This window comes from Tachypleus tridentatus, chromosome 12 (assembly GCF_004210375.1).
Source record: "Tachypleus tridentatus isolate NWPU-2018 chromosome 12, ASM421037v1, whole genome shotgun sequence".
Lineage (NCBI taxonomy): Eukaryota > Metazoa > Arthropoda > Merostomata > Xiphosura > Limulidae > Tachypleus > Tachypleus tridentatus.
In genome coordinates, this window is record NC_134836.1 from 134,992,303 (window position 1) to 135,236,095 (window position 243,793).

Here is a 243,793-nt window from a genome sequence, read left to right on the forward strand (position 1 = left end):
TGATGTGAACAAACACACATAAGAGCACACTGGGAAGAATTGTCCAATTTGGTCAAGTCACGTGATTAGAGATGCTTGGGTACCGGTACTTCAGTCCCCTGGTCCAACAAACAAGTTTAGTAGTGTATCATTGTTCTACTATCTTTACGATAAAGGCTGCCTGGAAAAGTTTTGTATTTGAACGATGTACTTGGAATACGCGAGTCGTACGATCACAACTCATCACGGAACATATTTTTTATATTTTGTAGTCCTGTAAATTTGTGTGTGTGTGAAAAACATCTAGCAAAATTCCAAAACTCCGGCCGATTACTTTATCACAATGTACAGATAATACATACAACCATCGAGTAGATTTACACGAAATTACGAAAAATAATAATAAACTGTAAAGATAAATAAATACTATTTCGTAGTTTTAAACTTGTTGCGGATACCAGCCGGTAAAACAGAAGTATTTCAAATAACCTGAAATGATATCAAGCCACATTTCATTGTTTAAAGTGTGCTGTGCTAAACACTTGTCTTCAGTATTAAAAAGAAACTTTAGATAAACTTGAAATGAACGTAGAAAATTATCACATAGAAAACAAGGAGCTGTTGTTTTGTATAGTGAATCATTCTCTGGTCATATACAACTTACGTTATGTATGATAGTTAAAACACTTTTACTTTTGCTAGAATGCTTTACTTCTTTTACAGATAACTTTAGAAACGTCGCCATAAGCAATCACACTTTTCATCAAACTGGTAACGTATAGTTTTGATCTATTCCAAGTTCTCAAATCGAGTTATTCACTTATTCAAATGTATTGTTGCTAATACATTTAATAACTTGGTTATAAGGCTACGTGAAAACAAATTATTTTGTATTTGTTATTTATATTCTCATGTATGTTTACTACAATAAGACAATTCTCATCTTAGGTGAGTGTTTTAAACCATTGGGAGTTTTCCTACATTGTTCAAATTTTCTTGTTTAACTAGTTAATATACCTAATGTTATTTTGGACAATGTTATATTTATTGTGATGAATTTACTATTATGTATCTAATTTTATGTTGGTATTTAGGTTAAATTATAAGGAAAGACAAATACAGAAGTAGCTAGCTCTCAATTAATCGATTTGTATGAACATGAACTTGAAATTAATTCGATCATCGTGAACACTTGTTAAGATACCCAGAAAGTTCTCGATCAAGCAGAAGACTCGATATTGTTTGTAAAACTAGTGGACATTACTTGTAACGACCATTATTGTATATTGTGTTATTAGTTATATATTAATATATATATGTATTAAAAAGAAACTGTGTATCAATCTTATTGGCAAGTGTCATAAACTAAATACATATCAACATTTATCTAACTTGTAAATTTCAATTACAATTTAATTCAGTTTTAGGCTATTTAAATTGTAATACATAACTTCATCATCTACAGAGAAATAATCTATGATTTTTGAAAAGCTTAACAACAATTCCGTTTGTCTAATTTGTTAAGAGGTAATTAACCTTCATATTACATACACTGTGACCAAAAGATCGGCACCCAAATCATGGCATTCTAATCTCTGAAAAGCCACATCGAGCTATCTGCTAAGCCCACCGAGGGGAATCGAACCCCTAGTTTTAGCGTTTTAAATCCGTAGGCTTACCGCTGTACTAGTAACACGTGGTTTTAACTTAGAATGTGTTTTGTTGTTCACAGTACACATGGTTTTAACTTTTAATGTGTTTTGTTGTTCACAGTACATGTGGTTTTAACTTAGAATGTGTTTTGTTGTTCACAGTACATTTAGTTTTCACTTTTAATGTGCTTTGTTGTTCACAGAAGATGTGGTTTTAACTTAGAATGTGCTTTGTTGTTCATAGTACATGTGGTTTTAACTTTTAATGTGCTTTGTTGTTCACAGTAGATGTGGTTTTAACTTTTAATATGTTTTATTGTTAACAAAATGTAATCACTACCATCTAAACTGCTCAATATGAAGACTAGAAGCTGATTTTACAATTTTTCTAGAATAAATTATATCAAATAATTGTTCACAATAGGTTTAAATTAACCTAAAACACAAAAGTTAAAAGGATCAAATATTTTAATCATCTCCAATGGTAACAACATACATCATAAAAATAGAAGCTATATTTATTCATCATCACCATCAGTTGATTCATCGCTGGGTGAGTTATGACCATTTTCACCATCTGATGATGAACTTAATAACAACTCTTCCACAGTATCTTCATCAAACTTTTGATCTTTTATAGACGGTTTTATCACAGGTTTTCTTTCATCATTAGATATCTTATGCTGATTTGAAGATTCACTGTAAATTGGAAACATAACTAGTAACCGCATCCATATTTGCTTAATATTTCTTTATATTACAAGAACTTCAGAAACTATTTCATCCTTTAGCTATTAATAAAAACCAAGTTTTGTATAATATTCTGAAAATAAACCAATCTTAAATATTTAATAAATAAGCTTGTTCCTTCAAGATACTTAAACCATATTCTGGCAATTCCTACTTCACTTTACAATGTTTGTTACCAAGATAAAAGAATAACATTTGCAAATAGTAGCTAATCCAATCAATACATACATATTATATAATTTAGCTGGAACTTTCACTCACTCTGACATTTTACTAAAATATTCAAACTGACGTTTATGTACTGAATAAAATTTAAAAAAAATTACTAAACACATTTGTAGATGACACAATAATAAACACTGCAGGAAAAGTCTATTTCAAGTTTCAACCATACTGTTTTATTATTTAGGTTAAAAAATTAAAACACTTAATTTAATTATAGAGTAACAATATTAGAACAGTTAAGTTTCATTATACTGTTATTTAAAAGCACCTAATTGTATCAAACCCTTAATATGAAGAACTAAACTATCTTTAATTATAAACTTTCATATGACTTCAACATGTAAATCCACCAATGTATTAAAAATTAAATACTTTTTAGTACTTAGGAAAAACGTTTAGCTTGTAGTAAAGATATTGTAGTAATTTAACTGTCATTCTTGTTTTGTAAACACAGGTATCATTATTCAGAAATTTCTGAATTTAAAATGGACACAACTTTTGACTTATTATAAAGAATCAAACTTATTTACTTTAAGACTTAGTGCATCATTAAATATCAGTTTATCAAATGTTCTTCTCAGGTTTTGAGTAATGTATGTTCATGCTCTTCTGAATACATGGTGTCTTATTACAAGATACTGAAATAATTTTCCTTAAATAGTTTTGGCTTCTGTTACTTATTTTAAAATTTTCTACTGGACTGAAAAAAGCTCTGTAGTTTGTATTCAGTAAGTATTGACCAAAATGACAACTTCTATCTTAAACACTGTACTTGTTCTTCTTAACACAATGTTTGAAAAATTTTGAAACAATAAAAAATGCAAAGTCTCCACTAAAAAAAAGTTTATTCCAAGTATTTATTAGCTTCACCTATTTTTGTAATAATCATTTAATCAGAACAACTGTGTAAAACTTTCACTGGTATACTCTATACACTTAGGAAAAAAGGGGGATCTGTATACCAAACAGTAACAAAGTACTGGTTAAAAACCTCACAATTCAATCAATAAGATAAAACATTAACTCTGTAGTAAAGGATCACAGGACAAAGGTAACACCAATCAGTAAGATAAAACATTATTCATGTAGTGAAGGGTCACAGGACAAATTGGGGATACAAAGGTATCACCAATCAATAAGATAAAACATTAACTCATGTAGTAAAGGGTCACAGGACAAAGGTATCACCAATCAATAAGATCAATATGTAGTAAAGGGTAAGGTATCACCAATGAATAAGATAAAACATTAATCATGTAGTAAAGGGTCACAGAACAAAGGTATCACCAATCAATAAGATAAATCATTAATCATGTAGTAAAGGGTCACAGAACAAAGGTATCACCAATCAATAAGATAAATCATTAACTATGTAGTAAAGGGTCACAGGACAAATGTAACACCAATCAATAAGATAAAACATTAATCACGTAGTAAAGGGTAACAGGACAAAGCTATCACCAATAATTAAGATAAAACATTAACTATGTAGTAAAGGGTCACAGGACAAAGGTAACACCAATCAATAAGATAAAACATTAATCACGTAGTAAAGGGTCACAGGACAAATGTATCATCAATCAATAAGATAAAACATTAATCATGTAAGTAAAGGGTCACAGGACAAAGGTATCACCAATCAATAAGATAAAATATTAATCATGTAGTAAAGGGTCACAGGACAAAGGTTACACCAATCAATAAGATAAAACATTAATCACGTAGTAAAGGGTCACAGGACAAAGGTATCATCAATCAATAAGATAAAACATTAATCACATAGTAAAGGGTCACAGGACAAAGGTATCACCAATCAATAAGATAAAACATTAATCATGTAGTAAAGGGTCACAGAACAAAGGTATCACCAATCAATAAGATAAAACATTAATCACGTAGTAAAAGGTCACAGGACAAAGGTATCATCAATCAATAAGATAAAACATTAATCATGTAGTAAAGGGTCACAGGACAAAGGTATCACCAATCAATAAGATAAAACATTAATCACGTTGTAAAAGGTCACAGGGCAAAGGTATCACCAATCAATAAGATAAAACATTAACTATGTAGTAAAGGGTCACAGGATAAAGGTACCACCAATCAATAAGATAAAACATTCATCATGAAGTAAAGGGTCACAGGACAAAGGTATCACCAATCGATAAGATAAAACATTAATCATGTAAGTAAAGGGTCACAGGACAAAGGTATCACCAATCAATAAGATAAAACATAAATCATGAAGTACAGGGTCACAGGACAAAGGTACCACCAATCAATAAGATAAAACATTAACTCTGTAGTAAAGGGTCACAGGACAAAGGTAACACCAATCAATAAGATAAAACATTAATCACGTAGTAAAGGGTAACAGGACAAAGGTATCACCAATCAAAAAGATAAAACATTAATCACGTAGTAAAAGGTCACAGGACAAAGGTATCACCAATCAATAAGATAAAACATTAATCATGTAGTAAAGGGTCACAGAACAAAGGTATCACCAATCAATAAGATAAAACATTAACTATGTAGTAAAGGGTCACAGGACAAAGGTACCACCAATCAATAAGATAAAACATTAATCACGTAGTAAAGGGTCACAGGACAAAGGTATCACCAATCAATAAGATAAAACATTAATCACGTAGTAAAAGGTCAAAGGTATCACCAATCAAAAAGATAAAACATTAATCACGTAGTAAAAGGTCACAGGACAAAGGTATCACCAATCAATAAGATAAAACATTAATCATGTAGTAAAGGGTCACAGAACAAAGGTATCACCAATCAATAAGATAAAACATTAACTATGTAGTAAAGGGTCACAGGACAAAGGTACCACCAATCAATAAGATAAAACATTAATCACGTAGTAAAGGGTCACCGGACAAAGGTATCACCAATCAATAAGATAAAACATTAATCACGTAGTAAAAGGTCACAGGACAAAGGTATCACCAATCAATAAGATAAAACATTAACTATGTAGTAAAGGGTCACAGGACAAAGGTATCACCAATCAATAAGATAAAACATTAACTATGTAGTAAAGGGTCACAGAACGAAGGTATCACCAATCAATAAGATAAAACATTAATCATGTAAGTAAAGGGTCACAGGACAAAGGTATCACCAATCAATAAGATAAAATATTAATCATGTAGTAAAGGGTCACAGGACAAAGGTATCACCAATCAATAAGATAAAACATAAATCATGAAGTACAGGGTCACAGGACAAAGGTACCACCAATCAATAAGATAAAACATTAACTCTGTAGTAAAGGGTCACAGGACAAAGGTAACACCAATCAATAAGATAAAACATTAATCACGTAGTAAAGGGTAACAGGACAAAGGTATCACCAATCAAAAAGATAAAACATTAATCACGTAGTAAAAGGTCACAGGACAAAGGTATCACCAATCAATAAGATAAAACATTAATCAGGTAGTAAAGGGTCACAGAACAAAGGTATCACCAATCAATAAGATAAAACATTAACTATGTAGTAAAGGGTCACAGGACAAAGGTAACACCAATCAATAAGATAAAACGTTAATCATGAAGTAAAGGGTCACAGGACAAAGGTAACACCAATCAATAAGATGAATCATCAATCATGTAGTAAAGGGTCAAAGGACAAATGTAACATCAATCAATAAGATAAAACATTAATCATATAGTAAAGGGTCACAGAACAAAGGTACCACATTTATTGACTTGCATTCAAACTTTTACTGAACTCTTATTTTATGAAACAAAGATAGAGACTCAATAACAGTGGTAATGGTCTTGTAAATATCTCTAAAGATACAGTGTAAAAAAATTTAATTTCATTTGATTATTGGTTATGTGCTGTAAAAGAGAAAGTTCACACTTAACAATTTTTCAAGGCTGTAATTAAAAGCTTTTCTACATGGACTTCACATTTCTTACCTTAATTTCATATTTTTCTGATCACCCAATCCATTATTTTCATCAGTAATTTTACCATTTCCTACTTTAAATCCAGACATTGCTGGTCGTTCCTCTTTTGGCAAAAATCTCACACTGTCATCCTCAGAATCACCATCATAGATTCCTTCCAGTAACTCTGTAAATGTCTTGTTGTCTCGCTTTTTCTTCTCTTCAATTTCTTTCCTTTTCACAGTTGGTAAGTAATAATCATCCAGCTAGAAGAAATATACATAGTTATGTACACCTTGTGTTAACCCCACCTCCTGGCTTCTGATGACTGACACCTCATGTTAACCCACCTCCTGGCTTCTGATGATCAACACCTCATGTTAAATCACATCTTGACACAGTTATGTACACCTTGTGTTAACCCCACCTCCTGGCTTCTGATGACCGACACCTAATGTTAACCCACCTCCTGGCTTTTGATGACCGACACCTCATGTTAAATCACATCCTGACACAGTTATGTACACCTTGTGTTAACCCCACCTCCTGGCTTCTGATGACCGACACCTCATGTTAACCCACCTCCTGGCTTCTGATGATCAACACCTCATGTTAAATCACATCTTGAAACATAGTTATGTACACCTTGTGTTAATCCTACCCCCTAGTTTCGAATGATTGGCATCTTAAATCCATCAAAATATTCAAAGACATGTGTTCTATATATATGTGACATTTGAGCAAAAAATGTAGTGCGTCACAAGAACTTCAATATACATACACATATTAATCCAGTTATGCCATCACACATTTTATCTGGCCTTAAGAGCATAGTTCACTATGATTCAAGACACAATTTTGGTGGTACTGTATTGCAGATGTAGACATGTAATATGGTACAGTAACACTGCAGATGTAAACAACTAAAAGTTAAATGGTACAGTACCACTGGAGATGTAAACACGTAAAAGTTAAATGGTACAGTAACACTGCAGATGTAAATATGTAAAAGTTAAATCACAAAAAAGATTTGATATTTTAAATTAAAATGTCTTATCTACTCAAAAACGTATTTTTAACAGTTATTAAAACTTTATTAAAATTAACACATTCATAGTTCTTATTTCACTTTTGTTTTGCAAAATTAATAAAATATATGAAACATATTTAGAAGGCTGTATTAAACCATAGTTAGTGCATTGAAAAACATTTTTTTACACACTTGTTAAAATACTGATACTAGCCTGTTCTTTTTTTGTTATTCCATGCAGTAATTCATTGTCTCGAAGTTTTCTCCATGTAGTGTAGTATTTTGATAACGGAGTTCCCTGTTCTTTAACTTTCTGCTCCCATTGTTTCTGGAAAAAGTTTATTTCAATTTGAAGCTAAGAAAAAATGTGCTTAATTTTTAAGTTTTATACAAAACTTTATGTTCAACCACAAACATACTTGGTTAATGATGTTTATCAAAAATATTATATGTACTTGTTTCAGTTTTACATGTTAATCTCAAGGACCACATACTTAACTTGTTTAAGTTTTACATGTTAATCTCAAGAACCACATACTTAACTTGTTTTAGTTTTGCATGTTAATCTCAAGGACCACATACTTAACTTGTTTTAGTTTTGCATGTTAATCTCAAGGACCACATACTTAACTTGTTTCAGTTTTACATGTTAATCTCAAGGTCCACATACTTAACTTGTTTTAGTTCAACATGTTAATCTCAAGGACCACATACTTAACTTGTTTAAGTTTCACATGTTAATCTCAAGGACCACATACTTAACTTGTTTCGGTTTCACATGTTAATCTCAAGGACCACATACTTAACTTGTTTCGGTTTCACATGTTAATCTCAAGGTCCACATACTTAACTTGTTTTAGTTTCACATGTTAATCTCAAGGACCACATACTTAACTTGTTTTAGTTTCACATGTTAATCTCAAGAACCACTAATGTACATTGATTAAAATGTTTTAATTGTTACATAGCTTGCTTCAAAAATGTCACTTAAAAATGAAGGAGATTATGTGACGATACCATGGAAAAACTAAACTGATTCTTGTTCTATGACAATAAAACTAATGTCAGTGAGATACATGTATAGTACTATAGAGTACATCAAGATAACTTCTACACAGTTCCAAAACTATTAAATACTCCTAATTTTTAAAGTAACATGTTAAAGAAACTACTTTGTTTGTGTCAATTTACACAACTTTCATGTTGAAGGTACTAGCTTCTTTGTAAAGTAAGGTGCAATTATTGTCAGTTAACTACTGTGTTAATGGAGATATGAAAACATCACTTCACAAAAAGTATTGTAGGTGATTAAAACACCAACTTGTACATGAATTACAATCTCAACCCATTGTAATATTCATGCACTACAATCTTCATACACGACAACCTTGACCCATTACAATATTCATGCACTACAATCTTCATACACGACAACCTTGACCCATTACAATATTCATGCACTACAATTTCTATCCATTACAATATTCATGCACTACAATCTTTATCCATTACAGTCTTCTTCCACTACAATCTTTATCCACTGTAATATTCATACATTACAATCTCGACCCATTGTAATCTTCATACACTACAATCTTGACCCATTGTAATCTTTATCTATTGCAATCTTCATCCATTACAATATTCAACCACTGCAATCTTTATCCATTATAATATTCATTCATTAAAATGGATTGTAGTGGATGAAGATTGTAATGCTCATCCATTACAATACTCATCCACTGCAATCTTTACCCATTGCAATATTCATCCATTACAATATTCAACCACTGCAATCTTTACCCATGGAAATTTTTATCCATTATAATGTTCATTCATTAAAATGGATTGTAGTGGATGAAGATTGTAATGCTCATCCATTACAATACTCATCCACTACAATCTTGACCCATTGCAATCTTCATCCACTACAATTTTTATGCATTACAATTGTCATCCATTACAATATTCATGCACTACAATCTCACCCCATTACAATATTCATTCACTACAATCTTCATCCATTACAATCTTCTTCCATCTCAAGAAAGTGAAATTCAAAATATGTTGTATTGGCATTAAGAAATTATCAATTATGATTGACATTTGATGAGACAAAATCTGTTAAGGTGGAAAAGTTAATTCTAACTGAAAATATATACTCTACATAGATATTAAGAAAGCAAGATAAAACCATTAACAAATATAGAATGTGTTTCACTTCTAACAAAAACATACATACCAAACTTTCTAATTCAGTGATACTAAAGTTGAACCAAAACATACATACCAAACTTTCTAATTCAGTGATACTAAAGTTGAACCAAAACATACATGCCACACTTTCTAATTCAATGATACTAAAGTTGAACCAAAACATACATACCAAACTTTCTAATTCAGTGATACTAATACTGAACCAAAACATACATACCAAACTTTCTAATTCAGTGATACTAAAGTTGAACCAAAACATACATGCCACACTTTCTAATTCAGTGATACTAAAGTTGAACCAAAACATACATACCAAACTTTCTAATTCAGTGATACTAATACTGAACCAAAACATACATACCAAACTTTCTAATTCAGTGATACTAAAGTTGAACCAAAACATACATACCAAACTTTCTAATTCAGTGATACTAAAGTTGACATTTTTTCGTAATTCTATGATGAAGTTGGAATTTTCCTCCATTTTGTTCAAGATCTGCTTCATCTGACGACAATAATTTCCAATTTTGCATTTTTTGAGAAAATCTTTCAACTATTAAAAGAATTGAGTAATTTAAATTAGCACAAAAACATAGTTAACTTTTTACAAATCATAAACAACATGCACCACTGTTAGCACAGACATGTGTCTACCATCAAGAACTTATTGACCAAGTATACTAACCATTAGGTCATATACATCCAATAGTTTACTGTCCAAGTACACTAATCAGTAGGTAACATACAACTAATAAAATTTACTGTACAATCACACAAATCACTAGGTAATATACAACTAACATAGTTTACTGTGCAATCACACTAATCACTGGGTAACATACAACTAACAGTTTACTGTACAATCACACTAATCACTAGGTAACATACAACTAACAGTTTACTGTACAATCACACTAATCACTAGGTAACATACAACTAACAGTTTACTGTACAATCACACTAATCACTAGGTAACATACAACTAACAGAGTTTACTGTACAATCACACTAATCACTAGGTAACATACAACTAACAGTTTACTGTACAATCACACTAATCACTAGGTAACATACAACAAACAGAGTTTACTGTACAATCACACTAATCACTAGGTAACATACAACTAACAGTTTACTGTACAATCACACTAATCACTAGGTAACATACAACTAACAGTTTACTGTACAATCACACTAATCACTAGGTAATATACAACAAACAGAGTTTACTGTACAATCACACTAATCACTAGGTAACATACAATTAACAGAGTTTACTGTACAATCACACTAATCACTAGGTAACATACAACTAACAGTTTACTGTACAATCACACTAATCACTGGGTAATATACAACTAACAGAGTTTAGTGTACAATCACACTAATCACTAGGTAACATACAACTAACAGTTTACTGTACAATCACACTAATCACTAGGTAATATACAACTAACAGAGTTTACTGTACAATCACACTAATCACTGGGTAACATACAACTAACAGTTTACTGTACAATCACACTAACATGAGGTAATATACAACTAAGAGAGTTTAGTGTACAATCACACTAATCACTAGGTAACACAACTAACAGTTTACTGTACAATCACACTAATCACTAGGTAACATACAACTAACAGAGTTTACTGTACAATCACACTAATCACTAGGTAATATACAACTAACAGAGTTGACTGTACAATCACACTAACATGAGGTAATATACAACTAATAGAGTTTAGTGTACAATCACACTAATCACTAGGTAACACAACTAACAGAGTTTACTGTCCAAACACACTAATCACCAGGTAACATACAACTAACAGAGTTTACTGTCCAAACACAATAATCTCTAGGTAACATATAACTAACAGTTTACTGTACAATCACACTAATCACTAGGTAACATAAAACTAACAGAGTTTACTGTACAATCACACTAATCACTAGGTAATATACAACTAACAGAGTTGACTGTACAATCACACTAATCACTAGGTAACACAACTAACAGAGTTTACTGTCCAAATACACTAATCACCAGGTAACATACAACTAACAGAGTTTACTGTCCAAACACAATAATCTCTAGGTAACATATAACTAACAGTTTACTGTACAATCACACTAATCACTAGGTAACATAAAACTAACAGAGTTTACTGTCCAAACACAATAATCTCTAGGTAACATATAACTAACAGAGTTTACTGTCCAAGTACACTAATCACCAGGTAACATAGAATTGTCAAGATTTTCATTTCTTTTACTAAAACATGGACTACAATAAAGTAATAACATGTTTTTTAATATGCAACATGTACTAAAGTAATAAAATGTTCTTTATCATGTAACATGCTAAAGTAATAACATATTCTTTATCATGTACTAAATTAATATGTTCTTTATTCTGTAACACATACTAAGATAATAACATGTCCTTTATTATGTAACATGTACTGTAATTATAGCATTATTTACCATGTAACATGCACTGAAGTAATAACACGTTCTTTATTATGTAACATGTACTAAAGTAATAACATGTTCTTTATCATGTACTAAAGCAGTAACGTTTCTTACTATGTAGCGTGTACTGAAGTAATAAGATGTTCTTTATTATGTACTGAAGTGATAACGTTCTTGATTATGTAACATGTAATAAAGTAATAACATGTTATTTAATATGTAACATGTACTAAAGTAATAACGTTATTTAATATATAACATGTACTAAAGTAATAATATGTTCTTTATTATGTAACATGTACTAAAGTAATAACATGTTATTTAATATGTAACATGTACTGAAGTAATAATATATACTTTTTATCATGTACTATTGTATTAACATGTTCTTTATCATGTAACATGCTAAAGTAATAACATGTTCTTTATCATGTAACATGCTAAAGTAATAACATATTCTTTATCATGTACTAAATTAATATGTTCTTTATTCTGTAACACATACTAAGATAATAACATGTCCTTTATTATGTAACATGTACTGTAATAATAACATTATTTACCATGTAACATGCACTGAAGTAATAACACGTTCTTTATTATGTAACATGTACTAAAGTAATATGTTGTTTATCATGTAACATGTACTAGATGAAAACATGTTCTTTATAATGTAACATGTACTAGATAAAAACATGTTCTTTATAATGTAACATGTACTAAATAAAAACATGTTCTTTATAATGTAACATATACTAAAGAAATAACGTTTTTTATTGTGTATCATGTACTACAATAAATAACATGTTCTTTATTATGTAACATGTATTACAATAAAAGAATAACATGTTTATAATGTAAGACAGACTATAAGAAAATAAATGTTCTTTATTATGTAATATGGACTACAATTAAATAATGTTTTCTTTGTTATGAAATATGGACTAGAATAAAATAATGTGTTCTTTATCATGTAATATGGACCACAATTAAATAATATGTTCTTTATTATGTAACATATAATAAAATAATATGCTGTTTATAACAAAACACGTATGATAATAAAATATGGACTATGATAAAATAATAAATGATCTTGAAAGAACTTATAACCAAGAACAGAATATTACACAAAGTGTTGGGATATTTATAAGAAATTAAAACCTGAACAACAGCTGGAAGAACCAGTTCTGGAAAGCCTATACAGTGATCCTGGGTCTGTAGATATTCCATGAGGAGTTCGTACAGTTGATCAACTACTCCATCTTTAAATCCATTTTCCTGCAGCTGAGATTTTGAGAGTTTCAGGGTGCAGTAGAAATCAATTGGCTTCATACTTAAAGATGTATGTTTCTTACTAAAATCAACCAAGTCAAAAACCTAGAGGAAAGGATAGATATAGTCTGCATTACTAATAATATCAAGATAGTCTTTTGACAACTTTTCTTTCAATGTTTTCATACAAACATTGGTTAGAAAATTGTTCTTGACAGTTTAAGCCTATCATACACATGTTGGATGGATTACACCTCTACCATCTTCTAGTATTCTGGTCAAGTTTCCCAATTTCTATGAACAGAAACAGAAATGTAAAGTTTACACTAGAAAATTAACAACTTTTCCTGGACACTTTACTCAGTATTAATATTAATAATCACTTCAAATGTGAAACAAGGCAATAATTTCAGGTTTATAATTTCATTCTGCAAGATTTAGTCCAAACTTGGATAAAATATTGTTTCATTGTTCTTATAAAATATGAAGTGTGTGTGAAATGTTATAAAAATAATTCAAAAAATTTTTGATGTAAAAATGACTTCCATAATTCTCTAATTGATAGAATAATTCATAATTATTTAAACAAAAGAAGTGTTATCACATCATAAATATTTGGAGTTTCTAAGTATCCTGCAGTTTATCATGTGGGTAAATATTTTTTCATATTCACATGGCTATGTTCAACTCTTTCAATTTTTTTGAAACAGTCCCTTATATATATACGTTTACTTCAATATATGACACGTGAATAACCAATCAACAGCTTAGAATGGCCCAAGAGTGATCTTCCCCACCATTTTAATCTTTGAAAACATTATAACATGTCTCCTGCTGGTACAGTGGTAAGTCTGCAGATTTACAACAATAAAATCAGGGGTTCAATTCCCCTTGGTGGGCTTAATAGATAGCCCAATGTGGCTTTGCTATACGAAAACATACTCACTACAATGTTCCTTCAATCCAAGATTTCAATGACGTCAGTGTTGTCTTTAGTTTGCTTGAAGTTTCATATTTTTTTAAATATATATAAATCATAGTTACTATGCTTAATAAATTATACTGGAATTCTATGGGATCAGGGTAGATATTTATAATTTTTTTGGTTATTCAACTGTATATATAAACCCCCTCCAAAATGTTTTTAAATATCCTCCACATGTAAAATTTTAAATGGCTTAGCAACCTTTGTTGCTACTGGACACAGTGAGAATAACACTTTGCTTTACTTCTTATTGTTCTATATTTTAAAAAAAAAGTTATTAAACAGGGAAGACTGAAGTTCACTTTTATATTACTGGACACGTAACATGAGTGCATGTGCACCATGTCAATACAAGTTATGTAATGTTAGCTAGGCATGACTGGAAGGTTAATATAATAAAAAATAATAAATATATGGCATTATGAGACTTAAGTTACTGAGCCTAAACATTTGAATTTTAATGTTATATGTAGTCATTCTAGCAAGAAAAAAGCATACTTTATATTTATTTCCTAATTTTTTTATGATGATTATGAGGTTATTCAAGTGAAAGACCCACATAGTTAGAATATAGAAAATAACACAAAATATAAAGTATTACTGAAAACAAATGTTTCAAATGTATTTAGGAGGTTTTAGAGTTTAAGCAAATAACATTTGAGGTTTTTTGAACCAAAAATAGTTGTTTTTTAATCATAACATGAAATCACTTTATACTCACACTAGTAACAAAGCACACTCTATTTTCACAAATAAATCTTTAGTAAAAATACTTCATTAAAAAAATCTAATTTTTTGTATACAAAATACTTGTATCTTTAATAAAAGTCTACAAATTTTGTGAAGATACACATGCTGTATCAAGCATTATAGTGCAAATATTTAATGTGTGCAAATGTGTAGACAAACATGTATATTACACCGGCCCCATTGCACACGTGTTAAATAGAGTCGAGATGTGTATTGTTACCCATAGAATTTTTCTAATTCAAGGATTGAATCTCTACTTACATCATTTGTCATTTAAAATTTATCTTTACTGTCAGTAATGCTACATTGGTTCTACTAAAAGAAAGTGACAATTTCATATGTTTATGATCTTACAGGGATACTATACAACTGAACACCTAGTTTACAGGGATGCAACTAAACACTTAGTCTAGAGGGATACAATACAACTGAACACCTAGTCTACAGGGATACAACACAACTGAACACCTAGTCTACAGTGATACAATACAAATTAACACCTAGTCTACAGTGATACAATACAACTGAACACCTAGTCTACAGCGATACAATACAACTGAACACCTAGTCTACAGTGATACAATGCAACTAAACACCTAGTGTACAGTGATACAAAACAACCAACCACCTAGTCTACAGTGATATAATACAACCAAACACCTAGTCTTCAGGGTTAAAAGACAGTAAAACATGTCTAAGGCAGAATCACATGGGACCAAGTAAAATTTCTGGCTTAGACAGTAAACATGCATTTCCTGAATTATATATAATTTTTGAGTGGAACGTTATACTTGTTTGACTCAAGAGAAGTAAGGCGTTTGTCAATAAAATTGTTATACTGTTTATATTATATTTATTAGAATAAGAACAAAAATAGACATTCAAAATATACAAAAGTACACAAAATCTTCATCAAATGCATTTGAAGAAAGTGTCCAATTTCAACTGTTTAGTTTTCTAATGGGCTTTCTCATGCAGTTTAGAGAGAATGCCAATTCTACGGCCTTTTCATGAAGTTCATTTTCCACTTCATTTTTGCATACAATTTGATAGCGTAAATATAATTTAACGCTTTTGATAAAGTAGGAATTTCTATTTCCTCACCATCTTTTCCATTTTGTTCATCTTCTGAATCTCTCACAGTTACCATCTTGCGATTCTATTATAGATTTTAAATCAATTTCACCAGTTTCTGTTAAAACATTCTTGTCAACGTTCACAAAACTTTCCGTGTTCACAGAATCATCTGCATCAATCAGTTTGGATTTTACTAAAATTGTCATAACAAACAACTTCTCCACAATCTCCACCATTATCAAGAATAAATCCAGTTTTGAAAGCACTTTATTACACACTCACCTTTTATGCATTTGACTGAATGACTTAAAAATGCAATTACATCTAACAGGTCAATTTTCATGGTCATTTCAGATGCTCTCTTATAGTCGTCCATGTTTGCAATAATATGTTGAAGCATCAATTTTCTGTATTTCAGTTTTATACGCTGTATAATTCCATTATCTAGTGGCTGTAGAACTGATGTTGTACATAGAGGTAGAAAGACTAAATGAACATTTGAAAGTTGAACTTTGGGTGACAAGTTGCATTGTCTAGGAAAAGTAAAATATTCCTGTTTTCTTGTTCCATTCTTGTGTTTAATTTGTTCAAAAATTCCTCTAATATAGCACTTGTCATCCACACTTTATTATTTGCTTTTCATTCTACAGAAAGTAGATTCTTCCTTAAATGTTTTGAACCAGTGCAGATTTTCACTTTTACCTATTGCTCATGGTAAATTTTCCCTAGCTTTTGAAATTAGGGAAAATAGGAATTTATTTTCTTGTGAGAATTATTTAAAGAGTAGATTTTTGCACTTGAAAGTCAAATATTTCTACAAATGAAGAATCTAATTTAACTGCAAAAATATTGACAGCAGAAAAAGAACAGAATATATTTAACCAATACTTATTGCAACAAAATGTCAGGGAATTTATTAATATTTAAACAAGTTATTAATTAAACAACAATTTATTAATATTAAAAGAAATGATTAATTAAATAAGAAATTAATATTTAATCACAAACTTTTTGCTGCCTTACCCAGGTTCTCATCCTACTTGTTGATAGATGAGGTAGGTGAAAAATAGTTTACCGTTCGTGTTACACAGGTTCTGTCATATAGAGGGCCTTTTATAAGAGAAATCTTAAGATAATGCTGCAACATTTTGATATTTTCGGGTTGTACGAGTTTCTGCCCTATGCAGTTTCAAGCTTAGACAGGTTTTACTGTATTACTAAACACATACTCAATAGGGATGTAAGACGACAGAAACATCTAGTAACAGGGATGTAATACAACTAAACATCTAGTAACAGGGATATAACACAACTAAACATCCAGTAACAGGGATATAAATACAACTAAACATCTAGTAACAGGAATGTAATACAAATAAACATCTAGGACCAGAAATATAATGCAACTAAACATTCAGTAACAGGGATATAATACAAATAAACATCCAGTAAAAGGGATGTAATACAAATAAACATCCAGTAACAGGGATATAATACAAATAAACATCCAGTAACAGGGATATAATACAAATAAACATCCAGTAACAGGAATATAATACAAATAAACATCCAGTAACAGGGATGTAATACAAATAAACATCCAGTAACAGGGATGTAATACAAATAAACATCCAGTAACATGGATATAATACAAATAAACATTCAGTAACAGGGATATAATGCAAATAAACATCCAGTAACAGGTATATAATACAAATAAACATCCAGTAACAGGTATACAATACAAATAAACATCCAGTAACAGGTATACAATACAAATAAACATCCAGTAACAGGGATGTAATATAAATAAACATCCAATAACAGGGATGTAATACAAATAAACATCCAGTAACAGGGATATAAGACAAATAACATCTAGTAACAGGGATATAAGACAAATAAACATCCAGTAACAGGGATATAAGATAACTAAACATCTGGTAACAGGGATATAAGATAACTAAACATCTGGTAACAGGGATATAAGATAACTAAACATCCAGTAACAGGGATATAAGATAACTAAACATCCAGTAACAGGGATATAAGATAACTAAACATCCAGTAACAGGGATATAAGATAACTAAACATCCAGTAACAGGGATATAAGATAACTAAACATCCAGTAACAGGGATATAAGATAACTAAACATCTAGTAACAGGGATATAAGATAACTAAACATCCAGTAACAGGGATATAAGATAACTAAACATCCAGTAACAGGGATATAAGATAACTAAACATCCAGTAACAGGGATATAAGATAACTAAACATCCAGTAACAGGGATATAAGATAACTAAACATCCAGTAACAGGGATATAAGATAACTAAACATCCAGTAACAGGGATAAAAGACAACTAAACATCTAGTAACAGGGATGTAATACAAATAAACATCCAGTAACAGGGATATAAGATAACTAAACATCCAGTAACAGGGATATAAGATAACTAAACATCTGGTTATCATGACATCTACAACAGACTTTTTACATTATACATTTCTCAAAGTCTTTTCTTCTCCTTACTTTATAAATAAGTAAGAATTTATAGTTAAAACATGACGTGGTATTTACTTCCAGAAATGAAATGAAATTCTAGTGAGAGTTAAAAAATAATAATCTTATATCATAAAGAAATATTCCAATAAAAAATACATTACCTCCAAAATAAATGGGAGAACTGGAATAAAAGTGTCGGTGTCGCTGGATAATTTCATAAGAGATCGAATTAAGTGGAATCTCAGTGGAAAAAACTTTGGAGTAGGAATAAGTCTAAAGAAGAAAACACAACAGTTAATTACAACTTTGGAGAAGGAATAAGTCTGAAGAAGGAATATTACAAAACACAACAGTTAATTAGAACTTTGGAGAAGGAATAAGTCTGAAGAAGAAAACACAACAGTTAATTAGAACTTTGGAGAAGGAACAAGTCTGAAGAAGAAAACACAACAGTTAATTAGAACTTTGGAGAAGGAATAAGTCTGAAGAAGAAAACACAACAGTTAATTAGAACTTTGGAGAAGGAATAAGACTGAAGAAGGAATATTACAAAACACAACAGTTAATTAGAACTTTGGAGAAGGAATAAGTCTGAAGAAGGAATATTACAAAACACAACAGTTAATTAGAACTTTGGAGAAGGAATAAGTCTGAAGAAGGAATATTACAAAACACAACAGTTAATTAGAACTTTGGAGAAGGAATAAGTCTGAAGAAGGAATATTACAAAACACAACAGTTAATTAGAACTTTGGAGAAGGAATAAGTCTGAAGAAGGAATATTACAAAACACAACAGTTAATTAGAACTTTGGAGTAGGAATAAGTCTGAAGAAGGAATACTACAAAACACAACAGTTAATTAGAACTTTGGAGAAGGAATAAGTCTGAAGAAGGAATATTACAAAACACAACAGTTAATTAGAACTTTGGAGTAGGAATAAGTCTGAAGAAGGAATACTACAAAACACAACAGTTAATTACAAATGTAAAATAGTGAACTCAGTACACTGAAATGCAATATTAATTAATACAAACAGCAGACACTTGACTTACTCTTACTGAATTCTCACAACATTAATTACTACAAACAACAGACACTTGCCTTACTCCTACTGAACTCCCACATTAATAACTAGAAACAGCAGACACTTGCCTAATTACTGAACTCACACAACATTACTTACTGCACTGCATAACTCTTACTCCATTTATGAACTTGTATTTTGTCATAATGTCTAGAAACAGAAACATTCAGGTTGCTGTAACGTGTGTCTACTATCCATTTATGAACTTGTATTTTGTCATAATGTCTAGAAACAGAAACATCCAGGTTGCTGTAACGTGTCTCTACATCTGTATATCTATTTATGAACTTGTATTTTGTCATAATGTCTAGAAACAGAAACATTCAGGTTGCTTTAATGTGTCTCTACATCTGTATATCTATTTATGAACTTGTATTTTGTCACATGTCTAGAAACAGAAACACAGGTTGCTGTAACATAACTCTGTATATCTATTTATGAACTTGTATTTTGTTATAATGTCTAGAAACAGAAACATCCAGGTTGCTGTAATGCATCACTACATCTGCATATCTATTTATGAACTTGTATTTTGTCATAATGTCTAGAAACAGAAACATCCAGGTTGCTGTAATGCATCACTACATCTGTATATCTATTTAATACTGCTTATTTTCTGTAAACATGATGCTGTTTCTAGTATTATGATTAGTTATTGATTCATTACAATAATATTCTTTACTTCCCTCAAGTAGTTTTAACAATATGTAAACTCATTCATTTGTTAGGTAAATAACACTGAAAATTACCTAACAAATAAGTGAGTTTTCAATATTTATTGTTAAAACTATTTAATATAAGTAAAGAAAACTAACTCAAAAACTCTAAAAACTTACAACTCTAAAAAAATATTAACTTTAACATTAGGTAAACACAGGTTTTCATTACACTCCACTAAAATATTAACTTTAACATCAGATGTACACAGGTTTTTCATTAAACCCTAAAAAAGTTAACATTTTCCTAAGCTGAAAATGTATTTCTAATAATACTGACATTATAGCTATTTCTTGATCTCCAGGGTTTCCACTCTTTACCCATCTAAACAATGGTTTCAGATGTTCCAGTCTTTTTACACACTACTCAAATACCTCTGGCAAAATTCTCCACCAATTTCAATGGACCTTCCAACTATGTACTGTGATATAAGCAGATAATGTAATCACTTTTTGAAAGACATAAACCGGCTCTTAGTGCGAGACAGTGTCAGCAGAGGTATTATCGGAAATACATTAGAAAAATGCTAACTTCCAAAACATACTTACCTCAGCTGATACTACAGCTAAAGTTCCACATTGAAAAGGTGGAGAGGCCAGTGTAAACACGATCCATACAGAAAGCATCTGTATAGAACAGAATTGTACCAAGACTAAAATAGGAAAAGACAAGAGACCAATAACGATAACGAAAAATGTAAACAGGCAACATCAATCTGTGATTTCAATATCTCTGAATCTCCAGCAAACAACATGGAATGGAGAAGAGGAGCTTCCAATAATGCCCTTCTTAACAACAGACATACCAGAAAACCAACAAAAGAACTGAAGACAACAATCTGATTGAGGTAAATGTTAGAAAAGACCCATCTTGCCCTAAAATTGCTGAAGGGAACATTGACAGGTTTCAAATAAAAGTTGAATCAAAGATAAATACCTCAAAATAGTTGTGAGAAAACTATGATCTGTTTAAAGTGATTACAGGTCCAAATCTAAAACCTCACTGGTCCAATAGGTCAGGTCATTGGGAATTTAAATATACCTCCTCTTTGCAGTGATAAGCCAAAGTGTGATGATCCAATAAATATGGGGGACAAGGCATAGCTATCCTGTCACATAACTGAGCAGCACATCTCTTAGTATGAACAGCAACATCAAGAGGAAAAAACAAGTAGTCACTTGCTGTCCTTCCTGCCAACAATATATAATTCAAATGTATCCAAGGAAAATAATAAAACCTCATAAAGTCAATTGACCAGCTGAAGAAGAGGAGCTGGAGGTAGCTGAAGGAAATTATCCTCCGTCAAAACAAAAATAGTAATGGAAGGAGCCAAAAAAGGGAGTCTAACCCCCCCCAAGCCGGTTCTGGATTGTTTACAAGAGCTGCTTAAGAACCTCCTGAAAAGACACTCCTTGCAATGGTCAACTCAGAATGACTCCTACCCTGGCTGCTGACAAACACCAGATAACAGAATTGGAAAAGGTGAGGGTCTGGTTGACCTATGTAGTAAAAAAAAACACATAAACATGGGAATTCGTGACCAGTGGAGTTTTTTTTCTTTTAACTTAATGAATATAAATGAAACTATAGTTGTTGAAATGTAAACGTCTAAAGTCATAACTCACAATGTCAATTATTACAATGCTGCTGTATAGAAACCTGTGCCAAACTGCCCAGAAAAAGTGGTTATGTTACCTGATTGAGGTGCTTATATACAATATGGGAATGATCATAACCACCTCTACAGAGCACGTTCTACTGTACAGCAACGTTTCTACAACAAAGTGAAAGAGACACTGAAATGTATTGACTCATAACAATAAGAAACTAGGATGACAATAAACTAACCATATTCCATGACCAACATTGACATATATAGCAATCTTTCCTATGAGAAAATGCAAGAGACACCAAAACATCATGACCCAGAACCACAGATAACTGTAGTGATAATAAACTGGCCACACTCCATGAGAAAGATTCACTGTTCACCTTTACTTAGCAAGTTTCTATTTGACAATATTTCCTGTGACAAAATGCATAGGTCATCAAAACATAATGACCCAGAATAAGTTGGTGTTAATAATTTTGTCATATTCCATAACCAATGACAAGAAACATTTTAAACATTCTAAACTATAAATAACATGAAACACCAAGTAACTAGTGATGATGAGAAACCCACTTGGAATAAAATGTATGGGTGTTGAAACATTGTTCTCTCCTTTCTTAGTAAAAGTGTTAATACCCATACCAGCCATCTTAAGATACACAAACACCAAGTAAGCTTCGATACTACCAACTACTTCTGGAAATCCATTAAAAATCTTATTTAATACGTACTTGATAGTTCCAATTGTGATCTGGACTAAAGGGTAAATGATTGGTTGGAGACTCTCAGTGGGATATAAAGTTGACAAAAGGTGGTTCCACAGCAGAAGACAGTGTATGTACTGCCAATTGTAGACTGCTTGATGTGAATTCTAAGCAAGAAAACAACCAACATAAAAATATTTTAAAATAACTCAAGGTAAGAATTTAATTTAATGCAAATAAACATAATCAATGAAAATTGTGACTCTCAATTTTTTTTTGTAATCATGAACAAGAAATTTTAAATTTTAAAATTCCATGGCACTTCTTGTAATGTTCTACATTAAAATCTCACATTAAAAACAAACAATTATTTTATATACAATTTTAAAAATGAAACAGTTTACAGTCTCATAACCACAATAAAATACAAATGACAAATATACAGGATAAAAATTGGTACAAATTTGTGGAAAGAATTGAGAATACAAGTTTAGATCAAAAAAGATATTTTGGCATCATCTGATGTTGTGTCAATGTTCACTAAAGTATCTGTGAAAAAAAAACTATTGCTTGTTTTCAGAAAAACAGAAAATAATAATAACTTGGTTTTATAAATAATAGATTTGATTAACTTTGTAGAATTATGTGTTGAAAACTCTTTTTTTTCCAAAATAAAGTTTATAAACACAATAAAGATTTAGCTGTGGATTCTCCTTATCTTTGTTATTTTGTGATTTATTTATACACAATTTTGGAAGTGCAAGTTCAATAATCCTGAAATTTGGTTAAGGTATGTTGATGACATTTTTGGTTTGGTAGTTAACTTTACAAATTATCTTAATAGCATTGATAACTCTATAATGTACAATTATGAAATCCACATTGTTACTTTCCTACCATGTTCTGTGGTCCATGTTGTTACCTTCCTACCACTGTTCTATGATCCATGTTGTTACTTTCCTACCACTGTTCTATAATACACTTCATTATTTTCCTACCACTGTTCTGTGGTCCATGTTGTTACCTTCCTACCACTGTTCTATAATACACTTCATTATTTTCCTACCACTGTTCTGTGGTCCATGTTGTTACCTTCCTACCTATGTTCTATGATCCATGTTGTTACTTTCCTACCACTGTTCTGTGGTCCATGTTGTTACTTTCCTAACACTGTTCTATAATACACTTCATTACTTTCCTACCACTGTTCTAGTCCATGTTGTTACCTTCCTACCTATGTTCTATGATCCATGTTGTTACTTTCCTAACACTGTTGTATAATACACTTCATTACTTTCCTACCACTGTTCTATAGTCCATGTTGTTACCATCCTACCTCTGTTTTATGACCCATGTTGTTACCTTCCTACCACTGTTCTATGATTCATGTTGTTACTTTCCTACCACTAATCTAGGGTCCATGTTGTTACCATCCTACCACTGTTTTATGATCCACGTTGTTACTTTCCTACCAGTGTTCTAATGTCCATGTTGTTACTTTCCTACCACTATTCTAGAGTCCATGTTGTTACCTACCTACTTCTGTTCAAGGATCTATACTGGTACCTTCCTTCCACTGTTCTAGGGTCCATGTTTTACCTACTTACTGCTGTTCTAGGGTCCATGATGTTACCTTCCTACCTTTGTTCCACTGTCCAGTTTCTTTCTCCATATCATGTGGTTGTTAAGTCTACCCAATTTGAATTTTACACACTTAGAATTGATTTCACACATTTACCTCTGAAATACATTTTCACCCTTAGAAGGAATATATTATATCAACACAACTATAAAGAAAGAAATATGGATAGGAAAGTAGTGATTATGTAAGACGTCTGACACATGAAGAATAAACTGTGTGGAAACTGGGAGAGTGGAAAGTTCTGAGTAAGTTGACATACTGTGCATTATGCCAAGGAAATTCAGAATTGAAGTTGCAAGGTTTTGTCAATATTGAAGCAACTCCATAGGAAAATGTTTTTAGTATTTCAGAAGCAAAGTTTCCTTGAAGTATTCTTTTTTTCAGATTTACTAGTCAGTAGAATAAATAAACAACATTCAACAGATGTTAATCACAAAAAAAAACAGTTACACACTCACTAAAATGACTTCACTCTGAACTCTGGTTAAAATCTTTTAAAAAGAGCATACAATGCATTATAACCTATTTACAAATTATACTAAACGTACTGGTTATTCCTTATATTTTTTAAACCATAACACAAATCTTGTCAAGTAAAAAGAAAAACTACTATGCAACTTAGTAGCCATAGTTGATATAACAAATACTTTTCAAATTCTCCATCATAAATTAGATTTTATTTAGAACAAAAACCTTCTGCTGCATCTATACCTTCATGAAGGTATAGAGCACAACAATTGTTTTGAAAAGTTTTTGCTGGTTGTGACAGTTACCTGGTGTGTATGCACAAATATTGTTTTGGTTTTGCCCAAAACGTTTTAGACAGTTATCTGTTTACCAGCAATAACATATTTAATTGCTTTTATGTTTCTAATACGCTATTAAGTTTAACATAATTAAAAGTGTTTTGCTCCTGATTTTCATTTGTATTCAATGTCCAGTGCATCACGTTGCAGTGTCCAACAGCAGTCAGCAAACATTGATATCGTTTTTCCATTTTAGCAATGTCCTGGTGAAAACTGAAGATTTCGATAAACGGTACGTGATGGGCAAACTTGAACGTGATTTTTGTGATCAGCAACCAAAAATCTACAAGGAGCACCCAAGAGTGTTCAAGAAGCAAAAACTTTGTAGTGCAGAGTTATTTACAAATACACTTGTTGAACTGTAAAGCTACCTATATTGGCAAAACGATATAGCAATTACATATATGAGCCTCTTAACAATAACCAAAAAAATTCATAAAAAGCTTTTAAAATCTTACAGACTCCAATACATGTGTATACTGACAAAATAACCACCCTATATACACAAAAAAGTTCAAAATTCTAAACAGTAGCCTAAATTCCTTCCAGACATTTTATTTTAATATATTATTTTCCAACCAGTTAAAAATGTAAGTGGTTGAACATCTAATTGTCCCAGAAAATAGATTAAACATATATTAATTTGGATAAACTGCTGTTCCTTATTTCATATCACAATTTTAATTTATTTCTAGTATAGTTTACTAATGATAACATTTATAAAATTCTAAACCTTTCAACAGATAAGTATTTATTACTCTAAATATACTAGTAATTGTGTAACATGCAATTTCATGATTAATTTTTTAATCAGTACGTGATGAATGTTAAAAATATTTTTGTGAAAGACATGTTATAAAGTACATTCAGAAACAAGATATTTCTTATACACATAGCAAAATATGGATCTATAAAAACAAATTCACAATGGTATTCTCAACAAAAGTTAAATTAATTACAACAATTGAAAACAAAATATTCACTAATGAAATAAAAGTTGGTACTCTTCTCATCAACTGAAACAAAAGTTGCCATTCTCACCATCAACTAAAACAAAAGTTGAAACTCTCCCCATCAACTGAAACAAAAGTTGACATTCTCCTCATCAACAAAACTTGGAATTTTCACTATCAACTAAAACAAAAGTTAACAATTTCACCATCAACTCAAAATGTTCACAATCTTCTCTTTAACTGAAAAAAAAGTTGTTACTCTTCCCATCAAAACAAAAGTTGATACTCTCCCATTCAACTAAACCAAAAGTTGATACTCTCCCAGTCAACTAAAACAAAAGTCGATACTCTCCCGGTCAATGAAAACAAAAGTTGATACTCTCCCGGTCAATGAAAACAAAAGTTGATACTCTCCCGGTCAACTAAAACAAAAGTTGACATCCTACTCACCAACTGACACAAAAGTTGACATTCTCACCATCAACTAACACAAAAGTTGACATTCTCACCATCAACTAACACAAAAATTGTCCTTCTCACCATCAACTAACACAAAAGTTGTCATTCCCACCATCAACTAACACAAAAGTTGTCATTCCCACCATCAACTAACACAAAAGTTGTCATTCTCACCATCTAAAATAAAAGTTGGAATTCTCACCATCAATTCAAATAAAAGTTGACATTCTCACCATCAATTTAAATAAAAGTTGACATTCTCACCGTCAATTTAAATAAAAGTTGACATTCTCACTGTCAATTCAAATAAAAGTTGACATTCTCACCATCAATTTAAATAAAAGTTGACATTCTAACCATCAATTCAAATAAAAGTTGACATTCTAACCATCAATTCAAATAAAAGTTGACATTCTCACTATCAATTTAAATAAAATTTGACATTCTCACCATCAATTTAAATAAAAGTTGACATTCTCACCATCAATTTAAATAAAAGTTGACATTCTCACCATCCATTTAAATAAAAGTTGACATTCTCACCATCAATTTAAATTAAAGTTGACATTCTCACCATCAATTCAAATAAAAGTTGACATTCTCACCATCAATTCAAATAAAAGTTGACATTCTCACCATCAATTCAAATAAAAGTTGACAATCTCACCATCAATTTAAATAAAAGTTGACAATCTCACCATCAATTTAAATAAAAGTTGACATTCTCACCATTAACTGACCTTTTTCTTTATAGTGATTGCATTCCGTAAATGTATTGCAAGCTGGCGAATGTACACGAATGCATGCTCATATGCCAGAGACTGGTTCAGTGCATATATCTCCACAAGGGACTTCTTCATGAAGTTGATCAGTGGCCATGACGATGGTGATGTAAATTTACAGTTCCTCACATATGCCATGTACATGTGCTAAATAACAGAAGACAAACATTTACATTCTGAAAGTCAAGTCTTGCTGCCTTCTATTTACTTACTATAATGATTTATCTCTTTAGTGTTTCAACTTTATAAAGTTACTTAAAATGCACCATATAAATAGATATATTTGCTTAGTGCTTGTTTTTAGGTTAGAAAACTACAAAAATGTGCACTGTGCTCTCCAAGATTATCAAACCTTCGCATTACAAACCATAAGGTTTACTACTAAACCACTAGGAAAGGGGGTTAAGGTAAAGACAATATTTCAGAACCCATAGGTAAATCTAATACTGTTACTGTATACAATACTTTCTCAACTTATATTTACAGTTAATATTATATCAGTTAAAATTGAATGTACACATCCTGATAACACATAATGACTCTGTACTGCAAGTTGGAAACAAAATTATAGAAGTATCTTTGGTTAATTATCTTATGACATGAATCTGTTAAATTCACATACACAGAATAGTCAAATGGTACATTTGATTAAAAACAAAATTTTAATTAGGTAAAACTGCATTTATAGAAACTATTAGGAATTCTACATGTAACCAAATTTTAATGAGGTAAAACTACATTTATAGAAATTATTAGGAATTTACAAAACTAATTACACCATATAATCTTGTCACACTTAACAAAACAAGTCAGTAAAAACAATTCTCTATATTTTAAAAAATGAGATTCACCCTCAGTATATAATCAGTATAATCTTTCGGCAGCCCAGAAGCCAGGCGCAAAATGACAAGAAATGATAAAACTCGAACTGTTTCATCACTCGTGGACCAGAGTAATATTAATTTCTAAAAGAAAAGAAAAATGTACATTAAATCCACAACAGAAACAAATTGTGATACTGAATAACTGTATCTATAGAATAACATAATGTGTATGCAGTGCCTACAGCTAAACAAAATAAACATATTAAGCAGTAGTTAGAAATAAACCTGTAATAATTAAATATATTTCTTATATTTTGGTATGTTTTAAGATAGTTACAATAATACTCATATATTTTATTCCAAGAAATATTAACAATATTTAAACTACATTTTGTCTATCTGTATTGAAACATATTCATACCTTCAGTAATGTTTTTGCTATCTTTGGAAATGGAAGACAAAACGGAACAAGCTGAAGCATATGTTTCAGTATAACAGCAGCAACTGATGATTCAGCCACAATATTCAGCAACTGAAAAATAAGTGTATTGTAAAAATCCTTTACAATATTTTAATACAGGATTGACGGTACTTAGAATACATGCCACACCTTACATCAGTTGCAATAAATTGATAAGTTAGCAGACAGTTTTAATTTTTACATCACTTTCTAAATCAAAAGCAGGTTTTAACAAACAAAAACTAAGAACAAATTCAGAGTTTCCCAAGTCAATATTCTAAAATGCCCCTGAAAATATTATTTGTATGACATGAACACAAAATATTGGAAATAAAATTCATGTTTCTAATAAAGATTATCAAAATAAATCTACCTGATAAGAAAGAATTGTATTTGTCTGCAGATGTTGATGCTATAACTCTGAATCAATAAACACCAATCATGTTGAAATCAGTTTTTGGTTGATCATCATCAGTGAAACCAGCTGTTGTTAAAGTTATCATCAGCAGAATTCAAAGATGACCAAAAAGACTTTTTAAAATTTTAAAGATCTTTTGTTTTTTGGAGGGAAGAACTTAAAAACTAAGGAAATGTATGTTACTAGTTATTTTCACTACTGTTTTAAAAAATATGGAAATGTATGTTACTAGTTATTTTCACTACTGTTTTAAAAACTAAGGAAATGTATGTTACTAGTTATTTTCACTACTGTTTTAAAAACTGAGGAAATGTATGTTATTAGTTATTTTCACTACTGTTTTAAAACCTAAGGAAATGTATGTTACTAGTTATTTTCACTACTGTTTTAAAAACTAAGGAAATGTATGTTACTAGTTATTTTCACTACTGTTTTAAAAACTAAGGAAATGTATGTTACTAGTTATTTTCACTACTGTTTTAAAAACTAAGGAAATGTATGTTACTAGTTATTTTCACTACTGTTTTAAAAACTAAGGAAATGTATGTTACTAGTTATTTTCACTACTGTTTTAAAAACTAAGGAAATGTATGTTACTAGTTATTTTCACTACTGTTTTAAAAACTAAGGAAATGTATGTTACCAGTTATTTTCACTACTGTTTTAAAAACTAAGGAAATGTATGTTACTAGTTATTTTCACTACTGTTTTAAAAAGTAAGGAAATGTATGTTACCAGTTGTTTTCACTACTTTTTTTTAAAAACTGAGGAAATGTATGTTATTAGTTATTTTCACTACTGTTTTAAAAACTAAGGAAATGTATGTTACCAGTTATTTTCACTACTGTTTTAAAAACAAAGGAAATGTATGTTACTAGTTATTTTCACTACTGTTTTAAAAAGTAAGGAAATGTATGTTACCAGTTATTTTCACTACTGTTTTAAAAACTAAGAAAATGTATGTTACCAGTTATTTTCACTACTGTTTTAAAAACTAAGGAAATGTATGTTACTAGTTATTTTCACTACTGTTTTAAAAACTAAGAAAATGTATGTTACTAGTTATTTTCACTACTGTTTTAAAAACTAAGGAAATGTATGTTACTAGTTATTTTCACTACTGTTTTAAAAACTAAGAAAATGTATGTTACCAGTTATTTTCACTACTGTTTTAAAAACTAAGGAAATGTATGTTACTAGTTATTTTCACTACTGTTTTAAAAACTAAGAAAATGTATGTTACCAGTTATTTTCACTACTGTTTTAAAAACTAAGGAAATGTATGTTACTAGTTATTTTCACTACTGTTTTAAAAACTAAGAAAATGTATGTTACTAGTTATTTTCACTACTGTTTTAAAAACTAAGGAAATGTATGTTACTAGTTATTTTCACTACTGTTTTAAAAACTAAGAAAATGTATGTTACCAGTTATTTTCACTACTGTTTTAAAAACTAAGGAAATGTATGTTACTAGTTATTTTCACTACTGTTTTAAAAACTAAGGAAATGTATGTTACTAGTTATTTTCACTACTGTTTTAAAAACTAAGGAAATGTATGTTACTAGTTATTTTCACTACTGTTTTAAAAACTAAGGAAATGTATGTTACTAGTTATTTTCACTACTGTTTTAAAAACTAAGAAAATGTATGTTACTAGTTATTTTCACTACTGTTTTAAAAACTAAGGAAATGTATGTTACCAGTTATTTTCACTGCTGTTTTAAAAACTAAGGAAATGTATGTTACCAGTTATTTTCACTACTGTTTTAAAAACTAAGGAAATGTATGTTACTAGTTATTTTCACTACTGTTTTAAAAACTAAGAAAATGTATGTTACCAGTTATTTTCACTGGTGTTTTAAAAACTAAGGAAATGTATGTTACCAGTTATTTTCACTACTGTTTTAAAAACTAAGGAAATGTATGTTACTAGTTATTTTCACTGCTGTTTTAAAAACTAAGGAAATGTATGTTACTAATTATTTTCACTACTGTTTTAAAAACTAAGGAAATGTATGTTACCAGTTATTTTCACTGCTGTTTTAAATACTAAGGAAATGTATGTTACCAGTTATTTTCACTACTGTTTTAAAAACTAAGGAAATGTATGTTACTAGTTATTTTCACTACTGTTTAAAATAAAGTTAATTATGAGAACATTTGAAGACCATGTTCTTTGATGATGTTTCTTTGAAGATAGTTTATTCACATCAGAACATTATATATACATTTGTTTTTCTGTTACTATTGGGATACTTACACATTAACTACTGTTTACTGATAACTTAAAGGTTATACAAATAGAACATGTAAATGTTCATTCTTATTCTATTACTAGTTTAAGGAAAGTTTATCTAAGTAGGTTTCTTGTTCCTTCACTATAAGGTAGATCAAACATTTTATAGAGATACTTAGAAGTTTAAACAACTTTATTATAAATATGTATGAATAACCCTAGCATTAAAATGTACATAAAAAGTCAAACTTTAACAGAAGTTTTAATTACAAAACATTAAAAAAAATTCTAAACAAGCATCCTAATATTTTTTATCTAGGTCTTCCCCTCTTCCATTATTTATTTACCAACCCTCTCTTAAGTAATAAATTTAAAGTAATCACTAATCTATAATATTACTATGGCAACATCTAATTTTTATAGCCTTTATTCTTATGTGTTCACTAAGTCATCAACTGTAAAAATCTGATCCTCTTACCATTCCCACCTATCAATAATTTTTTTTACTATATAATTTATAACATAATGTTTTGTCTTCAACTTGAAAATTTATACTGTGGGATTCAATACAAGCAACTAAGAGAATTCATTTAAGCCCTTCTTGTTCCAGTTATAGGACTTTGTTAGCTTTGGGCATGTTATCATGTTCTTATATGTATCACTTAAATTAATAAAAAATATTAGTACCATCATTATAAAAAAGCAGGCTATGATTATAGTTGCAACCAACAGCAAGAAACATGAAATCAAAAAAGTGCTCTATATCTTTTTTTCATTTATATTCTTTATTAATCATTATAAAAATACATAAACTGTAAATGTAATTGGAAACTTAAGATAGATATGGTTAAATTAGGCAAAATAGTAATAAAAAAAATTCTTTACAGGTTATGCTAATGAATTAGGTTAAACAATTTGCAGTTTTCTGTTACAATATAAAGATGTGTTTACGACAGGTACTTCCCTTCCTGTACTGAAGATGTATTTACGATAGTTACTTCCCTTCCTGTACTGAAGATGTGTTTACGATAGGTACTTCCCTTCCTGTACTGAAGATGTATTTACGATAGGTACTTCCCTTCCTGTACTGAAGATGTATTTACAATAGGTACTTCCCTTCCTGTACTGAAGATGTATTTGCGATAGGTACTACCCTTCCTATACTGAAGATGTATTTACGATAGGTACTTCCCTTCCTATACTGAAAATGTATTTACAATAGGTACTTCCCTTCCTGTACTGAAGATGTATTTACGACAGGTACTTCCCTTCCTGTACTGAAGATGTATTTGCGATAGGTACTACCCTTCCTATACTGAAGATGTATTTACGATAGGTACTTCCCTTCCTATACTGAAAATGTATTTACAATAGGTACTTCCCTTCCTGTACTGAAGATGTATTTACGACAGGTACTTCCCTTCCTGTACTGAAGATGTATTTACGATAGGTACTTCCCTTCCTGTACTGAAGATGTATTTATGATAGGTACTTCCCTTCCTGTACTGAAGATGTATATATGATAGGTACTTCCCTTCCTATACTGAAGATGTATTTACAATAGGTACTTCCCTTCCTGTACTGAAGATGTATTTATGACAGGTACTTCCCTTCCTGTACTGAAGATGTATTTACGATAGGTACTTCCCTCCTCTCATGAGATTAGCTATTCCTGGTTGTTGCTGCACTGTATGTGCAAACTTTTTTTATGCATACAATAAGCCTCTTTACACCTTCCTATTAGAATAAAATGATTCTCATACAAATTATCATGTATCACATCTCCACCAATACAAGCATAGTACACTAACGTGACTCCCTCTATGCACCTCCACCAAACTATCACTTCAAAATCTGGCACATGATGGAAGTATTGAATAAAGAGAAGAAAGGGTGAGAAAAAAAGAGTAGAAGGAAGTACCTAATGGAAAAATTATAACTACCAATATGGTACTACCCTCCTCTCACAAGATTAGCTAAAATTCCACATTGATTAGAAAAAGGAACTGTCGTGAAGGAAGAACAAACATACTCAAGAGCATTCAAAGCACAACTTTGTAGATGAAAATCAGATCAGAAGACCCAAATATGGGAATTTACCACTTCTGATCAATGCATAATCTATGCCCACTAATGTAAGGTATAAGAAATCAGGGTGGAAAATGAGGGGAGCACATTCCATGGGAGACAAAGTGGTAGAAAGGTAATCCTAACCAGAGAAAAATACTGTAATTCAATTCTACAGTAAGAAAAATGGGAAAACAAGATTGTGTCTGAAGAGTGGCAAGAGCATGAGAAACCATTCAGTCAGTCAAATACATCCTGTCATGGTATTGACACCTGCATGAGGGTAGCATGAGGATCATACCATCTTCAACCCACAAGCTCAAGACCTGAGGAATAGAGAACCATTCCAATTCCTGGGAATAGCAAAAGGATTAGCTCTGAGCTATTGATCCAAAAGTGTGACATCAAGTATCCAAAGGAAATTCATCACATGCAATCAACTCCTGCAACCATAAAACAGATCAGAACAATCCAAAAAATAACAACATCCACATAATAAGAGAACGAGAAAGATCCAAGGATAGCCAATTTGTGAGGGTAAAAAGGGAGAGATTTCTGGATGAAAAGGGATTTCCATAGGATAAAGAGATGGAACTGGGAACCACAGAAGGAAACCATGTGCGTAATATAACAATGAATGGCATGCACAGGACGCAGAAGTCAATCCGCATCAGAATGGAAGTAGAAATGAGAAATAGTGGGAAGTGAAATAGGAGAAAATAGGAGTTATCATCATAAGCTGTTGAGGTTTTTGGAAGGAAGAAATGATCCATATTAAGGAGAAGATAGATATGATGGGAAAGTGTGCATATAACACCAGTGGCAAACAAGTCAGGATGCCAATGACAAAGGCCAAAAGGAGAAGGAAATATGCCTTAAAAGACAGGTTAAACAAAGAACACAAATAATTAGGTTTGAATTCAGGTAAAGTAAGGTAATTGAGGACAACAATAATATCCCAATCTGAAGGAATGGAATAAACCAGTTGATGATGGGCATAGTTTCCAAAAATCTTTTTTGGGAACCACAAACAGATGTTGATTAAAACTCTAGTAAATGATGTGGAATAAGTTCAGAAGCTTGATATCTGAAGAAATTCTGTATTGTCTCTGACAGACAATGGCAAATTATGAGATCCTGAAGAAAAGGAAATGAAACAGGAACTGCATGGTACAAGAAAGATGGAACAAAACCAGGAATTTTAAAACCCTCTGCAAAATCTGAAGTGTCTGAACATCAGTGGTGAAAAGATGCCAACAATAAATGAAGGCTGCAAGTAGAGCTCCCATCAGGTAGTCGCCAAAACTGTTGGCAGCGTATAGTACATCATTGAGAAAAATGACAAACCATGGCACCAAGAAAAGGAAGGACAGGTAGGGGCTGGGAAAAACAAGAAGGAGAAACCAGAATTTGTGCCAAACACAGCTTCAAAAGAGATAAACAGACTACCAGATGCAAAAGGATAGATTGTTACTGGAAAGATACTACCCTATACTACAAGGGATCTAGGACTGTATCAAAGACAAAACATCTTAAAAACAGGACCATACAAAAATCCTAGGAATGAGGAAGAGGTAAATGGGTTTGAGATAACATAGCATCACAACCTAAAAGGTTCCAACAACTGATAAACTATATTTGCAATGCCAAACCTAATAATAATATATGAGCCAACATGAAGGTAAGGAGTGAGAGAGTGTTCCCAGAAAATAATTTCTGAGGATTTCTGTGAAGAGTCTCAGGCAAAAGATGAATTATGGAAAGGTACTGCAAAGGGATAGTGAGGCTAAAACACAGGTGGGAAAGTGGGAATGGGTGAGACTAATGGGAAATTCAAGGCCTGTCCTCCAGATGGGTAAATCCAAATCCAACAGTTGGTGGTTTAGATATGGGGAGGGTGGTGGACCAATGAGAGTTGGGAAGTATATTCATGCAATAATGAAGGACTCAAGTTATACAACAAAGAAACGAGTGGTAAAACATCACACACATGAAAAATAAAGTCCAAAAAACTGAGGAAGACCAAACATAATTCTCAGAAAGGGAATGGAAGGTAGGGCAAAATCAGGAGGTGCAAGGAACCAGGTGATCAAAGTACTCATCAGCCTGCCCAGGTTCCACGTCTTCGGGAGGAAGTGGGGCAAAGTATGAAGATAAAGACTGACTCGTATAATGTTCAATCTCCCTGCAAATAAACATAAGTAAATATCTCGATAGATCACCAGCAATTGAAACCTGTGGTAATGCACCTGTAGAATGTGAAACACCTGAAGTGGTGACATTAAGTTTGGAATTCATGTTGTATCAGTCAACAAAAGCATGTGAAGTTTATTAAATGCTAATAAAATAAGGGTAATGGAACTTGAATGCTTTAAAGAAAACTGATTGTGTTAAATTAAACTTGTCTAAAAAATCTAAAACAGTAATAAAGATAAAGAAAAATATCCAAGTGCAGGAACTGCCAACTGTTCAGTAGAGGCACACGTGCATCACAAGTATACTATGTTCCTATTGGTGAATTGACACGTGATGATTTGCAAGAAAGACACATTGGCAGCAACAAACTGGAATAGCCAATCTTGTGGGAGGAGAGAAAAATTGTATCAGAATGTTGATTTCACTGCTATTTAATACAGCTTTCCTTACAGAACATCTAGCTTGTATTTACTTGCCAGAAAGAATTGTGTCTTCATGCACTAAGTCTCGAAGCTAAGAAAACCAATATTTAGCTAATAATACAGATCATAAAAGATTAATTCTAAAAATATAGATGTTATTTTGATATAACTTCTTACAAAATCCTAGTTTCTTATTTTTAAATTTAATAAAATGAATGCAATTAGCAGTAAAATATAACAATATTACCTTGACAGTATCTACCAAGTAGGACTTGATAGGAGCCAGAAACTTCTTCCAGTGACGAGACTTTGTAGGGTTAAGAACATTTTTATGTAGCTGTGAAGTTGTGGGTAATGACAGCTTAAGAATCTTAAATAAAGCTGGAAGAAGATCCTCTAAACAGAGTCGTATAACAGCGTTAAAACCTAGAAAAAATACAAAGAATTACAAAAAACTACAACAGAAGGAAAAAACAGAGTTCTGGCATTTATTGATATCTTAAAATTATATTAGGAAATCATGTGATTACAATTATATTATGATACTTGTTAGTGTTTCATTTACAAGATTCATTACTGAACCCACTCATCACTCAGAAAGTTACAATATCTGTCACAGAACCTACCACTGGAATGTTTAAATCTTGTTTTAACAAGAAGATTTGACAACATGACGAATAGCACAGAAAGCATCAGTCAAAATCATAAGAAATATGATCTTGTGGGATCGTTGAATTAATGGATGAATATATTTAGTTCAAGCTAATAATTATAAGGACAGATAAATCAGGTTTTGGTTGTGTTGCACATACACACAGAGTAACATCTTAAACTTATGTGCATATAAATATATAACAAACAAATAAGAAATGTGAAATTACACACACTTTTTCAAACATTAAAACACTCTTATTTGCAAGATTTCAGCTGTCTTAGTGGAATCTTGTTGTAACTTTACTGCAACTATTAATGTGTTGTTGGATATGTCTTATAGAGTGTATTCTATACAAACTGCTGTCTCTAATATTTGTGGTCTGTTTTCACCTTTCTTTTCCTCACAAAAACAACTACTATACTTCTTGAAAATTTAAAAACAGTTCAGAACATTCAACCAGTTTTACAATTTCCTTAATCAACTTGATAGCATACAATAAACATACAAGTAAATTATTCAAATAAACTGTGATACTTTATCAAATCACGAGGTCTACAAATATTTAAATACATATCACGCTACATCTTCATATTAGTTTTAAAATAATATAAAGTTTTTAGAAAGTTTTCCACTGAATTATTCTATTAATTTATACCTTAAACATAATGATATAAATTTTGGCAGGTGTCCAACAAACTCACAAAACCCTTTCTTTGATAAAACATTTCAAAGGTCTTTATAACAGCAAAGAATGAAAGTAAGTTGTTCTATACACAGTAAACTGTACTTTAGAACACTTCAAAGTACTACTCTCTCCTGATCCTGCTTCTTTTCCAAATAAAGTGAGCACAACTTTTGTGTTAAATCACAGGAATCATATACTGGACACTAAAATAGAATATACAAAAACTAATACACATGTTACCTGGCTTTCTAATGACTGTTTTTCACAATTATAAAAATATGTTAAGGATGTCTCCATGCTCACAAATCATAAAGCCAGACAAACCATTACCAAGAGAAAGTCAAAATAACATAATGGTAGCATATTCTAAATCTTTTATGCTGTTAACCTGAATATCACTCAATGCACTCATTTTTACCAAGAATGAAATTTATGTTATGGCACCGACACTCACCAACCTACACTCTACAACTTCAGTATAAGCTCTTTACAGCCCAGATAGTTTGGGTTGGACTTTGAGAAAGTGGGCTTATTGCTATCTGAATATTAAACAAGTAATAAAGATGATTTAAAAAACTTTGAAGTACGTTTAATTTATAATATGAATAGAAACAAAAATGCAAATTTACTTCAAATAAAAAACAGATAATTTGTCAGTGTGACATTTAATATTTTACTAATCAGAATAACTTGAAAATAACATGTGAACATACAAAACAATGAGATTTTTTTTCTCAATGTAAACTAAAATAATACCTGCTCCACTCTCCACCTTGAAACGAAACTTTGCTGATGGTGTTCCTCCATCTGCTCCTTGTACAGCAGCTCTAAATGCCTCGATCACATCATGAAGGATGTTAGAACTAGGTTTATCCTATATAAAAAACAATAATAAATGAATGTCTACCAAACCAAATTACATTAATTTTATCATATTGATCTATTCAAAATGATTGACAAAAATTAGTTCACTTTTCTGCTCATTATTTGGTAAACATCCAGTACAGAAACAACAAAAACACTTTAAAAAATTGTGCCAACAGAAGAAATATTAACAGTAAACCCACCATGGCAAAGAAAACCATCAACCTATAACAAACTCATTACATGATGGAAATATTAGAACAATATACATCTCAAACTACTATAAAGAAACACATCAACAAGACCAGTGTACACCATGCACCACCAGAAAGAAAGACATCAATAACAATACTGTTCACCATGTACCACTAGAAAGAAAGACATCAATAACAACAGTGTTCACCATGTACCACTAGAAAGAAAGACATCAATAACAATGGTTTACACCATATACAACAATAAAGAAAGACATCAATAACAGTAGTGTACACCATGTACCACTAGAAAGAAAGACATCAATAACAATAGTGTTCACCATGTACCACCAGAAAGAAAGACATCAATAACAACAGTGTTCACCATGTACCACTAGAAAGAAAGACATCAATAACAATAGTGTTCACCATGTACCACTAGAAAGAAAGACATCAGTAACAACAGTGTATACCATGTACCACTAGAAAGAAAGACATCAGTAACAACAGTACACACCATGTACCACTAGAACGAAAGACATCATTCTTGTTTTTAAGAATTTTCAAGTTTGTCCAAACAGAATGAACAAGAGAATAAATATTCAAGGATGCAATTCAAATGAGTAGTATCCACAATATCAAACCTAAGATACTGAACATGAAACAAATAATGATAATAGAATGACTGACCTGCAGCTGTCTTCTCCAACTTGCTACTACGGCAGGTGTTATTGACACGAGTCCTTCTTGTTGTTCTTCTTCCTCCACTTCAGATACTTCTGAATCATCACTCCCAGACTAAATTCAATAGATTTGTATATATAAAATAAACTACTAACTTAATCACATTAAACTTTAAAACATATTACCTTCTGATGAATATACATTAATAGTATGCTAATCAAGAAATTGACAACTGCAGTATTAGAAAGAAGCTAGTTACGATAGGGATAATGTTGCACTCCTAATCGTTGAGGTTTACTGCAAGATCATTTGCATGCAGATATGGAGATAGAAGTGAAGGTTACGAGGTTACTGGCAAGTGTAAATTTTGAGCCAACAGAGAGCAGTATTAACAGAGAAAATGTTTTGTGAGAAAAGGTAAAACATTGTATTAGTAAAACTTGTTAATGTTGACAGTAAATGTTATTATCACAATTTTACAAGAGAAAACCTTGACCAATGTTCAAGGTCCTGTACTGCCCTTGGATCTATCTTGTCCATTATCAATCATGCTCAATTTGATGTTTATGATTACAGTGTTAGAGGACAATAAGATTAGTTTTGGACAATGTATCTTGAAATACATTTTAAAGACATTTCACTGTGCACAAATGTCAGCTTGCAAGATTTCAGCAAAATAAACTCCACTGAAGCTTAACCAGAGGACCTGAAAGATATGTAACTGCTGTGAATTCAGTTTCTTTGGTTATTTTACCACAGAAACAATAAGAAATTTCACTGTATGGTTGAAAGTTTGTAAATCTTCCTTGTTAATTACAAGAAAAGCCAAACTTGAAATCACAGAGTCTGGAATCTGTCAATTTTGTTATGCCCTCTACCTGGTACAAATGTTTGCAAATGCAACTGGAAATATATATAAATATTAATGAAGACACAAAGGAAATAACATGTCTTACGACGAACTAATCAGTTCTAACTGTTGCTGTGCACTGGATCATTCGTTTTCCTCCAATATGAGAATCTCAAATGACAAAAGAATATATAAAAATGTGGATTAAGTGTGAAGATCAAACCTGGAACTGAAGCCAACAGAAAAAGAACATGGTAACACAGTTCAGTGAATGAAGGCGAGCAGCTCTTTCTGTTTTATATCAATTTAATTTTAGTACAGTTTTTCAGAAAAAGTAAAACATGCAATAAAAAACAAATAAAACATATACAAATTCTATTATTATTATTGTCTTGTAGTTTTACATGAAGCTTGAACACTATGTTAAAACTATTTTGAACATGGAAATTGGCAAGTCATGTGACAACAAAAACTTGTGGAATGGAATGTATCAATACTACATTTTGATACAGCTTGGCATTTGTAGATAGTGTGATGTCAACAACACCTGATCAGTTTGGAGAATGGTGTGTAACAACACTTTCCAACACAAAATATTCTTCATAAGGATGTTATAAGTATATAAATTTACATTCACATCAATGATTCAGAATTTCTAAGAAAGAGACATCCATCGTAATCAAAGGCATCAGAAAGTAGAAATATTGGTCAACTTGGGACACATAGAATATTTGGAAAAAGATCTGCAGTAAGTCTATCCCATATACAGTAATAAAACTGTATTGTAACAAACTAGAATGTATAAATACAACAGAAAAAGACAAAGGATGACAACATGTCTCAGAAAAGATCACAATCAAGGATTTGTAAAAATAATACAGTGTCACATTCAGACAAACTTCTTGCACAAAATATCGTATACCTCTAGTAGTTCAAACAATAAATGAGTATTCATGCTTTTCCATACAGCACTATAATGGTAAAGAGATATCACATAAAGTATCTATGTATTTCAATGTTACTGAATTGTTGAAACATACTGGAAAACTATTACCCTCATAAGCTAGATGGATTATGAAACCCATTTGGGCAAATGCTATCCTTTTAACATGACAACCTTATAATAGTCTTCTGGAATAAAAGTTATTATTTTCCAATACTGAAAATATATGTTCAATAGGTTCTTACCTCCTCTCATACGTACAGTTATTCTCATTCAAGACAAGAAACACGTTTCACATGACTTCTATGTTCCCCATGATCAATGTAATTCAGCTGCATCTTTTCAATTCTACCAAAGTGCCATTTAAAGTATTGCCAGAAAATGGAAACACTGGTTTTCAGTGGGAAGGTAGGTTGGGAAATGTGAGATGAATTAAGCACCCATCAGAAACACATTTGAAGTATAGGAAAATTATAACTTCTGATATGGTGCATTACTTTCTATCACATAAATAGCTAGAATCCCAGAATAAAAAGGTGGTGGGATTGGTGAAAGAGACAGATATAAGTATCCTTCAAAGTGTCCAAAGAACCCCATGAAGCATGATCATTATACCTAAAGGAACACACATGGGAGACCACATAACTTCTGTATAAGGTATAGTTTGCAGTGTGGAAATAACTGTCACATATACAGAGGGAAGGTGGGAGGGAAAAAAAATATCAGATGGTTTGAATCTGAACTACAAAATAACAGAATCCCAAGCTTGGTGAATAAAGACTGTAGAAGAACCACCTACAGTCAGGAATGTGGGGAAATCTAAAACGTGCTCCAAGGTGTAAAGTGACTATGGCCCAACAAGCTGTATGTGGCCAGTCAATTCCAGTCCAAAACCACCCAACATCAAAATTACTACATTGAACCTGTGGTAGAAGGAAGGTCCACATGGTCTTAACTTCAAATTCAGAAAAACTGAATTATATATATATATGTCAAACCAATCTACTAAATGGGGCACATGTGCAAATTCACGACCACGAGACTGAAACCCTCAACACAAAAGCAGCCTCAGGAAAGAGAGAAACTTCTGAGTAGAGGGAGCACCTTTTCCCACAACACCATCATATAGATAGGACCCACAGAAACTGAAGCACATGTGCAACACCAACTTTTGGGACTCACCACAATGAGGTAGAGAATACAAAGAAAAACTACAAAACTGGAAATCATAACCAACACATATTTGAGGACTTATGTTAATATTTTTCTCTCTTTAATCCAAAGCAACTCACTGAGAACCAACATCCAGGTGATCGTAGGATGAGGGGTCGCAAAGGAAGGTGTGAACTGTAATGTCTTGAATCTACTCTAAAGCAACACACTCATCTGGGTAGAACCATACAAAACTTAGAGCACATCAGCCTCCTGGTCTCACCACACACAAGTTGGGTGCCTCTAAACAATATACATAACCTCACTCTACTGACAGAACAATGCAAAAGCCGGGTAGAATGTGAACCTCCATGCTGTACCATACAAAGGTACAACATGTGAGTTGAAGTTCCACTGCCCTCTACACCAACACTCTGCTGAATGGAAGTGATAACGTGGGATTTTTTCTGGTCTGGAAAAGCACATTAATTAAGCAAACATATCATAAGGAACACACTTCTTAAAAATACTGGGAAATGTATAGGATAAAAACCAATAATAAATTTGTAAGAAACACAAATGTACAACATTCAAATTATTATACATAATTCTTTAGTTCACTAAAGCATATATGTAATTAACAAATTTATGGATTTAAAAATCTTTTAAAAGTGAATTAATAAACTAAAGATTTAACTTTCCATAATTAAACACACATCACGTATCTATCCAGCTTGAAGTTTCATGTATTTTGAATTCATATTAATTATTTATCTTAAATTATGCTACATAAGTTTAAGTTGTGTTAGCCAAGTGAAAACTATGGCAACAAAGAAGCCTGAAATAATCATAATGACAACAATCTCAATTAAAATTATGTGGACTAATTACGACTATATAATAAACAACAGAAAACAATCTTTACTGTAAAAGACTAAAAGATTCAAGGCTTACAAACATATGAGGGTTATTAATATAATAATAGAAACAATCCCTTACCTCAAGTTTATCTGGTAACTTGTGATATTTATCCAGCTTTTCAGGATCATCGTTTTCACTTTCATCTTCTGATGTGTCAAAGTTCAATAACTCATCATCATTTGTTCTCAAAAAATCATAAAATTCTGGATCTTTTTCTTTCAACTTCTGTAATGAAGCTTTATGATCAGCCACACCTTGGTCATCATCACTGAAAAGTTAAAGTTTTTACAAATAAATTTTACTTTACAAAATATTTATTAATATAATTCATTTAAACCTCTTGCCTATAGATACTTGTTTATAATATATCCTTTCTTGTACAACAACCATTAAACATTTGTAAAACTGCACTGAGAGCTCAATATCAGTGGTGGTCAGATGACAATATACCAGCAGGTTAGATAATTTAGCCGACGATCTTCACTTTGACACTGTTTTTGCTTTTCCAATGGTGATAATCCAAGAATGATGATCTATATAATGGTCAAAATTATAAAATCACAGTATGTTAAAAAGAACTGAGTAAACTAGTGCATGAAACATGTGTACTTACAGTTTTTAGTATAGCAAAAGTTAGGAAAAGAAATAAACCAGAAGACATTAGTAAAGGCTTACAAATAAAGTGTATTTAACATAAATAGAAAGGCTGTTCAGGACAGCCTATCACATTGACATCAATAATAGGCCACTTAAATGATTTTCCAAACTCGTAACTCTTTATTTCACCAAGAGACCATGACAACTTTAGTTGTGTTCTTTTATTTGTTAATTAAGCTGGTTTGATCTATGGCCTAAGTATTTATGTGAAGTTTAAAGAAATGCCTACTGATAACAATCATGTGTTGTAATGTCAGTTATTTTTTTATACTGCAACTGTGAATTATAATTATATAGCTGGATAAGTTATCAAACAAAGTTTTCTTCTATCACAAAACAGGTCTCAAACCAAATAATCAAAACTAACATGAACCTGAGTGTTGTACTTAAAACAGTTCTCTGAACTAGCTCTACAGAACAAAACATCTTGTGGTGAGTCTCAACTACTGTCTCTGTCAAAGGTTAGATAGGTGTCCTAAGAAAGTGACTAGTCAGTTCATCTTAAGATATGGGTACCATATATTTAGAGTATCTGAAAATACCAACCATTATTGTATTCAACAAACCATAAACCATACATTTAAAAATACCTACCATTATTGTATTCAACAGACCATAAACCACACATTTAAATTTACATTCCATTATTGTATTCAACAGACCATAAACCATACATTTAAATATACCTTCCATTATTGTATTCAACAGACCATAAACCATACATTTAAAATTTTCTACCATTATTGTATTCAACAGACCATAAATCATACATTTAAAGTTATCTACCATTATTGTATTCAACAGACCATAAATCATACATTAAAAATTATCTACCATTATTGTATTCAACAGACCATAAATCATACATTAAAATTATCTACCATTATTGTATTCAACAGACCATAAATCATACATTTAAAATTATCTACCATTATTGTATTCAACAGATCATAAACCATACATTTAAAATTATCTACCATTATTGTATTCAACAGATCATAAACCATACATTTAAAATTATCTACCATTATTGTATTCAACAGACCATAAATCATACATTTAAAATTATCTACCATTATTGTATTCAACAGACCATAAATCATACATTTAAAATTATCTACCATTATTGTATTCAACAGACCATAAATCATACATTTAAAATTATCTACCATTATTGTATTCAACAGACCATAAACCATACATTTAAAATTATCTACCATTATTGCATTCAACAGATCATAAACCATACATTTAAAATTATCTACCATTATTGTATTCAACAGATCATAAACCATACATTTAAAATTATCTACCATTATTGTATTCAACAGACCATAAACCATACATTTAAAATTATCTACCATTATTGTATTCAACAGACCATAAATCATACATTTAAAGTTATCTACCATTATTGTATTCAACAGACCATAAATCATACATTTAAAATTATCTACCATTATTGTATTCAACAGAATCTCTGTCTGTAAAAAATACAAAGTCCTAAACTCCATTTGAGAGGAAATAGACAAAAGTAAATCTGTCTGGTCCTGAAAATAACAAGAAAGAAAAACAGAGTAGCAGGATACTCAGTACCCTAAATACACTTAACCTTTATGGTCTGTGAGATACTCAGTAACCTGGTACATTCAACCATCTGTAGTCCATTTCTTATTTAATTAAGGCTATCAGAAGGTGGCTCTCAATAATTGTCCACTATAATTGATAGAAAATTTTAAAATTTGTGTTCAAACAACATTTTTTCATTAATGTCCAATTAGGATATCCACTGTTAAATATAAAACAATATTTAATAATACTGTACCTGGACATCATGTTATTCTCATTACTTGGTGATTTTTGAGTTTTTTTTATTCCTATGGATTTATTATTTTCAGAAGTTCTTTTCACTGCAATGTTTTTAAAAATTCTTGAACTTTCTAATAATTCAGAATCATCTGATGAAAGTTCTCCCATCATGAATTCATCCACAGTAACATTGCTCAATTTCTTTCTGTTGTAAAGAAGTGAAAACAACAATTACCTTCTATTGAGCAAAAATAAAATCACACAGTACAGTGACACAAAACTTTCAAATTTATCTATAACATTATGTGGTAGAGTGAACAAACTGTCACATTTAACTGTAACAATGTGGTAAAGTGAACAAACTGTCAGGTTTAACTGTAACAAGATGTGGTAAAGTGAACAAACTGTCACATTTAACTGTAACAATGTGGTAAAGTGAACAAACTGTCATGTTTAACTGTAACATGACGTAGTAAAGTGAACAAGCTGTCACATTTAACTGTAACATTATGTGGTAGAGTGAACAAACTGTCACATTTAACTGTAACAATGTGATAAAGTGAGCAAACTGTCAGGTTTAACTGTAACAATGTGGTAAAGTGAACAAACTGTCAGGTTTAACTGTAACAATGTGGTAAAGTGAACAAACTGTCACATTTAACTGTAACAATGTAGTAAAGTGAACAAACTGTCAGGTTTAACTGTAACAAGATGTGGTAAATTGAACAAACTGTCACATTTAACTGTAACAATGTGGTAAAGTGAACAAACTGTCAGGTTTAACTGTAACAAGACGTAGTAAAGTGAACAAACTGTCACATTTAACTGTAACAATGTGGTAAAGTGAACAAACTGTCACATTTAACTGTAACAATGTGGTAAAGTGAACAAACTGTCAGGTTTAACTGTAACAAGATGTGGTAAAGTGAACAAACTGTCACGTTTAACTGTAACATGACGTAGTAAAGTGAACAAACTGTCACATTTAACTATAACAAGATGTAGTAAAGTGAACAAACTGTCACATTTAACTGTAACAAGATGTAGTAAAGTGAACAAACTGTCACATTTAACTGTAACAAGATGTAGTAAAGTGAACAAACTGTCAGGTTTAACTGTAACAAGATGTAGTAAAGTGAACAAACTGTCACATTTAACTGTAACAATGTGGTAAAGTGAGCAAACTGTCAGGTTTAACTGTAACAATGTGGTAAAGTGAACAAACTGTCAGGTGTAACTGTAACAATGTGGTAAAGTGAGCAAACTGTCAGGTTTAACTGTAACAGGAAGTAGTAAAGTGAACAAACTGTAACAAGATGTAGTAAAGTGAACAAATTGTCATGTTTAACTGTAAGATGTAGTAAAGTGAACAAATTGTCATGTTTAACTGTAAGAAGATGTAGTAAAGTGAGCAAACTGTAACAATGTAGTAGAGTGAACTGTCATGTGTAACTGTAATAAGATGTAGTAAAGCAAACAAACTGTCATGTTTAACTGTAACAAGATGTAGTAAAGCAAACAAACTGTTATTTTTAACTGTAACAAGATGTAGTAAAGCAAACAAACTGTTATTTTTAACTGTAACATGATGTAGTAAAGTGAACAAACTGTCATGTTTAACTGTAACATGATGTAGTAAAGTGAACAACTTTAATTAAGTTTAAGTAGTATGATGGCCATTTAGATGTATCACAATTAGGCCCATCTCTTTAGCTATTCAATCTTAATGTAGTAATTACAGTTGATAAAAAGTGAACAAAACCTCAACCAAGTTATATGTAACTAAGTGGATGTTATTTAACCAACTTTTAAAATGTTGCCATTTCAAAATTATCCAACATTTTCTTACTTGTATACCAAAGCATATTATGGTAATCCAGTAATGCATAAACAAATAGTGATTTAAAAGCATAGTATTTATTGGAGAATAAAAGTATTCAACAATATCATAGCTCATATAAATCATTATTTTCTAATTTGCTACAACAGGGTTTTCTTAAAAAATATTCCCAAAAATCTAATAATAACTTAGTGGTAATTAGACTGCATGTATCTGTCAATATCTAATGTGATGAATTACACTATGTAACAAAATTTTAACTTTTTCTTGTTCCTGGGCAGAAAGTGTTATTTTCCAATTACTTATGCCTAAAGTAAATGGTAAAGACCTATTTTTCTCTTTAAACTTTGCTTTTGTGACCTGGAAGCATATACGAAAACATGATGGGAGACTAATGTTAATCACTTTCACATATCAGCCCCTAAATATAAAGTCGCAAATCTTGAAAAACTACTTACTTCTAAACATTTTTGTGTAACTTTAGTATAAATACATGTAAATCTTGATTCATTTGTTGTTTTATTCAGACCTCATGTAAATGAAAATGTGCAAATTTGCCTTTTTTACATATAAAATAGGTTAATTTCTAAATTTCATTATCCAGGTCACAAAAGCAAAGTTTGAAGGGAATAATGGCCATTTTCTAAACTTTTACAACATAAGCAATTAAGAAAACATACTATTCAAAATTTGTGTTACATAGTGTTATCAGTAGAATTTGTAAGTCGTGCCGCTCTATCAAAAGCCTACGATTACACTGATTGGAGACCTCAAGGTTCATAAAATTTAAAGTTAAAACTTAACACATTAATATTACGCATACCCATAGAATCTACGAAAAGTTTATGAGTCAAAATAATTTCATATTTAAATATTAAACTATTATTATTCATGATAATTTATGAATAATACCAATATTATTCCAATAGTATCATGAGACAACTACATACTTAAAAAACTTTTGTATTTCAATAGTCTACATTTATAAAGATAACGATAAAGAGCACAATATTTAAAGTTTCATCAAAAAATTAATTACAATTACATTATATCGTCAGGAAAAAACGTGCTCTCACCTCGTAGTAGCCATTTCATTAATATGTCTCTCTAGCTCCGTGAGAGGGCGAAACATAATTACTTAGAACTTTTTAATAAAACGTTGTGTTTTTAACACAAGATAACTGTAAAAGAAGCACTAATTAAACTTAATGTGAAACACGACAAAGAAATAAAAATAACCTATAGTTATTTAGTAATGATTTACTATTACTGTAATTAAAAAACACAAGATTGGTACAAAAAATATTGCTTATGGCGTTAAGTTACAACTTGTAGGCTTATTTGTAACTGCAATAAGACAATACTACTTTCAATGATCGCCCGCCAGTACAGCGGCAAGTCTACGGATTTACAACGCTAAAATCAGAAGTTCGATTCCCTTCGGTGGACTCAACAGATAGCTCGAAGTGGTTTTTCTATAAGAAAACATATACATATGCTTTAAATGTCTTTTTTTTCTAAAATTATTGCTGATAAGCAGAGAACAACGTTTTAATCTTGATGACCATACCCATACCAGCCGTTCTGAAATACATTCAGGTTAACCTGAAGATGACCTAGGGAAGTCGAAACGTTGTTCTTTAGTTATCAATAAAAGTGTTAGCACCAATACCAGCCGTTCTGAAATACAGTCATGACAGGTGCTTCACAAGTTAGACATATTCGTCACACTTTAGAACTTCTGACAAGAGAAAAATAGTAGCCAGTAATAAGTTATCAGCACATGCTGCCTCCACAGTTAACCTTAAACTAAAATCGGAAATAATAGTTTCTTTTTAAACTGTTACTTAAGCTGAAAGTGTAAAGCATGTACAATGGTTATTGCAATTTCGAACCACGAACTCTCTCAACTACAGTTCGGCATTCTATCTGCTAGGTGACACTCGCCGTGAAGAAATAAACACTTTTCATATATTTTACTGCAAAAATGTTAATACATTGTAATTACTCGTGGTTCTCTTTTTGTACTAAAAACAACTGATTGAGAACGTATTGAAAATTGTGGAACAAAGGACATATATTTAAGCAATTTTTATTACTGAAATTTATTTGAAAAAACTTACAATTTTAAAGAAAGTGATATTACCGGCATTCGCTGATTCAAAATCGCCATCGTTTTAGCACTTACAAGTTACTTGGTCCATTGTGTTTCTAATATTTTGATTGGTGTGCTTGTCTGCTCTGCTCGAGAGAACGAATGACAGTTATGATGTTTTGATCGAGAAATTTCGTGTAGTAAGTTTAAAACTGGAATTGCATAAATGTAAGAGTAACTGAACTAATGATCAATATGTTAATTAATGAATAAATAGTGGGTATTTTAGTAGTAAGACTATGACGTTTGTTTACTTAGCGTGCAAGTTTATTTGTGAGGTAGGAGGAGGTACAATTAGTTTCGTTTTCTGTTAAATCGTTTATTTTAAAAGTTAGGCCAACGTGGAATATAACATGTACCATAGTAAATATTTTTCAAGAAATAAATCAGTTGATTATGGATGTATGGCCTAGACTTCGTACTATATTTACGAAGTAATAGAAAAGAATCCATTCAATGCTAACAACGTTATAAAATCATTTACTGGACCTTGCATTAAATTTTCCCAAGTAGAAACCATTACAACAATATAAACGAGTTAATCTGAATGTTGACATGAAGAAAGAGACTGAACACAAGATTTAACTGCGAAACGATAAGCGAACATATAAACTAAAGGGTGTAAGTGTCATAATCATTTAAGCAATTTTTATCGTTATAAAGTGAACGAAAAAAACAACACTGATATGTATTGACATTGTTTTTTATTCTCACCTTAACTATTTTCTAGTGATTTCATGTGATATTTGATGATTTTTCAATGACGTATTCTTTTTATATAAGTGACACAAACTAGTGGTGGAGCGTAAGTTATTATTTCGTGAGTATTGTTTTTGTGAAAACTTAATTGTCTGGTTAAATATCTAACAGAATGACCACCAATAAAGACGAATCAGTACAAGTGTTAACAAAAAGAATGGCACAATATTATAAGTAGATCTTGATAAAAGAGCAAAGGAAGATTTATTTATATCACTTAAGCACGTACTTAGAATTGTTTAGGCTCACTGTTTGCCGATTAATTGAGATTGTATAACATCAGTCCAATAGAAAACAGAACCTTACAACCATAGAACATAACAAGACAGTTAACTTCCAAAAAAAAAAAAACATTCTGACATACTGAATTGCTCAGATCAATTTCAAGTACTTTTTAAAGAATTTCTAAACATTTCTTAAGAATTTCTTGAAAGCCAAAATGTATATTAAAATAAATCATATTTCACTAAAATGTTTACAAAATTTGTTCAGCATGTGAATGTAGACTGGAAAGAAAAGAAACACTATATACACATTGTACTCATCTCTGCAACATCTATTAGTAAGAAATATTGATATGTATTATTTTAATACTTTTCAGAAAAAAAAAGCTCTTTTCAACAATTTTCAAGCCTTATATGGCTTTTCTGTGACTCCAAGAGACATTACTAGAAACTTTATATCATTGACTGAAGCTGTGTCAGTAGAAATGAGCTGCAATACTGTAGCCTAGTAAGATATTGGAGCAAAAAAACCTGCAGATACAACACCTGAATGTATTCACCACACATTATATGGCTTCACAAAATGATGTCACCCATCATGCTGTCTTGGAGCTTAGTTCAGCCTGCAAAATTCCAAGCCATATAGTAACAATACTTCAGAAATGCTACACAAACTGTATTGATGATGTCCTAATCTGTTGAGAATCACCTGCTACAAGCCAGATGTTACTCCCCTACACATGTTCAGAAGTTCACACATTCAACAAGTCCGTTTAATCACAGTCGGCAGCAGGCTCATAGGAGCTGATAGCTATGAATGCTAACATATCTGTTAATTTATACTGTCTGTCTCTTTCTTTGGGTCTGGTGGTTAGTATATGTATACAGTTCTGAAATATTGTTTCATATGTTGATGTAAAACCAAACAGAAGTGGCTAGAACTCTGTCTCAATATGTATGAGTCACTACCATGTAATCATAACCTAGGACAACAAATTCAGACATTTTCCTCCTTAGATGATTGAGTTGCAACAAAAGAAAAACTTCTGCACCACTACAGACAAAAATCATTAAATGTAAGAGAGTTGTTACTGCATTTTTAGATGTCCTATAAAAGTTTCCTACTAGTATAGGGTTAACACCTAGTAGAGTGCAGGTCTATGGTGAAACCATCACACTGTACAAGAGCAACTCAATGTATGTTTGTAGTAATTACAGATGTGCTTTATAAGTAAGTGGCATTTTACATTCACAATTTGTACACAAGCTAATGCTGTGGTTGAAACAAAGCTTTCAAGCAAACAAAACTGGAACAGTTACCTCTTCAAGAGTATAATATATATTCTCATTATACAGCCATTTTTGGTGGACAACTGTATTACAAGTCAAAACCATTGAACAATAACCTCTAATGGACAACTGTGTGGTAGGTTTTCACCATTCAACAACCATCTCCAGTGGATAACTGTGTGGTAGGTTTTTACCATTCAACAACCATCTCCAGTACACAATTGTGTTATGAGTTAACACCATTCAACAAACATCTTCAGTGGACAACTGTTACAAGTTTATACCATTCAATAAACATCTCTAGTGTACAACTGTGTTACAAGTTAACACCATTCAACAACCATCTCCAGTGAAGAGCTGGATTCTTTTTACAATAACTAACACTGTAGGATTCTTTTTAGAATAACTAATGCTGTAGGATTCTTTTCACAGTAACTAACACTATAGGATTCTTTTTAGAATAACTAGTACTGTGGGATTCCTTTTACAACAACTAAAACTGTGGGATTCTTTTTATAACAACTAAAACTGTGGGATTCGTTTTACAGTAACTAAAACTGTAGGATTCTTTTCACAGTAACTAACACCATAGTATTCTTTTTAGAATTAACACTGTATGATTCTTTATACAGTAACTAATACTGTAGGATTCTTTTTACAGTAACTAACACTGTAGGATTCTTTTTACAGTAACTAACACTGTAGGATTCTTTTTACAGTAACTAACACTGAACAATTCTTTTTACAGTAACTAACACTGTAGGATTCTTTTTACAGTAACTAACACTGAACAATTCTTTTTACAGTAACTAATGCTGTAGGATTCTTTTTGAAGTGAAATAAAATGTATACTTTGTTTTAGTGTGTTATGTTTATTTTGAAACTAGATACTCATAATTTAGAATGTTCATAAAACACAGAATGGTTAATGGAACAACATTAGCTCTCCTCTTTGTTCCATACAAACATAATCAACAAAGAATACAAACAAATTTTAATTTTTAACATTTACTTTAATATCAAAGAAATAAAGAAATGGTCAATCAACATTTATTAGTAGTTCCTATTCAAAATTAAGTGAAAGAAACAACAAAAGAAACACTGTTCTTCAACAGAGCCACTTTATTATCTCCGATCTTCAAACTAAGTAATGACACCAGCAGTTATAAAACTTGACACAGAAATATACTTGTGGACATTTCTACTCTTACAGTAAAATATAAGGGATAAAAAAATATTACGGGTGTTTTTTCACATCATCCCAATCCTGGGTATTCTATTAGATATAACAGTTCTTCAAGCTTTATGAAACTGTTAACACAGTTTAGTTACAAGCCTGATACTTAGATAAGTGGATTCAATTATCTGACTGAAACAATAGTTACTAACAACATGAACAATTCTGTTTATTTTAGTATTAAAACTGGAACTTTCTCATCATCATCTATACATATAAGGAGTAATGAACAGTGCCTATATATACAAAGATTAGTTGTTTTTCTCACAAATGACTTGAACACTCAGGATACTTACTTACTTCTGGATATCATTACTTTCACAGGATCACAAAATGTAGTACACAAAATTCAATAAACACACTGAGGGATATATTCTAGTTGTGGTGGATTCAAAACATAAATATAGTAATTACAGCAAGAAACTCTATCACAACACATTGTTCTACAAAAAAAAATATTCCATAATACCAGTGATTATGATACACAACTAATGACTTTCACTTCAACAGACCTTTCTACAACACTGTAGAGATATGGATATCTTTTAAACAGTTTCAATAATTTGTTGGGCATATAAAAGACTAAACTTATAAAATCACTGACATTTCTGACTTCTGTAGAAAATGTTCAAAGTAAGAGCTGCAGTAAAAAGTGTTTATATTAAAAACATTAAAAAGCCATGAAGATCTTATAAAATTCACGAGTCACAAACTTATAGTCAAGTAAGCATAAAACAAGAGACAGAAAGACGGTAAAGTATCTATTTCTTCTTCCTATCTGAGGAACACTTCGGGCAGTACCACTTTCCTTTTGGTTTACTGGTAAGACCAACACAGGCAAAATGAAACCATTCGATTGGACACTGAAAAAGAAAAATGTAAAGTATCAAGAGATGTCACAATAAACAACAGGATGAACAGAGCTGTTACCAGAAGAGTGGATAACTGAATATTACACAAACAATCTATGTTTTACTGAGCTGCTACCAGAAGAGTGGATAACTGAATATTACACAAACAATCTATGTTTTACTGAACTGTTACCAGAAGAGTGGATAACTGAATATTACACAAACAATCTATGTTTTACTGAGCTGTTACCAGAAGAGAGGATAACTGAATATTACACAAACAATCTATGTTTTACTGAACTGTTACCAGAAGAGTGGATAACTGAATATTACACAAACAATCTATGTTTTACTGAACTGTTACCAGAAGAGTGGATAACTGAATATTACACAAACAATCTATGTTTTACTGAGCTGTTACCAGAAGAGTGGATAACTGAATATTACACAAACAATCTATGTTTTACTGAACTGCTACCAGAAGAGTGGATAACTGAATATTACACAAACAATCTATGTTTTACTGAACTGTTACCAGAAGAGTGGATAACTGAATATTACACAAACAATCTATGTTTTACTGAACTGTTACCAGAAGAGTGGATAACTGAATATTACACAAACAATCTATGTTTTACTGAACTGTTACCAGAAGAGTGGATAACTGAATATTACACAAACAATCTATGTTTTACTGAACTGTTACCAGGAGAGTGGATAACTGAATATTACACAAACAATCTATGTTTTACTGAACTGTTACCAGAAGAGTGGATAACTGAATATTACACAAACAATCTATGTTTTACTGAACTGTTACCAGGAGAGTGGATAACTGAATATTACACAAACAATATATGTTTTACTGAACTGTTACCAGAAGAGTGGATAACTGAATATTACACAAACAATCTATGTTTTACTGAACTGTTACCAGAAGAGTGGATAACTGAATATTACACAAACAATCTATGTTTTACTGAACTGTTACCAGAAGAGTGGATAACTGAATATTACACAAACAATCTATGTTTTACTGAACTGTTACCAGAAGAGTGGATAACTGAATATTACACAAACAATCTATGTTTTACTGAACTGTTACCAGGAGAGTGGATAACTGAATATTACACAAACAATCTATGTTTTACTGAGCTGTTACCAGAAGAGTGGATAACTGAATATTACACAAACAATCTATGTTTTACTGAACTGTTACCAGAAGAGTGGATAACTGAATATTACACAAACAATCTATGTTTTACTGAACTGTTACCAGAAGAGTGGATAACTGAATATTACACAAACAATCTATGTTTTACTGAACTGTTACCAGAAGAGTGGATAACTGAATATTACACAAACAATCTATGTTTTACTGAACTGTTACCAGAAGAGTGGATAACTGAATATTACACAAACAATCTATGTTTTACTGAACTGTTACCAGGAGAGTGGATAACTGAATATTACACAAACAATCTATGTTTTACTGAGCTGTTACCAGAAGAGTGGATAACTGAATATTACACAAACAATCTATGTTTTACTGAACTGTTACCAGGAGAGTGGATAATTGAATATTACACAAACAATCTATGTTTTACTGAGCTGTTACCAGAAGAGAGGATAACTGAATATTATAAAAACTATGTTTTCTGGAGTTATTACCAGAAGAGAGGATAACTGAAGATTACCCAAACTATCTATATTTTACTAAGCTGTTACCAAAAGAGTATATAACTCAATTTCAAAAAAAGTATCTACATTTTACAGATCCATTACCAGAAGAGTGGATAACTGAAGATTACCAAAACTAAGTATGTTTTACTGAGCTGTTACCAGAAGAGTGGATAACTGAATATTACCAAAACTGTCTATGTTTTACTGCTTCTGATAAACTGTACCCTTACTTCTATTACATGTTTCTTACTGTGGTTGAACTGATATAAAGTTTAGAATTTAATGAAGCACCACATTATAAAAAACATTCTTTACTTAAAAGGCTAGTACAGAAATGAATGAAAGAAGAGACAAAGAATAACTGATTTCTATTACTATTTGAAAATTACTGAATAAAAAATGAAAAGTTATATGTTTACATACAACATTTTCTTTGTAGCTCAGCATTAATACTGAAAGACTCTTGCTTTAGAAAAATACAACTGAAAAAATAAAACAAGGAATTCATAATGACTGCATGAAACATGAATACAAGGAGATGAATATCTTAAACCATGCAGGAAGGTTAAGGCACTGACCAAGGTATATTTGTTAAGGCACTGACCAAGGTATATTTGTAGCAGGAAAAGGAATTGAGTAACCTTTAATGATGAGTTCTACTGAATAAATAACATAATAACAAAATATTATAACATAAAATAATAAACATTTGATATGTAGTTTGGAGATTTTAAGAATTACATAAAGTATTTTTAATATGAAAATTACTTTGTACATGGACTATTGAAAACAAATACTTAATATATTAATCGACAAATATTTATTTATTAGAAATACTTCACTAAAAATGATTTTTTGGGAAATGAAAGACTGACAAATGTTGTTAAGATGTACACACTATATTGAATCTATGAAGAGTTTAAATGAGTACAAAGAGGCTACGTGGTCAGTCATATTGACCGAGCCCGTGTCAAGAGAGTTGTAAGAAAGAGAATGACATACATCAGGATTATCACAGCCGATCATTTCCCCGTATGAAACTTGGTGGCAAAGGCAGTATGTTGGTTCATTTGGGTCAACAGGCATGTCTAGCACATCTGATGGGTGAGTAATACCTAAAGCTGGTACAGGAACAGGTTCTGGTCTAACAACATAAAGTTTGAATCAGAATCAAAAGGTCATATAATGCCTTCACACATATACTGTTATAATGCCAGGCAACAGTTGATTTCATGAGTTCTGGTTTATCTATTAACTACATTCAACTGATATTGTAAGACTATTTATAATCTCTTAAAGATTTTGAGAGAGGACTTAAAAAGCTGGGGATTTTAAAGCTATTGAAATTATTAACCAATAAACATAGATGTAAAGCTAGTCTACACTATAACACTGAACTATTGACAGATAATCAGTAGAGAGTAAAGTAACATAACACTACTTTAATTACAATTATTACGTAAGTAACAGAGAAGAACATTCAAACAGTGTAACACTGAGGTACCCATCCTTTGTCCACGTTATTAACTTTAAAAAAATGTTGGAGTTGATCCTGTGATAAGTAACATAAAAATCATACAATTTATTTACAACATAACATATTATTACAGTATTCATTATTAGCTCACCAAAAGTTTGATATAAACTTTAATAACTCAGTATGTTTATACTTAAAACATGCTGTACACTGCGTGATGGTCGGGATGACTTTATATGGAAAGATAGCAGTCAAGGTAGTGGCAACAGGGGTGCTATTCTCTACCTTCTTTCAATAACCAATTTTTAATGTCTTTCCGCAGTGTTTCACATGATTAATTAATTGATGGTTATCAGCCAGAGAAGTATCTTACAGGATGAAGTTTAAGGTCACAGGTCATAGCAGGAAGTGGGTGTTACTCCAGAAACAGCTCCTCAAATCAGCATTGTGGTGACTGTTTCAGTAAAAACTTCCTGAAATAGTGGCAGACATTTTTTCAATGCATTATTTCATGAAGAGTATTAGTGTACTCTCTGAAATATATAAGATGTTTGTCTGTCCTCCACCCATCTTGGATGTATATTGTTTTATAGAAAATTTAAGTTTTTAAGTACAATGTATGAATATAGTTAATATTAACTTACATCAGGATAATAAATTTTTAATGGTGGATGAAAGGGGTTGTGAACCCACCATTAACATGATCCTTGTTCCAAGTAATAGTTAGATTAGTTACAAACTAATAGACACAGTTTTTGTGCTTTATATATTTATATATATGTACAAAGGTAGCAACAGTAGAGTTGTGATCAAATGAAATGTGAATAAACTAAGTGTAATCAGAAGAGATTCTCCCTCTCATTAAATATCACAAAGTAGAAAATACTTTGGATTCTTTAACTGAGGAGTCAATAATTGCAGTTTAACAAACTAGTAGCAAAACATTTGTTCTAGTGATCAATTAAAAGTGGTTTCTTCTGGGAAGGAGGGTTTTAATTTACTTCTGCAGGGAAAGATGATAACATTAACTAGAATTGACTTCTAGGAAGGAGGGTTTTATAACATTAACTAAAATTGACTTCTCCTGGGAAAGATGATTTTATAACATTAACTAGAATTGACTTCTAGGAAGGAGGGTTTTATAACATTAACTAGAACTGACTTCTCCTGGGAAAGATGATTTTATAACATTAACTAGAATTGACTTCTAGGAAGGAGGGTTTTATAACATTAACTAGAACTGACTTCTAGGAAGGAGGGTTTTATAACTAACTAAAATTGACTTCTCCTGGGAAATATAATTTTATAACATTAACTAGAATTGACTTTTAGGAAGGAGGGTTTTATAAAATTAACTAAAATTGACTTCTCCTGGGAAAGATGATTTTATAACATTAACTAGAATTGACTTTTAGGAAGGAGGGTTTTATAAAATTAACTAAAATTGATTTCTCCTGGGAAAGATGATTTTATAACATTAACTAGAACAGATTTCTAGGAAGGAGGGTTTTCTAACATTAACTAAAATTGACTTCATCTGGGAAGGAGGATTTTCTAACATTAAATAAAATTGATTTCTCCTGGAAAGGAGGATTTTATAACATTAACTTCTAGGAAGGAAGGTTTTCTAACATCAAAATTGACTCCTCCTATGAAAGAGGGTTTCCAACATTAAGCTCTGTAATTATACAACATATGAAACTTGAAGAAATGTCACTCAACAAGAGAAGGTACAAGTGTAGAATGAATGAAACAGTCTATTCTATAACCTATTTTCAGTTGCACACTGGTCTACTGCAGCTATAACAGAAACCTATCTTGGATATTAATAAGATAATCTATATAGAGTTAAGTCTAAAAAATGTGGTATTCAGGTCTATACAGTTTCTTCCAAAGCATAAGGAAGACAGGAGAAAAACTGCCGAAAGTTATATTTGACAAATGAAGTTACATCACTTTGTTGAACAACTTGTATCTCCGAGTATCTGCAAATATTTGGATAAGCTATTATCACCTTTGTTCTGATTCTAAAATGGTAGTAGTATAAAGTCACAATAAACATACAACACTTTCAGGGTAACATCTTGATATCATCTACTACAAAGAACTAGCATTTTAACACTAATTGACATGGCTCTGTAAATATAAATCACCCAATTACATGTAGAATAGATTATGCCAGTTCCTCTGAAAAATAACAACCACAAATGGAAATACACATACACGTTCCTGAGGGCCTTCCACTAACTTCTGAGCTATAAATAACTGTAGAAAAGTTTGGAAACGAAATTCACTGCATTTTGTTTTACCGGTAGACAGCACATGTCACAAGTAGATTAAGAATAATTACATTTTGTTTTACAAGTAGACAGCACATGTCACTTGTAGAATAAGAATAATTACAGTTTGTTTTACCAGTAGACAGCACATGTCACTAGTAGGATAAGAATAATTACATTTTGTTTTACCAGTAGACAGCACATGTCACTAGTAGAATAAGAATAATTACATTTTGTTTTACCAGTAGACAGCACATGTCACTAGTAGAATAAGAATAATTACATTTTGTTTTACCAGTAGACAGCACATGTCACTAGTAGGATAAGAATAATTACATTTTGTTTTACCAGTAGACAGCACATGTCACTAGTAAGATAAGAATAATTACATTTTGTTTTACCAGTAGACAGCACATGTCACTAGTAGGATAAGAATAATTACAGTTTGTTTTACCAGTAGACAGCACATGTCACTAGTAGAATAAGAATAATTACATTTTGTTTTACCAGTAGACAGCACATGTCACTAGTAGGATAAGAATAATTACATTTTGTTTTACCAGTAGACAGCACATGTCACTAGTAGAATAAGAATAATTACATTTTGTTTTACCAGTAGACAGCACATGTCACTAGTAGAATAAGAATAATTACATTTTGTTTTACCAGTAGACAGCACATGTCACTAGTAGGATAAGAATAATTACATTTTGTTTTACCAGTAGACAGCACATGTCACTAGTAGGATAAGAATAATTACATTTTGTTTTACCAGTAGACAGCACATGTCACTAGTAGAATAAGAATAATTACATTTTGTTTTACCAGTAGACAGCACATGTCACTAGTAGGATAAGAATAATTACATTTTGTTTTACCAGTAGACAGCACATGTCACTAGTAGTAGAATAAGAATAATTACATTTTGTTTTACCAGTAGACAGCACATGTCACTAGTAGAATAAGAATAATTACATTTTGTTTTACCAGTAGACAGCACATGTCACTAGTAGAATAAGAATAATTACATTTTGTTTTACCAGTAGACAGCACATGTCACTAGTAGGATAAGAATAATTACATTTTGTTTTACCAGTAGACAGCACATGTCACTAGTAGAATAAGAATAATTACATTTTGTTTTACCAGTAGACAGCACATGTCACTAGTAGGATAAGAATAATTACATTTTGTTTTACCAGTAGACAGCACATGTCACTAGTAGGATAAGAATAATTACATTTTGTTTTACCAGTAGACAGCACATGTCACTAGTAGAATAAGAATAATTACATTTTGTTTTACCAGTAGACAGCACATGTCACTAGTAGAATAAGAATAATTACATTTTGTTTTACCAGTAGACAGCACATGTCACTAGTAGGATAAGAATAATTACATTTTGTTTCACCAGTAGACAGCACATGTCACTAGTAGGATAAGAATAATTACATTTTGTTTTACCAGTAGACAGCACATGTCACTAGTAAGATAAGAATAATTACATTTTGTTTTACCAGTAGACAGCACATGTCACTAGTAGGATAAGAATAATTACATTTTGTTTTACCAGTAGACAGCACATGTCACTAGTAGAATAAGAATAATTACATTTTGTTTTACCAGTAGACAGCACATGTCACTAGTAGAATAAGAATAATTACATTTTGTTTTACCAGTAGACAGCACATGTCACTAGTAGAATAAGAATAATTACATTTTGTTTTACCAGTAGACAGCACATGTCACTAGTAGAATAAGAATAATTACATTTTGTTTTACCAGTAGACAGCACATGTCACTAGTAGGATAAGAATAATTACATTTTGTTTTACCAGTAGACAGCACATGTCACTAGTAGGATAAGAATAATTACATTTTGTTTTACCAGTAGACAGCACATGTCACTAGTAGGATAAGAATAATTACATTTTGTTTTACCAGTAGACAGCACATGTCACTAGTAGGATAAGAATAATTACATTTTGTTTTACCAGTAGACAGCACATGTCACTAGTAGAATAAGAATAATTACATTTTGTTTTACCAGTAGACAGCACATGTCACTAGTAGAATAAGAATAATTACATTTTGTTTTACCAGTAGACAGACATGTCACTAGTAGAATAAGAATAATTACATGTCAGTAGACAGCACAGTCACTAGGATAAGAATAATTACATTTTGTTTTACCAGTAGACAGCACATGTCACTAGTAGGATAAGAATAATTACATTTTGTTTTACCAGTAGACAGCACATGTCACTAGTAGAATAAGAATAATTACATTTTGTTTTACCAGTAGACAGCACATGTCACTAGTAGGATAAGAATAATTACATTTTGTTTTACCAGTAGACAGCACATGTCACTAGTAGGATAAGAATAATTACATTTTGTTTTACCAGTAGACAGCACATGTCACTAGTAGAATAAGAATAATTACATTTTGTTTTACCAGTAGACAGCACATGTCACTAGTAGGATAAGAATAATTACATTTTGTTTTACCAGTAGACAGCACATGTCACTAGTAGGATAAGAATAATTACATTTTGTTTTACCAGTAGACAGCACATGTCACTAGTAGAATAAGAATAATTACATTTTGTTTTACCAGTAGACAGCACATGTCACTAGTAGAATAAGAATAATTACATTTTGTTTTACACTAGTAGTAAGAATAATTACATTTTGTTTTACCACATGTCACTAGTAGAATAAGAATAATTACATTTTGTTTTACCAGTAGACAGCACATGTCACTAGTAGAATAAGAATAATTACATTTTGTTTTACCAGTAGACAGCACATGTCACTAGTAGAATAAGAATAATTACATTTTGTTTTACCAGTAGACAGCACATGTCACTAGTAGAATAAGAATAATTACATTTTGTTTTACCAGTAGACAGTTTTACCACATGTCACTAGTAGAATAAGAATAATTACATTTTGTTTTACCAGTAGACAGCACATGTCACTAGTAGAATAAGAATAATTACATTTTGTTTTACCAGTAGACAGCACATGTCACTAGTAGAATAAGAATAATTACATTTTGTTTTACCAGTAGACAGCACATGTCACTAGTAGAATAAGAATAATTACATTTTGTTTTACCAGTAGACAGCACATGTCACTAGTAGAATAAGAATAATTACATTTTGTTTTACCAGTAGACAGCACATGTCACTAGTAGAATAAGAATAATTACATTTTGTTTTACCAGTAGACAGCACATGTCACTAGTAGGATAAGAATAATTACATTTTGTTTTACCAGTAGACAGCACATGTCACTAGTAGAATAAGAATAATTACATTTTGTTTTACCAGTAGACAGCACATGTCACTAGTAGAATAAGAATAATTACATTTTGTTTTACCAGTAGACAGCACATGTCACTAGTAGAATAAGAATAATTACATTTTGTTTTACCAGTAGACAGCACATGTCACTAGTAGAATAAGAATAATTACATTTTGTTTTACCAGTAGACAGCACATGTCACTAGTAGAATAAGAATAATTACATTTTGTTTTACCAGTAGACAGCACATGTCACTAGTAGAATAAGAATAATTACATTTTGTTTTACCAGTAGACAGCACATGTCACTAGTAGAATAAGAATAATTACATTTTGTTTTACCAGTAGACAGCACATGTCACTAGTAGAATAAGAATAATTACATTTTGTTTTACCAGTAGACAGCACATGTCACTAGTAGTAATAAGAATAATTACATTTTGTTTTACCAGTAGACAGCACATGTCACTAGTAGAATAAGAATAATTACATTTTGTTTTACCAGTAGACAGCACATGTCACTAGTAGGATAAGAATAATTACATTTTGTTTTACCAGTAGACAGCACATGTCACTAGTAGAATAAGAATAATTACATTTTGTTTTACCAGTAGACAGCACATGTCACTAGTAGAATAAGAATAATTACATTTTGTTTTACCAGTAGACAGCACATGTCACTAGTAGAATAAGAATAATTACATTTTGTTTTACCAGTAGACAGCACATGTCACTAGTAGAATAAGAATAATTACATTTTGTTTTACCAGTAGACAGCACATGTCACTAGTAGGATAAGAATAATTACATTTTGTTTTACCAGTAGACAGCACATGTCACTAGTAGGATAAGAATAATTACATTTTGTTTTACCAGTAGACAGCACATGTCACTAGTAGAATAAGAATAATTACATTTTGTTTTACCAGTAGACAGCACATGTCACTAGTAGAATAAGAATAATTACATTTTGTTTTACCAGTAGACAGCACATGTCACTAGTAGAATAAGAATAATTACATTTTGTTTTACCAGTAGACAGCACATGTCACTAGTAGGATAAGAATAATTACATTTTGTTTTACCAGTAGACAGCACATGTCACTAGTAGGATAAGAATAATTACATTTTGTTTTACCAGTAGACAGCACATGTCACTAGTAGAATAAGAATAATTACATTTTGTTTTACCAGTAGACAGCACATGTCACTAGTAGGATAAGAATAATTACATTTTGTTTTACCAGTAGACAGCACATGTCACTAGTAGGATAAGAATAATTACATTTTGTTTTACCAGTAGACAGCACATGTCACTAGTAGGATAAGAATAATTACATTTTGTTTTACCAGTAGACAGCACATGTCACTAGTAGGATAAGAATAATTACATTTTGTTTTACCAGTAGACAGCACATGTCACTAGTAGAATAAGAATAATTACATTTTGTTTTACCAGTAGACAGCACATGTCACTAGTAGGATAAGAATAATTACATTTTGTTTTACCAGTAGACAGCACATGTCACTAGTAGGATAAGAATAATTACATTTTGTTTTACCAGTAGACAGCACATGTCACTAGTAGAATAAGAATAATTACATTTTGTTTTACCAGTAGACAGCACATGTCACTAGTAGGATAAGAATAATTACATTTTGTTTTACCAGTAGACAGCACATGTCACTAGTAGAATAAGAATAATTACATTTTGTTTTACCAGTAGACAGCACATGTCACTAGTAGAATAAGAATAATTACATTTTGTTTTACCAGTAGACAGCACATGTCACTAGTAGGATAAGAATAATTACATTTTGTTTTACCAGTAGACAGCACATGTCACTAGTAGGATAAGAATAATTACATTTTGTTTTACCAGTAGACAGCACATGTCACTAGTAGAATAAGAATAATTACATTTTGTTTTACCAGTAGACAGCACATGTCACTAGTAGAATAAGAATAATTACATTTTGTTTTACCAGTAGACAGCACATGTCACTAGTAGAATAAGAATAATTACATTTTGTTTTACCAGTAGACAGCACATGTCACTAGTAGAATAAGAATAATTACATTTTGTTTTACCAGTAGACAGCACATGTCACTAGTAGAATAAGAATAATTACATTTTGTTTTACCAGTAGACAGCACATGTCACTAGTAGAATAAGAATAATTACATTTTGAATAATTACATTTTTTTACCAGTAGACAGCACATGTCACTAGTAGAATAAGAATAATTACATTTTGTGTTTCACCAGTAGACAGCACATGTCACTAGTAGAATAAGAATAATTACATTTTGTTTTACCAGTAGACAGCACATGTCACTAGTAGAATAAGAATAATTACATTTTGTTTTACCAGTAGACAGCACATGTCACTAGTAGAATAATAATAATTACATTTTGTTTTACCAGTAGACAGCACATGTCACTAGTAGAATAAGAATAATTACATTTTGTTTTACCAGTAGACAGCACATGTCACTAGTAGAATAAGAATAATTACATTTTGTTTCACCAGTAGACAGCACATGTCACTAGTAGAATAAGAATAATTACATTTTGTTTTACCAGTAGACAGCACATGTCACTAGTAGAATAAGAATAATTACATTTTGTGTTAAGAATAATTACATTTTGTTTTACCAGTAGACAGCACATGTCACTAGTAGAATAAGAATAATTACATTTTGTTTCACCAGTAGACAGCACATGTCACTAGTAGAATAAGAATAATTACATTTTGTTTCACCAGTAGACAGCACATGTCACTAGTAGAATAAGAATAATTACATTTTGTTTTACCAGTAGACAGCACATGTCACTAGTAGGATAAGAATAATTACATTTTGTTTTACCAGTAGACAGCACATGTCACTAGTAGAATAAGAATAATTACATTTTGTTTTACCAGTAGACAGCACATGTCACTAGTAGAATAAGAATAATTACATTTTGTTTTACCAGTAGACAGCACATGTCACTAGTAGAATAAGAATAATTACATTTTGTTTTACCAGTAGACAGCACATGTCACTAGTAGGATAAGAATAATTACATTTTGTTTTACCAGTAGACAGCACATGTCACTAGTAGATAAGAATAATTACATTTTGTTTTACCAGTAGACAGCACATGTCACTAGTAGAATAAGAATAATTACATTTTGTTTTACCAGTAGACAGCACATGTCACTAGTAGAATAAGAATAATTACATTTTGTTTTACCAGTAGACAGCACATGTCACTAGTAGAATAAGAATAATTACATTTTGTTTTACCAGTAGACAGCACATGTCACTAGTAGGATAAGAATAATTACATTTTGTTTTACCAGTAGACAGCACATGTCACTAGTAGATAAGAATAATTACATTTTGTTTTACCAGTAGACAGCACATGTCACTAGTAGAATAAGAATAATTACATTTTGTTTTACCAGTAGACAGACATGTCACATGTCACAGTAGTAGAATAAGAATAATTACATTTTGTTTTACCAGTAGACAGCACATGTCACTAGTAAGATAAGAATAATTACATTTTGTTTTACCAGTAGACAGCACATGTCACTAGTAGAATAAGAATAATTACATTTTGTTTTACCAGTAGACAGCACATGTCACTAGTAGAATAAGAATAATTACATTTTGTTTTACCAGTAGACAGCACATGTCACTAGTAGGATAAGAATAATTACATTTTGTTTTACCAGTAGACAGCACATGTCACTAGTAGGATAAGAATAATTACATTTTGTTTTACCAGTAGACAGCACATGTCACTAGTAGAATAAGAATAATTACATTTTGTTTTACCAGTAGACAGCACATGTCACTAGTAGAATAAGAATAATTACATTTTGTTTTACCAGTAGACAGCACATGTCACTAGTAGGATAAGAATAATTACATTTTGTTTTACCAGTAGACAGCACATGTCACTAGTAGGATAAGAATAATTACATTTTGTTTTACCAGTAGACAGCACATGTCACTAGTAGAATAAGAATAATTACATTTTGTTTTACCAGTAGACAGCACATGTCACTAATAGGATAAGAATAATTACATTTTGTTTTACCGGTAGATAGCACATGTCACTAGTAAGATAAGAATAATTACATTATGTTTTACCGGTAGATTGCACATGTCACTAGTAGGATAAGAATAATTACATTTTGTTTTACCAGTAGATAGCACATGTCACTAGTAGAATAAGAATAATTACATTTTGTTTTACCAGTAGACAGCACATGTCACTAGTAGGATAAGAATAATTACATTTTGTTTTACCGGTAGACAGCACATGTCACTAGTAGGATAAGAATAATTACATTTTGTTTTACCAGTAGATAGCACATGTCACTAATAGAATAAGAATAATTACATTTTGTTTTACCAGGAGACAGCACATGTCACTAGTAAGATAAGAATAATTTCATTGTTACTTTAATCACTTTATTACCTGAAGACTAAAATAAACCACTTCCTTCTTTTTACAATTATGTATTCACAGTTCTTGAAAGATTTCAACATCAAGCAGATGAAGTAAAAATAAAAACATCAATATTTCTTGAGAGAGTTAATTAAACAGAGAAATTCTGATTTACCCAATCACAGTTCAGCATATATAAAGTATTTAGTTTCTAGAAATGGTATGGTATTTAGAAAGGTTAAAATTTGTTTTAGGTCTCCCTGGACTATTTGTTCTTCATTTATTGCAGTGATTTTAGTGTGATAAGTCCATAAACTTAACACTAACACAACAACAAGTATAACTTCAATATAAATGTGTCTAGCCCACAAGTAGATACTTGAAAAATTTATGAAGTATCCATACTAACCCAGTTTTCATTTACTTAAAGAACAAACAAAGTTCTTTTCTTCAAGTGAATTAGTGTAAATACATCTATAAGTAATTTTCACTTAACACAGTCCTTACAAGGGAACTTGTCCTTTCAGTTTTTTCCGAGCAGATTTTGGAATGTCCTCATCAGAAGAAGTTCCCCTTAGTCTTGCTTTCTTCTTTTCACATTTTTCCTTAGATTTCCTTCCTTTTTCTGTAATTAATGCAAACATTATGTATTTGGAAGAATATTGAATACTATTACAAAATAAAGCTACACACAAACAATGATTAAATCAGATTTATTGTTAGAATCATTTCACTCTTTACAATAAACAGGTTCATGTCCCTGTGGAGTAATAAAGGTTATATCATAGAACCAGAAAAAAGTGATGTAAACTTGGGTGTTTTACTCTTCTGGCAGTAAAGTGAGACCACATCAGATGCAAACTGTGGTTTTCTGTGATTCATGATGATGATAAACCCATTAGAAGTAAAAATATATCTCAGGACAGCTAGTACGGGTATTAACACTTTTACTAATCAAGCAGAGAACAGTTGTTAATATCCAAACTATGGTTTTGTTGAGCAGTCTCTACTCTTGGTATCAGTCCTGTGTCAATAGAAAATGCCATCCAATTAAGAATAACATTTGAATGGAAGGATTACAGCTTGCTTAAACTGTTTATCTGATGACGACTTCATACTACAGATCAAAATCTAACTTTAATATCAGAATGTCCCTACTGTACAAGTTCTTGTTAATGAATGAATTACTTATACATTAGTTATGAACCTCCTCAAATGTGACGTTAATATACTGTTTTAACAAGTAGACATAAAAGGAAATAACACACCAATTTCTAACATATATTTTTGATCTGTGAGTTTTGAGAAACACTACAGAAAGATTAGTAGTGCTGTTAAAAAGAAAAGAAAAAATTTATACATGTAACTGGAAACTGAAAAGATACATGCACAAGTCATAATTTTAAAATAAATATAAAAAATGGAGGTATTGAATATAAAAAATGAAAACTTACTAAGTAAATCAAAATACTGCTCAAAATTAACAAACCAGAATTAATAAGTTACTGCAATATTTCTATGAAATATTTAAATAAAACAAATACAGTAAAGTGAAAGGGTACATAGAAGACAACAGATCAACATGTAACAAAGAGGTTTAGAGACTTGTGTTCTTGTTCCATTATAAGTAAACTTTAAAAACAAAACATTAAAAAACGAATTTATCTAGTATCATGAATAAAACTGTACATGTGTAAATGTTAAAAGTTTTGTTGCTTTCAGGGTACATCTGGAGACACTTCAATATGTAGTCAGAGTTATATATTAAATGCCAAAATTATCATTTTTCTACAATGAAAATGTATTTCAAATAGAAATTTTTCAGAAGGTATTTTTGTTCAGTGCTGCCCTCTGTATGCAGAATTTTTCTTTATGCATGCTAAAGCCCTAACACCTCCCCCACTTGGAATTAGTACATTCTAACGTGTCAAGTATGCCAATTATCATGCTTCATTTATTAACCAATAGCAGCATAGTATTCTCATGTGAGGCATGTGACTCCTTTTATACTCCTCTACCAAACTTTCACTTCAAAGTACAGTACTTACCTCCCTTACAAGATTAACTACTCCCACACTGAGGAGGAGGAAGATACCCTTTCAGTGATCTTGTGGAATACCCCATCTTTACAATGACTGTGTTAAGCCATTGATAAAAAAGCATGAGTGAACATGGCTTACGGTTAAAGAACACCTAGTCAGGCACCACTCACCACAGAGCAGAATCTATGAGAACACGAGGAAAGAAAGGCTCTTGAGAAAAGAGAAAAAGGAATAAAACTTACCAGTTAAAGTCACATGAAAGCCTGGAGAACTGTCACAAATGGAATATGGACATTCTGGGTATGATCCACATGCCAGCTTGAAGAATCTCCTCCAACAGACAGTAAGGGAAAAAGTGAGATGAAAATTTAATGGGAAGACACATGGAAAAAGGTACAAGAAAAAGGTATGTAGCAGTAGAACAATTGTACCAAATGTGGATCCAACTCCTAAGGGAGAAGGATTGGCAGGGAATGAGAAAATGGTTGTGCATACTCCAGAGGGTAACTGTACACTATACAACACCATAGGGCCCAAACTAGACAAAGCAGTCTACCAGGATTCTGAAAAGGATACAGACTGGAGAAGGAAGGGAAATAGGAGAATAGAAGGAACAACCTTACAAAGTTGCTATGGTCTTGGGGAGAGAGGAAAGATCCCAAAAGAAGATAGGTAGGATGATAAAAGGTACATTAGCATCAACTTCAAATAAATTGGCTTGGTGATTCCTCATGCAAATAGGAGATGAAAATTGGTCTTAAGAGACAAATAACACAAAGAGGAAAAGTCAAAGCATGAAGGATCACATTAATGTCCCAATCCGAGAGGCCTCTGAATCCAGAAGGAATGCTAAAAACATTATAGCTGAAAAAACAGAAGGTATGGGAGAGAGCTGCTCATTATCTTGAAATTAAAGATCCAGGTGAGAAATTCCACCACCAGATCTGAAGGAATGGGTAAAGGATGGGAGGACAAAACACAGAATATAGAAACAGGTGGTATGGAAGGCTCTAAACAAAATAAACACATCACAAAAGTTGAAAGAGTGGACTGTTGAGGGTGGATGTTACCCACAATTTGATATCGTTAAGGACAGTATCAAAGACATAGTGTCAAAGAAAAGGAGCAAGATATATGTCCCTGAAATAAGTGGAGGGGAAATGAACATGAGCCAAAATGAAGCCCCCACCAATAAGTTCCCAACAACATAGAAACCATGCATGTAACAACAAAGTCCAGGATGAAATACAGGCCAAACTGGAATAAAGAAGGCGAATGATAAATGTAATTTATATGGAAAGTCTTTAAACACAGATTCCAGAAAAGGACAGTAAGCCGAAGGCAAGGATATTGGGCAAGTGCAAGACAATATTCCGCACAATGGTAAGCAAGAGTGTACTGATCAGATGATCCCCTCGCCTAACTGAAAGAGAAAGTGATCCACATGGAACAAACTATCAAGAGAGGGTGGAAATACAAAAACATCATTGAGAAGAATGTTCATGCAATAAAGGAGGATGATGGGAATAAGAAATAAAAACGTCACAAACCTAAGATACAAAATTCATAAAAGCCAAGGTGAATCTTAGGCTGGAATGGTAAACTAACCAAGGAGAATCTTAGGCTGGAACTGGGATGGAATGGTAAACTAACCAAGGTGAATCTTAGGCTGGAACTGGGATGGAATGGTAAACTAACCAAGGTGAATCTTAGGCTGGAACTGGGATGGAATGGTAAACTAACCAAGGTGAATCTTAAGCTGGAACTAGGATGGAATGGTAAACTAACCAAGGTGAATCTTAGGCTGGAACTGGGATGGAATGGTAAACTCAGGATGAAAGAAATTGATCAAAACCATCATCATGTTGAATATTATCAGCTGAATCTGAAGGAGGCTTTGTAAAGTCATGGTGATTCAAGTAGTGTTTAATCTCCTGACAGACCAAATCAGAAAGATATAGAATCAGATTCACCGAACATTGGTTGTTGGGTACTTCCCAAAGTGGTAATGTTGACTTCAAAATTCATAACCTACAAAAAAATTCACAAAATGAATTGTCTAGTGCATAAAAGCAACAATAACAAACTTGGAGAGACGTGAAAATGTATAGAACAAGTAAATAAATAAATAATATATATATATATATACACAAACACACACGTATAGAACCACTTCACACAAAAATCAAGAATGTGTCACACAGGAAGCACAAAAGAAAACTTTTGTACCCAAAAGCAGCCAAACGAGAAGTGAAGAGGGAGTCATGTGTCACGTGAGCATAATATGCTACTATTTGTGAATACCTGATGCACGAGAGTCCTTATTGGAATGTACTAATTCCAACAAGGGAGGGACACAAGGCTTGTGGCATGCATAAAGAAAAAGGTTGCATATAGAGGGCAGTGCTGTACAAGAACAGCTAATCTTGTGAGAGGAGATAAGTACTGTATCAGTATGTTTCAAGTTGGAAAAAATTGCAGAGAGAAAATCATTTAGCAATGCAGGATATTTCAGAAAAACTTAATAGTTGATTGATTATCACTTTCAAACTGACATATGAAGATAAATGAAGTTTCTGAAGCACTGGTAAATATCAACAGTAACTTCAAAATGAATTCTGTGGTGTAAACACGTAACACACACACCAATGACGATAAATTCAAATGAGTGACCTGTTTTTACAATGTATTTGAGAGACATTGTATCAGTCATAATAACAGTAAAAATTAATTAACTACTAGAAATTCAGTTTTAATGAAACTTTACTCTTCTGAGAACTCTCTGAGTCACTTGATTGCATGCTGAGGGCTTTGTCCTTCAAGTCAGCTTCAAACCTTGCCAAATCTGCATCCAGCCTCCGTATGTGCTTGTCCACCTGCATAAGACCACACTTTTATCTAGGTAGTAAATGAAACATGCACAACATAACAAAAAGTAGTCTGATGACAGAAACTAAAAAACATTTCAATAAAATATGAAGCAAGGAAGGAAGAAGGTAATATGATTGAATGGTACAATGGAAATTGGTACTTTAAACTCCTGAAAAATCCTAAAAATAAGGGAAAAAGTGTATTTTCCAAGTTCCTTTCCCTTCCAAGAAATGTATCTCACTTACTTTTAAATCATTTAGTTTTTTTACTTACTTAATTAAATAATCTGGGAATAAAACGAGAAAGTCCACAAGTATACATAAATATTGAGCATATTTTGGTCCAGTCGCTAGTCTCAAAACATATACCTGTACAATCAAACAGTATTACAGAGTAGTATTTGTTCTTAAATAATAACCAAAAAAACTAAATTAAATCAACACCACTGATCAAAACAAGAAATGAAATGGTTTCTTATGTGACATTATAAAATATAAAATTATATACACTTTCAACTGAAAGCCAAATAAATCTAATATGAATGAAAACTGATATGTTCCACTGATGCACATATACTTCCTAGCTCTGATGACTGGTCTTTAACATAACATTATAACCAATCTTTTTTTCTCTCAAACTTACCCTTTCACATGTTAGCATTGCAAATTGAACTTTGTCATCTCAGCAGACACTAACACTGATGACTGGTCTTTAACATATCATTAAAACCAATCTTTTTTTCTCTCAAACTTACTATCTTCTATTGTTTGCATCACCAATGAACTTTATCATCTCCACAGACACTAACAATTATGATTGGTCTTTAACATAACATTAAAACCAACCAATTTTTTTCTCAAACTTACTCTTTGATATGTTTGCATCACTAATCATCACTAACACTGATGATTAGAGTCTTTAACATAACATTAAAACAAATCTTTTTTCCCTCACACTTACCACCTAAGTTTGCATCACTAATTGAACTTTGTCATCTCCACAGACACTAACACTGATGATTGGTATTTAACATAACATTAAAACCAACCTTTTTTCTCTCAAACTTACTATCTTCTATGTTTACATCACTAATGAACTTTATCATCTCCACAGGCACTAACAATTATGATTGATCTTTAACATAACATTAAAACCAACCAATTTTTTTCTCAAACTTACTCTTTGATATGTTTGCATCACTAATCATCACTAACACTGATGATTAGAGTCTTTAACATGACATTAAAACAAATCTTTTTTCCCTCACACTTACCACCTAAGTTTGCATCACTAATTGAACTTTGTCATCTCCACAGACACTAACACTGATGATTGGTATTTAACATAACATTAAAACCAACCTTTTTTCTCTCAAACTTACTATCTTCTATGTTTACATCACTAATGAACTTTATCATCTCCACAGACACTAACAATTATGATTGATCTTTAACATAACATTAAAACCAACCAATTTTTTTCTCAAACTTACTCTTTGATATGTTTGCATCACTAATCATCACTAACACTAACATGACATTAAAACAAATCTTTTTTCCCTCACACTTACCACCTAAGTTTGCATCACTAATTGAACTTTGTCATCTCCACAGACACTAACACTGATGATTGGTCTTTAACATAACAATAAAACCAACCTTTTTTTTCTCTCAAACTTACCTTTCATATGTTTGCATCACTAATTAAACTTGTCATCTCCACAGACACTAACGATTGGTCTTTAACATGACAAACCAACCTTTTTTCCCTCAAACTTACCATCTAATATGTTTGCATCACTAACTGAATGTTGTCATCTCCACAGACACTAATGCTGATGACTGGTCTTTGACATAACATTAAAACCAACCTTTTTTTCCCTCAAACTTACCATCTAATATGTTTGCATCACTAACTGAATGTTGTCATCTCCACAGACACTAACACTGATGATTGATTGATCTTTAACATAGCATTAAAACCAACCTTTTTTTCTCTCAAACTTACCATCTCATATGTTTGCATCACTAATTGAATGTTGTCATCTCCACAGACACTAACACTACTGACTGGTCTTTGACATAACATTAAAACCAACCTTTTTTTTCTCTCAAACTTACCATCTCATATGTTTGCATCACTAATTAAACTTGTCATCTCCACAGCAAACCAACCTTTTTTCCCTCAAACTTACCATCATGTTTGCATCACTAACTGAAATGCTGATGACTGGTCTTTGACATAACATTAAAACCAACCTTTTTTCTCTCAAACTTACCATCTCATATGTTTGCATTGCTAACTGGACTTTGTCATCTCCATACTCCTTGGTTTTTTCAAATAGTTTCTGAATTTTCTCCATGTGGTGTGTTTTTTGTTCAGGGCTGAGGTTTCTTACATTCTTCAAGTACTCTTCTGCTATGATATCAATATTCTTTAAAAGTTCTAAAAACAATGAATAATATATGTACAGGAGACATGCCATAGTTCAGAGAAAAAAAATATTTGACTTAAAGTACAATAATTTCCAAACTAATTAAACTGAAGCTAATTACAATTTATTTAAGTATTGGATATATAGTCCTAAGCTCACCACTCAGTGTTCACAAACTCTAAGCTCACCACTTAATGTTCACAAACATTTTAAAAAATAATTATTTTACATGAATAAGTAAAAGTATCCCATAATAAAAATATAGATTTATAAAGAGTAAAACCTTACACTGAGAAATGTTTTAAACTTAAAATGTAATTTCAGTAGAAACCTCTAGCGAGTCAGAATGGCTTTCTTTGGTCTCTTCTTCTTGTACAGAACTCACAACCTTCACTTTTTACCATATTTTGTAATTTTTTTACAGATTCAGCTGATGAACAATATGAATTATCACCATAAATCACAATAAATGTAATGATCTCTTTGTTAGTTTCACATGGTAATCCACAAAAAGTTAAACAACAGTTACAAAGATCCTGACCCTCCCACAGTCACAGCAGAGATAATTGTGAACATCCCACACTCAGAAATAAGTATTCAACCTTTGATAGATTGTTTAGACAGAGCACTCATGATGAAACTTGGTAGAATGGACAGCAACTGCCTGCTGTGGAGACACAAGTGTAGAGGAGAATGTTTTGAAAGTCTCCACAACAGACAGTTGCTGTCCATTCTACAAAGTTTCATCAAGTATTCAGCCTCATTTTAGAATTGATGACTACATTAAAGCTTTTGAAACAAAAGTGAAATAAAACCAAAATACAAATCTTAATAAATTTAACATAGAGAGGTGACTGTATGTTAAAATTCCAAGGATAATAATGAAGATTCACATGTGTAAATAAAAAGAGATACTTACTACAAATGGAGGTGTGTTGACCTCCAATTCTTGGAGAGCTTTTATTATATCATTATCATACACTAGCATAATGCACATAAAATCATGTGAAATTAAGTGGGAGTTACCTTAAAGCTAGTGGCATGCAAATTTCTTTGACAGACATGCTGAGGAAAATAGCTAACCATGTGTGATGGTGAATTATTGTCTCAGAATTTTACATTTCTGGAATTAAAATTAATTTCAAACAGGCAGCACTTATCTCTGAAATACCAAAATATTTATTACTCATACATCATTAAATCTTATGTAAGTTATGTTTTCCTTCCTGAATTTAAATTTTTATAAAGTTATATTGGTCATGAAAACCAAAAATAGCCTGGCTACAGGAAGGAGTGAGGAAACAAACTTCAGAGACCTGTTTAGAATTCATTTTAATTCTAAGAATATAAAATTCAAATGAGTTACTTACCTCAGAAATATTGAAAGCCACAATATCCACAATGTGAGAGAGGTGGGAATTAATGAACATCACAAAATATGAAAATAACAAGCTACACAACAGGAAAATAATAATCTACACTAAAACAAATATATAGCCAAGTACACGTGTATTCTATAATACCAAGTAACAAGATACAAAAAAATTAAAGAAATTACCACAGTATCATACCAATATTTTATTTGATTTGTCTTCACATGTGTTTACCATGTGCATGTAAGTAATAAAAAATCTGTAAAACATTTTTATTTACTTTATCACAAATACTAGTTCTTACCTTGGGCTTTTGTGTCTAACTCTCTCATTAGGGTGAAGTTTCTTTGTAACTCTAATGGCAATGTTTCCAAACCTATAGAGAAATATGAAATTAGGTACATGTTACATAATTCATGTGTGATAATAAGTAATTATGTCAAAGGAGAAACTATTGATACATTTAAACAAAAAAAAAGACTTCCTCCTCCCCATACCATAAACTCAAAGTATTATTAACACAATTTTATAACACAAGAATGTAACTTACAAAATAATAATGTTGACTTAACAGTTTTTTAGTTTACTCAAAATAAAAGTGATTGTTAATTTTTATTTTTGATGTGTACACCTTGACTTTTAGAAAACCTTTAACAAAATAAGAGAACACCTATTGCTTATTAGTAATAACTTCTGCACAGATTGAGAAAACGACTGACAATTAGTTTAAAGCTGTTTAACTTTAGTTGAAATGACTTTTGATTGTTCACAAACTCCAATAACTATGTCCAGTTTATATTGACAGTTATGCACGATATAAAGATTTTGTGTAAAAATATTTATAAGTCACACTTTGTTTTGTATAAACTTCAAAAAATTATGAGTTTATTAAACGAAAATAATTCTCTTGGAATTAGTAAGTCATTCTGATTCCTTGTTTTAATACAGCCTCTAACGAATACTCTTTGCTCTAAAGAAAAAAAATACTCTTTAAGAATATGAATCTATGTTTTCTAAGCCTAGATAAAGTTAACATATATTCTTACACTAAAATTTAGTGTTATTATTACTAGGACCTAAACTATGGTTGATCTGGAAGCTGAGATGTATAACAGGTATTACTATTCTGCACTGTTACTAATGCAGCAGTAACGGTGACTAACGGTTTAGCATATTCCTTAAAAGTTAAGAATAACATGTTGGACTTGAACTAAGAAAATTCAGTTTGATCAACATACACGAAATAACTGTTACAAAACTAGGACTAACTCTGGTTCAATAACACTTAAAGTTTATTCAAAGTAACAAAACATTAAAGCACCTTATACAATTTAAAGTAGAAATATAACTTTGTAAGCAAATACTAACTTACTGTCAAGATAATGCTCCAAATACACTGCGGTCGCCATTTTATTTTTCAATGAGAGTCCTCTATGATAAAATATATAATCCCTCAAACACAGTTCAGTTCGAAATCTGAAATTTCTAACACTAGTGATATTTAATAATTGTTTGGATAAATTATTGATTTGGAACCCCAAATCGTTAAATAAATTGAAATATAGCTTGCTAGAATTTTGAATATATTCTTATATTTATAACTTCTTTGCTTAAGTAAAAAATATAAATGAATAAAAAAACGAGAACTTACAATATTACTACAGGATTTTCAGATGCACTGATTTCCCCACAGGAAAGATTTGCACTTCTCCTAACTAGTTGTTTCGTTTGTTCGTGTTTAAGCACAATAAACTATCTGCGTTATGCCCACTGCTGGTATAAAAACTCTAAATTTAACATATAAGTCTTCATCAGTGCCAGGACCGATATCAGGGAGCAGCTGCAACTAGGGGCTCAAACTGGTATAGTACTATTGAACTTAAGGATGAAATCCTGTCAGTATTGAGTACCAGCACTTATTTTTAAGGCGCTCCTAATACCAAAACTTATTTCAGTTCCTTTGTCGTTTTTTATGTTTAACTTAGATTTTATTTTCAAAAACAGCTCCACTTCACCCTGCTAAGTACCTTTACTTAAAAAAAAAAAAAACTTGATCAAATTTTTCCAGTGTTTATTTGGTGCCGATTTCTCCTACGTTGCTAAACGATACTTCTTGAAATAGTATGTCATGACCTGGCGATTAAAGCGCACAACTTACAAACTGCAGGTTCAAATCCCATCACATAATATGCTGGTCCTTTCAGTTTTGAGGACGTTATAATGTAAAGATCATTATCATCAGTCAGTTAGAGTTGTCAGTAGGTAGTGTTAACTAGCTGCTTTCCTTCTAATCTATTACTTTTAAATTATGGATAACTTTCAAGTAGCTTTGCGCAAAATTCAGTAAAACAAACTTCCTGCAAATACTTGAAAATGTTGACTGATGTTGCGGTGACCTTAAAATAGTCTTATCTGCACTGATATTTCTCTTAAAGTAAACTTTCTCAACTTTTACACCTCAAAACTCACTCATTAATTTGTATTAGTCACAGCTGTCCCGCCCAGCGGCGCGCATAACTGCACGTCCCATGGAACACTAGTTGAGAATAATTGCCTTAGGATAATTGGTTAAGATCAGTAGAAAAACTATAGGTTCAACGAAGAAAGCTTTATGGGAATATTTCTGAATTCTCTCTTACTTTTAAACTAGTTTAGTAAACAAAAAACTGGACAAGTGTACAATGTGAAATAATTTGTATTAAAGAACAAACGCATTTAAAAGACAATAAGAATAATAACAACAAAAAGAATGTTTTTATTGCTGGTTTGTTGTTAATTATCAAGCAACAAAAAGAAAAAGCTATCTACATGCTGTGACTACCATGGATATCGAAACTCGGTTGTTAGTATTATAAGCCTTCAGATTTTCAATTGGGTTACTGGAAGATCTATACTTACAACACCTATTCTGGCTGTTTGAGGGCTCTTAATGAAGTAAATCTATTTCAGTCTATGTGAAGAACTTTTATATGGTGAGAAAACATTATATAATAATAACTATATAATTAATAATATTAGTGTGCACTATACACATCCCTCTTTGTTATTCCTATCAAAAATCAGGAATCTTGTATACTTGAGATATCACCTGATCTGCCATTCGAAAATATTATTGCTTACTTTTACATATGTTCTCCTTTGCAGAATTATTTGCTATAAGAAGTTTCACGTGATACCATAAAGAAAATATCTAGATAAATAAGTAACTAGGGTGAAAGGAACTTTACCACGATCTTGATCAACGTTCTATGTTAAAACTATATAAATTTATATGTAAGTTTGTTTAAAGTTGATTTAATTAATTTTTGTGACATAGTTAAATTATTATTGATAAGTACAAATGTATTTTACTTTTTAAATTATTGTTTTTAATCGACGTGGTAAATGAACTGAATGGCTGATACTAAAAATGATCTCTTAGAACTTTCTGAAAGACTGCGAAGGTTTTCCAGTGTCTTTAGATTATGGTAAAAGAAATGTGACAAACTTTAGGCCCTCTCATGAAGTTACTGTAATCACTGTGACAAGCGTATTGGACAACATACGTAAAAGGTGATTATTTTAAGTTTCTCGCTCCCCCTGTTTGACTCTGCTCATTATCAATGGAAAAAGAAGCTTCTCAAATTCATCAAAATCTTCCTCAGATCATCCATAAGGCAATCAAAATTAGTTTGATTAGCAACAACTTCATTGAACACAAAAGCTCTACTTGAAACAATCAGTATATAATTTCACTTTCATGAAAGTGTTGGGAAAATTTTGAAATTGTAAAATTTCAAACTACCACAATAGCTTTATGATAACTGCTACTATACGATTTCCTCTGGCTTTCAAAAATTAATGTCAATAAATCTGATTTTTTTCGCGTGTAGTTTGATGTACATTTGAGTAAATTTGGAGATTAGACATGTTGTTTTGATAGACATTTGAGTAACTCTAGATATTAAACAAGTAGTTTTGATGCACATTTGGATAAACTTAGAGATTAAACACATAGTTTGATGTACACTTGAGTAAATCTGGAGATTAAACATGTTGTTTTGATAGACATTTGAGTAACTCTAGATATTAAACAAGTAGTTTTGATGCACATTTGGATAAACTTAGAGATTAAACACGTAGTTTTGATGTACATTTGAGTAAATGTGGAAATTAGACATGTTGTTTTGATAGACATTTGAGTAACTCTAGATATTAAACAAGTAGTTTTGATGCAATTTGGATAAACATGTTAAACACGTAGTTTGATGTACATTTGAGTTTGGAGATGATAAACATTTGAGTAACTCTAGATATTAAACAAGTAGTTTTGATGCACATTTGGATAAACTTAGAGATTAAACACGTAGTTTTGATGTACACTTGAGTAAATGTGGAAATTAAACATGTAGTTTTGATGTACATCTGGAGATTAAACACTTCCTGAGAGCAGCAAAACTGCAAGTACTGAGCCGGTTCAAGTCTCTAACTTATACAAGTTTTTTTTGTTCTACATGAAGTCTTCAAGTTCCCAGTAGTATTGGTTTGATATACACATTATATTCCTTGACAGATTTCACAATCTTTAATTGTTTCGCATTGAGTGTTAACTGTAATGATTCATTTTGTTAAAGATACATATAGTAGTTTCACATGTATTACTGTAGTCTTTCATGTGCTTCAGCTAATGGTTCACAATGCAACATCTAAGTTTCCAATATACTTTAGCTCCACTGATTACATCCGTAAAGTTTCAAGGTATTTGAAGAACTCTTGAGCGAATGTACGAAAACATTTCAACTATATCATATCTGCAAAATTTAGTGTCGAGAACTTTTATCAATCCTAGGGTTCTCCAGGCCAGTTAAAATAACATAATTATAGTAGCTGACGTGCCTGGATTTTAATACCAGTGTTTTCCAAGACAGGTAGAATAATACAATTATAATAGCTGACGTACCTAGATTCTAATACCATGGTTTTCAAGGGCAGTTAAGGTGAATATAACCTTTAATGGTTCTATATGTAACGATATTTTTCCGGAGGTACCTTGTCTCTAATGGTTCCATATGGGTTGCTTTAGTCCTTAAGGTGTGTATAAACTGTAATGGTTCTACATGTAATGATATTTTCCTTGGGTTACCTTGTCTCTAATGGTTCCATATGGGATGCTTTAATCCTTAAGATGTATATAAACTGTAATGATTGTACATGTAATGATATTTTCCCCGAGTTACCTTGTCTCTAATGATTCCTTATGGGTTACTTTAGTCCTTAATGATCTGACATGAAGAGCTAATTTCCTTGAGGTACCTAGTCTATAACGATTCCGTACGGGTTGGTTTAGTTGTTAAGGCATGCCTTGACAAATCTTGCGTTTAAGTTCGAGATGGCAGCTAAAATTTTTATTATGGTATCTTGTATTTTCTTGCATTTTAATCATGAGAAGGGCAATGCTAAATAGACCCTGAATCTAGAACAGTTCTGGGAAGTCCATAACTATCTTTACATTCTCCTAAATACAAGTTTTCTAATACTTTAGTAATGGATTCAGCACTTCCACATGTTTGTTCAGGAATAAAGTGCTGCAGGTGGATAACATGTTACTAATACTTTAGTAATGGATTCAGCACTTCCACATGTTTGTTCATGAATAAAGTGCTGCAGGTGGACGACATGTTACTAATACTTTAGTAATTCTGCAGGTGGACGATTATGTTACTAATACTTTAGTAATGGATTCAGCACTTCCACATGTTTATTCAGAAATAAAGTGCTGCAGGTGGATAACATGTTACTAATACTTTAGTAATGGATTCAGCACTTCCACATGTTTGTTCAGGAATAAAGTGCTGCAGGTGGATAACACGATAACACGTTACTAATGCTTCTAGTAATGGATTCAGCACTTCCACATGTTTGTTCAGGAATAAAGTGCTGCAGGTGGACGACATGTTACTAATATCATATCATTTTGTTTTTCTTCTTTTTCTCAATTCAGCCATTCAATGCATATGTTTAGACTCACATGGGACCAAAGGCTGATAGTTCAGTCAATTCTTTCAAGTAGTTTTTGATATAATTTAATTGTTAGCTACTGCGAGTGTAAATAAATGTACACTGGTTATCGATGTGGGTCCAGGAAATAAGAAATTGCAGACAATTGAGGCACTAGTTAGCCCATTAATCAGTGATGTCGAGAAAACCCACTTCTTTGTGAACCTGACGATGACCGAAGAAGGTCGAAATGTTGTTCACTCCTCTATGTACAAAAAATATTTCTCAACCCAAACGAGCCGTTTTTACATATATAGTTAGCCCATTGTTTAATATAAATAAAACTTTTTCAATATATTTAAGCTCCTTATTTTAAATTATGTTTTCTATTGTTTAATCTCATTATCGCGAAAATTATAGTCTGTAAAATTATGATAATCTTAAACGTCACGTGTTGGTCAATCAGTCAGGTGGTCATGCTCGATTCATCCAAAGTTGGCAAGTTGTCACGAGTCCAATTCTCCTTTTCCTCCTATAGTACTTCCACTTTTGATTGTCCGTTTCAATTTCATTTGAATTTCTATCTCAGGATGGCTGGTACGAGTATTAACAGTGTTAATATCCATATCAATCATCCTGAGATACATTTTTACTTCAAGTGGATTTCTCACAAATTTAATTGCTTAGGTAGGAATAAATAGCCCTTAAATTTCGACACTTTTAGTCCTACAGACACGGAAATGAATTTGCATCTCATCATTGTCTGTAAAACATAAGTAAAAAAATTAGTACAAGTCTATTCTTGTGAATTATTATGAAAAAAGCCGTTAATGAAACAACTTCAACATGCATTTGTGATTAAAGGACAAGTGCCGTACAAAACAGAACAGTAGATAACACATGAAGTAGTCCTTAATGTGTTTCAGTATATTATGTTTCTAACCACTAATCAAATAAAGTTAATTGAGCTACAGGTGTTTTGTATTCCTACTTTAATGGATAGATAAAAGAGGTAAGGACATACTTAAACCATACGAATAACAATATGAACGCTTGTTACATCCTGAATATTATGTAGCACCTGAAATTTTGCACCAAACTAATTTCTGAGTAACAATTTCTCTAAAATATACAAACTATTGTTTAGAATTCCAATGGCACAATCACGTACAGAAACTCTGTGAAAAATAAAAATAAAGGATAAACGAAACACTAATGTAGACACCATTTCCCGTGCAAATAACAATAAAAGTTAGGATAGACACACGTGGATCACATGTTTCTGGGCTGCTTCCGAAACCTGAAAATATTTGTCAAGGCCGCCTTAAGGTATATATAAACCGTAAAGGTTCTACATGTAGTATTAGTGTTCCATACATATATAACTTCTAGTAAAACAAAATGGGTTTCTTTAGTTCTTAAGGCATATGTAAACAATAATGGTTCTACACGTAACGTTATTGTTCCTAACATATCTAATTTCTAGCAAGTCAAAACTGGATGCTTCAGTTCTTAAGGTATATGTAAACCCTTATGGTTCTAAGTGTAATGTTAGTGTTCCTAACATATCTAATTTCTAGTGATTCATAATGGGTTTCTTTAGTTCTTAAGGTGTATATAAACCCTTATGGTTCTAAGTGTAATGTTAGTGTTCCTAACATATCAAATTTCTAGTGATTCATAATGGGTTTCTTTAGTTCTTAAGGTGTATATAAACACTGGTGGTTCTAAGTGTAATGTTAGTGTTCCTAACATATCTAATTTCTAGGAAATCAAAACTGGATGCTTCAGTTCTTAAGGTGTATGTAAACCCTTATGGTTCTAAGTGTAATGTTAGTGTTCCTAACATATCAAATTTCTAGTGATTCATAATGGGTTTCTTTAGTTCTTGAGGTGTATATAAACACTGGTGGTTCTAAGTGTAATGTTAGTGTTCCTAACATATCAAATTTCTAGTGATTCATAATGGGTTTCTTTAGTTCTCAAGGTATATGTAAACCTTAATGGTTCTACATGAAATGTTAGAGTTCCTAACATATCTAATTTCTAGCAAGTCAAAATGGGATGCTTCAATTCTTAAGGTGTATGTAAACTCTTACGGTTCTACATGAAATGTTAGAGTTCCTAACATATCTAATTTCTAGCAAGTCAAAATGGGATGCTTCAATTCTTAAGGTGTATGTAAACTCTTACGGTTCTACATGTAGTGTTAGTGTTCCTAACATATTAAATTCCTAGTGATTCAAAATAGGTTTCTTTAATTCTTAAGTGTATGTAAACACAAATGGTTCTACATGTAATGTTAGGAGCTCCTAATATAACTAGTTTCTAAAAATTCCAAATGCATTAGTTTAGTTCTTAAGGTTTATATATATTAATGGTTCTACATGTAATGTTAGTGTTCCGAACATATCAAATTTTTAGTGATTTCAAAGAATTTTTTTTTAGTTCTCAAGACGTATATAACTCCTAGTGGTTCTAATGTAAAGTTACTGTTTCTAATATATCTAATTTCTAGTAATTCAAAATGAATTTCTTTAGTTTTAAGATGTATGTAAAGCCTAATTTTTCTAATGTAATACGTAATTTTAGTGTTTATAACATAACAAATTTCTTCTGATTCAAATTGGGTTTATTCAGACCTAAAGGCATATGTAAACCATAATGGTTGTATATGTAATGTTATACCCCCTAACATATCTAATTTGTACCTATTAAAATTGGTTTCTTCATTTCTTCAGTTGTACGTAAACTCTAATAGTTCTATATGTTAGTGTTCCTAACATATCTAAGTTCCAGCAAGTCAAAATGGAATTCTTCAGTTCTTAAGGTGCATATAAACCCTAATAGTTCTACATGTTAGTGTTCCCAACATATCTAAATTCTAGAGGGAAGACAGCTAGTCATCACTGCCAACTCTTGGGCTACTCTTTTTACCAATGCATAGTGAGATTAACTGTCACATTATAATGCCCTCATGGCTGAAAGGGCGAGCATTTTCGTATGATAGGTTTCAAACCCATGACCCTCAGATTACGAGTCAAACTCTAACTTACTTGAACATGCTGGGCCTTAGGAACACTTAACATCTCATGTATAACCATTAGAGTTTACACACACATTAAGAACTAAAGAAACCCATTTTGAATAACTAGAAATTTGATATGTTGGGAACTGCAACATTACATGTAGAACCATTAAGGTTTACACACACCTCACGAACTACAGAAACCCATTTTGAATCACTAGAAATTAGATATGTTAGGAACACTAACCTTACACGTAGAACCATCAGGGTTTAAATTTACCTTATGAACTAAACGAACCCATTTTGAATCACTAGAAATTACATGTTAGTAACACTAACATTACATGAAGAACCATTAGGGTTTACACACACCTTAAGTACCTAAGAAACCCGTTTTAATTCATTACAAATTATGTATGTTAGGACCACTAACATTACATGTAGAACTGTAAGGGTTTACATACACCTTAAGAACTGAAGCATCCCATTTTGACTTTATAGAAGTTAGATATGTTAGGAACACTAACATTGCATATAAAACCATTAGGTTTACATACTGCTTAAGAAGTGAAAAAAACCATTTTCAATCAGTAGAAATTTCATATGTTAGGAACACCTAACATTACATGTTGATTCATTAGTGTTTATATGGGTATCTTCAGTTCCTAAGGTGTATGTAAACCCTAATGGTTATACATGTAACGTTAGTGTTAATAGCATACCTAATTTTTAGTAATCCAAAATAGCTTTCTTCAATTCCTAAGGTTATGTAAACCCTAATGGTTATTTATGTAATGTTAGTTTTTCTAACATTACTAATTTTTAGCAATACAAAATGGGTTTCTATTGTTCTTAAGTTGTATGTAAACCCTAATGCTTCTACATGTAATGTTAGTGTTCCTAACATATATAATTTGTAGCAAGTTAAAATGGGTTTCTTTAGCACTTAAGATGTATGTAAATCCTAATGGTTGTACATGCAATATTAGTATTCCTAACATATCTCATTTCTAGTGATTCAAAATAGGTTTCAGTTCTTGTGGTATATGTAAACCTTAATGATTCTAAGTGTAATGTTAATGTTCCTAACATATCTAATTTCTAGCAAGTCAAAATGGGTTTCTTCAGTTATTGTGGCATATGTAAATCCCAATGGTTCTACATGTAATGTTAGTTTTCCAAACATATCTACGTTTTTGAGATTGAAAATTGGTGTCTTTAGTTCTTAAGGTGTTGTACATAGCTGTTTATAGAATACTTCATACTGCAGTGAGAAATAAAACAAAGAAACTCATTGTTTGTTTAAATTCATAAATGTATTTTTTTTAACAAGTAAATTTAAAGTGTTACCAGTCACAGAGAAACGTAGCATGAATACATTCCCAATTCCGTGCTACAATAAATTAGATAATTATTCATAAACCAATGGAACTGTATGCATAAAAGGATCCTTAGATTTTCAACCACTATGATGGGAAACCCCACGTATATCTTGTTCAGATGAAGACTTCTGTCGCACATACACTGCATTTCAGTTATGTACAGTTCACTTACCAGTGAACACCTGGACAGAAACACATCTCAACTTCTTTGTAACACACTTCCATATGCTTTAAGCATTTTCCATTTATAGTTTTTTATTAAAAATACTTGATGCACTTTAACTTTTGTTCAAGTGTAGCTTCATTAAAAGTTTATCCCTTGAAGAAAGATGATTACAAAATTCAACAAAATACCACCACCCATGATTCAATACCCCACACGCTGCTTAGGCACTGTGAACAGATGGTTTCTGAGATACAAGAGTGGAACTTTTTGTCTTTATACTCCAGTTTCTTGCCTTGTTATATAACAAGACACCTAGGATCACAACCACAGTTCCCACAGCACTCAGAGGAGTGACAGGATTTCCAAACGTCAACACAGACAACCAGATGAGAAGAGCTCTTTTGGCAGTATTTGCAACACTAGAAAGAAAAGAAAAAAGATAATTATAAATCAAAACTTATTAGAAACACAAGTTAAAACTTACAGAAGACTTAATACCAGTTTTATTACAGATGTATTATAAAAGAAATTACTTTGAAGAAAATGCAATTACTTTAAAGATATGAAAAAACTCAGGTTAATAATTATAGGGATATCTGCTGCTACAACCAAAACAGCACATTCTGTTTGAAGGATAGTTAACTTTTCTAAATGTTGGTTTAAGAGTTTTACCAGAATATATAAAATATTCCACGGCTTCCACACAAAGGTATTTTCTAATAAAGAACCAATAAAATGGTTCTAAGTTCAGAATCACATCAAAATTAACTTGTACACACAATTGAAATTCTAAGACTAACTTATTATTAGAAAAATGGAACTATAAACTCGAATGTTTTTCTTTTGTGATCAGAAATAAAAAGATTTTCACATTTGGATTAATTTGTCTTTAGCCCTGCTGGATCCGAAGTAACATTGACAATTTCATGATCTTTTTGCAAAATCTGAATTCAAGACTTGTCATCTGACAAATCCAGGTGTTAAAGTATGACAACTTGATCATTAAATCTTGACCGAGATGATCTTTCATAAAGATCAGTGGAAGTCCTTGTAGAATATAGAAAATAGAGTTTCTGTGAATATGGCTTTTTTATTTGGGGGAAAGTGGCAGTCTAAATTTAACCAAAGTTACGATATGTCAAAAGTACTTGCCGTTCAATAGGTTATACAGGTTAAAATCACACACTTACCTGTGTGTAACAGGAGAAATGTATCCTAGGAGAGTATACTCTGTAATACTCTGGCAATGGAATGATACACCATCCAGTAGATAAGCTATTATCAAGTTTTTGTTGAGATTGGAATAAAAAAGTTGGAAATCAATAAGCAGGAGACAAGCTGGGACCTGAATAGCTAACGACGTTATACTAGTGTAAAACTGAAGTTCAGATGGTCTGTAAAAATTAAACATATTAATTGAAAGAAAAAATGTGCAAGTAAACTATTATTATTTCTATCAGCCAGTCTTAATGCAAGTAGTAAAATGCAAGGAGAAGAAATCACGAAGTGTAATGTTGCAAAGTTCACCGACTTGTGTATCGTGTAGCGTTCGTAAGTGTGATGTTACAAAGTACGCCGACTTGTGTATCGTGTAGTGATCGTAAGTGTGATGTTACAAAGTACGCTGACTTGTGTATCGTGTTGTGATTGTAATGTGCAATTTATTTAGCCCATTTGATATTAAAAAGAATGCAAGGCTTCTGTAATAAGTAGGATAATTTTTGTTTTTGAGATTTAATTGACATTTTTTGTCCTTATTTAAAGTTTCTTTGTATTTACTTATATTATTGTGAAATGTTTATTGACCAATATATATGCAAAAACGGCTCGTTTGGGTTGAGAAAATATTTTACATAGAAGAGCGAACAACGTTTCCACCTTCTTTGGTCATCTTCAGGTTCACAAAGAAAGAGGTAACTGACCGGAAGCTGACCACATGTTTGAAAGGGGTTGTGTAACTGAGTGTCGGAATGTAGAGGGCGGTATTAGATGTTTGAATATACAATTTTATTTTATTTTATTATATTATATTAATATAGGTATAAAGGCGTTCCTTTATATTGGTTTATTTTGGGTTTTAGTTGTTGTATAAGTAAGGCTTCTTTAATTTTGCGTTTGTTTATGTTTGTTTCTTTATTTAGTATTTGAGTGTTTTCTGTGGTTATGTTGTGTTTATTTGACTTGCAGTGTTCGAAAACGTGTGAAGGTGACTTGGTTATGTTCTTTGAATCTGGTTTCCATTTTTCTACTTGTTTCTCCAATATAGAAGTCGTGGCAGTTATCACATTGTATTTTGTAAATAATGTTGGTGTGGTGTTTGTCAGTGTAGTTTTTACATAGTATAGACCTCAGTTTTGTGCCTGGTTTTTGAATAAATTTGGTATTAACTGGAATGTCATATTTTGTTACTAGTTTTTGCCAAATGTTGGTTATTTGTTTGCTGATGTCAGGAATATATGGTATACAGCAGTATATGGTTTCGTGATTTTTTTGATTCGTGAGATATATTTACTTTAGTTGGTTGATTTTGCTTTCTGTCTAGGTGCGTGCATATAATGTTTTCTACGGTTTGTGGAGGAAACTTATTGATGTTGATGAAGTATTGTTTTATTTTGTCTAATTCATCGTTAATTTTATCTGGTGAGCATAGTTTTATGGCTGTGTTTATTTGGTTTCTTAGTATGTTGAGTTTTTGTTTTGTTTCATGTGCTGAGTCCCAAGGAATGTATAGTCCAGTATGGGTGATTTTTTGGTGGATTTCTGTTTTGAATTGTGTGTCGGTTCTTGTAATTTTGAGGTTAAGAAATGATATTTGATTGCTTTCTTCCTGTTCACATGTGAAGTTAATGTTGGGATGTATAGAGTTAATGTGATTGAAAAAATTAGGTATGTGTTCTGTAGATTTGAATCCTGCAACCGTGTCATCTACATATCTGTACCAGTATAGTGGTGGATGTAATGCTGTGTTAATTGCTTGTGTTTCAACTTGTGTCATAAAAATATTGGCTAGAACTGGTGATACTGGGTTGCCCATGCTTAGGCCATTTGTTTGTTGAACATGAAGTTTGTCTTTATCGTGGTGAATTCTATGAGGGTTGCTAACTGGTTACTGGAAATGTCTATAGTTGTGTTAGGGTCTTGGATATAGAGTTCTAAGGCTATCTTGCAGGCTTCAGTGGTTGGAACTTCTGTAAAGAGGGATATAACATCAAAACTGGCCATTAAGGCTTTATGATTAAGTTGATTAACTTTATGATTAACAGTAACCAGTTAGCAACCCTCATAGAATTCACCACGATAAAGACAAACTTCATGTTCAACAACCAAAACTATATACAAACATGATGAATCAACAACCAATAACTATATAGGCAAACATGATGAATCATCCCTAATGGCAACTCACATTTTAATCATAGAAATGATAACTCATTTTATCAGGTCATCCCTCAAGTATGGCAACTCACATTTTACCAGGTCATCCCTCAAGTAATGTCCAATTTTAGGTTGAGAAAGTGAAAGGATTTCAAATGCTTTTAATGTTATTCAGTCTATACTGTATGTTCCATTATTATTAATTACTTCCTGCCAATGATTCACATTCTTCTGAATGTCACTTCTATAAAATTCTTGGGGTTTGGAGGAAAGGAATGTAGAGAGGATAGTTTTGACATCTTCACATGTTCCAAGCTCTTTTCCATCAAGATAGTTCTGCAAACTAGGTGATAATCAGATGGAGCAAGGTCTGGAGGATCTTCGCAAATGTGATCCTTGCTGTATGGGACTGTGGATTATCCTTATGTAACACAACACCTTTATGACTGATTATAGCAGGTGTCTTTTCTTTCAGTACAACATTCAAGCACTAATTGTTGACAGTAGTAGTCTGATGTAATCGTTACATTGAGTGGCAGCAACCCAAAGTGGATCACACCAACAATATCCCACCAAATGTTTAACAAGACTTTCCTAGGGTGGAGGTCCATTTTGGGTTGTTTACCTGCACTTGTCTGCTGTGCTTAACATTTTTTATAATATATCCATTTTTTCATTTCCAGTCACTAACCTGTCAAAAAAAGGTGAGTTATGTTCATGAGAGTGCAGAGAAGTGCTTGTTTGTTTGTTTTTGAATTTTGCACAAAGCTACTCGAGGGCTATCTGTGCTAGCCGTCCCTAATTTAGCAGTTTAAGACTAGAGGGAAGGCAGTTAGTCATCACCACCCACTGCCAACTCTTGGGCTACTCTTTTAGCAACGAATAGTGGGATTGACCGTCACATTATAATGCCCCCACGGCTGAAAGGGCGAGCATGTTTGGCGCGACGAGGATGCGAACCCGCGACCCTCAGATTACGAGTCGCACACCTTAACATGCTTGGCCATGCCGAGTCTGCAGAGAAGTGCAACTGTCCACTCTTGCTCTAAGGTTAGCTTTTGTCAAATCATGGAGGAACCATTTTTCATGTTTTGACACCTTTCCAAGCTGTTGCAGATAATGGTGAACTGTTGAATGGGTCAAATTTAGCTTCTGTGCTAGTTCTTCAACTGTCACAGTACGATCTTTATCAAGTGCAGCCAGCAGCAAGTCATCATTAAACTTAACAGGCTGACCTGATGTAGTCACCTGATTTGAACTTCTGAAACCACCTTCTAAATTTTCTTTCATTGAGAGACTCCAACCCACAAATACCTTGAATGTTTTGTGTAGTTTCTGCTGCACTATTGCCTTTTTTAAACTCATAAAGTATTATATGCCTCATGTGCTCCTCAGACACATCCATCTTTATGAAGATTTATTTGATTGATGATCTGAGTACGTGGAGTTGGGTTAGTTTCTTTTATTTGTCTGTACTTATACACACACACACACACACGTCCTATTATTAAAGTCTTCTACAAAGACAGAAATAATGATGCACTTTCTGCATTAAATTTTTGGACATTACTTATGGGATGACTTGAGCTATAAACAGCATAGTGGAAGCTGTACATCAACAGATATATACACCATCATCCACCAAATAAAAATACACAATAACAAAGTAATAACTGAAGCTGCAACATACAAGAGGAGCACGCCATCCAACAATGTTTCTGACTAGTATCATTGTAATTATGTGACAAAATAGGACATTCACACTGCATGAATATGAAAGTGGTGCCTCAAAATGATAAAGTTAGAGTAAATATAGAGTATGTTACATTAAAAATGGTTTTGAATACTTAAATGCCCAAGTCACATGACAACTGCAATCACTGTGGAATGGCATGTGTCAAAACTACATTTTAAAATTGATTGGCCATTCATGGTGTCAAACTTTTATTGCTTTTGAAAAGGTTATGTAACAGCCATTTTCATTTTAACATTTAAATAAAGTTCATACGCTAGTTTTCATTACTGTCTGAAGCAAATAATGTAGCCACTTGATACATTAGTTTCAAATATTATAACACTAAAGCTTAACTTCTGATCAAAACTTCTGGTATTGTATTTTTTGCATACAGTTTTCAGAATGTAAACTGTTAGTTTACGGGTTTACTACAATATAGTAAAAAGTTTCATTATTTTCTTACTCGATGTTAAGACAACTTACTCAAGCTCAAGAATGAGCTGATTTATTACATCTGTATTATTACTTGGAAATAGAAATTTATCTACTATCTATACATACACATGTACGTTTAGATACAATTCACTTACTTTCAGTTCAAAGTGAGACTAATGAATTAGAAAATAACTAAAAATTGATATTACCAGATCAGCTAAATACATTAAGGTTTTATAACACAAAAATAGTAATAATAAAACATTAATAACACTATCAACTGAAAGCTATAGTCAAATGTAAATTACAAAAATATAACAATAATTATGGAGTCAGAGAAAGCAACCAGTTTTTAAAAACTAAAGTATTATTACACATGTTAAAAATTGGAAACAAGTTTTTGTCCAACAAAAATGTTTACACACTTGAAGTTAACAGTAACAATTAGTAAATACAAAAATACCGTGTAGCAACATTTTACTGCAAATGTCTGAAACTCTACGTATACTGGACAGCATTATAACAAGTTTTTGTTAATATTAGAAGTACACATACATGTATAAAGGTGTCAGTGAGCTTGAAGATATATATTTCACACATCTGGTGTCTTAACAGAAGATATACATTTCACACATCTTGTTAAACATACAATAACTTAATTTACAATTTAATATTTATTTTAGAGAAAACTTACAAATTAATTACTAAAGTAAAAGAACAGTTACAAATTACTGAAGTTAAAATACTTACGAATTATTGTGTTTTTCATTACTCAAAAGAATTTTGGAATAAACATTTTGCATGCTAAAAGGAAATAAAATGATTATAATAATTGCCTGAAATTAAACAAATATGGATAAAACATGATAAAATTTGTAAAAAGAACTTTTGTTTCTTTGATCAATTTGGTAAAATAATTGATCTTCTCAAGACTCATTTAACGTACACAAGGTATTCAGTTACAAAACGTACAGGTATTCAGTTACAAAACGAATAAGGAAAAACTAATGAGACAAACCTTTTGTAAGGTTAAATTGTGATTCAACAACACATTATGGCTATGATATTTTACTTGTAAGTGAACATATAGCAAGTTCACACAAGTTTAATGCATTAAATATACACTTGTTATAAGACATTACAGAGATAATTAACCTATATATGTAAGGTAACTTAAAAGCTCTCCTGTGAATCCTTTCCAAGACACCAATATACTCTCTTAGATAAGGATGCCAAATCCATACAAAGTATTCTAGGTGAGGCCCAACTAGTTTTCTTGATGCAGGTTTTGCTTTGTTTTTAATCTGTCTATAAATACACCCTCAAAGCAATCCATTAGTAACAAAAGGTTCAGTTTCACTGAACTTTATCAATAAGAAATGTTTGTTTTCTCTTGTCCAATCACTTACAGTCTAGTTCAATAGTTCTTTTTAACCCATACCATTATGAATTTCTTTATTAATCTTCTGCATGGTACCTTATTAAAAGATGTTTTTAAAATCCAAGTTCATCAACTCTACACTAACATTCGTCTAGATAAGTAATGTTCTTGGAAAAAGTTAGAATATTAAATAGGCAAAATTTCTCCTTTTGGAAAATCTATGTCCCTTTTCACTCATATCACTCAATGATTTTGTAAAGCTTCTTTTACCAGACTTTTTAGAATATTTCTCAGAAGTAAAATTAACTGGCCTATAATCTTCTGGGTAACCCTTATCATCCCTTTAAAAAACAGAAGTAACATATCCAACTTTTATTTTATTAGAACTTTGAAGAAAACCTTGTCTGTTGTTGGTGCTTTATTTATAACCACTCATAGTTCCTACTTACCACAATGGGATTAATATCTTCACAATTCAGGCCAATTCCAATATTTGCCATAGAATGCTAAGAGTTGTGAATATTACTAATATATTCTCAGCCATTTCAGTCTTCAACAGACACCTCACCATTATAATACTTTTTAAAGTTCAAACACCCATTCTAACAGCAATCTTAATTATTTCACACTCTAAACACTTCTCAACTGACATTATGATGTATTTCACAATTACTTTTTTAACCAAATCCCTACAGTTCTGTAAAACCTTCCAACATGTTCGTAAATATTAAAATTATGACATTTCTGATTTTCTAACTTGGATCTTTAGTAAGCCAACCAGGTTTTATCTTTGTTTTCCTAGAAATGTGTCTGTTCGGAATTACAGGCAATTTGTTTCTGTAAAGGTCACAGATTTATCAGACATTATCTTTAAATCATTATCTCAATAAATGCATGAGTAACCTTGCCTCATGTTCTCAAAACCTCCTCAAATGTTGGAAATATTGGAATAATTTGATTTGAAGAATCAAGAAAACATTAATTCTTACAGAGTATTAGCAGAAAAGGTTTTGGTTGACATCAGAGTTCAGAAAAATGGTTTACAACACTTCAAGTCTTTCTAGAAGAACCTATAATGGGTATATCATGAGACATTCATTGAGTTGAAATGTTAATAGCAGAATTGTGTTAGCTAAAACTCACATACAGCTCTCTAATGGTACATGCACAAGAATATAAATTGTTGTACATTTATACAAACTTTTATTAAATGTGTGATCCAAAACAATAACACATAATACTCTGGACATACTTTGTACACAAAGCTTTAAAATTATCTAACTGTTATGTGCACCTAAATATGTTCAAAAACTGTTCTTATACATCATGTATTTTAATATCTACATTTGTTTAAAAGAGCTAAAATTTTTCATTCTACAGCTCAGTTAATATAATAAGCAAAATACCATGTCAACACTAAATATATTATTCCTGTACTGTGTTTACTATAAATCTACAATACATTCATCAGGGCAATATCATGGACAGCAATTAAGATATCCAGAGCAGGTTTATGTTTTACCAACTTCAACACTGTGCATTTACTTGTTATTGCATGCAACAGAATTATAGTTGCTGTGAAGCAGTGTAAACATATTTAGTGTTGTTGCTGTTGACACAAAATGTAAGAAAAAAACCAATTACATTTTTGTATTAATGCACAGGTTTTCAATAATATGAAATATGAGATTTTCTGTACAATAATAAAGAATATCCAAATGGAGAATGAAGAACTTATTTCTTAATTTTGATAATATGCTTATACATATGTAATACAAAGATAAAACATCAAGCCTGCATGACATATATCCATAATTAGTTTTTAATTCATATATAAATGCAAATTATTAACAGCACGAAAGATTTAATAAACACATGATTTTATCATTTACAACACAAGCCTACAGTTATAAAGGAATAAAAGGAATAAGTGTACATAATTTTTAGGTGACAAATATCTAAGATAGTTTAGTAGGCCAAGTTTAAAAATTTACAATAAACAATATACATTTGAGAAAGTTATAACTCTCCTATACTATAAATGGAATTCTAATAGGCACTTATCCCCATTCACAAAAATAGTTATTCTTGTTCACTGCTGCCCTCTATATGTAGAATTTGTTTGCCAATGCCAAAAGTCTTGAAGCTCCCACCCATCTTGCATGCATGCAACAACCCTTCACCAACAACAGCATGACATACTCTCTTTACACATGACTTCTAATCAATTCCATTTCAAATTTTAGCAGAAAAATGAAGAATCATTTCTCAGTGGAGAGGAATGGTAGAAAGTGGAAGTATAGGTAAGTACCTAACAGAAATACATTTTTATGTAGGAAAACTGTAACAGTCAATATAAAATGGTACATTACCTCATCTCACATCAATAGCTATAATCCCACATTGAACAGGTGAAGGGAAAGAAAGAAGCATTCTTTGAAAGTGTCCAAAGGACCCTCCCAAAGAGAAGTTGAAGATCATACGCAAGGAGAATGCACCACTCTTGTACCATGTATACCCAGTACAGAAAAAGGTGTTGCAGATATGGGAGCAGCACATCCAATAGGGAGAGAACTATGGTTACATAGGGATTTGAACTGCACAATATAAGAATTACATTGCTATAACACAGGATAAAAGGATGTGCCTCAAGGATTAGAGTGGATACGGTGCAATGAATCATAAACAGTGGTCAACTACATCCAAAATCCAGGCCACTGGAAACTAGCATCCAAAAATGGAGGCTAAGAAAGAGGATCATACCATCTTCACCTCAAGTTCATGAGACTGGAGGGAATCTTGTATCCTCCAACCTATGAACAAGCACATGATAGCAACATGAGAAACTGATTAAGGAATCCAAGAACCTGACATCAGGCATTAAAAAAAATGCTATATTATGTAAACCATCTCAGTCAAAATCAAAATTCCAAAAACTACCTCAAATACAATAACATTCTCAGAATAATAAAAATGTTAAGGGACAGTGGAAGGACAATTCCATTGAAATCTGCAAGTATCTTCATCAGGACCCACAACAGCATAAAAGAGTGAGGGAATAAAAACACCTATGATATCTGTGTGAGGGCTTATGTTGATTGGTTTAGTTTTAAATACAAATCCACCTAATGGAAACTGATATTCATGTGGGGACAGGATGAGGGATCAGAATCGAAAGTGTGAACTGCAATTGGACTGGACAATCAGTGCAATGGTCTTGCACTGGACAGATAAAGTAATCAAGAACTGACTGAAGAAATTTGGAAGATGGTACAAAACAAAAAAAGTTGCACGTTTAACTTGAAGATGACCTAAGAAGGTTGAAACATTGTTCTGTACTTTATTTTAATTAAAGTTTTAAATATTTCTACCAGCTGTTATTAGAATAAAGATCCAACTGTCCACTCTGAATGTGGAAGGAGTATGAGTATATTTAGACAACCTCCACTTCAAAGTATCTAACAGAAACTAGACACCCAATTAATGGTACAAGTAAAATCAACTAAAATGTGGAAGTTGGGTGAAACACAGACCACCCAAGGAAAGATAAATGGAATCAAAACCAAGGGACAAGGCATGAAACTGGGACTGAGTCAAAAACCTAAGATAGGAAATACAAAACAAAAACATGTAACTTTGACATTCACAGACATAGCCCATCCAAGTGTGATCAAAGAGGGACAAGGTCCAAAAAGCAACTGAGTCAGGACCAATTAATCACCACTCTAATCAGCATTCTAAATGAAGAGAAAATCTGAAGGTAGGTCAGGAAGTTTTCAGGCATGTAAATGAATAAAGATGACAATACCTCAAAATGAAACAAAACATTAAATATAGCATGGCAGGTACCCCATGTGATGTTAAATGGATCATAAGCAAACAGCAGCATACCCCTTCCCCCAAGAGGATCACAAAAGTAAAGAAGTGTGGAGGAAAAGAACTGAAAATGATAAACACTTAACACAGGTGGAACATCTAAGATAGGAAGAAGGTAAACATTACCTGTAGAAGAGTGATACAAAGCTGAGAAACTAGTTAGGGAAGAAAATGGACAGGGTAAATAGAGATCTGAAAGATATAAAACTAAAAACAAAATCTGCCCGGTGGTAAGGTAAGACTCGCAACAACCCACTCTCAAAATAGACATACACAGATCATCATGAAACAATGTCACAAGAATATACTGTCAAATGTAGTTAATAAAAGCTGAGATAGGCCCAGCAGATTCTGCAGGAAAGTTCTGGAATGCAATCCATGATACAGTGGAGGAAAACTGACAATTTGAACTATCTGAAATAGATTCAGCCATTACAGTAGGAAAGTAAGCTATATTGAGCAGGTAGGGTAGACATCCTCTTCAAGGGGACTACATAATTGAAATTAAGTACAAAAAAAGCATAAAGTTACAAATGAAATGAAATTAACAGTAAGAAATTGTGTAGTGTAATAAATATGTAATATATATTGTGTTGAAGAAAATAAAATAATTAACTATTGATTAATCCAGAAATATAGCCACAGGTAAACAAAAATTAAATAGTACTTATTAAGCCTAAACTAACAAGATATTAAACCTAGTTATCAATTAACCAGAATATAGAACAACAGTCAATTTGAAAAGGACAAACGCATGTTAAGCCTAATCAAACAGTGCAGAACAAAAGGTATCACTAAACTCTAAAATAAAAACATTAACCTAACAGTAAGTCTGTACAATACTGGGAGAAGTTACTGTGTGCCAAGTTAATATGAACTTAAAAAGATAAATACTAACAATGATTATTAGTTTATAATAATAAAGAACCCTCGTATCAGCAGTATATGAGAAAATATACAATTAAGCTTAATTTCTGACCTGAACTGGACCACAAAAAGCAACTGATATAATGAAACTTATTTTATAGAACTCAAATAACTACAGAAAATATTTGTTAAAATAAAATTATTAAAAAAATAACAATATAACACCTTATATTTCCAAAGTCAGTATAGGGGATTATTTATGCATTAATGAGAAAAATAAATTTATTAGATATTGATTGAAAAATATGGTATTGTAATTTAGTGTTGACAAAGATGTACTTAAAAATTAGTGTAACTGTCATTATTTTTTGAGAAACTGCAATCATTTTCATGGTTATTAAGACTGCCATGTTCAATGAATTTATTGTAGCTTCAAAAATATTTAGATTTTAAATAAAAGTTCTCAAACACCACCAATGCTTAATCAAAGAAAATATATTTTTTACAAAAATGTTGAGGAAGAACCTAAAAGAAACTAACTACTGAATTTTCTACCCTAATACTTTGGAAAGAATCTGAACAGCTACCATCTGATTAACATGTACTTTCAGTAGAAAGTAGCTACCACCTGATTAACACTTTCTTTTACATTTTAACAATGTTTTTTTGAATGGATCATTAAAACATTGGCAGCATATCTATCACAAATTGAAATATTTAGTTACATTTCAATTAAACATGTATTCATAAAAAGTGACATTAACAGGTTGATAAACCAGCTTACCATTCTGAAAGATTTGTTGCTAAAGATGCTATGAACCCAGCTAATTTAAAACTAAGTTCATTGGCACTGCACAGGACAAGGCCACCCATCACAGGAAACAGGGAAAATATGACTAGCCAGCTGGTTTCTTCTCTCATGAATATCCTTGCCACAATCACAGTGAACACTGGAGCTGAGCTTTTAACTGTTTCAGCAAAGGAAACAGGGACATACCAAAGGGCCATAAGACCAAGTAATATAGTTGAATACCTAGTTGTACAACAAATAAGACCAAAATCTTGTTATAACTGTACATACATCTATTCCTACTCTGTAATAATGTATGAAAGAGAGAGAGGAACAAAAAAAGAAGCACTAACCTATGGTTACCCAACAGTACATCTATATGGTTACCCAACAGTACATCTATATGGTTACCCAACAGTACATCTACTCCACAAAGAAACAAATTCTTAATGGAGTAATTTATGTGAAACAATTATGACACTCAAAATAAAAACCCATAACAACAGATACACAAACTCTCATGAGTACATCACATAATAAATTCAGCTTTTACAAGTGTCATCATATCCCAAGTTGTCATGTTTGATTTACAACAAAACTAAACTACAGAAATAGTCTCAACAATAAAAATTTAGAAAAAATATACAACAAATAATTACTGTATATAACATAAAAGTAACAATTTGACTCAAATACAAACAAAATATTCATATACTTTCAACTGTATGTCTACAGAGAGTATGCTGCTTATTTTAAAGTTTTATGCAGTGTGAATCCAACTGAACTAAATCTACCTAAAGTATGAGAATTTAAAGTGTGTGTGTGTGTGTATCCGTGATGAAACCAGAAACATCATCTATTCTGTTTTGTAGCATTCACTGTACTATTGGGACTGCCTGTTTAAATTATGCATGACAAACATCGCATTTTTGACACAAGAAAACAACCAATAGTACAAACCATGCCAGTCATCAGTGGGTGAAGTGACACCCAGTGTAAAACCACACCTTTTGTTTCTGCAAGTCCTTGGAAGATTTTTCCATATGTTCCACTGATGAAAATCACCTGACAACCAATCAGGCTATAATAAAGAAACTAACTGCTCCGTGGTGTCAGGTTCTTGCAACCCAATACCTCTTTTCTTGTGATCCTTCTTTGCAGTTGTAGAGGTTCAGTTTGCCATTGACTCATCTGAGTACAAAGCCCTCTAAGTGAAGTGCTTATGCAGTATCTCCTGTGTTACAAACCAATTATAAAACTTCATATGCCAACATCAACCTCTTACCACTATCTCTGAGTACAGGTGAAAGATTCAATATTGAATTCTTTGACATTACTCCTATTTCTTAAATAATTTTTCAAGTTGGTTTTATTGGACAGAGTTATTACATAAACAATACATTTCATCCATCAGGTCATTTTGCATGGGGGAATTTGATGGTTTCCTGGCCATCTCACTTAAATCTCCATTATACATGTCCTGAGCAATCACACCGTTTACTGCATTAAATTATGATAAGTAAATATAACGACTCCACATCAAGCACAACCGTTATATTAAGAAAGCTCCATGAAGCTGGTACAACCAACAAACCATACCAAACACAGAACCAATAAGATCAAGCTCCACGAAGCTGTTAGAACAAACAAACCATACCAAAACACAGAACCAATAAGATAAAGCTCCACTAAGCTGGTCAAGAGTGCAATCATGAAGGCAGAATGGAGCTTAAGTCCATCTCCAAAATACATCAGGTACACATCAAGTAAAAGTAAGCAGGAAATAAACCAGTATTAGGTATTATTTGGGAGTGGGTAGGTGATGTTTTTATTCTAACATAAATAGTTTAATATAGTGAAGTATTTTTTCTTTCATTATCCCATAAGAATGTTACAGTTACTCCTCATGTCATATCATTGAAATCACAGTTGAGAAAATAACAGGATGAGGTTTAAAAGTTTCTAAGTCTAGGTTAAATACTTAACCTTATTTGTTACCATCAGTTTTGTTGTTTTAATGTAAATTTTAAACATTTTGAAAAAGTCATGTCTGTGCATTAAGAAACTAATCAATTGATTTTCTGGGAGGAATTATGTCATTTGTACGACTGTTTACAATGGAAATTATGTTACAGGATTTTGTCAAGGTGCATGACCATTAGACAAAGTCTGACTGGAAGTGGCAACCTGGATCGTAACAACATGGTGGTGTTCTAAAATCATCGTATCATAATATACTCATTCTCTGTATAAAACTATGGAGGTACGTTTATGTAATACATGTTAAAACAAATTTAAACTTAAAGACAAAATTCAATACAATTACATAGCTTTTCATCTAGAAATATATCTTAAATTTGTATTTACATACTTGAAGACAAAGTTATTCAACTCTGTATTTACTACTTTACTATACTATTACAAATTAAAACACCCAATATTGATACCCTTATCATTTCTAAGTCTATTTCTTCTAATCTTAAAACATCTACATGGTTTCAAAATAGGATTTAACTCTGTTCTATACATATGTAGTACAACCTATTTTAAACATATACTATGACTTGAGAAACAAACAATCAAAAACTGTTATTAAACAAATTATACCACACAGTTATTTAAACAGAAATATGTTTCAGTTACATCTCATAAACCTCATACAATGAAAACTAAGACATACTATCTTTATAAAACTTGTATTATAATTCAATAAATTTCTTAATAAACCTTTGAATTTTATCTTTTATATATATATAGTCCAAGAGAAAATTGAAAATAAATAACAAAAACAATGTACTATATATTGTAGCTTTACACTACAAATAGTTTTTACAAAAAATGTTACATTTTATGTAAACGAATAAAGGACTAAAACCCACTGTAGTTTACAGCTAATATTTTTAAATAACACAACAAGAAAGACCTACCTGAGACTTCCCACAATTACCATGTGTCTATAAAAATTCACTGGTTTCTTTTCTCTATGTACTTTCTTCTCAAATCCAAAAGGGAATTTCATTTGGAAGTAACCACAAAGCATACACATGATAAGTTGTGTAGAACCTGGATATAAATGGAAAATATATTAGAACAAAAGATATCAAACACATTTTTCCAATTTATCAAAAATTTGATGATTTTAGTAACTAAAGGCTACACATTTATTGTTTCATACATTTGAGATATGTGACATTCACATTTAACAGTCAGTTTAAGAGTGATCTGTTGATCCACTGTAAATATTTGCCTGCAAAAGAAATTTTGTGGAAGAGAGGACCATATCTGAACATAGGAACAAGGCTTAGACCATGTTTAGTGATATGCTAAATTTCATTTCTTATCATATGGAAACATACAGCTAGGATATCAGGTTTCAGTCTTTCTCTAACATGAACCAAACATGGTATCCACAATCTAGATGAGGTAACAGGCCTGCAATCAGAGAAACCATTCCAGAGCTCTGAAAAAAAGATGATAATAACTATAATTCATGAAAAGTCCCCTTCTGCAAAATAATCCAAAACAAAAATCAAACAGATGCATGGAATTTCTGGAAGAATGTCATCTTTTTCAACAAGAGTATTGTGGGTCTGGAACAGTAGAGACTGAAGTACCATAAACAGTGATCGATCGCCAAGTAAAAAAAGTGAGGAATGCTTTTAATCTACATAAAATCAGACACCACCCGACTACCGGGGAGCAAGTTGGTTCACGTAAAACTGGACACCACCCGACTACCGGGGAGCAATTTGGTTCACGTAAAACCGGACACCACCCGACTATCGGGGAGCAAGTTGGTTCACATAAAATCAGACACCACATAACTATCAGGGAGCAAGTTGGTTCACATGAAACTGGACACTACCTGACTATCAGGGTGCAAGTTGGTTCACACAAGTCAGATACTACCTGACTAAAACAATAAAATGACAGTAAAATATGTGTTCCAGCTCTGCGTGATAAAAAATGTTGTTTAAAGCACTAAGATTATACTAAATTATGTGTTTTAGCTCTATGTGACAAAAATACTTAATTTAAACAAGCATTAAAATGACAGTGTGATCTAGCTCTGTGTGATTACATTTTGTTTCAACAAGCATTAATGTGTGTGCTAGATCTGTGTGATAAAAGTGTAATTTAAACAAGCACTAAAATGTCTTCTAGTTTTGTGATAGAAAACAATTAGTTTAGACAAGCACTAAAATGACACTAAATGTGTTCTAGTTTTCTGTGATAAAAACATTTAGTGTAAACAAACAAAATGGCACTGATATGTGTTCCAGCTTTGTGTGATTTAATTTAATCTAGGTTAAACAAGCACTAAAATATGTATTATAGCTCTGTGCAATAAAAAGATTTAGTTGAAACAAGCAATGAAATAACACTAAAATATGTGTTCTAGCTTTGTGTAATAAAAATGTTTAGTTTCAACATAAAGTAAAATGTGTTTTAGCTCTGTGTGATAAAAACATTTACTTTAAACAAACACTAAAATGATAAAATGTCTTCTAGCTCTGTGTGACAGAAAACATTTGGTTTAAACAAGCACTACAATGACACTAAAATATATGTTCAGCTTTGTGTGATAAAAACATTTAAAGAAGCAGTAAACTGACACTAAAATGTGTTCTAGCTCTGTGTGATAAACATTAAATTTAAATAAGCACAAAAATAACACTAAAATAAGTGTTCTAGCTCTGTTTGATAAGAACGTTTAATTTGAACAAGCACTAAAATACATGTTCTATCTTGTGATAAAAACATTTAATTTAAAGAAGCACTAAAATGACACTATAATAAGTATTCCTGCTCTGTGTGATAAAAACATTTAGTTTTTCTTAGCTATACTTTTATTTTCAAATCAGAATTTAAAATTACAGTAAATTTTATACTGAATGAAAGAAAATTGGTATTTTTTCTACCATGTTAGACAGTTTTAACATTCTATTTTGATAAAAGTGAATTAGAAGTAGTTAACTTAAAATGTATGTGAACTTCATACATGCTGACTACAAACACAAAAAAATATATATTTAAATTCTAACAAATAAATAAAATTATTTCTTGAAAAACAAAATATAAAGTGCCCCACTAGTTTGTTAGAGGAAGAATTTACAATAAAGAACCAAGTTTACTATTCCTACGAGAAGATGTTCGAACTTAGAACAGCCAGCAGTATCAAATTCATATACTGTATAAATATGAAACCCAAACCTCAAAAACAAAAGTACAAAAACAGACAACAAAATTAACCAGCATTTATTAAATTTTAACCTCATAATTCAACAACTAGCGTTTAAATTACATGTACTGATGTGTAATATACAAGGCTGTAATGTATCTTAATTTTATGCAAATTTCTAAGCTTGGACTTTCTCAAAGCCTTCCTTCCACCAATACAGTGTACCTATACCTGACATACCACTGCAGACAATTATTATATATGTTTTATAATGACACCTGTTCAAAACAAACATTTAATTCAGAATAGAAAGAAACATTATAATCAATTGTATCTTCGTAATATGTCACAAGTGCATGATATTCAACAGATTAGAAAACTTACCCAATGCTGTTGCATCTCCTTTCTGATAAGTTAAGATGTACTTGTTCAAAAATAACGTGGTAAAGCTAAAGAAATACCACAATATCAGTAACACTATTGCTCTCACATTACTCAAGCCATCCAATCTGCTATTGGAATGAAAACCTATAACATTCTTATCTTGAGCATGATTTTCACCAACAGGTGACGGGAAAGATATGATATCGTGCATCTCGACTTCTTTATTTGTGTTATTGTCAGAAATTCCTTGGAGGTTCAGTAAACTGTCATCAATATGCCTATTAACTGTAGACAACTGGTCATCCTTACCAGGAAATCCAAAACTGTTTTCAATGTTCTTCATTCTACATGTGGTTGGTACATCTACTGTGGTCCTTGATCGTACACTTACTTCGTTTCCTTCCATTAGAGCTTAGCATCAGTGCAACAGGCTATTCTCTCCAGAAGATCATGCATTATAGTTATGGATCAAGTCACTGAACAGGATCATATCTGCTACAATGATCAAAACCAAAGAAGAAACAAGAGTAAATTATTGCTCCAAACTATGCACAGTCATTTTGTATTTCATACCCTTATAAATGAAATTCTATATTTTATTTTTAAATTCCATTTGTATCTAATAGGTTTATTCACCTATTATCAGAATAACCACTTACTTTCCATAAATTATGTTATTTATTAGCAACAAGTAGTGTTAAGCCATCTTGGTTTCTGCACAAATTGGTTTATTTTTGGCAACACGCCACAATTTTCATAGAAGGAAATTGGTGGTGTTTTTACAACACAACTGTTACATAAATGTGCTCCCATTCTGCATCATTTGTTTTTTCCAAAATTTATATTTGTACTTAGACACATCTAAGTATGGTAGAATTATGGAAAACATTTTGTAAAGTGTTAAAGATACCTTGCAAAGTCATTTTACAATATTTAGAATTATGTTGGATAATCAATATAGTTACACTAAAGGAAAATCTTGTCTAACAAATCTTTTGATGTTCTTTGAGACAAATTATGCAGATAGGGCTAAGTAGAGGTTTAGTGTATTTGGATTTTCAGAAATCATTAACAAAATACCACAAAATATGGCATGTAAAAAATTATTCCTATAAGTGTTGGAGGAGAAGTTAGCAAATTTAATAGAAGGATAGCTGGATGGAAGAAAGTTTTTACAAATGGAATTCAAACAAACTAGATTATTGTCTGAGGACATTTTACTCCTTTTGTTTGATATCACAGATGATGTAATAGTCAATAAATTATTTAAATTTTCATAATTTATTATGGTCTTAAATGATGCTGTCTGTGAAGAGGATGCTGCTAATTTATAAAATAATTAGATCATTTATTGAGTTGGGTAAATAAATGGAAGATGAGTTTTAATTATTATAAATGCAACATATTGCATGTGGGTAACCATAATTTGAATTGGAATAACCTTAACAGTGATATGAAGAAAAGGATCTTGATGTAATGGCCTATAATTCTCTAAAGCCATCCAAGCAGTGTGTTGTTCCTGGCAGTAGGGCAAATAAGATTTTAGGTTATAGCTACAGAAATATTGAATAAAAGTCTAAAGATGTTATAATTTCTTTGTATAGGTCACTGGTTAGGCCACATTTGGAGTATTGCATTCAGTTTTGGGATCCTCACTTCAGGACATACAAAGAATTGTTGTAAAAGGTTCAGAGAATGGTTACTACAATGGTGCCTAGGAAGGAGGGATTGTCATATGAGGAGAGGTTCAAATCTCTCAGATTGTTTTGTCCTGAAAAAAGAAGAGTTAGAGGGTGGGATCTTATTTGAGTGTTTAAAATTGTAAAGGAAATTGATAGTGTTGATGCATCATCTTTTTTTTCATATTAACCAGTGAAAATAGTAGGACTAGGGGATGTAAGTATGAATTTTGGTTGGGTAAGAGTCATCTTCAACCAAGACAGTTTCATTTTTCTCACACGGTGGTTGGCCTTTGAATGTCACAAGGGCGATAAATTTAAGTGAGTTTAAGAGAAAGCTCAATAAGTAAATGAATTAGGGCTAGCTTTAAAATTTATTTCCTTTTTTTAATTGTTTTAATTTAGATTAGAGGATGGAATAGCCAAAGTGTACCAACAAGTCCCATGTTGTTTCTAAACATTGTCATTTAATCAACAATAAAGTACATGTACAAATACAAATGTTAGAGGTATCCCACACTCTTCGAAATTTTAAATCCAAAAACATCTAGAATGCATTATCTGAAAACATTTCACCACTGTTAACTTGGTATCGTGTCTTGCTTTAATTTTGGTGAAAAGAATTTGTATATATTTTAAAACTTCTTTAGATGGTCTGCACTTTTCAGCTGTCCCTCGTTTCCATTTTTACGTCAATAATTCAGTATTAATTCGGAAGTTTAAGATTGGTACAAAGCAGAAGTTACTACTATGAATAGGCATATTACCTATTTGTATTATCAATATTAAAAATATTATTATTACTAAATAAATATTAGTAACATCAGACCTACTGTAGTATGAGGGATTGCGTTAAACAAACAGGTTATATAACTATAAATTACTATACGAACATTTTCATTACTTTAAATCTTCATGTTATAATTTATACCATTTTACCTTTTCAAACTTCTGAGTTACCTGTACCACTCATTACAATTCATTCTCAAAACTCGTTCGTGTCATCTCTAACATACCGGTACCTTGTTACTGTAGCGTCATCTACAAATTACTGTACTTCAAGTCACATTTAAATTATTTACCATTGTTGCTATTTGTAAGACTCATTTCTTAATTCGAAAATATTAACAAATGTTATTAAGTGAGAAATGTTTTTCATAAATAAAAGAGTAAAAATTCTGTTGTGGTAAAAGTATATTTCGTATCCAAAAGATAAGAGGATGGTCATTTAGCACAACTTGACTCTCACATTTTATTCAGCAAGTCTACTTCAAACTATATATTGGAATCTCTTTTTCTATTCCAATCTCCCTTAAGCTCTAATAATACTGCAGCTTTCACCATATTTGAAAACATATTATTTTATAGTCTGATGATCCACCATATTAGAAAAGTAATACTGTTATAACTAGAGCTATATTTCAGGGGGCTTATAATGCTAAAAATCGCGTTTCAATACCCGTAGTAAGCAGAGCCCAAATTGTCAGGTGGTGTATCTTTGTGCTTTACAATAAATAAACAAACAGTCTTCTAGTTTCAATTTTTACTAACAGCAAAGATCCCAAGTCTCTAAAAATAATAAAAACTTCATTCATATTTCCCAAACTCTTCTTCAGCCCGGCATGGCCAAGTAGTTATGGTACTCGACTCGTAGTCCGAGGGTTGCGGGCTCGAATCCCCATCAAATCAAACATGCTCACCCTTTCAGCCGTGAGGAGGTTATAAAGTGACGGTCAATTGTGTAGCTTTGCGCGAAATTAAAAAAAACAAAACAAACCCAAACTAATCATCTCGCAATCGAAAACATGTAAACAGATTTGAAACTATAGTGCTGACACTACAAAATACTTATTAAGAAGTGTTACTGAATTCACTAAATACCTAAGCTCATGAGAATGAAATAGAGAGGCTGGACACAATGTAAAGTACAAAAGGACAGCTTTTATTATAACACAAACATCATTTGTGTTTAGGGTTCAGACGATGGATTATCGTTTGTACAAGATTGAACCTACTCTATTCAACTGATCAAGCCGAGAAGATTAACAAGACTGTCAAAATCAACGTTCCTTACATCACAGACAGCACTGAATTCACACATAACGACTATAGTGCTACCCATGTATCTGACCATTTTCATTTATGCATAGGAAAAGCCGTAACCTTTGTAGTTCACTTAAACTGCAAGTGAAAGACAATGTTATCTATATGATTGGACAAAGTGCAGTATTACAGCTACGACTTCCCATAGCCAGAGCAGATGTGACTTTAATATCATGAATTGCCTTCAGGTATTGAAAAGGCAGTAAATTTAAATGCAAAGCTTGAAGAATATATGAACGATAAAGGCTAACCTTAAGTTTTGTTTTTCAGTTGTTTGTTTGTTTGTTTTTGAATTTCGCGCAAAGCTGCACAAGGGCTATCTGCGCTAGTCGTCCCTAATTTACTAGTGTAAGACTAGAGAGAACGCAGTTAGTCATCACTACCCACCGCCAACTCTTGGGCTACTCTTTTACCAACGAAAAGTGGGATTGGTCGTTACATAATGATGGCTATCTGCGCTAGCCGTCCCTAATTTACTAGTGTAAGACTAGAGAGAACGCAGTTAGTTATCACTACCCACCGCCAACTCTTGGGCTACTCTTTTACCAACGAAAAGTGGGATTGGTCGTTACATAATGATGGCTCCACGGCTAAAAGGGAGAGCATGTTTGGTGTAACGGGGATTCGAACCCGCGATCCTCGGTTATTTGAGTAGAGCTTCGAAAGATGACAATAAGAAAATAAAAATAAAAAACGTTTTTAGCATTTAATAGGGAAAATGTGAACACTATGAAATTAGCCTAAATAATAGTTGGTCAAAAGTTTAAGACCATGCTGAAACGAAGCGTTAATCGGTAAACACGTAACGAAATTTAGTCATTTGTATTCAAGCATTAGCGTTGTCAACATCTCTCACTGACATGTATTGGGTAAAAACATGGCAAAGGCTAAAACGTTGACAGAGTTTGAACGTGGCAGAACTGTTGAGCTGCAAAAACAAGGTCTCTCTCAACGTGCCATCGCTGGTGAGATTGGGCGTAGCAAAACTGCTGTTACAAATTTCTTAAAAGATCCTGAGGGATACGGAACGAGAATTTCCAGTGGTCGGCCCAAGAAAATTTCACTGGCGTCGAGCAGTAGAATTCGACGGGCTGTCTGGCAAGACACCAGACGATCGTAGAACCAGTTTAAGGCCCTTAGGAACGCAGAATGCGTCTTAAAAACAATAAGACGGCATCTACGAGAGAGAGAGGCTTTAAAAACCGTAACAGTCTTCAAAGGCCACTTCTCCTTCCACACCACGAAACAGCTCGATTAAAATTTGCTGAGAAGCACCAAACATGAGACGTAGAAAAGTGAAAGAAGGCTTTGTTCTCTGATGAGAAAAAATTTAACCTGGATGGCCCAGATGGCTTCCAACGTTATTGGCACGATAAGGATATCCCACTGAAAACATTTTTTACACGACATAGTGTTTTCTCCTTCCATGGAACAATGGAGCTTCAGGTTATACAGGGGCGTCAAACAGCAGTTGGTTACATTGGCATGTTGGAGAGATCATCCTTATTGACTGAAGGCCATCGCTTGTGTGAAAATGACTGAATGTTTCAGCAGGACAACGCTGCAATCCACAATGCCCGCAGGAAAAAGGACTTTTTCATGGCAAATAACGTGATTTTTTGAACAATCCAGCGTGTTTGCCCGAACTGAACCCCATTGAATGTGTTTGGGGTGGATGGTAAGGGAAGTCTATAGAAATGAACGTCAATTCCAAACAGTGCATGATCTTCGTGAAGCCATCTTCATCACTTGGAATAACATTCCAGCCATCCTTCTACAAACGCTTATATCGACCATGCCAAAGTGAATGGTGCAGTTATTCACAATGACAGCCGTGCAACTCACTACTGAGACCTCTTGTTGGGCATTTTCGACCCTGTTTAGGACTTCTTTTTAGTATGGTCTTAAATTTTTGACCAGCTAGTATTTAGGCTAATTTCATAGTGTTCACATTTTCCCTATTAAATGCTAAAAACGTTTTTTATTTTTATTTTCTTATTGTCATCTTTCAAAGTTCTACTCAAATAAGTGGTTGAGTCTAACTACGCAAAATGCATATTTTTTCTTTCTTTTTTCATTGGCCTTAAGATTTTGGCCAGCAGTGTATATTGTACGAAAATTATATTTACTCAGAAATTATTCATAAATTTTGAAAAATATTAAATTAATATAAGAAAATATGAATAGCATGGCATTAGTGCCACATTATTATTTGGTTTAGCAGGTTCTTTTATATTATTTGGGGGAAAATAAGTCGAGGTTCAGTCTACTTTACGGTAACAGATTAATTTCTGTATCTCAGAACGGATGGTATGAGTATTAGCACTTTTACTAATAAAGCAGAAAACGACGTTTCGAACTTCCCAGGTCATCTTCAGGTTAACAAGAAAAAATATTAACTTCTTTCTTTCTTTCTTAAGTTTCTACAATGTGTCTTCAGTTGCACATAATTGGAACTTGAATAATTGTGTAAATGTGTATTGTTTACCAACTCGTGATGACATGAAACCTACGGTTGTTCTCTACTATATTTTAATGATATAAAAGTTTTAATACTCATTCCAGCTTAGAGTGGCCCAAGAGTTGGCGGTGGATGGTAATGACTAGCTGTTTTCCCTTTAGTCTTACACTGCTAAATTAGGGACGTCTAGCGCTGATAGCCCTTGAGTAGCTTTGCGCGAAATTCAAAACAAACAAACAAAACATTCCAACCGCCTTGAGGGAACCTTTTCTGATTACTTTACTCCAGAAGCTGGCGTCCCTCAAGGAGAGGTAGTTAGCCCTATACTCTTCATCATGTATGTGAACAATATGCCATTGAAGGATCCTAATCATGGATTCTCCTCCCAGTTTGCTAATGATGTGGCAGTCTGGAAAAGTGCCACAACACCAACAATAGCAGCCACAAACATATAACCTCAACTAAACAGAATAAGCAAATACTGTCAAAAATATAGATTAAAAATAAATACAGCAAAAACACAACTTGTCGTTTTTACAAGGCTAACAAAATACAAAAAACAACAAAAAACTACAGTCTGAAATATGTAGGAATGGAACAGTGCTTCAGACTGCCACATCGTCAAAATTTCTAGGTCTAACCTATGACTCAAATTAATATGGATTAACCATGTAAATGAAATTAAAAGTAAAGTCTGGCAAAGAACCAACTATGCTAGGAGTCTAACTGGCAAGAACAGTGGAGCATCAACAGACAACATACTAAAAATTTGCAAAACATACCTTAGACCAATAATCGACTATGCAGCTCCAGTATGGATAACTGTAAGTGACAAAACAATTAAAACCAAGCTACAAACAATACAAAACACACTCCTCACAACAGCATACAGAGTTCCCAAACCAACATCATCTAAATTCATACACAAATATTCAAACATACCAACAATACCAGATAGATTCCTACATAGTACAATAACGTATCTCGATAAAAATTGGGTGAAAAATGAATTATTATGCGAACTAGACAGATACCTCATATATGATGAAGATAGTCTTAAACACCTCTCCCAGATCAACATATATTTTAAACATAAAAATAAATAGACGAAAAGAAAAAATATAATAATAAAAGCATATATATATATATATATAGAGAGAGAGAGAGAGGAAAAAAAAGAAAAGAAAAAAGGCCACCAACAAACTAGACTTTTCTACTGATAGGACAAAAGAATATTTGTAAATGTGTACAAGTACATGGACATTGTCCTAAGAAGGTTCGGAGCAATTCAGCCCACTCTGATCCTAAAGCAGTAACTAACATCAACCAACACTGCATGACTATGCAATTAAAGGAAGGAGGAAGAGGTCAAAGAGCATCTGATCCTCCAGGATATATATATGATACTCAAACCCGAGAGAGGGAGAGAGAGCCGCTTTGAGATAGAGTATTTGCAAAATGCTTTAGTAGAGGGCGCAAAAGCACATAAAACACCATCTAGTTACATGTGTTTTTAGCGTAATGTCGTGTTTGGTTTTAATATCAAAACTTACTGAATATAGACTGACACAGCTTGCTTTTGCCTGTCGAAAATGTGAGTTGTTTTTTTAAATATAATTAATTGATGTTCATTATTTCCGTCGTTCAGCGATTTATGCGCATGAAGCACTTACCTTATTATTTTACTATGAAATTACTTTATTTAGATTTTTATGTTAGACTAGCTCATGAAAAGCGACTGCTACATTTCATGTAGTTTTTTTGGGTGGGTTAGAAATAAAGATATATTTTTTATTCTCGTATAACATTAAGAAAAAGTATAAAGATTGTAATAAAGTTTTATCTTAAAAAAGAAATAATCATTTTGGTAAAAGTCTTGTTTTATACATTGGTTTATTTATTTTGTGTTTATGTGAAAACTGGTAAAATAATTGAAAACCAGTAGCCCTAAAATTGTTATGAAAACAAATTAAGTGCTGTTTTTTAAAGTATTATACTGTATATATTAACAGTGCTTTCAAAAGACGAACTTTTCATCTTCAAGGGCAAATGATTTACTCTTGGAGAAGAAAGGTTTACCCTTCACAAATGGTTGAGCTACAGGGTAATTGTATATTGTGTTAAATTGAACGTTTGTGGTTTTTAACATCATGAATCTTTTGTGTTTTTCCATTGAACTTGTCTGATAAATTCTAGTGTTGAATAATAACCTTACTGGGCAGTGAGTTGTGAAAACAAAAGATATATTTGAAATGAAATTTTACATAACATTGATTTTGAGTTTTAATGAACAAAGTAAGAAAAATGTGGAAAAAAAATGCCTACAAATTAATTGTTTTTGAAATTGTGTTTTCCAGGTGAGCCCAAATTGTTTTTATGTGTGGGGGGTTTTAGATTGTGTTCAATGAATGTTAGGCCCAAGGTTGTGCTCCCGCCATCAAAGAAAAGAAAAAACAAACAGAAATTCAAGGAACATGAGGGTCTCTTTAAAGGTAACTTGTAAACAATCATGTTTTGAGACAATATTACAGAAGAGTGTAAAAATGATTTTCCCTTTAATTTGGTAATTTATAATTTTATAAGGTTGTACACATTTTTATTGTTTAAATAAGATTTTCTTTCAATAGTTTTTTGAATTTTAAAGCTTAAAAAAATCAAAATCTCTCTAATCACAGTTAAAGAAAATTACAAAAAATATCAGTGTTAGAATGGTCAAATTGGCTTAATATGTACTTCCCTTCTCTAAATGTAGGTTTAATTTACTGGCTGTTACTGTGGCTTTCAAAAGATTTGCTTTGACAAAAATTGTGTTAATGGACAAGTTTATTTAAAGTATTTTTAAAAGTTTTGAAGGCTTTATTGGAACTTTATAATTACTGCAAGTGTTGTTTGTTTATAGTTATGTGTATGTTCACTGATAATGTTATTATTAATATTCATATAAAGTTTCAAAAGAAAATTTATTCAGTTTATAGCCCAATTTACTTACAGTATGCAGAACTATATAATTTAGTGAAAAAAAATCATATTCATGATTAGCACTTTAATTAACAATATTGGTTGGAAAGTTTAGTATAAATGTTATTATTTTTAATTGTAATTATTACACTTTTATTACATAGTTTGTTTTTTGTTGTTAGTGTAAGATATATATGAATTTATGATCAGCTAAATCTCTAAACCTTGCAAGACATAATTAAGTTTGCTTCCAAATCTTTTGTTAATAGTGAGGGTATTCAACTGATGAAACAATGCCTTCTAATCATTCTAAGTAATGTAGTTTGGATATTGTATTTCAAACACTGTGCTTATTACTGTCTTCAGTAGTCCTATATGTAAGTCCACTAGAGATCTGGTCAGTGATCTAGCTATATGTCCAATATAGATCTGGTTAGAGATCCATGTTTTAAGTACAGTTACCTACAGAACAGCTGTTCTCTACAAGTTGTTTTGACAAAATCATTGATAGGTTGAACAATAGCAAAATGGTATATTAAATGTACAGTTGCATCTTGGCATATCATATTGGAGATTTGTGTAGAACTGATGGGACACTGACTGCTGACATGTAGATTCTAATCATTCTAAGTAATGTAGATTGGATATTGTATTTCAAATACTGTGCTTATTACTGTCTTCAGTTGTCCTATATGTAAGTCCACTAGAGATCTGGTCAGTGACCTAGCTGTAAGCTTACAAGAGATCTGGTCAGTGATCTAGCTATATGTCCAATATAGATCTGGTTAGAGACCCATGTTTTAAGTACAGTTACCTACAGAACAGCCGTTCTCTACAAGTTGTTTTGACAAAATCATTGATAGGTTGAACAAAGCACATGGTACATTAAATGTACAGTTGCATCTTGGCATATTATATCAGAGATTTGTGTAGAACTGATGGGATACTGACTGCTGACATGTAGATTCTGATTTTTGTTCACCAAGTTGTTACTTTCAGAACAGGATGTTTTGGGAAGAGATTCATCCTCTAGTAATATGGTGATCCAAGGCATCTAGAAAATGTGGTGAAATAATATCTAGAAAGAAAAATAAACTTTTTTTCAGTATTCACAACTGCATGGTATTAGTATGATTTAATATGTATTGACTAATAAGGAACTTAAGAGAGTCAAATTATACCAACCAACTTGGCTAAGTTATGAAAAGTAATACAAGACATTTGAAACAAAATCTCCTTGATTAACTTGTGGAATAAACAAGTGTATGTTCTGTTTGTAGTAAGTACAAAATACAAATTTGTCTAAAAAATTAACTCACTTTTCTTTTCAGTTTAACATTTTCTCTGATAATGTTTTTGTACTAATGATGAATTCATCATGTATTTGATCATGTATAGCAATTATTCATTGTTTGTGACTTCAGAATGTGTAATACTTCCCTATTTCTGTGATTATATCCAGTACTTTATATTATGATTTCTTACTTGTTTAACATTCTAAACATATGAAAGTGAAACTTTCAGTGGCAAATTTTTAACATTTCCCAACATGGTTGAATGTTCAGTTGAATACATATTGCTGGTTTTTCAATGAGATCTTAATAAATCATTTCATTTCCCTACCTTTGATGTTTACAAATTTAATAGATCTAACAAGTTGAAAAACAAATCCACTTAACTAGTACCCCTTGGTGTGGATTCTTGTATGTGGTGAGGGGACCTTCCAGGAAAGGTTCTGTTCTTTCAGTTTATCTCTTCTGGGATCTAAACATTCACCCACATGTTTGCTGTGTGTGGTGATGTCTGAAGGAGAGGAGAGGATCTTGATAGTTGAGGGGTTCAACCCCAACACACCATTTTGGTCTTGAATTCCTGTAGACTGGCAGCCTTGGGGTGGCCCCCCGTGGGTCAGTCGGCTGGTTCACTTGGGCTAGGGTCAACCAAGTACCAGTGTTGGATGTTCTCAACAGGTGTTGTGGACATTGTATCTGGTGCTGGTGTTTGGGTATAGTGCTCACAAAACCCTGGTATTGCTACAGTATCCTTGTATGGCATTGTAGTGTGTTCCCTCGTAGGCCTTCATGATGGGTGGGGTCAGTGGGCACCGAACAATTCTTTTTTTTATCATGGATCCTCCAAATAAAAACTTAAATAAAATAGTGAAAAACAGTTCATAGGTAAATGACCACGTCTTGAAGATTCTGAGCAGCAGTCTTCAACATCTGTAACACCTGTACCTCATTTTCTTATACTATGCTCTCTTTCAGACAAACCTTTAGGACAAATGCCTCCCTCTTTCATTCATAAGGGACTAGGGGAATTGCTGGCTCTCCAAAGTCAGTAAAGAAGCTTTGATCTGGTGACATATTGGTGGAAACATCCACATCTCAGCACAGTAAACTCCTCTTGCATTCAAAGGCAATTGAGGATATACCTATTGAGATTATACCTCATGCTACTTTGAATTCATCACAAAGAGTTATTGTTGAGAGAGATTTTAAGAACATCCCCTGAGTCAAAGATTCTCATTGGTTTTTCCACCTGAGGAGTTTCTGCAGTGAGGCGTATCTCCACTCGCAAAGATGGAATTACTGTGCTGACCCGTATCCTCATTCTGACATTTACATCATCACGTCCACCTGCCATCATGAATGCAGGTTATCTTAATTGAGGGGTATAGCCATACATTCCAAATCCTCTCAGATGTTTCCAGTGTCAGCGGTTTGGTCACTCGGAGATGTTGTATTGTGGTTCCTTGACGTGTGCTCATTGTGGTGCCATGGACCATGATGCCTATGAGTGTAAAACAGACCCTCAGTGCATCAGTTGCAATGGCTCTCACTTGTCCTACTTTCGTTCTTGTCTTAAGTGGTTGGAAGAAAAAGAGGTGCAGCGTTTGAAAATGATTCAAAACATTACTTACCCTTAGGCACGAAAGTTGCTGTGCACCACTTCATCTTGGGCGTATGCTGCTACACTTCCTTCTACTACTGCAGTGGGTGTGCAGATGGATCTCTCTGTGCCTCCAAATGAATCATTCTCAAACCAAATGAAAAGTCTTTTGACCTCCATGGTTAAAAAAAGGTAATGAATCAACGTCAACACTCATCTATGTCCCTAACGTACATTCCAATAAACTCCAATATTCAATTCCTTTGGTACGGGCGTTTCCTAAGGTACATCTTCTCACATCCCAAGTTGCAAAATAATTATTTGTTCGTGTCTTCACTCGCTGGAATCCTCTTCCAACAACAAAGACCTACCCAGTCGACCCAGGGCAGGATCCATGGAGGTTGATAATGTCCCTCGAATGAAGACAGTAAAGAAAAGAGACATGGTCATAAACAGAAGGGCTTCCACCCAATTCACCAATACCAAAAAATGGCCACCTTGATACAATGGAACTGTCAAGGTTTACGTTCTAATCTGGATGACATCAAAGTACTGATTGCTTCCTATCATCCTGTATGTCTTTCCTTACAGGAAACATTTCTGAAACTTGCGAATACAGTGACCTTTCAGCAGTTTTCTTTGCACAGAAATGACAGGCTGTGTGATGGATGAGTGTATGGAGGGGTGGTACTGTTGGTTGATCAGCATGTGCCTACCATGTCTTTCTACTCGACACACTCTAGGAGGCTGTAGCCATCTGTGTTTCTTTGGGTTGTATCATCACTGTTTGTTCTCTCAACCTGTTGCCTGGAGAGACATATGACCAATCATATCTTGGCGCTCTCATTGAACAGTTGCCATCTCCCTTTTTAATCCTGGGGGTTTAATGGACATCATCCCCTCTGGGAAAGTGTTTTATATTGATGGGAGGGATTCCTTTGTAGAGTGTGTGCTCTCTGATCACAACCTTTCAGTATAGATTCTTCCACTTATTTTCATGTCAGTCCTTTACCACTGTTGATCTCTTGATTTTCTCCTCTTCCCTATTCTCACAATTTTCATGGAGGGTTAACAATAACCCACAAGGCAGTGACCATTTTCCTATAATTGTGAGAGAGACTGGCTATCATTGATGCCAACCAAACTGCATGCCCCCATGGAAGCTGGGTCAGGCAAACTGGCTCTCTTTTGATGCTCTCAAAGAACTTCCTGTCATCATCTGTAAGCTATCAATAGATGACTGTGTGGCAGCAGCAACTGACTGTATTATATAGGCAACTGCTCAATATATTCCTAAAACTTCAACACGTTTTCTGTGATATCCTCGTCCGTGGTGGAATCCTGCCTGTCACGTGGCACGGAAGGCTCAAAAACCGGCCTGGGATACTTTTTCTAGGTATCCCACACTTTTGCACCTCATAGCTTTCCAGCAGGCCTGTGTCCATGCTAGGTGGGTAAGACGTCAAAGCAAGAAGGAGTCTTGGATTAAGTTCACAACTAGCATATCTTCTACCATCAGTTCCAAAGTCATATGGGATAATATTCGAAAGGTTAGTGGGCAATGTAATTCTGTCCTCCACTGAATCTTGCTCTCTGATGGCCAGGAAGTAGCTGATACTCAGAGCATCGTTAATACTGTAGGTGAAAGCTTTTGCCAGGTATCTAGCACTTCTGCTCCATCCTCCACCTTTTTAGTCATCAAGACTAAGGGCAGAGTGATCACCTCTTTTCTTTCGAGTTGATTATCCTACCTTTCTCTAAGCCTGGGAAGGATCCCAAGATTCCTTCAAACTACCATCCAATTGTTGTCTCTGTAAGACCTTAGAGAGGATGGTTAATGCTCCTCTTGTTCTGTTCCTCGGATCAAACAACCTCTTCTCACCCACCCAGTGTGGGTTCTAACGACAGTGCTTCACCATGGACCACCTGATTAGACTTGAAACATCAATCAGAGAAGCCTTTCTTATAGCACAACACCTTGTATCAATATTTTTTGACATTAAGAAGGCTTATTATACAACATGGAGGTATGGCATTTGGTGAGACCTCCAGATATATATGGGTTACATGGTCATTTGCCCATTTTTATTAAAAATATTTAATGAACAGGTGATTCCAAATATGTGTGGGTTTGACACTTTTCCGTTCTTTTTTACAGGACCTTGGAGTCTTCTCAGTTTTGAGTGTGTTTTGAGTGTCACAGTTTTTAGTATAAAATTTAATGCCATCACTGAACAACTTCCTCTCACTGTTGCAAGCGGGCTCCATGTTGATGACTTTCACATCCCATGTTAGTCATCGAACATGAGGTATATTAAGCAGCAGCCACAGACTGCCTTCAGTTGTTTACTGAAGTGGACCACAGCAAAAGGCTTTAACTTCTCTCTCTCTAAAACCATTTGCATGCACTTTTTCTGACAATGAGGGTTTTCATTCTGATGCTGAACTCCGTATTGGTGAAGTTGTGCTGCTTGTGGTCCCTGAGACAAAGTTCTTGGGACTTATCTTTAACTGTAAGCTTACCTTTATACCACACATCAAGCAGCTATGTGTCAAATGTACAAGAACACTGAACACAGTGGTTGTGCACAGAATCCTCTCTGCAGCTTATGTGTTTCACTGCTGAACTGTATGCCATTTCTCTTGTCCTGGATCACATAGAAGCTAAGCAGTACTCAAAGTACACTATTTATACAGACTTGCTTAGTTCTCTACTGGCCCTGGAATTGCTTCACGTTGGTTCACACTCTGTTCTCGCTGCTATTCAAAACCGATTTGCCCATTTCTCTTTAACATTTACTTTTATCCAGTTTTTCTGGATACCAGGCTACGTTGACATTTGTGGGAACGAGCTCGCTGACACCGCAGCTAAATCTGTCAACTCTGGCACCATCACTGCTGTGCCTGTTCCATACATGGACTATGGTCCTGTATTCAAGGCTTGGGTCTGTGCCAGTTGATAATCTACTTGGACTGAGCAAAGTGAAAATGAGCTTTTCCAAATAAAACTCTTTATTGGACTTTGGCCGTCTTGCTTCCATGAGGATTGGAAAGAGGAAGTTGTTCTAACTAGACTACACATTGGTCACAGTTTTTTTAACTCATCATTTTCTTTTCTCTGGAACTGATGCACCAGTGTGTAGTTTGTGTAACACTCGGATTACAATAAACCACATTTTACTTTCTTGCCATTGTTATGACTCTCACAACTGTGGCACCATTTTAAACATGTTTTGTCCCAAGATTTATCCCATAACATTAGACAGTGTTATTGGTGATGGTGACACTGTCCACCTTAGAAATGTTTTTAGTTTTGTAAAGGCCATTAATATTTTTTAATGCTATTTAAGTTTTTTAATTTAAACATTGGATCTTTTTTAATGTAATTCCCTTTTAAGACTGAAATTACATCTAGTTTGATTTGAAATTAGAAAATGGCCATAATGTTATATAACTTAAAATCAGGACTGGAAAGGCCAACTTCAGGTGACTGACGGTGGTTTTTGAACTTACCCGTTAGTCTTCCTGGTGAATTATGATAATTACAGTTATGCTGCAGAAAGTCCTTTAAAACTTGTATTACCATAGTTTTTCTCTTACCAATGTAGACTAGATGTAAAAATTAGATTTAATGCTGTTTATGTTTATAATTTAAAAATTAAATTTTATTTTGTTTTACCTTAATTAAAGTTGGAACAGCACTTGTATATTTACTTGGTGTTTTAAAGAAAAATTTAATCAAAATAGTTTTTATATTAGGACAAAGAGAAAAATGTCTTTTCTAGTTACTTCTCTAGTTTGATTATAGAAGTTTTATAGGAAGAGCTGATTTTGATGTAAGGTTCAACAGTAAAATACTAAATTTCAAACACCATCAGTATTGCTAGTTAGAAGATGTAACAGTAAATTGCTAATAATTTCAAACACGATCATAATCATTAGCTAAAAGACACAACAGTAATATACTAATAATTTCAAACACGATCATAATCATTAGCTAAAAGACATAACAGTAATATACTAATAATTTCAAACACGATCATAATCATTAGCTAAAAGACACAACAGTAATATACTAATAATTTCAAACACCATCAGTATCATTAGAGTTAGATGTAATAGTTTTTATTCTAGTTTAGACTGTGTAAAGATAAGTATTTATGAAGTTTTTGAATATTTAAATGCATGTGTAATTAACCTTACCAATTGTTTATATGTTGTGCTTTCTCTTTTTATTTCAAGTTTCAGATATTCAAAAAGGAAATCTTCAACACTTCGTGCCTGTGTTAGCTGTTCCTGCTACTTCAAAAACATGTAGTGTTATCATAGCACCTGTAAATATAGCAAAAGTGTGGTCAGTCCAAAAGAAAAATTCTTCTAGTGTCAGTACTTGTGAGAAAGAGGTAGTGAATAAATACAGTGATAGAAACAAAAAATGTGTAAGTGATATTTCATTTGAACACAAACAAACAGTTAGTAGAAATAAAATTCATTCAGGACAGCATCCTGAAACATTGGGGAAGAAGGTCTTTGATGATGAAAACATGAAGGAAAAGAAAGATTCAGCCAGTGTGGAAAATCTGCCTAATGAATCGTACCTGAATGTTTCTAGTGACATTACAATTTTTGATAAAGAAAAGTATGATAACATAAACTGTATACACAAAAATAAGTTCCAGTTAATCTCCAGTGAGAAAGTCAGGAATGAAGTTTGGGAACACCTTTCATCATATGACGAGTCTCTCGAACCTCATGTTAATCTTCACTGTCTCGAGCCAGATGTTTTGGAAGAAGCACTTTTAGAAGAAGCTGATGTGGAAGTTTCTGAGGATCATCAGGCTAAACAAGAGCCAGGAAAGAGGAAGAAAACCTCTGGTAAAAAACAGAAAGAACATGCTGCTAAAATAAGACGAGAAAAATTTGAAAAACTAGCTAGGGAAACCCATCTGAATCTTAGCTTGAAATCTTATCTAAATGTCTGCATAAATGCAAACATGGTAAGAAATTTTAAGATGTCTTGAAAGTTGTTCACTTTTTGTGTTAAGTGATTTTGTTTTCTTGTCACAAAACTTAAATCAAAGTTCGAAAGTCTAGATCTCAAATTAAAACCTGGCAGTATATTGTTAGATTAACTATAGTATTGGTAATTTAAATATGTAGACTACTGGCAGTATGTCGTGTGGCTAACTGTAGTGTTGGCAATGTAAATATGTAGACTACTGGCTGTATGTCGTGTGGCTAACTGTAGTGTTGGTAATGTAAATATGTAGACTACTGGCTGTATGTCGTGTGGCTAACTGTAGTGTTGGCAATGTAAATATGTAGACTACTGGCTGTAGTGTTGGTAATGTATAGACTACTGGCTGTCGTGTGGCTAACTGTAGTGTTGGCAATGGTGTGACTAACTGTAGTGTTGGCAATGTAAATATGTAGACTACTGGCTGTATGTCGTGTGGCTAACTGTAGTGTTGGCAATGTAAATATGTAGACTACTGGCTGTATGTCGTGTGACTAACTGTAGTGTTGGCAATGTAAATATGTAGACTACTGGCTGTATGTCGTGTGGCTAACTGTAGTGTTGGTAATGTAAATATGTCGACTGCTGGCAGTATGTCGTGTGTAACTGTAGTGTTGGCAATGTAAATATGTAGACTGCTGGCAGTATGTCGTGTGGCTAACTGTAGTGTTGGTAATGTAAATATGTAGACTACTGGCAGTATGTCGTGTGGCTAACTGTAGTGTTGGTAATGTAAATATGTAGACTGTAGTGTTGGTAACTGTAGTGTTGGTAATGTAAATATGTAGACTACTGGCAGTATGTCGTGTGGCTAACTGTAGTGTTGGTAATTTAAATATGTAGACTACTGGCTGTATGTCGTGTGGCTAACTGTAGTGTTGGCAATGTAAATACGTCGACTGACTGCTGGCAGTATGTCGTGTGACTAACTGTAGTGTTGGCAATGTAAATATGTAGACTGCTGGCAGTATGTCGTGTGGCTAACTGTAGTGTTGGCAATGTAAATACGTCGACTGCTGGCAGTATGTCGTGTGGCATAATTCTGATACAATACCTTTTCTCCTTCCATCTGATAATTTTTATCATCTTATTCTGCTCTCTGTATGCATATCATTCATTTCTAGTCATGATCCTCCCACTTACTCTATTACTGTAACATGTTTACACATGATATACTTGCAACAACCCTCAACCAGTAGGAGTGCAACATACCTTCCTGGTGCAATTGACTCCCTCTATTCTGTAAAACACTGTCATTACTTCTCTGTTTGGCATTCAATTTACCTTTTTGACAGTTTTATAGATTTTGTTATTTATATATTAAGTTTTCTTGTGCAAGTTTTCCTGTAACAATTAAGGCTTCAGGCTCCACAATTTTGGTGAAAGTGGCCTTGGTGTATTGTAAGTTAGTCATACATTTGGTCTGCAACACCTTCTTACCATGGTCAGATCTCACTATTTCTGGGAGAATATGGTCTTGAGGATTTGGACAGTCTTTATCTACCTTCTATTTTTGCTGCATTTTTCTAGTTTACCCTCTATGGATTTCCCTTGTCATTTCTCAGCCTTTCTGAACATGATATATAAGGGTTGTCACATTTTGTGTCTTTTTTTGTCTCCCAGAAAGTGGGGAACTGGGGTTTTATTTCCATCTCTTCATTGTCTCCCAGAAAGTGGGGAACTGGGGTTTTATTTCCATCTCTTCATTGTCTCCCAGAAAGTGGGGAACTGGGGTTTTATTTCCATCTCTTCATTGTCTCCCAGAAAGTGGGGAACTGGGGTTTTATTTCCATCTCTTCATTGTCTCCCAGAAAGTGGGGAACTGGGGTTTTATTTCCATCTCTTCATTGTCTCCCAGAAAGTGGGGAACTGGGGTTTTATTTCCATCTCTTCATTGTCTTCCAGAAAGTGGGGAACTGGGGTTTTATTTCCATCTCTTCATTGTCTCCCAGAAAGTGGGGAACTGGGGTTTCATTCCCATCTCTTCATTGTCTCCCAGAAAGTGGGGAACTGGGGTTTCATTCCCATCTCTTCATTGTCTCCCAGAAAGTGGGGAACTGGGGTTTTATTTCCATCTCTTCATTGTCTCCCAGAAAGTGGGGAACTGGGGTTTTATTTCCATCTCTTCATTGTCTCCCAGAACTGGGGTTTTATTCCCATCTCTTCATTGTCTCCCAGAAAGTGGGGAACTGGGGTTTTATTTCCATCTCTTCATTGTCTCCCAGAAAGTGGGGAACTGGGGTTTTATTTCCATCTCTTCATTGTCTCCCAGAAAGTGGGGAACTGGGGTTTCATTCCCATCTCTTCATTGTCTCCCAGAAAGTGGGGAACTGGGGTTTCATTCCCATCTCTTCATTGTCTCCCAGAAAGTGGGGAACTGGGGTTTCATTCCCATCTCTTCATTGTCTCCCAGAAAGTGAAAAACTGGGGTTTTATTCCCATCTCTTCATTGTCTCCCAGAAAGTGAGAAACTGGGGTTTTATTTCCATCTCTTCATTGTCTCCCAGAAAGTGGGGAACTGGGGTTTCATTCCCATCTCTTCATTGTCTCCCAGAAAGTGGGGAACTGGGGTTTCATTCCCATCTCTTCATTGTCTCCCAGAAAGTGGGGAACTGGGGTTTCATTCCCATCTCTTCATTGTCTCCCAGAAAGTGAAAAACTGGGGTTTTATTCCCATCTCTTCATTGTCTTCCAGAAAGTGAGAAACTGGGGTTTTATTTCCATCTCTTCATTGTCTTCCATAAAGTGGGGAACTGGTTTCATGTTTTCAAACTCTTGAGCATCAGTTGCTTCATTGATCTCCCACATTTCACCATAGTCTTTCCTCACCTTTACATTGCCATCCACTCCAGGTCTTTACATGATCAAGGTTAGCACTTCAGATGCTTAGCTTCATATTTCTATTTCTTTTTCATTGTCTTGTTACTCTTCATTTGGTTTATGTCTTACATTTCTACACTGTCCAGTCCAGTTTGCTACTGTCTCCATATTTCAGTCTTTTCACATCATATTCATGAATTAGGACTGTGGTTTCACTGCTTGATAGATAATTTTTCCCTTTTTTTGGCACCTTACCAACAACCCTTACACAACCGTACTCATTTTTTTCCAGCAAGAGGCAGTTTTTTGTGTGGTTTATCAAATTGGAGAAATCCTACCTCACCCCACTCACTATGTTATTCATTTGGGTGCATTTTTCAACACCTATCTCAGGAGGACCAAGTCAGAACCTCTCCTTTTCCTGTGTAATGTTTTCTATCTTTTGGGAACCTGGGCTTCTATGGAATTATACTTCCTTTAGAGTCCTGCTCACAGACATTGTATTAATGGGTGTTACATATATAATCAATGAAGCTTTGTTCAGAGTCCCTTGAACCCTTTTATTTTTCTTTCTTCCATTCTTAAAGTCAACTTTACCTGATGACAGAGATAACACCATGGCTGGCCTTCCTCTTCTCCTCTCTGTCCTGATCTTTATTTCTTTGCAGATGCCTCTCTTATGGGGCAATAGGTGTATTTGGATTTTCTTACATCAATTATCGAGGTGGCAACTGGTCTCCTTTGTTTTGTCTTTGGACACTGAATCTCTTTTTTTTTTTTTTTGGGACGTTTCAATAGTTCATCTTCTTGCTAGTCAGATTTCAAGCATTCTGAATTTTACAGCAGATCAGTTTTCTTGTTTCAACAAGATTCTATCACTAGAGTTGTTTCTTACTTCTCAAGTGTACTCAACCCTCTCGGATGTTTCCAGTGTCAGTGGTTTGGTCATTCAAAAACGTGGTTCTTTAACATGTACTTATTGGGGTGGCAAAGATCACGACTTTTGTGAGTGTAAACTAGAACCACGCTGTGTTAAATGTAGTGGCCTACACCCCTCTTACTCTATTTCTTGCCCTAAATGGGTGGAGGAGGTGCAATGCTTGAAGACTATAAATAATATCTTCTATCCAGAAGCTCAGAAATTATTGTCTCCAACTCCATCTTAGACATATGCTGCTGCACTCCATTCCACTCCCACAGTGGGAGTGTAGACAGATTGCTCTGTATCTTCAGCAGAGTCATTTGCAAAACATCTGAATAATCTTTGGCCTTCTATGAGTAAAAGAGTTGATGAATCTAGTCTGTTTCCATCTCTGTCCCTGCCACTCCTTCCAGTGACTGCGTGGTTCCACTTCCTTAAGCTTTGGATTCAGGTGTTTTCTCAGGTCCATCCTTTTCTGCAAACTCGACCATTCATTCTTGCCCTTAGCCACTGGAATCTTTGTCTACAGGCAAAGACCTATCTACTCAACCCAAGGCAGGATCCATGGCAGTCAAAAACAGAAGGGCTACCTGCCACGTTCTCCTCCATGTAAATAAAAATGGCCACTCTGATCTAGTGGAACTGTTGGGGTTTTCATTTAAATATAGATGACATTAAAAATTTGATTGATTCTTACCATCCTGTGTGTCTGTCCTTACAGGAAATGTTTCTGAAACCTGTGATACAGTCACCTTTAAACAGTTTTCTTTGTACAGAAATGACAGGTTGTATGATGGATGAGTTCATGGATGGGTGGCACTGCTGGTTGATCAGTATGTGCCTGCCCTGTCTTTGCCACTTGATTTGATATGCTTGGAGGCTGTAGCCATTCCTGCTTCCTTGGGTCGTATCATCATTATTTGTTCTACTGGGTTCCTGAAGAGACCTATAACCAGTCAGGCCTTCATGCCTTCATTGAGCAGTTAATGCCTCCCTTTTTAATCCTGGGGGACTTTAGTGGACACTATCCCCTCTAGGGAAGTGCTGATATTGATAGGAGGGGTCATTCCATAGAGCATATGTTCTTGGATCTCTTCAGTGTTGGTTCGTATTTCCAGTCAGTTTTTACTGCTATTCCTCTTTCTGTATGCTCCCCTTCACTTTTCTGTTATTTCTCTTGAAGAGTTAACAGTCACATACAGGACACTGATAATTTTTCTGTCATTTTGAGAGAGACTGGCCGTAATTGATGCCATCTGACCCATGTGCTTTGAAGAAAGTTGGACTAGGCCGACTGGCACTCTTTCACTTCTGTCTCAGAAATTGATCCTGCCATCATCTGTAAGCCATTGATAAACTGACAGTGACTCATGGTATTCTCCAGGCAGCTGCTCAGTGTATTCCTAAAATCTTGACGTTTTCCACAGTATCCTCATCCTTGGTGGAGTTCTGCCTGCCACATGGCAAGGAAAGCTCAAAAATGGGCTTAGGATACCTTTTAAACTGCCAGTTTTCTCAGTGAAATTTTTTTTTTTCTTGTGCTTCTCGCACTTCTACTTCATCCCCCACCTTCTTAGCTATCAAAGCATGAGCAGAGCGATTGCTTCTTTCCTTTCAGGCTGATCATCTCTATGACTACAATCACCCCTTTATGCTGGTGGAACTCAAGCTTGCTCTTTATCAGTCTGGCACTACATCAGTTGGACCCAATGATATTTATTATGAGATACTGCATGATCTCTCTCTCTTCTGTCTTTCTTGCTATTCTTTTGGTTGTTTTTAATTGGATCTGATCGGAGAATGTTTTTTCTGATGCTTGGCATCATGCTACTGTCCTCCCTTTTTCTAAGCCTGGGAATGATCCCAAGATTCCTTCGAACTACCGTCCAATTGCTTTAACAAACTGTCTCTGTAACCTCTTAGAGAGGACAATTAATGCTCATCTTGTTTGGTTGATCAAACCAAACAACCTTCTCTTGCAGCTAAGTCAATCTTCTGGTATTATTACTGCTGTGCCTGTCCCACACATGGACTACGGTCCTGCATTCAAGGATTGGCTCGACACCAGTTAGCAGTCAACTTGGAGTGAGCAGTGTGATAACAAGCTTTTTCAGGTCAAACCTTCTGTTGCTCTTTGGCCATCTTGCTTCTGTAAGGATAGTAAGGAGGAAGTTTTTCTGGCTAGGCTACACATTAATCACAGTTTTTTAATTCATCACTTTCTTTTATGTGGTACTGAAGTACCAATATATGGTTTGTGTGACACTTGAGTCACAATAGCCCACATTTTACTGACGTGCCATTGTAACAATCAAAAGTTATGTCACCATTTGAAACATATTTTAACCATGAGTATACCCTTGACGTTATACTGTCATTGGTGATGGTCACACTGTCCACCTGTGTTGTGTTTTTAAATTTTGAAGAGCAATTGGTCTTTTTAACTCTAAGATTTTAATTTGAAAATTGGACTCTATTTTGTTTTAGTGTGATTCTTTTTTACATATTTTAATGATTTTATCTTTTTACTAGTTGTTTGGTGCAGATAATCTAGTTACTTTGTGCCATTAAATGTGAAACAACTAACCAACCAACCAATCCACTGTTGAACCTCTTTCAGTTATCTCTTCCTGTAACTTTTCATTCACTGTTTCTGATTTCCTCTCCAGCAACCAAATTATTGCATCTTTCATCCCACCATAGCCGCATTCTGTCTTCATGCATTGGTTTTGTCTGGGTCCTTGAAATGTATAGGTTCTTTCTCATTTTTATTTCACTTTTTTCTTGCTGATTTACCAGTGTAAGTGGTACATTTTCAACTGTTGGTTTTTGTGTTGTGGCTTTTCAATGTTTTAAGGAACTGGAATCATCTTTCTGTTTTTTATACTTGACTCACTTGGACAAGTCTTATCTGTTTTTACTATTACTGGATGATGGATTAATCAATAATTTTCATTTTTACTATTCCATATTTCTCTCCCATCATTCTCTGCTATTTCATTCTTTCTTTTATTCTCTCCATCCAGTTGCCCAACCAAATTGGAACATCATTGTTGTTTTTCATGCCCTTTTCTTCCATTTGAGCCTTTGACCTCTTGCCCTTTGTACCATCCCTCCTTTAAGACTTATTTATTTAATCCTCTTTGCATATGGACATTGTAGGTCAGTGCCATTTGAGTTTCTTGTCATCATGAATCTGTTCTGTAAGAATCTATGCCCATTTTTTACATTCCTGTACTCTACCCAGTTGCAAATTGTCCCTGTTCTGTAAGAATCTCTATCCATTTCTACATTCCTGGACTCCACTCTGTTGCAAGTGGTGCCTGTTTTGTAAGAATCTCTGACAATTTCTACATTCCTGGACTCCACTCTGTTTTTTAAGAATCACTTGAAATCAACAGGGTTTTCTTATTAATTTAGTTACAGGTGCTTATAAGCATGTTTTATCTGTTTCTTCAGGGTTTGTATTGTGTTATAACATTGAAATAAGTAAAAAACTATTTTCAGGTTTGGTATATTATTTTCATTTTTTTTTAATGTATTTCTTGTTTAAAATAACTGAACTCTTACAAACTTGTACAAAACACTGGAGGAAAAGTTTATGTTAAGGATAATCCTAGTGATTGGGACAGATTCTTTTCCACTTGCTGGTCTTACATTTATTATAGTTTTCAGTTTTATGGTCATGTTTTTCTGTGAGAATCTTTTAAAATAATAGATAATTACTGATGAAGTATTTGAATGAATTCTAAATTTATTTTTATATTAAATTGTTTCAGCTTGGAAGAGCCCATGCTGCTTTACAACATTATCGGTTTAAGAGCAAGAAATTTCTTAAAGCTCCTCGACTCAAAAATGTAGAGATCTATAATACATTGCTTCAGGGATGGGCAAGAAAGGTAAGTTTATCAATTGAAATGCATTTACTTTTCATCAAAATGTCTGTAATATTGTTTGATGCTATTACTAAATCATTTTAATTAAATGTGGAAGACAGAAACTATGACACTGATATTTCTAAGAGATTAGACTGTTTGAACTCATCAATACCACTGTAAGTGGGCTTCATGTCACATTTTCAATATTCTGCAAGAAATTATATTTAAATTCACCATTTTCAGTTTGTAGTTCAACAGTATTTTCTTCAGTTAATGGGTATCTAAGAATGAATCAATCTTATAACACAATGTAGGTGAATTAGTCTTCTTCATTGTGCTTCACATGTGAAATATTTATTCATGGAAGGTTGAAATTAAAGTGGTTGTATGGTAATTGTACCAGGATTAAATTAATTTTGGAAATTTAATAAGATATACCATTTGTGTTTCATTTGATGTAGAAAGAAATGATGTGACATGTGACATATCTTTGTGTTAGACATATATATAAAGTACATACATTTGAATGTGTGCCTGTATGTCTGTTATCAGAATACTTGTAGGTTGCTGGGCCATTCTCAACCAAACTGTGGTAAAATAGTTGGTAAAAGGGGTGTGTTAATGGAGGGTTCACAACCACAATTATTGTTGTTATTGAGCATTTATTATATTTGAAACACATTAACCTTATCTACATTCACAGATCACACAATGTCTCTGTACCAAAAACTATAAACGTTTTTATAACACGTGTGTGAGGAGGCTTACCAACATCATGTATTCTCTATGGAGGAATGCAATGGGAAATGTAGCTGCTACTGTTGCACTACCACATAAACTCAGTTGAAATTTCTACCCCAGTAGCCATCATAAGTCAGATATGAAGAGCCATTTCCTGAGTTATACCCACTTCCTATTTTCACATGTGACCTTTCAGCTTTGAACCCCTAAGAAACTTCTGCAACCAATGGCCCAATGACGCGTACGTCAATTAACTAATCATGTGAAACACTGTGGAAGGACATTAAGAGGTGGTTATTGAAAGAAGGTAGAGAATAGCACTCCTGTTGCCACTATCTTGACTGGTATCTTTCCATATAAAGTTACCGTGACCATCATACAGTGTACAGGATGTTTTAAGTATAAACATACTGAGTTATTAAAGTTTATACCAAACTTTTGGTGAGCTAATAATGAATACTGTAATAATATGTTATGTTGTAAATAAATTGTATGATTTTTTGTTACTTATCACAGGATCAACTCCAACATTTTTTTAAAGTTAATAACGTGGACAAAGGATGGGTACCTCAGTTTGTTGTTTATATATTAGTGTTAAAACAAGTGTTACACTGTTTGAATGTTCTTCTCTGTTACTTATGTAATAATTGTAATTAGTGTTATGTTACTTTTCATAGGATCTACTCCAACATTTTGTAAAGTTAATATCTTGGACAAAGGATGGGTATCTCAGTTTGTATGAGTATAATTCATGAATTGATGTATAATTTGTATAATATTCAATAAGGAAATACAATAACACAAAACTACAGGATTTGGAGAATAGCTTATTAACCTTCTATCTTTATAAATGAAACAAAACAAATAAATATGGCAGAAACTGTGTGATCATTTTTATATCATAATTAGAAACCTTGGCTAAATTTGAATGAATTTCAGAGTAATGCTCAGTTGAAAAGACATTTTATACCATTTATAGGGTAACATACATAGGCTGAGAGAAGTATTTTCCACAATGGAGGAGGAAAATGTAAAACCCAATCTACAGTCATATGTTGCTTTACTAGAGTGTGTTGCTCAACAGCCACACTTTGACAAATCAGAAGCAGAAAAAATTGTATCCACTATTGAAAATCAGGTAGGCTGGTTCTGAAAGTTAATAAACAACTGACTTTATAAACTGGCCATTCAGCATGTCCTAATTTATTTCCTAATATTATTTCACAACACTTGCAAAAGTTATTAATATACTACATGTTTTACAGAAAGTGTGTGGATGTTAGTTATGCACTAATGGTTAGATGTATTTATCAGTAATCTTGCTAAATCACTTATGTGACTGCATTAAGTTCAACTAGTAGAACACCATGTAGACATAGGTGTAGTTAGTAGCAGATAAATATATATGCAAAAACGGCTCGTTTGGGTTGAGAAAATATTTTACGTAGAAGAGCAAACAATGTTTCGACCTTCTTTGGTCATTGTCAGGTTCACAAAGAAAGTAAGAGGTAACTGATCGGAAGCTGACCAAATGTTTGGAAGGGGTTGTGTAACTGTGTGTCGGAATGTAGAAGGCAGTGTTAGATGTTTGAATATATAATTTTATTTATTTTATTATATTAATATAGGTATAAAATGGGTTTTCTTGACATCACTGGTTAGTAGCAGATAGTTTTTTCTACACTCGGACGATGGTTGTGCATGTAGAAATAGATGTGGATGTAGTCAGTAGCGGGTGGTTCTTTCTACACTCGGACGATGGTTGTGCATGTAGAAATAGATGTGAATGTAGTCAGCAGCAGGTGGTTCTTTCTACACTCGGACGATGGTTGTGCTTGTAGAAATAGATGTGGATGTAGTCAGTAGCGGGTGGTTCTTTCTACACTTGGATGATGGTTGTGCATGTAGAAACAGATGTGGATATAGCGGGTGGTTCTTTCTACATCGGACGATGGTTGTGCATGTAGAAATAGATGTGGATGTAGCGGGTGGTTCTTTCTACATCATCGGACGATGGTTGTGCATGTAGAAATAGATGTGGATGTAGCGGGTGGTTTTCTCTACAATCGGACGATGGTTGTGCATGTAGAAATAGATGCGGATGTAGTCGGTAGTGGGTGGTTCTCTCTACACTCGGACGATGGTTGTGCATGTAGAAATAGATGTGGATGTAGTCGGTAGTGGGTGGTTCTCTCTACACTCGGACGATGGTTGTGCATGTAGAAATAGATGTGGATGTAGTCAGTAGCGGGTGGTTCTCTCTACACTCGGACGATGGTTGTGCATGTAGAAATAGATGTGGATGTAGTCAGTAGCGGGTGGTTCTCTCTACACTCGGACGATGGTTGTGCATGTAGAAATAGATGTGGATGTAGTCAGTAGCGGGTGGTTCTTTCTACACTTGGACGATGCTTGTGCATGTAGAAATAGATGTGGATGTAGTCAGTAGCGGGTGGTTCTCTTTACCCTGATATGGTGGTTTTACTTACAGAAAATTTTGTTAATAATAATAATAAGGCTTGTTTACATTTTCATTTTTTATTTTCTGTGAAAATCTTCGTTTTGAAATAGTTTACTCTTTTTCTTGTAAAATTTTGTCTTAACGTGAAACATTGTGATTATGTATGTTTGTGAGATGTAAAACAAATGGTAGTTAGAGCTTTAAGTGAGAGATCATATATGTGTATTAACTATAATCTCAAAGAATTAAAATGGGTGGTGGGTGTTGCTTGTTTTTATAGGTACATCATTTTATTATCATTAATGTAACACCTACATTGGAATGGTATCAATAATCTGATACCTACTCTAGTCTTATGCTTTCACCTCTTCTTGTTTTGACACCTGATCCATAAAAAACTAATTTAGCTATATACAAAGTCAAAATCTGTACAGAATTGTAGTTTAAAAATTCCTTTGTAAATTGTTAAACCATGTTTTATAACTTTTGGATAAGTAAAGTGTAAAGCATAGAAATCAATTTAACAATTTTTTTATATCCTTTTCATGTTTTTTGTTGTCCTGATATTAATATCTGAAGGACATAATAATAGCTACCAGTTTTTTGCGTAATGTATAAATCAATATTTTTTTTGTAGCTATTCTGTAATATAACTTTGTTTTCTTTCCAAAAGTAATTAATTTTTATTACAGTGATGAACATCGGTCAATTATCATATTATCAATTTATGGTACAACTTAACATGCTTTATATTTAAGATTCATTTGTCTGTCTTTGTATTTTTTTTGTAGGCTGTTTCTTTAAATGCCATCTTCACTGAATGTACATTTATTCGAGATCAGCAAGAAAAAGTAATTCAAGTGAGTTTTTGCAGACTGCACTCAGTGTATTAGAAAATAGATAATTTCTCTATTTTGGTTGTGCATTTATTGGTATGTCATGTAATGAATCATGTGACTTAGTCATAAAAGTGTTTATAAATTCAAATTTCCAAGCATATTTCCTTGAAGAGTAGAAAAGAAAAACTAATTTTTACCACAGTTTGTAAGAATATTGAAACAAATACCAATCAGAATCTAGTATTTAATAATCTTACTTCATTAATAACGAACTGAACCCAGATTAGTAAAGGCTGTAAGTTAAATTCTGCTTTTACATATGCTATACTTATTTGTGTTACAACTCAGTGTAAAAGCTATGTTAAATATGCTTGTTTGATTGAGGCTGTGTTAAATGTTTATAAATCTTTAATAATGTCACTTTGTGTGATTTATAATTATTTGTTTACAAGTTCCAATTTTTTCAGTAAGAAAAAATTTAAACACGTTGTTTTAATCAGTGGTACAGTTATATAAAGTTTATAGATTGTAAAGGATAAGGTGGTTATTGTGGAATGTTGATTTAAATACAAAAACCTTTTTTAATGTTGAGGTTTATTTAATTAAGAATTATCAAATCAGTGATTGAAATGTCACACTATAGTAAAAACATTCCCTTTTACTGTTAAGTTATAACATCTTTAATGATGTTTTTGCAGTAGAAATGCAACATGATCACTGTGATTTAAAAACTTCTCATTATAGAAAAGAAACTACTGTTTAAATATTCTACTGTATTTTTTATCTATATGATGACCATGGAATTTTTTAGCCAGTTAAGTCTATTTCTTTGAGGTTTGGTATATAGAATGACCCTTGTTGTCTGTAATGTTACTTTTTATAAAGAAATTCTTAGAAGTTATTTTTAAATAGTTTTAACCTGCACTCTGTGGTAATAAGTACAGCCACAAGTGTACTTTCAAACACTACACACTAATAAGTGTGGTACAACATAAGTTCTAAGCATGTAATAAAGAACTTTACCAAGTTTTAACACAAGTGAACCCATTTTCTATTACAAAAAATATTAAACCTTAAGATATAGTGAATACTGTGAAAACGTGTTTAAATATTTAGCATAAATTACAGAAACTTCTTTGATATAGCACTGGCAATATTTTAGTATCATGGATAAGGGCAATATATTTCAAATTAAAAATTCCTTGATTGATTGCAACTAGCATGTGAAACAAATGACTTGGATCATTTGTCTTGATTCTTCATAATTACAACAACAACAAGAAGGAGGTGGCTGTACAAAATCAGCAATAATGTAGTTTTCTTTAAACACACTATTAGCTAGAGAGTTTTTACTGGAACTCTATCTCCTTCTATGTATCTCCTATATTTATTTTTCAGACATGTTTTATATATAGTGTGTAACTAACTATATTGATTAATATATTAATATCTGTTATTTATTTTTCAGACATGTTTTATATACAGTGTGTGACTAACTATATTGATCAACATATTAATATCTGTTATTTATTTTTCAGACATGTTTTATATACAGTGTGTGACTAACTATATTGATCAACATATTAATATCTGTTATTTATTTTTCAGACATGTTTTATATACAGTGTGTGACTAACTATATTGATCAACATATTAATATCTGTTATTTATTTTTCAGACATGTTTTATATACAGTGTGTGACTAACTATATTGATCAACATATTAATATCTGTTATTTATTTTTCAGACATGTTTTATATACAGTGTGTGACTAACTATATTGATCAACATATTAATATCTGTTATTTATTTTTCAGACATGTTTTATATACAGTGTGTGACTAACTATATTGATCAACATATTAATATCTGTTATTTATTTTTCAGACATGTTTTATATACAGTGTGTGACTAACTATATTGATCAACATATTAATATCTGTTATTTATTTTTCAGACATGTTTTATATACAGTGTGTGACTAACTATATTGATCAATATATTAATATCTGTTATTTATTTTTCAGACATGTTTTATATACAGTGTGTGACTAACTATATTGATCAACATATTAATATCTGTTATTTATTTTTCAGACATGTTTTATATACAGTGTGTGACTAACTATATTGATCAACATATTAATATCTGTTATTTATTTTTCAGACATGTTTTATATACAGTGTGTGACTAACTATATTGATTAATATATTAATATCTGTTATTTATTTTTCAGACATGTTTTATATACAGTGTGTGACTAACTATATTGATCAATATATTAATATCTGTTATTTATTTTTCAGACATGTTTTATATACAGTGTGTGACTAACTATATTGATCAACATATTAATATCTGTTATTTATTTTTCAGACATGTTTTATATACAGTGTGTGACTAACTATATTGATCAACATATTAATATCTGTTATTTATTTTTCAGACATGTTTTATATACAGTGTGTGACTAACTATATTGATCAACATATTAATATCTGTTATTTATTTTTCAGACATGTTTTATATACAGTGTGTGACTAACTATATTGATCAACATATTAATATCTGTTATTTATTTTTCAGACATGTTTTATATACAGTGTGTGACTAACTATATTGATCAACATATTAATATCTGTTATTTATTTTTCAGACATGTTTTATATACAGTGTGTGACTAACTATATTGATCAACATATTAATATCTGTTATTTATTTTTCAGACATGTTTTATATACAGTGTGTGACTAACTATATTGATCAACATATTAATATCTGTTATTTATTTTTCAGACATGTTTTATATACAGTGTGTGACTAACTATATTGATTAATATATTAATATCTGTTATTTATTTTTCAGACATGTTTTATATACTGTGTGTAACTACCTATACTGATTAATATATTAATGTCTGTTATTTATTTTTCAGACATGTTTTATGTACTGTGTGTAACTACCTATACTGATTAATATATTAATATCTGTTATTTATTTTTCAGACATGTTTTATGTACTGTGTGTAACTACCTATACTGATTAATATATTAATATCTGTTATTTATTTTTCAGACATGTTTTATGTACTGTGTGTAACTACCTATACTGATTAATATATTAATATCTGTTATTTATTTTTCAGACATGTCTTATGTACTGTGTGTAACTACCTATACTGATTAATATATTAATATCTGTTATTTATTTTTCAGACATGTCTTATGTACTGTGTGTAACTACCTATACTGATTAATATATTAATATCTGTTATTTATTTTTCAGACATGTCTCATGTACTGTGTGTAACTACCTATGTTGATTAATATATTAATATCTGTTATTTATTTTTCAGACATGTCTTATGTACTGTGTGTAACTACCTATGTTGATTAATATATTAATATCTGTTATTTATTTTTCAGACATGTCTTATGTACTGTGTGTAACTACCTATGTTGATTAATATATTAATATCTGTTATTTATTTTTCAGACATGTCTTATGTACTGTGTGTAACTACCTATGTTGATTAATATATTAATATCTGTTATTTATTTTTCAGACATGTCTTATGTACTGTGTGTAACTACCTATACTGATTAATATATTAATATCTGTTATTTATTTTTCAGACATGTTTTATATACAGTGTGTGACTAACTATATTGATTAATATATTAATATCTGTTATTTAGTTTTCAGACATGTTTTATATCCAGTGTGTAACTACCTATACTGATTAATATATTAATATCTGTTATTTAGTTTTCAGACATGTTTTATATCCAGTGTGTGACTAACTATATTGATTAATATATTAATATCTGTTATTTAGTTTTCAGACATGTTTTATATCCAGTGTGTGACTAACTATATTGATTAATATATTAATATCTGTTACTTACTCTTCAAGTCGTTTTAATATACAGTTTTAATAAACAACATTATTCATATTTCGAGTCATTATTGAAAAGGGTTATTTGTACAACTACATTTAACACACATTTTTAGGCTATTCAACAAGTGAGACCTCACTTCCAGCCTACTCCATCTTCTTATCCTGAAGGCTACAACTGTAAGCTTTTGGAAACACTAAATGACAAGTCAAGGAATGTAAGTGAACATGGCAGCATGAAAAGAAATGGGGACTATTGAAAACACGTATGGCTATAAATAATAGTTAATGTTTTGTTTACAAATCTATGTATATATTATCATTGTATATGACCCTCTATTAAGTATTAGCTTTCAATAGGTATATCTGAGTAACTTTTTCTAACGTTTCATCCAGATGTTCTCTTTGTAGTTAGACAGATGTGAAAAACTTGTAATGTGCATCAATCTTTTACCTTAGACAAAGATTTTTTTTTGTACTTGCTGATACAGTTTTCATTGAAAGTCACTGCATGTTTTACCAAGCTGGCATGGAAGGGGGGAGCATATATCTGAGTTACATCTACTTTAAGGTGATTGTGTGGGGAGGTATTCCAAATAAGTCTCAGAGATCACATCAAGATGCTTGTTGGTAAGTTTAAAAAGTTATGTTGAGTAAACCTGTGTGGAACCACATGAAACTTAAATACATCTCTCTTGTGACAGAGGTAGTTTCTTTATTGATGTGATTGAAAACAGTCATGTCAATTGGTGTACTGGAGTGGAGGAAGACACCAGCAGCAGACTAGTTTAAAGCAGCTTCCAGGATATGTGGTAGCCTCTGAGATTGTAAAACATAAGTATTGACACCAGTTTCATTATGGTGTAATTACAGTGGATCCAAATTCAAAAGTTTGGTTAACTGGACCCTAATGACACATCTGCTATTTATGGTTAACTTGACCCGACTGACACATCTACTATTTCTGTTAACTGGAATGTACTGACATATTTTCTGTTCCTGTGCAACACAAGTTGGACTCTTTATCGTGCATGAATGAATGAGCTCAATCCATCAACTTTGGTGCTCTTGGTTACTAGTAGGCCCACAACCTTGATTTTTTAACTGTGTCTTTCTTGATTACTAGTAGGCCCACAACCACTAAATTTGTCTAATTCTGGATCATTTTTTTTTGCCTAGGATGTTTTCATTGAAATTGTGATACTAAGAGGAGGAAATAGTTTGACATAGGAAAAAACTAATTTGTTAATATTCCAGACCTTCCAGTTGTATTGTGTGCACACATGTGGAATTTATATCCATCAGTTCATCGTGACTTTTTGACAGGTTTCACTTTACTCACTCTAGATTTATGTTTTACCCAGTTGATCCCCTTGAACCAATCAGGAAAGACATGTCACAAGGGTTTTGTACGTATGCACTCGTAACCTGGATTATTCTTGCATCAAACCATTGTGCTGAAGTAAAGCTTTACTATTTTGTCTGAATAGTTGTGTAAATTTAAACATGAGCTATGTTTTGTTAAGAGATAATAGAATGGAAAGATGCTAATATTGTAAGGGAAATAGCAATTACAGTGAAAAACTAATGAAATTGAAAACTTTTAGCACTAAACCTTATTGGTTGGTATAGCAGAGAAGAGAGAACTTTTCACAACTTGTTGATGGATAATTAATTTCAAGTAACTTTTATTTTTTCTTACATAAACAATTTTGATTTGTTTATGTAATGACCATTAATTGTGCATTGTTTTGGACATTATAAAATTCTAATTACCTCCACCCCAAAAAACACATTTTATATGGAGACTGTATCTCAAGACAGCTAGTATGGGTATTAAAATGTTTATTAAAGTAAAGAACAATTTTTCAAACTTCTTAGGTCATCTTCATGTTAATAGAGTTTGCAACTGACTGTTGAGTTTCTCTTCATCATGAATGATTCCAATTGTATTAGAAGTTAATAAATGAAGTAAAGGTTTACATCCATTTGCAAGTCTTTTTATAAGAATTAAAGATATTTTTATAAAAATCACATAGACCTAAAATGTATAGATTGTCATAGAGAAAACCTAAAAACTTTAGGTCTGTATATGTGCTTCATTCCATCATACAAAATCTGAAAGATTTTTTGCAGGGTGAAAGCAAGGCTGCTGGTAAGAAGGATTGCCAGTATTGTTCATTTATCACATTTATTTCATAAACATCTATGTATTACATTTGTATCATATAAATATATAATATTACAAACTGACACAAAATTTATTTCACAAAAAAATTACCAGTTTTTGTTTCACACATTTAATGGAATCACTTTGAATGTTCATGAGTGAAGTGATTATTATATCAAGAATCGTTTCATTGTTAGTTCTTTTTACACAATTTTTTTATCAAGTTCTAAAATAATGTAAAATAAATGTGCAGAATCCTATATCAGATAAACAGGAAGGAATCTGGAAGCCTGGTTCATCAAACATAATAAAAAAAACATCCAATATTTACCACCATTGCAACTCCAAAATCCACAGTATATCTACACTTATTTTAAACAAAGAACCTAATATTGGAAATTGCACATCTTAAATGAACAAAACAGCCCTACCTGAAACTGAAATTTTACCTTGAAAATTGGATCTTATGATTGCAGCTCTGAAAAGGTACCATTCTGTAAATTTAAAAGAACCAGTAAAGAAATAAGAATAAATATCTGAACTAAATTACTGTTGGGCTCTAGCTAATACCTAACAGGGTAATCTTCTCTGGATACAAAGACTACTTAAAGTGTTGTATGTTGCTTTTTAAGGTGTTGCATTAAAAACATTTCAAGATGATTAAAAATTTTCTAACTTCCACGTTTATTTATATATTTTTTTCATAACTTTGTCTGTATCAATGTCCATGTAACATTTCAATATCAACAATTTGAGTTTTTTCTTCTTCATGGCAATTAGAAGTTTTCAGCTTGAGACATTCACAGCTTTCATGGATTCCTTGGAATGTTTCATTAGCTGTGATTACTACACAGATTAGTCAAACCTGTCATTAAATAAACTCAGTTAATACTCCATACTCCAGTAGTAAAACATATATAAAACATCTTGCATGTTTTTGTTGTTTTTATTATGTTTTACCTTTTTTTCTGAGAGTTTAGAAACTTTATTGGACTTCTATGGGACATGAAAGCAACAAATATCATGGCATTAATTTAAATATGTTTATTACTGAGGGTTTATGAGCTAAACATACTAGTGTATGCAATTTTGGTCTGAAGATTAGAAGTACACATATTTATATTTTCCTGTGTACAAGTATAAACATTTATGTGCTTTTCTGTATAAGTACACATATTTACATGTTCTTGTGTATATGCTGGACATGCTCAGTTTATAATTATGAAGATCTAGAAATCTACCCAGAGTTTGGTGTATTTTATAACTTTTGTAAAACAAACACCTGTCCAGTGGACAAATTATAACTGTAAAAACTGTTGTTTCAAATGTGAATTATACTCTTGTATGAAAATAAATTTGAAATAAATATTATTTATTTCATAAATACAAGTTATTGAGATTATTTGAAGCTGTTCTCTCTGTAACTGAAACATGAAAGACTAGCAGTATGAAATACAAATTATTGAGATTATTTGAAGTTCTGTCTGTAACTGAAACATGAAACAGTAGCAGTTTTCATAACTATTTCGTTTCTCTCCTTCGTTTACACACATATCCTTTGTCTGAGATTTCTGCCACAGTTCCAATTCATATGTGTATTCATACACATGGAAAATGAATATGAATATACTTTGAAAGAGTAAACATATTTTGTAGATGAGAATCAGATAATAGTGCTTTGTGTGAAAGTTTATGTTTAATACAACATTTTGTTTTTTAATATTACTTGTTTTAACAGCAAGTTGTGTATTCTCCTTGTGGCAAGACAGTAACTATTGAAGAATTGAAAGAATGGAAGTGTGATCAGATACAGTGGGAATCTGAAGGACAGGTTACCGTAAAGTCTATTGATCGACAAGAGAATCCAAGTGAACGTACAATATATCTGGTAATTATCGTTCTTGTTGTTTGTGATACTGTTATATCCTTTTTAATTCAAGAAATGTTAAACACAGGAAGATAAAAGTGATAAAATATGAAGAAATTTCTCAAGCTATGTATTTATTATTAGATGTAAAAATTACATAACAGAAATGAATTCAAATAAGCAGTAAGTGAAATTGAAACATGTTCCTGTATTTTCATTTTTAAATGATTGATAGGAAATGAGTCTAAGCTGATGTGGTTTGATGTTTCAGATGTATTTTCATCATTAAATGATTTATAGGAAATGAGTCTAAGCTGATGTGGTGTGATGTTTCAGATGCATTTTCATCATTAAATGATTTATAGGAAATGAGTCTAAGCTGATGTGGTTTGATGTTTCAGATGTATTTTCATTATTAAATGATTGATAGGAAATGAGTCTAAGCTGATGTGGTTTGATGTTTCAGATGTATTTTCATTATTAAATGATTGATAGGAAATGAGTCTAAGCTGATGTGGTTTGATGTTTCAGATGTATTTTCATTATTAAATGATTGATAGGAAATGAGTCTAAGCTGATGTGGTGTGATGTTTCAGATGCATTTTCATCATTAAATGATTGATAGGAAATGAGTCTAAGCTGATGTGGTTTGATGTTTCAGATGTATTTTCATCATTAAATGATTGATAGGAAATGAGTCTAAGCTGATGTGGTGTGATGTTTCAGATGCATTTTCATCATTAAATGATTGATAGGAAATGAGTCTAAGCTGATGTGGTTTGATGTTTCAGATGTATTTTCATCATTAAATGATTTATAGGAAATGAGTCTAAGCTGATGTGGTGTGATGTTTCAGATGCATTTTCATCATTAAATGATTTATAGGAAATGAGTCTAAGCTGATGTGGTTTGATGTTTCAGATGTATTTTCATTATTAAATGATTGATAGGAAATGAGTCTAAGCTGATGTGGTTTGATGTTTCAGATGTATTTTCATTATTAAATGATTGATAGGAAATGAGTCTAAGCTGATGTGGTTTGATGTTTCAGATGTATTTTCATTATTAAATGATTGATAGGAAATGAGTCTAAGCTGATGTGGTTTGATGTTTCAGATGTATTTTCATTATTAAATGATTGATAGGAAATGAGTCTAAGCTGATGTGGTTTGATGTTTCAGATGTATTTTCATTATTAAATGATTGATAGGAAATGAGTCTAAGCTGATGTGGTTTGATGTTTTAGATGCATTTTCATCATTAAATGATTGATAGGAAATGAGTCTAAGCTGATGTGGTTTGATGTTTCAGATGCATTTTCATCATTAAATGATTGATAGGAAATGAGTCTAAGCTGATGTGGTTTGATGTTTCAGAGAGAAAAGTTGAAGGAATATGAGAAGGAATGGAAGGAAGTTCTAAACAACGTTTTTGAACAAAATCTTGAAGCTCAAAGGAACCAGGCACAGAGTCAGACTTAGATACTTTATTATGTTTTTGAAATATAAAGAATTGAGAATAATTATGGAAACAGACTTATAAACAATGAGTAATTATAACTAAATGTTGAAATGTAAGAGTTTATTTAAATGTACTGTTCACTAGTATTTTGTATTTCAGCAATACATCTTACTGTTGTGCTGCTGTGGCTGTGAAACATTGTATTACTGTGTTACTACATACAATTTGCTCAGTTTGAATGATTGCTGTTTGAACTTTTCAGTTTTGTTTTACAGCCCTAATAACACCACAACTTGTGCATGTTAAGCCATTGTTACAAGTGTTATACTGATATTTTACCCTTCAGATATCCTTTCACCACATTTTCTGCACACTTTGATCAATGCTGTTTTGCTGGTATATGAATTCTTGCTTCTGAGGGAATGACATGATAGATAAGAACTTGCACTTACCTATCAACAGCTAGGGTGCCATCAGTTTTGTGTAAGTCTCTAACACTGGCAGAGATTCAACCCACGTTTGTAGTATCACAGTCAATGTGAAGCAACTAACATTCTCTTATCTGACATTAGACAAACTAACATTAGTTGTTGACAGTCATTTTGAATTTAGAAATGAGCTGTACAGAAAACCACCTTTGACTTTATTCATCCCATTCTATGAAATATGATGACCAGCTTAGCCATTTGGTTTTGTTATTTTTCCTAAAATATCCCCTAATGCAAAGCAGTGTGTCTGCAGACTTAACATGCTAAAAATCAGCTTTCAAAACCTGTGGTAATCATAACACAGATAGCCCACTGTGTAGTTTTGGCTTAACTTTAAACAAAACAAGTTTTTTTTTTTTTTTTTAGCAGCTACATAAGCACTGAATCATTATACACTAAGCATATCTTAATGTTCTGTTTTCATTTATGTTTTATATTTCTACCCTGAATCAAAAGTTCAAGTTCTATGTAACCTGTTCACAGTTGTTACTTGAACTTAACTTGTCACATAAAGTAGCTCGAATATTGATTTCAACATAAAAAACATGTGCCATTTCTGTCCTAGGATCAATGAGCCATACTACTTCTGTGAACAGTATGACTGCCAATCTATGCTTATATCTGATGTGGCACTGTGATTGATTAGATGATACCCAGTCATTGTTTAAACAATCTACACATGGTGATTAATTTCATTTTTGTGTGTTAAAGGAGAACATTCCCAGAATTTCTTACATTATACTTACTCACTGTTTCCATACTTATTTACAATATTATTTGTATTTAAAGATGAAATTACCTTGCATCTGATTTTTTGAGTGCAGTTCTTAATATCAACTTTATTATATTTGTTTAATAATATTTATCATGAACTTAATTTGAAATGTGTAAGAATTTTTGTTCTTGGGTAGTAGCTAATGTTGGTGTGATTTCAAGTTAGTGCAGTATAGTCTTCAAATTAAAATGTGTGAATTTTAACTCGCTGAATGGTATTGTTGGAGGTTAAATATTTCTAAATAATTTAAACAGTGAAGTAAAAGTTTATATAGTTCATTGTACACTGAACATAATTTCAGAGTAGTAAAAGTTTATATAGTTCATTGTACACTGAACATAATTTAAACTAAACTAAACTAACGTGGCAGGGGTTCAGTTTAGAGAGAGAGAAATCAGAAGAGTTCTCTGTCCAACTGGGGTGTTCAGGAACTTTGTAGTTCCTCTTCGTCCCCTTTCGTGGATTGTTATTAAGATTAAGTGGTGGTTTTTTTTTTTTATTATTATTTTAATAAATTAATTATCATTATTATTCTTGACTTTTTGGGTGGAGAATGTCTCACTAAATGTTCTTTTCGGTGGAGGCAAAGGCAGCAGTGGAAAGAAAGGCCGGGACCTGTCCCAAATGAAAAGTTGGGCAGATGTGAACATGAATGTAATTCATTCAAATTCAGATCAAATCAAATGGCCCGATTCTGGGTCTGGCAAAAAGGTTGCCTAGGCTGGGATCTAGAAATCCAATGCCTGAAGAATTTGATGTGGGGAAACGGAGTGCCCTGAGAAAACCCATTTTCACACGACAGTATGCGAAAGTTTTGCCTGTCGTGTGCCCTGTACCTGAAAAAAAGGAATTCATGTTAATAACATAGATTTTATTTATTTAGATTCTTTGTTGAGTGGATTGTGATTCTTGAAATATGTTGTAAGGTGATATGTATTTCGTTGGTGCACTTGATAATTTGTGTAGTGATGCCGTTAGTTTGTTTCTATTTTCTGCTTTTAGATAATATTTGAGAGAAAGTTCTGTTATTCTGTCTCTTATAGTTGGTAAATTACTGATTTGGTGTAGATAATTTGTTGGCGTAAAAGATGGTAAACTGAATGCGGATTTTAATATTTTGTTTTGTTGCACTTGGATTTTTTTTTGGAGTGTGTTGTTTGACATATTGTATGTTACTTGACATCCGTACTCTATTAGTGGACGGATGTAAGCCTTGTATATTTGTATAATGGTGTTCAAAAGCATTTCGATTGTTTACCAGTTATAGTCTTTAGATATGAAATCCTTTTTCTGATTGATGAGTGTATATTGTTTGTGTTTTTCCATGTTAGTTTTGTGTCGAAAGTGACGCCAAGGAATGTGATGTTTTGCTCATGTTAATGGTTGTGTTTCCAAGTGATAGTTTTATTTTTTCTAGATTTTTTCTTTGCTTCTTTAGTTTTCTATAGAAGGTGATTGCTTGTGTTTTTGTCGGATTTAACACGACCCTCCACTTGTTGCTCCATGTTGAGACGTTGTTTAGTGATTCTTGCACGCTGAGACATGGCCATTACTGGGTTTCTGGAGGTGCTCCAGATTGCGATGTCGCTCATGTGATTGTGAATTGTGTGTGTATGTTAGATTTGGAAAAGTATGTCACTGACGAAAATTATGTATAGAAGTGGAGAGAGGACTGATCCTTGGGGCACTCCTGCCATTATATTAAATAATTTGGATATGGTTTTATTGACTTTTACTTGTGCTGTTCTATTGGTTAAAAAATTTGAAATCCATTTGACTATCGTAGGATTTATTTGTAGGTGATTTAGTTTGTATATGATGGCGTTGTGCCAAACGCTGTCGAATGCATTTTTGACATCTAGGAATACCCGATGGTTACTTGATTGTTGTTGTAAGCTTTGTAGATTGATTCGGTGAGTCGTGTGAGGTGATCTGTTGTTTGTCTATTTTTTCTGGAGGCATTTTGAGATTCTGGAGGGTAGTAAAAGTTTATATAGTTCATTGTACACTGAACATAATTTCAGGGTAGTAAAAGTTTATATAGTTCATTGTACACTGAACATAATTTCAGGGTAAAACTTAAATAACTGCTGCTTTTAATTCCAAGTGTGTTATTTGTTATACGTATATGAAATGGAAGTTGTGAATTCCCTTTCTGTGTTGTAAGTTTAATGGTTAAAGGATGGATTAGTTAACTCCTGACATGAAACCTTATAACTTGCAATATTTTGAATTATTGAAAATTCTAATTGAATAAAAAATTTTCTTCAACAATACCTAATATTTTCTAAATTAAAAACATTTTCAGGAGTCGCATAAACAATTTCTGATCAAAGTAAACTTGCTACATAGATCACAAGTAATAAATAATTTAAGAAATAATGTAAATAATTATGTAATGATGGGTATGTTACATGAATTTAAAATTTTTTAAATTGTGTTTTTGTCACCATCATTGATGTCAACATTTATAATTTTTGTATATAAATAGGCCAACGAGGTATGTCGTTGTACCCATATCTTTGTGTCCTGGACTCAAGTTGCTATGTTGAAATAATGCTGCAGGTATGTGTCAGATTAACACTATTCTTGTGTTTTAACACTTTATTTTATATCTAACTGTCAGTTTAAAGTGTCTTGATATAAATATTTAATTTTAATAGGAAATCAGAAGGCTTGCAGAGACCTCCGAAACTTTCAGTCCATCAGTACATTATCTCCACAGAAACCTTGGTGCTAAGGTTATGAACTTGTACATGATATGGATTAAAAAACAAAACGGTGTGGCTGACAAGGTAATATTCTCTTTGTGCTTTCAACTAAGAAATAAATTTATTTATGAAAATAACTAGAATTTAGACTTAAGTAGTTTCAAGGTACAGAAAATGTGCAGAATGTTACTACTGTGAAATTTTCATGTAGGTTTTTATTCTTTTGTCTGATATTTTTAGAGATGAGCAGCTGGGATGAAACTGTAGAACATTTTTGTAATGAAAAAGTTTAAAATCAAAAGTTAAATAATGAATTTAATGAGAACTTCTGTTAATGTTAATATAATATTAATTTAATTGAACTTCTTGCACATCTTATAGTAAGTAATTAATATTATATTAATGGTAGCAGAACTTCTTGCACATCTTATAGTAAGTAATTAATATTATATTAATGGTAGCAGAACTTCTTGCACATCTTATAGTAAGTAATTAATATTATATTAATGGTAGCAGAACTTCTTGTACATCTTATAGTAAGTAATTAATATTATATTAATGGTAGCAGAACTTCTTGCACATCTTATAGTAAGTAATTAATATTATATTAATGGTAGCAGAACTTCTTGCACATCTTATAGTAAGTAATTAATATTATATTAATGGTAGCAGAACTTCTTGCACATCTTATAGTAAGTAATTAATATTATATTAATGGTAGTAGAACTTCTTGCACATCTTATAGTAATTAATTAATATTATATTAACATTAACAGAACTTCTTGCACATCTTATAGTAAGTAATTAATATTATATTAATGGTAGCAGAACTTCTTGCACATCTTATAGTAAGTAATTAATATTATATTAATGGTAGCAGAACTTCTTGTACATCTTATACAGGGTGTTCGGAAAGTCACTGTGCAGTTTTGTCTGTTAATAAATATATAAGTGCACAGTGACTTTCTGAACACCCTGTAGTAATTAATTATTATTATGTTAACAGTAACAGACATTAGTGTACATCTTTACGTAATTAATATTATGTTAACAGAAACAGAACTTCTTGTACATCTTATAGTAATTAATTAATATGATATTAACAGAAAGAGTAACAAAAACGGAACTGTAAGATTGTATAACACTATTCAATTTAAATTATTTTATTCAAACCTGAATTCATGCAACTGACAGGTGTTTAACATTCAGTTGTAGATAAAAATTATTTTTTGAAAGATTTTGCTACTTGTGTGGTAGTTTTTATATGGTTTTGTGTATTCACAACTACCTGGTTTCTGTACTTTTTGGCATTGCCATCCAAACACAGTCCCCTTGGTGTGGATTCCTCTACACAGTGAGGGGACCTCCAAGGGAAGGTTCTGTTCTTTCAGTTTACCTTTTCTGGGATCTAAACATTCACCCACATGTTTGCCATGCGTGGCAACCCGTGAAGTGGAGGAGAGGATCTTGGTGGTTGAGGGGTCCAACCATAACACACCACTTTGGCCTTGAATTCCTGTAGACGGGTGGTTGTAGGTTGCCCCTTGGGTCATTTGGCTGGTTCACTTGGGCTAGGGTCAACCAAGTACCAGTGTTGAATGTTTTTTACAGGTGTTGCGTACATTGTATCCGATGCTGGTGTTTAGGTATAGTGATCATGAAACCCTGGTGTTGCTATAGTGTCCTTGTTTGACATTGTAGTGTGTCCCCTCATAGGGCTCCATGGTTGGTTGGGTCAGTGAGCACTGAAATTTCCTTTGTTTTGTTATGGATCCTCCAAATAAAAAGTTGAATAAAATAGTAAAAAAACAGTTCATAGGTGAATAACCACATCTTTGAAGATTCTGAGCAGCAGTCTTCAACATCTGTAACATCCTGTACCTCATTTTCTTATTTTACATTCTCTTTCAGACAAACGTTTAGGGTAAATGTCTCCCTTTTTTCATCCATAAGGGACTAGAGGGACTTGCTGGCTCTCTAAAGTCAGTAAAGAAGCTTTGATCTGGTGACATATTGGTGGAAACATCCACATCTCAACATAGTAAACTCCTCTTGCATTCAGAGGCAATTGGGGATATACCTATTGAGGTTACACCTCATGCTACTTTGAATTCATCACAAGGAGTTATTGTTGAGAGGGATTTGAAGAACATCACTGAGTCAGAGATTCTCACTGGTTTCTCCACCCAAGGAGTTTCTGCAGTGAGGCATATCTCCACTCTCAAAGATACAATTACAATGCCAACCAGTATCCTCATTCTGACATGTACATTACCATGTACACTTGCCACCATGAAGGCAGGTTATCTTAATTGCAGGGTATGGCCATGCATTCCAAATCCTCTTCGACATTTCCAGTGTCAGCTGTTCGTGGTTCCTTGACGTGTGCTTGTTATGGTGGCAAGGACTATGATGCCGGTGAGTGTGACACAGACCCTCAGTGCATCAATTCCAATGGCTCTCACCCCAGAGGGAATGATGTCCATTAAAGTCCCATAGGATTAAAAAGGGAGATGGCAACTGTTTAGTGAGAGCATCATGGTCTGATTGATCATAGGTCTTTCCAGGCGACAGGAACAGAGAACAAATATTTAAGGTACAACCCAAGGAAACATGGATGACTATTTGTTCTCTCTTCCTGTTGCTTGGAAAGACATATGATTAGTCAGACCTTGATGCTCTCATTGAACAGTTGCTGTCTCCCTTTTTAAGCTTGGGGGACTTAAATGGACATCATTCCCTCTGGGGAAGTGCTGATATTGATAGGAGGGGTTGCTCTGTAAAGCATATGCTTTCTGATCACAACCTTTCTCTTATCATTACTGGTTCTTATTTTCATGCACCTAGTCAGTCCTTTACTGCTATTGATCTCTCAATTTTCTCCCCTTCACTATTCTCCCATTTTTCATGGAGGATTGATAATAATCCACAAGGCAGTGATCATTTTCCTATAATTTCAGAGATGCCAACCATTACGATTTGAGCATAATCATCACAATTTTGGTGTATACCTTACAATTATATGCTCATACAGACAAATATTACGACTTTTTGCAACTCCCAAATTGTTATATATTATATAGGTCTATACAATAAAGTGATAAATTGTTCCCCAGGGCTTGTGAAAGGGGTGAAAAGAAAATTTCTAGTGAGATACAAATAATTTTGCTAATAAATAAAAGACATAGTCCAAATGGCTACTTGTGATAAACATGTTTGTGCTTGAAATAAAAACAAATATTTTGTATCTCTGACGTCTATCGATAGTTTGAGTGCAGTGCTTCTCCATACTAGGTACGTGGGGGAATCCATAGTTACGTCATCAGTGCTTGTCAGCCAATCAGCACTCACATAGATGAATATTTCTCATTTTTTAAGCGGCATAGAAACACCAATGCAATCATTCACAAGATGGAAAAAAAGAGGCTTTGTTCACCAGATTGTCTTGTTTCTGGCAAATATAAAAGGACTAAAACTGTGAATCAAAAATTTAGGAAAGAGTACAGTGCAAAATATCCAGCCATTGCATCAAAAGTCAGTGACAGTCATGCATTTTGTACAGTTTGTTACATCGATTTTTTTTCTGTGGCGCATAGCGGGATAAACGATTGTTCCTGACATACAAAATCGGCATCTCACCAACAAAAAGCTGTGGTAAAGACAAAAATGATGCATATAACGACATTTATGAGTAAGAATTCAGAATATGAAAAAGAATTTCAAAATAATTTTTTTTAATTTATTATTGAATACACAAAACAGTTATAAATGAGCAATCTATAGCAGTAATAAATAATAATAGTTATAATAATAATATAATAATAAACAGCTTAGAGACATTAGTCAAGCCTAGTAAACCGCAAATGATAAATGGCTCTGTCTACAATCATTACGTTCACTCATTTAAAATAGTTGGTATCTCTGTAATTTTGAGAGAGACTGGCTATCATTGATGCCATCCGACCCACATGCTGCATTGGAAGCTGGATCAAGAAAACTGGCCTTCTTTCACTGATCTTGCAGAACTTGGTCCTGCCATTGTCTGTAAGCCATCAATAGATGACTGTGTGGCAGCAGTAACTAACTGTATTATACAGGCAGCTGCTCAATATATTCCTAAAACCTCGACACATTTGCCACAATATACTTGTCCATGGTAGAATTCTGCCTGCCACATAGCAAGGAAGATTCAAAACTGAGCCAAGGATACTTTCCATAGCTATCCCACACTCTCGAACCGCATCGCCTTCCAGCATGCTTGTGTCCATGCTCAGTGGGTAAGATGTCAAAGCAAGAAGGAATCTTGGATTAATTTCACAACCATCATATCTTCTACCACCACTTCCAAAGTCATTTGGGACAAGATTTGAAAGGCCAGTGGGCAATATCACTCTGTTCCCCTCTCAATCTTGCTCTCTGATTGCCAGGAAGTAACTGATACCCAGAGCATTGCCGATACTCTAGGTGAAACCTTTTGCCAGGTATCTAGCATTTATGCCTCTTCTTCCACCTTCTTAGCCATCAAGACTTTGGCAGAGCAATTACCTCTTTCCTTTTGAGCTGAATGTCTCTATGACTATAATCATCCCTTTACAATGGTGGAACTAAAACTGGCCTTTCATTGGTTTGGCAGTTTATCAGTTGGACCTGATGACGTACACTATGATATACTGTGCCATCTGTCTCCTGTTTCTCTTGCTATTCTTCTGATTGTTTTTAACCAGATCTGGCAGGAGAATGGTTTTCCTGATGCCTGGTGCCACGCTATTGTCCTACCTTTCTCTAAGGCTGGGAAGGATCCCAAGATTCCTTCAAACTACCATCCACTTGCTTTGACGAGCTGTCTCTGTAAGACCTTAGAGAGGATGGTTAATGTTCATCTTCTTTGATTTGAGGAATCAAACATTCTTCTCTTGCCCACCCAATGTGGGTTTTGATGACAGCACTCCACCATGGACCACCTGATTTGACTTGAAACGTTAATCAGAGAAGCCTTTCTCAAACGACATCTTATATCAATATTCTTTGACATTGAGAAGGCTTATGATACAACATGGAGGTATGGCATTTTGTGAGACCTCCATATATATGGGTTACATGGCTATTTGCCTATTTTTATTAAAAATTTTTTAAGGAACAGGAAATTTAGTTCATGTGGATTCAACACTTTCCCGTTCTTTTGTACAGGAACTTGGAGTCCCTCAGGGCTGTGTTCTGAGTGTCACACTTTTCAGTATAAAGATTAATGCCATCACTGAACAGCTTCCTCTCTGATGCAAATGGGATCTATGCCAAACAACTTTTACACCTCATGTCAGTCGTCGAACATGAGGTATATTGAGTGGCAGCTATAAACTGCCCTCAGTTTTTTACTGAAGTGGACCACAGCAAAAGGCTTTAACTTCTCTCTCTTTAAAAACATTTGTATGCAGTCTTGCTGCCAATGGGCTATTCACCGTGATCCTGAACTCTGTATCAGTGAATTTGTGCAGTCTGTGGTCTCTGAGACTAAGTTCTTGGGTCTTATCCTTGACTCTAAGGTGACCTTTATACCACATATCAAACAGCTACGAGTCAATGTACAAGAGTACTGAACATCCTCTGTGTCCTCTCTTCCACCACTTGGGGAGCAGATTGAAGTTCTATGCTAAAGATATATTGTGCTCTTATTCGATTGAAACTTGATTATGTGTCACTACTCTATGGCTCTGCCAGGACCTTGGCCTTGAAGATGCTGGATCCCATTCATCATCAGGGAATTTGGCTCTGCACCAGGTCTTTCTGCACTTCCTCATTTCAGAGCTTATACATAGTCTCATGAATCTTTTTTGCAACTGTCTTTACTATATGCTTCAAAACTTAGTTCCTTACCTTCCTCGGTGGGCCATATTTTTTCAGAACAGACGATCTGCCATTGCCCTCTGGCTTTCATATCCAGGTGCAGTTGGATGAATTGGCTCTGTTCTTGTAACATTGCTGTATCCACTGGTCAGCCCATTCTACTATGGCTTTTTACAGTCCCCAAATGTGATCTATTTTACAGTAATCTGAGAAGAGCAGACACTTCTGATTGGAAATACTGTCTCTTATTTGTTGAACATCTTTTGAACCATCCTTCCACTACTATTTATACAGATAGTTCAAAATCAGGTGACTGTGTGGGCTCTGCCATGGTTTGTTGTTGTTCGGTGATTGTGTGCAGAATCCTCTCTACAGCTTCTGTGTTCACTGCTGAACTGGATGCCATTTTTCTTGCTCTGGGTCACATAGAAGCTAAGCAGTACTCAAATTATACTATTTATACTGACTTGCTCAGTTCTCTACTGGCTCTGGAATCGCTTCACGTTATTTTTCCCCCTGTTTTGCTGATATTTAAAACTGACTGGCTGATTTCTCTTTAACATCTACTTTAATCCAGTTTTTCTGGATACCAGGCCATGTTGGTATTCATGGGAATGAGCTCACCGACACTGCAGCTAAGTCTATCAACTCTGGCATTATCACACTGTGCCTGTCCCATACATGGACTATGGTCCTGTATTCAAGGCTAGGCTCCATGCCAGTTGGCAGTCGACTTGGAGTGAGCAATGTGAAAACAAGCTTTTCCAAATAAAACCTTATATTGACTTTGGCCTTCTTGCTTCTGTAAGTATTGGAAAGAAGAAGTTGTTCTAACTGGACTACTCATTGGTCAGTTTTTTAACTCATCGTTTTCTTTTATCTGAAACTGATGTATCAGTGTGTAGTTTGTGTAACACTCAGATCACAATAAGTCACATTTTACTTTCTTGTCATCGTTACGACTCTCAACGATGGCTTCATTTTATACCTGTTCTGTCCCAAGGTTTATCCATAATGTTAGACAGTGTTATTGGTGATGGTGACACTGTCCACCTTGGAAATGTTTTTAGTTTTTTACTGGCCGTAACATTAAATAACTCAAAACCAGGATTGGAAAGACCAACTTCCGATGACTAAGGTGGTGTTTCAACTAATCGTTAGTCATCCTGGCAAGTTGTTATTATTATTATAATTTTGCTACATGTTTTTTAAAACCTTTTTATTACTTTCATTTTTGAAAATGGCCATAACATCAAATAACACTGTACCAGGACTGGAAAGGCCCACTTCATGTGACTGACGGTGGTTTTTGTACTTACCTGTTAGTCTTCCTGGCGAGTTATGATTATTACAGTCATGCTACAGAAAGTCCTTTACAACTTGAATTACTGTAGTTTTTCTCTTAATGTTGTAGACTAGATGTGAACATTGGTTTTATGCAATTTATGTGTTTTTTTTAAACTTGTTTTGTTTTACTTTAATTTCCTTGTATGAATTTTACTAAATTTACTCTAATTTCAACTTTTTACCAAATGTTTGTCAGATAACCAACCAACCCAACAAAGTACTTAATGTTTACAAACTTTTTATTACTTGTTTCTCCTCTGTTTTTTTAAACAATTTCATTCAAGTAGGTTGATAAGTGAAAATTTGTTTAATTTTAAAATCAATTAATATAATGTAAACTTTATTAGTTTCTCTAATTTTGAATTGCATTGAAGAGTGTTGAAGCTGGAATGGTTCCTCCAGAATGGTACTCTGGAGTGCTGGGCCAATGTACATACAGAATATCTGCCTTTCAACTACACACCTACTCACTGCACATGCATATGTAACAAACTCCACCACATCCTCGGGTCACGTCTATTAGTAGAGAGTACATCATGTAGGTTCCAAACTGTGATGTAAGATATCACACATATTCTCAGCTGCGAGATGTGGCCCACTGAAAAGTAGACCACTATATAATGTATTGTTTTGAAAATTAAAAAACTTGTGTTTTAAACTCAGTTATCAATAACAAATACACAGATCTTCTTTAACATTAGTTAATGCTATTTTTTTCATTCTTTATTTATATTTACTGAAATTGATTTGGAAGATAGCATATTTGTGTTATGAAAATTCACAAACAATCATAATAAATAAAACAATTTGTGTGGCACCTAGCAACCAGAAGTGAAACTATTATTTATGAAACAGGGAATTAATATATATTGATAAACTGATCTTGTTGCTAATTTGAGATTTCTTTTTCTTATTTCCCTGCAAAACATATTATTACTGTTATATGAGCTGTGAATAATGTCAGTTAGGTGCTCATATAAGGTTATAACTGAACCTTAGCAGTTATATGTAAGCAACATAGAGTAATATATTGAATGTGTCAGCCATTTTTTTCTTGGCCCATCCATACACAGCAAGAACTACTGTGCTTAGTGAAAATAAAAAAGAGCCTTATTTGTGTTTTTTAAGAACGTATAACCACTGACATTAGTATATATAACCACTAAACATTGCCTTTACAACTACTAAGTTTAGCAGGTACAACCACTAAAGTTGGCCTGTATAACCTGAAAGTAGCCTGCATAACTACTGACCTTAGCCTTGGTAAAGCATACATTTAATAATACAATATTTTTAAACAAATCATTTGATGAACAAGCTGAAACGAAGTGTGTTTATGTGTTAAAGTAACCAATGATGAATCAATTAAGTCTTCTTTCAAAACTTACAATCCAATATCATGGAGTATCTGTAATTCAATGCTCAGTAAAGTTTTTGATAGTGGATTTAATGCCATATTTTTAGTTTAATTTGATGACTCATTAGAATGCTTCTATAAATCAAAAAGTGTTTAAGTTTTGAAAGGCCAGCCTAGTCAATCCTCCTGAATTTGCATATATTTTACTGGCTTCTGGAATATTTGTTTCTCTTTATTGTTTTACATTAAGTGATTTAATCAATCAAGTTTATAAATTTATGTTTTAATTACTTTTACAACAGTAAATAAAGAATACACATTTAAAAACATGAGCTGCAATTTTTAAGTAGGTCATCTTTTTTTTTCTTTCTGTAGACTTTCAGTGAAAATTAACCCTACATTTTCCTAATAATGGTACCACTACATTAAATTATTTTTTATTTAATTCAGTATTGCACCTTGAAACACAGAATAAAGCCAAAGTAAACAGCGTTTTATAATTATATTAGTGTTTTCAATCTCAAGAACCTTTAAAAATTCATCTAATCTTGATGATATGATTCCTGGTAGAAAACATTTTTGATCTGGATGTGAAATGCAAGTTCTTGCTCCACAGAAAATAATATAACATAACACACGATTTGTTATAAAACACTATAACGTAATGCACAATTTGTTGTAAAACAGTATAACGTAGTGCACGATTTGTTATAAAACAGTATAACTAAATATCTGTGGCAAACATTGAACTTTATAAACCTTCTGTTACCATGGAGGTCTCATACAAGTTTCACATGAACATTCTTATACTATCCTTACACTTTGAGTAATATTGTAAGAAAATGTTGAGAGGATAAAAGTGGACAACTGAGGTAACTTACACAGTTTCCTAATAATTACAAACTAGTGATTTCTGTGAAGTATTTTATTAGCATTAACCTACATAATGTCACCACTTTGTTGGATATTTTTTCCAGGTGTCTGCACTGTATGATAAGTATCTGGAATATTATGTTAATCCCCATCTCACAACAAAATTTTCTCCTCGACACTTCTGGCAGAAGTTGAAAACTGTGTACTTTCATGGACCAACTATTGTAAGTGCTCAACTAACATGTAGCTAAGTAGCTAGTAAAGTATATCTCTTTTTCCTCCATTTTTAAATTATTTTGATCAGCGTGTCTTGAATAAGACCATTAAGTCATAACAAAGCCTTTATTTATGTGGTAATTTGATATTTCATGTTAGGTGCAGATTAATAAAACATGCAGACGAAATTATAGTAGCTACCTAATGTAATGTGGTCCATAATGTAAAGTAATAACACATAGGACCATGAAAAACGTTTGACATTGAAGTAAAAATAGATGATTAATCACTTTTGAAGAGCAGCCTCGTTTAAACTAAGTAACAGAAGGGATAAACCCAGAAATGTATGTTATATTGTTTCTAAGAAGAAAGACGTGTAAGCAGGTAGTATTTGAAATGACTGTGAAAATATACCAACTACTGTGTGATGTGGAAGAAGTTAAAAACTAACAGGCGTAGTTTTAAAGTAAGATAGAAACAGATGATAAAATAATGGAATAAAAAGAAGTGGATAAACTTTTAAAAAAAACAAGCACACAATTATATACACAGCGATAAGCACACAATTATATATGTAGAAATAAGCACACAGTTATATACATTCATGCATTTATATCAAAAATAAGACAAGGAAGGGAATAGAAAACAATTAAAATTTGATAGAATGGAAATCAATACATGTATTAGAACAGGTGTTAGAACATTCAACTGTATCTAATAAGAATGAAAATTTACGTCAAATTGATGATAGAAATGCTGATATCGAACAAAATCATAAAAAAAGTTTAAAACTGGGTGAAAAAAGTGTGATATTATGTAAAAGTTTCCAGAATATAATTTTTCTTACTCAACATAACAGTAAGTCGGGCTTTTTCATTCTTGTCATAAAATTAAAGAGCATGTTTCCTCCAGATATTACTTGACCTGTTACACGCACGCTCTCTCTCTCATCTATCTCTCTCTCTCTCATAGAGAAGTGATTCAAAACACAGTAAACAAGAGGAACGTAGCTAATTTCATGACTAATCTTCTACTTTAAGTGTGCATGCACTTGTATGTATTAATATTTTGTTGATAACAAATAAAGCTTTGAATAAGGGGCATTTCATTATTTTTAAAACAAAATGGTGTTAATTTTACAATGCTTAGTGTGTAAGTATTGAAATATATAAATATTTAAAGTTGGTGATGGGGAACTCATTTTGTATAAAATAAAAGTTTAAAGATGGCTTGACTGGCTATGAAATAAACTGTTATTAATGCACAATGTTTTGACTAGGTTACATCCTCCTCAGATACCAGTGGTTTACAGAGATGCAGGAATACATATAAAGATCAGAACAAAGAGGTCACATAACAGGAGATTGCTTCTTAGCTTGGTATAAGTACCTTGTGGGTGCTGGTTTAGAGTGAATAAATGAACTTTGTAAAGCATTTCTTCATTCAAACCAACAAATTTCTATTAACCATTGTCAAAACATTTTCACACAACCACAAGGGCAAAAAGCCAAAACTCAACTCTCAAACAAAATCAACACTAATACATTAAACTACAACCCAACATTACCCTGAAGTTTACCATTTATTCCTGATATCAGTTCAGAAGTAATCAACACTTGGAGAAAACTTGCCAATTAAAATAAAATTCTTATTGACTTCAAGTTCACCCCCAAATCAGAACCTGAAACTAAGATCATAATTAAATAAAAATTACATAAAACCACACACTACCAAAGTCGTTTGTAAAATATCATGTAATAACTGTCTAGAATTCTATATCAGAGAAACTGAAAGAAAATTCGAAACCAGATTCACTGAAAATAATAAAAATCATCCATGCTTACAACCATTGTAACTAAACAAAACCACAGTATATCTATACAAAACACTGTAATTTTACACAAGAACCAAACATCAATAAATAAAGAATAGAGGAATCTTTCTTAATTGAACAAAGAAGTCCTAGCCTAAAACAATGTATCGGGACACCAAGACACCTCTACTAGGCCTAGGCTGTGGAGCAATCTCTAGTCATGTGATCTCTTTGTTTCATACTGGATGTACCTTTTATTAGGTATGGGTAAACTACTTGTACCTGAGGACTACGTGATCTTGTTGAAAATCATACATTCGTAGCCATCTAATTTCTTCAAACAACCAGATGCTGACCATTCAACAATTTATTTATCAAACTGTTCTCTTCTGAAATTCTGTCAGTTTTTGTTTCATACATATATAATAGTTTACTTCATTACCCAGTCAGGCTTTCTCTCAAATATCTGTTATTTTCCAATAACAATGTAAAATATTCAGGAAATAAGACATCTTTTAGTCATGTATTAAATTTTTAAACAAGTCGATGTGTTTCCTAACATAGGTTTTCTTTACCACATTTGACTATACTTAGATTATTCTTTGAAATTGAAAGGAAGAAGCTAGAAACAAAGATATTTTGTAAGACAATTCCTCATATTTGTGTTTCAGTGTGTGAAAGTATAAATCAGCTCTTGAAAATGTGACTGACTTGAAAATTGGTATGGTTTAAAAGTTACTATATATATGTAAGATGACTTTATCTTGTGTGCTTTATTGTTGAACATCACTGTGACAACTTATTAATCGCTAACTTTCTAGACTGGTTCTAATTGTTTTAGTAAACTACTTGGCTTGATGAAGAAGATCTATTATTTCTATTTTATTTCATGCATGTTTTGTAGTAATAACAAACAAAATTGCTTAGTTATTGGGATTTATTTCAGGACTCTGAAGAAGTTTGTTGGCCGCATTATGTACAATTGGGTGTAAGTAACATTGTATGTTGTTGTGAGATTCATGTAAAAAGCAATGGTAAAATCATAACTGTTGTCACACCTTCAGTATTGCTTTAATCTATGTTATTATAATACTTGTATAGCTGAATACTTTTATACAGCTAATTTCTTCTCATAGGAATGTGTATAAGCAAGTTATGATACCTAATACAGGTAATAGTGGTAATATTCACAAAGTAAGTTTTATTGTAAAGTGGTGACTACTTTAAACACAAAGTTTTCAAAGAAATATTAAGGAATATCTAGTGAGCTTGAAACTAAGATTGAATTTTTAATCAACAAAAGAATTGAAATTCGAAGCCTAAGAGAAGTAATTTTCCACATTGTTTCAAGACCGTGACTTAGCGCGAGATTTTTACCAGTTTCACCATTTGAAAAACGAGAAAGTACTTCATAAAATCATAAATATTTTTAAAGCAGATAATACTTTCCAAGTCTATATTATGTTTCATGCAACATGTTTGTGTATATGCACTCTCAAAAAAAAAAAAAAAAAAAGTCAGAGGATGTTAGAGGAACCACTTTGTCTGTATAAGACTACCTTAGCTTCACCATAGTTTATGAATGACAAAAGATTTATGAAATGGTGCAGAGCATGTTATTTCCATCGTATCTGTTGTGACTGTAGCTCAACTAGCAAGTTACACATTCGGAGAATCAAGACAAAATACCATAGTGAATTCTGACAGTTCATGTGCTGATGCAGCTGCACCACAAAGAAATACATTAGAGTCTAGAAAATTCTGACACTTTCACCCCAAACCAAGGACATGCGCTCTGCGTGTGGATGTACTGACACCACTGTTTGCTGAGGAAATACCATCTTGGAAAGGTTGGATGACAATATCTTCAAGCATCTAGTATCATTTCCAGGAAAACACAGCAAGAATCAGCATCTTACAGAATAATTGGTATGTCCCTCCTAATTAAATTACCAGATGTATCTATCATAGACTTGTTCCATTTGAGCAATTGAAATTTATACATCAAAAGCCATCATCCATGCTCTGTGATGAATTTAAGGAATTATGTAAAGAGGAACAACATTAACCTGTGGTGGAATGATCATTGGTGGAAGATATGGCTGTAGGAATTTGTAATATTCAATAATGTAGTAGAGATTAACTAGAAAAACTTGTTTAGTCTCACAAAATACATCATTCATCACTTTAACAGTAGACAGCTTTGATCCAGATACACCTACTTGCTTATGAAAAGGTACTGTTCCTTCTTATATTTGCTCCATTTTGATAAGAACACTGTTTTATTCATAAACACAAGAATAAGAAATATGTTGATTGCAGTGCTTTCAGGTGTATGTACTGGGAAATCTCATGAAAGTGAAAGATAAATAAAAGTCTGATAGATGGGACAAATTAAGACAGTAGAAACAATACTGAGTGCATCAACTCTTATTATTGGAGACTATACTGTGTACATTAACACTGATAGATGGGACAAGTTAAGACAGTAGAAACAATACTGAGCACATCAACTCTTATTATTGAAGACAGTACTGAGTACATTAACACTGATAGATGGGACAAGTTAAGACAGTAGAAACAATACTGAGCACATCAACTCTTATTATTGAAGACTATACTTTGTACATTAACACTGATAGATGAGACAAGTTAAGACAGTAGAAACAATACTGAGCACATCAACTCTTATTATTGAAGACTATACTTTGTACATTAACACTGATAGATGAGACAAGTTAAGACAGTAGAAACAATACTGAGCACATCAACTCTTATTATTGAAGACAGTACTGTGTACATTAACACTGATAGATGGGACAAGTTAAGACAGTAGAAACAATACTGAGCACATCAACTCTTATTGAAGACTGTACTGTGTACATTAACACTGATAGATGGGACAAGTTAAGACAGTAGAAACAATACTGAGCACATCAACTCTTATTATTGAAGACTGTACTGTGTACATTAACACTGATAGATGGGACAAGTTAAGACAGTTAAAACAATACTGAGTGCATCAACTCTTATTATTGAAGACTGTACTGTGTACATTAACACTGATAGATGGGACAAGTTAAGATTGTGGATACCTTACGTTGTGACATATGCATAAAATAACTAGAAAGGTAAAAGTTGTTTTTGTAGTATTTCTGTCGGTTAAAATGGTCATAGTTTAGACATAGTTTTACAGTTAATGGAATGGATAATGTGTATTGTAATGTGATGTCCTGAATAAATTAGAAGATAGTAAGAGTAGTTTAAAACTAAACTTGCTAATGAATAAGTTTTTGTAACTGTGAAATAACTATTTTCCCTTTGCTTTTAACATAGTTTTTGTAGTTTGCTAATGAAGTCACTTGTTTAAATGTTAAGGATAAAAACATTTGTTATTATGTAGTTCAGAAAGCTTGATACAAACTTGTTAATAATAATTCATTTGCTTATTAGTTTTGAATTAGAGTTATTGTATTTATTATTTTTATTTTTAAGTCATTTCATTAAATTGGTACTATTATTTATATACTGACTTCACGAATATGTGCTTCTCAAAATATTTTTGTTGCTGTAAGTTTGTAGACCAAACAACATTTCTCTTTAAAATACTTATTATTATTTCTTTCTTGTTAACTTTCTTCAATTTATTCTGTGTATTTTGATAATTTTACTCTCTTTTCCAGGTTGGCCGGTTTATGTATGATATCCTTCTTCATGACATCAAAATTAATGTAAATGTTCTGCGACCACAAATAAAATCAAAGTTAGTCCTCTAATTTTATTTCTCTTGTTATATTGTTATAGACTTTTAATGTGTAGAAAAATACAAAAAGATTATTATATATAAATATTATAGTTTTAGGTTTTGTACATTATATAAATATTGTAGTCTCAGGTTTTGTGCATTATTATGTTTTGATATTGTTTTCTTGGTGTATTTTGAAAGTTTTAAATAATTTGGATTTCCTGTATTTTAGTTTCACACAGAGATATTAGTTTAATGTGTGTTTCACACAGAGATATTAGTTTAATGTGTGTTTCACACAGAGATATTAGTTTAATGTGTTCAAGAATGTAACAATTCTTTAACAGCTTTTGTGGTGAGTGTAATTCTCTGATAAATTTATCGCAAATACCCTGTAGTGGTTCATTGATAAATTTGAAGGCTCCTGTGGAGCTGTGTAATTTTATTATTAAGAACAAACAAACAATCCATCATAGGCAAATATGTTAAATGAATTTCTGTTTCATTCAGTTGTTATTGAAAAGATAAATGTTTTTATTAGAAAAATAAGATATGAAAATTTATGTAATAATAATTTTATCATGAGTGATATTGTCATATAAAATAGTGTAATAGGTAATCACAATAATATGTAGTTAATTGAAGAACATACACACAAATATATATACACTACTGTACAAAAGTATTAGGACAAGAAAATGTGTTTTTTCACTTCATGTTTTAAACTTCAACACTGTGGTAATGCTTCACTGATCACAGTTGAATGAGCCAGGGTGAGAATATTTATAATTCTTTAGATTTTCCACACACATACCAAGGGCATGTTGTAAGGTATTCTGTTTGAATGAACATACTGATCAAATTTAGGGTCTGAAGTAACTGTTATGTAGTGTCTTAACTATATAGAACGAAAGTAGCATATGGTACTGATATATACTAGAAGAAATTAATTCAATAGAACTTCACAAATAAATCTTGATAAAAACATTGTTTAATACTGTGTATTGAATTTGTTGTGATTCCACAGCTCAAGCTGTACAGAGAATTAATTGTCACTAGAGCAGGTAGTTTACATGTTGCTGCAGACTTGAAATGCTCCATAAACAGTCATGTACACACCCTAGATTATGAGAATGAGACAGGAAAATTTGAAAATAGGAAAGGAAGAGACAGGACATCTAAACTCAATGATACTGATATTAAGTACCTTTGTTTATGTAGTCTTGAGAACAGAAGGAAGACTGGTACTGACCTCAAGCATGAGATAAACAACCACGTACCAAACGACAAAAAAGCTTCCAGATCAATAATGTGAAGAATACTCAACAAGAATGGAATATTTGGTTGTATATCAGTTAAAAAATCTTTAATCTATGAATGTTGTCAAGAGAGTTGATTAGAAAAGGGTGTTATGGATGGATGAGCCCATGTTTGAAATATTTGGATCAAAGTGGTGTAGGTTGTACATCTGGTGAAAGAAAGTGAAAGATACTTACCTCAATATATAGCACATATTGTGAAGCATGGGGGAGGCAATGTGAGTGATTGGGGGTATTTTTCTGCTGAGATGACAAGAGATATTTACAAAATAGATGGAATAATGAACCAGTGCTAGTACTATCAGATACTGATTCATCATGTTATGCTCAGTGGTTTGTATGTTATAGGTAAGGGATTCTATTACCAAGAAGATAATGACCCCAAACATTCGTCCAACTTGTGCAGAAATTATGTAGCTAAAAAAGAAGATAAGAGGAGTCATTAACATGATACAATGGTCCAAAAAAACCCCAATATCAACCACATTGAGTAGATCTGGATCAAAAACTTGACAAATCAAAAGTTACTTACAAAGAAACTTTATGGGAGTGTGTTAAAGACATTTGGATTAAAATCCCAAAGGAAACTTTGATTAAATATGTTCCAAAAATGCCTGAAAGACTGCCTGCAGTTATTAAATCAAAAGGGTGACACACAAAATATTAACTGTTTACTAAACTCAAGAACTTCCACTGAGTTTCTGTTGTACTGAATATGAAAATTTATAATATGTTGACGTTTCACTTGTGATTTACCTTCCACTGTTCTTTGAAAGTAGCCTGAAATATAATTTTTGACCAGAGTGAATAGTGTAAGTTAAGGTGAGTCTGTAAGAACCAGCTGTACTGTTTAAAGTTATCTGAAAACTGAAAACAAGACAGATTTAATTTATGAGTAATTCATGATCACAAGTTCAGGAGGCAATAATTATTAGTATTGTTAGGGTTATTGTGTCAGTCTTTGTGGATGATGGAATTTGTTTGGAAATGTCTGAGGATTCTGTTCTAAAGTTTCCCATTTAATAAGACTATTTTCTATCAAATAAGTACTTAGAAATTCTTATGCTGCATAAAACTGTTCTTAGTAACCGTCTACAAACCACTGATAACATATTCCAAGATGTCTGAAAATTTTTGAAGTAAGATTATTAAATTATTTATTAATTAGCTTAAACAGAAAAATATTATTGTTCTCTTTATTTCTAAGTTGTTGAAGTCATAAAAGAAGTGACAAAATGTTAAATTTATTTGATACTGACTAAAAATAAAGGTCACATGTTGGGTCAGTGTAAATTTTCATTCTGACAGCACTAAAATCTAAGGTTTGATTTTTTGCTGTGAATAGAGAACATACAGCCCATTGTATAGCTTGCATTGAAATAATAACAAAAATAACCTGAAGTCAGATCATGGGTGAATGATATATCTAGGTCACATCAGTTTACTTGATAAAATTAAAATGCTGAACACCAGTGTATTTGGATTTTAAGTTCAGTTAAAGAAAGTAAAACATTTTTACCTCAATAAACATGTGGTCACTCAGTTATTTCAATATTTATTTAGAAATATGGATACAGCCAACAACACTAGAATAAGAACTGCTTAGGACTAATTTTGATTCCAGAGTGCTTCTGAGTCAGATTGTTTTTATTATGACTTTCCTGATTTTTAAACTCTCACAGCAAGAATATTAAACTGAAAGCAAGATGCTAGGTTGTGAAAAGCTGGACATTAATAGCAGCTAATAAATCTATGCCTTGTTTCTCTGTCTGATTTGGTTGTATAAATGTTTTATTACTGTTATCAGTTATTCAAGTTATAATACTATTTAAAGGAAACTCGCTAGGTTTTTCTTGTCTTCTTTAAACTAAAACAAAAATGGTAACTTTTACAAGAAGAAATGGGGAAAAGTTCAGTGATGGTTTTTGCAGATGAATACTTTATTTTATACTACAGTGTAAGAGTGATGTGAAGTACCAGAACTTGAAGGTGGTTCCAAATGAAGTTAGTTTATGGCCAGAATAGTCTTTGATTTAAGTTGGCTTTCAGATTTGCCTTGTGTTCTAAGTTTTAAGCTGGGTGAGAGATGGACTACAGAGACTCAAAATCTTCATCTTGCTTACACTTTTTTTTTTCTTTTGCTGGTAAAGTGCATGCTGATATTTGCAAAGTGTATTAATTTAGTTATTATTAGCAGAAGTGATGTGTTTTTCTAGGGAAATTGTTCAGTTCAGACTGGTGTATTTCACATGCATATCAACAAAATGATTTTACACCTTGGTAAGGTAAAGCCATGTGTCAATTATGAACTTCTCAACCTATGTTTGTAACATGTTGATAAGTAGGAAGACAGTGAGAAGGACTTTTGCCATGTGATGTTACCCATTAGAGATGAAAGAGCTTTTACTGGAACTAGGTGGAAGAATGATTATAGTAAATATGGTTGGGACAGAAACAAATAAGCTATTAGGATGGAACAGAGGTTTTAGTCGTGGATGGCTAGAGCTGTTATGTTCTGTTTGTGGAGCAGACTTTTGCCATAAGTGTATGGCAAATATACTTGGGATGTTTGAAGTTGCAGGTATTAAGATAGAATAAACTCATGCTTTGCTTATTGAACCATCAAGTGGAGCATTTTGGAACAAAATATTTTCAGGCTACTTGTGGTATTTTGTATATCGACAGCTTAATTGTTGATGAACACTTGTGGTATCTTCCATTCTGTGTTACTATAACATCACTACACTAGACTGTTTACACTTGTAATATCTGTCGTTACTGTAACATCACTGCTGAACTGTATGCCATTTCTCTTGTCCTGGATCACATAGAAGCTAAGCAGTACTCAAACTGCACTATTTATATTGACTCGCTTAGTTCTCTACAGGCCCTAGAATCGCTTCATGTCGGTTCACACCCTGTTGTTGCCAATATTCAAAACCGACTAGCCCATTTCTCTTTAACATCTACTTTTATCCAGTTTTTCTGGATGCCGGGCTACGTTGGTATTCGTGGGAATGAGCTCACTGACACTGCAGCTAAGTCTATCAACTCTGGCATTGCCACGCTGTGCCTGTCCCATATATGGATTACGGTCCTGTATTCAAGGCTTGACTCCATGCCACCTGACAGTCAACTTGGAGTGAGCAACGTGAAAACAAGTTTTTCCAAATAAAACCTTATATTGGACTTTGGCCGTCTTGCTTCTGTAAGGATTGGAAAGAGGAAGTTGTTCTAACTAGAGTACACATTGGTCACAGTTTTTTAACTCATCATTTTCTATTATCTGAAACTGATGCATCAGTGTAGTTTGTGTAACACTCAGATCACAATAAGTCGCATTTTACTTTTTTGTCGTTGTTACAACTCTCAAAGACGGCACCATTTTAACCATGTTCTGTTCCAAGGCTTGTCCATAATGTTAGACAGTGTTATTGGTGATGGGGATACTGTCCACTTTGGAATGTTTTTAGTTTTTTAAAGGCTATTAATCTTTTTAATGCCATTTAAGTTTTTTAATTTATATATTACACCTTTTTAATGTGGTTCCCTTTTAAAAATCGCAGTTCATCTTGTTTGATTTGAAATTAGAAACTGGCCATAACATTAAATAACTCAAAACCATGACTGGAAAGGCCAACTTCAGATGACTAATGCTACTGTTTGAACCACCCGTTAGTCATCCTGACGAGTTATTATTATAATTTTGCTACACATTTTTTAAAAATCTTTTTATTATTTTCCTTTTTGAAAATGGCCATAATGTTGAATAACTCAACCAGGACTGGAAAGGCCAATTTCATGTGACTAATGGTGGTTTTTGTACTTACCTGTTAGTCTTCCTGGCAAGTTATGATAATTACAATTGCGCTACAGAAAGTCTTTTACAACTTGAATTACTGTAATTTTTCTCTTAACATTATAGACTAGATGTAAACATTGGTTTTATGCTATTTATGTTTTTAAATGCTGTTTTGTTTTACCTTCATTTTCTTTTATGAATTTTACTACATTTACTTTAATTTTAACTTTTTACTGGATGTTTGGTGCAGATAGCCTAGCTGCTTTGTGCCATAAAACACTAAATTTAACCAACCAACCAACCAACCAACCAACCAACCAACCAACCAACCAACCAACCAACCAACCAACCATTCTGTTGTTACTGTAACATCACCACACTGGACTGTTCACACTTGTCATATCTGTTGTTACTGTAACATCACCACACCAGACTGTTTACACTTGGGTATCTGTTGTTACTGTAACATCACCACACCAGACTGTTCACACTTGTCGTATCTGTTGTTACTGTAACATCACCACACCAGACTGTTTACACTTGTCGTATCTGTTGTTACTGTAACATCACCACACCAGACTGTTCACACTTGTCGTATCTGTTGTTACTGTAACATCACCACACTGGACTGTTCACACTTGTCATATCTGTTGTTACTGTAACATCACCACACCAGACTGTTCACACTTGTCATATCTGTTGTTACTGTAACATCACCACACCAGACTGTTCACGCTTATAATATCTTCCATTCTGTTGTTACTGTAGCATCACTACACCAGACTGTTCACTTATAATATCTTCCATTCTGTTGTTACTGTAGCATCACTACACCAGACTGTTCACACTTATAATATCTTCCATTCTGTTGTTACTGTAGCATCACTACACCAGACTGTTCACGCTTATAATATCTTCCATTCTGTTGTTACTGTAGCATCACTACACCAGACTGTTCACGCTTATAATATCTTCCATTCTGTTGTTACTGTAGCATCACTACACCAGACTGTTCACACTTATAATATCTTCCATTCTGTTGTTACTGTAACATCACCACACCAGACTGTTCACGCTTGTGATATCTTCCATTCTGTTACTACATACAGATTTAAAAGTATTCATTGTTTCCACCATTGTTCAACAATACTTAATTATAGTTTTGTGAAACATAATACCAGAATTTATTTTTCAAATTTCTTCTGTTACTAATATCTCATTGTAGCTGAAGAAAGGTGAATCTTTCTTTTAGTTGAATTTAGGCATCTCCAACTAGCACAGTTGTTCTGTATTGAATCTACATGCTTTGTCTTTGATTGGAAGAATGCATTAGAAATGACATTCCTGATAGAAATATTCATGTATTTTACTAATGAGACTATGCTCATGTAATCTTATGTCAGTAATAGATTTATGACAGCAAAATATATAATTCATGCTTACTTTGAGTTTGCCAAAAGAGTGATTCAAACGAGAAACAGAATTTGATGATTGTAAATGTACCAATTGTTCTGGTTGTTTGTTATGTTTGTCTGTTCTATTTTTGGTTTTAAAGTCAGTTATATTCAAGATGTTTTTCAGAAAACTTAGTCAGTTTTTTTTATCTAGAAAGATGACTCCTGCGTTTTACAATGTATTTAGAAATACAGGTTTTCATACAAAGGAAGAAATAAAGGTAAGTGGTGTTGAAACTTTTCCTTAAGGTTTCTTGTTGATGATGGCTATATTACTCAATCCTGTATGTTAAGTACTTCTTAAATTTACCATCAAAAGAGTCGTCGTTGTGAGTTGATATACTACAGATATGCTGAAGATCATTAACTCTTACTCCTTCCCAGTTCACCCCTCAGGAAGAAAATTCAACATTCTGAAAGTGTTTAAGCTTTATCTATGATTTGTTTAATGAATCTGGTTTGACTTGCAGACTTAGTAGTCATGTACAAAATTAAAAACCATGTTATGGTGACAGAAGTGTTAATTAGTTACTTTCCTATTGTTGAACTAAGTATTTTTGACTTGTGTACATAAACATGATGGAATATACAAAACATTAATCAAATTTATTTCTAGGGTACTCAATCAAGCAACTGTTACTATACTTTGTCTTACTTTATGTTGCTATTTTTTATTTATTAATAGAATCTGTCATTGTACATGAATTTTAGGCGATATATTTGTTTTCCCCTTCTACTTGAAAGAATAAACAAGGCTTCCTTGTGAGGCTTAGCAGATACAACATATAAATGAAGATCAATTTTGTAGCATCATAATTAATGTAAATTATTGTTTGTTGATACATATATATTGTTTATTGTGCTATGTTCTTAGACAAATAATTAAATATTGAGCACTTATGAGTGGATATTAATAATATATGTTCATAAGCACTTACACACTTTGTGCATCTATACAGTTAAATTTTAACCAGCTGAAGAGGATAATTGACGGCCAAGTATTTTATATCCAGAGAAGCTTGTAGTGTTTACTGAATGCATTAAACATTTCATGTAGATACACAAAACATTTGTCTTTTGGTTGTTCCAAATATTATCACTTTACCAAAAGAAGCACTTGAAGTTGGTAGATCCAGTGTACTTGCATTCCATATTTATTATTAATTTGTTAGCTTTTATTTGTGGTATAAATCTAAAATATGTATTTTCATAGGCTTACTGGTTGTCCAGTCTATAGTTAAGTCTAAAATTAAATTTGTGCACACTTAATAATTGAACAATGCTAGCTTTTCCTTGCATTGTAGAGTATATTAAGCTGGGTCTTGAAGATTGTGCATAGTTTTAGATTTATAGAAATAACTTTAAGTAATAACAATGAATTTAATGATATGTATACTTACTTCAGGTTAAATATTATATAATGTTTTGGCCATAGTACAGAGACTTTGAGGCTGAAACACCAATGATTACATTAATGGTAAGCCCGGCATGGCCAAGCGTGTTAAGGCGTGCGACTCGTAATCTGAGGGTCGTGGGTTCGCATCTTCGTCGCATCAAACATGCTCGCCCTTTCAGCCGTGGGAGCGTTATAAAGTGACGGTTAATCCCACTATTCGTTGATAAAAGAGTAGCCCAAGAGTTGGCGGTGGGTGGTGATGACTAGCTGTCTTCCCTCTAGTCTAACACTGCTAAATTAGGGATGGCTAGCACAGATAGCCCTCGAGTAGCTTTGTGCGAAATTCAAAAACAAACAAAAAGAAAGAAACATTAATGGAATGGTGAATCTATTTAATAACATTCACATCAACATATGAAATGCTATAAATTAAATGTTTGTCTCGGTTACCTTAATGTATGAACTATTATTGAAATAAATGTGACTCTTGACTAGTAACAATGTTCTACTTAAGGAAAGTATTAAATATACAAATAGTTTGTTTGTGAGAAACCTGAAATAGTATCATCTAAAGGAATTTATCAAAGAAACTTAAACTGTTAAATGTCTGTGTGTTTCATCAAATCTGATATGTAATTCACAGCCCCATGGACAGAGATAAGAGTTTATTGTTTGTATCTCACTGTCCTATTCTATTCCCCACCCTAGGGACTCCTATGTCTTCCATCTATGTTGAACAGTTTATTATTTTATAAAGGTTATAGCTACAGTATGGGTTTTTAGAGCTTTTTCTCATGGTTTTTAAAAATACTGTGCCATTAAAGAAAATGAAGATACAGTTATCTAATTTACCTTGCACAAAGGCTGAATGTTTATTTGTCTCAGATTCAATTCTCTTTATCATAAGTAATTGTGAAGAATTACTTGGCTCCATAAAACAAAAAACAACAAAAAAATACTATTTTTAGTAGTTTTAATGTAATTGGTGTTAGCTGTACTCACTTGAGAAGAACCTTTGTTCCATCAGTGTAACTGTTGACAAACATTGATGAAACATTACACAATAAAATATATTTTTAAAATGCTGAAATCCATTATTATATTTGTTATTGTTTAAAGTATTGATGTTCTTTCATTTATCTGAAACATAAAGATTATATTCAATATTTTCATTTTCTCAAGATTTGTACCAAGTTAGTACCATGAAGATTAGTATTAAAAAACTAGGTTCAGTATTCAACTGATATAGAGGGGTTTATATGCAAAAATGGCTCGTTTGGGTTGAGAAAATATTTTACATAGAAGAGCGAACAACGTTTCGACCTTCTTCGGTCATCGTCAGGTTCACATCGTGAACCTCGACATCACTGATATAGAGGCGTTGAGGTTGGTTTATCACAGTTAGAATTAAGCAAACTGTGTAACCAGCCTCTCAGTTCAATGGAAGTAATGAATGGTATTTGTATAAATTGCTTGTACTGTGTAAATAAGTCAAAACTATGAGTAAAACATTCTAGTGATATCAGATGTCTTAGCTTCAAAGGTTAATAATATCTTTGAATATATGAAAAACCTGTATATTTTCGTATATTGTTTGTCTCAGATTTGTCAGTGTGAGTCTGATCATTTTAAATAGCAATCTTCTTACTGTTTACATGCTGTTATAGCCTCACCCAATCCTTGCTAAGTTGTACAGAGGAGCTGCAAGAGAAGAACTGATTTTTGATGTTGGAGTTGTACCCATGCTGACACCTCCTCTGCCCTGGACTTTGTTACGCAGTGGAGGGTATTTACTCTCCCCAAGTAAGAATTTTATTATCACATATGTCCACACACCTCATGATTAACTCTCTCTTTTCTTGTAATTATTGTGTTACAAAACATTTCTGCACATCTAGATTCTTCTGTCTCTTTTTAGAATACCAAATGATAGTTGAATTTGTGCACAATAGTTTTTACACAAATATAGTTTAAAGACATACTGGAATGAAACAAACTGGGGAATAATTTTTGTCCAACAACAAAGCCTGAATGTTTATTTTTATGTAATACAGGGATATAAACCACCCTACCCACAACAAAACAACCTTGTAATCCGACAAAATAAGAAGACTGCTTAGGACTTCTACAAAGTCTCTTGTTCATGATAAAATATATCTTAACGACTACAGAATGTTATGAAAATCAAGAGAACAGAGAATTCTTCAAGTGTTACATAATATAAATTAGATATTCAAAGTGACATAAATTATTGATTATTCTTTCAGATTTATAATAAGTAATTATACAATTCCATGTGTAGTTTTACTTTCCAGTGGAACATCTGAGGGTTTACAACTCTAAAATCAGATTTTGATAACTATGGTAGTTTGTTATTAAAGTTTTTATTTAAACAAAAATACATCATGCCCTGTCTTATAATTGAATATTCATGGCTCGCAATAAAATTGAAAGTGTTCTGCATGGATGTGTAAAACATATTTAACAGTGATGTGTATGAGACAGTGGCATCACCTTATCTGACACTAGTTAGTTGGAAATCAAGTTTCTTTCTTTCCCTTGATATCCAAATGAACAGCAGTGGTCTAAGCTAATGTTTTATGGATACAGCAGCGTCCTGTAGAATAGTAGGCAGGTACCGGAGGATTGAAAGTTAACAACTGTAGAATAGGAGGCAGGTACTAGAGGATTGAAAGCTAACAAATGTAACTTTTCTTTTCAAGGTAGATGATAAAAGTTGTTTCAGTAATTATAGTCCCATTTGTCTTACATCTCTTATGGGAAACGTTTTGGAAAGTCTGATACTTTAAAAAGTTTACAATGTTATCAGATAGTTAACATAGTTTGTTGCTAAGGGAAAATCTTGTCTTGGTAATTTTTGGCATTCTTAGAAAAGGTTATTGCTTATGTAGATGAGGATAATGGTGTAAATTTGGTGTATCTGGATTTTCAAAAAGTATTTGATAAAGTTCTGCATAAAATACTTGTAAAAAATTCACTCTTTAGGTGTAAGGGATAAGTTGGCTAATTGAATAAAACAGTGGCTGGATAGAATAAAGCAGAGGGTCATTGTAAATAGAGTTCATTCAAACTGGATTAATGTTGTAACTGGTATAACTCAGGGCTCAGTTTTTGGACCTTTGGCCTTTTGATTTACATTAGTGACATAGATGAAGGAATGATCAATAAATTACTTACTTTTGCTGATGATATAAAGGTCTTGGTTGTTGCTAACTGTGAAGAGGATTTTGCTGCTTTACAAAAGGATTTTGATCATTTAGTGAGTTGGACAAATAAATGATAGATGGGTTTTAATTATTAATAAATGCAAGATATTGTGTATGGGTTATTGTAATATGAATTATAAGTGTTGGATTAATAATCTTAATAGTGTTGTAAAGCAAATGTTAATACCTAGTCAGTCTCTAAAGCCATCCAAGGAGTGTGTTGTTGCTGGCAGTATGGTAAACAGGATTGTAGATTAGATCTACATAAATAATGAATACAAGTCTAAAGAAGTTATACTTTCTTAGAAGAGGTCACTGGTTAGATCATATTTGGAGTGCTGTGTTCAGTCTTGGGCTTCTTACCTGAGGAAAGACATTGAATTGTTGGAAGGGGTTCAGAGAAGGGTCATACAAGAAGAGGCTGAAACCTCTCAGATTGTTTTCTCTTGAAAAAAAGAAGAGTTAGAGGGTGGGATCTGATTGAAGTGTTTAATATTGTAAAAGGATCTGATAGTGTTGATGCAACATCTTTTTTTCATACTTAACACTGAGAATGGTAGGACTAGGGGAAACAGATATAAATTTTGGCAGGGTAGGAATCATTTTTGGCTTGGACAGTTTAATTTTTCTAACAGGGTAGTTGGTCTTTTGAATGCATTGCCTTTGGATGTTGTAAAGGTAATAAATTTAAATAAGTTTAAGATAAAATAATACAAAACTTTCTTTATTCAACCCAGAATCTGTGTTTAAAGAAATGTATAATACATAATTTTAACTAAGTTTGTAATTAAACTGGAGTTATTGAACAGAAGCAGGTTTTTAAAGTTTTTATTTATGCATGCTGCAGTCTGAGGTCTTAAAATCATTGAAAAAATAAGTTTTTAATATTTTAGAGATGAAAATAGTACAAGTTTTAATCATAGTATATCATTGTATTGCATTTTTTCCAGAAAAACATGTCATATGTAATAAGATGTTTAATTTCGTTGGGGGGTTCTAGTAAGTGATGAATATGTTGGTGAATATTATAACATGCTTATAATTTTGGCATAGTAACTTTATAAAAAATATTATATCCTTCTGTATGATTGCATCATGAGGAGTAATATTTGTATTATCTACACTTCAATTTATTATCTAGAATTTCTTCTAGGTTATTATTAATCTTAAATAAAAAACAAATTTTGTTCATTTGTAACAATTCAAATAAAGTATGAAAAGTGATAAGTGTTTAAGAAGTAAAGGATGATTAGAATAGGAAACTTCTGAGGAACAAGTTAAGCCTAATGTTTAAAACTCTGTTGGTTATAGTGGGTATTGAGAATATGTATATGATGTAGAAACTAATCAGCATTAATTTGCCTTATTGTATTTCCCAAAATCTTTTAACTGTTTTTACTAGACTAGAATAGATTTTTGTCCATCAGGATAACTCTTTGAATCACAGCTGTTTTCTGTGTGATTGTTATATGATTATTTATCTCGTTATTAGCTGTTCCATGTCTTTCTATCTAGCATCTTTTATCAGATTGCCAGACATGGCCTTACAACAACGTTTTCTACTGGAGAAAACACCTGTTCAAGACCTTTACCCCAGTTTTGATTCTCTCAACGTGCTGGCACTATGCCCATGGATTATCAATAAACCTGTAAGTATATATACTAAGCATTCAATAACTGATATGTAGAATCTGATAAATTTTTTTATTAAAATTGTCGTATGTCATTTCTTCAAATATTCAAAAACATTGTTAAATTATACAAATTAATATTGTATTAAGTCAAATATCTTTGTGATAATTAACAGAGGAATTTTTATAAAATGTTTCATGGTTTTAACATACTTGTTTATTTTAGCTTGTATTTTACAAATATAAATTTATTTTTTAAATTTGTGTTATTTTATTCACAGATAAAAAATATTCCATAAATAATGTGGAAAGTATCTTGGAAACTTAATTATCTGATTCTTTTTTTGACAAAGATTGATTTAACCTTTAGTATATCATGGTGTGTACTGAAGAAAATTTGGAATTCCAGGTGTTGTGCTTATATTTGTCATTCTAGGTCATGATAATTATGTTAGCATCTACCATTTTCTCTGAAGCATATCTGGTGATTCTGGTTATATGGTTCTTTTGTGATTTTAGTTATGTGTTAATAATTTTTTTAATTTTTAATGCTTCTATAAACAACACATTTGGAAAGATTGGAAAATCAGAGGGTGGTTATTCTATTCATGATAGTAGTTACATAAAAGTCTCTTTATTTAATTTATGTTTGAATTATATTTCACAAGTAAATTGTCAGTTTATACTTATAGAAATATTTATTTTGAATGTTCACAGATATTGGATTTAATTATTGAAGTTTTTAGAAATAAAGGTAACGTAGAACTGGGTATCCCTAGACCTCCTTCTGAATGTGAACCTGTGCCAAAACTAAAACCGTAAGTTTACATATTTTAGGATTACCAATATAGTGAACATATATCACATAGTTAGGGCTGGTTAGGAATTACCCCCCAATGTTATTATTGTAAAAATAGTGTACATTTTTATGTTTTTATTGAGAAGGAACATTTGTAAACTAAATTTATAATTGTTAAGAATTAATTCACAGAGAATATACATTTATTTATTTGTATTAGTTTTAACGTGTCTTTTACAATACATTATTTATGATATGCATATTTGATCATTTTGTTAAGCTTTTAAAATGGTGATGTAATGTTTTAAAATTAAAATATTTTAATATTTTGTTAAGCATACAACTGTCATATTTTCCTCATGTCATTTATCGTTAATAGGCTGTGGATATCTTGTGTTTCTTAGATATTAAGCTCTCAATAGCTTATATTTCTTGAATATTAGACTCTGAATATTCCATGTTTTTTTTAGATAATAGGCTATGGATATCCCGTGTTTCTTAGATAACAGAATGAGTATTAAAAGTGCAATACATTTTTTCATGATTGTTAACTTAGTGAAACTCTTAAATGAATTTTTCTTTTGGATTTGTAATCTTTTATTTGAGATTTGAAACTTTTCAAATGTAGAGGGCTCAGTAAAGCTGAGAAAGCTAGAATCAACAGAGAACGGATTGCTCTCAAAAGGAAACGAGGAGAAATGTATAGCTTGTGGTGTGATGCTCTATATAAACTTTCAATTGCTAAACATGTAAGTTGTCTAAACAAAATAGTTAGTTATTTTCTTCATACTAATCAACTTCAACCAGGAAGTTGTAGACTTTTGCTTGTGTTTTAGTGAAATGTTTGTTTCTTCTACCTTCTAGTATATTTGAAGAATTTCTCATACAGATATGTTTTTATAAAATCTTTTAAAGAACATATTAAGTTATATATAAACTCATTCAAGTGTAGTAAACATTTTGTTTAAATACATCAATTCTTCTTAATTCATACAGTGAATTGCTCCAACTCCAACTTTACTGTATAACAGTAAAATGTTGAAAGTCAATTTAATAAACATCTACTGTATAACAGTAAAATGTTGAAAGAAGAGTGTTCGTCAAAATGAATCACAATAAATTATAAAAGGAGTTTTCGATTGTGAATAAAACCTAATTGGAATCATAATGTATATCCTATTACTTATTATAGTATATATTTGTCACTTCAGTTTCATTGATATGTTACATCAAATTTCTGTATTTTATTAGTTTGAAAACAAAGTCTTTTGGTTTCCCCACAACATGGACTTCAGAGGACGGGTGTATCCCTGTCCTCCTCACTTCAACCATTTAGGTAAAGTTTAAACTTCTACCATTTACATGTAATGTACTGTTGTGAATAATGATTTAGGCTCTTTCATTAAGTGTCTCATGAGTAATGATTATAATGTACCTCTTGAAGTTAAAGGTCACAGTGAAACATTTGTATATTACAGTGTCACTGTAGAGGAACTACAACATTCACCAGTACATGTCCTATCTGCTTTATTCAGAGAACTTGTTTAAGTGAAGTAAAACTACCTTAGCAGAAGCATAACAGTATGTGTGTGTGTGTGTGTGTGTATATATATATGTAAATGTTTAACCTTACTGTAAGTTGTACATCTTTGATATAAATGCAACAGTAGATATATGTGTTAATATTCAATTGTACTGTAAGTTGCATCACTTTGATATAAGTGCAACAGTAGATATGTGTTAATGTTTAATCGTACTGTAAGTTGCATCACTTTGATATAAATGCAACAGTAGATATGTGTTAATGTTTGATCGTACTGTAAGTTTTATCACTTTGATATAAATGCAACAGTAGATATGTGTTAATGTTTAATCGCAACAGTAGATGTGTTAATGTGTAATCGTACTGTAAGTTGTATCACTTTGATATAAATACAACAGTAGATATATGTATTAATGTTTAATTGTGCTGTAGGTTGCATCACTTTGATATAAATGCAACAGTGTATATATATTAATGTTTAATCTTACTTCAAGTTGTATCACTGTCATGTAACAGTTAAAAACCAGCATTTATCTAAACGATATGGAGGACATTACAAAAACTGTCATGTAACAGTTAAATATCAGTGTTTATCTAAACGATGTGGAGGACATTACAAAAACTGTCATGTAACAGTTAAAAACCAGCATTTATCTAAACGATATGGAGAACATAACAAAAACTGTCATGTAACAGTTAAATATTAGTGTTTATCTAAACAATGTGGAGGACATTACAAAAACTGTCATGTAACAGTTAAATATCAGTGTTTATCTAAACGATATGGAGGACATAACAAAAACTGTCATGTAACAGTTAAATATTAGTGTTTATCTAAACAATGTGGAGGACATTACAAAAACTGTTGTGTAACAGTTAAATATTAGTGTTTATCTAAACAATGTGGAGGACATTACAAAAACTGTTGTGTAACAGTTAAATATTAGTGTTTATCTAAACAATGTGGAGGACATTACAAAAACTGTCATGTAACAGTTAAATATTAGTGTTTATCTAAACGATATGGAGGACATTACAAAAACTGTCATGTAACAGTTAAAAACCAGCATTTATCTAAACGATATGGAAGACATAACAAAAACTGTCATGTAACAGTTAAATATTAGTGTTTATCTAAACAATGTGGAGGACATTACAAAAACTGTCATGTAACAGTTAAATATTAGTGTTTATCTAAACGATATGGAGGACATTACAGAAATTGTCATGTAACAGTTAAATATTAGTGTTTATCTAAACAATGTGGAGGACATTACAAAACTGTCATGTAACAGTTAAATATTAGTGTTTATCTAAACAATGTGGAGGACATTACAAAAACTGTCATGTAACAGTTAAATATTAGTGTTTATCTAAACGATATGGAGGACATTACAGAAATTGTCATGTAACAGTTAAATATTAGTGTTTATCTAAACAATGTGGAGGACATTACAAAAACTGTCATGTAACAGTTAAATATTAGTGTTTATCTAAACAATGTGGAGGACATTACAAAAACTGTCATGTAACAGTTAAATATTAGTGTTTATCTAAACAATGTGGAGGACATTACAAAAACTGTCATGTAGTAATGAGAAACCAATGTGAAAGGTTATCAAAGACAGAAAAGGTTGAGTATAGTAATATATACATCACAAACGTTAATAGAAAGTTTTGTTCCGTCGTTTGATAGGCTAAGTGGATAAAAGGTTCTTCAATGTTGTTTGATGGTCAACATTCTTATAAAAACACATTACGTGTGTTGTTCCACTAGTTCTGGTCGTGCTGTTTCCCTAGAAGGATGAACAATATCCAGAGTGAATGTGTCTACATTATTGACAGCTAGTCCTGACACCATGCTTGTATTGTCCATTATTGATTTCAAGAGCATGGCAGTGGTATCTTGTAACCAGCTCTCAGTGACTATGTGCAAATATAGCAGTGATTTCTTGTAGCCAGCTCTGAGTTAGTGTGAGCAAACATGGTTGTGATTTCTTGTAACCAGCTCTGAGTTAATATGAGCAAACATAGCAGTGATTTCTTGTAACCAGCTCTGAGTTAATATGAGCAAACATGGCAGTGATTTCTTGTAACCAGCTCTGAGTTAATATGAGCAAACATGGCAGTGATTTCTTATAACCAGCTCTGAGTTAGTGTGAGCAAACATGGCAGTGATTTCTTGTAACCAGCTCCGGGTTAGTGAGAGCAAACATGGCAGTGGTTTCTTGTAACCAGCTCCGAGTTAGTGAGAGCAAATATGGCAGTGGTTTCTTGTAACCAGCTCTCGGTCAGTATGAGCAAACATGGTTGTGATTTCGTGTAACCAGCTCTCGGTCAGTACGAGCAAACATGGTTGTGATTTCGTGTAACCAGCTCTCGGTCAGTACGAGCAAACATGGTTGTGATTTCGTGTAACCAGCTCTCGGTCAGTACGAGCAAACATGGTTGTGATTTCGTGTAACCAGCTCTCGGTCAGTACGAGCAAACATGGTTGTGATTTCTTGTAGCCAGCTCTGAGTTAGTGTGAGCAAACATGGTTGTGATTTCTTGTAACCAGCTCTGAGTTAATATGAGCAAACATAGCAGTGATTTCTTGTAACCAGCTCTGAGTTAATATGAGCAAACATGGCAGTGATTTCTTGTAACCAGCTCTGAGTTAATATGAGCAAACATGGCAGTGATTTCTTATAACCAGCTCTGAGTTAGTGTGAGCAAACATGGCAGTGATTTCTTGTAACCAGCTCCGAGTTAGTGAGAGCAAATATGGCAGTGGTTTCTTGTAACCAGCTCTCAATCAGTACGAGCAAACATGGTTGTGATTTCGTGTAACCAGCTCTCGGTCAGTACGAGCAAACATGGTTGTGATTTCGTGTAACCAGCTCTCGGTCAGTACGAGCAAACATGGTTGTGATTTCGTGTAACCAGCTCTCGGTCAGTACGAGCAAACATGGTTGTGATTTCGTGTAACCAGCTCTCGGTCAGTACGAGCAAACATGGTTGTGATTTCGTGTAACCAGCTCTCGGTCAGTACGAGCAAACATGGTTGTGATTTCTTGTAACCAGCTCTCGGTCAGTACGAGCAAACATGGGTTGTGATTTCTTGTAACCAGCTCTCGGTCAGTACGAGCAAACATGGGTTGTGATTTCTTGTAACCAGCTCTCGGTCAGTACGAGCAAACATGGGTTGTGATTTCTTGTAACCAGCTCTCGGTCAGTACGAGCAAACATGGGTTGTGATTTCTTGTAACCAGCTCTCGGTGAATATGAGAGATATAAATGGTTCTGGATGTATAAAACTAGAGTAGATATCTGATCTTGTGGTTCAAATGTTTGTTACAGACTGAAATTAAGAATATATTTAATATAGTTGTATATTGTGTTTGTTGTAGTGTCTCTAGTTGTGTCAGTGTGTCTTGACTGAAGGTAAGTTAGAATTATAAGGTGATATGTTGTTGTAAACCTGTGGAATATTTGTGTGATATAGCAAACTACATTGTTGGGAGTGAATCAGAACACACTAAACCAACCACTTTAAGTTTGGGAGTGGTTGTAAGTATGTGGATCATAACACAGTAAACCAAGCACTTTAAGGTTAGGAACAGTTGTAGTTATGTGAATCAGAATACCATAAACCAATCACTTGAAGGTTAGTTTGAAAGGTTAAATGTTTCTTTTGATTTGATTTAGTTTCATAAATGTTGTAATTACATAAAGGGATGATCGATATAAATTTGGACTTTTACTTGGATATAATTTTTTTTAGTTTTATAATAAAGAAGATCATAGAGGGTAAGATCTTTATAACTTGGACTTGCTTATTTAGATATAATTCTTTTAGTTTTTCTAATAAATAAAATCAGGGTACTGTACTGATTAGTCCTATTATTTATAATATATTTCTGCTATGACAGGAAGTGACATGGCCCGTAGCATACTGCTTTTTGCCAAAGGACAACCACTTGAAGAAAAGGGATTGCAATGGCTGAAACTTCATGTTGTCAACTTAACTGGCTTTAAAAAAAGGTAAAGGAAACTATTATAATCAATATTCACTAATTGTGGTCTTTTGTTGCTAGGTAGATGGTCATTTGTCTCACTCCCAAATAAAGCAAATTGGATATGATTTTGGTTCCAGTAAAGAATATAGTTAAATAGATATTTGATAAGATAAATATTCTATTAAAGAGTAAAATTGAAAAAGAAATAAATGAAATCATGTTTTTTTTGTTCACCTCCTGTATGTGGGTTTTTTTATGTTCCTTTAAACTGGCCATATAATAACCTAAATTAATTTATGTGAGTGACTAATAACATGGTATTACATCTAATTTATTATTTGGTATTATACAGAGGGCTAACTATTTATTGAATAAACTACACTTTTCTTATCACCAAAGGTGTGGCAAAAAAGTGACTGCATTAGGTAATTATGTTTATTATTAATTATAATTAATACTTATTAATTATAATTAATACTTATTAATTAGTAGTTATTAATTATAATTAATCACAAATTATGTTTTCACTTTAACTTGAAAAAACGAAATCTGTAATGTAACCAGAACATAACAATGACTGATGCAGTTGTGTGTAGAAAGCAGTGAATCTCATCTTATACGTCACAGAATAATTAAGTGGATAGTATTCCATTCTATTCCTTAAGCAGGCCCACAAACAAACTTTGGTACCACAAGCACAAAAGGCATTTCTTCACAAGATTCTTTGAAAACAATAAACAGAATAACATCTGAAACACAAGATGTAAAGAAGTAATCAGAGTGAAACTAAATGTGTAGACTACTGACCTTTATAACATAATCTTTACAGAATAATCAGAGTGAAACTAAATGTGTAGGCTACTGACCTCTATAACATAATCTTTACAGAATAATTAGTGAAACTAATTGTGTAGGCTACTGATTTCTGTAACAAAATCTTTACAGAATAATTAGAGTGAAACTAAATAATTAGGCTACTGACCTCTATAGCATAATCTTTACAGAATAATTAGAGTGGAACTAAATGTGTATGCTACTGACCTCTATTGCATAAACTTTACAGAATAATTAGAGTGGAACTAAATGTGTATGCTACTGACCTCTGTAGCATAATCTTTACAGAATAATTAGAGTGAAACTAAATGTGTAGGCTACTGACCTCTATAGCATAATTTTTACAGAATAATTAGAGTGAAACTGAATGTGTAGTCTACTGACCTCTATTGCATAATCTTTACAGAATAATTAGAGTGGAACTAAATGTGTAGGCTACTGACCTCTATAGCATAATCTTTACAGAATAATTAGAGTGAAACTAAATGTGTAGGCTACTGACCTCTATAGCATAATCTTTACAGAATAATTAGAGTGAAACTAAATGTGTAGGCTACCAACCTCTATTGCATAATCTTTACAGAATAATTAGAGTGGAACTAAATGTGTATGCTACTGACCTCTATAGCATAATTTTTACAGAATAATTAGAGTGAAACTAAATGTGTAGGCTACTGACCTCTATAGCATAATTTTTACAGAATAATTAGAGTGAAACTGAATGTGTAGTCTACTGACCTCTATAGCAAAATCTTTACAGAATAATTTAATTAATTATTAATTATTCTCAGATTATAATGTTTATAACCATTTCTCCTGAATTGTCTCTAGGGACCCAATTCATGAGAGACTAAGATATGCAGAAGAGGTGCTTCCAGATATTCTTGACTCAGCAGACAACCCTTTTACTGTAAGTTTGTGCAAGTGAACTATAAGATAGGTTGCCACATTAACTGTATAGAATATGTTGGTAACTAGTTGTATTTATATACCATATTGTTGTTGTCGTTGGTTGTATTTATATGAAACATTCTAATTGTTATTGTTGAATTTTTTGCACTACATTTTCTTGAAAGGTTTTGTTTTTCTCTACAACTTATTCTTTCATAGTTTTCTTAGTAACTGTTTCATGTAAGTTATCCTGGATTGTGTGTCTGTCAACATTGTTTTGTGTACTTCATTCAGTATTATACTGATATACATGAACAGATTTTCATTTGGTTATTTTTTTCTAAGGGTCGTCAATGGTGGAAGAAATCTGATGAACCCTGGCAGACTCTTTCATGTTGCATGGAATTGGCTAAAGCTATTCGTTCTCCTGATCCAAGCAAGTATATCTGTCACCTTCCGATCCACCAGGATGGTTCCTGCAATGGATTACAGCACTATGCTGCTCTTGGGACGAGACCAGCAAGGGGCGGAACAAGTTAATTTACAACCGTGTAATGTACCTCAGGATGTCTACAGTGGCGTTGCTGCTCTAGTATGTTAAATAGTTATATTACGTTATTTATTGAGTTCTATATGTGTAGTTTACTTTGTTGCTCCACTATTAGTTTATTTACTCAGTTCTGTATATGTAGTTTACTTTGTTGCTCCACTATTAGTTTATTTACTCAGTTCTGTATATGTAGTTTACTTTGTTGCTCCACTATTAGTTTATTTACTCAGTTCTGTATATGTAGTTTACTTTGTTGCTCCACTATTAGTTTATTTACTCAGTTCTGTATATGTAGTTTACTTTGTTGCTCCACTGTTAGTTTATTTACTCAGTTCTGTACATGTAGTTTACTTTGTTGCTCCTCTGTTAGTTTATTTACTCAGTTCTGTATATGTGGTTTACTTTGCTGCTCCACTCTTAGTTTATTTACTGAGTTCTGTATATGTAGTTTACTTTGTTGCTCCACTGTTAGTTTATTTACTCAGTCCTATACATATAGTTTACTTTGTTGCTCCACTATTAGTTTATTTACTCAGTTCTGTATATGTAGTTTACTTTGTTGCTCCTCTGTTAGTTTATTTACTCAGTTCTGTACATGTAGTTTACTTTGTTGATTCTCTGTTAGTTTATTTACTCAGTTCTGTATATGTAGTTTACTTTGTTGCTCCTCTGTTAGTTTATTTACTCAGTTCTGTATATGTAGTTTACTTTGTTGCTCCACTATTAGTTTATTTACTCAGTTCTGTATGTGTAGTTTACTTTGTTGCTCCACTATTAGTTTATTTACTCAGTTCTGTATGTGTAGTTTACTTTGTTGCTCCACTATTAGTTTATTTACTCAGTTCTGTATATGTAGTTTACTTTGTTGCTCCTCTGTTAGTTTATTTACTCAGTTCTGTATATGTAGTTTACTTTGTTGCTCCCACTCATTAGTTTATTTACTCCACTTTAGTTTACTCAGTTCTCAGTACTGTATATAGTTTACTTTGTTGCTCCTCTGTTAGTTTATTTACTCAGTTCTATACATGTAGTTTACTTTGTTGCTCCTCTGTTAGTTTATTTACTCAGTTCTGTACATGTAGTTTACTTTGTTGCTCCTCTGTTAGTTTATTTACTCAGTTCTATACATGTAGTTTACTTTGTTGCTCCTCTGTTAGTTTATTTACTCAGTTCTATACATGTAGTTTACTTTGTTGCTCCTCTGTTAGTTTATTTACTCAGTTCTGTACATGTAGTTTACTTTGTTGCTCCACTATTAGTTTATTTACTCAGTTCTGTACATGTAGTTTACTTTGTTACTCAGTTCTGTATATGTAGTTTACTTTGTTGCTCCCCTGTTAGTTTATTTACTCAGTTCTATACATATAGTTTACTTTGTTGCTCCCCTGTTAGTTTATTTACTCAGTTCTATACATATAGTTTACTTTGTTGCTCTTCTGTTAGTTTATTTACTCAGTTCTGTACATGTAGTTTACTTTGTTGCTCCTCTGTTAGTTTATTTACTGAGTTCTGTACATGTAGTTTACTTTGTTGCTCCTCTGTTAGTTTATTTACTCAGTTCTGTATATGTAGTTTACTTTATTGCTCCACTATTAGTTTATTTACTCAGTTCTGTATATGTAGTTTACTTTATTGTTCCACTATTAGTTTATTTACTCAGTTCTGTATATGTAGTTTACTTTATTGTTCCACTATTAGTTTATTTACTCAGTTCTGTATATGTAGTTTACTTTATTGTTCCACTGTTAGTCTATGGTTTGTGGGATATTCCGAACACAAATAAATAAAAACTGAAACATTTGTAGGATTTGTATTCATTTATATCAAGACTTCTTGAAGCTGCTTATTTTTCTAACAATATTTGTACGTACATGATAATGGGTTTCTGTTTTACTTGTATTTTAGAGCTCTGCAACAAATTAGTTAGCAGTAAGCTTGTTTCTTGTGTAAAGGCCGTGTATTCTTCATTGTAATTCACTCTTTTTTGTTAATTATGAACGAAATAACTTTTTACCATACCCTCCTTCTGGTTTTATAAAAGGAACACCAAGATAGTCATTTCTTATGATTTATCTAAATGAACTTCATATTATTGCCAGAATGAATAGTAAATGGAACTTCAAACTAATCAGGGTAACTGAAGGTATTCTCATATCATTCTGCTTTAACAGAAGAGTTTTGTAACACCCACTGGTGAAGATGTAATAACATAAATAGTTAAGTTTAGTAGACTGAAACTGTCTGGGTTTTGTGGTAGTAACATCCACTAGTGATAATGTAATAACGTAAAAATATTAAGGTTTAGTAAACTTAAACTGTCTGGTTTTGTAGACCAAAAATGTCTGTTTTGTTTTTAAAAATTGATCTTACTTATCTCACTACTATCATAGATTGTTTTCATTTTTGCATCTTCTAAAGTTTTCATGAACTAAACAGATGTAATTTGTATGATTTGTTAAATCTCAAGTTTTTTGTTCTTTGTTGTTCACCGTAGTGAATCAATTTTATATAGATTTTATTGCACTGATTCACCCCTTAGTGTGGATTCCTGTACTTGGTGAGAGGACCTCCCAGGTAAGGTTCTGTTCTTTCAGTTTACCTCCTTTGGGATCTAAACATAAACTTGTGTTTGCCATTCATGGTGACCTGTGAAGGGGATGAGGGGATCCTGGTGGTTGAGGGATCCAATCTTAACACACCACTTTGGTCTTGAATTCCTGTAGATGGGCAGCCTTGGGGTGGCCCCCCTTGGGTCAGTTGGTTGGTTAACTTGGGCTAGGGTCAACCAAGTACCAGTGTTGGATGTTCTCAAGAAGTATTGTGGATCTGATGCTGGTGTTTGGGTATAGTGCTCACGAAACCCTGGCATTGCTGCAGTGTTCTTGTTTGACATTGTAGTGCATCCCCTCATAGGGCTCCATGATGGGTGGGGTCAATGGGCACCAAACAATTATTTTTTTATTATGGATATATTGTGCTCTTATTTTATTGAAACTTGACCATGAATCACAGATCTATGACTCTGCCAGGACCACGGTCTTAAAGATGCTGGACCCCATTCAGGGACTTCAGCACTGCACTGGGGCCTTCCGCACTTTCTCAGTCCAGAACTTATATGTAGAGTCTCATGAACATTCTTTACACCTCTGCTGTTTGCAACTGTGTTAACTATATGCTTCAAAACTTTGTTCCTTATCAAAGCATCCTGCCTGGGGTTGTGTTTTCCTTCCTCCGTGCGGCATACTTTTTGAGAACAGAGGATCTGCCATTGCTCCTTTTGGCCTTCGTATCCAAGTGCAGTTGGATGAATTGAGTCTGTCCTTGGATAACATTGCTGTATCCATTTGTCAGCCCATCCCACCATGGCTTCTTGCAGTCCCAAATGCTGACCTGTTTTTAAGTCATTTATGAAAAGTAGACACTCCCGATTGGAAATACTGTCTTTTGTTTACTGAACATTTTTCAAACCATCCTTCCATTCCTAGTTATACAGATGGTTTGAAATCAGGTGACTGTGTATGCTCTGCCATGATTTGTTGTGGTTCGGTGGTTGCGCACAGAATCCCTTCTACAGCTTACATGTTCACTGCTGAACTGTACACCATTTCTCTTGCCCTGGATCACATAGAAGCTAAGCAGTACTCAAAGTGCACTATTGATACCGACTCGCTTGGTTCCTTATTGGTCCTGGAATTACTGCACATTGATTTTCACCCTGTTCTTTCTGATATTCAAAACTAACTGGTCCATTTTTCTTTAACATCTTCTATCCAGTTTTTCTGGATACTTGGCCACGTTGGTATTCGCGGGAACAAGCTCGCTGACACCACAGCTAAATCTATCTGCTCTGGCACTATCACCGTTGTGCCTGTTTTATACATGGATTATGGTCCTGTATACAAGGCTCGGCTCTGTGTCAGTTGGCAGTCAACTTGGAGTGAGCAATGTGAAAACAAGCTTTTCCAAATAAAACCCTATATTGCACTTTGGCTGTCTTGCTTCCATAAAGATAGGAAAGAGGAAGTTGTTCTTACTAGGCTATGCATTGGTCACAGTTTTTTGACTCATTGTTTTCTTTTATCTAGAACTGATGCACCAATTTGTTCTGTGCAACACTCAGATCATAATAAACCACATTTTATTGTCTTGCAGTCGTTAAGACTCAAAATGACTGCACCATTTTAAATATGTTCTGTCCCAGTGTTTGTCCATAATGTTAGACAGTGTTATTGGTGACTGTAACACTGTCCACTTTGGAAATGTTTTTAGTTTTTTTAAGGCCATTAATCTTTTTAATGATATTTAAGTTCTTTAATTTATACATTAGACCTTCTGTAATGTGATTCCCTTTAAGAATCAAAGTACATCTAGTTCGATTTGAAATTAGAAAATGGCCGTAATATCAAATAATTCTAAACCACCAGGACTGGAAAGCCAACTTTAGGTGACTAAAGATGCTGTGTGAACTACCTCTTAGTCATCCTGGGATCTTTTCAGTTAGTGTAGCAATTGTTGTTTAATTTATTCTTGTTTTTAAGTTATAACAAACTATTATATTAATGGATTAATAGAGACTGCAAATAAAGGACCTTAATACCATCATGTGAGGCTTTAATTTCTGTATCAAGTTTTTGATTAGTTCATTTTTATTGTTTATATGTATATAAATGAAAGAAATGCAATAACAAAACTGCAAAATATGGTCGAGGTTTCCATTGAAATATGTGATAAGGTTTTGTTATTCTGTATTAAGAGAATTATCATACTATTGTTTAAGAACATTTAAGTTATAAAGAAACTTATAGAGATGTGTTCTCCATAAGTATTCCAAAATTTGTAGATAAAATGAAAGAAGGTCTCTGGCATGCCTATTGGTTATAGTGCTCAACTCAATCTGAGGGTGACAGGTTTGAATCCCTGTCACACCAAAAGTGTTCGCTCTTTCAGATATGGGGGCATTATAATGTGACTTTCAGTTGCACTGTTTATTGGTAAAAGAGCAGTCCAAGAGTTGGTGATTGGTAATGATTACTAGCTGCCTTTCCTCTTGTCTTACAGTGCTAAATTAGGGATAGTTAGCAAAGATAGCCCTTGTGTAACTTTGAGCAAAATTGAAGAAGTACAAAATCACAAGAAGAAATTAAGGAATATGTGTATATGTATATATCTGTGCAGTAAGCTGTGAATATGTGTATACAGTATATATTTATGAAATGAACTGTGAATATGTGTGTGTATACAGTATATATTTATGAAGTAAACTCTGAACACTGAATATATGTATACAGTATATATTTATGAAGTGAACTGCGAATACGTGTATACTGTATGTACTTGTGCAGTGAACTGCGAATACGTGTATACTGTATGTACTTGTGCAGTGAACTGCGAATATGTGTATACTGTATGTACTTGTGCAGTGAAGAGTATGCTCGTTGATGCAGAACTGGCATTTGTAAACTTGAAGAGTATACTGTTTGATTAAAAAAATGGTATTTTTATGTATTTACAGTAATAAATAAAGCATTTGTATATACATAATTAACATCCATATGCACAAAATGTCTTTCACATGCGAATGATATTTAAAATTGTTTTCAAACCTAAAATCAAAATTGGTCACCCTGTATTTGTATTATAAACTTATGTTTTTCTGCCAGTATTATACAAGTGTATTGTAGATTTTAGTGTGTATTTATAGTTGGTTCTAATCTATAAAGAAAACAACACTAGTAAATGTTATCAATAGATTAGATGTTTTCAAATAAAAAAGTTTGAACTTTTAAGGTTGGAAGAAATAAATGTAGTAATCCAGACACCTTTGATTTACAAAGATACAAATGTATCCTAAAGAACCTTTCAAATACTAGTAAAAGTTGCTGTTGTCAGAGGCATTATTAATTACAACAGGCTTTTGATAAGTAAATGTTTGAATTGCTATAGGTTTATAAAGAAACTGGGAGAACATTGTTATCAACCTCATAGTATTAACTATGGATGTATAAGCCATTTACAGTTTGGGGCTACAAATATTCTTAAACTGTTTAACATTAAAATTGACATCAGAAGAAATAAAATCAATGCTTTGGAAGATAGTTATATTTGAAATAATTAAGCTATGAAAACACTAACCTGAAAGACGTGCATAATAATTCATTAAAGCCTATTGATAGCGACAGCAGTGTCTTAGTACAGGATTATGATGAGATTTAAGATAAAGTGTCTTGTAAGTTTATGGGTTTATCTGTCTTTTTTTAACCTTTAGTTTCATATTTGTTCCAGGCAATACAAAAGTGTTAGCATTGAAAATAATTTTTAGTATGGTTTTAATAGGTTCTACTTGAATGTCTTTGTTACATTTACTGTGATGAAAACTAATATCTTTCATTGGTAAAGGAAACGGTTTGTTTTAGTTCTAAAATATCACCATTTAATTTACATTTTTTTCATCATTTTTTGAACGGTAAATTGTTTGTTAGCAGAACAGAAATAGTCAATTTTGTAATTTTGAGATTACAAACAAACAACACTGTAATTGAATAATTTATTCTGTTTGTTATATCTAATAAATCTTGTTTTATAAGTCTTAGTTCTAAGATGTCTTTGTAATAAAGAAAACATTTTAATAGGTATTGTAGCAGTTTCTAATCCTGAAAATTTTGTTCATGTATGTATGTATATGTGTGTGCGCAGCTGAAAAGTATACTGCAAGTGTTTCTTGACTTTTCTCATCCACAGGTTGAACGAGAGCGAACTAAAGATGCTGCCAATGGAGTCCACATTGCTAAAGTCCTAGAGGGATTTGTTAAAAGAAAGGTGAGTACAAAGTTGTGTAATTGTTAAAACTCGTACAATTGACATGGAGTCCACATTGCTCAAGTCCTAGAGGGATTTGTTAAAAGAAAAGTGAGTAAAAAGTTGTGTAATTGTTAAAACTTGTACAATTGATATGGAGTCCACATTGCTCAAGTCCTAGAGGGATTTGTTAAAAGAAAGGTGAGTACAAAGTTGTGTAGTTGTTAAAACTCGTACAATTGATGTGGAGTCCACATTGCTCAAGTCCTAGAGGGATTTGTTAAAAGAAAGGTGAGTACAAAGTTGTGTAGTTGTTAACTCGTACAATTGACATGGAGTCCACATTGCTCAAGTCCTAGAGGGATTTGTTAAAGAAAGGTGAGTACAAAGTTGTGTAATTGTTAAAACTTGTACAATTGACATGGAGTCCACATTGATCAAGTTCTAGAGGGATTTGTTAAAAGAAAGGTGAGTACAAAGTTGTGTAATTGTTAAAACTTGTACAATTGATATGGAGTCCACATTGCTCAAGTCCTAGAGGGATTTGTAAAAAGAAAAGTGAGTACAAAGTTGTGTAATTGTTAAAACTTGTACAATTGATATGGAGTCCACATTGCTCAAGTCCTAGAGGGATTTGTTAAAAGAAAGGTGAGTACAAAGTTGTGTAATTGTTAAAACTTGTACAATTGATATGGAGTCCACATTGCTCAAGTCCTAGAGGGATTTGTAAAAAGAAAAGTGAGTACAAAGTTGTGTAATTGTTAAAACTTGTACAATTGATATGGAGTCCACATTGCTCAAGTCCTAGAGGGATTTGTAAAAAGAAAAGTGAGTACAAAGTTGTGTAATTGTTAAAACTTGTACAATTGATATGGAGTCCACATTGCTCAAGTCCTAGAGGGATTTGTTAAAAGAAAGGTGAGTACAAAGTTGTGTAATTGTTAAAACTTGTACAATTGATATGGAGTCCACATTGCTCAAGTCCTAGAGGGATTTGTAAAAAGAAAAGTGAGTACAAAGTTGTGTAATTGTTAAAACTTGTACAATTGATATGGAGTCCACATTGCTCAAGTCCTAGAGGATTTGTAAAAGAAAAGTGAGTACAAAGTTGTGTAATTGTTAAAACTTGTACAATTGATATGGAGTCCACATTGCTCAAGTCCTAGAGGGATTTGTAAAAAGAGAAGTGAGTACAAAGTTGTGTAATTGTTAAAACTTGTACAATTGATATGGAGTCCACATTGCTCAAGTCCTAGAGGGATTTGTAAAAAGAAAAGTGAGTACAAAGTTGTGTAATTGTTAAAACTTGTACAATTGATATGGAGTCCACATTGCTCAAGTCCTAGAGGGATTTGTTAAAAGAAAAGTGAGTACAAAGTTGTGTAATTGTTAAAAGTTGTACAATTGATGTGGAGTCCACATTGCTCAAGTCCTAGAGGGATTTGTTAAAAGAAAAGTGAGTACAAAGTTGTGTAATTGTTAAAAGTTGTACAATTGATATGGAGTCCACATTGCTCAAGTCCTAGAGGGATTTGTTAAAAGAAAAGTGAGTACAAAGTTGTGTAATTGTTAAAACTTGTACAATTGATGTGGAGTCCACATTGCTCAAGTCTTAGAGGGATTTGTTAAAAGAAAGGTGAGTACAAAGTTGTGTAATTGTTAAAAGTTGTACAATTGATGTGGAGTCCACATTGCTCAAGTCCTAGAGGGATTTGTTAAAAGAAAAGTGAGTACAAAGTTGTGTAATTGTTAAAAGTTGTACAATTGATGTGGAGTCCACATTGCTCAAGTCCTAGAGGGATTTGTTAAAAGAAAAGTGAGTACAAAGTTGTGTAATTGTTAAAGTTGTACAATTGATATGGAGTCCACATTGCTCAAGTCCTAGAGGGATTTGTTAAAAGAAAAGTGAGTACAAAGTTGTGTAATTGTTAAAACTTGTACAATTGATGTGGAGTCCACATTGCTCAAGTCCTAGAGGGATTTGTTAAAAGAAAGGTGAGTACAAAGTTGTGTAATTGTTAAAACTTGTACAATTGATGTGGAGTCCACATTGCTCAAGTCCTAGAGGGATTTGTTAAAAGAAAAGTGAGTACAAAGTTGTGTAATTGTTAAAAGTTGTACAATTGATGTGGAGTCCACATTGCTCAAGTCCTAGAGGGATTTGTTAAAAGAAAAGTGAGTACAAAGTTGTGTAATTGTTAAAAGTTGTACAATTGATGTGGAGTCCACATTGCTCAAGTCCTAGAGGGATTTGTTAAAAGAAAAGTGAGTACAAAGTTGTGTAATTGTTAAAAGTTGTACAATTGATATGGAGTCCACATTGCTCAAGTCCTAGAGGGATTTGTTAAAAGAAAAGTGAGTACAAAGTTGTGTAATTGTTAAAACTTGTACAATTGTTGTGGTACTTTTTTATGCTGGAAAAAACAGATTTACTTCTCCATTTTTGTGACCATCTACAGTTTTTAAATGTAGTATATATTCATTGCAGATTAAGTATGCTCATTCATATATAAACTGAAGATTATTCATTGTGTATGATTTAGAGTGTCTATGATTTAACCAATATTTTTGGTGCTATTCGTAAGTCAGCAGATGCAAATATGCACCCATTCTATAAAAGATAAAACCGTTAAACGAACGTAGTTTTCATAGTAGAAAGTTAAGTCGATAGCAACTCTTCACTGTTGGAAACTACAAGACCAAAACAAGACTGTTTCTTTCTCAGTTACAGAATTACGCATAGATACCTAATACTTAATGATAGCATATAGTTCCTTAAAGGTGTGTCTGTCATACTTACTAAGTAAATTAAAGAAACTGAATCAATTAGAAAGAAAGGATGACCAACAAATAGTCAGTCTGTAGTGATAATACTGTTGAGGAGTCAGGATAACTCACAAATGGTCAGTGAGTAGTAATAATACTGTTCAGTCGTCAGAAAGAATGACCAGTAAATGGTCAGTCAGTGCTGATAATACTGTTCAGCAGTCAGAAAGTATGACAAACAAATGGTCAGTGAGTAGTAATAATACTGTTTGAGGAGTCAGAAAGGATGACTCACAAATGGTCAGTCAGTAGTGATAATACTGTTCAGCAGTCAAAAAGGATGACTCACAAGTGGTAAGTCAGTAGTGATAATACTGTTCAGCAGTCAGAAAGGATGACAAACAAATGGTCAGTCAGTAGTGATAATACTGTTCAGCAGTCAGAAAGGATGACAAACAAATGGTCAGTCAGTAGTAATAATACTGTTTGAGGAGTCAGAAAGGATGACAAACAAATGGTCAGTGAGTAGTAATAATACTGTTTGAGGAGTCAGAAAGGATGAAAAACAAATGGTCAGTGAGTAGTAATAATACTGTTTGAGGAATCAGAAAGGATGACTCACAAATGGTCAGTCAGTAGTGATAATAATGTTCAGGAGTCAGAAAGGATGACTCACAAGTGGTAAGTCAGTAGTGATAATACTGTTCAGCAGTCAGAAAGGATGACAAACAAATTGTCAGTGAGTAGTAATAATACTGTTTGAGGAGTCAGAAAGGATGACTCACAAATGGTCAGTCAGTAGTGATAATACTGTTCAGCAGTCAGAAAGGATGACTCACAAGTGGTAAGTCAGTAGTGATAATACTGTTCAGCAGGCAGAAAGAATGACCAACAAGTGGTTTGTCAGTGCTGATAACACAATGAATGTAACACAAGATTATACTACAATAAAATCAGGGGTGGCTAGTGCATTTCGCCATTTAGTATCTTTGAATTAAATCTAGTAACCAAACAGGCAGTTGTTTCAGTGTCATTCAACGTCATTGTTTATTGAAATAAAAAGTTTACTTATTATCAGCAGTTTGGTTCCAAACTCTTTATATGTAAATAAAACAAGGATTTCTTCTAGTAATTCATCACTGTTATTCATGGCTTGAAAATTGAACTCTCCAAAGGCATTCATGTACATCATAGATATGTGATTAAGTGAACATTGGAAGGAATGCTTATGTAAACAGAATCTCTACTGTTTGTCAAGCAGAAGATGGTAAATAGCTTGCCAGAAGTGTGTATCCTTCTGGAACCTTCTTCATCAATCGAGGGATGTTGTACCTCACTTTGGGTGTTTATTAGCATGATTAACTTTGTGAGAAATAAATCTGTTTTGAACACTTTTATTACTTTCACAAGAATCCCTTTCTGGTCATGTCCACACGAGCTACGTTGATTAACATTCTTATTAGTTAAAAACCTTGTACTGATGCTTTTGACATCTGTATGGAGTTTGAAGTGTGTTTAAACAGTTGCAGTGTATTCTTAGTGAAATCTCTTCAGAACAACTGATGATCTAAAGCCAAGTTTCCAACCTAATTAACCCTACAAAGGTCAGTATCTTTTATATACTTCATACATTCAGGATTTTATTACACCATTCAGTTCATCATCAAATAAACTGTATCTGAAACAATTTACAAGAAATATTGACTTGCCAAATACACTCTGAGTAAGCCAGAGATTACTTGTTACAACTTGAAAAACCGTGAGATTGACACCTACACCTGTTTTTCGTAAAGAAGCACCGACCAATTAACATATTTTGTATTATATACAATGTGTGTGATACACCTTTTTATTAATGTTTCTGTTTTTTGTGTGATTTGGTTAATTAAATAACATATTTGGAAGAATAGACAGAACTTTATTTTTTCTTAATTACTATGTATATCATGGATGACGTCACATTTTCAATATTCATAACAAAAGTTGCTTTCAAAATTTTTAAACATAAGACTATTTCTAACCTAATCATGACTGTAGTAAACTGTTGTATCTTAAGACAGTTTGTATTAAAAAGTTTATTAATATAAATCGGAGAACAATGTTTTAACCTTCTTAGGTCATCTTCAGGTTAAGGAAAGTTTTAATACCCAGACCAGCCATCTTGAGATACATTTTTATTTCATATGGGTTTCTCATCATCATGAATAAACCATATTATCTCTTTTCTTGGTTGTTAAACACAGTCATGATTGTAATTTATGGATAAACTTCATTGTTTCTAGGTTGTGAAGCAGACAGTCATGACTATAATGTATGGATAAATTTCTTTGTTTCTAGGTTGATAAACAGACAGTCATGACTAATGTATGGCTAAACTTCTTTCTTTCTAGGTTGTTTAAACACAGTCATAACTGTAATGTGTGGATAAATTTATTTGTTTGTAGGTTGTTAAACAGACAGTCATGACTTTATGGATAAATTTCTTTGTTTCTAGGTTGATAAACAGACAGCCATGACTAATGTATGACTAAACTTCTTTCTTTCTAGGTTGTTTAAACACAGTCATAACTGTAATGTGTGGATAAATTTATTTGTTTGTAGGTTGTTAAACAGACAGTCATGACTTTATGGATAAATTTCTTTGTTTCTAGGTTGATAAACAGACAGCCATGACTAATGTATGACTAAACTTCTTTCTTTCTAGGTTGTTTAAACACAGTCATAACTGTAATGTGTGGATAAATTTATTTGTTTGTAGGTTGTTAAATAGACTGTCATGACTGTAATGTAGGGATAAACTTCTTTGCTACTAGGTTGCTAAACAGATGGTCATGACTGTAATGTATGGATAAAACTTCTTTCTTTCTAGGTTGTTAAACAGACGGTCATGACTGTAGTGTATGGAGTCACACGTTATGGAGCTCGTTTACAAATTCTAAAACAACTGCGTGACATAACAGATTTTCCTCAAGACCACTGTTGGCAAGCAGCATCTTACCTAGTTAATAAAACCTTTTTGAGCTTACAAGAAATGTTTACAGCAACCCGTCAAATTCAGGTAAATAATGAATTTTACTAAGTTTATCTCTTGCAGATGTACAGTACTATAGATAATGAGAACATAAAGAAATAGAAGTAATAGCCTTACTGTTTAAAGAAAATACAATCTTTCAGAAAGAACCGATAACGTCAATATATGAATGATGCTGTTCTCTGACTTAGGCGATACCTATGAATTGACATAACTTACATGTAGCCATGTAGGATATGTATGAACAGTTTACTTAAGTCATTTATGCTTTGTTATGTATTCTCATAGAAAACAAAGGTATTCCAAATGTTTTAGTGAAAGTAATTTTTCAAAGAATCAGCAAATGGAAATAAGGATTTCAAAATCAGCTTAAAACAGCTGATAATGATTGGAATAATAAATCACTTAGCAAGTAAAGAAATAAACATAATTGGTTCATTAAAGTAATGATAGAAGTGAAATAATGAATACAATTTACTTTTGTGTAGAAGTTTTCATAATGCTAATGAAAATACAAGTATAATTTTTATGAAATTCTTACACTTTGTAATTAAACGTAATATGTGACAATAAGGGACCAGTTGCTTCTTCAGTATCAGCCTTTAATTTTCATGAAATCACCAGCCCCCCCCCCCTCCAGACTGTTGTCAACCCTCCTAGCCTTGAATACTGCTGATCACAATTCATTCTGTAAGGTAACCATCTGGTTTGAAAAATAAATCTACCTGAACCAGAGTCACGCCTATCATTTGTGATTTGTAAACAACTGTGATGGCATTTTACTGTTTTCAAAACTTGACACATATATACAAACTCATACTGGTTTGTATAAACCTCTAACAGTGATTTTTGATACCTTTATTTTTAAGAATGCTATGTATCTTTACTCCAGTTGTTTCACCACACTTATTTCCGTATGATTTGATAGTCTTTGTACTAGATTCCTATGATTTAAAGTGGAAGTGACAGCATGTTATACCAGTAATAAACACTTTATTTTTATCAGCTGTTGTGTCAAAACAAAATGCAGTTAAGCTTTAGGAGAAAGCTTAAACATGTTGTTGATATATTCAGCAGTTTTCTATGTATACTGCTGCATTCTGCCTTGTTTCATGACAATATTTCAGTCTCTGTGTTTGGTTCATAATTTTCTGTGAAGAGCTATTGCCTTCTACTAAACTTCATACATTGACACCACACCAGAGGGTAGGTAGGAGTAGTTCATATAAAACTGTATACTGAGTAATGAACATGAAACATTGTTCCCAGAGAGAAGGTAGGTCTAGTTCATATAAAACTATAGTTTGAGTACAGAGCCTGAAACATTGTTACCAGACCAGATAAGATAGGAGTAGTTCTTATAAAACTATAGTTTGAGTACAGAGCCTGAAACATTGTTACCAGACCAGATAAGGTAGGAATAGTTCTTATAAAACTATAGTTTGAGTACAGAACCTGAAACATTGTTACCAGACCAGATAAGGTAGGAATAGTTCTTATAAAACTATAGTTTGAGTACAGAACCTGAAACATTGTTACCAGACCAGATAAGGTAGGAGTAGTTCTTATAAAACTATAGTTTGAGTACAGAACCTGAAACATTGTTACCAGACCAGATAAGGTAAGAGTAGTTTTTATAAAACTATAGTTTGAGTACAGAACCTGAAACATTGTTACCAGACCAGATAAGGTAGGAGTAGTTTTATAAAACTATAGTTTGAGTACAGAACCTGAAACATTGTTACCAGACCAGATAAGGTAGGAGTAGTTTTATAAAACTATAGTTTGAGTACAGAACCTGAAACATTGTTACCAGACCAGAGAGAAGGTAGGAGTAGTTCTTATAAAACTATAGTTTGAGTACAGAGCCTGAAACATTGTTACCAGACCAGATAAGGTAGGAGTAGTTCTTATAAAACTATAGTTTGAGTACAGAGCCTGAAACATTGTTACCAGACCAGATAAGGTAGGAGTAGTTTTATAAAACTATAGTTTGAGTACAGAACCTGAAACATTGTTACCAGACCAGAGAGAAGGTAGGAGTAGTTCTTATAAAACTATAGTTTGAGTACAGAACCTGAAACATTGTTACCAGACCAGAGAGAAGGTAGGAGTAGTTCTTATAAAACTATAGTTTGAGTACAGAACCTGAAACATTGTTACCAGACCAGAGAAGGTAGGAGTAGTTCTTGTAAAACTATAGTTTGAGTACAGAGCCTGAAACATTGTTACCAGACCAGATAAGGTAGGAGTAGTTCTTATAAAACTATAGTTTGAGTACAGAACCTGAAACATTGTTACCAGACCAGATAAGGTAGGAGTAGTTTTTATAAAACTATAGTTTGAGTACAGAACCTGAAACATTGTTACCAGACCAGATAAGGTAGGAGTAGTTCTTATAAAACTATAGTTTGAGTACAGAACCTGAAACATTGTTACCAGACCAGATAAGGTAGGAGTAGTTCTTATAAAACTATAGTTTGAGTACAGAACCTGAAACATTGTTACCAGACCAGATAAGGTAAGAGTAGTTTTTATAAAACTATAGTTTGAGTACAGAACCTGAAACATTGTTACCAGACCAGATAAGGTAGGAATAGTTCTTATAAAACTATAGTTTGAGTACAGAACCTGAAACATTGTTACCAGACCAGATAAGGTAGGAGTAGTTTTATAAAACTATAGTTTGAGTACAGAACCTGAAACATTGTTACCAGACCAGATAAGGTAGGAGTAGTTTTTATAAAACTATAGTTTGAGTACAGAACCTGAAACATTGTTACCAGACCAGATAAGGTAGGAGTAGTTCTTATAAAACTATAGTTTGAGTACAGAACCTGAAACATTGTTACCAGACCAGAGAAGGTAGGAGTAGTTCTTATAAAACTATAGTTTGAGTACAGAGCCTGAAACATTGTTACCAGACCAGATAAGGTAGGAGTAGTTCTTATAAAACTATAGTTTGAGTACAGAACCTGAAACATTGTTACCAGACCAGATAAGGTAGGAGTAGTTCTTATAAAACTATAGTTTGAGTACAGAACCTGAAACATTGTTACCAGACCAGATAAGGTAGGAGTAGTTATAAAACTATAGTTTGAGTACAGAACCTGAAACATTGTTACCAGACCAGATAAGGTAGGAGTAGTTTTTATAAAACTATAGTTTGAGTACAGAACCTGAAACATTGTTACCAGACCAGATAAGGTAGGAGTAGTTTTTATAAAACTATAGTTTGAGTACAGAACCTGAAACATTGTTACCAGACCAGATAAGGTAGGAGTAGTTCTTATAAAACTATAGTTTGAGTACAGAACCTGAAACATTGTTACCAGACCAGATAAGGTAGGAGTAGTTCTTATAAAACTATAGTTTGAGTACAGAACCTGAAACATTGTTACCAGACCAGATAAGGTAGGAGTAGTTTTATAAAACTATAGTTTGAGTACAGAACCTGAAACATTGTTACCAGACCAGATAAGGTAGGAGTAGTTCTTATAAAACTATAGTTTGAGTACAGAACCTGAAACATTGTTACCAGACCAGATAAGGTAGGAGTAGTTCTTATAAAACTATAGTTTGAGTACAGAACCTGAAACATTGTTACCAGACCAGATAAGGTAGGAGTAGTTATAAAACTATAGTTTGAGTACAGAACCTGAAACATTGTTACCAGACCAGATAAGGTAGGAGTAGTTTTTATAAAACTATAGTTTGAGTACAGAACCTGAAACATTGTTACCAGACCAGATAAGGTAGGAGTAGTTCTTATAAAACTATAGTTTGAGTACAGAACCTGAAACATTGTTACCAGACCAGATAAGGTAGGAGTAGTTCTTATAAAACTATAGTTTGAGTACAGAACCTGAAACATTGTTACCAGACCAGATAAGGTAGGAGTAGTTCTTATAAAACTATAGTTTGAGTACAGAACTATAGTTTGAGTACAGAACCTGAAACATTGTTACCAGACCAGATAAGGTAGGAGTAGTTCTTATAAAACTATAGTTTGAGTACAGAACCTGAAACATTGTTACCAGACCAGATAAGGTAGGAGTAGTTCTTATAAAACTATAGTTTGAGTACAGAACCTGAAACATTGTTACCAGACCAGATAAGGTAGGAGTAGTTCTTATAAAACTATAGTTTGAGTACAGAACCTGAAACATTGTTACCAGACCAGATAAGGTAGGAGTAGTTCTTATAAAACTATAGTTTGAGTACAGAACCTGAAACATTGTTACCAGACCAGATAAGGTAGGAGTAGTTCTTATAAAACTATAGTTTGAGTACAGAACCTGAAACATTGTTACCAGACCAGATAAGGTAGGAGTAGTTCTTATAAAACTATAGTTTGAGTACAGAACCTGAAACATTGTTACCAGACCAGATAAGGTAGGAGTAGTTCTTATAAAACTATAGTTTGAGTACAGAACCTGAAACATTGTTACCAGACCAGATAAGGTAGGAGTAGTTCTTATAAAACTATAGTTTGAGTACAGAACCTGAAACATTGTTACCAGACCAGATAAGGTAGGAGTAGTTCTTATAAAACTATAGTTTGAGTACAGAACCTGAAACATTGTTACCAGACCAGATAAGGTAGGAGTAGTTCTTATAAAACTATAGTTTGAGTACAGAACCTGAAACATTGTTACCAGACCAGATAAGGTAGGAGTAGTTCTTATAAAACTATAGTTTGAGTACAGAACCTGAAACATTGTTACCAGACCAGATAAGGTAGGAGTAGTTCTTATAAAACTATAGTTTGAGTACAGAACCTGAAACATTGTTACCAGACCAGATAAGGTAGGAGTAGTTCTTATAAAACTATAGTTTGAGTACAGAACCTGAAACATTGTTACCAGACCAGATAAGGTAGGAGTAGTTCTTATAAAACTATAGTTTGAGTACAGAACCTGAAACATTGTTACCAGACCAGATAAGGTATTGTTACCAGGAGTAGTTCTTATAAAACTATAGTTTGAGTACAGAACCTGAAACATTGTTACCAGACCAGATAAGGTAGGAGTAGTTCTTATAAAACTATAGTTTGAGTACAGAACCTGAAACATTGTTACCAGACCAGATAAGGTAGGAGTAGTTCTTATAAAACTATAGTTTGAGTACAGAACCTGAAACATTGTTACCAGACCAGATAAGGTAGGAGTAGTTCTTATAAAACTATAGTTTGAGTACAGAACCTGAAACATTGTTACCAGACCAGATAAGGTAGGAGTAGTTCTTATAAAACTATAGTTTGAGTACAGAACCTGAAACATTGTTACCAGACCAGATAAGGTAGGAGTAGTTCTTATAAAACTATAGTTTGAGTACAGAACCTGAAACATTGTTACCAGACCAGATAAGGTAGGAGTAGTTCTTATAAAACTATAGTTTGAGTACAGAACCTGAAACATTGTTACCAGACCAGATAAGGTAGGAGTAGTTCTTATAAAACTATAGTTTGAGTACAGAACCTGAAACATTGTTACCAGACCAGATAAGGTAGGAGTAGTTCTTATAAAACTATAGTTTGAGTACAGAACCTGAAACATTGTTACCAGACCAGATAAGGTAGGAGTAGTTCTTATAAAACTATAGTTTGAGTACAGAACCTGAAACATTGTTACCAGACCAGATAAGGTAGGAGTAGTTCTTATAAAACTATAGTTTGAGTACAGAACCTGAAACATTGTTACCAGACCAGATAAGGTAGGAGTAGTTCTTATAAAACTATAGTTTGAGTACAGAACCTGAAACATTGTTACCAGACCAGATAAGGTAGGAGTAGTTCTTATAAAACTATAGTTTGAGTACAGAACCTGAAACATTGTTACCAGACCAGATAAGACCAGGTAGGAGTAGTTCTTATAAAACTATAGTTTGAGTACAGAACCTGAAACATTGTTACCAGACCAGATAAGGTAGGAGTAGTTCTTATAAAACTATAGTTTGAGTACAGAACCTGAAACATTGTTACCAGACCAGATAAGGTAGGAGTAGTTCTTATAAAACTATAGTTTGAGTACAGAACCTGAAACATTGTTACCAGACCAGATAAGGTAGGAGTAGTTCTTATAAAACTATAGTTTGAGTACAGAACCTGAAACATTGTTACCAGACCAGATAAGGTAGGAGTAGTTCTTATAAAACTATAGTTTGAGTACAGAACCTGAAACATTGTTACCAGACCAGATAAGGTAGGAGTAGTTCTTATAAAACTATAGTTTGAGTACAGAACCTGAAACATTGTTACCAGACCAGATAAGGTAGGAGTAGTTCTTATAAAACTATAGTTTGAGTACAGAACCTGAAACATTGTTACCAGACCAGATAAGGTAGGAGTAGTTCTTATAAAACTATAGTTTGAGTACAGAACCTGAAACATTGTTACCAGACCAGATAAGGTAGGAGTAGTTCTTATAAAACTATAGTTTGAGTACAGAACCTGAAACATTGTTACCAGACCAGATAAGGTAGGAGTAGTTCTTATAAAACTATAGTTTGAGTACAGAACCTGAAACATTGTTACCAGACCAGATAAGGTAGGAGTAGTTCTTATAAAACTATAGTTTGAGTACAGAACCTGAAACATTGTTACCAGACCAGATAAGGTAGGAGTAGTTCTTATAAAACTATAGTTTGAGTACAGAACCTGAAACATTGTTACCAGACCAGATAAGGTAGGAGTAGTTCTTATAAAACTATAGTTTGAGTACAGAACCTGAAACATTGTTACCAGACCAGATAAGGTAGGAGTAGTTCTTATAAAACTATAGTTTGAGTACAGAACCTGAAACATTGTTACCAGACCAGATAAGGTAGGAGTAGTTCTTATAAAACTATAGTTTGAGTACAGAACCTGAAACATTGTTACCAGACCAGATAAGGTAGGAGTAGTTCTTATAAAACTATAGTTTGAGTACAGAACCTGAAACATTGTTACCAGACCAGATAAGGTAGGAGTAGTTCTTATAAAACTATAGTTTGAGTACAGAACCTGAAACATTGTTACCAGACCAGATAAGGTAGGAGTAGTTCTTATAAAACTATAGTTTGAGTACAGAACCTGAAACATTGTTACCAGACCAGATAAGGTAGGAGTAGTTCTTATAAAACTATAGTTTGAGTACAGAACCTGAAACATTGTTACCAGACCAGATAAGGTAGGAGTAGTTCTTATAAAACTATAGTTTGAGTACAGAACCTGAAACATTGTTACCAGACCAGATAAGGTAGGAGTAGTTCTTATAAAACTATAGTTTGAGTACAGAACCTGAAACATTGTTACCAGACCAGATAAGGTAGGAGTAGTTCTTATAAAACTATAGTTTGAGTACAGAACCTGAAACATTGTTACCAGACCAGATAAGGTAGGAGTAGTTCTTATAAAACTATAGTTTGAGTACAGAACCTGAAACATTGTTACCAGACCAGATAAGGTAGGAGTAGTTCTTATAAAACTATAGTTTGAGTACAGAACCTGAAACATTGTTACCAGACCAGATAAGGTAGGAGTAGTTCTTATAAAACTATAGTTTGAGTACAGAACCTGAAACATTGTTACCAGACCAGATAAGGTAGGAGTAGTTCTTATAAAACTATAGTTTGAGTACAGAACCTGAAACATTGTTACCAGACCAGATAAGGTAGGAGTAGTTCTTATAAAACTATAGTTTGAGTACAGAACCTGAAACATTGTTACCAGACCAGATAAGGTAGGAGTAGTTCTTATAAAACTATAGTTTGAGTACAGAACCTGAAACATTGTTACCAGACCAGATAAGGTAGGAGTAGTTCTTATAAAACTATAGTTTGAGTACAGAACCTGAAACATTGTTACCAGACCAGATAAGGTAGGAGTAGTTCTTATAAAACTATAGTTTGAGTACAGAACCTGAAACATTGTTACCAGACCAGATAAGGTAGGAGTAGTTCTTATAAAACTATAGTTTGAGTACAGAACCTGAAACATTGTTACCAGACCAGATAAGGTAGGAGTAGTTCTTATAAAACTATAGTTTGAGTACAGAACCTGAAACATTGTTACCAGACCAGATAAGGTAGGAGTAGTTCTTATAAAACTATAGTTTGAGTACAGAACCTGAAACATTGTTACCAGACCAGATAAGGTAGGAGTAGTTCTTATAAAACTATAGTTTGAGTACAGAACCTGAAACATTGTTACCAGACCAGATAAGGTAGGAGTAGTTCTTATAAAACTATAGTTTGAGTACAGAACCTGAAACATTGTTACCAGACCAGATAAGGTAGGAGTAGTTCTTATAAAACTATAGTTTGAGTACAGAACCTGAAACATTGTTACCAGACCAGATAAGGTAGGAGTAGTTCTTATAAAACTATAGTTTGAGTACAGAACCTGAAACATTGTTACCAGACCAGATAAGGTAGGAGTAGTTCTTATAAAACTATAGTTTGAGTACAGAACCTGAAACATTGTTACCAGACCAGATAAGGTAGGAGTAGTTCTTATAAAACTATAGTTTGAGTACAGAACCTGAAACATTGTTACCAGACCAGATAAGGTAGGAGTAGTTCTTATAAAACTATAGTTTGAGTACAGAACCTGAAACATTGTTACCAGACCAGATAAGGTAGGAGTAGTTCTTATAAAACTATAGTTTGAGTACAGAACCTGAAACATTGTTACCAGACCAGATAAGGTAGGAGTAGTTCTTATAAAACTATAGTTTGAGTACAGAACCTGAAACATTGTTACCAGACCAGATAAGGTAGGAGTAGTTCTTATAAAACTATAGTTTGAGTACAGAACCTGAAACATTGTTACCAGACCAGATAAGGTAGGAGTAGTTCTTATAAAACTATAGTTTGAGTACAGAACCTGAAACATTGTTACCAGACCAGATAAGGTAGGAGTAGTTCTTATAAAACTATAGTTTGAGTACAGAACCTGAAACATTGTTACCAGACCAGATAAGGTAGGAGTAGTTCTTATAAAACTATAGTTTGAGTACAGAACCTGAAACATTGTTACCAGACCAGATAAGGTAGGAGTAGTTCTTATAAAACTATAGTTTGAGTACAGAACCTGAAACATTGTTACCAGACCAGATAAGGTAGGAGTAGTTCTTATAAAACTATAGTTTGAGTACAGAACCTGAAACATTGTTACCAGACCAGATAAGGTAGGAGTAGTTCTTATAAAACTATAGTTTGAGTACAGAACCTGAAACATTGTTACCAGACCAGATAAGGTAGGAGTAGTTCTTATAAAACTATAGTTTGAGTACAGAACCTGAAACATTGTTACCAGACCAGATAAGGTAGGAGTAGTTCTTATAAAACTATAGTTTGAGTACAGAACCTGAAACATTGTTACCAGACCAGATAAGGTAGGAGTAGTTCTTATAAAACTATAGTTTGAGTACAGAACCTGAAACATTGTTACCAGACCAGATAAGGTAGGAGTAGTTGAAACATTGTTATAAAACTATAGTTTGAGTACAGAACCTGAAACATTGTTACCAGACCAGATAAGGTAGGAGTAGTTCTTATAAAACTATAGTTTGAGTACAGAACCTGAAACATTGTTACCAGACCAGATAAGGTAGGAGTAGTTCTTATAAAACTATAGTTTGAGTACAGAACCTGAAACATTGTTACCAGACCAGATAAGGTAGGAGTAGTTCTTATAAAACTATAGTTTGAGTACAGAACCTGAAACATTGTTACCAGACCAGATAAGGTAGGAGTAGTTCTTATAAAACTATAGTTTGAGTACAGAACCTGAAACATTGTTACCAGACCAGATAAGGTAGGAGTAGTTCTTATAAAACTATAGTTTGAGTACAGAACCTGAAACATTGTTACCAGACCAGATAAGGTAGGAGTAGTTCTTATAAAACTATAGTTTGAGTACAGAACCTGAAACATTGTTACCAGACCAGATAAGGTAGGAGTAGTTCTTATAAAACTATAGTTTGAGTACAGAACCTGAAACATTGTTACCAGACCAGATAAGGTAGGAGTAGTTCTTATAAAACTATAGTTTGAGTACAGAACCTGAAACATTGTTACCAGACCAGATAAGGTAGGAGTAGTTCTTATAAAACTATAGTTTGAGTACAGAACCTGAAACATTGTTACCAGACCAGATAAGGTAGGAGTAGTTCTTATAAAACTATAGTTTGAGTACAGAACCTGAAACATTGTTACCAGACCAGATAAGGTAGGAGTAGTTCTTATAAAACTATAGTTTGAGTACAGAACCTGAAACATTGTTACCAGACCAGATAAGGTAGGAGTAGTTCTTATAAAACTATAGTTTGAGTACAGAACCTGAAACATTGTTACCAGACCAGATAAGGTAGGAGTAGTTCTTATAAAACTATAGTTTGAGTACAGAACCTGAAACATTGTTACCAGACCAGATAAGGTAGGAGTAGTTCTTATAAAACTATAGTTTGAGTACAGAACCTGAAACATTGTTACCAGACCAGATAAGGTAGGAGTAGTTCTTATAAAACTATAGTTTGAGTACAGAACCTGAAACATTGTTACCAGACCAGATAAGGTAGGAGTAGTTCTTATAAAACTATAGTTTGAGTACAGAACCTGAAACATTGTTACCAGACCAGATAAGGTAGGAGTAGTTCTTATAAAACTATAGTTTGAGTACAGAACCTGAAACATTGTTACCAGACCAGATAAGGTAGGAGTAGTTCTTATAAAACTATAGTTTGAGTACAGAACCTGAAACATTGTTACCAGACCAGATAAGGTAGGAGTAGTTCTTATAAAACTATAGTTTGAGTACAGAACCTGAAACATTGTTACCAGACCAGATAAGGTAGGAGTAGTTCTTATAAAACTATAGTTTGAGTACAGAACCTGAAACATTGTTACCAGACCAGATAAGGTAGGAGTAGTTCTTATAAAACTATAGTTTGAGTACAGAACCTGAAACATTGTTACCAGACCAGATAAGGTAGGAGTAGTTCTTATAAAACTATAGTTTGAGTACAGAACCTGAAACATTGTTACCAGACCAGATAAGGTAGGAGTAGTTCTTATAAAACTATAGTTTGAGTACAGAACCTGAAACATTGTTACCAGACCAGATAAGGTAGGAGTAGTTCTTATAAAACTATAGTTTGAGTACAGAACCTGAAACATTGTTACCAGACCAGATAAGGTAGGAGTAGTTCTTATAAAACTATAGTTTGAGTACAGAACCTGAAACATTGTTACCAGACCAGATAAGGTAGGAGTAGTTCTTATAAAACTATAGTTTGAGTACAGAACCTGAAACATTGTTACCAGACCAGATAAGGTAGGAGTAGTTCTTATAAAACTATAGTTTGAGTACAGAACCTGAAACATTGTTACCAGACCAGATAAGGTAGGAGTAGTTCTTATAAAACTATAGTTTGAGTACAGAACCTGAAACATTGTTACCAGACCAGATAAGGTAGGAGTAGTTCTTATAAAACTATAGTTTGAGTACAGAACCTGAAACATTGTTACCAGACCAGATAAGGTAGGAGTAGTTCTTATAAAACTATAGTTTGAGTACAGAACCTGAAACATTGTTACCAGACCAGATAAGGTAGGAGTAGTTCTTATAAAACTATAGTTTGAGTACAGAACCTGAAACATTGTTACCAGACCAGATAAGGTAGGAGTAGTTCTTATAAAACTATAGTTTGAGTACAGAACCTGAAACATTGTTACCAGACCAGATAAGGTAGGAGTAGTTCTTATAAAACTATAGTTTGAGTACAGAACCTGAAACATTGTTACCAGACCAGATAAGGTAGGAGTAGTTCTTATAAAACTATAGTTTGAGTACAGAACCTGAAACATTGTTACCAGACCAGATAAGGTAGGAGTAGTTCTTATAAAACTATAGTTTGAGTACAGAACCTGAAACATTGTTACCAGACCAGATAAGGTAGGAGTAGTTCTTATAAAACTATAGTTTGAGTACAGAACCTGAAACATTGTTACCAGACCAGATAAGGTAGGAGTAGTTCTTATAAAACTATAGTTTGAGTACAGAACCTGAAACATTGTTACCAGACCAGATAAGGTAGGAGTAGTTCTTATAAAACTATAGTTTGAGTACAGAACCTGAAACATTGTTACCAGACCAGATAAGGTAGGAGTAGTTCTTATAAAACTATAGTTTGAGTACAGAACCTGAAACATTGTTACCAGACCAGATAAGGTAGGAGTAGTTCTTATAAAACTATAGTTTGAGTACAGAACCTGAAACATTGTTACCAGACCAGATAAGGTAGGAGTAGTTCTTATAAAACTATAGTTTGAGTACAGAACCTGAAACATTGTTACCAGACCAGATAAGGTAGGAGTAGTTCTTATAAAACTATAGTTTGAGTACAGAACCTGAAACATTGTTACCAGACCAGATAAGGTAGGAGTAGTTCTTATAAAACTATAGTTTGAGTACAGAACCTGAAACATTGTTACCAGACCAGATAAGGTAGGAGTAGTTCTTATAAAACTATAGTTTGAGTACAGAACCTGAAACATTGTTACCAGACCAGATAAGGTAGGAGTAGTTCTTATAAAACTATAGTTTGAGTACAGAACCTGAAACATTGTTACCAGACCAGATAAGGTAGGAGTAGTTCTTATAAAACTATAGTTTGAGTACAGAACCTGAAACATTGTTACCAGACCAGATAAGGTAGGAGTAGTTCTTATAAAACTATAGTTTGAGTACAGAACCTGAAACATTGTTACCAGACCAGATAAGGTAGGAGTAGTTCTTATAAAACTATAGTTTGAGTACAGAACCTGAAACATTGTTACCAGACCAGATAAGGTAGGAGTAGTTCTTATAAAACTATAGTTTGAGTACAGAACCTGAAACATTGTTACCAGACCAGATAAGGTAGGAGTAGTTCTTATAAAACTATAGTTTGAGTACAGAACCTGAAACATTGTTACCAGACCAGATAAGGTAGGAGTAGTTCTTATAAAACTATAGTTTGAGTACAGAACCTGAAACATTGTTACCAGACCAGATAAGGTAGGAGTAGTTCTTATAAAACTATAGTTTGAGTACAGAACCTGAAACATTGTTACCAGACCAGATAAGGTAGGAGTAGTTCTTATAAAACTATAGTTTGAGTACAGAACCTGAAACATTGTTACCAGACCAGATAAGGTAGGAGTAGTTCTTATAAAACTATAGTTTGAGTACAGAACCTGAAACATTGTTACCAGACCAGATAAGGTAGGAGTAGTTCTTATAAAACTATAGTTTGAGTACAGAACCTGAAACATTGTTACCAGACCAGATAAGGTAGGAGTAGTTCTTATAAAACTATAGTTTGAGTACAGAACCTGAAACATTGTTACCAGACCAGATAAGGTAGGAGTAGTTCTTATAAAACTATAGTTTGAGTACAGAACCTGAAACATTGTTACCAGACCAGATAAGGTAGGAGTAGTTCTTATAAAACTATAGTTTGAGTACAGAACCTGAAACATTGTTACCAGACCAGATAAGGTAGGAGTAGTTCTTATAAAACTATAGTTTGAGTACAGAACCTGAAACATTGTTACCAGACCAGATAAGGTAGGAGTAGTTCTTATAAAACTATAGTTTGAGTACAGAACCTGAAACATTGTTACCAGACCAGATAAGGTAGGAGTAGTTCTTATAAAACTATAGTTTGAGTACAGAACCTGAAACATTGTTACCAGACCAGATAAGGTAGGAGTAGTTCTTATAAAACTATAGTTTGAGTACAGAACCTGAAACATTGTTACCAGACCAGATAAGGTAGGAGTAGTTCTTATAAAACTATAGTTTGAGTACAGAACCTGAAACATTGTTACCAGACCAGATAAGGTAGGAGTAGTTCTTATAAAACTATAGTTTGAGTACAGAACCTGAAACATTGTTACCAGACCAGATAAGGTAGGAGTAGTTCTTATAAAACTATAGTTTGAGTACAGAACCTGAAACATTGTTACCAGACCAGATAAGGTAGGAGTAGTTCTTATAAAACTATAGTTTGAGTACAGAACCTGAAACATTGTTACCAGACCAGATAAGGTAGGAGTAGTTCTTATAAAACTATAGTTTGAGTACAGAACCTGAAACATTGTTACCAGACCAGATAAGGTAGGAGTAGTTCTTATAAAACTATAGTTTGAGTACAGAACCTGAAACATTGTTACCAGACCAGATAAGGTAGGAGTAGTTCTTATAAAACTATAGTTTGAGTACAGAACCTGAAACATTGTTACCAGACCAGATAAGGTAGGAGTAGTTCTTATAAAACTATAGTTTGAGTACAGAACCTGAAACATTGTTACCAGACCAGATAAGGTAGGAGTAGTTCTTATAAAACTATAGTTTGAGTACAGAACCTGAAACATTGTTACCAGACCAGATAAGGTAGGAGTAGTTCTTATAAAACTATAGTTTGAGTACAGAACCTGAAACATTGTTACCAGACCAGATAAGGTAGGAGTAGTTCTTATAAAACTATAGTTTGAGTACAGAACCTGAAACATTGTTACCAGACCAGATAAGGTAGGAGTAGTTCTTATAAAACTATAGTTTGAGTACAGAACCTGAAACATTGTTACCAGACCAGATAAGGTAGGAGTAGTTCTTATAAAACTATAGTTTGAGTACAGAACCTGAAACATTGTTACCAGACCAGATAAGGTAGGAGTAGTTCTTATAAAACTATAGTTTGAGTACAGAACCTGAAACATTGTTACCAGACCAGATAAGGTAGGAGTAGTTCTTATAAAACTATAGTTTGAGTACAGAACCTGAAACATTGTTACCAGACCAGATAAGGTAGGAGTAGTTCTTATAAAACTATAGTTTGAGTACAGAACCTGAAACATTGTTACCAGACCAGATAAGGTAGGAGTAGTTCTTATAAAACTATAGTTTGAGTACAGAACCTGAAACATTGTTACCAGACCAGATAAGGTAGGAGTAGTTCTTATAAAACTATAGTTTGAGTACAGAACCTGAAACATTGTTACCAGACCAGATAAGGTAGGAGTAGTTCTTATAAAACTATAGTTTGAGTACAGAACCTGAAACATTGTTACCAGACCAGATAAGGTAGGAGTAGTTCTTATAAAACTATAGTTTGAGTACAGAACCTGAAACATTGTTACCAGACCAGATAAGGTAGGAGTAGTTCTTATAAAACTATAGTTTGAGTACAGAACCTGAAACATTGTTACCAGACCAGATAAGGTAGGAGTAGTTCTTATAAAACTATAGTTTGAGTACAGAACCTGAAACATTGTTACCAGACCAGATAAGGTAGGAGTAGTTCTTATAAAACTATAGTTTGAGTACAGAACCTGAAACATTGTTACCAGACCAGATAAGGTAGGAGTAGTTCTTATAAAACTATAGTTTGAGTACAGAACCTGAAACATTGTTACCAGACCAGATAAGGTAGGAGTAGTTCTTATAAAACTATAGTTTGAGTACAGAACCTGAAACATTGTTACCAGACCAGATAAGGTAGGAGTAGTTCTTATAAAACTATAGTTTGAGTACAGAACCTGAAACATTGTTACCAGACCAGATAAGGTAGGAGTAGTTCTTATAAAACTATAGTTTGAGTACAGAACCTGAAACATTGTTACCAGACCAGATAAGGTAGGAGTAGTTCTTATAAAACTATAGTTTGAGTACAGAACCTGAAACATTGTTACCAGACCAGATAAGGTAGGAGTAGTTCTTATAAAACTATAGTTTGAGTACAGAACCTGAAACATTGTTACCAGACCAGATAAGGTAGGAGTAGTTCTTATAAAACTATAGTTTGAGTACAGAACCTGAAACATTGTTACCAGACCAGATAAGGTAGGAGTAGTTCTTATAAAACTATAGTTTGAGTACAGAACCTGAAACATTGTTACCAGACCAGATAAGGTAGGAGTAGTTCTTATAAAACTATAGTTTGAGTACAGAACCTGAAACATTGTTACCAGACCAGATAAGGTAGGAGTAGTTCTTATAAAACTATAGTTTGAGTACAGAACCTGAAACATTGTTACCAGACCAGATAAGGTAGGAGTAGTTCTTATAAAACTATAGTTTGAGTACAGAACCTGAAACATTGTTACCAGACCAGATAAGGTAGGAGTAGTTCTTATAAAACTATAGTTTGAGTACAGAACCTGAAACATTGTTACCAGACCAGATAAGGTAGGAGTAGTTCTTATAAAACTATAGTTTGAGTACAGAACCTGAAACATTGTTACCAGACCAGATAAGGTAGGAGTAGTTCTTATAAAACTATAGTTTGAGTACAGAACCTGAAACATTGTTACCAGACCAGATAAGGTAGGAGTAGTTCTTATAAAACTATAGTTTGAGTACAGAACCTGAAACATTGTTACCAGACCAGATAAGGTAGGAGTAGTTCTTATAAAACTATAGTTTGAGTACAGAACCTGAAACATTGTTACCAGACCAGATAAGGTAGGAGTAGTTCTTATAAAACTATAGTTTGAGTACAGAACCTGAAACATTGTTACCAGACCAGATAAGGTAGGAGTAGTTCTTATAAAACTATAGTTTGAGTACAGAACCTGAAACATTGTTACCAGACCAGATAAGGTAGGAGTAGTTCTTATAAAACTATAGTTTGAGTACAGAACCTGAAACATTGTTACCAGACCAGATAAGGTAGGAGTAGTTCTTATAAAACTATAGTTTGAGTACAGAACCTGAAACATTGTTACCAGACCAGATAAGGTAGGAGTAGTTCTTATAAAACTATAGTTTGAGTACAGAACCTGAAACATTGTTACCAGACCAGATAAGGTAGGAGTAGTTCTTATAAAACTATAGTTTGAGTACAGAACCTGAAACATTGTTACCAGACCAGATAAGGTAGGAGTAGTTCTTATAAAACTATAGTTTGAGTACAGAACCTGAAACATTGTTACCAGACCAGATAAGGTAGGAGTAGTTCTTATAAAACTATAGTTTGAGTACAGAACCTGAAACATTGTTACCAGACCAGATAAGGTAGGAGTAGTTCTTATAAAACTATAGTTTGAGTACAGAACCTGAAACATTGTTACCAGACCAGATAAGGTAGGAGTAGTTCTTATAAAACTATAGTTTGAGTACAGAACCTGAAACATTGTTACCAGACCAGATAAGGTAGGAGTAGTTCTTATAAAACTATAGTTTGAGTACAGAACCTGAAACATTGTTACCAGACCAGATAAGGTAGGAGTAGTTCTTATAAAACTATAGTTTGAGTACAGAACCTGAAACATTGTTACCAGACCAGATAAGGTAGGAGTAGTTCTTATAAAACTATAGTTTGAGTACAGAACCTGAAACATTGTTACCAGACCAGATAAGGTAGGAGTAGTTCTTATAAAACTATAGTTTGAGTACAGAACCTGAAACATTGTTACCAGACCAGATAAGGTAGGAGTAGTTCTTATAAAACTATAGTTTGAGTACAGAACCTGAAACATTGTTACCAGACCAGATAAGGTAGGAGTAGTTCTTATAAAACTATAGTTTGAGTACAGAACCTGAAACATTGTTACCAGACCAGATAAGGTAGGAGTAGTTCTTATAAAACTATAGTTTGAGTACAGAACCTGAAACATTGTTACCAGACCAGATAAGGTAGGAGTAGTTCTTATAAAACTATAGTTTGAGTACAGAACCTGAAACATTGTTACCAGACCAGATAAGGTAGGAGTAGTTCTTATAAAACTATAGTTTGAGTACAGAACCTGAAACATTGTTACCAGACCAGATAAGGTAGGAGTAGTTCTTATAAAACTATAGTTTGAGTACAGAACCTGAAACATTGTTACCAGACCAGATAAGGTAGGAGTAGTTCTTATAAAACTATAGTTTGAGTACAGAACCTGAAACATTGTTACCAGACCAGATAAGGTAGGAGTAGTTCTTATAAAACTATAGTTTGAGTACAGAACCTGAAACATTGTTACCAGACCAGATAAGGTAGGAGTAGTTCTTATAAAACTATAGTTTGAGTACAGAACCTGAAACATTGTTACCAGACCAGATAAGGTAGGAGTAGTTCTTATAAAACTATAGTTTGAGTACAGAACCTGAAACATTGTTACCAGACCAGATAAGGTAGGAGTAGTTCTTATAAAACTATAGTTTGAGTACAGAACCTGAAACATTGTTACCAGACCAGATAAGGTAGGAGTAGTTCTTATAAAACTATAGTTTGAGTACAGAACCTGAAACATTGTTACCAGACCAGATAAGGTAGGAGTAGTTCTTATAAAACTATAGTTTGAGTACAGAACCTGAAACATTGTTACCAGACCAGATAAGGTAGGAGTAGTTCTTATAAAACTATAGTTTGAGTACAGAACCTGAAACATTGTTACCAGACCAGATAAGGTAGGAGTAGTTCTTATAAAACTATAGTTTGAGTACAGAACCTGAAACATTGTTACCAGACCAGATAAGGTAGGAGTAGTTCTTATAAAACTATAGTTTGAGTACAGAACCTGAAACATTGTTACCAGACCAGATAAGGTAGGAGTAGTTCTTATAAAACTATAGTTTGAGTACAGAACCTGAAACATTGTTACCAGACCAGATAAGGTAGGAGTAGTTCTTATAAAACTATAGTTTGAGTACAGAACCTGAAACATTGTTACCAGACCAGATAAGGTAGGAGTAGTTCTTATAAAACTATAGTTTGAGTACAGAACCTGAAACATTGTTACCAGACCAGATAAGGTAGGAGTAGTTCTTATAAAACTATAGTTTGAGTACAGAACCTGAAACATTGTTACCAGACCAGATAAGGTAGGAGTAGTTCTTATAAAACTATAGTTTGAGTACAGAACCTGAAACATTGTTACCAGACCAGATAAGGTAGGAGTAGTTCTTATAAAACTATAGTTTGAGTACAGAACCTGAAACATTGTTACCAGACCAGATAAGGTAGGAGTAGTTCTTATAAAACTATAGTTTGAGTACAGAACCTGAAACATTGTTACCAGACCAGATAAGGTAGGAGTAGTTCTTATAAAACTATAGTTTGAGTACAGAACCTGAAACATTGTTACCAGACCAGATAAGGTAGGAGTAGTTCTTATAAAACTATAGTTTGAGTACAGAACCTGAAACATTGTTACCAGACCAGATAAGGTAGGAGTAGTTCTTATAAAACTATAGTTTGAGTACAGAACCTGAAACATTGTTACCAGACCAGATAAGGTAGGAGTAGTTCTTATAAAACTATAGTTTGAGTACAGAACCTGAAACATTGTTACCAGACCAGATAAGGTAGGAGTAGTTCTTATAAAACTATAGTTTGAGTACAGAACCTGAAACATTGTTACCAGACCAGATAAGGTAGGAGTAGTTCTTATAAAACTATAGTTTGAGTACAGAACCTGAAACATTGTTACCAGACCAGATAAGGTAGGAGTAGTTCTTATAAAACTATAGTTTGAGTACAGAACCTGAAACATTGTTACCAGACCAGATAAGGTAGGAGTAGTTCTTATAAAACTATAGTTTGAGTACAGAACCTGAAACATTGTTACCAGACCAGATAAGGTAGGAGTAGTTCTTATAAAACTATAGTTTGAGTACAGAACCTGAAACATTGTTACCAGACCAGATAAGGTAGGAGTAGTTCTTATAAAACTATAGTTTGAGTACAGAACCTGAAACATTGTTACCAGACCAGATAAGGTAGGAGTAGTTCTTATAAAACTATAGTTTGAGTACAGAACCTGAAACATTGTTACCAGACCAGATAAGGTAGGAGTAGTTCTTATAAAACTATAGTTTGAGTACAGAACCTGAAACATTGTTACCAGACCAGATAAGGTAGGAGTAGTTCTTATAAAACTATAGTTTGAGTACAGAACCTGAAACATTGTTACCAGACCAGATAAGGTAGGAGTAGTTCTTATAAAACTATAGTTTGAGTACAGAACCTGAAACATTGTTACCAGACCAGATAAGGTAGGAGTAGTTCTTATAAAACTATAGTTTGAGTACAGAACCTGAAACATTGTTACCAGACCAGATAAGGTAGGAGTAGTTCTTATAAAACTATAGTTTGAGTACAGAACCTGAAACATTGTTACCAGACCAGATAAGGTAGGAGTAGTTCTTATAAAACTATAGTTTGAGTACAGAACCTGAAACATTGTTACCAGACCAGATAAGGTAGGAGTAGTTCTTATAAAACTATAGTTTGAGTACAGAACCTGAAACATTGTTACCAGACCAGATAAGGTAGGAGTAGTTCTTATAAAACTATAGTTTGAGTACAGAACCTGAAACATTGTTACCAGACCAGATAAGGTAGGAGTAGTTCTTATAAAACTATAGTTTGAGTACAGAACCTGAAACATTGTTACCAGACCAGATAAGGTAGGAGTAGTTCTTATAAAACTATAGTTTGAGTACAGAACCTGAAACATTGTTACCAGACCAGATAAGGTAGGAGTAGTTCTTATAAAACTATAGTTTGAGTACAGAACCTGAAACATTGTTACCAGACCAGATAAGGTAGGAGTAGTTCTTATAAAACTATAGTTTGAGTACAGAACCTGAAACATTGTTACCAGACCAGATAAGGTAGGAGTAGTTCTTATAAAACTATAGTTTGAGTACAGAACCTGAAACATTGTTACCAGACCAGATAAGGTAGGAGTAGTTCTTATAAAACTATAGTTTGAGTACAGAACCTGAAACATTGTTACCAGACCAGATAAGGTAGGAGTAGTTCTTATAAAACTATAGTTTGAGTACAGAACCTGAAACATTGTTACCAGACCAGATAAGGTAGGAGTAGTTCTTATAAAACTATAGTTTGAGTACAGAACCTGAAACATTGTTACCAGACCAGATAAGGTAGGAGTAGTTCTTATAAAACTATAGTTTGAGTACAGAACCTGAAACATTGTTACCAGACCAGATAAGGTAGGAGTAGTTCTTATAAAACTATAGTTTGAGTACAGAACCTGAAACATTGTTACCAGACCAGATAAGGTAGGAGTAGTTCTTATAAAACTATAGTTTGAGTACAGAACCTGAAACATTGTTACCAGACCAGATAAGGTAGGAGTAGTTCTTATAAAACTATAGTTTGAGTACAGAACCTGAAACATTGTTACCAGACCAGATAAGGTAGGAGTAGTTCTTATAAAACTATAGTTTGAGTACAGAACCTGAAACATTGTTACCAGACCAGATAAGGTAGGAGTAGTTCTTATAAAACTATAGTTTGAGTACAGAACCTGAAACATTGTTACCAGACCAGATAAGGTAGGAGTAGTTCTTATAAAACTATAGTTTGAGTACAGAACCTGAAACATTGTTACCAGACCAGATAAGGTAGGAGTAGTTCTTATAAAACTATAGTTTGAGTACAGAACCTGAAACATTGTTACCAGACCAGATAAGGTAGGAGTAGTTCTTATAAAACTATAGTTTGAGTACAGAACCTGAAACATTGTTACCAGACCAGATAAGGTAGGAGTAGTTCTTATAAAACTATAGTTTGAGTACAGAACCTGAAACATTGTTACCAGACCAGATAAGGTAGGAGTAGTTCTTATAAAACTATAGTTTGAGTACAGAACCTGAAACATTGTTACCAGACCAGATAAGGTAGGAGTAGTTCTTATAAAACTATAGTTTGAGTACAGAACCTGAAACATTGTTACCAGACCAGATAAGGTAGGAGTAGTTCTTATAAAACTATAGTTTGAGTACAGAACCTGAAACATTGTTACCAGACCAGATAAGGTAGGAGTAGTTCTTATAAAACTATAGTTTGAGTACAGAACCTGAAACATTGTTACCAGACCAGATAAGGTAGGAGTAGTTCTTATAAAACTATAGTTTGAGTACAGAACCTGAAACATTGTTACCAGACCAGATAAGGTAGGAGTAGTTCTTATAAAACTATAGTTTGAGTACAGAACCTGAAACATTGTTACCAGACCAGATAAGGTAGGAGTAGTTCTTATAAAACTATAGTTTGAGTACAGAACCTGAAACATTGTTACCAGACCAGATAAGGTAGGAGTAGTTCTTATAAAACTATAGTTTGAGTACAGAACCTGAAACATTGTTACCAGACCAGATAAGGTAGGAGTAGTTCTTATAAAACTATAGTTTGAGTACAGAACCTGAAACATTGTTACCAGACCAGATAAGGTAGGAGTAGTTCTTATAAAACTATAGTTTGAGTACAGAACCTGAAACATTGTTACCAGACCAGATAAGGTAGGAGTAGTTCTTATAAAACTATAGTTTGAGTACAGAACCTGAAACATTGTTACCAGACCAGATAAGGTAGGAGTAGTTCTTATAAAACTATAGTTTGAGTACAGAACCTGAAACATTGTTACCAGACCAGATAAGGTAGGAGTAGTTCTTATAAAACTATAGTTTGAGTACAGAACCTGAAACATTGTTACCAGACCAGATAAGGTAGGAGTAGTTCTTATAAAACTATAGTTTGAGTACAGAACCTGAAACATTGTTACCAGACCAGATAAGGTAGGAGTAGTTCTTATAAAACTATAGTTTGAGTACAGAACCTGAAACATTGTTACCAGACCAGATAAGGTAGGAGTAGTTCTTATAAAACTATAGTTTGAGTACAGAACCTGAAACATTGTTACCAGACCAGATAAGGTAGGAGTAGTTCTTATAAAACTATAGTTTGAGTACAGAACCTGAAACATTGTTACCAGACCAGATAAGGTAGGAGTAGTTCTTATAAAACTATAGTTTGAGTACAGAACCTGAAACATTGTTACCAGACCAGATAAGGTAGGAGTAGTTCTTATAAAACTATAGTTTGAGTACAGAACCTGAAACATTGTTACCAGACCAGATAAGGTAGGAGTAGTTCTTATAAAACTATAGTTTGAGTACAGAACCTGAAACATTGTTACCAGACCAGATAAGGTAGGAGTAGTTCTTATAAAACTATAGTTTGAGTACAGAACCTGAAACATTGTTACCAGACCAGATAAGGTAGGAGTAGTTCTTATAAAACTATAGTTTGAGTACAGAACCTGAAACATTGTTACCAGACCAGATAAGGTAGGAGTAGTTCTTATAAAACTATAGTTTGAGTACAGAACCTGAAACATTGTTACCAGACCAGATAAGGTAGGAGTAGTTCTTATAAAACTATAGTTTGAGTACAGAACCTGAAACATTGTTACCAGACCAGATAAGGTAGGAGTAGTTCTTATAAAACTATAGTTTGAGTACAGAACCTGAAACATTGTTACCAGACCAGATAAGGTAGGAGTAGTTCTTATAAAACTATAGTTTGAGTACAGAACCTGAAACATTGTTACCAGACCAGATAAGGTAGGAGTAGTTCTTATAAAACTATAGTTTGAGTACAGAACCTGAAACATTGTTACCAGACCAGATAAGGTAGGAGTAGTTCTTATAAAACTATAGTTTGAGTACAGAACCTGAAACATTGTTACCAGACCAGATAAGGTAGGAGTAGTTCTTATAAAACTATAGTTTGAGTACAGAACCTGAAACATTGTTACCAGACCAGATAAGGTAGGAGTAGTTCTTATAAAACTATAGTTTGAGTACAGAACCTGAAACATTGTTACCAGACCAGATAAGGTAGGAGTAGTTCTTATAAAACTATAGTTTGAGTACAGAACCTGAAACATTGTTACCAGACCAGATAAGGTAGGAGTAGTTCTTATAAAACTATAGTTTGAGTACAGAACCTGAAACATTGTTACCAGACCAGATAAGGTAGGAGTAGTTCTTATAAAACTATAGTTTGAGTACAGAACCTGAAACATTGTTACCAGACCAGATAAGGTAGGAGTAGTTCTTATAAAACTATAGTTTGAGTACAGAACCTGAAACATTGTTACCAGACCAGATAAGGTAGGAGTAGTTCTTATAAAACTATAGTTTGAGTACAGAACCTGAAACATTGTTACCAGACCAGATAAGGTAGGAGTAGTTCTTATAAAACTATAGTTTGAGTACAGAACCTGAAACATTGTTACCAGACCAGATAAGGTAGGAGTAGTTCTTATAAAACTATAGTTTGAGTACAGAACCTGAAACATTGTTACCAGACCAGATAAGGTAGGAGTAGTTCTTATAAAACTATAGTTTGAGTACAGAACCTGAAACATTGTTACCAGACCAGATAAGGTAGGAGTAGTTCTTATAAAACTATAGTTTGAGTACAGAACCTGAAACATTGTTACCAGACCAGATAAGGTAGGAGTAGTTCTTATAAAACTATAGTTTGAGTACAGAACCTGAAACATTGTTACCAGACCAGATAAGGTAGGAGTAGTTCTTATAAAACTATAGTTTGAGTACAGAACCTGAAACATTGTTACCAGACCAGATAAGGTAGGAGTAGTTCTTATAAAACTATAGTTTGAGTACAGAACCTGAAACATTGTTACCAGACCAGATAAGGTAGGAGTAGTTCTTATAAAACTATAGTTTGAGTACAGAACCTGAAACATTGTTACCAGACCAGATAAGGTAGGAGTAGTTCTTATAAAACTATAGTTTGAGTACAGAACCTGAAACATTGTTACCAGACCAGATAAGGTAGGAGTAGTTCTTATAAAACTATAGTTTGAGTACAGAACCTGAAACATTGTTACCAGACCAGATAAGGTAGGAGTAGTTCTTATAAAACTATAGTTTGAGTACAGAACCTGAAACATTGTTACCAGACCAGATAAGGTAGGAGTAGTTCTTATAAAACTATAGTTTGAGTACAGAACCTGAAACATTGTTACCAGACCAGATAAGGTAGGAGTAGTTCTTATAAAACTATAGTTTGAGTACAGAACCTGAAACATTGTTACCAGACCAGATAAGGTAGGAGTAGTTCTTATAAAACTATAGTTTGAGTACAGAACCTGAAACATTGTTACCAGACCAGATAAGGTAGGAGTAGTTCTTATAAAACTATAGTTTGAGTACAGAACCTGAAACATTGTTACCAGACCAGATAAGGTAGGAGTAGTTCTTATAAAACTATAGTTTGAGTACAGAACCTGAAACATTGTTACCAGACCAGATAAGGTAGGAGTAGTTCTTATAAAACTATAGTTTGAGTACAGAACCTGAAACATTGTTACCAGACCAGATAAGGTAGGAGTAGTTCTTATAAAACTATAGTTTGAGTACAGAACCTGAAACATTGTTACCAGACCAGATAAGGTAGGAGTAGTTCTTATAAAACTATAGTTTGAGTACAGAACCTGAAACATTGTTACCAGACCAGATAAGGTAGGAGTAGTTCTTATAAAACTATAGTTTGAGTACAGAACCTGAAACATTGTTACCAGACCAGATAAGGTAGGAGTAGTTCTTATAAAACTATAGTTTGAGTACAGAACCTGAAACATTGTTACCAGACCAGATAAGGTAGGAGTAGTTCTTATAAAACTATAGTTTGAGTACAGAACCTGAAACATTGTTACCAGACCAGATAAGGTAGGAGTAGTTCTTATAAAACTATAGTTTGAGTACAGAACCTGAAACATTGTTACCAGACCAGATAAGGTAGGAGTAGTTCTTATAAAACTATAGTTTGAGTACAGAACCTGAAACATTGTTACCAGACCAGATAAGGTAGGAGTAGTTCTTATAAAACTATAGTTTGAGTACAGAACCTGAAACATTGTTACCAGACCAGATAAGGTAGGAGTAGTTCTTATAAAACTATAGTTTGAGTACAGAACCTGAAACATTGTTACCAGACCAGATAAGGTAGGAGTAGTTCTTATAAAACTATAGTTTGAGTACAGAACCTGAAACATTGTTACCAGACCAGATAAGGTAGGAGTAGTTCTTATAAAACTATAGTTTGAGTACAGAACCTGAAACATTGTTACCAGACCAGATAAGGTAGGAGTAGTTCTTATAAAACTATAGTTTGAGTACAGAACCTGAAACATTGTTACCAGACCAGATAAGGTAGGAGTAGTTCTTATAAAACTATAGTTTGAGTACAGAACCTGAAACATTGTTACCAGACCAGATAAGGTAGGAGTAGTTCTTATAAAACTATAGTTTGAGTACAGAACCTGAAACATTGTTACCAGACCAGATAAGGTAGGAGTAGTTCTTATAAAACTATAGTTTGAGTACAGAACCTGAAACATTGTTACCAGACCAGATAAGGTAGGAGTAGTTCTTATAAAACTATAGTTTGAGTACAGAACCTGAAACATTGTTACCAGAGGTAGGAGTAGATAAAAGGTAGGAGTAGTTCTTATAAAACTATAGGTTTGAGTACAGAACCTGAAACATTGTTACCAGACCAGATAAGGTAGGAGTAGTTCTTATAAAACTATAGTTTGAGTACAGAACCTGAAACATTGTTACCAGACCAGATAAGGTAGGAGTAGTTCTTATAAAACTATAGTTTGAGTACAGAACCTGAAACATTGTTACCAGACCAGATAAGGTAGGAGTAGTTCTTATAAAACTATAGTTTGAGTACAGAACCTGAAACATTGTTACCAGACCAGATAAGGTAGGAGTAGTTCTTATAAAACTATAGTTTGAGTACAGAACCTGAAACATTGTTACCAGACCAGATAAGGTAGGAGTAGTTCTTATAAAACTATAGTTTGAGTACAGAACCTGAAACATTGTTACCAGACCAGATAAGGTAGGAGTAGTTCTTATAAAACTATAGTTTGAGTACAGAACCTGAAACATTGTTACCAGACCAGATAAGGTAGGAGTAGTTCTTATAAAACTATAGTTTGAGTACAGAACCTGAAACATTGTTACCAGACCAGATAAGGTAGGAGTAGTTCTTATAAAACTATAGTTTGAGTACAGAACCTGAAACATTGTTACCAGACCAGATAAGGTAGGAGTAGTTCTTATAAAACTATAGTTTGAGTACAGAACCTGAAACATTGTTACCAGACCAGATAAGGTAGGAGTAGTTCTTATAAAACTATAGTTTGAGTACAGAACCTGAAACATTGTTACCAGACCAGATAAGGTAGGAGTAGTTCTTATAAAACTATAGTTTGAGTACAGAACCTGAAACATTGTTACCAGACCAGATAAGGTAGGAGTAGTTCTTATAAAACTATAGTTTGAGTACAGAACCTGAAACATTGTTACCAGACCAGATAAGGTAGGAGTAGTTCTTATAAAACTATAGTTTGAGTACAGAACCTGAAACATTGTTACCAGACCAGATAAGGTAGGAGTAGTTCTTATAAAACTATAGTTTGAGTACAGAACCTGAAACATTGTTACCAGACCAGATAAGGTAGGAGTAGTTCTTATAAAACTATAGTTTGAGTACAGAACCTGAAACATTGTTACCAGACCAGATAAGGTAGGAGTAGTTCTTATAAAACTATAGTTTGAGTACAGAACCTGAAACATTGTTACCAGACCAGATAAGGTAGGAGTAGTTCTTATAAAACTATAGTTTGAGTACAGAACCTGAAACATTGTTACCAGACCAGATAAGGTAGGAGTAGTTCTTATAAAACTATAGTTTGAGTACAGAACCTGAAACATTGTTACCAGACCAGATAAGGTAGGAGTAGTTCTTATAAAACTATAGTTTGAGTACAGAACCTGAAACATTGTTACCAGACCAGATAAGGTAGGAGTAGTTCTTATAAAACTATAGTTTGAGTACAGAACCTGAAACATTGTTACCAGACCAGATAAGGTAGGAGTAGTTCTTATAAAACTATAGTTTGAGTACAGAACCTGAAACATTGTTACCAGACCAGATAAGGTAGGAGTAGTTCTTATAAAACTATAGTTTGAGTACAGAACCTGAAACATTGTTACCAGACCAGATAAGGTAGGAGTAGTTCTTATAAAACTATAGTTTGAGTACAGAACCTGAAACATTGTTACCAGACCAGATAAGGTAGGAGTAGTTCTTATAAAACTATAGTTTGAGTACAGAACCTGAAACATTGTTACCAGACCAGATAAGGTAGGAGTAGTTCTTATAAAACTATAGTTTGAGTACAGAACCTGAAACATTGTTACCAGACCAGATAAGGTAGGAGTAGTTCTTATAAAACTATAGTTTGAGTACAGAACCTGAAACATTGTTACCAGACCAGATAAGGTAGGAGTAGTTCTTATAAAACTATAGTTTGAGTACAGAACCTGAAACATTGTTACCAGACCAGATAAGGTAGGAGTAGTTCTTATAAAACTATAGTTTGAGTACAGAACCTGAAACATTGTTACCAGACCAGATAAGGTAGGAGTAGTTCTTATAAAACTATAGTTTGAGTACAGAACCTGAAACATTGTTACCAGACCAGATAAGGTAGGAGTAGTTCTTATAAAACTATAGTTTGAGTACAGAACCTGAAACATTGTTACCAGACCAGATAAGGTAGGAGTAGTTCTTATAAAACTATAGTTTGAGTACAGAACCTGAAACATTGTTACCAGACCAGATAAGGTAGGAGTAGTTCTTATAAAACTATAGTTTGAGTACAGAACCTGAAACATTGTTACCAGACCAGATAAGGTAGGAGTAGTTCTTATAAAACTATAGTTTGAGTACAGAACCTGAAACATTGTTACCAGACCAGATAAGGTAGGAGTAGTTCTTATAAAACTATAGTTTGAGTACAGAACCTGAAACATTGTTACCAGACCAGATAAGGTAGGAGTAGTTCTTATAAAACTATAGTTTGAGTACAGAACCTGAAACATTGTTACCAGACCAGATAAGGTAGGAGTAGTTCTTATAAAACTATAGTTTGAGTACAGAACCTGAAACATTGTTACCAGACCAGATAAGGTAGGAGTAGTTCTTATAAAACTATAGTTTGAGTACAGAACCTGAAACATTGTTACCAGACCAGATAAGGTAGGAGTAGTTCTTATAAAACTATAGTTTGAGTACAGAACCTGAAACATTGTTACCAGACCAGAGAGAAGGTAGGAGTAGTTCTTATAAAACTATAGTTTGAGTACAGAACCTGAAACATTGTTACCAGACCAGATAAGGTAGGAGTAGTTCTTATAAAACTATAGTTTGAGTACAGAACCTGAAACATTGTTACCAGACCAGATAAGGTAGGAGTAGTTCTTATAAAACTATAGTTTGAGTACAGAACCTGAAACATTGTTACCAGACCAGATAAGGTAGGAGTAGTTCTTATAAAACTATAGTTTGAGTACAGAACCTGAAACATTGTTACCAGACCAGATAAGGTAGGAGTAGTTCTTATAAAACTATAGTTTGAGTACAGAACCTGAAACATTGTTACCAGACCAGATAAGGTAGGAGTAGTTCTTATAAAACTATAGTTTGAGTACAGAACCTGAAACATTGTTACCAGACCAGATAAGGTAGGAGTAGTTCTTATAAAACTATAGTTTGAGTACAGAACCTGAAACATTGTTACCAGACCAGATAAGGTAGGAGTAGTTTTTATAAAACTATAGTTTGAGTACAGAACCTGAAACATTGTTACCAGACCAGATAAGGTAGGAGTAGTTCTTATAAAACTATAGTTTGAGTACAGAGCCTGAAACATTGTTACCAGACCAGATAAGGTAGGAGTAGTTCTTATAAAACTATAGACTGAGTACAGAGCCTGAAACATTGTTACCAGACCAGATAAGGTAGGAGTAGTTCTTATAAAACTATAGTTTGAGTACAGAACCTGAAACATTGTTACCAGACCAGATAAGGTAGGAGTAGTTCTTATAAAACTATAGACTGAGTACAGAACCTGAAACATTGTTACCAGACCAGATAAGGTAGGAGTAGTTCTTATAAAAGTATAGACTGAGTACAGAGCCTGAAACATTGTTACCAGACCAGATAAGGTAGGAGTAGTTCTTATAAAACTATAGACTGAGTACAGAGCCTGAAACATTGTTACCAGACCAGAGAGAAGGTAGGAGTAGTTCTTATAAAACTATAGTTTGAGTACAGAGCCTGAAACATTGTTACCAGACCAGATAAGGTAGGAGTAGTTCTTATAAAACTATAGTTTGAGTACAGAGCCTGAAACATTGTTACCAGACCAGATAAGGTAGGAGTAGTTATAAAACTATAGTTTGAGTACAGAACCTGAAACATTGTTACTAGACCAGTGAGAATGTAGGAGTAGTTATAAAACTATAGACTGAGTACAGAACCTGAAACATTGTTACTAGACCAGTGAGAATGTAGGAGTATTTCATATAAAACTATAGTTTGAGTAAAGAACCTGAAACATTGTTACTAGACCAGTGAGAATGTAGGAGTAGTTCATATAAAACTATAGTATGAGTACAGAGCCTGAAACATTGTTACCAGACCCGAGAGAAGGTAGAATTAGTTGTTATAAAACTATAGTTTGAGTACAGAGCCTGAAACATTGTTACCAGACCAGAGAGAAGGTAGGAATGGTTCATGTGAAAGTGTGTAGTGGGGTAAAATGTTTTTTGAATTGTATCCAGTAAATCAAGTGTTTGGATGAGAGAAAGAGGCAGGCTAAAACTTTTAAGTCCTTCATACCTTCTAAAGTTTTGACTTAATTAATTAAATGTTGTGAGAAATTTTCAGTTAGAATTTTATTGATGTTTTCTTTTCTTTTTTTTCAGGACTGGTTTACGGAAAGTGCTAGATTAATATCCCAAGTCCGTGGTCAACCAGTTGAGTGGGTCACTCCACTTGGGCTCCCCATTGTTCAGCCATATCACAGGCTGTCAATCTCTAAAAGTCCAATTACTGTTGTAAGTTGAAACCTGAAATAATAACATACCATTTTCTGTTTTAATATTTGTTTATCTGATAACTGTATAGGATTGGCCTAAAAGTAGTAAATGCTATATTATACTTGTTTTTATGTAATTCATGTGATTACATCTGGCACTACCAGTAAGAATTTGGCAGGTAGTTTTGCAATATATTTAAATCTATACAAGTTCTACTTGTTTTCCACAGTACTTAAAACTGTCTTAACATTATTGTTGCTGTATTTCAGTAATCTTTTACCCACATATAGCTAGTACATAATTCTAAAGTCTATGTGTGTTGTCTACTACTGATATTCCTTCTAATATCGGAAGTTCTTGAACTTCTGTGTGGCATTATTCATGTTCTCTAGCATGCAGAAGGATCTTGCATTGGTCATTACTGGTTTGTGTTTAGCTTGTTAATACTATTTGCTTGATGATATACGTGTTGGGTTTCACATCTGTGTGGATCTTGTTTGTATAATACTGATCTATTTATGTATTGTGATGACCAAACAATAAAAAAAAATTCTCATGATGATAAAGAAAAATATGTTTGCTTAGGTGTTAGAATATCGAAAAGGACTAGCAACAGTGTTTCCTTCATTTCTACTGTGGTATCTTTTACCAGCAAAACATGACAGTAATGAAATAAATATTGCCATATACTGTTGTTTTGGCTTCTTTAATTCTGTAGTTATGGAGTTTCAAATATGTATTGTTTCCAGAACTAATTACTTAAGGTAACATTCTATTAGTTTGCTTTTAACCAGCATACTTGCTTGTTGTATCAGAAAGAAAAACAGTTGATAACCTTGTTCTACATATTTCCCAACTAACATTATTATCTAGTCACAGATAACTGATGAAAAATAACCTTAAGTAGTAGTAGTGTTAGCCAATGTTGTCTTCAACTAAAGTGTCTGAGCAATTAAAATATCATTTTTAGCACTTAGACAGGACTGTTCACCAATATCTCCTGCAGACAGAACCGTGCACTTGTCAATTATGTTTTAATTTTTTTAAGTGAAGTTTATTGTTAAGCACAAATATACATAATGGACTATCTGTGGGTATCAGAAATCAGTGTTATAAACCCTCAAACTTACCACTGGGCCACCTGGGAATGGGAGCGTTTGAGTAATAAAATGCAGAATGAAGCAAAATGTGTGTAATTATGCACTAAATCCTTGCACATTTTGTTTTAAAGTATTCAGTAGTGGTATTATGTTCTTTGTGTATTTAAGTATAATCTTTGATGTAACTCAGTTAGTTTGTAGTTTCTTTATACATTTGTTAAAAAAAACACTGATTGCTATGAAATGATTCAGTATTTGTTCTGTTACACAAAGTGTTATTTACATAAATCGGTTTTGAGTCATTAAAAAAAAGATGAAACAGTTAAATGATAATAAGAACAAAATAGTTTTATATGACATTGAAAGTTGTTTTAATTGTATGAGTCTGCTTCTAGGTCTGTCATCAGGTGAAAGAAACCCATCTGTTTTATTTATTAACCATATGGTCACAAGTAGGATAAGGTATTTTAAAACCATAATTAACAATCACTAGTTATACACTTAAAATGAAAGATGAAGACTGGAATATTCTAATGTCATGTACAAAATTATATTTGTTTAATAAAAACTTTCTTTTCAGTGAAGATGCATTTCATTTTAGATCAAGACGTTTGTCAACAAAAGTAAAACAGTTATATCATTCTGAAGCCTGAATTGAAATATACTATCCAACAAGAATTGACTGATTTAACGTTGTTGTTATTATAAATCTATTCATGGCACACTACATATAATATACACAAGTTTGTTTACACATTTGCATACTTTAGTATTTATATTGTAACTTTTGATGCAGTATGTGTATCTTCACAAAATTTGTTGAAGGTTTAATAAAGATTGCAAGTTTTTGTGAGCAAAATAAATTACTTTATGCATACCATAGAATTCTACTATAGTTTATTAACTGCAGTTTATACATGTTTTATTTATATATATATATATATATATATATACACATTTGAAGAATCATAAATTACTTTATCCATACCATAGAATTCTACTATAGTTTATATATGTTTTATACATATATATATATACACATTTGAAGAATCATAAATTACTTTATCCATACTATAGAATTCTACTATAGTTTATATATGTTTTATACATATATATATATACACATTTGAAGAATCATAAATTACTTTATCCATACTATAGAATTCTACTATAGTTTATATATATATATATACATTTGAATAATCATAAATTACTTTAACCATACTATAGAATTGTACTGTAGTTTATACATTTTATATATATATATATATACACACACACATTTGAAGAATCATAAAATCATAAATTACTATATCCATACCATAGAATTCTACTGTAGTTTAAGTGTAGAAAGTAAGATATATTTAGATTTTAAAAAAATATGAAACTTCAAACACACTAATGACACAACCCACCTCCTTAAAATCTCAGTCAAAAGAATGAAACACCTTCTAACACATTAAAATTGCTGGTGTCCCATTCTCAGCTTTTCAACTGGTTATTCATATACTATATATTAGAGTATACAAGTGAGCATTTCCATGAATGGAAAGAGATAAATGGAACCACTGTGTTCGATTCAGTACCTAAGTCATACCTTAACAAAATGAAGGGCCACTGTGTTCAATTCAGTACCTAAGTCGTATCTCAACAAAATGAAGGGCCACTGTGTTCGATTCAGTACCTAAGTCGTATCTCAACAAAATGAAGGGCCACTGTGTTCGATTCAGTACCTAAGTCGTATCTCAACAAAATGAAGGGCCACTGTGTTCGATTTAGTACCTAAGTCGTATCTCAACAAAATGAAGGGCCACTGTGTTCGATTCAGTACCTAAGTCGTATCTCAACAAAATGAAGGGCCACTGTGTTCGATTCAATACATAAGTCATCTTAACAAAATGAAGGGCTACTGTATTTGACACAGTACATAAGTCATATCTCAACAAAGTGAAGGACCACTGTGTTTGATTCAGTACATAAGTCATATCTCAACAAAATGAAGGGCCACTGTGTTTGATTCAGTACATAAGTCATATCTTAACAAAATGAAAGGCCACTGTGTTTGATTCAGTACATAAGTCATATCTCAACAAAATGAAGGGCCACTGTGTTTGATTCAGTACTAAGTCGTATCTCAACAAAATGAAGGGCCACTGTGTTCGATTTAGTACCTAAGTCGTATCTCAACAAAATGAAGGGCCACTGTGTTCGATTCAGTACCTAAGTCGTATCTCAAAAAATTAAGGGCCACTGTGTTCGATTCAGTACCTAAGTCGTATCTCAACAAAAAGAAGGGCCACTGTGTTCGATTCAGTACCTAAGTCGTATCTTAACAAAATGAAGGGCCACTGTGTTCGATTCAGTACCTAAGTCGTATCTTAACAAAATGAAGGGCCACTGTGTTCGATTCAGTACCTAAGTCGTATCTTAACAAAATGAAGGGCCACTGTGTTCGATTCAGTACCTAAGTCGTATCTTAACAAAATGAAGGGCCACTGTGTTCGATTCAGTACCTAAGTCGTATCTTAACAAAATGAAGGGCCACTGTGTTTGATTCAGTACCTAAGTCGTATCTCAACAAAATGAAAGGCTACTGTGTTTGATTCAGTACATAAGTCATATCTCAACAAAATGAAGGACCACTGTGTTTGATTCAGTACATAAGTCATATCTCAACAAAATGAAGGGCCACTGTGTTTGATTCAGTACATAAGTCATATCTCAACAAAATGAAGGACCACTGTGTTTGATTCAGTACATAAGTCATATCTCAACAAAATGAAGGGCCACTGTGTTTGATTCAGTACATAAGTCATATCTCAACAAAATGAAGGGCTAGTGTATTTGATTCAGTACATAAGTCATCTCAACAAAATGAAAATATGGAAATATTCTCGCTTATCAATATTGTTAATTTGAGTTCCTAATTTGTATGAAGTTATATACTTAGTATTTTGATATCATAAATATCTAATTTCAACCAGTTCAGCCTTCAACATACCATGTGACTCACAAATATCAATTTTTCAGTGTGTTCTCTTGATATTTACTTTTAAATTAACTAATATATAACATTGAAATTCTAATTCTAATCCACAATTTAATACCAAATTTACTGACATAAATTCATAAAATGGTTCAATGAAATTTCAAATGTAAGTCAACAAATGAGATAGCATGGTCTTCGATCCGTTATCTGTCAAGATAGAATTAATTATTTATTTGTCGCCATAATCTTGCTTATTTAACAAATTTTTCTTTAGTAACTTTCCAAATTTTTAATTAGTTAAGAAAAGAGATAATTCACTGTTTTATTTCCCTGTAGTGGCTTGGTGTTAAACCTGAAGGCTTACAATGCTGAAGACTGGGTTTTGATAATTCAGTGGGCACAGTATAGACAGCCCATTTTGAAGCTTTGTGTTTAATAACAAACAAAGAAACACTGTGAAATTAGTTGCTTTAATAAAGACATTATTATCATAAATCAAATTTATCTTCCTATAGAAAATGAAGAATTCAACAGTTTCTAGTCGATGGGACATGTATGAGTAAGTTGGAACTCCTTGGTATTCTTGAGTTTAAATGTTAAAACATAGATTTTGTAAATGTTTAAGCTATTGCTGTGTAGTTTATCATATTTTGATATCATTTTCACTCTCCAAGTCATTGCATGTTTTTCATCTACTTTAAGCAAAATTGATACTATTAATAAATTAAGTTTAAAAGTAGAATAAAAATGTCTTGTTAGTAGATGAAAAAAATCTTCCATGTTTTTTAACAAATGATTTTTTTAAATTTCGAAAAGAACCAAGTGGGTATATGTAAGATAAAACATTGTATCTTAGTGGTTACAAAATACACCAATAATAATTCAATACGTGTTGTTGTGGATCATTAATATCATAGCTGATGTAATTAAAACATATAATTTGTTTAACTGTAGCTAGTGTAATTAGAATATATTAATTTTGTTTAGCTGGTTTAATTAGAACATATTAATTTGTGTTTAACTGAAGTTTTGTCAACAAAATGGAAAGAATATTTCTAACAGTTAAGGTACTTTAATAAACTTCTGCAGATAAATAAACACGTTCAGTTAGCTACTAGATCTAACTATGTACTCCCTATTAAGATATTAATTAAATTCAAAAATGCCTGCATAAACAGTTTGAAAACCTTTAGCTGAATCATAAACTGTGTTCTTTCAACTGTTTCAGTTTTTTTAAGCAATAAAGAAATTTTTTATTATACTCATTTTTTGTTGTCTTTTAATAGTGATTTTCATGGTTTTGTATAGTTGTTGACTTCTTATAGTTTTAAACATTTGGTTTACTTTTGTGAGGAAATAAACCATTCTGCAAATCTTAATATTTCTGTTAGTTTGGTTACAGATAGTGTAATTGTATTTAAAGAGAAAGAGTAGAAGGATAGAGATGGACAATGTCCACGTAAGACCCTTGAATAAATAACCTATATTGTCCATGGGGGACCCTTGAATAAATAAAACGTATTTTTGAAGCCTGTGAATAAATAAACCTTAATGTCTATATGAGATCTGGAAATGAATAAACCATGTTGTCTGTATGAGATCCATGAGTAAATAAACCATGTTGTCTGTATGAGATCCATGAGTAAATAAACCATGTTGTCTGTATGAGATCCATGAGTAAATAAACCATGTTGTCTGTATGAGATCCATCAGTAAATAAACCATGTTGTCTGTATGAGATCCATCAGTAAATAAACCATGTTGTCTGTATGAGATCCATGAGTAAATAAACTATATTGTTTGTGTGGGACCCTTGAATAAATAAAGCATGTATTTTTGAAGCATGTGAATAAATAAACTATATTGTTTGTGTGGGATTTGGGAAGAAATAAACTACACTGTGTGTGTGGGACCCTTGAATAAATAAAGCATGTATTTTTGAAGCATGTGAATAAATAAACTATATTGTTTGTGTGGGATTTGGGAAGAAATAAACTACACTGTGTGTGAAACCAGTGAATACATAAAGTATACTGTCTGTATGAAACCTGTGAATGTAATAGTTATTGTTTAATCCATTTTGATATTAGTTGTAGGACGTTCAGTTGAAATAATAATATTAATTCAAAGAAATAATACATACAACTAAAGTTTTTTCAGAGTTATTCCACTTTGATTCATCATGGTTTTGATTTGTTCAGTCTGACTGTGTTACAGTATTTACTAGAAAGTAAAGAGAGAGGTTATTTAAGTTTAAACAAAAATTATTATGTTAAATTGAGTATATAAATTTTTTGTATTTTGCAGGAAATTACATTAGTACAGTAACTTTGGGGATTTTAAAATATATGAAATTAATAAAGATTGGTTACATAATTAAAAGACACAAAATATTAAATTATCTTTTGTTGTTGTTAACATGGGTATTAAGTCAATATTTAGTTTTCCAATATATAAAGGGAAGATACATTATTAAATTCTAATATCAAACACAGTTCTTTCACTATTTTGTTAGACGTCCAAATATCTTGAAACAGAAGAATGCTTTTCCCCCAAACTTTATTCATTCCCTCGATTCTTGTCACATGATGCTGACCTCCCTATTCTGCCAAAGGTAAGCTTTATCATCTTGTGACGATACTCAGTTTGTGTATAAAAATTTCCTCACTAATATTAAATTAAGAAAAAAATTTGTTTTAACATTGACAGTTATTCATTAAATACTGTAATAACATGAAATATACAGATATTTTTACCCTCTTCTTTAGTATTAATTTAAAATCCACTTAATAACAATAATAATTATAATTTTAATCTTTGTTGAAAATTAACCATTCATCTGTCCTTTATTTGATGAAAGTTAATAAAATGTGAACATTCCATCTTTAATCTTGGATATTTGTAAGTTACTGTATTCATCCAATACATATCACAAGTGTGTCAGTGAGCTAGATATTTGTTCAGAGCAATAATGTTTGTCTTTAAACGAAGCAGTAATTTTGAAGTTTCTGTATTAAACAAAAAATTATATCATTTCACAAACAATGCACATGTTTTCATACATGAATTTAAAATGTGTATTTTTTTGTAATGTTTATGGACTACATTTAGTGCTAAATATTCAGGATATTTATGTTAAATATCAGAAGCAATACTTGTTTTTTTTAATTTTTGATATTATTGAATAGTTCAGAAAGCTTCCATATTTCTATGTTGATTTAAGCCATGAAATTATTTTGATAATCATTCTCACTGAGCCATCTCTGTTTCTTCATTTTCAAACTTTTTCCCATTGCTTTCAGATCAGGAATTACCTTTGTTTCTGTTCACGATTGCTACTGGACCCATGCTAATTCAGTGGAAACAATGAACAGGGTAAATATTGTTCTCATGGAGTATTTGATGAACAACTACACTTGTAAATAACGTCTTTTACAATAAACATTTTGAGACTGATCTATACACTTGTGTTTACAGTACACTATTTAGTAAACAACGTCTTATACATTGCAAGATAAACATTTTATTTATGACTGATCTATAAACTTGTGTTGAAAGTACACTATTTAATAAAAGTCTTTAACAATAAACATTTTATTTAAGACTGATCTATACACTTGTGTTTACAGTACACTATTTAGTAAACAACATATTTTACAATAAACATTTTTATGAGACTCATCTATACATTTGTGTTGACAGTACACTATTTAATAAAAGTCTTTTACGTTGCACTATAAACATTTTATGAGACTGATCTATACATTTGTGTTGACAGTACACTATTTAATAAGTCTTTTACATTGCACTATAGACATTTTATTTGAAACTGATCTATACACTTGTGTTGACAGTACACTATTTAATAAACAACAACGTCTCTTACATTGCAAGAAAAACATTTTAAGAATGATCTGTGCATATTTTGATGATCTTTGACTCGTGCATTAAATAATGTTCAAACATGTTGAATGTCTTGGTCAGTCTTAAATAAAAATTGTTTATTGTGCAAAGAAAAAGTTTATTGTTATTAACTGTGTTTATTTATGATTTTAGATTGTACTAACAAAACAATCAGTCAGTAGTGTAGACAAGCTTCTGAAGCTTCCCTGGCTGATGTTACGGATAGCACTCTTTATATTTTCAGCCACTGTAAAGCCATGTATCAGGACAAGCCCAACATTGGCTACACCAATTCAACTAGTAAATGCAAACATTAATTAGTAATTTTCATGTGTTTTGTTGTTGGTTTTAAATTTCTAGTGTAGATGTGTGTATCATAAGTGGTAATGATTACAGGTTTGTAAAACTAAATATAAGATCTGTTTTTGTATAACTCCAGTATATTTTGTCCAAAATAAAATCCTGAAATATCTCATCTTCTTATGTAGAATTTACCTCTTAACTGTTGAATTTCAATAGATTTTGTAGCATCTTGTACTATTGTAAGCTTTTTCTGTTTAAAATCATGTTCAAGTGTACCAGACAAAAGTGAAATCCAAACCAATCACTAAAACTTGCCATGTGTTTAAACATCAGCTTCTGAGTGGGTTCTAAATGTTGTACATCAAACCTGATGATTAAAACTTGCCACGTGTTTAAACACCAGCTTTCTCAGAGACTTTATAAAGGCCCTTAATTTTTGTCAACTCTACTGGAAAAGGTTTCATGACAGATTTAACAGGATATATACAACATTTAACAGGATATATATACAACATTTAACATGGTGTATGCCATATATAAGAGGCTGTATACCATATGTAACAGGGTATATACAACATGTAACAGGATGTATAGAATGTGTAGCAGGGTGTATATACAACATCTAACAGGTTATATATACAGTATTTAACAGGGTGTATATAACATGTAAGAGGATGGATACCACATGTAACAGGATGTATAGAATGTGTAGCAGGGTATATACAACATTTAACAGGATGTACACAACATGTAAGAGGATGTATACAACATTTAACAGGATGTATACCATATGTAATGTGATATATACATCACTTAACAGCATATACAGAATGTGTAATAGGATGTATAGAATGTGTAGCAGGGTGTATACAACATGTAACAGGATGTATACCATATTGTGACCGGATGTATAGAATGTGTAACAGGCTATATACAACACTTAACAGCATACATAGAATGTGTAGCAGGATGTATACCATATTGTAACAGGGTAATACAGTACCAGGAGTTTTATATACCCTGCCTTTTCCATTTTTTGGGTTTGATGGAATCATTCAGTGAACTAACATATGACTAGGATGTGTAAGGTTGGTGTTAAGTTTGTTTAAGTGTTTTACTTTGCTATTATTTGATATATAAGATACTATTTTTATTGATTGGTGTTAATTCTGTTTCTGGTTACTTCATTTTACTAATAGATATTGATAGAGTATCCATTATGGTCATTTTGTAAAGATAATTTTGTACACTTATACAAATATATTAAGGTTTCATCATTAAACTTTTCTTGGAAGTGAGATGATAGGACTTGAAGTCAAGATATTTTCTATGTTCTTGAAATTCTTGTGGTTAAAGTTTCACAGTTTTCTTTGCCACAATCTCTATAAATCCTAATTTTTCCTTGATTTCTTTTTCTGCTGCAAATTGTATATACTTGTTAATGTTATTTCGATGGTTCAGGAAACTTTTCAGTGGTTTTTTTCCAGAATTAAAACTGTTACCCACATATCCTTTGTACCTTTTAATTTTATGAGGGAAAGTGTGCAAAACTTTAGTTTCTAGGGGCTTCTCTTACTAGTTCTTCTATGAAGTGAAGAAGAAAACTGGTATGTAAAACATCATTGTAAGGCAGGCCTAACAATCCATGTAATAAAACAAACCAACACGTTCTATATTGTAAAAACAGTAAAATTTCAGCCTAATACAAATCCAAACTCTAAGATACCTTTCATGAGCCGTATTATGTCCTAGGAAGTGCAAATAATGTAAATATTAATAGTAGTGAGGTTGAACCAACAGAATGTCACATTCTGTTTTTAATTATCCACTGAAGAAGAAACTGAAACTAGTTGATGGTGAAACATTTTGTTTAGCAGGTTTTAATGTGTGTAATAATATTTTTTATGAGATGCTGGACTCTTTGATATAGAATTAATTCATTCATTTTTCCATTATAAATCTGGTTTTTCATAATTTTTCTGGTTTTTTCATGATTTTTCTGTTTGTTAAGAAATGCAGAGAACAGTTTGCAGCTCTTCACAGTCAACCCATCCTTGAAAATTTGTCAGACTTTTTGGTACAAAAGTTTGGATTCCCAGAACAGTGAGTTTTCTCTTTTGTATTAATTTATTATATGTGACACAAAATGTATTAAGATTTAAATGTCTGTGAATGAAATAGCTTCATATGTGATTCACTACCTGAATACTAACATATTTAACAGTGTCTGAATTTTTTACTTGATTAAACTGTAGAGCCACATTACCTCTTAAGGAGATTCTATGAAGTTAAACTCTAAATATCTTTAAAAGGAACTAATCTACTTTTATGTTGCTTAGGTATACTTTGCTACCTCAGTAAAGGCAATAAAAGTTAATAATAGGTGAAAAATGGAATGCACATGATACTGGTATTTGTTATTTCACCTAAAGTGTTGTTGTTTTTTTTAAATTCTAGCAAAAAACTTTTGTTAGTGTGAACATCTGTCAGATGTATGTATGTTGTATGCCCAAAAATAAATATATGTGGTAAATAACACAATACATTCTGGGTTTACAGTTAGTGTGAACATCTGTCAGATGTATGTATGTTGTATGCCCAAAAATAAATATATGTGGTAAATAACACAATACATTCTGGGTTTACAGTTAATGTGAACATCTGTCAGATGTATGTATGTTGTATGCCCAAAAATAAATATATGTGGTAAGTAACACAATAAATTCTGGGTTTACAGTTAGTGTGAACATCTGTCAGATGTATGTATGTTGTATGCCCAAAAATAAATATATGTGGTAAATAACACAATACATTCTGCATTTACAGTTAGTGGGAACATCTGTCAGATGTATGTATGTTGTATGCCCAAAAATAAATATATGTGGTAAGTAACACAATACATTCTGGGTTTACATAAATAAAATAATGTATCTTCAGTTCAAAATCAGCAGTAGGTATGTGAAGATACCTGAATTGGTGTTCTATTTATAGAATGAATGTTACATGTGTTCTATTTATAGAATGATTGTTACATTTATCCTTAGAGCAGTATTACTGATGATATGTGTAAAAGACAATTTGAATTCATTGTGAAGGCTTGACTAACACTTAAACCATTAATAAGTTTAATAAAACTACTGTACTCAGTATGTACCAAAAATATATTTAGAAATGTTCCTGTATTTATATACAAGTATTTAAAACCACAAAAATATGTGTGTTTATTTTAAGTGGCATTTTAAAACTATTATAATTTTTACCAAAATACAATGTATGGGAAATATAAATCATTCATTAACTAAAGAGAAAGTAGCATCTACAACAAATTCTATTCTGCAAAACATGTAAATTGTTTTCTTCACTGTTATAAATTGTGCACACACTCTGGAACCACTGTTCTACTGTGGAACTAGATTTCAGGGGTGTTCCCTAAAAGTTGTTACTTCTCCATCAAAAACCAAAAGTCTTAACCTCTTTTATTTCTTTTCCAACTTGAAATCACCACAGAGTTTCCATATCTGGCATTAACATTGCTTGAAAATTGTTAAATAATGGAAATATAGATGGCTGCCATTTTATTATCTTAGATTAGAGAACGTCTTTCAACAATTTTTTTTTACATTTTCTAGTTGAAACATGTTTCATGTTCATTGTTACAGTAAAGGGTAAAACAATTTGGCTGCATTTAACAGTAATGATTCAATGAACTTTAGTGAAGAGGTTAAATTCCATCCAAAGGGTGTCTCATTTGACAGTAATGATTCAGTGAACTTTAGTGAAGAGGTTAAATTCCATCCAAAGGGAGTCTCATTTAACAGTAATGATTCAATGTACTTTAGTGAAGAGGTTAAATTCCATCCAAAGGGTGTCTCATTTAACAGTAATGATTCAATGCACTTTAGTGAAGAGGTTAAATTCCATCCAAAGGGTGTCTCATTTAACAGTAATGATTCAGTGAACTTAAGTGAAGAGGTTAAATTCCATCCAAAGGGTGTCTCATTTAACAGTAATGATTCAATGAACTTTAGTGAAGAGGTTAAATTCCATTTAACTAAAACTAATCCTGTCATGTTAAACATGATTAAGGACATAAACTAAAACTAATCTTGTCATGTTAAACATGATTAAGGACATAAACTAAAACTAATGCTGTCATGTTAAACATGATTAAGGACATAAACTAAAACTAATCCTGTCATGTTAAATATGATTGAGTACAATTGTGACAATCAAAAACTCTTATTACTTTTTGTAATGTGAAGGTATTTAAATCTGATTTTAAAAATTTTCAGTAATATAGGATATAGGAAGGTTTGAAGAATGGTTTTTCTGGCTTGTTTCAGTGAATTAACAGAGGATGGCACAACTACCGACGTGGCTAAAAGGAGATTAAACGAAACTTTACGTAATATTCCCAAGAAAGGTGAGTCCAGGTATCTTGTGTGTACTGAAATGGAGGCTTTATTTCTTTTGAGTGACATTTTAAATACAGAAGTTATAATATTTAAGTACATTTTGTATGTAGGACTTCCACAAATACTGCAGCATCTCTTTCCATGTATTATTTACCCTGTGATGGAGTAAAGAAGGTACTAAATGTTGTCAAATGTAAATAATTTTTTGTGGATGTAAAATATTGAAATAATTATAATGGTGTAAAAATAAGTGTGGCAAACAAAGCTGTTACAAAGGGGTCCAGAGGTAGGGTGTTTGGGGATCTACTAAAAATGGTGCAAATTTTATACAAACAAATATTAGTCAGTGTGATAAAATAAAATGTGCTAGTGTTAATTAATAGTAAAATCAAATGTTTATTTCTACAAATAATATCTTTTAGTTTTTCTTGTGGAGACTGTTACTGTTACATAACAGGATCAGAGTTTTAAAATATATTGTAGTGAATGCATGTGTTTGTACAAATAATAACCCGCTGTTTGTACTACAACAATGGTACATGTAATGTGACATTAAGAAATGCAAGTGAGAAATATCTTTTCTAATTTATAGAGGTAAATCTTTCGAAGATATGAGATTAAATGTTTCTCAGTAAATGGGAAACATTTAGGTAAAAGCTAGGTAGAGTTATTTAATATTTGTTTGTGATCCTTAATGTACCCACAATGTGCATTTAAAATTGATTAGCCAACTTTGTGTTAAAAGTTAGAAATGGTGCTTGTGTGTTCCCAAGTGGCTAATTCCCATTCAATGGTTTTTGTGTTTTAAAAGATAGCGAGCACTTGTATTTATTTTAGTTAGCTTTGTTTTGCAAAATGTTTTATCTAGTGTTGCTACACAATATAATTTGTTGTTAACTCTTTTATTAAAGCTTTGTAGGTCTATGATTGTATCTCAAAGAGCAAACCGTTGGTATATATAATACTGTTAGTCACATAGGACCAGCTGTGTTTGAGACTATTCAACAATATTAGTTAATTAATGATAAAACATATAAACTTCCCATGTTACAAAGGATTAAAATTACTTTTCAATAAACTTACATTGACTTACTGCATGATAATGTGATCATGTGTGAATAGGCATTATTTGTGGGACCTTTGCAGCATCCTTTCTCTAAGTGTTGAACCAGTTTTATTCCCATAAAGTCCACCAGTAATGAAAACTTGTAATGTTTTGGCCTTTCACAAACTGGTCAGTTGTACTTGTTAAGATATTAGTATTAGCCCTGTTACATTATAACAAACATAAGATATTAGCATTAGGCCTATTGCATTATAAGATGAATAATATATTAACATTAGGCCTATTACATTATAACAATCATAATATATTACCATTAGGCCTATTATGTTATAACAAGTATAAGTGATAAATACTTGATTATTGATTTTCTAAAGCACTGAATATTGCTATTTTCAGTTTTTATATGATTGATAAATCTGTGTCTGCAGGTAAGCAGATGAAGTATTTCACTATAATTGTCTTAAGAAGAGGGCTGCTACAAAGGTGCCTGGGCAAAAGGGATAGATGTATTATTTCATTTAAAATTAAGATTTTCAACAAAAAATAATTACCTGTTTCCTGCAGTTATTGATATGATAAAAGAAACAATAAGTAGCCCTGTACAATGGGCCATTTACTATTCTGTTTTGGGGTCTACAACTGCTGTTGGTGGGGCTACACTAAAATGGGACAGTGATCATTAAAAGTACAAACATTCATAAATCGCTTGCAGTATAAGATTATATGAATTTATCTCCTTTAAATACTCACTTTATTCCAATTTGAGAAATAGAAGTTCATATTGTTATAACATGATTAACTTCTTGGTTTTAGGAACATTTCAAGTTGAAAACGTTTTGACTTCAACGTATTTCTTCAGCTGAGGTTGGAAGAGCAAGTAAAATATACTAAAGATTTCATTCTATTATACTGTTAAAGTTATTTGTAACATCTTGGTGTTTAGCAAATACTTTACACAGTTGTTTTACACTACTTGGATGCATTAGATATGTACAAAAGTAAAATAAGGTTGTTCAGTGAATCAATTTCATTTTATTTATGTTTTTTATATGTGCATTTATTGATTAGCATTTTCAAACCATCATTCAGTATTTAATGTAGAAACAAGATATTTAATGACTTATTTATTAGTGAAATAAGTTGAGCAAAATCTAAAAAAAAACAAAAAAAACACTATTTAGCTTAAAATAAACAACATTGTATCTAGCTCAATTTCTAAAAAGTCACACTCAGAAAGTGCTCAGTTGTTTATTTTTGATAAATAATACTAAAAGTTAAAAATATGACAGTTGATGTAGTTAAATCACTAACTGTAACTATAGCATTTTCTATAGAATTTACTAAACTAAAGAAATCGTAGTTGGTGGTGAAGTTTCATGATTGTAACTTTTTAACTTCAAAAATGTGAAAAATTTGTACTGTTATGTATAAAATATCTGTATTATGTATTCATTGTTAATCACTCATGACTTTTATGTTAATTTGTGCAATCAAAATGTTTTTTTCTTTTCAAATTAAAGAAGAAATTATTAAGCAGTGAACTTTAGATACTGGTATTGTGTATAGTTATTATACATTTGAAAAACTAATACTTTTAATTTCAACTCCATTTTGTTTACACGAATTTATATTGTATTTTATATGAACTGGTACACCTGTCACATAGTTTAGTCTTTTTACTTTGAAAATCAGCCATACTGGACGGTTGTTTTGTTGGAAATATCTGTTTAACTTGGTTCTTATCAGGTGCAAGACAATGCAGTGTTATGTCAGTCCATGTGATTCGTCATTTAGCTGTTTAAGCCTAAATTAGAATATCAATTCATAAATAGCGTTTTTATGCATATATTATAAATTCCCCATACATTATAAGTGTATTGTTCTTAAAAGGTAATATTTACAAAGTATTAAAGACTTCTATTATTAATTTTGACATCTGTACAAATAGCGCTTTTGCTGGATATAAATTGACTAAACTATAGAAAGCTTGTTTAAAAGTGCCAGAAGTCCATATTACACAAACGGTATCTATTTGACCAACTGTATTGAGGTATCACGTGTGAGGAAGACTGTGTTACATTATCAGTTTCCACGATGATTTCACTGATTACTTGACATGTGTAAAAAAAAAAAAATGAGAAGTCAAACACAAAATAGTTGCAAGTGATAAAAATGGTAGCACTAAAAAAGATGTTAATCTAGAAGGTCGTTTATTCAACAACGTTTCGAACCTCAGCCTTTCATCTGGTGATATTTTAACATCGACCTTGTGTCTATAAAGAACAATCAATACCTGAATAGTTAAACGTTAACATTTAAACAGTTTCATGAATTATCTTCATTAGATATTTTGTAAATGCTTAGAAAATTTTATAGGCCCAGGAAGAAGTGGATCTTTCACATTATTAAAGCATCAGAAATATTTTCCAGTATCTTTCTCAGACCACAAGAAAATGTTCAAATATAAAATATTTATTTAAATCACATGCAAATTGAAAGTTAATCGATTTTAATTAAGGAAGTACACATACAAAAAACGATTATGAGAAAATACAGATAATTATTTTAGAGAAAGAAGTACAAAAGTCTGTTACTATTAGTTATTTGCCTCAGTTTGTTTGTTTGTTTGTTTTGGAATTTCGCACAAAGCTACTGAGCTATCTGCCTAGTCCCTAATTTAGCAGTGTAAGACTAGAGGGAAGGCAGCTAGTCATCACCACCAAACTTTGGGCTACTTTTACCAACGAATAGATTGAGTCACATTATACACGGCTAAAGCATGTTTAGCGCGACGGAAGAACGCGACCCCTGATTACGAGTCGCACGCCCTACGCGCTAGGCCATGCCGAGCCCAGGCTGAACGATTTGATTATGTGATAAATACTTTTATACAAAAAATTTAAAATAAAGCATAAATCTACGATAAAAATTTGAGAAATACCTTGTTTAAATATGTTTATGATAACAATTAATGCTTTTATTTTTTGTAGAAAATTCGACAAATATAAATATTGTATATATAAAATTAACGGTTACTATCTGGTGGGGGTTATTCAAGTTATATAAAAATATATTGTATATTCTGTTTGATGTCATCAATAAAATTTTACAGTTATGAAAATACAATTATAAGTTATAACATTTAAAATAATAGAGTTAGAAGTTTATGTTGGCGCATATCTGTCTTTTCAAAATCTATTACCAGCGATTTCTAATTCGTATTTCTTGTTTAGTTTATTTGTTTGTTTTTGAATTTGGTTTACTTGAGTTTTTACAAGCAAAACGTCACTCCAAACACAACTCGCATAATTCTCAATGTTATCGATTGCACTTGAAACGAAGGTAAAAACAACAAGGAAGTATATTTCCAATCACCATAGA

At 32.6% G+C, this 243,793-nt stretch overlaps 3 protein-coding genes and 1 pseudogene across 13 annotated transcripts; 1 reads left to right on the forward strand and 3 right to left on the reverse strand.

The window, feature by feature from the left end:
- Positions 1 to 2,081: 2,081 nt before the first annotated feature.
- Noc2 (Nucleolar complex protein 2) lies at positions 2,082 to 48,681 on the reverse strand. Of its 2 annotated transcripts, none has more exons than XM_076472382.1 (16): positions 48,559 to 48,681; positions 45,659 to 45,847; positions 43,255 to 43,444; positions 39,317 to 39,424; positions 38,325 to 38,442; positions 36,476 to 36,654; positions 28,848 to 28,958; positions 28,454 to 28,567; positions 27,561 to 27,749; positions 22,988 to 23,127; positions 19,002 to 19,113; positions 13,409 to 13,624; positions 10,178 to 10,321; positions 7,766 to 7,879; positions 6,552 to 6,787; positions 2,082 to 2,330 (listed from the first exon to the last, which is right to left on the reverse strand). In XM_076472382.1, the coding sequence occupies exons 1-16, from the start codon at positions 48,612 to 48,614 to the stop codon at positions 2,150 to 2,152; spliced, it is 2,397 nt and encodes a 798-aa protein (XP_076328497.1). In that variant the 5' UTR covers positions 48,615 to 48,681; the 3' UTR covers positions 2,082 to 2,149. The 2 variants fall into 2 exon arrangements, with proteins under 2 accessions (XP_076328497.1, XP_076328498.1); XM_076472383.1 differs by having other exon boundaries at positions 48,528 to 48,595.
- Positions 48,682 to 53,014: 4,333 nt separating this feature from the next.
- Positions 53,015 to 77,380, reverse strand: Ing5 (inhibitor of growth protein 5). 3 transcript variants are annotated; one of them, XM_076472386.1, is made up of 7 exons: positions 77,291 to 77,380; positions 76,223 to 76,294; positions 74,390 to 74,526; positions 72,008 to 72,116; positions 67,706 to 67,823; positions 56,684 to 56,825; positions 53,015 to 54,010 (listed from the first exon to the last, which is right to left on the reverse strand). In XM_076472386.1, the coding sequence occupies exons 1-7, from the start codon at positions 77,325 to 77,327 to the stop codon at positions 53,909 to 53,911; spliced, it is 717 nt and encodes a 238-aa protein (XP_076328501.1). In that variant the 5' UTR covers positions 77,328 to 77,380; the 3' UTR covers positions 53,015 to 53,908. The 3 variants fall into 3 exon arrangements, with proteins under 3 accessions (XP_076328501.1, XP_076328500.1, XP_076328499.1); XM_076472385.1 differs by having other exon boundaries at positions 74,390 to 74,529; XM_076472384.1 differs by having other exon boundaries at positions 74,390 to 74,556.
- Positions 77,381 to 86,219: 8,839 nt separating this feature from the next.
- LOC143234776 (solute carrier family 35 member E2A-like) lies at positions 86,220 to 107,239 on the reverse strand. Of its 7 annotated transcripts, none has more exons than XM_076472392.1 (7): positions 107,114 to 107,239; positions 104,805 to 104,990; positions 101,857 to 101,992; positions 98,924 to 99,172; positions 92,766 to 92,819; positions 87,661 to 87,864; positions 86,220 to 86,889 (listed from the first exon to the last, which is right to left on the reverse strand). In XM_076472392.1, exons 2-7 carry the CDS (start codon positions 104,899 to 104,901, stop codon positions 86,691 to 86,693), a joined length of 939 nt encoding a protein of 312 aa, XP_076328507.1. In that variant the 5' UTR covers positions 104,902 to 104,990; positions 107,114 to 107,239; the 3' UTR covers positions 86,220 to 86,690. The 7 variants fall into 7 exon arrangements, with proteins under 7 accessions (XP_076328507.1, XP_076328502.1, XP_076328508.1 ...); XM_076472387.1 differs by having other exon boundaries at positions 104,496 to 104,990; XM_076472393.1 differs by having other exon boundaries at positions 104,805 to 104,987; positions 107,114 to 107,226.
- A 4,938-nt stretch (positions 107,240 to 112,177) lies between these two features.
- LOC143234777 (DNA-directed RNA polymerase, mitochondrial-like) lies at positions 112,178 to 241,958 on the forward strand (annotated as a pseudogene). Its single transcript, XR_013018796.1, has 32 exons — positions 112,178 to 112,332; positions 113,096 to 113,230; positions 120,831 to 121,585; positions 129,127 to 129,246; positions 130,946 to 131,104; positions 133,219 to 133,287; positions 137,284 to 137,385; positions 141,076 to 141,225; positions 142,581 to 142,674; positions 146,420 to 146,493; positions 146,592 to 146,723; positions 156,162 to 156,281; positions 159,033 to 159,074; positions 161,770 to 161,849; positions 168,561 to 168,627; positions 171,470 to 171,605; positions 174,545 to 174,678; positions 175,378 to 175,478; positions 176,088 to 176,208; positions 176,711 to 176,795; positions 180,917 to 181,028; positions 182,669 to 182,747; positions 183,074 to 183,320; positions 190,017 to 190,094; positions 195,709 to 195,897; positions 226,523 to 226,654; positions 231,241 to 231,284; positions 233,241 to 233,339; positions 234,028 to 234,100; positions 236,943 to 237,034; positions 239,275 to 239,354; positions 241,226 to 241,958. The product of XR_013018796.1 is annotated as a DNA-directed RNA polymerase, mitochondrial-like (transcript).
- The last annotated feature ends 1,835 nt before the right edge of the window (positions 241,959 to 243,793 follow it).

What these genes read in the sequence shown, in the direction of transcription:
- LOC143234776 (XM_076472387.1), bottom strand. Translation starts at nt 104,901, where the DNA reads ATGGAAGGAAACGAAGTAAGTGTACGATCAAGGACCACAGTAGATGTA. An exon ending in GTAATTGTGGGAAGTCTCAG is followed by an intron (nt 99,173 to 101,856) that starts GTAGGTCTTTCT and finishes TTGTACAACTAG; the next exon opens with GTATTCAACTATATTACTTG. An exon ending in ATTTCTCCTGTTACACACAG is followed by an intron (nt 86,890 to 87,660) that starts GTAAGTGTGTGA and finishes TTTTCTTTCTAG; the next exon opens with TGTTGCAAATACTGCCAAAA.
- Noc2 (XM_076472382.1), bottom strand. Translation starts at nt 48,614, where the DNA reads ATGTTTCGCCCTCTCACGGAGCTAGAGAGACATATTAATGAAATGGCT. An exon ending in CAAGGTGGAGAGTGGAGCAG is followed by an intron (nt 36,655 to 38,324) that starts GTATTATTTTAG and finishes TATTTTTTCTAG; the next exon opens with GTTTTAACGCTGTTATACGA. An exon ending in ACTTGGTAGATACTGTCAAG is followed by an intron (nt 28,959 to 36,475) that starts GTAATATTGTTA and finishes CTTATTTTTCAG; the next exon opens with TTGCTGAATATTGTGGCTGA.
- Ing5 (XM_076472384.1), bottom strand. Translation starts at nt 77,327, where the DNA reads ATGGCGACCGCAGTGTATTTGGAGCATTATCTTGACA. An exon ending in CAATGCAAACATATGAGATG is followed by an intron (nt 72,117 to 74,389) that starts GTAAGTTTGAGA and finishes GGTCTTATGCAG; the next exon opens with GTGGACAAGCACATACGGAG. An exon ending in CTGAAAGGACAAGTTCCCTT is followed by an intron (nt 56,826 to 67,705) that starts GTAAGGACTGTG and finishes TTATGTTGTTAG; the next exon opens with ACCAGAACCTGTTCCTGTAC.